This window comes from Teleopsis dalmanni, chromosome 1 (assembly GCF_002237135.1).
Source record: "Teleopsis dalmanni isolate 2A chromosome 1, ASM223713v2, whole genome shotgun sequence".
NCBI lineage: Eukaryota > Metazoa > Arthropoda > Insecta > Diptera > Diopsidae > Teleopsis > Teleopsis dalmanni.
This window is the reverse complement of record NC_051846.1, coordinates 79715116-79946964: the sequence shown is the minus strand read 5'-3', so window position 1 is coordinate 79946964 and position 231849 is coordinate 79715116. Positions and strand designations below refer to the sequence as shown.

Genomic DNA, 231849 nt, shown 5'->3' with positions numbered 1-231849 from the left:
GCAACAGTGCTGCCATCAGCTGTGATCTACCAGTGGGCAAGTTTTTAATTTTCAGCAAGCTACGTCGTTCAGTTGGTGTTTGATAGCCGTTCAAAGCAGATAATCTCGTGAATTTTTACGAAAATGGAAAAAAGTTAAAATCGCCATTTCTTTAGGTTTGGAAACAGAAAATAGTCACAGAGGACTAAATCTGGAGAATGTGGTGGATGGGATAGCAGTGCGTATCCCAATTCGTGAATTTTGGACAGTAATACTTAATCAGCACACGAAATTCACTTTTCTTCATTTTCGTAAAAATTCACGAGGTTGTCTGCTTTGAACAGCTGTCAAACACCAACTGAACGACGTAGCTTGCTCAAAATTAAAAAGTTGCCCACTGGTAGATTACAGCTGACGCCATTTGGAGTAATTGCGCGGGAAATTCAAAAAGTCACTGTTGAACACTACTTGAATTAATAATGTATTCACTGTTGTTAATATTTTCTAAAACTTTCAAAAACTAAATATTTGATAGAAATATTTCTTCATATAAAATTAAATTTTTTGGCATTTTCTCATACAAATGTTAGTTCCTTAGATAAAACTTTTTATCATTTTTTCAATTCAGTTTTATACATCAACTGTTATGTTATTTCTTTACTGCGTTTGTCATATTTATAAAATTAATTCACCTGAAAATCTTTTACAAACGCATCTAGTTTTGCATATCGTCAAGTTCTTCAATAGTTACCGCTTATTACGTATTTTTATTCGAGCGTATCTTCTGTAAATATTACAGAAGAAATTCCTTGAAAAGTATTTCAAATAATCACAAAACTAAACAAGGTATTCGGAACATATAGGGGAAAGAATATTTTCGCTTGAATTATTATAAAATATATGTACATAAATTGAATAAACATTTTTGAAGCAAAGCAAATGTGTGCAGTCCTCATACCTTTACTGTGTAAAGAAGCTCAAATAACGTTCATATTTATGTTTTTCATATCCTTTAGGAATTAGTTTCTATGAGCAATAATTTTCAAATCTCAAATAAAATTTTGTTCTGCATTACATTTTCCAAACTAAATTTAAATTGATTACATCGGTTTAAGTGCACCCGACAGAATCTATAAAAACTTATCAATAAGATTTTCTCTAACATATCTGAGAGTTTTATGTTTTCCTTGGCATTTATATGAACAAATATTTAGTATATAAGAGTTTTAAATTAAATCATTTTGGTCTGTCTGTGCAATAAAGGAGCAAGTTCTTCGAGTAAATACCCGTTTCTCTACCTCTCTTTATCTTTGAGCGGTCCGTGTAATTTTGGGCGATTGTGACTTTAGAATTGCCTATTTCAATGAAAGTAGCAATAAGAATAGCCATGTCGTCAGCATTGGTAACAAATTTCTTTCTCTTTATACCAAAAATCTTTGAAATCTGGTTAACCACCAAGAGCCTAAAAGTGGCAGACCTGGTACCCATAATAGCGTTGATGACTGTGCATTCGAGCATTGTAACATACTAATTTATATTAATTTATGGCAGAGTTTCAAGTGTGTTTTCTATCGGCGTCCTGCAGATCACTACATGTGTACATTATTGAAATCTACTTCTATCTCTACGAAGCCTCCAAAACTTAACTTCATTAGTTATATAGACCTTTTAATGGAACCAACGACTTCTTGAAGAGTACCCAATTTTGAGGTAAGCATCGTATACAATAACCATTGAGCAATTGAATATAGGTTAAGGCTTTCTAGTGTTTTGAAGATAAATAAAACTACAGGCATTTTAATGGAACCAATCACTTCTTCAAAAGTACAATCCACCACGACACCTTAATGTAAGCTTCTTGCGAAATATCCATTAAGCAAATTAATATAGGTTAAGCCTTTCTAGTGTTTTAAAGATAAACGATTACAGATTGATGCGCCTGTATTTTGCACAACGATGTGATTTAATTTTCCTAATTTCGTCACGAAAACCAGCTTTACTTAGCACCAAGCTTTGAGTACATACTAGTGCTGTTATGTAGATTTATTCCATATATTTGTCAAATTAAGTTTTGTCTTAAGACAAAACTGTCTTAACAGCTATGATCACTATAGTCAAGCTGCACACAGTATTCTTTGTTTTCTTTATAAACAATGTTGTACTTATGGTTCCTCCTATAGGAATCAACTTAGATACGACAAACACCACCACACTTATCTTAAGAATGGAAATCTCAGCATAATTGGCTTGGTTTGGTTAGCTTTCGCTTGATCCTTTAAATTCAGTTTGACTCAGTCAACTAACATCTTGATCGTGGTTTAACTTCATAACAGTGCTGTTAGTATTCGGTTTTACAAAGTATTCGGTACTATAAGTTATTTAAAATGTAATTTTTTTATATACATCATAAAATACAGTTTGTCTCAAAAAGCTAGGCAAAACTAAAATTTCTTCACATTTACGACTTCAACAGTTAATAGCAATAAGGCGGTGATATTTTTTGTCATTATTTTTTTCTGTTATCATTCTGTCAATATTTTTGAACCAGAATACAATCAGAAAAAATTTATTCTTAACAATTTAAAGTTATTAACAACGAAATAAAATAAAACATCATACTTACAAACATACTTACTGTCTCAAAAAGAACGGCAAAATTTTAAATAAATAAATTCAATGGTTTATTTTAGATAGCAAAATCAAAATGTTTTTCTTTAATACTTCGTGTGCCGACCTTCAGCGCTTATTACAGCTTCTAACCTATTTTTCATTGATCCAATAAGCTTTTTTATGTCATAGTCAGTTGGAATCTTTGTCCATTCTTCTTTGATAAATTGTACCAATTAATTTTTGGATGCCGAGCTCCTTTTGCTCACCTTTTTCTTTAGATGTGCCCACAAATTCTCAATAGGATTCAAGTTCGGATTTTGGGCAGGGGTGTCAATATTTTTACTGCAGTTATAGAACAACCAGGACATGCATAAATGGGATTTATGTTTAGGGTCGTTATCCTGATACATTTTAAATTTAAGCTTATTTAAGTTATTTGGGTCAACAAAATTGAATTTCTGCACACTTCTTTTGAGATCAATTTTTAAAATATCTACAAGTACAAGTTCTTATCCATATTTTCCTCGAAAACTCTTATTTCACCGACGCCGACAATTTGCTAAATTTTCTTGTTGGAATAATATTTCTGATTTCTAATGCTGTAAGTGGTTTTCTTCAAACTCTAGTGGGACCATCGTGATAATATAACATTATTTTAGTTTAGTTAACTATTTTCTTAGCAAAATAATTATAACTATGCAACACAATAAACTCTATTAGCTTACTTAAAACTCCAAATTAAATATTATCACATAATTGGTCGATTTACCGTTAGATTTGGCGTCAATTGCTTTGGTTTTTCCAATCTTGCAAAAATTTTGCCGTTCTTTTTGAGACAGTAAGTATTTTGATGTTTTATTTTATTTCGTTGTTAATAACTGTAAATTGTTAAGAATAAATTTTTTCTGATCGTGTTCTGGTTCAAATATATTGACAGAATGAGAACAGAAAAAAAATAATGACAAAAAATATCACCGCCTTATTGCTATTAACTGTTGAAGTCGTAAATGTGAAGAAATTTTAGTTTTGCCTAGCTTTTTGAGACAAACTGTATATTAATTTCATATAATATTTTAATAAATAATGTTTTCATATTAACAAAATTGTTCGACAGCTGATTGCTGTGAATGTAAATATACGTAGAGTGTTACCAACACCTTAAAATAAACACATTTTCGGAGTAATAATTTTTCTTACGCATGAGAAATTTGACAATTTTGAAAATATGGTAAACTTTTAAAGCAACATGCTAATAGCATTGACAGACGAGCGCACTAAATTATCATTAAGCAGCCTTAAATAATCATTTTAAAAATACCCTGACAGGTATAAATTATCATTAAGAAGTTGCGCCGTCCATGCTTGACACTTGAGTTTATTAATTTGAGTTATCTAAAATCAATAAATATATAAAATATATAAAAAAAAATATAAAATACATAAAAGAAATATAAAATATATAAAAAAAACATGAAATATATAAAAATATAACAAGTACTTACATATACCAATGTTTCCAAATATGTTTTGTTTACATTTTGACAACCAAATAGTTTGAAATTTGTTCCATTTTTTATTATGTTTTACTCTCATATGCAGCATTACCATTTCTAAAAATGAAAATGACGAAATGACGAATAAATTCGGTTAAATTCGGTCATTTAAAAACCATAAATGATCATTTAAAACTGCTAAATGAGCAAATAAATTATAATTTAGCCCCTTAATGATAATTTAACTCCCGTCTGTCAATGCTATAACCATTATATATTTTAAAATGATTAACAAAAAACATATATATATTAAACTTTAAAATTTCATCCTAACCATTTATTTTCGCCAGTTTATACGGTAAAACAATTGTTTAACCTTAACATTACAATTACCAACATACGTATATAAACTTTTTTTTCATTTTGCAAGATTAGTAATATATAATTAGAAATTTACAGCTTAATACGGCATTTACACTGGCTGAAAATGACTCATTTCGGTCAAAAATCGAAAATGAGAAGCGAATGGCTCATTCTTGCATACAAAATTTCAAGTGCGAATGCATTCCATATCAATACATTCTGTATGAATGCGTACCAACAACGTTTGGATGCGTTCCAAATATGTTCCAAATACAAAGAAATACATTGAACATACTCTAAATAAAAGCTCTTCATGGCATTTCGACAGTTTGAGAAAGCTGTTTATCACATATTTATAAAAAAAGGTAAACAAATGTTTGGTGTTTGTACTTCCTTGAAAACGATACACCTCTTTTTAGAACTTCTACTTCCCAAAAAGTAATTAATCAAAGTAAAAATATGTTTAAAATGAGAACGAATGAAATACAACAAATACCACTTTCAAATGGCTCATTCAAAATGCGCCATTTTCGGCCAATGTAAACGCCATATAAGCTATTATTCATTACATGTATCACTGTACCTTATAAAATTAGTTTTTTTTTTCACAATAATTTTTCTCTGTGTACAAACATATGTTCAGTTCGTTTTCTTTTTATTGCTCGGTGTTTTGTTGTTTGAAATTTGCATTTGGCATTTGTTGCTGTGAGTGCATATTTGACACGAAATTTAATTAAAAAAAATAGTAATATTTTCGAAATTACAAACAATTATCATTTAATTAATGTAACAACAATTCGGTAATATGCAACAAATATTAATTTAAATATATATACAAATGATTTTAACCATATTGTGCAAATAACATTTGAACAACCCCTAAACGAAAGTCGGCTAATATTTTTATTTATTATTTAAACGTTAAACGAAAAATTTATAATGCAAATGTTATTAATTTTGTACATTTTATGCTACTTTTTTAAGTGCTAGAGCTACAATAGAATAGATTGCTTTTGAAATGAAAAACAAAATTTGTTTATATTATTTTTTTGTCAATAAAAACAGTGCCGAAATAAATAAAAATGAACAAAATTTGATCAATAACAATATTTGTTTTTGGCTTATTCATGTGTAATATAACTGTTTTTACTGTATTCCTTAGAGTTTAAAAGAATGGAGGACCCAAGGAAAGTACTTAAAAACTTAAAAATTGGGCAAATTATAATGGCCGAAACAGAATTGGAATCTATAATTGCAAAAATATTATGTTTGAGTGCAAAATCAGGTTTTATTGAACTTGAAAACGTTCGCAACTTAAAAACCAATTACGTATATGCAACTCCACAAATTTACACATTTCAACAAATAATCTCAATAAAAATAGTAGCTGATGAAGAAAGTAATAAAGACACTTCGTCATCAATGCCGGCATCGTCGCCTGAACAGTATTCCAAACGAAAAGAAATTGAATCCAAATATAATCTAAGCAACTGGGAAATAAACGCTATAAGTCAACAACTCGCGTCAGTTACTGTAATCTACCAATGTAGTCAAAGCTATTATGCGTCCATATCAGACATAAAAATGCAATCAGTTATAGGACTGGTAGTTGAACCAGTTAGCGGCGGTCGTAACAACCGAACTTCAATTATAGCAATTTGTACTCAGAAAAATGTATATATATATGATATAACTAGCATGGGTAAATTAATGCGTGACTTACGTCAAATACTAGAAGCCAGTCGACCCAAAAAGGCGGTCCATTACTCACATTTAATAGGTGATCATATGGTGCATCGACATCAATTACAATTAGCGGGCTTATTTGATACATACGTTGTACACAAGATGCTTACTAATTGCACGAATTCGCTGAGTTTATTGGAGCTACTGAAAATAACCTTTTGCATGCCTGAACAATATTTTAAAAATGAAATTAAATCCAACACAGTAAGTTTTTTTAACTCTCATAAGTGTTAAATATATTATTTAAATTAATATTATGTTGTAGTATTTGTTCGATGTGCAAAGACGACCATTAGAGAAGAATATCACACAGCAAATTGCTCTAAAAGTTGTATTTCAGCTCAAGCTTTACGAAATATTGGTACACAAAAGTCTTTTAGCTCACGTATTCGACAAATGTTCACATTTTTCAAAGCGTTTGACAGAAACGGAATCTTCGGAAGCTGTTATGCTGATACAACCGGGTAATACAAGGATACACGATGAAATACAACCTGATGAAGAATGGACTAGCTTACTAAATTTATTAAATATTAATGACTAAATTCAAAATTCTATCATTGAAGCGATAAATTTCATTGAAGCGATAAAAGCTTTAAAATGATAAAATAATTACATTACAAAAACCATAGATACCGGAAGCAGTTGCTCGATATAAAAAAATTGAAAGAACTGTATGTGAAAAAGGTGTAATAATTTTTTTTTTTTTATTTTACTACATATTAAATATGTTGTATTACATAGAAATTTATAACAATTTTATTATATATATAAAGCTTACAGCTATGGCATTTTCGCCGTCTGCCGGAAGTTTAGATTAGTCTTTTAAAAGGTGTGATATTATAATAATAATAATATTGAGCAATTAAAATTAACTAAAACTCTAAAATTAAAAAAAAATTAAAGAAATACATATATAATTTTCGTGATCTTTTTATAGACACATAATTTATAACTACTGTATTAAAATAAATAACAGATTTTTCCCAAATAAAAATTATATTATTGGTTTTAGACTTTTATCATCAATATACATATATAATTATAAAATATGGTATTTTAAGTTGACAGAAGGAGAATTTGTAAATTTATGTATATTAATTAGGTAGTAAATTAGTCAGTACAGTGAAAACTCTCCTAACAAATAGCCCCATTGCGGATACAAGTCTCTTAGGTGGACTTTTCGAATATCAAATATTTTATTTATAATTATTTGCAACAAATTAACTCCTTCTTGACCTAAGCAATTCCTTTTGAATATATAAAAATGAGCTGAAAAATAGGTTCGTTAAGGACAGTTTTCACTATAGTTTACATCATTTATTTTTATATAAAATTAATTTTTAACGTCCATTAATCAAAAAAAATTAATTACATTATTAATCAAAAAACTTATTTTTTAATATTTTACAAGATCAAATCTACAAAAATGTGAATTATAAAGTTTTTTATATATAATAATAAAAAATTATATCATATGTTATGTAAATAAATTAAATTATTTTCGTATAAGACAATATACTATATATTAATTCATATATTAAGAGATATTGCCTAAAAATAACAATAATTTAAATAATAAATTATTTTAAAAAATAAAAAAAAGAAAATAATTCTTTTTAAATAAAGATAATAATTCACCAAACGAAAAGCTTTTATGTAAAGCAAATAAAACCTTAAAATATATTGTAAGGACGAATATTTGTATAAATTTCCGCCCTACATAATAACAACGGCACAACAGTGATAATCATAAACTTTATTCAAATTATTTGGTTTATTATTGTTTGTAAATAGTACATATTTCGATAATATGGACATAGGAACATCGAAGGGAACGAGATAGCTGACAGTTTAGCTCGCTCTGGTGCTTCCCTCCATGTGTACCTGACGGTACCGGCTTATATTACCCTAGAGACCATTTAGAGAAGTACCTTCCTCTACTTTCTGTAAATTGCCAGTAACAGATGAAGAGGACTTAAGATGTCATATACAATTTCCAGGTTAACATGGCCCAACTATAATAAAAATATATTCTCAAAAGAAACCGCGTGAACACTGCAAGGCTTACTGCAGTTCTTTTTGGTCATTGGTGTATAGGAACCCATACAGAGAAACTGCGCATTCCTCATAATCCTCACTGCAGAAGTTGTGGAACTCCACAGGAAAAATAAACCATAATACATTTTCTCTGTAAATGCCCAGCTTTGGCGTTCAGAAGATATAAGTTCTTAGGAAGATACTTCTTTAATAGTTTAAATTATCTAAATTCGGCGGGATGGTTTTAGTCTTTACTCTTCTATACTAGGGATCTTGCAAGGAATATGATAGCAAAACGGCGAAAAATTGAGGTACACAGAAGTTATCTTATGGCCTGTCGCTGCACATTATTACATTTCTTTTGTTTGCATATTCAAGGTGATTAGAATTATTAAAAAAATATTAAATAAAAAATTAAAATTATTTTACACATCTTCCATTGATAAATCAAACGAACATTCATACACACAAAACTGTTATTAAACAAATATAATAAAATCTTCACTGGGCCTATTTACACTATCATGAACGTAACATGAACATGAACTTGAAAACCAGGGGAAGAGAGTGTGATGTGAGTTAATGAATTCCACGCAATGAAATTTACTGCGTTTCTTCAGCTTGACACGCATACATATGCAATTTTATGTTTATGTTTACCTTTTATTGCTGAATACTCTCAATTTTTGTGCTCTGCACTACACACACAAATATTTTATACGTTTACACAAAACAAAACAAATTTCACGCTCATGAGAGTTCGTGATAGTGTAAACTGAACTGACAGTTCGTCAAGTTCATCTTACGTTCATGATAGTATATATAGGCCCACTCACTTCGACATTTTCAAATTTTCAATGTTATTTTGACATTTCTTTTCCAATTCTTCTAAAATCGTAAAAAAATCTATGATATTGAGTCATTTGCAAAGTTGCACAAAAAAATAATCACCATTTCTAACGAAATAAAAAATTAATCTCAACCAAAAGGAGATTAACTTTTGTGTAGAAAATCTATGATTGAACAACTAGATAAGTAGTTTAATCTCGATAATAGCTTAAATCATTGAGTAAAAATATTATAGAGTCACAATGCCATAGAAATTAATTTTTGTTCTAGGTATCTATTAATGGGTACCCAAATCACTCAAATCTCTGCCGACGTCGCTTCAGTCGTTTTTGCTTCATACCAAAGAAGATTTTGCAATATTCTCTGCTTCATAGGTTCAACAAATTTTTATATTTCTTTTTTGTGTTTTTTTCTCCTTTTGCTCTTTGAGGTGTTGTTATTGCTTCCTTGAATTATAATGTAAGTAGTAAAAGGAATTATTCTCTATTTTATATTCATTCATGCCTACTTGCTTTGTGTTTAAATATGAACATATGGACATATTTTTGTATATAATTTCGGGGGCAAGAGATATCAAAATTTTATTTGCAGCATTGAAACAATTTTTCATTATGATGGCATTTGAAGAAAGAGTTATAATTGTTTTCGTAATTAATCGTTATTAAGTATGAACTCGCACACGGTCAATTACATACAATTATCTTATTTTAGCTAATACTAATATAACATACATATAACTGTTATTATTTCTGATTAAAACAAAAAATTGAAATTGGTTGCATTTGCTTCAAATGTTCCTAAAATAAGATCAAAAAATATTCATATTCTTCCAATGTTTATAAATGTTTATGTTTATAAATATACATATATTTATACACATACATATATATGTAGGTCAGTAAACTTCCAAACAAGTAGGGATGTTTCTCATATTTGCATTATAAAGTGATATTAAATGCATGAAATTTTTACGTGCTGCTTGCAACTGCCAAGCATTAATTGCAAAAACAAATAATTACACCAAAAACTAATTTGACTCTTTTCTTCGTAAACAAGCAAATCTGTTTTTTGTTTTCATTTTTGCCCTTCATTCATCAATAGTAAAATTTTGAGAAAGAACAAGCATAAGCGCGACCGATCTAGCAGCAGCGCAGAAAGAAGTAAAATCTTCACTCCGCCCTCCCGTGCCTGTTGCTGAAAATTTTAAAATTGAGTCATTGTGACTCTATAATATTTTTACTCAATGCTTAAATCTACTTTTAAACTCACAATGTAAACGCAGTATAATTCAGATTATTATAAAATTTGCTATATATTATTGTAGTGCTCACTATCAATTCTCATAAACTCAAGCAATTCGAAGGAGAATATAAGTGTGGAACTAATATTTTCATTTACGAATGCACCTACAAAAACTTTATTAAGATATATATTCAGAAAATTTATCAAAATTACAAATATATATGCTATGTAAATACGCTTTAAACACGTTTTAAAACTCTTTATATGTTTTGACTTCAATAAAAATTTCTGTACATCCTTCTTAAGAGCACTAACTTCATAAACGATGTATAAAAAACCGATAAACATCGAATCGATTTTTACTTAAATTTTTTTTTGTTATTCTTCAGCAGCTGTTCGTGTGCAGTAAAACAAAGTAATTTTCATAATATTTTGTTTACATTTTCCATTCCTGATTTGAATTTTGATTTAACAGAATCGTCTAATCTAATTTGATTGATTGTTCGCGTACTCTTACATTTTTTTATTTTAATTAGAATAAGAAAAAATTTCAAATTTTAAGTATCTATTCCAGATTCTGATTGATTTTTATAAACTGCATAGATTTGTATTTTTCGACAATGAGTGCAAATGGATATGACGCTTATATGCCAACAGGTACTTTATTTTTCCTATCTTCAGATTTTATTTCGACAGCATTAACAGCGGCGTTGGCCGTGTTGGTGTTACTCTATTTTTTGAGGTTAATTAAATGCAAGGAGGTAAATTAATAAAAAAACAAATCAGATGATTAAGAATATAATGGGTTTTATTTATTTCTAAAAGATCAATCGAAATAAAAATAGGACAAGTAGAACTGAAACCAACAGAGAAGATACATTTGCTAACAAAATCGAAATGAATAATAGAAATGGACAGAATATTGACGATGATGATGTACCAATGGATGGGCTGGTTGGCAAATTAAAAACAGCACGTTTAAAAAAGGAATTGGCTGCTCAACTTACAGAAGACCAATTAGCAGAAGAGCGAAGGTATTTAATAGAAGAAATGTAAAACGAACAATAATCTATATATGTTTTTACAGAATCGAACGTGAACAATTGGCAGCTATATATGAATTACTTAAGAAACAGGAATCTGAGCTCAATACAAAGGAAATTAACGAAACTGAGTTATCGGCACAAATGAATCTCTACCGATAAACATTTTTATCTGCGTGTTGGCGAGCTTTGAGCGGACAGTGTTCACTGATGGATCTTTTCAAAAGCGTATGGGTTATAATATCCCCTAACCTAATCACAGAACTTAAGAGTTGGTTAAGAAGAGAATAACGTCAATATATTTAAAAAATAAACAAGTAGCAATTTTGAAAGCAAATAAAGAATTTTTAATGCTTCAAATAGAAAATACATATTTTAATAATCGCAATTTTAAAATGTTATGTAAAATTTTAAAGAAATATCTAGATGTTACTGTATTTATTATATGATTCTGCTGAAAAATGTAAATCAATATTAAATTTCAATCTTTGTGCAAAGTTAATATAAAATTTGTTCATTTATTTTTATGTTGAGGCTAGTTGAATTACTGCACTTAAGCATTTTTACTCTCTATTAATTGCGAGGTTTCTTCATAACCCCTCTCTACACCTTGACAGGATTATTGTTTATCACTTCATCAGGCTAAATAATAACTGACCTCAAATGTGCATGCCTCCCCGTGAAACCCGTAACCATTCTGAGATTCGATAACACTGTGTTGGTAAGCCATCAGTTTTCCTAAATAATTACAAGGCTTATCCTTTATGTATTTTGTGATCGGATCAACCTTGATTTCCCTGAGGATGTCATTCGTCCTAATGTACCATGATACCTTGAAAAGTCAGAGCCTGGCTTCGTTCAATTTCTAGCTGGCGAATAGTAGCGTTTGTGGTCTTGCTGAACGCTACACATCTATATAGAAGTCACAAAAGAAATCAATGTTTCTATAAATTTATAAATAACTTCTATAAATGAGTTAAGCTATAAATCGTCTTGTGACTTTTTTTGATTTCATCATACCAGACATTTGAAATCATCATCATTGTTCTAACGGCTTGACATTATATGTATATGAAAGACATCTATATGTATATGAAAGACATATTGTGTGATAAAACGCCTACAGCCTTTCGCTTACCGCAATACGTGGCTTGAAAACTATTTCCTGATGTCAGCAGTATTATAAAGGTTGATAAACCTTTCTGCAATTCATTCAACCGCACGTCTGCGATGTGATGATCATAAAACAATTTTCAATTCCATTCATCATTGTAATATAGTAGCCAATACAATAATTGACTGCTGATAGGGATACACTTACAGTTTGTCAGAAAAAGGGGGGTTTAGAAAAGAAATTACAAAAAAATTCTAGTCTACATTTTTAAAAATATTCTAGCTCTATAAAAATAACACTTATAATTACAGTTTCGAATATTTTATTGATTTTAATATAATCATAAATTATTAATTATTTCTATAAATTGTAGAAACGAAGATGTATAATATTCGCTCAAAATAGTTTAGTAAAAATATCTGTACTACGCTAAACTCGCTACACTCCTGTTTTCTGTCGAACAGTCATTTCGTTTATTTTACGTAATTTGGATTTTTGGATAGCATTACAAATCCCTCCATTATTGGTGTAAGCGAGATGTATTCGTCAGTGGCGAGCTCTGCTCTTTCACCCATAGCTAACAAAACAGGCGTAGTGTGAGTTTGGAAGCCAGTAATAGTTTTAGGCTTACCAGCTTGTCCCACAACATCAATCGCCATACCCACACGTACTGGTACTTGCAATTGATTCAGATCCTCATCAAAAGTTATAAGCATGCGTGCTTGCATGGCTGGTACCAACGTATACAGAAGATAATGAGACCGTCCTAATATAAGAGTTTTAACATCTAAAAGGGATACCAGTGTAGCCATCAGTCCTGCCACAGCCATAGGATTCATTAGTTGTCGGTCACTGTGGTACGGGCTTAACGTGAGAGTACCCTTGCCTAAATGAGTTAAACTCTGCGCTATACGCACCATAAACAAATTACTAGGATCCTTTGAATGGTATTGTGCTAATTGTCGCAGCATTGAAGCAAGACGTGCATTATTTGTTCCTGCACCAACAAGACCCATCGCAAAGATGGCGTTGTGCGCTACCTCAGCATCGCTGTCATGTGAAAATTTACTTAATGTGTCGAGAATATTAAGTTTTGGATTAGATGCCGATATAAGACCTAACGCTAATGGTACCGCACGCCGAATACATGGCTCGCAATAACGTAACAGGTTGCCAAAAGAACGGAATGCCATCTCGGCACCTATATCCTCACCCATGGAAATAAGTGCTATACCGAGAACTGCTATAGCTTGTGTTGCTGACAGGTCTTTCTCTTTCTCCTTTTCTTTTTCCAGCTTCTCCTTCTCTTTTTCTTGTTTCTCCTATAAGAGATTAATATGATTTTGGCACTTAAAATTATAACTAAAAATTATTACCTTCTCTTTGTCCTTGCTCTTATCTTTCTTATTTTTTTCAGTTTCACTACTATCGGTAGCAGATGTTTCATAATGATCAGAACAGATATGCAACAATTGTTGAATCTTTAATACATTTCCAGTACCAGCATATGCGCAAATATCTACCATAGTTACAGCCATTGATCGATAGGGTTCATCTAAAACTTCCAATGTTAACATTACTGCGTCTGTTGCTTTTTGACGTCCCAAATAAAGCAAACCCAATCCCAACCAAAGAAAACGTGTATATGTGTCTTTAAGATCAGAGCTAGATAAGTTCATAATGGTTTGTAGAAGTATTTCGGTTATCTCAGCATTACATGAACCAACACTTATTAAACCTAAAGATAGCGCAGTAATACCTAATATTTCGATACTGTTTGATTTCCCATTAGTTGTAGCAAACACGGTTTTCAAAGTATCTACAACAATAGAACGATTTGAGCCTGCATAAGCAATACCTAAACCCAAAATTGCACCAATTCGCATAGAGCTGTTTTGATTCTCAATATAGTCAGAAAGCAAAGCATGTGCTGGGTCGACTTCATTACGAACGCCGCAATTTACTATGCCACATGCGAGAAGTGCACCTGATTTTATATAGTCTTCTGTAGAGTATAAATATTTGTCAATCATTGTTAAACCACCATCAACGTCCCACAACAAAATTAAGCCAAGTGAGGCTGTTGCCGACATCATACCATGTTCTTTATTTTTATATAGCCACTTATTGCCATCTTCTGATAGCAGTTTATCGACACCGAAACCTGCATTTACAAAACCGTTGACGAAACTTGCTGCAAGATTTTGTTTAGCTGAATCAACCTAAAATAAATTAAATTTTAATTATTTAAGAAGTAATAAAGAAGTTTGTGCAACTAACCTGTATAGCAGTGAAACGAGTTCTAGCATTATCCAAATGTGATTTATATATATCCTCTGGAGTTTTGGGTTCCATAATATCCAATTCTCTTGCTAAGTTTAGGAAGTGTTTGTTAAGGTTGCCATTAGACATAATTTCCATGAGATCATCATAATCAGGATAAGACTCATCCAATTCTAAGCAAACCTGCTGTCTTGCTAGCATAAATGCCAATTGCTTTTGTAAAGCAGGATCTTTAGTTTCTTTAAATATCTCATTTATTTTGTGCATGTCATTCAACATTAAAGCTAACCGCATAGCTTGCGTGTGTTGATTGAATTTTCGTGATAACTGCAAAGCAGTTTCCAATATTATTGTGTTGTCGGGTTCCGGTACATATGAATAGCATGATTGCAGATATAAACACACTCGAGGATAAGCTGATTCATCTACATATTCTTGCAATAAATGCAGATGATCAATTTCAATTAATAAATCGCACGCATCAGCTTCAGCATTGTGCTCCATATTGTATGGTATAATTTGCTTCACAAGTTCAATAAGTTGCGTTTGAAATTCTCCAGAAGTTTCCAGATAGTGTGAAGCAATTTCGCCAGACAAATGTCTGACATACTCATGGCCCCACTCACCTATACGTTGAGAGCGATCGCAAAGAAAACGATATGCTAAACAATCCTTACCAGTACCCATGGTCATTGATAGCACAGATATTATATCAGCACACAAATGTCGGGTTTCTTGGTCGTGCATGTGTTTGTAAATAGTCTTCATCGTTTCATAGTGAGGACGCATGAATTTTAAAGGTTTCGGCACCGACGTCATAGAAGTAGTAGATGCTCTTATTAACTTAGCCATCATCTCCAACGCAGGCTTGTACAAATTTTTATCAGTTTCCTGTAGCCGTTGAACTAACATTTCGAGCTCTTCCTGCAGCTGTTGGTCTTCATCGGATAACTCCTGTTCTTTCGCTTCATTTTTCGCATTATCTTTTTTAGGTGATTTGGCGTCATCTTTCTTGTCTTTCACCTCCAATAAAGATGGCGCTGCCTTCTTTTCACTTAGGCTTTCATTAACCATTTTTCAGTTTAAAATTTGTTTAAATAAATCGTGTTTCACAATCTGTGGTGTAATATTTAGGTGCAAATATATTAAATTTTAGTGTCGTCGAATCGCTGCAACTCAGTATTAAATATAGTAAAGAAAACTCACATCCACCGCTTTCCGCACCTGCTTGGAATTACATTGCGTTTTTCGAATGTCAATTCGCAAAAAGTATTGCCAGCCAAGCAAAATAATAAAAACTGACACCACGGAATTTCATACTGCAATTTTCTATGTCAAAAACACCTCTACAAGAGCGGACACTATTTATTCTCGGAGGATATTGTGACCGTGTACGAGTTCGAGTAAATTGATGGTAAATTGAGGGATATAGTAAATTATGTCGGTATTACAGTGATTGTTGGTATTTACCAGAATTTCGAGTAGGGTGAATAAGATAAAATTAGGTAAATTAGGTGTTACCATTGTGAAAACTTTATAAGATGTTTAATAAATAAATTTGAAAACTTTAAACCAAAAAAAATATATAAGTGCAATAAATAAATATTTGCTTAAGTGCAGTGCAAAAAGTCCCTAGGAAATTTTAATTTACTTTACCTTAATTTACTCGAAACAATTTACTTGCAAATTTTTGTTATACGCGTTTAGTACTTATATATAAGTATTAAATGCTAGTATGCTAAGTACTTAGTACTTTCTTATAATATTAATTGGATATAATTATATTAAATTAATTTCTTTTAATGATGTTACTTGTAAAAATAAAATTTATGTTTATGTGTTTTCGATTGGTAAATCTGGATGCAATCTAGATTTACTCTCAATCTGTTAAAATTTGTTATCCAATCAACCATTTCGAGAGTAATCTGACATTTTTTTAGCCACGTTAGTAGACATTTATATCTTTCACAAATGAATATATCGAATTAAATCACACTTTATGTGTGAAATCATATAAAACAGCTGTTAATTTCAGTATAATCTTGCTACATTGACAAAATATCTATAGTGTTATATATTAATCTCGAGTGTTATACATTTTGCTCCAGATTTGTTAATCAAAAAAGAAAATTGTACTAAAAGTGCATTAAAAAAACATCTCGATTGACAAAATTACCCTAGATTTAGCAATCGAAAACGCTATTTATATATATTACACATTTCATAATCTCTCAAATTTATCTAAAAATTTCAATTTAAAAATTTAGATTTTTTTACTCAATTCAAATTTGACAATTCGAGGCAAGTACTTTGGAGTGGAAATATATGAAAAGGTGATCGAAATCATTCTAATGGCAAAACTTAATAAAAAAAGATATATTACCCTTATAGTTGTGTTTAAGATTTTATTAACTCAGCCGGCTATACTTTTTAGCAGCTACCCAACATCTTTGTTTAACTACGTCAATAAAATTGCTAAAAGGCAGCTACTTGCAAGTATTTAAACATTAAAATAATAATATGTGTTGGAAAAATAGAGTTCAAAATCTTCCCTGATTATACATTAAACAAGTTCGACAAATTCTTATTATTACCTGTTGCAAGAAAATTTATTTATCACTTAGTTTGCAGAAATAATAGAAATAAAATGAAGTGAGTAAAAAATAAATAAATTATAAACTTTTTCTAATTGTAATAATTTTGTTTATATATACACACGCTTGTGCAAAAAGTTGTCAATAATTAATTTTTTGTTAAAGGTTACATTCAATATTTTTCACCTTAAATGAGCTAATTAATTGATAATGAGTTCATTTATATGAAAGCACTTTGTAGGGAAAATCATCCTCATTACTGGCTTTAATGAACAAAAACGTCTAAATGAGACAATCTGAATGTGCTATTAGCTACCTAAATTTATAACTTTCTCAGTCGTCAGAATTATTTAATGTTTAAAAAATCTTTTTTAAAGTTAGCAAAAAAGTTCTTGAATATAATTTTTAATGTATAAAGAGGCTTTTTCGAACAGTAGTGAACTACTACAACAAAAATTCCTTTTGCATTATTATATTTTAATTAATTGAATTTTTAGCTGACTATACAGCTGTTTCGAGTATTGCCAAATACCTTGTATTAATTATTAATTTTTTGATACTGTATGTACCAGGAATCGAACTCGTGCCCTGCCACATTTAAAGCTCAGAGTCAGCGCACTCTCTTTTAACCTATTTTAACCAACCGACGTGATCGCTGAGCTTTGCAATTAGTTAACAAAGCTAATATATCGTTTGTTTTTGAATAAATTATTATACTGAGAAGGTATAAATATAATTAACAAAAGTTTGATAGCTTCAAAACAATAAGCTGCAAATACATAAACGTTCATAAATATATGAAATTTTCAAATATAAAATTATAATACTAGTATAAAGTATAGCAAAAACGTGAATAAAAAAAAATAAACCTTATCGATAAGTAATCGATAACTTTTATTTAAGTCAATGTCAAAATAACACGCGCAGTTCAAATTGTTTACAATATTTTCTAGATTATAATTGAATCATATTAAAATGCCACCTCCATTAAGTCGTAGATTTATGTATCCCAGTAGTTCTACACCATGTGAAAATTTTATTAAACGAAAAGAACCCGAGGAAATTTTTACTGAATTGCACAGGGATAAATTTGAACTTAAACCTAGGACTTCATGTATGTTAATGAAATATATCTTTTCCTTTCATTAAGATTGATTTGTCTTTGTAGACTTAAAACCGAACGCTATAGGAACCGCGAAAGGTTCTGCTTATATGGAATATGGAAAGACAAAGCTCATAGCGTTAGTAGAACCACCGCGTGAAATTCACAGATCTTCAAAGAAAAGGTAAAGCAATGCCAACGCCTTTGACAATTACAAAGAAAGCAATGCTCAAATAAGTATATTTTCAATAAGTTTTACGTTATTTTTAGTGGTGTACTTGGCGAAGTTGTGTGCTCACTTAAATATGCTCCATTCTCCACAAGTGATTCTAAAAACTTGGAGCGCAGAGAAAATCTAATGAGTAAAGCACTGAAAAAGGCTCTTGATCCAGTTATATGTCGTAATGAATTCCCAAGTTTTGAAGTAAATATAATATTTAATATTTGTGTTCTGTGATAATAAACTTCTTTATAGCTTGAAATAAAAGTTTTAGTATTGGACGACGATGGATGTGTACTTAGCACAGCAATAAACTGTTGCGGTATTGCTCTTATAGATGGAGGGATACCAACATACGATCTAATAACGGCTTCTACTATAAGTTTTTATAAGGACATCGAATTTGTAAATCCAACTGGTAAAATATTTATATATATCGAGAAATTCAAACATTATAATAGTATGCATTTGAAGCTGCCTTGGAAAAACTGTTGAACAATAATTCTATTGAAGATGTTGAAGGAGAACATGGTATTTTAGTGGCTTCCTCTTTAGCGACGTTGAATCAAATTTCAATGTGCTATCAGAAAGGCTTCTTTTCCCCAGAAAAACTAAAACTTTTGAATGAGCATGCAATAGAAATCAACAAACATTTATTAGAAACAGTGCGATATACGCTTATAAACAAAGTTAAGCAACATGTAAAGGATGCAGAATAAGATGTAAGTTTATTGTTAAATGGGATCTAAAAAAATGTATTACTTGTATTGAAAATATAAAAAACATGTAATTATTTTTAATGTGTTTATTATTTAAGGTAAAACAATTTTCTTTCAAGAATCTGTAGATGCTTCAAGAACAGCGCCAGAGTAAGCCAAATCCCAATAGTGTTCGACTTGATGTTTTTGAAAGAACTCACGCGCCATTTTCTCCATTGGAAACACTTTAAATTTGATTTCCCCAAAGTGACGCCGCTGACTTGTGCCTTCCCAGACCAATACACATGAGTTTGGAACATCATGCCCATCGGGACCTTTTACAATATCTTCTTCCCATTTAATTCTGTGTTGCATAAGCCTACGGTACTTTTTTTGTTGCTTCGGACCTCCCTCTACGACAATCACACAGCAGTCACGGAAGAGTACAACCGTACCGGTCATGTGCAATTGTTTTGCATTGGTTTCGACTTTGAATTTTTTACTTGCATTATCTTGCAACTCTCGTATGCGATACACACTAACGTGCACTCCACATGTGGTGTCTTCCTTTATTTTACGTATTTTCTTTTCGCTTTTTTGTTCAGCAGTAAGCTTCCGTGCATTATTTGCCTCTTCATGCGCTTTTTGCCGCTTAGCCATTTGTTCACGAACATGTGCTTCTATTTTTGTTGGATCTTGTACCGCTTCCGTACCCAATACACGCATTAAATTAGAAATACGTAATTTGGGTTCTGGCGGTGCAACCAGTCCAAGACGAATTTTTTCCTGTTCCTCTTTCCAAGCTTCTCGCCGATTTTGCCTACGCAGTTTCTTACGTTCCTTTTTAGTTAAAAATACTGGTAAAAACACTGGCTTAAGTGGTTCATCTGAAAAACGCTTTATGTAATTGTATTAAGAGTAAACAATTTTAAATCACTTACTTGGTGGTTTCATTTGAGTAGGATGCTCAATTAAATTGGTTATAGCTGATTTTCTTATACTTATTTTACCCATCTCATCTATACTATTAAAATCATTTGTTAATATTACCGAGTCCCACCATTCCATACATGGTACATCATCAGGAGTGTCTTGTTTAGGAGCTATCAAAGCCAATTTTGTAGCAGAACTTATACCGGTTTTACGCGCTATTTGCGATATTTCATTTTGAAGTCGCTCGAGTTGTGATTTCATGCGTAGACGTTCTGCCATTTGTTGAAACTTACCTGGTTCGTGGAAACGTAATGTACGTTTCGTACGCAGAATTGGCTTTTGATTTATCCGATCGTCAAAGAACTTTACTGCATCATCATTAGTGGTACTCCGCTCACTTGTTCCTTGACCTTTGTTAAAAACTTCACGTTTCTTCGCGCGTATATTAGCTTTGAGAGTAGGCGTCAAGGTCGGTATACTTATGGCGCGGCCGCTTTTATCTATAGTACGTCCATCTTCATCTAAAATCAATGGTTTTGGTCTGTCTGGAATTTGAGCAACAGGCTGTATTAAGTTCCCCAATGACCCAGAAAGTTTGGCACGTATTTGTGCATGCAATTCAGCAAGTTTTTTTGCTTTATCAACATCCTCTGGTTTAGGTTTTTTGGCCAGTACCTGCGTAGCTAACGCTACGGGTAATCCAATCTGTGGAACTGCTGCTAGTAGTGGATCCTTAGCTTTTAAATTATTCAAAGCTCGTTTTCGCTCTTCAATTTCACGTTGGGCATTTTCCATCATCAACTTTATTTGATTTGAACTCAAAGCGGTTGCAACAGATGTTGTAGGATTTTCTATCGTTTGGACTTTTACATCATTTCCATTTTTTTCAATAGAATCAAAACGTGATTTCTTCGGAACTTCAGTTATTGAATCCTCCACAGCATTTGTACGTTTTCTGCCTCTTCGACGGTACTCGTCTAATTTTTCAACTAGTTTGTCTACAAGTCTGCCGGTACTTTTTGCATCCAAATGCTTCTCCAGTTTTTCATGTATACGTCGGCGTTCATAGCCATTATGAAGGCAATGTTCAATTGTTCTGACCAAAGCATCATTACTGCTGCCACCACTGCCACTCGCTTTAGTCACAATTGACGTTATGTCGTTGTGAAGTTCATCAATCTCCTTTCGCGTATAATAGGACATAATTCGCAATTAATTTGAACAAATTGTAATATAATATATTATTTACCAAAAAATATGAATAAAAATTTGCATTTCTTTTCCAAATCAGATTAAACAAACCCTCGTTCGCCAACAACGTTCCGCAACGTTTTCGTTTCAATACATTACACAAAAACTCAATGTATGTCAAAATTTTCTACAATTGAAGCGTGTATTTCGACATTATGAGTTGCCAACGTTCAATATTGACACAAAATCATATTAACACTTTTACACTATACGATATAATTGTTATCTTATGAAATTCAGTATATTTACACTCTGAACTCTGGTTGTAATATACAGCATTCATAAAATTGTTTCTTTACCTTTAAGAATGAAATGCTGTTAATTATTGATAAATTTATGGAGTTTGGTGCATTGCAAAACCGAAAAGAAAGAAGAAATTAGTGAAACAGTAAAAAGAACCAAAAAAATGTGTTTCATTATTAGAAATTAATTTAGTTAAACCCACGCAAGCAAAATCTTGAAGCCTGGAACTAGTTTTTAATAGAAGAGAAAGTATAATTTTTCAATTTCATGGAACAAAATTGCATGTCTTCAGTTTTATATGCACTATTATTTTTTAAGCAGCAAGCTTTATATACCCACTACTACTCAAAAGTGTTTTATATGATCACATAAAACAGAAAATGTTTCATGTTTTACGTTAGTGTAAGCTCAAATTTAAACATACGCAAGCGTCACACTGCCCAAAGTTAGTTATTTTATTTTATTATCCGATTAATTTTTTAATTGACAACAAATTTCAAATTCAACATTTACATAAATTTGTTGTTTTTATTTATTGTAACTTTCATAAGTTTTTATTGATGAAATATTAGTAGTAAAGATATTATCTATCTTTTTCATTACATTCACTTTTATACGCCTTAATTCAAATGTGTTGGGTTCTTTTTTAAAAGTCTTTATTGTAATTTGCTCTTCAATCAGAAAATCAAAATGATTTGTATGAATTTTTGCGTACTATCATTTCTATGACTTCGAGGTATTATACACAATTTTAAAATTTGATTATGTAAGAATTAGGATGCATTAGTAAATTTAAATACATTTATACTTTATATCTAATTTTCCAGATAGAAACTAGTTTGTATAAAATTTTTCGCACAGTTAATTAATTTTAGGATTACAATATTGAACTGTATTAACATATAAAACGTACAAAAAATTATTATTTATTTTACAGACAGGTTGTATTTACCTACCAAGTACAATTCATGTGTATGAATTTTCATCCTATGAAATTAATAATTTCAAGAAAATATTAATCTAGCAAAGCAAAGCAATTTTAAAAACTGAGTAAGTTATGTTTGAAATTTTATAGAAACTGGTTTTGATATGCGAGATTACTCGGATGTGTATAGATATACTATTATCATGAAATATAATAGCATTTTAAAGTTTTGCTTAGTTTGGAAGTTAGTTTCAATTTTATTTCAATTTTAATAAAAAAAATTAGATAATTGCGACAATTATACAGTTTTCAAGTTCAAATAGGAGAGAACAGATATGCAAGCATTGATGATATCAAACAGAAAACAAAAGCAAAAGCAAACAAATCACAATAAAATTTATAAAAAATTTTAAATTAAAGTAATCCAACTTCTTATTTTATTTAATTAACTTTAGTGGTTTTATTATTATTTTAAATTTCAATTGCGCAATTATTAGAAATTGAGGTCTACTAATTGTAAAATGTAAACATAGTATACTTGTTAAAAGTTAATAAATAACTTTCTGTTTTATATTGCATTTATAAATTATATTACTCTATATATTGTATTTATGTGAATAAAAATACAAATGTTGAATGTTAAATCTATTTGATAGTTGTATACGTAGCAACATATAGAACTATATCATAATTTAAATGGGAAGTAATTATTTTATTATATTGCTTGATTATTTGTCTTCCTAATTTATAATCAAAAATATATAGTTTATAGAGACTAACATTCATCGTAAGGGAAGCGTATATATCTTGCTATAATTTAACATTAAACAATTTATTAGAAATCACATATGTTACCATTCCATCGCACTAGTCGAATAGTTCAAAAAAGGTTCACTTACGACTATTTGTGTAATTCGTAACTATATCAGAATATATGCCGCCGCTTCTACACAAGTGACAATTCGTTTTGACGTGCGGCAGCATTTTCATTAAAAGTAATTTAAGAAAGTTAAAATTTTTTATATTTTTTGCATAAGTTTTGCAATTAATTGCGAAAATGGCATCCGAAGATGAAAATGACGATACTTTTCAGGGTAAGTTTGATATATAATAAAATTTGCAACATAATTAAAATCTGAAAGATCTTGGACATGTTTTACGTGCAATTCCATAAAATAAATCTTTACTGTGACTAAAGTTCTATAATAATTCGTGCTATATAAAATGTTGTTTATATTTATAACAAAAAATATAATGCAAATAATATTATGGTCAATAATTTTGTTTTTTTATATTTGGATTTTATGCCTTGTTCTCGGTTTTTTTTTCGTTGCATTTCGTTTTTGTTTTCAACATATTTCCTTAGATGTGAAATAAATGTATATATTTCTCTTTCTGGCAAGTGTTAAAGTTCGTTAAAGTATTGCTGTCGTTCTTCTGCTGATGTTTAGTTACCAAATTATCAATGTATAAAAATAAACACGGTTGCAATATATAAATTGAATATTATTAAGGATAAATAAATACAATACAAAAATTCTATATTTACATATATCTGCTATATATGTGCAATAATTATAATCCAAATATACTTAACTTTCAGTTGTGTTTTAAGCTGCTGTTTCTATATTTGTTTATATGATATATAAATAAGAATTTTTAAAGACAATAAAAATTCTTAATCAAAATTGAACATTTAAATGCATTTTTACAAATCTGTGGAACATGTGTTTTTGATATAAGTGTAAAATAAAATATGTTTTTTGTTTCTGTCCTAATAATTAAAAAAAATAATCAAACTTAATTTATTATTCTGCTAATTGCAATCATTAATGTTTTAAACATGTATTTAGTACAAAAGTATCTTAGTAATTGTATCTTAAAATGTGTAAATATAAATTTATAGAAGAATAACACATTCTTCTATCATTTAGGTGCAAACATAGGGGGATTTATAAGCCCTCGGAAATTTGCTAGTGAAACTTTGTGTACGTGCGTTTTTGTAAACGAGACATCAGGTTTTAGGTAAAACGTCAGCTGATTCCTATTATAAAATATTGCACAAATTTAATTTAAATTTGAAGTGTCCGGTAAAAATATATATATAAATATAAATTAAATAAAAGATTTAAGTGTTACTTAAATTTAACTTTTGCATTTCTTACAAATTTTCTTGTCAATCAGCTGATATTCAATTTTGTAACAATAATGAACGCTAATTTAAAAGAGCGTTTACAAGGTTGTCATATTATCACTTCATCGATTACTGAGCTGTGTTTGAGTACCCCTATAGTATCAAATAGTATCATTTTTTTTTTTAACAAAAAGTAAACTGCATTAAACTTTGTTAATACTATTCACTACATTTTACAATTTATTGAATTATATATTACATATGATGTTGGTACTAGACATCTAAAAGTCTTGTACAAATATATTGACAAAACTTCATTTAAGAATATGTTTCTACACGTTTTGGTTTTGTAAAATATTTTTTAAATGGAGTTTTATATCAATTTTTCATGAGAAATTAATGTTAATTAGTACTAGGCTGTATCAAATAATATAACTAGTTATGATTGGAAGATTACTTCAGTTCAGTACGAAAAGTTGTGCCTTAATAGCAAAAATAAGATCTAAACATATCTAATATATATTATAAATATATAATATTATCGCACTATTATTTAGTGTTGTTTTAGTTTAATTTAAAGAATTTTTAATATTCAAATTTTAGAATATATTACTGTTTTTTTATATATCTTATAAAATTCTGAATAAATTTTGTATTTACTTTTGATTTGTCTAATCTATAAAATTATGGTGTTTTAAAAATATGAATATATTTGTGCTGTTTTCACACAATATATTTCAAGGTAAACTATGTATAGCTTACCCCCTTGTGCTAACGTCATTTCGACTTCTTTTCAATGTTGCTTTCCCGAATTTCATTTCGATTTAGTGCACTCTTTCTGACAACTGTTTTTCATTGAGTCTCTTGCCAAAACATTCCTATGCAAGTGAGAGAAACAATTTTGGAAATTAAACTATTCATTGTTGGTCTTTAACGTGGCAGCGATGTAGTGATTTCGGAAAAAGTTCATAAGATTTATAAGAAAAAGTGTTATTTCTAAAGTAAATAATTGTACTTGTTTTTAAAAATAAAAAAATGTTTTATAAATTTCTAAAGAAAATAAATGCAATTAAAACTAGTGACAATAATTGAAATATTCTTTTCTTCTTCTGGTTCCCCTAAGTCGCTTCTCTTCGTGTCGCCATCGTAATTTTTTTTTCTTTTTCTCGACTTTTCGTGCTTTTTATGACAGACAAAATTATCGGTCGTGAAGAATAATTAAATATTGTTTAAAATAAAATTTAAGTTGAAAAAGCTAAAAATACTGAACGGAATTTGTACAAAAAATAAATTTGTGAATATATACGAAATGTTAAAAATACGAAATTAAGAAATTTATCGTGTTTTAATCAGACAATAAATCTGAAATTGTGATTTTTATATTTCCAATATGCTCTTCAAGTGAAATATATATAGTATGTATTAAAAACGTTTTGGATGTATATATTAAATCAATTACTACACGGTCTACTAGTTTTCAACTTCATATAAAATTGTATGATGAAACTCAACAACCTTGGAACACCGTAATGGCGTTTTTTGGGGGAATTCCAATCACAGCTGCTTCTCTTCTAGTCTGTTGCTTCTTTTGTGTCTTATTTTAAGCAATGTACGAATAAGGATTTTATCATCTAAGTATTCAAAGTAGGTCACTTCTAATAGAGACCTATATAGGAACAACCACTCTAATTACACATATTTAGAAAATATGTGTTTGATTTCGTAAGGTAGTTTCAAATATAAAAATGCTAGTCTAATTTCTAATAGATCAACCACCAACAATAAAATTGGTATTATTTAGATTTTTATTATCTATGATTGTAATTTAAACAAGTTTTTTATATAATACATAAAATAAATATTTAGTGTTTCGATCAATAAATTAATGTTCTAAAAATACCCAACGACGACGATTTCTTTATTAATAAAACTATGCTTTTTTATGTGGTTTTTGTATAAAATTCGTCCACTTATTCTATATGTACACACACACAAACATGTTTTTTGTATTGTGAGATTCAACCTAACCTCTTCCTAATATTTGAGGTCAATGCAGAGGAAATAGGTATGGTATTAGTTCAGATTAAAATTTCAATTTTAAAATGCAACATTTTTGTAAGCTAAATGAACATATTTTTCGGAATTAATTTTATAGACGAAATCACACATTAAATGTAATACTTCTATTCTTTTATAAAATATCAGAAATGTTAACTGTGTTAATAACATATATAGTAGTAGTAAAAAATTGAAGAAGTGAAAGTATTGTGTGCTCTATGGCGGTGCAACATTTTTTCCATATTACCTCCCCCCAATTCTCTCTTCCTGTTATAAAATCCAAAATGTACATGTTTGTTGCTGCTTTAATTGTGTTTGCCACTCTCGCAATGTTGTATTTCACCGCCCTTCACTACACTTAATCAATCGTTATTCGTTTGTCTCGGCCACTGGTTGCCGACGTCAATTTTAAATGTGAACGCAAATACCGCTTCTCTTCAACAATTTTTATGTTTTTTTTATATTTTTATTTTTGCTTTTTTTTTCATACATTAGTAAAATTTCGACTCAGTCTTCTTTCTCTTCGGTTTTGCAATGCACCAAACTCTTCAACATCTTAAATAATAATGTTGTTGGGTTCAACATACAAAAATCCAAAATTCCATTCGTTGTTAATGTCGTCTTGAAAACACACACTTGTGAGGTGTTGTTGCCCCTCTTTAACCCTCATCTAGTTTAAACTTTTTCTGTATAACAAATGTGTTTAAACAATAAATTGTATTAAAATTAAATAATTTTTAACTTTAAATTTGCTCTCTGTTGTTTTAATTTTTTTTTTTTCTTTTTATTTTATTTTATATACATATATAACATTTTTGCTACGATTATTACCATTGCCTACCCCTTGTCTTACCTTCCTTTGCTGCTGTCTTCGTTTCTTTGTTTTACTATTTCTGTGTAGTGTTTTTGTATAAGAGTTTGCTTTTGGATATGTGTAATTGGAATTGGTGGCATTGATTACCGTAATATCTTGTCTATATGCGTTTGTTATTTCTTGTTCAACTACTAATGTATGTGATTGTAGCGATTCGATTTTCAGTAAGACCGTCGCTAGACCGTTGCTTTGTTAGCTCGTAAACTAACCACAAATACCTACACTAGAGCAAATACAAACCTATGAATATAATTAAAATTCGTCAGTTACCGATTTCCTTGTTTAGTTCACTTTTTTCTTTTTTGCTTTTTTACTTTTTTGCTTTTTTGCTCGAGTGTTAACGTTTATTTCATTTTGATATCATTTGCTTTAAATTTTTCCTCTTCTTTCATAAAATATATTCGTTAATATTTAAATAGCTTTAAGGTAATTGGTTCAATCGTTTTGTAATTGTATCGTTCGCATTTTAACGTTGCAGATACATATTTGTTGTATTTATATATAATAATGTGTGTATGAATACTTTTATATATAAATATTTGTATTGCTGTTTGCTAAATAAGTTTTGCATAAATTTTTTTTAATATTGTGAGTGAGATTAGTATTAAAAGTTGTCCATTTTTATTTATTTGAGGAGTGCATAAAAATTATTATTCAGCTTATACACAAAAAAAAAATCATATCGTAAAAACTCGATAAAAATTTAATTTGTTTCTATTAATTTAGAGTTTTGAATATTTTTTCTGTACTTTATGTTTTGACAATTTATATATAGACACAATAGACACAAACATAAGAAACATTTGGGATATTTAATTGTATGGCAATACATGTTTAAACTATCGCATTTAACAGAGAAAATGTGGTGAAATAAGTGTCACTTTTCATATAAAATCCATACAAAAATATGCTAATAAGATTTGATAATTGTATGTGTAAAAAAATCTGACAGTTGTCATCTTGAAAAATTAGAGATTTCTTTTGTCCAAGTTTAAAGACTTCACTTTTACTTGAATGGAGGAGGAGTCCTGTTTTGCGGCGTTGTTTGTACGCTGATCTCTATTTTGCATATGAATAACGCTAATAATCCGTGGTATCAAAACAGGCCATTAATTGAGCTTAAGCACAAGGCTACCACTCCAACCAAACCTAACCATATGTAAAAATAGTATTAATATAGTAGTTGTTAAAATGCTATTTATTCTTAGGTGTGTTTCCTTAAAACAATTTGAGTCTGTTAATATTATAGTAATAGTATCCGTAAAAATATTGTCGGAAATGTAGGCTTGAGAAAATATGAACGAAACAAGCAAATACTCAGATAATTAAGCCAAAGCAAAGAGTACATATCATTCTAAAAGTCTCGATTATAATTATTAAGAAAATAATGCTACATTTTTTTTTTGTTGCAAAAATTGACCTTATTCATCAATATAGTAGACCTTTTATATAAGTCTTAAAATTACATTTGATAATGATATGATATCATTGTTAAAGTAAATTTGATAATATGGAACATTCTTTTAAGATCTATGAATAGATATAATGAATACGAAAATAATTTGAATTGTAATTCATACAATTTGACATTGATTATTGATATTGGCTACATTGTCTTGGTAAAAAAGCAGTTTTTATTCCCAATCATCATCATCATAAGAGTTACAATTCGGGGTGAGCTTTAGCTACATCAACCTGTTCCTCTATTCTGCTTTGCATGTTGTTTTAGACCTCCAATTTTGGAAACCAATTTTTCTGATGTCGTCGATCACGTTCTACCTTTGCTGCTCTCTTCCGGCATTCTTATGACGTGCCCGATCCATCTCAAGCGCTGTGACTTTGCGAATTTTACAGCATCTTCATCGTTACAAAGTTATAGTAGTTCTGCGTTCGTGCGCCTACAAAATTCTTCGTGGTTCAGGCAAATGGGACCGTAAATCCTTCTCAGCACCTTCCTTTCGAAAGCTCTGATTTAGCTCAATATAAAACTAATTTTTCTCAATATAAAACGTATTGATCACCCAATATAAGATTAGCTATTAGTACTTTCGTCTTTGTACAGGTAATCTATAAATAATTCTTTGTATACATCCTAAAATACTAAGGCCAGCTATAACCTTACGAATTTTGCACTTTTGATTATTGTAGATTGAACTCCACCGACTGCTCTTCTAATTTGCTGACTGCACTTTTGTATTCTATATGTAGTATGGAAATCAAGTTTAATATATTTTTATATAAGAACGTAACAAATCTCGTTTATCATCATTGACACACACACTTTATTTTGGCCATTCTAATAAAGTTCCATCTGTTACAATAACACTTATCACCTGAAATCGCTATCAACATGATATTATTTATATTTAAACTGTTAGTAATCTTCCTAATTCTTTTTTAAGTGTTTAAAATGATTTTTTGCAACATTTTTGTTTTTTCGACTAACTATGCTTAATGCTTAGCATTATAACCGTTAGCATTATTTCGACAGAGCAGATAACGTCACACGGAAGACATCATAAAAAAAAGTGATTAATTAAAATCCAAATCTTTCATTATTTTTTAACTAGTATTTAGTTTCACTCAAATATCTCTTACTTAATAATTCTTAACCAGAATGTCATGAAAACTTAATGTGTGTTGTTTGAAGGTTGTCATCTGTTTATAATCAAAAATCATATAAATTTTCACGAGCACAATTAATGTTCAAATGTGTTTTCATATAAGTCTCAGGTCCATATACCAAGCATAACTATGCTATTTTTCCATCGTAATTCTAATAAAACTTTTATAATTGTGTTATATTTAGCAAACTTTAACTTAATAAAACAATTAAGAATGATGGTTTTATATCAAAATTATAAGGACAATATAAACAAAAAATGTTTTATTTACCATTTAAAATAAAGTAGCATTTAAAACACTCACCGGTAAAATCAGATCCCGATATATTGTGTGCACAATATAATTAAAATACGTACATTGAACTTTTCGTTTGCGATTTCAGCAAATTTGTTATGTCTGGAACGAAACATTCGTTTAATTACACATTTTATATATGAATTTTGTTCATTATTTATTAATATACTTTAGCTGATCTTATAATTGGACCATAAGACTCTTAAAGACTATTAATTCAAAGCATCATTGCATGAACTCTTTGTAAAGATTAGAATAGTATTAAGTTTGGAATCGCTAAACAAGATGTGTCAAATATTTGGACTGGCTTTTAAATTTTATTTTTTTTAACTTTTAATATATTTTAAGACTAAAAAATTGTACTTGTCCAAAAATTCACATACATATATACTACTTGTCATATTTTTATAATAAAAACACTATCTTCTTTAATATAATATATACTATACATTTATAGCGGATGTATGGTATATACTGCTATATTCTTGTAGTAAGATTTAAAACATTTATTATCTGACATTTTATATTTTATTGAAGTGACATAAATTGAAAAAGAAATTTATCTTATACAGAATATTACTTGAATTCACTTTTAAATCATATTTGACAATTCTAAGATTATTGTCATTTAGAACTAATATATATATATATATTTCACAAAACAACTTAATTTTTTTGTTTATCTAATCAATATATTAAATGCTATTTTATTTCATAAATGTTAGTCACTACTTCCTTGATAAAGTAAATTAAATGGGCGGGTTCGTTCTATAGATACTTTTAATATTGTTATTGAACGGTGGATATATTTAAATTTATGTTCTAAAGAACATCTTCAATTGTCGTAAATTGATAATCAAATAATCAAAATGTTCGTAAATTGAACAAAAAAATATAGTCTATAGAGGTTATATATATCTGTATTATAAATATAAAAATTTTAATACAAAAACTTGAAAAAGTTTGTATTTTTGGTAATACTATATACTATGCATTTTTAGAGTACTCCCGTTGTTACAGAAATTGCCTGTTTAATAATGGCTTAAACATAGTTACCATCGTATCAATTTTCACAGTGTTCATATAAAATTATTCTATATCTTGAACTAGAGTTGGGGAATACAAGTTAACTTGCACTTATCTTTAATTCTAAATAAATCTAAATCTAATAAATTGCTGTTTCGACCTGGTAGTTTATATACAATTTTGTTGTATTTTTTCTTCATATTGTGTAATCATGTCGTATTACTCATTGAAAATTTTATTTCGAGTAATCTCGTAACAGTGTACGAAGCTATATTTTACTTATTGTTCATAGTATATGACAAAACATAATACTAAAATTTTACTAAAAGAAAATAAATTACAAAAAATGATTGTTTTTTATTTATCAATTTCTTTTGCAATATAATAATAATCCATATATCCCTTATAACCCGTGTTATTAATAGTATTTGACATGTGAATATTATAAAATGCATAAAGAATTGAAATTGTATTATATATACATTTTACGTACAAATTCCATTATTCTTTGGAAAACTATTTTGTGTCTAATTGCAGATAACTTTTTAAACATGCAAATATTTAACCAAATATATATATATATATATTAAATATTTAAACATTATTCTAATCTAAACATAATTTTAGCCAATACTAACTTACACCTGGGGGAGTGCGAAACTGTCACATATCAATTACTGAATCAAATTTTGGATTTCATTTCATAATATTACCAATGAAATTTTAGAGCTGTTGCGATTTTTCAATTACTCGTAAAGAATTAAATGATTATTTTCATGGAACTGTGTTACTTAACTATGTGCTTGAATATTAATCTTCTAAATTTATGAATCTCAACTCAACTCACGTCATAACTCATATAAATTTAATTCAAAAGAGAAAAAAAATGAAATAGATTTCGAATCTATTCAAAATTCGTACAAGATGTATGTGAAAACTGTTGGTTTAAAATTTTTTTTTTTGTTGTGTAGTTAATACAAATCAACTAAACCTGGTCACGCTTCACAGTGGCTTAGTCTTGAGGTTTATATCAGATCCTAAGGGATCCATTTACGCCTGTAGGCCCATTGTGCTACCGTATAATTAAAAACCAAATGGTTAAAACCACTTAGAACCTTTTTTTTAAAGCTTATAATGCTATTTAGAGGGAGGTCTTGCAGTTCGCCAATATCCTTAAAAAAAAAAAGACTTGAGAGTGTTAATGCGGTACCGCGCATGTTCCGAACAGAAGCAAAAGTAATCCGGGAACATTGAGAAATTATACAATTCTTTTAGACAATTTACTACTTCGCTTCGAGTCAATAATACATATAAACTTCACTATATTATCTGAGATTTTCTTTAAACTGATGTAGTGCACTACTTTTTTGGCGTCAGGAATGATTCTTCTGTGTCCCCATTCTCTTCTCCCACTTCATTTTCCCCAACCATTACCTACCTACTGCTTACAGGTCCCAACGGGTTACAACAACAACAATAACAACTCTTCTGTGTAACCATGTGTGACTTGACTTGATTACTAACTCTTCTATTAAATTTTAAACTTATTAAATTTATGATGTTGCAGGATTTTTTTTTTTATTTCTCAAATGACTTCGAGGAAATTAAAAACGTAAACTGTTGGTAGTCGCAGGAAGAAAGTTTTGATATTTATATAAGAGCATTGATTATAATTTAGACGCGATTGCAAGGCTTGCTGAAAAGGATATGTTATGCAGAAAGTCATGGGCACGTCAAAATTGACGCTTTTTGGTCATGTCTAAAATGCATGTTAGGCGAAGAGTCATATCAGTATTGTTCATTTCCGATTTTTACTACTACTATTGTTCTTTTTTAAGTGTGCCTAAATTTAAAAAAAAAAAAGTAGATATGGTCACTTACAATTTCACACCATAAATGAACAGCATCAAACACTCATAGAAGTTGTAAAAATGTTAATTTATTATTATATTATAGTAATTGTTAACAATTCTTACAAAATTATATGTCTTTCGTTAAAACCGGGAAAATGTAAGAATTCGATTAGTGGCATATGACCTCTTGGGTGTGTTGCTTCCTGGTATTTTTTTTCTCCAAACTATATTAAAATTGTAGTAATTTGTTCCTAAAAGGCGCAAATTATAATATTTATTATTGAGCAGAAACACTGTTTTGACTAACGTAACGAGGTACACAAAGCCTCGTTATCACGACCAAATTTAAACTGACATTTTTTTTTTCAACAACAACAATTTTAATTTTGACGTGCCCATGACTTTCTGCATGAAATGGGCGTAATAGAGTATTTTTGTGTGGATATATAAGCACATACATATAAAAAATATTAGCATTTAGCCAAAATATTAGTAAAAGTACAAAATTGACATTTGTGATATGACTCTTTGAAACACTTGCCATGACTATTTGTCATATGGCTCATATGTATTTTTAAAGGAAGGAGTAAAAATACTATGTGTAATTGAAAACGTAACTCTTTCAAGATTTGTTCCAAACATACATCCAAACTAGTTCAACATGTAAGTGCAGCCATAGACAAAGCTTTGTCAGAAGACCGTATAAGATGATGAATTTACAAACAATCACATAAGTTACTTTTTTTTTCTCTGTTTAATAATAAATCCAACATTAGCCATTGTGAAAGACATATTATATTTATGTATATTTATGGCGTGATAATATTACATAAGAAATGTAACATATACTTAACATACAATTCACGAAGGTATGGTTAATGTGATATAGAAACTGCTTTTAGAAGATTCTTCAGAGGTGAAAATATTAGATAGAAAATATTATTTTTTATTCTTATTTAAAACTTTTTTTTTTTTATTACTATTTAAGAAAAGAAATTTTCGAAACGTGAGATATATCTAATCTGTGTAGGATTATTTTTTACTCTATAGTATATTAACAATATATTACATTAAAATCTATATAGCCTTGCTATGGTTTTATTTCTTCATGCAGGAATGAAAATTTATTCAATTTTGTTTAAGAATAAATTATATTATCTCCGAAATAATTGTTAAAAATTGTTTCTTAAATATTTAAATAGGATAAACTATCTTTAGACCAAACTATGCGTAAAATGCGTTCTTTTATTTTTCATTTATAGTTAAATATGTGGATTTTAATGCCTATAAATAATAATAATAAGTTGATTCCAGCTTTTCTTAATATGCCAAATATAAGAACGTAAATTAGTAAAACTAAGTTAGCTTTAGTTTTGTTGATACTTTCGTTGATATAGCTTACCATTTACTTAAAAAACTAAAAACTCAACACTTACTCGAATCTAACAGATCCAATGGTACTGTTGAAATTTTTAAAACTTGTTTAAATAAAAGCAATTAAGTTTTAATTTTTCTGATAATAAGCTAACTGTTTTATAAGACTTATAATTTTGTCATAATATAACTACATATTGTCATAGTTGGAGTCCCCTAAATCATGCCACCAAAAATTAGAAATCATGTTTCCATAGAATTCTCCAAAGACGGGAGAATTTTGAAAATATACGGGTCTTTTAATCTCCATAGTTTATGTTATAGAGAAAATTCAAAATTTAAAACCACCTAAAAACTGTGGCGAAGCTTAGAGTGTTGTTTAGTGGAAGGTCTTGTAATTGATTAAGATCGTCAAGGAAAAGATGGGTCCTAAAATATTGAGTGGCCGCCATGCACTAAACTGGGTAAAGAGGAGTAGATGGAAAGCATTTTCATCTTCTTCCCCACAGCTGCGATAGGTATGATCTTTTAGCATGGTTCCCTAGTCTGCACTAATCTGTATTAATCTCCATAACAAACTGTCAATTTTTGTAAATCTAGACCTATGTCATTTACTATAATTGAACTTATCGTTAAAGATATTTTATTTTCCATGAAATAATTGATCTGTTTCATATTATTGCAAACCTCAATCTGCGAAACACAATATCTACGCAATAAAAGTCATTTGGTTCAAGGTCAACTATATTGTATACACCTTGATTTGATCTTGAAAATGACGTCTAATTGATTGTTTTCGATTTGTATACGCACTTAGGAGGATCTCAGTATCGATATTTTCATTATTACATTTAAGTTTTTGACAGGTTTGATTCCTAAGAATCAAATCATTTGAGCAGAAGTTTTTATTTTGATTTTAAATAGTAAGTTCTGGAGATAATAGGTTATGTTAACCGTAAATATTTAATATTTTATGTAAAAAATTTGAACCATAGAAATGGACCATTAAACTGTGTATCTTTAGTATACACAAATACAATTTTGTCAGGTATCTGAAAAAAAATGACAGCTGTGACATTTAAAGTGTATATAGTATTGATTTGATCACTTTTTTTGCTTAAGGTTATTTTTCACATTAAATATCATTAAAGACAAAAAACCCTTTGTAAAGGAGTTCAAAAACTGAGTCCATTGCAGGTAAATATAATAGAGGGACAGACACTGCTAAATAAACTTAACTTGCTAAATTGAGCACTAATATATTGATATATTGTGGAGTAAAATAATAGAATATATAATAAAATTTATTTATATAATATTTATAAATAAAATTATAAATTTAATATTAATTTATTATATAAATAAATTTTATATTGTATATATTTTTGTATTGGGGAAAATATGACAAATGGTGCTATACTGTGAAGAAATTTCAAAGCGTTTTAAAATTATTAAGTGAAGATAATTCGTAGTCAGTCGGTAAGTGACTTAGACTTATAGTCTCGAGTTTCTTGGTTTCTTGCAATTTTTTGGAACGTATTATTATATGATGACAGCTGGCACAATAGATCTTTTAGATCGCAGTGTACTATCCCTGTTTCATAATTATAGTAATATTTGATGATAAATCTTACTTTTCCGTTTTTTGCTATATATTTATTTAACTTAAAACTACTTGATGTTTCGGAACAATTAATTATAAAATTGTTATATATTTGAACTTATTCAAAACACTGAATTTCAACAATATTTTAGTATTATTTTAATATTAAAAAATAAATGTGTTTGTCTGTCCATTCATTTGACTCTGTCTCAATCGTCGTCATGGGTATTTCTAATTTTTATAGCCTTAAAAACATGAAGCGCAATTCGTATATTAAATAGTAAAAAAGATCACTACAGGTCAAAAGTCCGTTTTAAATTTGACAGGTACATAGAGTGCTGGTTGAGGGAAAAATTACACGGTGTTCCAAGAATATATAATTTATTATTACTAAATAACTTTCAAATAAATAAATAAAAAAAAAGTGAAATATATTAAATAGAGTTTTTATAAGAACAAAATAAAATCGTGAAAATATTTTGTCGTTATAAAACAATTATTGAGAAAAAAAATCAAAAAAAAAAAAAAATGCTGAGTTGCGAACTTCTCGAAAGCATTGACTGACGACTTGATGATTGTATATAAAAAATATATTGTTTAAAAATAAATGAATATAAAGTTTAATGAATGCACAAGTTTGGTTTTTTCCCGTTTTTAAGTTACTTATGAAAAAATAAATATGTAACACTAATAAAAATTATTGTATTATATTAAAAGCAACTGTGCATACACACCAGTTTAAAATGAAGAAAGACATGTAAAAATATGGTACGAATGCAATAAAAAAATAAAATAAAATAAAATAAAACTACGTGCAGTGGTAACAAAAATCGCGATTGATCGGGTGCGAAAGCCAAGAGTTGGAAAGAGAGATAAAAATTGAGAAAAGCAGCTGACCAAAGCAGACGTGCAATAAGAATCAGCTGAGCGACATTTGTTGAATAATAACAGAACAAAGAAAAGAAAAAATGTGTAAAAATAAATGTATCTTGTGGGGGAAAAAATTATAAGACAAAATACATAGTGAAAGACTAAAGACTACAACGCGAGTGCTTGGAAAAAGTTAAAGAAAAAAAAAAAAAAAGACACGAATAAGAAGCTAGCGACATAAATATGGGAACGTATGAAGAAAAGTTAAATCAAATATTTACGATATTTGTTATTTTTAATTAGATAAATAATATCGAAGTCACAAAAACAATATAAGCACTTTATATAGGCACACGACGCATATAAATTGAATAAAAGTGTTTATCATCAGCCAACAATCATTTAATTTAATTAAGAAACTATTTTCGTCCGAGACCAACTGAAGAAGAAGAGAAGATATAGCAAAATATTATTGCAACGACGAGTAAAAAAACGTTAACATATTTGGTAATAAAGACATCATCAACATCATCATCACTGTGACCTCTTTGTAGATCAACTGGTTGCAAAAACACAATTGATGAACCTCGTTTGTCTAAATTCTAAATATAAAAGCGTTATAAGAGAATTCGTCAATGTGTGAACATCGGGAAGGATACAGAATATAGTTATACGGGAGCATTTAAAATTGTAAATGTAAGTTTGTTGAAAATTTTTAAAATGTTTCCTAAATTTTACGTTTTTTAATTTTTCAGAAACAGTTTTCATAAATTTCAACATAACATTAAAAGACAGCAAACAGAAATTTAAATATTTTAGTTTTAAAATTTTATGATAAGTATATAAAATTCATATTTGAAAAAAAAAAAAAAATATGGTTTAAACACGTCAACAACAAAACAACATCGAACCAGAAAATCATCATTGAAAGAAACAACAAACGAATTGAAAGTTAATTATATTCGTATTGAGTATACGCGTTTCTCGTTCCATACACATATAAAATAAATAAAACCGAAAATATACTAAAATCACATAAACGTACAAATATAAGCACATGTGTATATAGATAGCACTATACAGAAAATATATATTATATGTAAAATACGTACTTATAAATGAATAAACTTCGAGGTCTTCCCAGCCACCCCCAGCATCTAAAAGTCAACGTAACGTCGTCAGGATCAATATAGTGGAAATCACTAAATAGAAAATAAAAGAAAAAGCAGCTAAATTCTACCAAAATCTGTATACAAAGTGCAACTATTAATTAGTATAAATTAGTATAATATAAGGTTGGTTTGTATTGATACGAATACAACAAGTACGAGTACGAGCAGCAAAGAACGTAAGAAATTTAAACAAACTATAAAAGAAAAAAGAAAATTGAAAATTATTATAATCATACAATTCCCCGTCAAATCGCCATATATTTAAGTCATAATAAACAGCCTACAGGTCTACGATCAATTTGTTTTTTTTTTTCTTCATCTAATTTCGTGAAATATTTACCTACACACATAAGCAACGTATACTATACCAATTTTATGAGAGTTGTTTAAAAAGATAATAAGGAAAAAGATAAATACGACACAAACAAGCTTGAAAGAGATAAACGCAAATTGCAAACTTGTTTTTTTTATTTTTTTGTTGTTTTTTTTTTTCGTTACAATAGCAGTTATACAAACAACAAGTGATACGAACAACGCACGTACCAAAAATTAAAATATTGAAACTAAAGCAGGCAGCGCAGCAACACTTGAAAGCGACTGACGACTCGTTTCGATTTCATTAAACCAGATACGATTTGATTAAAAAAATACCTTGAAATTAATTGTCTACACAATGTGATATAAAAAGAGAAGGAAAGAAAGAGAAAAAGTGATATTTGGCAGATATATAAAAATTATCACTAGTAATATCGATAACTTAAATTTAAAATTAAAATTATATGTAATATATATAATATATAAGTGAAAAATTAATTAATAAATTACACATTTAAGTGTTGACGAATAATCAACGAAAAAATACCCAACAAATTGTAAAACAGAAAATCTACAAGTGTGTGCACAAAAATACCACAAAACAACTTACACAGATGATTTTAGCAAAAACAAATATTGAGTCCCAAGCAAAGCAAAAAGGAGAACGACAAGCGTACAAAAAATATATAGTTGTCTCTTTTTAGTTCGTATGCATTAATGCCACAATACAACGACTAAGTTATATTTTGGTAGTAGTGACAGGCAGGCAGCAACAGTTAAAAGCAACACACTGCAGCAGCAGCCGAGTAAAATCCATGCCTACCTTAACCTAATTAAATATTCTTATTTTAAAAAAAGAAACTATTTTATTTCTTATTTATAAACAGTAAATCTTAAGAAATAATTTAAGGACGTAAACGATTTACCTACAGTTATCAGTGACAAAAGAATCTGTTCGTTCTATGTTTAATACAATTCGCAAACGGAATCAAATCTCTGCGCTCATCATCTAGTTATCATCTACGCAAATATAAATTTTATTATTTATTGAAAATAAATATATACATTATACTACAAAATAATAAACAAGTTATTTGTGAAAAGAAAGCTTTTATATTAAATATATAGCTAATGAACTGTATATGTGTGTGTGCGTGTAAATACATAAGCGAATTAAACTAAGGAAATTCCATTTGAAAAAGAATCACTTATATTATATACCCAGTTGAAAATTAAAAAATTAATATTGACGTGCCTATCCGCTACTCTACTGCATCGTCAAATTTCTTAAAAAAGTTTTTTGTTTTTACTAATGCGGAAGAGAAAATTGTAGGATCCCAAAAATTCCAATTATTACTAAAAAAAAACGAAGCAAATAAAACAGTGAGTAAATAAAATAGACTGTTAATTTAAAATAATTAATGAACTTGCATTTGCAGTAAATATCTATAAAGTAAAATAAAATCCTATAAAAAAAAAACTCCAGTTACTTATACGTCGTACAAGATTCTAAAAATAAGTTCTTGCACTGCAAATTTCAATTCCTAAAAAAAGAAGAAAACAACGATTGCTAGCAATAACTAAACATAACTACATAATAAGATATAAAATAAAAGTATATAATTGTTCCATCGACATCAATCCAGTCCAGAAATACGTCACTTTAAAAACATAAACAACATTAACGGCCAAAAAACAACAACTCCAATTCTTCCAAATACTTTTTTACTTCCCACAATAAATATATTTACGTTGAATATCTTCCAACCGAACAGGACTGGCAAGTGATTTTCTTTAAATATAATTTTTATTTGCATTGCGTTATGACAAATTCTATCGCTTCTGCAAAATGCCCTGCTCTATCGTCTGGAAACTATGGAATGTCACAAAATCGATTTACCGATGAAACTAAAGAATATATATTTGTAAAGCTAACTGATTCCGCATTTCGCGCCGTAGAAGAATATCAACGTAATAGAAATTCTACCTGCTTTGGAAATGGACAATGTGCTACCATCAAATTCATTGGTAACTCTGGGGTTATTGACATACCTACGCCAAATAATGGTGAAGGTAGAAAATTTGGTTTTGCTATCGATGATGTCGAAGGTTCTCTTGAATGTATACAGCAGCAACAAAATGAGCTCGACGTACTCGGTTCCTTGTCCTATCGCATGCGGATACAAGCTAATGATGACATTTATGATACAACACGCACTAAAATGGCCATCGCTGAGGAGACGGAGAAAAGTAAATGTATTCGTGAAATAAAACCAAATCAAACCGATATTGGCCGTAAGGTGAAGAAACCAGCGTCATCATTCAATCAAAATAATAATAATAACAGTAGTAGTTTTGTAAGCAAAAGCATCAATCGTAATAAATTAGGATCATTAAATAATTCTTCGCCATTGCATGCTACAACTATTAGTGGTGGTGGTGGTAACTCAAAATTTAGTAACATAACGTCCTCCCGATCTTCTCCAAATACTACAGGTGCAGGATTGAATGCGATAAATAGTAATAGTACCAACTCTCGTTACGGTAGTCATAATTCTACGTCGTCGTCAGGTACATCGTCAGGTCTCTATTCTCAAAACAATACTTCATCATTAACATCTGCTGCTTCTCTTTCATCTGCTCTTGCTTTTGGCGTTTCTAATGGTTATGCTTTTACTGGTTCTCCAAATGAATCATCAACAGCTAGTAAATCAAAAATAGCCAATGGAAACAATCACTTATCCGGTACAAACGCAAATCAGCGCGGAAACGGGAATATTGGTACAAAAGATCAAATAATTGGCAAGGGTACAAGTAATACAACTACAGGAAACAGTAAATTGCCTGATATTTCTAGACGAAAAATACGTGAAAGACTGGTACATCTGCTTGCCTTAAAGCCATTTAAAAAACCAGAGTTATATGATCGTTTACGAAATGAAGGTATTAAAGATAGAGAACGTTCCATCGTAAGCACCATTTTGAAAGATATAGCTGTAATGTCACGCGATAATACTTACAACTTACGTAGGCAGATCTGGAATGATGTTAATGAAAATTGGCCATATTACACAGAACAGGAACTACAACAATTAAAACGTAGAAAACCACAAAACTTAACACCGCCAGTCAGTTCTGATGCTGGCAGTTCAACGTCTGGCCAAAGTCCAACCTCAACTCATACAGGTAGTCCTCCACCTTTAGTTGGAAATGGTGTAAATGGTAATTTAAAACGTACTAGTCTAGATAATTACGATGACAACTATAGTACTGGCGTGCAACCAAAAAAACAACGAATAAGCCATTTTAAAAAGGATACAGCGGGTAGTAGTAATTATAATGCAGTGCGTTTGAATTATGGCAATGTAAATCAAGGCGCTCAAATAGGAAAATCGACATTATTTTCACCACTGAGTGGTAGTAATACACAAACAGTAGATGAGAATTCTGGAAATTCTGATTTAAATTATGGCATATTAGATAATGCTGATGACTTTATGTCCAATATTGATCATGGAAATAGTTATTTTAGCAACACTACAAGTCGAGTAACTAATAATAATAGAAAAACAAATGCCAATGCTGTAAATAATGTACAAGTAAATAAAAATGCGGACTTCACTAGAGATAAACGTGGTTCAGGCAGCAGTAGTAACTTCTCAAATACATCATACAATTACAATAACGAAACAAAATCTAAAGTTTCAAAAAGCTCTCCATTGCCATATGGTAATAATTTTGTACCAGAATCTAAATCGAAAAGCGACCGCAATAGTAATAATATAACAAATGCATTTCCACGCCAATCGCCTGCTTTTCAACAACAACAACAACAGCCGCAGCAGCAGCACCATCCACAACAACAACAGCAGCAGCATTATCAACAACAACAGCAGCAACAACAACAACAACACCAGCAACAGCATAACAATAAACAGCAACATCACAAATTATCTAACCATCATTCGCCTAAGATGCATATTCCAACTAATCCATTGGAAGAATCTAATATTTCCACAAATCGAGGTAACATATTAAAACATCAACAGACAACAAAATCTAATAGCAGATCAAAAAGACCTCCAACGCCTCCATTATCGCTACAACGGATCTACCAACAGCCAGAAAATATGTTGTCATGTTCTAATACACAACAGGAATTTAGTCAAGAGCATACGTTTCAAACCAGGCAAAACACACAACAGCATTGTTCACCAACACAAGAAATTGCCAAAGCTGTGTCATCATATACTTCAATGCCTTCCGATGATAATTTAGAGACACCAAGTTATAATTTCGACCATTATCAAGCTATAACTAGCATTGAAGAGCGACGACGATATAAGACTGATTTCGAAAGAGATTTCAAAGAATATCGCAGTTTGTTGGATCGAATTACTGCTGTAAATTTACGTTTTAGAGGACTAGCTGATCAATTGGATAACACACCTCAAGACTGTGCTGATTATGGAAGAATAAAAGAGCAAATAATTGCCGAATACTCCAGAATTGTTAATGAAGTAACGGTTCAAGAGGAAAAACGCCGTTTTAATTATCTACACGCCAAATTGGCTTATATTAAACAATTAGTAAGTGACTATGATAAGACTTTGACCAATGGTAATGTAAATGGAACTATGGATAATAATAATATTTCGGCTGATCACCATACAAACTCTTCGCAACAATCAAACTCTAATGCTAATACTGATAATATTATTTTTATGTCACGAAATACACGTCTTTCCCCAATGGTCGGCAGTAGTGAGAGTAACTCGCCACCACTATCTCATCAATACCACTCACAGTTTCAACAACAAAGTACGCGTTATGAGCACCATGACGTTGAAACGATACATAACGATCAACTTAACAATATTCGTCTTGCATCGCAATCGTCTCCCTCGCAAACAATCTATAATACCCACAATGATTCAGATTCGTCTGATGATTCGTCTGACTCAAACGATAACGACGATGAAGACGATGATGAATCGAATTATGAAGATGATGACCATTAACAGCAATTATAAAAACATGCAAACAAAAATTATAGAAATTTAAAAGAAAATTGTTATAATAAATATATATGTGTAATGAAATATATTTATATATACATATATAAATATATAAAGCAATCCTAATGCGGATTATTTTTTTACTAGTTTTAAAACTTATTGCATGTATATAAAATATACCATATAAAAAACATTATACAATAATTTTTTATAAAACATTTGTTAATAGCAATTGTGTAATAATTAGAATTAAGCATTATTATTATATAAAAAACTAAAAACAAACAGTAATTTAAAGTAATAATGTAGGTTTTGTTAAATAGCTTTTTATTTTTCTATTAATGTAAAATGTCGGATATTTTTAAAACGTTGGTTATTAAAAATAAAAAGCTGTGCAATTTTTATAAATTGAAAAAAAAAAATTTAAATAAGTTGTTTTATTTATGTAGCCAAAAATGTATATATGCAAGTCATGAAAACATCTTGCCTATTATTTGCAAAGAATATAAGTTTGAGGATAAATAATCATTTCTAATTTTAAATAACTATTTTAATATCGTTTTAATTATATTTATTAAAAATCTTTGTCTTTTGAATGGTTATATATTTTATGCTTTTTCTTACCAATATTTTATTAACTTTCTTTTTATTCGATTATAAAAAGCCTTAACAGAAGAATTTCAATTAAAAAAAAATATTTTTTATGTGTAATATAATTTGTAATGTTTACAATTAAATTATTTAAAAATGTTTTCTTTATAAATTTTTAGACAAAATTTTTGTTATATTTCTAAACAAATTTATATATTTTTTTATTTATTTTTTTAAGTTTTTTATTGGTATTTTTATATATATTTTTATATATATTTTTATATATATTTTTATATATCTTATTTTTATATATTTTATTTTATTGTATTTTATTTTTATATATTTTATTTTTATTTTTACATATTTTATTTTTATATATTTTATTTTTACATATTTTATTTTTATGTGTTTTATTTTTATATATTTTATTTTTATGTTTGTATATTTTATTTTTATATATTTTAATTTTATTTTTATATATTTTATTTTTATGTTTGTATATTTTATTTTTATATATTTTAATTTTATTTTTATATATTTTAATTTTATTTTTATACATATTATTTTTATATATTTTATTTTTATTTTTACATATTTTATTTTTATTTTTTCATTTTTTATTTTTATTTATATTTATTTTATTTTTATGTATTTTATTTTTATGTATTTTATTTTTATATATTATATAATTTTTATGTATTTATGCACTTTATTTTTTATTTTTTTTTAGAAGAGTAATTTTTTTTTCATTTACACTAAACTATTTCATTATGTTTTTAATTTGTTATTTAATTTATTTGTTTAATTTAATAAAAAAAAATTTTTTCTATCATTTTATATTTATTATATACTTTTTATTAGATTAAATATTTAAATTAATTTATGATTTTATACTTGAATATCTATAATTTCCTGTTTTAATATTTTTACTTTAAAATTTAGTTATTTAGTTTTTATTTACATATAATTTATTGCCGAAAAATTAATTATGTAAAAAATTCCAACTATATGCAACTTACATGTTGTAATAAATGAGTGACTGTTCTAAACTGGATATATTCCATGTTTAATCTAATTATTACACAATTTTATTTTATATGAAATTAATTTTAAGTCAACTACAATTACTTACTGTTAAATAAAAAGCAAAAAAGTATGTTAACAAAATGAAACAAAAATATATTTGAATTTAAAAATAAATTGTATAAACAATATATATAAATATATATATATATAATAGAAACGTACATATGTGACAAATTTACACGCAATGGGTTAATGAAAAAGCTATAACCGAAATATATTATGTACTATTTAAAAATTACAAATAAGAAAGAGAAAAATAGGCTTTAGGAACTTATTTGGGAAGAATATTATACTTTATTGTGTTATTCAGATATTCAAACTGCTGATTTTTAATTTTAATGCAAAACAAAACTAACATATCACGAGATAATTTGCCAAAATTTATTATTTCTAAACATTAAAAAACTCGCCTTTACTTTTAATATTTAAAATCTTTTTATGCAAACATTAACACTGAATACAATATTGATATATAATAATTAAGAAGACATCCAGAATTGAAGCTTAGTAGGATAGTCAGTAGCGTGGAATATTGTATAATAGAGATCGAAAAATTTTTAACAGTTATATTTATAGCATATATTTATATTGTGAATTAATTTCTAATTCAATCAATATATTTCATAAATATATTATAATACAATAGCTCTATTTTCCAACTTCGTATATAATGAATGGTTACTATCCATGCAATGCCATAAAAATGCACTGAAAAAAATTTAAAATAACAAATATTACATTAATCATTAAAATTGAATGAAATGAAATATCAGAGCATATGTGTCTAAATACAATATGTGTATATTTTTTAAAAATATATGCAGATGTATATGCATTTTGTTTTTTGTTATAATGACTTCAATTAACACTCATAATTGTGCATAATTTATCAAAACTGAAAATTGTTACTCTATTATTTAATTTTCTGATTTCGTGAGAAACGCTCCAATCAGCTGTTTCAACTTTGGTGTAAACCTGCTCAGCACTGCAATATTAAAACTGACAGGTTATTATGTGCTATAAGGTTGGGTCTACCCTATAATGAGATTTATCAAGGTTGTAGGTTTACGAATGAGTAGGAAACTGCTCTATCCCGTGTTTAGTGTCCATCATTGGCTAGAGAAATATGGAAAATCTTCCGGGTGAATTTTACTACCTGTTTTATAGGGCTGCAAAATTAGTGATTTGGCTAAGTTTATAGACTTATTAGAAGATTCGCTTATTTTCACTTAAATTAGGGAGTCCTGTGTTTCGACGTCGCTCGTACGCTGATCATTGTGATCAGTAGTTTCATAACTGGCCATTATTTAAGCTTCATGTGACTTTGGGCCATCCTAACTTAGCCTATATTTTATATATTATAATATATTTTATATGTTATAATCTATTTTATATATATTATAATATATTTTATATATTATAATATATTTTATATATTATAATATATTTTATATATTATAATATATATTATATATTATAATATAATATTATTTTATATATTATGATATGTATTATAATATATTTTATATATTATAATAAATTACCCACATATTTGTTACATTTAAATTGTTCTTCAGAAATTTTCCCCTTTAGGGTTTTATATTGCGGTTAGTTAGCACTTTTCTTTTTGGTTGCAACTCAGTTCTGGAAATTTGTTTTGTTTCCTTCCCAAAAACTGAATTTATGCTGGGTATACTTACACCGCAAAAACATGCGTAAGTGAAGCATTTATCTGAGAACGGCTGTGTATGAACTGAGTCGAATATTGACCATTTCTATGAATGAAGAGAAGTACTTTACTTAAAAATTAATGTGAGTTTTATTTGATATGTAGCCTGACATTTTTTGTATACACCTTATTTATATAGTTTATGTTATTTGGATTTTCTTTTAAATATTATATTATTGTGATAATTAATTTTTTTGTACATTAATTTTTTATATAGATGAGATAGTTGCATTACTAACCACATTATGTGCCTTATCGCTCATATCCATTGTGATATATAACTGAAATCCAAATGAACGCAACTTCAAATTTTAATTTGCACTACTCATCCACTTTATTAATGATAATTGCTCTAAAATTTTTTTTACTGTTATTTTATTTAATCATAAATTCCATAAAATGTCACTAGCTCGATTAATTAATTTTTTTTAATTTGTACTGCTACCATAAGTACAGTATAATAAAGTTATAAGTTTTTTCGTAGCTCCCCTATATTGATATCTCTGAATTTTAAAAAAACTACAATGCTTTGCAATCATCTAGAAATATAACCTTAATTACTTATTTTTATATTGTTTTTTAATTATTTAGTTTTTTTTTTTTAGAATTTACTATGTAATAAATTTAAATCAAATAATTTGTTCTTATTTTATTTGTTGGATTATAGAGTTTAGTTCTTCTAGGTATTTTTATTTTGGGGTTGTTCTTAATTATATATATTTAATATGAGTTAGGTTCATATCATCTGGTGTTGCATATGTCAATGTGTATTTATTGTTAAAGTCAATAACAACAGTTATGTCTCATCTATAAAAAGTCGACAGTAACATTTATGTTACGGATAAGCTAATGTTTTTAAATATTAAAAAACTATTAACGACAATATCACGATTTTCTGTTAGTCGTGATGGCCATTTTATTGATTACCTATAAATGTAGTACTATTTGCTTTAAAAAAAAGTACTATTAGCTTTAAATAAAGTACTATTTCTCTTACTTCCTTCTACATACTAATTGTATAGAGACTAAAGACCTAAATGAACTTTTCAAATAAACTAAAATAATTAGAGAATAACGCATTACTTGTCAAATTTTCTTTCTATTTAAATTTAACTTAAGAATAAAATGGTTCCTGAAAAAAAATATTGTTTGATTCTAGGCTTTTTCATACAAAAAACATATGAAATGTCACGCATTTTTCGATAACTGATAATTATTATAACTTGAGAATTTGCTGTTATAATTGGAATAATTTTTAATTGTAAAATATTTGTTAAATATTTTGTTGTCATTTATTTTTATAAATAAAATTTAATTTGTTTTAAAATAGTCTAAACAATCTTCGCTTTTACAGTAGTAAAAAATAAAAAAAAATATATATATAAATATACTCTTAAAAACAAAAATTAAAAAGCCTCAATAATAACCTTCATTGAGGGTAAAAACCAATTTACAAGACATAATATATAAAAAAAGTTTTTTTACAAACGCGTTTATATATATACATATGAATATAATTTAGAAAAATTTTGTATAAATGAATAGGTATAAATACGAGTTATTTTGAAAAGGATTTTAATATACACACCGTAATTGCATGCAAACGCAAAACCTAAAAACTTAATTATTATTATATTACAATTATTATTAAATATGCATTAACTATTCAGAGCAAAATCGCTGACAAAACCAGCAAAAAATCATTTAAAAAAAAGATATTGTTATATTCTAGTATGTAATATAAATAAAATAAGCAAATACAAAAGCAAAAAAAAAAAGTACATATATTTGAGGAAAACAAAATCAAATAAAAAATTGAAATTTAATATTGAATTTTTATTTAAATGAAGTATTATATACTCGTAGTCGTAGGTAGGTTGTCAATAATTTTTGTGGATAAAGATGTTTTAGGTTTTGAACAGAATCAATGATTAATGCTATGTTCAGACAGCAAAATTTCCCTAATTTTGTTAAAATTAAATTAAGTTAATTTCGAAAGTGTTCGTATTGCCCCAAATTAAGGAAATCATTTTTTTTATTTACAAATCGAATGTTAAAAATGACATGCTCCAAACACCATTTGTATCTTGGAAATTTTAAAAGTTTAATATTATTATTATAAAGGATGGCATTCAGTAGTTTTATTAGCTTTAGTGGATTTCAGATACTTGATATTTAGTGGATTTCAGGTATTAAAGTCAACTGTCATTGACAATTATTTGAAAAAAATGTCACTTTTTCGTTATCTCGTTATCTTTATCTCTTGCTTAAAAAGATGCGCTGAAACGAAGTTGAAATTAAGATGTTTGTGAAATTAAAGTGTGTCTGAGCATAGTATAAATATTACTACTGAAAACCGTATCATATGGTGTTATTAACTTACTTGGATATATAATAGTAAACTATAAGACAGAGAAATTTGATTATCTCGTTCCTCGCTGTTTGTTTATATTTAGTTTTATTCTATCGGTCACTTCGGTCGGCTCCAAATGTGGAAAAGGCTAAATGTTCCTCTCTAGAAAGTGCTATTGGCAAAATTTTAAAACTCCACTGAAGATCTATAGCAACAATAAGTAAATTTAATTCATACATTGATGAACTATTTCATTAATGATATTTAATTTAAATTTAAATACTAAAGTGTTCTCCATTAGTAAATGACAAGTTCGAAATAAAATACAGTACAACCAAACAATTATAAAAATTATTTATTTGTTTATATATAATTGTAATGTCATTTCCAACCTTCAAGTAAAGCCGATAACTATTGCACGTAAATATGTTCATGTTAAAAGTATCAGAACAAAAAAGTTGGTTAAAGTTTATGTCATATATTATATCATAAATATTTATAATTTATAGAAGAAGAAGAAGCAATTGATGAAAGTGCTGCACAAGTTGCAGAATTATCTAATGACTCTGATGCTCCATTGAAACCGAATGTAAGTTCTACATCGTAAAATAGATATGCTAATATATATACTAATGAGTCTTCATATATTAGAACGACGAAGATGATGATTATGATCCCGAAGACAATCGAAAAAAGAAGAAAGGTAAAAAGCGTAAAACTAAGAAGGGGGAGGAGAAGGGTCGGAAGAAGAAAAAACGTAAGAAGAATGAAAGTGATGATGATAGCGATTTTATGCAACATGATGATGACACAGAATATAACGCTGGTGCCAGCGGTAGCACAAGTACTTCAAAGCGCGGACGTAAACGGAAAGATGTTGAAAAATCTAGTAAGGAAAAGGAACCATCCTCATCTGGTAAAATTAAAATCTATTCAATTGATTAAATATATAAACTAAACTCTTATTTTTTTTCTTTTTGTGTTGTTGTTCTAAAAGGTATGCCTTCCGTTGAAGATGTTTGTTCTGCGTTTAATGTAACTGATGTAGAGATCGATTATTCGGAAATTGATATTCAAACTCTAACTTCATATAAATTGTTCACACAATATGTGCGACCAATTTTACAAAAGGAAAATCCTAAAATTCCAGCACCTAAATTAATGATGTTAGTTGCAGCAAAATGGCGTGAATTTTGTGAAATGAATCCAAATTTACAAGCCGAACAAACCCGTGGTAGTGGCGGTGGTGGTGGTGAAGAAGCCGAAGAACCAAGATCCTCCCGTTCATCACGAAATGAAAAGGTAAATAAAATATTGATTATTTTCTAAAATTTTTTAAATTTTTTTTGTATATAAACTATTACAGCCTGATGATATGTATGAAGAAGAAGATGAAGAGGAGGAAGAGGAAGAAGAAAAAGAAACTTCTCGCTCTCGTCGTAAAAGGGGAGGTCGTTCAAGTAGCAAAAAAGGTCGTAAATCATCAGGAAAAGTTCCGACTTTGAAAATTAAATTTGGTAAACGTAAGCGTGGTTCTTCAGATGAAGATCAAGATGCTAGTGGCGCTTCAGAGCGCGATTCAGATTTAGAGTTTGAAAAAATGCTACAAAAGTCCGATGATAGTGCTGATGAAAAAGAATCTTCTATAATTACTCAAGAAAAAGGTGACACACCTGCTGAGGATGCTACACCTGTGGTCAAGAAAAAGGCTAAAACTAAAATAGGTAACAAATTTAAAAAGAAAAAGAAGCTTAAGACTACGAGCCGTTTTCCTGATGGGGATGATGGTGAACAGGAACATCAAGATTATTGCGAGGTCTGCCAACAAGGTGGTGAAATTATATTGTGTGACACATGCCCTCGAGCTTACCATTTAGTTTGTCTTGAGCCAGAATTAGACGAAGCACCAGAAGGTAAATGGTCTTGTCCACATTGTGAAGCCGATGGTGGTGCTGCAGAAGAAGACGATGATGATGAACATCAAGAGTTTTGCCGTTTGTGTAAAGATGGTGGTGAATTGCTTTGTTGTGATTCGTGCCCATCGGCTTATCACACATTCTGCCTGAATCCTCCTTTAGATACAATACCTGATGGTGATTGGAAATGCCCACGTTGCAGCTGTCCACCACTTACTGGTAAAGCAGAGAAAATTATTACATGGCGTTGGGCAGAATCAACAGAACCATCTACGTCAAAGAAATCAAAGAGCCGTCAACGTGAATATTTCGTTAAGTGGCATAATATGTCATACTGGCACTGTGAATGGATTTCTGATGTTCAAATGGATGTACATCATCCATTGATGATACGTTCTTTCCAACGCAAATATGACATGGAGGAACCTCCGAAATTTGAAGAAACCCTTGATGAAGGTGATTCGCGTTTTCAACGTATTCAAAGGCATAAAGCTAAAGGTGGTATACAAGTGGATGATGAAGACGATGCATATAAAAAAGACTTGGAAGAACGTTTCTATAAAAATGGTGTTAAGCCAGAGTGGTTAATCGTTCAACGCGTTATAAATCACCGTACAGCTCGCGATGGCACAACAATGTACTTAGTAAAATGGCGTGACTTGCCTTATGATAAATCGACATGGGAAGACGAATCTGATGATATGCCAGGCTTAAAACAAGCTATAGATTATTATCAAGACCTAAGAGCAGCCTGTGTTTCTGATTCGATTAACTCAAAAACTTCTAAAAAAGGAAAGAAAGGTCGTAAATCTAAAGTTAAAGAAATAGAAGATGAAGATCGGACTGCTAAACGTTTTACACCTCCTCCAGAAAAACCTACAACAGATCTTAAAAGGAAATACGAATCGCAACCACCATTTCTTGACGATACTGGAATGCAGCTACATGCTTATCAAATTGAAGGTATAAATTGGTTGCGGTACTCTTGGGGACAAGGTATTGATACCATATTAGCAGATGAAATGGGTTTAGGAAAAACAATTCAAACTGTTACATTTCTGTATTCACTTTATAAAGAGGGACACTGCAAAGGACCGTTCTTAGTTGCTGTTCCACTTTCAACAATTATCAATTGGGAGCGTGAATTTGAACTATGGGCACCTGATTTTTATTGCATCACTTATGTAGGAGATAAAGATTCTCGAGCTGTTATCCGTGAAAATGAACTTTCGTTTGAAGAAGGTGCAATTCGGGGTGGAAAAGCTTCACGTTTACGCACTAATCAATTTAAATTCAATGTTTTGCTTACCAGTTACGAGTTGATTTCGATGGACGGAGCATGCTTAGGGTCCATTGATTGGGCTGTATTAGTCGTTGATGAAGCGCATCGACTTAAAAGTAACCAGAGTAAATTTTTCCGTATATTGAATAGCTATAATATTGCATACAAATTGCTGTTAACGGGTACACCACTACAGAATAACTTAGAAGAGCTGTTTCACTTATTAAACTTTTTAAGTAGAGATAAATTTAGCGATTTGAATGCATTTCAAAATGAATTCGCCGATGTAGCAAAAGAAGAACAAGTTAAACGTTTACATGAAATGCTTGGTCCTCATATGTTGCGTCGTCTTAAAGCGGATGTACTCAAAAATATGCCATCAAAATCTGAATTTATTGTACGTGTTGAATTATCAACCATGCAAAAGAAATTTTATAAATTCATTCTGACGAAAAATTATGAAGCACTTAATTCCAAAAGTGGCGGTAATTCTTGCTCACTTATTAATGTTATGATGGATTTGAAGAAATGTTGTAATCATCCATATCTATTTCCATCAGCAGCAGAGGAAGCTACAACGACAGCAGGCGGCATGTACGAAATAAATTCATTGACAAAAGCTGCGGGAAAGTTAGTACTTTTATCTAAAATGTTAAAGCAATTGAAGGAACAAGGACATCGTGTTTTGATTTTTTCGCAAATGACAAAAATGTTGGATATTTTAGAAGATTTTCTTGAAGGTGAAGGATATAAATATGAACGTATTGATGGCAGCATTACGGGTAATTTGCGCCAAGAGGCTATCGATCGCTTTAACGCACCAGGTGCCCAACAATTCGTATTTTTATTAAGTACACGTGCTGGAGGTTTAGGTATCAATTTGGCCACTGCAGATACAGTTATTATATATGATTCCGATTGGAATCCTCATAATGACATCCAAGCATTTTCACGTGCTCATCGTATTGGTCAAGCAAATAAAGTAATGATTTATCGTTTTGTAACACGTAATTCGGTAGAAGAACGAGTTACGCAAGTAGCAAAACGTAAGATGATGTTGACACATTTAGTTGTACGTCCAGGTATGGGAGGCAAGGGTGCTAACTTTACTAAACAAGAATTGGATGACATATTACGATTTGGTACCGAGGATCTTTTTAAAGAAGATGATAAAGAAGAAGCTATACATTATGATGATAAAGCAGTTGCAGAGCTTTTGGATCGCTCTAACCGAGGCATCGAAGAAAAAGAGTCCTGGGCTAATGAATATCTGTCTTCATTTAAGGTTGCTTCTTATGCTACGAAGGAAGAGGAAGAAGAAGAAGAAACCGAAATTATTAAACAAGAAGCCGAAAATTCAGATCCAGCATATTGGGTAAAACTTTTAAGACATCATTATGAACAACATCAAGAGGATGTAAGTCGCACCTTAGGCAAAGGCAAACGGGTTCGTAAACAAGTTAACTACACCGATGGAGGAGTAGTAGCTGCAGATACTACGCGTGATGATGGAAACTGGCAAGACAATGCTTCAGAATACAACTCAGATTATTCCGCTGGCTCGGATGAAGATGCAGGTGATGACGATTTTGATGAACAAAACGGTGGCGAAGGACGAAAAGCTAAACGTCGACTTGAGCGACGCGATGATCGACCATTGCCTGCTCTTTTAGCACGTGTAGGAGGCAATATTGAAGTACTTGGGTTTAACGCACGTCAACGAAAAAGTTTTCTCAATGCCATTATGCGTTATGGTATGCCGCCACAAGATGCGTTTAATTCGCAATGGTTAGTACGAGATTTGCGTGGTAAATCAGAACGAAACTTTAAGGCATATGTGTCGCTTTTTATGCGCCATCTATGTGAACCTGGTGCAGATAATGCAGAAACTTTTGCGGATGGAGTACCACGTGAAGGGCTATCACGTCAACATGTTTTAACCCGAATTGGTGTTATGTCACTTATACGCAAAAAAGTTCAAGATTTTGAACATATTAACGGTTACTATAGTATGCCGGAATTAATTTTGAAACCATGCGAACCAGTTAGAGGGCAACAACCATTGCATCAACAGAAACAAGAAAATTTAAGCGATGCAGACGCCACAAAAACAGATGATAAAAGTGCTACAACAAGTACTAGTGCTACACCAGCTACTAGTGCTGCGCCAAGCCCAGCACCTACATCCGAAAAAGGTGAAGACAAATCCATTGCCGAGAAGGAAGATTTAAAAAAAGAATCTGATGGTAGTGATGAGAAAAAACCCGATATTCTTACAGAGCCTAAAGAGGAAAAAATTGATTCAAATTCTACCATCAAAACCGAATCACTTGATAAAGATAAGGAAGGCTTGGATTTCTCGAAAAAAGATACAAAAGAAGAGCAAAATACATTGAACGTTAAAAAAGAAGATGATATAACTAAAATCAGCACTGGTGAAAAATCTGGTAACTCAGATGAAAAACTCAAAATAGCTGACGTCAGTAGTAATAACACAACAACTATTGACGACGATGATGATGATGTTCTTATTGTTAAAGAGGACGGTGAAGTAGAGAAACCTTCAATTTCCGCAAATACATCAGGTTCTGGATCTTTGAGCATTAAATCAGAACAAAAACCAAAAATCGAAGAGAGTTTGGAAGTGCTTAAACGCAAATTTATGTTCAACATTGCTGACGGAGGTTTCACTGAGTTACATACTCTTTGGCTTAATGAAGAGAAAGCAGCTGTACCAGGACGTGAATATGAAATATGGCACCGTCGTCATGACTATTGGTTGCTGGCAGGTATAGTAACACATGGTTATGGACGTTGGCAAGATATACAAAACGATATTCGTTTTGCTATAATAAATGAACCGTTTAAAATGGATGTGGGTAAGGGAAACTTTCTGGAAATTAAAAATAAATTCCTTGCTCGCCGTTTTAAGTTACTTGAGCAGGCTTTGGTTATTGAAGAACAATTACGCCGTGCAGCTTTATTGAATTTGGCGCAAGATCCAGGACATCCAGCTATGTCCTTAAATGCACGATTTGCTGAGGTGGAATGCCTAGCCGAATCTCATCAACATTTGAGCAAAGAATCGTTAGCGGGCAATAAACCAGCAAATGCAGTTTTACATAAGGTTCTTAATCAACTTGAAGAACTGTTATCAGATATGAAAAGTGATGTGTCACGTCTACCAGCCACTTTGGCACGTATACCACCAGTCGCACAACGTTTACAAATGTCTGAACGTTCCATTCTATCGCGTTTAGCAGCTACAGCAGGCAATGCGTCTAATGCAGGTATTTATATAAATGAATAATAATAAAATATATTATTAATTTTTTTGTGTTTCTTAGCTCAATTGATGGCTCAATTCCCACCTGGATTTCAAGGTACTACACTTCCAGCCTTTGCCGGAGGACCTGCAGGAAACTTTTCCACTTTTAGACCACAATTTTCGGTACCGGGTCAATTGTCTAATAATTCGCCAGCCGGTACAGTTGCTAATTAAATATGTTGCTAAACGCACATCATAAGTTTACCAAGACGCATGCATAAACGCGTTTATTATTAAAGAATAATTTTTTTTCTTAAAATATTAAATTCAAATTAAATATTTATATATAGCCCATAACTTATAATATTAACGGTAAATAAGATAAGTCCAATAATTTTTTAAATGATTTTATTATTCAATATTTTATTAAAAAATTCAAAAAATAATAGAAGACACAATTCGATTTGAAATATTTAAATTATTCCATATATAATTCGATACCAATATAATAAGTATCTTAATGTCTTTTAGAATACATACAGTTTTATTCATTATATTTAAATTATAAGTACTTTATTCAGAAATAAATCGTACACAAAAATCTCTTTATCTTTTTATTTAAATTAATCTGAAATAGACATGGTGTTAAAAAAACTATATATATATATATATATAAAGGAAATTATTTTAAATAGTACATTATAACCAACAAATACAATTAATAGTATGATATAGAACTATGAGTACGTATGTAAAAGTAAATATTTTTGAAAATTATCTTATCAGCTCAAGTGTCAAACTTTTTTTTTGACCTGCGATTCAAAACTTAAAGCAAAATTTTTTAATCAGCATTATTTTTTATGTACGTTCAATTGGATGTACAGAGATTTGAGTTTCCGATTTGAATTACTGTAATGGAAATTATTATTTATATGTAAATCTAACAAAGGAACAGTTGGAATGTTTGAACTGAAGGTTATGCAAATTATTATAATGAGTTGGCTAAAAGACATACGGACTTATTGTACATATTTAAAATCGTCGAACGCTTATGTTTCAAAATAATTTCTACAGCAGTTTAACTCTGAATACTGTACTAAACGATCTTCTAGAATTTTTCATCAATTTTTTTTTATAAACTACGTGAGATGGTGGCATTTTAAGAACGAATTATCAGAATTATCATTACCATAAAGCATCCATAATTGTTCATAACGGCGTTGAACAGTACATGTGTTTAAATTTACGAGTTTTTATTATAGTCCATAGCAATTTAAAAAGCAAGAACATATAGAAATAGAAATGACAACACTTACACAAAAAGAATGTAAGAAAAAGGGATGGATGCGAATAATATTAATTAATCTGGGTGAAGTTGAAGAAACTTTGCCGTATTAATTGCACGAAACCATAGGGTTTAAATAAGTATCTATGCTCGGATAGGTAGACAGATACGCAGCTTATTAGGGAGTAGAAGCTGCAATGAGGGCACACATTGAAAGTAGATGGGTGTGTTTATATATGACAATTAACCGCCTAATACGTTTATTATATATGAAATGATTATTTAGACGTGTGTTAGTATATTTCATTTGAATGTGCTAGAAATTGCACAAAGCCAGGCTCTGAGCAGACTTTTCAAGGTACCATGGTACATTAGGACGAATCCTCAGGGACCTCAAGTTTAATTCGATCAAAAAATACATAAAGGATAGAACCCTGAAATTATTTACGAAAACTAGCAGGCTTACCAACACCGCGTTATCGAATTTCAGAATGATTACAGGCTCCTCGGGGAGGTTTGCAGATCTGAGGTCAATTATTGCTTAGTCTGATGAAGTGATAAACAATAATCCAGTCAAGGCGTAGAGAGGGGTTATGAAGAAACCTCACAGTTAATAGAGAGTAAAGGTGCTTAAGTGCACTGACTCAACTAGCCCCAACATAATAATAATAATTTTTAAAAGATAATATCCTCATTTATTAATATAAAGCAATAATTTTTACTAATATAATATACTATAATAAACTATTCAAATATAGTTCCTCTATATTTTTTTATTATAGTATGGTTATTGGATTGGAAATGGAATAATATAATGGAAATGCAAATGTATGCGATATTATGAGAAAAATTTGTATTACTCATCTTAAATACAACTTCAAAAAAAAAGCTCTTAAAATATAATGTAAATATAAAAACACACGCTGTCGTAAGTTCCGTCAATAAATGAAAGAAATCACAAGATTCTAGGAATAACTTTCAGTGAAAATACGTTATTTATTTTTATATTTTATAAAGCGTATTGTCTTTTAGTAGATATTTACATATTGCAGCTTAAACTATAGAGAGTGTTAAATTGTTTTTTAATATTAAACATTATTGCAAAGATGAAACAGTATAAAATTTTTTTAAATTATATAAAATTGACAACCATTGAATTTGATTTATTGCTTCTTGCTAAAGTTTCACTGTTTAGATTCATCAAGAGGAACATAATCTGCTGGACCATCAAAAGTACACCCATGAGTTTGTATTATTTTTGAAGCTGCCCACACTCCACAATGTAAGCAGGCCTTAAGACCTTTTCGATTTACAAATTGCGAAAGAAATCCGCCAACGAAAGCATCACCAGCACCATTTGTATCAACTATTAGGGTTGCTCTCGGCACATCATATTCCTTTACGCTATCCTCTTGTACTACTAATACTGGATCATAACCTTGGGTAATAACTATTAGTCTTTTTCGCTTTTTATTCACTTTTTCATATTTGACCATATTTTGTGCAATTTTGATAACATCCTTGGTGTCCCATTTGCCTATATGTTCGGAAAAAGCCAACATCTCCTATTTATGATTAATATTAAATTATGAATAACAAAATAATGATACAATAGTTATCATTACAAATATTTACTTCTCTGTTTCCAAATAGCGTATCAACATATGGAAATATCTCCATAATAAAATCTTTATAAAGATCTAGTACAAAGACTGCACTTAAATTCATCATGAAAAAGCGATTACCTTCTACGGCAATCTTAGCTGCTCTCCTGATACTAGGCGGGCTAACAGAAATAAAAAATCCAGATATATAAATGTACTCGGCATTTTTTAAAACTTCATCATTTTCCGGTATCTTCAAATGATCTTCTGTGAAAAAATTGGCCGCTGCTAAATTTGCAACTAAAGACCGATCGTTACCAGTGATCAAAACTGCGCATGTTCCCGTTGGTGCTTTATCGTTGACTTGATACAAAGTATCGACACCATCAATACGAGCCTTTTCCTCTATAATATCTGCATATTTGTCTTTGCCAACGCCGCCAAAGAATACAGCGGTGCAAGGTCTATTTATTATCCACTGACAAACACGCAGTGTATTTTGTACTGATCCACCTGCAATATATTCAACTTTGTAGTTTTTGACAAGTTCTTGAAAAATTTCCATATGTTTTTCTGTTGCTAATATTGCATCGTTACTTTTTAAACCATACTTTTCTAAAAATTTCGTATCTACATGCGCAGAAATATCAAGTAGTGGATTTCCAAAACCTACGAGTTTACCATGACTGTAAAATAAGAGAAATATTATATATGCACAAGATTGCAAACACTTTAAATAATAATAATAAAAAAATTAATTATCTTTCAAGTTTACACACACAAATTTAAAGGCAAAAGTATCTTTATTGGACGGACTTGTGGTTTTCCCGAAAATAAAGTAAGAACCCTTTATATGTATGTATACCTGTCTAAAGAATATTCTATCTTTCTGAAACTTAGAGAAGTTTTATTTTATATGAGCCATATAAATGCAATAATCAAACATTAGTCAATGCAAAGTTTGTTTACTACTTAAACATTACTTAAGTAACAAAAAAGATATAAAAACTTGTTTACTGTTGATAACAAATTACTCACAATTTTTGCAAGCATTGTTTAATGAAGATATCGACGAAGTATTAGACGCTAAAAACCTAAACAATTAACACAATTATCACATAAAGATTTATAGTTTTTTCAAGTACTAAAATTTTTCAAAATAAATTGATTATTAAAGTTTATGTAAGTCGGTAACGTAGTATGAGTTGTGTTTAATGACAATTTATTTTTTTTTCTAATATACCTGCATTCTGCGAAATTTCTTGACACAATTTGGTTTTTCACAAATCTCGCACGCAGTAAGTTTATTAAAGGAATTCTTGTTGTGCCCCATAAGATTCTTGGATTCACTTAAAATATAAATCTATATATAAAAATTTTAACAAAAACAAATATATTTTCAATGTTTAGCGTTTTTGATAAGCAAAAAAAGACACAAAAGGGTCAAGTTCATAAATAAAAAGCACTATTTTTACATACACCACCAATATCCGGGTAACATTTTGATCGCCTATGGCTGGGATTGTTTACTTGAATTTTGATAACTTACTCCAACATATCACATTTTGATATGACAATTTTTTACCTTAAATCTTTCCCCATTTTAAACAATTTTTCCTAAAACTGTTCTGCAAAAAACTTTATAGTTTTCTAGAAAAGAGCTTATCACCATCCGAAACCTCGACTGTTGTCGCACTCCTAGTTTAGGAGGGAAATGACAGAAGACTTTTTAAAAATATCAAATTTATAAAAAAAGAACAACGTGGTAGTAGTAAAAAAAAAATTAAACAGCTGTTAGGACTGTAGAACAAAATAAAAGAAAATAGGCAGCTCATACCTCTCTAAGCATTAAATATTTTTATACTGAACGAATCTGAATAAGTGCCATATAAATTTAATTTCTTACCCTTAAAATACAAGATCGTATTTTTTTAATTAAAAGTGTACAATCAAATAATTAAGAAAGCGTAGTCTTATAATTTGTTAAAATCCTTTAATTGGTTTCTGTAAAATATATAAAACCGCCTAAGGCTGCAATTATATTGCATGCAAATTTTGTCTAGCGTATTCGTACGAACAAATCAAATGTCCGTAATCATATGCGAGTGGTTACAGTTGCTGAGAACTTTTCGCTTAACTTTTCGACTTATTGTCTCTCTCGTGCGAAAATTTGATTCAACAAAGTATTTTGTTTGAAATTCATTAGTGTGTGCGAAATCGAAAATGCAAATTAAGAGATAATATATTTGAAAATATATCTCAGTTTAAGAAAATATATTGGGATTTCCTAATTTTATTAGTTGGCAACTTTAAGAGAATTTTAATTATAATTATTTAGCGCTTTTTATTGTGAACACATTGTAGCGTGCATAAACATATGCTATGTGAGTAAATAAGCATGCTGTTACTTTTTCTAACTTTATTGCACTTTGTGCAGTTGAGCCCTAGCATCCGTTTGACTATAGCATTTAGGCTGGCGTGTGAAGACGCCAATTCAGCAAATTCTGACGTTATGCTAATGCACGCTGTTCCTTAACAAGTAACTATGTAAAAATATTAAAATTCAATAAACAGTCTAAAAACTAATTTCGAAGCATCAACATTTATTAATTTATTTCGGTGAAGACTTAGTACAACATTCTTAATTATTAATAAAAAAACAAAGAGGTTTTTCGAACATTGTTGAACAACAACAACAAAAATTCAAATTATATTATTTTAATTAATTGAATTTTTGGCTGACCATACAGCTGTTTTAAATATTTCCAAATACCCATCATCAGTGGTTTTGGAAATAATTCTTGTAGTTAATTATTCGTAAATATTTTTTTTTTTGAGACTGAAAGCTGGTACTGCTTTCAAACTCGTGCCTTGCCAAATTTGAAACTCAGAGTAAGCGCACCTTAAACAACTGACCCAAAGCTGTACTTGACTTTTATGTTCGCACATTTTTCTGGAGTTTTGTTACTTTTCTGTGAAAGTTTTATTAACAAATTCACTTGCTGTGTTTAATTTTAATTATTAATTAAAGGAAAGGATTATATTTTGTTAATTTATTAATAATGAAAATTTGTTATGAATAAATAATAGACTATTAAAAAAAAATAATAATAAAATATAATCAAGATAAGTTGAAATTGTTACGAATTGGTTGCGTATTGTATTGTAAGCACTTACCATATTGTAAGAATTAATTTATTCTTTGGAAAACTGCATTTTTGAAAGTTAAAATTCTTGATCATTTTAGATGGAATATCATTCAGATATAATGGAAAGTTGCTTTTTTTATTCTGGCAGATTCAAAAAACTTTTGATCGCATTTCTTTAATTTACCAAAAGATCTGGCAAACTCTTTATTTTTATGTTTTGGTGAATAAAAATCATGCACCCATCTTTCTCTTTTGTTGTTTGAAATTAATAAATAATTCAATAACGGATTGGAACTTCACAATGTATTTTATTTTCAAAACAGAACTGTCAATTCGCAACCAATGTAATCGCAGCATGCGATGTGTTCGTATGAGAAAACATATGTGCGCACACGCATTACAAAATTTGCATGCAATGTAACTGCAGTCAAATTGATTTCTACATAAAATATAAATAAGAAAACAGATTTGTTACTTTTAGCAAGTAAATTGATTTGTTAATTTCTTTGGTTTAGGAACAGGTAAACTCTTCATTTTTATGCCTTGCCAAACAAATATATTTTATTTTCACTAATCATTTTGTTTTTAAAACAAAGCAGAACTGTTAATTCGCAACCAATGTGATCGCAACATGTGATGTGTTCGCACTAAAAAACACGCTTGAATACTAAACACAAAATTCACATATACTGCAGTCTAACTGATTTTTAAATCAAATAAAAATAAAAATATTCTATTTATTGCAATTAATCTGAATCAATAAAAATTATATTAATTCAGCCATTCTTATTAAGTATGAGAAAATCAAATCCTATATCGAGGTTTGAGTTACAGCAAATGAAGTGAATTGAGATTGCCAATTGCATTGCAAGCTATGGTAGGAAATATAAAAGTTAAATTCTTCTTTGCGTTGTAGATAGTAACGCATCTTACAATGCTAAATGGAACTGATGTATCCTCATTTTTTTGTTTGCTCAACATCTGCCGCAAGTCGCTGCATTTGGTTCATGTCAACTTCTTTTTGGTAAAAATTTTCTTATCCAACTCATTAAAACTAGAGATCTATAGCTCCATGTTTTTGATTAAGTGATATTTCCATTTGATTATTGTGCTATATCACAGATTGTTGTGATTTTTTTAATAAATCAAACTCGATGTAAAGAAATACAAATTTGCAACGTTAAATATTAGTTCGATAATGTTTGATGGATATTTAAGTTTTAATAAAAAAAACATTTACTCCAAATTTAAATTATATTCTGTAAAACTTTGTAAAATTAATGTTATTGATTTTGTAAGCTGATTAAAATCCTTGTTTGTGAAAACAACATCATTGAGATATCTTGTTCTGTCATAAATGCCTACTAGGATTTTCTCTATGCATTATTGAAATGCGCTTAGGGAGGAGTTAATAGTCGAACCAATTTAATAAACTCTTATAATTCATGATGGGTGTTTATAGGTTAATTAAAATGTCGTTTGATCTGTCATTGGTATCAAATTGCGTATATGCGTCATTAAAATCTAAATGTGTTGAAAATTACGGTCTTGTAAACTATTAAATATTTCTTTTCAAATGAAAACTTGCTTCAACGTTATTGTTTAAACCTGTGGAATAGTTTAAACGAATACTAACTTGACAATTTGTACGTGTATCTACTCCTGTTTTTTCCAATCGATAAAGTTATTTATCCACAGAATAATCGTAAGAAAGTGGTCTATATGAAACCAATTGCGGAACTGTATCCATCCTTAATGATAAATGAGTTTTAATTTTCTCGTCATGTCCAAGCTGTCCATTCTGCTTTGCTGATGAAATAAGGGTGCTTCGAGAAGCATTAACCAAAAGCCCAAACTTCATCTGAACTTCGATTTTTCTTACTTTTGACAAACATTTCGAGTAACTGTTAAAAGTGAGAAAATCGTTCGAGAAAACTAAGTGCGAAAGTTGTATAAACTAGACGCTATTCTTTTTCTTACGTTCGCATACATTAATAAAAAAATAAAAGTAACTTTTTATTGTTAAGTCGGTTTTGTTTTTATAAGAATTTTAACTTTTATTGCGAGAGTTATTTTTAGTAAAACAAAACAGACTTTACATTAGTTTCGACATAAAAACCAAAAATTAGAAACAAAATTAAACTTTTTATTATTTTATCAATTGCAAGTGACGTATTCGAATACACTTATTATATATGGAAAAGATGATAACATTAAACATACTCTATGTAATGCAGACACTGAACAGACGACAAAAGGAAAACACAATGAAGTTAGCGGCAAATTATCTTCTCTTTCTTTCCGGTTGTCAAAAAGGTACGAAAGCAGTAGAATTTTTCTTATTATATATAGTAAATTAATTGTTAAATATGAAAGCCATCGTTATAATAAATGTTATTCTATTTTCTGATTTTAGTATCAAGACGACGAATTTATTGAAAAATGGCTGACGTTGATGTGTAAGTTTATTACTATGATATTAAAGCGGTTTCAATGATCAAAATCTTGATACAAACAAAATCTACAGATGATCATGAACGCGCTTTATATATAAGTAAATTAATGTTTTTTTAATTGTGATTATTCCAAAATGAGTGTTGGTTTTAATTATGCTCTATTTAATTTTCAGTGATGTACCCTCTGCCGCACCAATTTCTAGTGGTGCTATGGACATAAATACAGCTCTTCAAGAAGTGCTAAAGAAGTCTTTGATAGCCGATGGTCTTGTACATGGCATTCATCAGGCTTGCAAAGCTTTGGACAAGTAAGTTCAAGTGTTATCGATTAAAATATGATTTTGTTGATATCAATGTTGACACTTTTAGACGTCAAGCTGTTTTGTGCATTTTGGCTGAATCATTTGATGAACCAAATTATAAAAAATTGGTTACCGCACTCTGCCATGAACATCAAATTCCTTTGATCCGTGTTGATTCACACAAAAAACTTGGAGAGTGGTCCGGTTTGTGCAAAATTGACAAAGAAGGCAAGCCCCGTAAGGTATGTGGCTGCTCAGTTGTTGTAATTAAGGACTTTGGTGAAGAGACACAAGCCCTGGATGTTGTGAAAGACCACCTCAGACAAATTAATTAAATTAATATTCAGCCAATAGACAAATATTGTTTTAATTTAATAAAACAAATGAAGAAACAAAAATTAAGTGAAAAATTCTGAGGGAGTCGCGATAAAGTGAAAGTTTTTTTTTACTAAAATAAATGCAAGATAAATTTATTTTATTTCTCGCTTTCTTTACAAATGAAAACAGTGTATTTAATTGAAATATTGAAATTTTAAAAAACATCGCACCACGTTGTTAGTTTTTCTCCACACAAGTGCCTTTATGATTTGGCCAATCCGCCTGCTGGCACGCCCTAAAAAAAGAATAAACAACAATTGTTTTATGTTACAAGTGACTTGCACATAATTACCGCGAGCAGTAGTAGGCGTTCTTGCATTTGCCGCATTTTTTTGTAGCGTGACCAGCGCATTTGGCGCAGAATAATGACAATTTATTTTCGGAAATATCTGCATCATTGCGAGTATCAAGTGTAATGTTATCTCCATGTTTTTCGGTTTCTTCGATCCTCTGCTCATATTCAACTAGTAAATCTGTGCTGTAGGCATTCGATAGACATTTAGCCATTTCCATTATTTTGTTTTTATCATTACATAAAAATATGTTTTCTTGAGCCTGAGCTATGGCTAAAAAACCTCCATCATGCTCCGATTCCTTGATAAGGTTTTCACATATTTCAGGTACCTCCTCCAATAATAAGTTCGATTTACTGTCATTGGATACAGCTGTAACACTTAGCTGGCAAAGGAATTGTTTAAGTTCGATGAGAGGTGGTAGTTGATCAAGTACGATATCATTCAGCAAACCTTGGCACTTTTAGATCGACAAGTTTTTTTTTAAATATATGTAAAAATTTTATGTAATATATATGTAAATTTATTATTTACCTTGGATAACTGCTTACATCTTTCACTATTGAATTCATAATTTTGCATTATGGCTTTGTTAAACAACAGCTGTCTTAGACAAAACCATGCATGCGCTTCGTGTTTAGTTACCTCGCTCATATCAGCGATTGGTATAGGCTTCCATTTGTCATCTAAATGAAATAAAATTAAGTGTTACTTATTAGTTTGTGCATCGAGAAATACCTATAATTTTCTGTACACCATTTTTGGTTTGTTTCTGCCAGGGACGAAAATGTAAGACTTCAGTCATTAGCCAAGGAACATCATGAGTAACAACCATACGACGTGTAGCACTTAAAGGCAGTGATACAGTGTTGTCAGCCAAATAGTTTAAAATTGAAATACAGCGCAGACCAATTTTATATATAATATCACGTTTCTGGCGCTCTAGTTCAGTTAGGACTGCCTCATCAACATCTAGATTGGTCTCATTTTCATGATAACCCATGCTTTATAAAAAAATATTTTTGTTATGGCTTTTGATTTATTTTACATTGCAAACTTACCTGACTAAACCAATAAGTTGAGCCACACCTTGTGCACAGTAATCAACTAGGTCGATTGCAGAGTCCTTTAAAACTTCACAAGCACTGCTATGAAATAGAGTCGTATCTAGTAGGGATATAACCGCTGCTTCATGAAATAGTACCGTATAAATCAAAAAAGTTGCTTGTGGATTGGGATCAATTTCTAGCAAGTGTGGCAGAACCCGAGTCTTCCACAAAAAAATACAGTATGCCTCATGAACAAGCACATTTAGCTTATGTGCCATACACAGAAATTCTCGAACCTCTTCCTCTCGGTGTTCGATTGCCTCAAGCGTTGCTTGTTGGCTTAGTTTGATAATCATTTCATGTACTTCCAGCCATTTTGCATTTCCAACTTCTCGTACTGGAAACGGGCGTAAGCTTTCTACAAAATAGTCAAGTTCCTCTGGATTAACAAAATTCTGCATGTTTTGAATTGAAAAAATAAAAACGTATTTATTTATTTCAATTTTTTGAAATACAATGAATTTGAATTTTTTTTCTTGTTAAATCGATCAAAATTTTTATTTTGTAACCATGAGAACAGAATTGTTTGTTTAAAATTAAAATTACAAATATAAACAGTTTGTAATTGAAGAGGAAACCGGTTAGTGAAATCGCACACTCAGCATTATAATGGAATCCACAAGGTAGAATGAATCGTGGATGGTCAAAAACTACATGGAGAAGATTCATAAACAGGAAAACTAACAAATCGCCAGCAAGCTTAGAGCATTAGCGCTTAATAGGGGTGTCTGGAGAGCATATGGGAATAGACTAAGTTCTTGAATTGTGATTATAATTAATAGAATATATCATAATAATAATAATTATTAAAGAGGTTTAACGTTTAATACTTTATGTTGTTCTTACTGTAGCCCAAGTAGTTCATTGATTAGTTGGAAATATTTTTGAATGATGAAATTTAAAATTGAAATAATCGTGTTTTCTGGCAAGATTCGAAAGATCTAGTAACTTTAGATATGTTATGCATATCTAGTTGTATAGCGGAACTAAATATATAGAGACATAGCTTTTTAAAAATTTATTAAGAGGACAGCTAATGATGAATTTAGAATTTAGAAAAATTCTAAAAAAACTGAATTTTTAATATTTTGAAAAACTGTTATTCTGAGATACCTACCATAACAATACATTATTTTGTTTTAACCAAGGATAATTAAAAAAATAAGCCGGTGAAATACCCTGCAGCAGTCGGGTCTACGCACCGAAATCACTCAACACCAACCGACGATCAAATGCTGTTCGACACCTCCCAAAAAGACTTCACAAGTAGGTCCCAGCGGATTACAACAACATATAAACAACTTACCAAAGTAATGGGTTAGAAAAAATTCAAATGCGAATATGTTGATATATTATTGCAATTTATCTTTTACCGATGAAGTGAAAAATATCAAAAGTCAAATTAGCTGTTAGGATTATTATACAGTTATGTATATGTCTAAGATGGGAAAACTCTACGATATACAGGCAATCCAAAATTCTCATTGAGATGCCCCGTAGGTCTTTTGGTAGGCCTACTTACAGGTCACTATAAACTAGGGAACACTGCTAGAAGAGTAGGTCTCGCTTTCAATGAAATCTGTCGCAGTTATGGGGAAGGCGATGACCCCATGCACGGCGGCGACTTAATACTTTAGGAGCCCCCTGTCTTGAGGACCTGGATCATTTACAGGACTTGACACTAAATAGCAATTTATGCTTCGCTAAAGGTTCTAGGTGGTTTCAAACCCTGAGTTTTTCCTACATATACGGTAACACAATGGGCCAATAGGCCTAAGTGGATTCACAAGGGATCGCCGGTATAACCTAACCTTCCCTATGTATATGTCTATAATTAGTTATAGATTTTTTAATTTTGAATTATATAGTTCCACCTAATGTCTTGGCATTGAATATACATTAAAATTTTTTTTTTATTTTAAAGAGATCAAATCCAATCGACAAGCAATGGAATAATAATTATCGTTGTTGGGGACATAAAGAACAGTTGCTTATTTGTTAATTTTCAATGAATAATAATAATACAAACGAACTGATATTTTTATTTTGTTCATGACTTAACAATTAATTTCAACATATTTTTGGTTTAGAAATATGTATGTCTGGGGTAAATATAATTAAAATATTTGAATATTTACTTTGCATTAGGTTATTTATTAATTGTATATATATTTTTAATATAATTACAGATATAAATATAATTTTATTTTGCTTGACTTAAAAAAAAACCAAAAGTGACTAATTTTTTTTTCACTTTTCAAGACTGTTCTAACTTTAGTTACAAACACGCCAATGCCGCTGTAATCGCATTGGTTATTTTGGAAAACCAGTGTTCAGATTGCATATATATATATATTTTTTACTAAAAACAAAAGAAATCTTTGACATAAAATTTATTATAATTGTTAAAATTAATTATTTGGTGTTGCCGATGCACTAACAGGAGTATAAATTGGTACACCAGAAGTTTCTGAAGCGAGCGATGGATGCATTATATTTGTAGTATGCATGGGTACAATATTTGAAGCAGTTGGTTGCAACATCTGCTGTTGTAATAACTGTGGAGGCATAGGCGTTCCTTGAGTGGGATATAGTCCTCCCATTGATGGCTGAACTTGCGGATACGATGGTACTGTTTGAGCAGTAGGATATGATAATGTCATTGGTGCAGTCATATACTGTTGATTTTGTGTTGAAGTAGCAAACATAGGAACAGCAGTGGGTGGTGGCACTGAAACAGGTGTATAGCCAAATTGTTGATTGTTGTCATAAACTCCAGGTATAAAAATATTAGACGGCGGTGCTATTGTTGGATTTGATGTTTGCATTGTTTGTGGGGAAGGCATCGTTGTGACTGTGGACGGTATATTATCCTTCGGTAGTTCTGTTATTTCTTGTGTATTACTGGATGTTGCGTCAGAACTTTTTGCTTCAAGTGCAGCATTGACAGGATCCGCCGAATCATCAGGATTGAAATATGCTTTAAAGACACTTTGTGTTGTTTGGGGAGAATTGATATTTGTTGATTCAGCACTTGCAATTGCTGCAGCAGGCTGTGTAAATGTATTTGTCAATGGTGGTACATATGGCAATGTTGGAGCAATCAAAGGAACAGTGGCAGTCGCTGCTGCGGGTGTTGTTATAGATGGTGTCGCTGCAGTTGTTGGTATTGTAAGCGGTTTCTTTTCTAAAGGTGGTTGCTGTATTGGTATTCTATGTAAGTATCCATAACCGATACCACACCCGAGAGAACCTTCACCACCCCATTGTGAATTTGGTCTAATAGTGACTTCACGACACGCATCATCTTCGATATTATAAACATAAATTTTTAGTGGTTGTTGTTCGTGAGTTTCTATTAACATAAAGAAATCATCGTGTTCATGGCGTATTGCTTCAGCACCAATTACATAATCTGTGTATGCACGTAGACCTGCAGTTTCTGCTGGTGAGTTGGGATACACTTCCAAAATATGCCATACACTTTCGTTTGCTCCTTCGAAGGAACAAAAACGTATACTTACACCTAGTACGCCTTGGCCACCCCAACTGCCGCTAGGTGTTATGTTAAGTTCTCGGACGGTTTGTGTTTTACTGGAATATACCGTAATCCGAACCGACTTTTCTAAATTTTGTTTTAACAATTCTTTCAACATATCATTGTCTTGGTCGAGACGAGTACCTCCAATCGCAATTATGAAGTCAAAGAATGCTTCAAGACCAGCTTTCTGACCAGGAGAATTATCTTGGACTTTAAGTACATGATAGCCCTCGGTGCCACCACCAGGAATTTCAACACTCTGTCCGGCTCCCATTGCAAGATTATAATTTAAAAACGAACAAATAACTCGTCTATGTCAATTTGTAGAATTTAAACGCAAAATTTTTGCAATCACTTCAAATATTAAAAGTGTTCTATTTATTTAATATATTTTTCTGAAGTCTTTGCGTGGCACATCCGAAAATCGTTTTTATACAATTTTCTTTTTTATTTATGTTCTTAAACTTGCAATGTTGCCACATATATTAAAAATTTAAAATTTTCTCTCTAAAAAATTGCGCTCAAAACAATTTAAAGATAGGAAAATGGTGGTCATATTATAAATATATATTAAATTAAAAAAAAAAAATTAATCCACTAATAAAAAGTTTATTTTGCACCGTATTTGAAATAGTGGAACACTGTGGCAGTGCATTTAATAATATTTTAACACACGTCATTGCGTTGTTATGGGCTTCAAAAATAAAGTGTTGGAAAATGTTAAATATCAAATAACGATAAGTGACCGTTAATATTTATGTAAATTGCTTTAAATATTATAATTTTTTAATTGCACAATATGTGATAAATATTTCAACTAAAGTAATATATTTCGCAGAAATGACACGTTAATAAAAACTTGACGTCGATAAGTTAGAAAGCTCATTGAAACAAATTGGTTTAATAACACATTTAAAACGTATATTTGACGAATGACATCAGATGTCTCTGTTAAGTTTGTTCAAGATATTAGTATTGAATTGGTAAATCCAATAAAAAAAAATAATTTAATTTGATTTCAAAAACATATCTTCTTCTTCTTACTTGGCACTGCAGACTCAGACTGAATCTTGGACTTTCTCGTTATCTACCTCCATCTGTCACGATCTTCTGCTACTCTCTTCCAATTTAGTACTCGAATCATTTTTGGATCACTATACACGTTCTCATCCCATATTGTTTTTGACTTACCTCTGTGCCTCTGTATCACCCGCTTTGCGTAGTATATGCTGCTAGGCTTACTCTCCGGTCCCATTCATGAGCAGCCCACTGTAGCCTTTGTATCTCACTATATTTTCATAATTAATTTTTAGATCTATACAAATGAAGCGGTGATTAACGCTTGACATGTTTCATTTACAAGAATATATGTATGTGTTAAGTAAACTAAGCTGGGGCATACACAAATATAAAAAATTGTGTAGATAAGTATAACGCATATGAATAATAAGTGATATTTGTGTAAAATGTGGTTGGATCTTGAGTTTGTCGTTATCATAATGTATAACTATTCATAACCAAATTGTCAGATGTTTATATGATCAAAAACTAAAGTTAATATCTATCTATTGAAATATTTAGATATAGAGTAGGAATAAACCAATGAATTTACTAGTAAACTAGTAAATAAACCAATAATAAAAAAAATATAACAGTGTTATTATTAGATCAGCTATTAAATTCACTCTTTTAGTTAAAGTAGCGAAGATGATTGACTAAAAGATAATCTATGGTATATCGCCAGCACAAATACAGATATCAGTTTTGAGCAATTTGTGTAATGACTACTGTATATTGTCGAAAGTGTATAGATGGTAAATGTGGTATCTTCATAGAATTACAAACATAGCCAAACATATTTCTAAAACAATCTGTACATTTTTTGTAATATAAACTAAACTAAATCAAGAATATCAATTGTTTACGATTTCTACTAAATGAATATCCTACTTTCCTTTCCACCTTTCCGCTGGAGTACTTAAACATATGAAAGTTAAGATTTTCTATTTCATCAAAATTGATAATCTGTATCAGCAAAAATGATTTTTTCTATTTGTTTTTTAAACTTGTTGAAAATTAATAGTCAAAATATATAAAGCTAATGATTAAGTTTTACAAAGCATAATCTGCATCAGTTACAATATATTTTAACAAAAGCATATATCAAAGACATTTTGTTGAAACTTATGTACACCCACGTAAAAAAGCACTGTTGTATATTATTCGGCTATTTCTGGAAATTTCTCCACATGATTTCTATTATGAGTTCCTAATTTAAAGTTAGATGTATTGCAGTATTAATATTTTTCTATAGATTCTTGGGAGGTAAAATATGTAAACAAAAAGAACTAAATAGAACGACAGTTAATAACATTTATTCATTCTACTGTGCAACTTTGTAAAACTATAACTTTAGAAAGATAATAGATTATGAATTGTTGACTATAAAATATCTATTTACTAAAGATACAATATAAAAATTTCATGGTTTATAAGTATATTATAAACTGTTGACGATAAAATATATATTTACTAAAGATACAATATACTATAGAGAAGTACATACTTCTCTATATATATAGTATAGAGTTTTAAGAATTTCGTGAACTACGAACTAATGGCGATATAGTCCGATTCAAAATTGTATAGAAATTCACAAATATAATTACGCAAAAATTGCCATAAAAATCACAGATATAAATATATACTAATTTTAGAAAACATCAAATGCAATTAATGCTTGAGCTAATAATTGTAAAAAAAATATAAGATGGAATGGTATGATAAAGGATGGGTATTAAACATGATGAAATCCAATTCGAAATTCATCAATTTTGAGTTAATGTATGGAACTTTCTTATAGTTTACCTGTCTACCAAAACGCAAAATTCCACTTTATTTTTATTATTGCAAATTATTGAACAAAACGGTTATATCTCTTTTATTGTTAGGAATAACACTACGCTGCATAGTGGTATATAACTCGAATCCCTTTAGAAATGATATACAAAGCCGGCTTTACTTGCAACGCAAGGTCTTTATATTTTAATTCTACCACAACACATCAAAGGCTATTAAGTCAAATTTTGTATATAGTGCTATATAAGCTTTATCTAGTTGGAAGTAAATAATATACCAATTTTAAGTTATGTACTATAAACCATAGTCTTAAGAAATATGTTACATTTTTTTTAATTCATTACAGTTTACAGAAATTAATTTAGCTTCACCATGTTTAATCTATTTTTATCTTAACCACATTATATATATAAAAACATGTTTCCCTTGTCTCTGATAATATATTATTGTGTTGTCAATGGGCTCTACAAATAACGAAAATGACCAGAATCCTAGAATATATATTTGCTAAATGAAAAACTTTGCGATCATTAAGTATTGTTTTTATGATTGGATATTCGTGAATATAGTAGAGACGTGTTATATATTTCTTATCGGATTTTAATTTTTAAATAAAGAAAATATAGCTAACATTTTTTATCTTTTATAAATATCTTATTTTGCGCTTGGTTCCAATTTTATTTCATAGCTGCTTGCAACTGATATTGTTGCTGTAATTTTTCTATTGTTTCACGGTGCTTAGCCATATCCTTCTCCATATTATCAAGTGTGTCATTAGATCCTTTCAATTCTTTCGAAATGTATTCTATACGTTTAGCTACGTTTTGTCGGGATTCTTCCAAATCTTGTTTTACTAACACAGGACCATATAATTTATAAACCTTATTGTCCGGGCCCAACAGATTTAGTTCATCTATCACACATTTGTTTTCATTGAGTTGACTTTCCAACAATGTGCGCTGTTTTACCAACTTTACGCAAGCTTAAAATAAACATTATTTATTAGGTTTCTTCATGATATTATTAAGTTTATTTGATTTACTTTTACGTAGATTTTGAAAAGTCTCTAGTTCAGATTGTAATTTTTTGAACAATGCAGCACTACCTTTATCCATTTTCAAATAATTAATATATAAAACTAAACAATTCTTTAATATATATCTCAGATGCCAATCGAAATGCGAAACCACACCAAAGTTTCACTTCAATCAAACTGTCAATTTTAGTTTTTATTTTGACAACCGATGCAGGGTTGTATTCAAATGTTTTAATTTAAATGTTCTTATCAATCAGGAATGCAGGTTTTAGATTCAAATTAGTTGAAATTAAATTATTTTATCATATATATATATATATACGAGATAATTTTTGTTTTTCTGTCAAATTTTAGTATTATAGGTTACTGAATACTATTTCTAAAATTATGTCAGATATAAAAATTTATGTAAAGTCATAATAAAAAATAATGTGCTCTATTAATCTGGTATCCAGATGTTTAAATTATTTTAACAAGAAAGAAGCAATATAATATTGTATCTAAGATATCAAAACAGTACAATTATTTTGAAAGTTATTATCTATAAATCTCTCTTAAGGTGTATCCACACCAAAGCGAACGAACGAACATTCGCAGGCAATGTTTGGCAGAGTGTGCGTTTGGCAAGAAATTCGTGTAGAGTTTGATCTTTCCTTCGCTTATATTTGCTAGGTGATCTGGACAACTGATAAATGCAATAGAATGTTCGCACAATTTTGTGCTTCAATGACATGCAAACGAATGAACATTCATTTGATTTGTTCTCTTGTGCAGTAATCGCGATTAAATTTAAAGGCCATAAGCGCGCGCTGATTGTAATTACATTATATAATATAATATAATATATAAAAATAATATAATTATTGTACTTATTCCTATTCTTTATGCCTGTATGATTCATTAATTTTAAAACACAATCATCTTTCCATTCCATTATGAGTTAACCATAACCCCTTTTATTGTGCAAATTGGGTTGATTTTATTATTCTATTATTTTAAATATTTTAAACTAAATTGTGAAAAAAATCCATGCTATGATGGGGGAAAACCATAGTCATTATATATTGTTATTATAAAAGACAACACTCGTTCAGATTTGCTTCATCGTTTAGACCAACTTATACGGCGTTTACATTGTGAGATTAAAAGCAGATTAAATAAATTATCGAGATTAAAGTATTAATCTAGTTATTTAATCACAGATTTCCCACATAAAAGTTTATCTCGATTAACCTTAAATCTCCTTAAAATTGGTAATTATTTTTCTGTGCAAGTCTGCAAATGTGTTAATATCGTAATTTTTTTTTACGATCTTAAGAGAATTGTAAAAAAAATGTCAAAATCTATTAAAAATAAACATTGAAAATTTGAAAACACCGAAGTGAGTAAATTTCTAATAAATTTATTTAGTAATAGTTTTTTTCATAATTAAAACTAAAATTTGTTAAATTATTGTTATTAAACTATTTATTAAATTTATATTACAATTTTTTGTACAAAGTTGTAATTAAATGCTTTATTATGAAACATGATCGGTTTAATAACGTGGTGCATAAAAATTAGCAGGCAAAATAAAAATAAAATGCGCTAAAATAAGCTTATACTTCTGAAAGTGCTTAACGAATAAGCCCCTCGCACTACAATGATGCCAAATTTTAAAACTAATCTATTGTGAATGATTTTTGGAAGAAAAAAAACTGCACTCAGTTGTTTAATATTTACAACTGTTGCGAGTGTTTATGAGTAAATTTAAATATTTTAAAAACGTAAAACGTGCAGCTTATACGAAATTTTCCACCATGCACTTGATTCGGAAAATAAGCAGACTGAGAAATCCTTGATGAAAGTAGTAATAAATGATTATTTAATTCATTTTAGTTCTTCGTATGCCCAAATATATAATTCATCCTTTCACGCAATAAACTAAAATTGCAGTAGAAGTCCAACTCGTTCTTGTTTTGAATTGTTAACTCGAAATCAACATATTTTCCATTGGTTTCCGGACTAGATTCCTCTGAAGAGCTGGAGCTATCAAATATTTCATATATTTGGTCAATTCGTCGCTGTCTTTGCTTCCTTCTTGTTTTACCAGTTTTAACCGCCTTTTTCTAGTTTTTTTTAAGCAGTTCTTCTAAAAAAGTATACTTTTATATAAATTCAAAAACATACAATAGGCGTTTTCGATGGCCTATATTGGCTGAAATGTGCCCAAAACTACAACACTATTTTCTCTATCTACGCCAGTCGTTGTTTACTGACTAAACACTTTGGTCAAAGAATACACATATTATTAGCATAGATGCATGTAGATATACGTAAAAAAACACGGTTTAAACATTTTAGCTATTTAGTACGACTTTAGTATGCTAAATAAATGTCGGTAAGATTTTAATTATTATTTATTTATGCAAACAGCTTGAATGTATAAAGACAAAATACATAACAAATATTATGTATTTTGACATTTTTTGTTTTACTTAGTGTAATATATCACGATTTCTCATAATAAAGATTAAAACTTATGACTGTACTTTTTGTCATTTAAATAGATTCCATAGTAGCTTACGACGACGCCGCTCTGCGCAGCTTCTGGTGTATGAGCAAGGCACAACCAAATTTTTTTGATATATTTAAACGCCCGACCAAAACCGATAATTCATAATAATGTAATTAGTAGAAAACAAATGAAATATTGAAAAACTGATATTATATATCGTATTAACGAATATGTAATAATTTGTTTTGAGTAATTTCACGAGCTATGTTCAATATTTCCAAATGCATTATAGCGAAGAATTTACTTTCGCGTCTCATTTTATTCTATGTGGCAAATGTCAAACTAAACAAAGCAAGTGAAGTGACAAACACAATGCATTGTGTGAATTTTGCGCGCCGTAAGTTATAATAAGAAGTAATCTAAATTAATAACTTTGATAAATGGAAATTTGATAAATGGTTATAAATAAAATATATTTCGAATTAGAATCAATTGTTTCATATATATTTAGCCAATTTGAATGAGTAATAGTCTGAAATATCAGGGAGAAAAAGGTAGCGTACCCTTACCATTGTGTTGTGTTAGATCGGAAAAAGATGCCTCCTTCAAAGCGCAGAGAAAGGGATTCTAACTGTAATGCAGGTGGAGGACTTACGGTTAGTAATACTTCCGAGGAGACAAAACTTAATTCCAGGCAACAAGAACAGGAGTTATTTATACAAGCGTTCGAGAGTAAGTAAAACCTAGATGTGCTTGTTATTTTCTATGATGTATTTTTTTGCAGAACCTACACAAATATATCGTTTTCTTCGAAGTCGACATGCAACAAGCGTAAGCTTTTGAAATATTTGTTTTTAAAATATAATTTATAAAAAAAATCTCAAATTTTTGAAAAATTTAGCCCATTTTTCTTAACCGCACATTAATTTACATGAAGGATCGCATGTCGCGTAACCATAAAAACCGCCAAACATTTAAGGTTAATTCAATTTTAGAAACAAAAGCAAGAAAAACAGAACCGTCAAATAACTTCCTTAACATAGTAATGAAGGGAATTTTTGATGAGCGAAGTGGGATTGAGCAGTTATTTGATGATGGGGAGGAAATATGCGTTGAATGTAATCTATGTAAAATAACAAGAAGTAAACGCAAGGATAGCACATCAGATTTTCAAGAAATTTTGGTAAGTTTAATTAAAATTTTACTCTTAATACTAGTATTAAACCAAGTTTATTACAATACTAACGTCGCTTGAAGAAGCTAAATGCGAACAAGTACAGTCCTCTTGAACACTTGACTGTAGTGGTCAGTGTACAGACAACGCTGAAGGACACGATTCTTCTATTCAAGAAAAGTCAATAAACCTATCAAGTTTATAAGTTTGGGTTAAACGCCTAACTTTCCAGAATGACAGTTTTATCATGTCAGTAAAAAAAGTGGCTCAAAGGTCGTGAATCTTCTCCTAGCTAATGATGTACACTGTCACATAGGATTAAGTGAGGTTTCCTTTTTATTGCTGGGGCACAAATCGACAAATCTCATAACAAGCTAGATCCAGCTCATAGTATGTCTGTTAATACCGTTGCTGTAACACGTTGAGACCTGCCTTTGAAGTCCTTTTGGAAGGTCTCGAACTGCACTTGGTCTTCGCTGGCGACAAGTAACTCTGGGATGTAGACCCAATCGTTAATGACTGTTAGTACCTTTACTTTAGTGTTGATTAAATACCGCTTTATTACAGTATCTGATTGCCATGTTTCAAGTTTCGAGAGGTCGATCTTAAGATATGTCAGAAATTTTCAGTTTGCTATTAGCTAAACTCAAATATGCTTGTTTTGCCAGAGTCGTCGCTATAAACGGGTTATCAATATTCGAGAAATTCGCTACAAAATTTCGATTTGACTTGACTTTTAATTTAATTTTTGCCGAATCGAGAATTAGTGTCGGACCCTATGGTTGCCTTAAAGTAGTTCCTTCGTCAACTCGTCGACCTCTTTATTGCAATCAAACCCAATGTGTGCGGGTATCCAGTGTAAGCTCACTTAATTTTTTTTTGCTAGGTTTTGTTTGTCGATAGCAAGCCTATTCCTTAGCGTGTTATCTGTTCAGTTTTAAAGCTATCTGTGTACCAGACAATATGATTGAGAGTGGTACTGATTCTATTAATTTCCCACCTCCTTTTGTCTTGCCCGCCACGTTCTTGCTTGTTATTTTATACTTGTATTGTCCAGAAGCTTTTTAACTTCGCTAACACAGATATAGTAAGTGTCCTTTACTGTGCATTAGTTTTTTTTTCTAAAGACCAATAGTCAAATAGTCATTTAATAGACACCCTTTTTTGGTAGGTTAAAAGAGTTGTGCTGTAATGTTACCATGTAACATGTCGTTACCATGTAAGTATAAAGACAAAATTTCGTCTGAATAGTAAGAATTTTATAGGGTGTGTTTTTTTATTTCATATTATTATATTAGTTTTTCTAATAAAATTGATAAAATATGATCTATCATTTTTTATATAATGTCTTTTGTAAGTTTTATATAGTGATTGCGATTGTATGAATATATATAAATTATTTTCTATTACTTATTGTATGGAACTTTAAATTGTAAATTCTTATGAGTGCATTTTAGGCGTTACTTCAATTAGAAAATTTATTTCATGTACCTATTTCTATCCATTTATTTGAAATATTTGTTTTCAGTGACAATTATAATATCAGTTTGCTACTTTATGCTAACTTCGTTTAAAAAAAGAAGATAAAACTGGAGATTGTATGCAAATATCACATCATCTATCGATTCATCAATTTCAAAATTTAATATTCTAAACAATTAAAAAAATAGACTTAAGTTTCTGGGGTACCCTTCTTCAACACACTCGGCGATATATCTAGCATAAACATTGGCCAGATTCTTGCCTTTATAAATGCCTCTGCCTGGTTCTAGCTTGACCTCTCTACTACCCACTATTACGAGATTATTGTGGATTCGGCTGTCTTAGCTAGTTAAGGAGATTTGTTCCTCACTCCAGCACAACTATCTTGTTTTTTAACGTTGAATTTTATTTGTTTCGGTTATAAAGTAGCCGAAACAATATGCTTGAAAATATACTTTTTGAAACTTAAAATTGTATTCTTAACTAAGAATTTGTTAGTAGGGCGATCAGATATGATGGGTGGGAGAGAGGACATCTATATAACATCAGATAAGCATGACTTTGTGGTATAGTTTTTTAAAAATTGGTTTATATATCATATTTATAATAGTAGTAAAATGCTTTATACAAAAATTTATAATACAATTTCAAATAATAATTTCAGAGCCAAGCAACAATGGTTGTCTGTAATCCACACAATAATATTGGTAAATATTCAACCATTTGCATTCCAGGAAATTTAATGCAGCCACTCAGCGATCATGCACTTTATAAGCTAAGTTTTCGAATAAATGGGTTATCGAGTGTCGATATTGAAAATAAAAATAGTGAACAAGAAGGTAGCGTGAAAATATTAAATATTTTTTTATATTTATATCTCTTTTATATATTTATTTTAGAAATCTCAAGTAAACGTCGCAAAGTGTTAAAAACCTTAGGAGCTGAAATAATTATTATTGAAAAGAATACGGTACGTATACCGGAAGCTGATTACGAATGTATTCTACAAGATATTAAGTATGACAATCATAAGTTGTTTTCACCAAAAAAGCGGGTTTGGGAAACTTTACCAGAGAATTTCAAAACTGTACAAAGTGAAATAACAGTGTTTAAAAACATACCGTGTATCAAATTTCGTCTCCTTTGGGCTAGTATGAAATTACCTGCTATAATAGACCAAGAGGAGTTTAATAGCATTGCTAGATTTACTCAGGTTATAGAAAATGGTGGAAACTTCGAATTGGGTAACGAACATAAAAATGGAGTATTAAAGGACTCGGAAATAAATCATAACAACAATTGTATCAAAAACGGTAATACTAATGCCACAGAAAAAATACAAATTGTATACAATTTTCTGTATAGTAATAACACAAGACAGCAGACAGAATATACTGAAGCCGTAAACTGCCCATGGTGTGACATTAATTGTTTACGCCTTTCATCACTTGTAAATCATTTAAAATATAGTCATGCCCGCTTTAACTTTGCATGCCAAGGAGTTGGAAATGGGGCACGAATTGATGTAACTATTAATGATTCGTACGATGGGTCATATGCTGGTTCACCACATGACCTAGCTGGTCCATCAGGCTGTTCATTTGCTCGAACTTGCGGACCAGTGCGTCGATCGTCAGTTACACAGCTTTTAGTATATCGTCCACGAAGACAAAAGACTTTAATGAATGATATCTTATATATAGATGAAGATGATGTCACTAACCCAAGAGCTTATATAAGTGGCCATAACAGGTAATGACATTGTGTTTTATGTGTTTTATTAAATTAATATAATTTTTTTTTATTTAGGTTATATCACCATACAGAAACATGTTTACCTGTGCATCGCAAAGAATTAGATGAAGATTCAGAACAGGAAAATGATCCATTATGGTTACAACAGAAGACTATACAAATGATTGATGAGTTTTCTGATGTCAATGAGGGTGAGAAGGAATTAATGAAGTTATGGAATCTGCATGTAATGAAACACGGATATGTGGGTGATTGTCAATTACCAATAGCGTGTGAAATGTTCTTGAATGACTACTGCCAAGAGATAATAAAAAAAAATTTGTATCGCAACTTTACACTTCATTTATGCACTTTATTTGATTATGGCCTTATATCTCCTGAAACATTATACAAAACAATGCAAAAATTGCAGAGTATGGTTAGTAAATATGAGCCTGGACGATCTATGATGTCTAATCAGCGTAAGACACAATTAAAATATTGGCAAGAAGTTGGCAAGTCTAAGCAGGATGAACAAAATCTTAAAACTATTCAGAAGCAAAATCTTGCAAATCCTCCTGCAACTAAGAAAGAAATATCTGGAAATAATTTAGATAGCAAGGTGATGCAACCGCCTGTCAAACGAACTCCTACTAATGCTCGTCGCAGTAATGTACTTACTAATAATCCTATAAATCCACCTGACGTATATAGCAGTAGCAATTCGAAAAGTGTTGCTAAAAAATCCGTGTTGCAAGATGATGATGTTTTCCCATCAACCAGCAGAGAAAAACGCAAAACGGATCTTTTACGAAATACAGCTGGCGATACACAAAAAATAAACAAAATCAAAACTGAAAATGGAGCACCTACACAAGGTGTCAAACGTAGGTTATCAAACAAAGGTTAGTTGAAAATATTTTTAATTTCATATCTTAAACATCTCTTTATTTTTTTTCTTTTTTTTGAATCACCATATTGCAGTGTCAATTTTAAAAGAATTTTGTTGCTTAACTTTAGTTCATTTATATAATATTTCGCTGGAGTACATTTCCATTTTTACAGGAGTACGAGTTTTGGTATTCATTGTGTTTTATATATTTGCATATAAAATAAATTTGGTTCTTGAATCATAATACATATATCATATTGCACTCAAATATTTATTAAAAACATGGTAACATGGTTTCTCTTTAAAATTTATGGAAAGCATAATTTTTACTATATGTACTTTATAATTGTTAGTACTATATGGTAAATATTTTAACATGTTTTGAACTGTAAAATAAAAAGAATTATTCGGACTAGAAAAAGATATGCAAATTTAAGATGTTTTTTAATGTGCTATAAATAGAGAAATTATTTAAAATCAATTTCAATTAATGCCGTTCTTTTCACAGAGAATAAATAGGTACAATGTTTTATTGCTTTATCACATTCTTTTAATAATAAGCGCTGATCTAAACAGACATGAACAGACGTTCATAATATTTTAAGATATATGTTCAGTTTTAATAACTGATTACATCTTTAGATTGCCTTATTATTATTATTATTATTATTATATGGCTAATTTGAGTTTCCTCAGCGCAGTTGACGAATTCGTCAAGTTATCCAAAAATTATGATTAAAAGTATTTTAAAATTAAGAAAAAAAGATTTCAATATCTTATATTTCCATTGGAACATCATAGCTGAAAGATTTCATGGCGATGTTGTGGTCAGGTTTTGTAGTAGGTGTTTGCTTAGTTACAAAAAAGCAAAGTAGTAACTTAACAAAATTTTAAACAGAATTTTTATTTAAATTTTTAAAAAGTCAAATAAAATGTCAGTTGCAAAAAAACAAATAAGTTAACAAAATCATTCACATTCTCTGTGACTGCCCAGCCTTGATCTGGGTCAGGAGGAGGTCACTGCGTCAAGAACTACTTTCACTTTTTGACATCAAAAGAGTCTCAACGGCTGACATTCTGGCTTTCATTCGGAAGGCGGAATCTTGAATCCAAATCATTCTTGAATCCAAAAAATATTTTTAAAGACCACTGTTGATAGCTAATTTATTAATGCTTAATATGTATATAATTCAGCAATACAATTATGTTGTAATTCATTGTTGTAATCATTCAGCATATAGATAGGTGGAAAAATGAAGACAAATTAAATCAGCTATACAAATTTAAAAAATAATGTGTATTGGACGTACCAAGGGCTATTAATTTACAATCTTAAATAATTATAGTCTTTCAACTTATTTATATTATATATATTCATTTAATTATTTCGGTGGTGTTGTGCTATTTATAAAATTTTACTTTTCTTTTCAATATCTATATTATATTTTATCTGTGATTTTATTACATGTTATAAAAGAATTTTTTTATTTTTAAATACAGTTCTAAATATTATTTACACTTTTCGAAGTTTCGAATACTATTAATATATGACGGTATCTTCGAAAATATTGTATTTGTATTATATTGTTTTATATTTCATATATTGTATTGTTTTATACAAAACGAAAATAAAGTAAAACAAGAGATCTGTTGCTAGACAAGATCTTCGAACATATTATACATTTTAATAAGTAAATGTCCGAACACTGCTAAACATTAATATAGGCAGATATTATCTGCCAATTTAATACAGAATTTTATATTAAATACTTTATATTTTGTTTGAACACAATACGGGAATATAATGAAAAGAAAGATCAGCTTTTCGAGCAGATTAAACATTTAACGGGTTCAATTAAAATGTTTGATTTTGGGTATACTCGAACTACTGGAGCATCTTATTCTTCACAAAAGCTCTATTATATACAGATATTGTCTTGATAATTATGTACATAGTTTTATATTAAATACCTTATTTGTTTATGCAGTATCGCTAATATTTAAAGAAATTTTCCTATTCACATAACACAAGTAATTGTAATTTTTATTATTCAGCTCTTAGATTCGCTTCGTAATAAATTTGAAATCCAAATCCAAACAACCAAAATTGCAATTAAAGTTGTAATTTCTACAAAATCAAGTTAAAATTGAATTAGTAACTCATAATTGTGTAGTGATATTTTAAATAAACATATTTTAAACAAATATTTAAAATAATATAAATATAAATCTAAGGTTTGCCATGAAGACACGTTTTCAGCGATGCGAGCCCAATTAGTAAATTACAATCAAAATTATAACTATTTGTGCTGTGTAACTGCGCTATAAACCATTTTAATATTATATGTACGCCTATATTTAATTATTTAAGCACTATTTTTCTACTTTTTCTACAAACATTTTTGTTTTTTAATTATAAAATTATATGTATAAGTATATTGTATAATTGGAATTTGAAAACTAATATCATTTCGATATCATTTGTACATAAAACATAAAAATTACATCAAGAGCACAAAAATATTTATTCATTAATAAATATCACATTAAAAGATGAAATACAGCTATTAGCTATATTATAGTATATTATATTATAATATATTATATTATAATATATATTATAATATAATATATTATAATAATATATATATTATAATAATACAGTATGTCCAATTGGTTGAATTTAACTGCTCATATGTTATGTAGAGTAAGTTTAAGATTTAAGGAATACTGCAGAAAAAAATTGCGGATATTTAAGAGAATATTTCACTGAAATAATACCTTTAATACCCCATAAATACCCCATAGGACACATTAAACTAATATTATGATTTTATTAGCCTAGCAAAAATAAGCACATAAATATTAATTCATCAATTTAAGTTGTTAAAAAAATAATTTTCAAAAAATAACCGCTCAACTACTGTAACTTATATTTCTTTTTGTTATTAGTTCATTCGATTTAACGATTTTTACGATTTAACGATTTTTACAAGTTAACGAATTTTACAATTTAACGATTTTTACGATTTAATGAATTTTACAATTTAACGAATTTTACGGTTTAGTTCATTTAATAATGAATTTAATGAATAGCGAGTTCGAGTAAATTTATGGTAAATTGAGGGAAATAGTAAATTATGTCGGTATGGCAGCGAATATTGGTATTTACCAAAATTTCGAGTAGGGTAAATAATATAAAAATTAGGTAAATTAGGTATTACCATTGTGAAAATTTTATAAGATGTTTAATAAATAAATAAATTTAAAAACTTAACAGAAAAATAATAAATAAGTGTAAATAAGTGCAGTGCAAAAAATCCCCAGGAAATTTCAATTTACTTTACCTCAATTTACTCGAAGGCGCGCACAGCCTTAAAAAATTTTTAATTGCAGTCTAACTGTAATATAAAAGGTGCTTAGATATTACAGTTCAGTGTTAAATTAAAATGAGCGAGTGCAAATCCATGCCATAAGTAGATCTTGATACAACGCAGATACGAATCTTTATAGTCTCTTAGCTTGTAATTACATTAGGTCGTTACTGTCTATAGTTGGTTTTCATGATAATTTATTTTAAAAATACATAAAATTTAATTTTAGTTTAATTAAGTCAATAATAAGACGCTTTTTGCTTATCATCATTATTATTCATCACATCCCATTTCGTCTCATCCACAAAATGTAAAGTCTCACTTAAAGAACTCTAAATTTAAATTTGGGAGCGTTCTTTTTGTTCTCTTAATTCTAGCAGCGGATGATGATTTTAATGATGAGAAGCGCCAAAAAGAATGCGATGATATAAAAATAAGTTTACCGACAAACGCTATGGAAAGCGTCATTCAGGAAAAATTTGAACTTATTAATTCGTTACAAGAAGCAGCTTTAAATGATTAAAAAATTTATTTGTATGTTTTTTCCAAATTTTTGTTGTAATTTTCGGCATAAAATGTAGTAAATATGATGTAGTTGAACTGCTGTAGTTAATAATTGAATAACCTTAATAATTATGAAATATTTTACAAACATTTATGTAGATACAAATGTGCCTGCCATTAAGAGAAGACGTAGTGGAAGCATAAACAGAACAAATTTAAATACTAAAATTAATAATCTCCGCACACCAACTAAACACGACTCTAAGCGTTTAGTGCCTATTACAATTTCTTCACCATCAAAAAAACCACTGCCAGACGCCGTGAAGAAAAGGCGTCAAACAATATGTGCCCTGAATACAAGCAGTTCTGCTGCTTCGAAATCTTCTGAAAACACAAAATCGGATAATACAAAATCTGATAATACAAAATCCGATAATAATACAAATAAAGATAGTAATATAAAATCTATGCGTACTCGTCATTCACATCCAAAAAATAAAAAATGAGTAAAAATTATTTAGTAAAAAGTTTAGTTGATATAACTAAGTAAATAATAAGTAAATAAGAAATATAAAATTTAAAATATATACGTAAATAATAAGTAAATAAGAAATTTGAATTTATATATATATAATATATAGATATAATATATATACATTATATATATTTATATATTATATATATATATTATATATTTATTATATTATTATATATATTATATATATATATATAATACATATAAATGTCATATATAATTAATATTTTTAAAAATTCGTAATTAATTTTATTCGTTATATAATCGATTTAATTGAGAGTTCTGTTTGAATACTATGTTAAATGATTATGTTATAGTATGAAATATTATTAAGAAATGTTGTCAACTTTTTTATTTCATGTTATTTTCGCAATATTTGCTTCATTTGCCCTTTCACTTATTAGAAAATTTGCTGTAGAACAGTATTTAAAATTAATTATTAAATTTCCTTAAATTTTAATTTGTTTTATAGTCAGACATGAAGTAATTTACATGTGGTTACTATAAGAACTAAAATATACCATTCGTTATAATAATTTTTTTTAAATGTTAATAAATTAATTTTGATACGATGTGACACATAATTTGTCTATATGAAGTAAACTGAAATAACAAAATTAATCTATTAAAGAACTGGCAAACATTTTATAAGATAAAGAATGCATTTAAACTATAAGGAAGCATAAAAGTTTATATTACTGATTTTAAGCTCAATTTGAATTTTATTAAATTGTTTTTTATTTATATTTATTCATAAAATAATCATTGCATTTAATTGTTTCTATTAAAAAATAGTTTTTTAAACATAAAATTATTTATTATGTGAAATGATTTGGCTATTCTAATTTAAGATTGAAATAAAAATTAAAGTTTCTTTTATGTAACTAATTTCATCTGCTATATAAATAATATTTTTCTTGTTATTTATAAAAATAAAAAAACTTCAAAAATTTAGTTCATTATAGTTAATGCTTATAATAATTAATAATTTATTTCCAATATTAAAAAAAAATAATAATACAAGAAAGAACATTTTTACAATACAATTACGCTTTCGCAATTAACTCGACAAATCTGTTGCAAAATTATCATTTCTCATAAATTGTAAATTGTATTTTACGAAACACTTTTATTTTTTACAAAATTATGACATAAAGCTTAAATTATAATAGTACATCTCCTAAAGCCGCTGTTTAATAATAATCGATTCAACCTCAAAAGTAGAAAGTTATTATATACTCAAACAGTTAGGCCAGCATTACTGTACGGATGTGTAACATACAGCAAAGCCTCAAATACTGCCATAAAGCAATTACAGATAGCTCAAAATCTGGCTTTAAGAAGACTAATTAAGATTCTTTGGTATATTAGAACAACAGATATGCATAGAGATCTATGGATCGACTCAGTGAAAAAATATATCAAGGACACAGTAGTTAAATCTTCTGACTTTAATATCCTCGAATATGTGCTTACTATGATCAGGGCATCGCACCGGAATTTTTTCCGTTCCGGTTCAAGATAAAAAAAATTTCGGTTCGGTTCCGGTTTTCGTTTAGATAAAAATATCGTTTTTCTTCGGTTTTCGGTTCGGTTTCGTGTCAATATTTTTCATGTATGTTATTTGTATACAGGTTTTTTCCCCATAATTAAAATACTTATTCATTCTTTTAGAAAGCATAGTTAATGCATTTATTTAATAACAAAATTTCTACTTATATAAATAATGATATATTTTTGACCTTCTTCCACAAAGTTGCTTAAGTAAGTATGCAATTTTATCACTAAAACGGAAACGTAATATTCACAATAGAAAAGTTTATAACATTGACAACTTTGGCTACTGGAGCTGAAAACACTTTTCAATTATCGACTATTTTAAGTATGATACTACTGGAGATATTTAATTAGTCTTACAAATCAACCGACGTAGATCGTGAATTTCATTCACATTTTTTTTTTTTCAAAACAACGTTTGTATAAAATGTTAAATTGAATTTCGTCGAGTCTAGTTTCATTCTCTGTGACTTCTTGATTTTACTCTTGGACGGAAGTTCTTATCCCCATCAGCAACTCGTGAACGGGGGACATTCTAGATCTTGCAGTGCTCTGCTACACTTGAAGCTCAAACCTCGTTTATCTTTGAACTCGTTTTTTAAAAAATGACTTTTTAACTTCGGTTTTGTTTTTTTAGAATTTTAACTTTTATTTAGATCTTTTTCTTTGTACGTATTTCGGCAAATTCGCTTTTGCCTACATCAGGAGAATTCCTAATATCCTAATTCTTAATAATATTACTTTTTAACGTCGTTGCACTTGACCAATAATGACCCGTTGTGATAAAGCTAATAAGAATAAAAGTTCTTTCTTATGAATTTAATATAATTCTTTTTCTGTCATATAGTGTACAGTTATTTCATTGGAGTTTAATAAAGAATATTATTTTTATTTTAAATTAAAACAAAAATTATATTATTAGTTGAAACTGATTCATAAAGTATAAAATTCTAAGCTTATCAACACATATACTATTTTTTTAAAGAAAAATAAATATTCTAAATAATAATATTAAACGAAAAATGTAAATGTTTTAATGTTATAAGTTTTTTAAAAATCCTTCTTAATATTGCGTTTTACTGCCAAAATTATGCAATTGAAAAAAGGGATATATATATATCCTATAAACAAAAAATCATTGAAAAAAATTAAACATATTAAATTTGTAAAGCAAACTATGAGTAGAATATTTTTATGATAAAAAAGTATTCTTAAATAATTTTCTATATTGAGAAAAATAAGATGAAAAATAACTTAAATATATTTTTAATAGAAAAATATTTAAAATAATAAATATAATAGACATGAACTTATATTTTAACAGTAAACTTCAAAATTTATATAAATAAAATGTAATATATTTAATCATAATTTACTTATGGTTTCTAAATAAATATTTTTAAAGTAATAATAAGTATATTTTACATACTTCTTTTAATTAATTTTATCATCATAACGTTCTTATCTTTATTTGTGAGAGCTTTTTACATATAAGTTTCTAATATTAATTATAAGTCGTAAAACAACTTAAGTACTTGTCGGAGTTTCATTGACGAATATCTAATACTATTACGCCAATGAAAACTTAAAGAATTTTTCAGAGTTTTATTGCTCAGTTCATTAACTTGTAAAGTATAGTTATATACAAATTAACACCCTGTATTAGTATAACGGTACTTTGCCTTTATACACAATTATTGTATCTTAAGTATGCGCATTCAAGTGTTGTATCCAGGTTTAATGCCTATTTTTCTTATGGCAACATTGTTGCAAAATGTTTTCTTTTGAAACTGCAAGTATCTTGTAGAAAGCATATCAAGTATCATTCAAAATACTTGATACTATTGCACATTAATCTCGTCATCTGGTCCGCGATTAATATTCAATAGTATTTGGACATCTCATCGATCAAGTATTTTGAAGCTAAAGAAGTTTACGTGGCGCTTTAGAAAATAGAAGCTATAGAATCCTATAGGATGGAGACAAGAAAGTTTCTAGAAACTTCTCATGAATTTAAGAAGGTATAATTCGATTGGCTAATCCAATCCTTAACATTTCAATAAGGACTTTATTCATTAGAAAAAATATCTTTTAAGTGAGTCGTTGGGAAAAACAGTCGTTGGTAGAAATCGTTGGCAGAATCTAATAATATAAAAATAATATTACTTAATATTTTATGTTAAAATTATATTAATTAAAATTATATATAAATAAAAAAAAATTTATTAATTATTTTTTAAAACTTCAACAAAAGAACCAATTGATTAATTCACATGAACTAGTACTCTGTGATCGGGTAAAATATAACATCCATTAGCGAGCAATGGTAAGGTGTTTTAACCTATGTAAAGCACTCATTTCTTTTGATATGTCATTCAATTTTTAGTTCAATGTGAACAACTGAATTAGAGTATGTAAACAATTTAATGCAAATAAGTTGCCAAATAGTTCACCTAATAAAATTTTCTTAATTGTGTTGCTGCGAATAAAAGCAGTTTAAAAAAGAGCAAATTTTACCAAAAGTTTTCTATACTTTGAATATACTTCACCTTTTGCTTACGAAGTCTTCGAAGTTTTTCACTGCATTTAAACTTCGAAGACTTCGAGAACAAAAATTTACAAAAACTTCGAAGTTTTTTCCAACTTCGAAAACTTCGTTGAAATGCGAATATTCGAATAATCGAAGAACTTCGGTTTTTTAAAAACTTCGAATAATGTGAACAGCACTAGTCTAAAACATTGAAAACAAAATTACACTAAGCAGTGATCCACTTCGCAGTCTTTCAAATCAAAAAAATAAATATGTGATTCAGAATAAGGGGTTTGGGAAGAGAGAACAAAACTCCCATTCCCATATGATTGAGAAAAGCAAAACTGGGAAAAGGGAAAAAACTCCCATTCCCATGTGTTTCAGAATAGGGGTGTACGGATGTTAGAGTCAGTACGACTGCTTTATTTTAATTTCTGTGAAGTAAATTGCACTTAAAGATAAAGTAATATATTTAGGACTTTGAGGCGCACTACTAAGTGCTCTGGAAATACCCAACCAAATCAATCTCTATATTTTCTCAATATGAGACTGATTGCATTTTTTGTCCTACACCTGGCATTTGACAAAGTATCGTTAGGTAATAATGGGCCCCTTGTGTGTCGTGTATACTTCGTAGACAACGTACTGTAACAATTCCCCCATTTTTTTTGATAAATAAAACAACAAAAATTATATATACACAATAAGCACTGCAACTTGATATCAAGATTGACTATACTTGAAGTATAGTATAGCGTTGAGGTGAAGTACAAAGTAATAGCGTTTTTAACGAATATGATTTATACAATCCAGCGTCCCACTCTCGAAGAAAACATAAGATCATATTTGAGATAATATATTAAGAATTATAACCCTTTAGATTAAGCTCGACATAATTGTTAGGAAGCACTTGATGTGTATTTAATTGATTAAATCTATAATTTCTATAATTATATATATATAATTATTATTAATTATTACTTAATTACTAAAGTTATTATTATTATTATCTTTTACTTAATAAAAATTTATGTAAATTCTTAATTCTAAGTATTATTTTTATATTGTTGTTTTTTATTAATACGTCTTTCTTAAAGAATTTTTTGAAAAATTAACGAAATTTTCATATAATTTTTTTTGTCGTAGGTTTTAATGCCCTCAGTAATTGTGGAAGACCTGACATTCTTGACACCATATATATTATTTATTGAATTAATTTTTACTTTTAATAAAGGTATATTTGCAAATATTTAAGTAATAGTTTCCAGTAGTTCGCAGGTTTATAGCTTTAAACATATTCAGGTTTTATTTTCTTAAATTTGGATACTGGGAAGCTCAAATACAGGTTAAGACATTCATCAACCTAGCTTGGGTAGTATCAAATATACTTTCCACATTAGGCAAATGTGCAGCAGAAACTGCCATAAGAAAAAGAAAAATGGCGCTCGGTATGGCAGTACAAACTATAAGTAAATTTAAATCAGATTCTTACGAAGGTCGGGCTAAACTATTCGAGTGCACTGTATCTGTAACACTTTTATATGCATCAGAAGTGTGGAGTCTACGTTACTGTGATTCACTAGAAATCGTTCAGTCAACGTACTACAAACGTTTGTTAGCACTCCCCCAAGCACTTAGACTTAGACTTTTCAAACGCGCAATTGATTTCATTATACGAATTCTTCAAATGCATCAATCAGGATACCCCAAACAATGTCTCTTTCGTCTCATTTACCTACACCTAAATAATTCTTCTACAAGTGAATTTAATTGAGTTACACAATTTAATAAGTTTCTTAAAGTTGTAAATATGACAAACTTGTAGGAAACACCGACTGCAGCAACTTGGATTGATAACCGAACTACGGCCCTTCGCTATCATAGATATCTAAAATTCAAAGACATTCTAAAATCCATCAACTCACAATCCATGAATTGCAATATATTAAGAGCCTTGGATGACAAACCTACCTGTTACCTCTTTGATCGTAAGCAATTTTTTATGGCAAAGGTTATCGCCCAATTGCGGTTGTCAACAACTCACTGCACTCGTTTTTGTATTAACGGGCAAATTCACAGACTTTATGTTTCAGTGCCCTATTTACTCCTCAGTACGAGATCACCATCTTAGTTTCTTACTTACAATCTTCAGAGACAATAAATCTCCAATTTTCAACTGCACTGATCCGCAATCATCTAAAGCAATATTCACATATATATTAAATAGTCTTAAAATCAGATCAAGATTTTGCTTTACTACTATTTATTTTTTTGTTTATATTGCTTACTTTTTAAACCTAATTATAAGTATGCATCAAACCTCCTTCTGTTACAACTATAAGTTTAGAAGCAGAAGTAAATAAATGTTGAATTGAATTGAAAATATACTTTCCCATTTAAGAAACAGATATTGAAACACATTCTGTTGTTGTAACCCACTGGGACCTGTAAGCAGATAACATAAAATGATATACAAGACGATTACATAGTAAGGTGGGTAGTGGTTGGGAGTTATGGAGGGGGGAAGATGATGGAGAGGATTGGGTGGGTGGGATAAAATTGAACGTTAACCTGGACCTAGCCGGAGAAATCTGGCCAAAGGTCCATTGGACGATGGTTTGTATGTGTAATACGACAGGAGAACAGATGGGTTGCATCATGGGGAGAAGAGCTGCAGTTAGGGCACACATTGGGAATAGATGTGCTTATGCGTGACAAGTAACTGTTTAGCACTCGGCTATATCTTGATCTTAATTGAGCTACGACAGTTTTTGCGGCACACGTTAGGTGTCATTCTTTCGTTCCACGAACGGTCGAGTCTACGACGAGTGGCCACTCGTCGCCAGCGATAACCAAGTGTCGTTTAACACTCCATGTTGTTTGTTGACGTATGTTGTTTGAAACACATTCTCATATTCAGCAGCAGACTTATCTATTTGAGGGATAGACTGGTTTTTTTCATAACTTATAGTAACTATGTTTTACTTCTATTCCATAATGAAATGAATTTACTTTTGTTAAGACCGTGGTATTACACACTAATTAGATGTAATGAATTATTATTTATTTAAAACTCGAAGTTTTGTTGACTGTGAAGAGTCATATATCAAATATTTATATCATTTAACATTTTGACAACAATAAAAATGGAAGTATTATTTTAAAAATAAGTAATTTATATTCAATTCATATTTTTACTAAAGGTGATATAAAATTTATATATCGAAAATGTATATTATTTTATAACAAATTATTTTTAGTGTTTTGTTGTTTTTATTTACAATTACTTTGTAATGAAATAAATTTATAAATAAAAAACAAAGTTAATTTAACCCAAATACGGACATCAATCCGTTTCTATGCAAATCGTGAATTAAAATTTTATTTTTTCTATTGCTTTTCTATTACTTTTATTTTATTTTATAACGAATTATATTCGCATCATTTATCGCTCTATTATTACAGTATTCAAAAATATAGAAATAATTTTTACATTGAATTAAATTACATTAGAAAAACAGTATTTTAATATTGAATTATCTTGTCTGGTGTTTAGAAATGCATGAATGTTAAAATATATACATTAATACACAAAATGTTGACTATTTGTTTTGATTTTAAAATGATTGGTTCTTACTTAATAATATTTATGCTGACTTTGTTTGAAAATATTTTAAATCTATTAACTGACAAAATTTAACTAAGTTCTTGAATTTTTGAACTGTATGCGCCAACGCCATATTAGGTAATTGTATTGTTAGCATAGTATAAAGATGTCCAAAAACTATAGCGTCTAAATCACATGGTCCATCAGGATAAAAGTAATCACCTTCAAACTCTTCCAGTTTTATTGTTAAATTTTCGCAGCATTTTTCTACTTTATCAATGACTTCTTCGATTGTTAGACCGCTCCATTGATACACTTTTAATAGACGTAAAGCCTGTTTTCTCTTAGAGATGTTTTGTATTACACTCAGGGGCCAAGGATAAACGCAGCCATTACGTGGTGCCGTCACCTCATTATAGACCTTGTCGTTAACAAAACTTATATACAACTCAGCCATTGTAAATATATTTTCTGCTAATGAGACATATGTGCGCATATCAATCTTATCATCATCATTTAGTCGTTGTCCGACACCAGCATTTTTATGTTCCACAAAATTAACGATTGGTTCAAATTCAGCCAAAATGAATTGTCCCGCACGTAACACGGGTAACTTTGTCATGCGCCCTCCCGGGGACATAAATTCTGCATTAGCTCTCGAACAAATCTCAAATGGTAAGTTGCACATTTTTAAATATGCTTTTACTGCTAAACAGCTCGCGTGTTCATGAAGAAGGATCTGTTCAGCCTTAATATAAAAACAAAAAAATTGAATTAATGTACATTTAAATAAAGAAAAAATTCGTTTCTTTTTTACCTCATACGGTTGATATAATATAGCATTATTAGGCCAAGGCTCACTCATCTTTTCTGCAGTATTGAGTTGATTTAAATATGTCGTTGGCGCCATGGTTAATTTCGTTTGAATTCCTAAAACTGATTTGAAAAATGCTTACACAACTTATACTCAATTCAATTCACACATGAAGTAATCAAATATTTTTATTTGTTTTGAGAAAACAGCTGTTTGTGGTGTTGCCTGCTTTAAATTCTCGTATTTGAATAATACAGTAAATAATTTTTTAAAAGCAATAAATTCCCATTTTATAGAAAATATTTGTGTTAATATACATAAGATGTAAACTTTTCCCACATATGACATTCGGTATAACGTATACTATATTACATATTGTAATATAAAAGTAAATTTGAATTTACTGTAACGCCGTGGTGTCTGTAACTCACTAATTGTCTGGCAATTAGTTGTATACGCACAAATTCAAAATAATTGAGTTTAAGCAGCACTATTTCCCGATGTTTGTCGTTTGTTAAGAGGATGGTGTTTTGAAATAAAACAATACAACGAACAAACAAATTTAGGGTATTCACGGGGCACTGATTATCGGGTTATGTGCGTATGTACTTATGTGAGCAACAACAAAATACACTGAATAAAAATAACCAGCTTATCGCGACCCCTGCCTATCTATATAAATTTATGTGGATTTGTGATTAATTGCAGTGTTGAAAAATAATATAAAATTCAAACAAATGGCATCACAGAAAATATTAATTTCACCGAATGGCACCACAAACTGTGAATTTAAAATTGACATCACTAACATTTGCAGATGGTTTTGTTTGTACACAAACATTTAAATTTTCAAAAGTAAGTTAAAATGGTCAACGCAAAATAAAATTATACATATGATTTATTTATTTCCCATTTTCAGTGTCTAACGAAATCTGAATACGCAAAACTTTGCGTCTATAAGTTGATTTTTTATACTCTTTTTTGGCATTTTGTGTACATTTTGAAATTTAAATTTCTTTGTTCTGACGACAAAAACAAAGAACAGCTGATTATGTAAAAATAACCAGATAACCCACGTAAAAGTCTATTCACGGCACACGGGTTATTTTTCATTTTATCACCACATAACCCGATAACCAAAGCCCCGTGAACACCCTAAGTATTACTCAAAGTTAGTACGGGTAGCTCGTGGAACAGACTAAGTGTTACGTAAAGTTACTACGAGTAGCAGACTTAGTGTTACTTAAAGTTACTACGAGTAGCTCGTGGAACAGACCTATTATAATTTTAACCTATTATATATTAAGTTATATAGTTATGATATAATTAATAAGCTGCCTACTATAGCGTTATCACTAAAAGACAGCAAGCTTCAAATTCGGTCCCCAAGTGCAAAATGTGCTGAGTGAGATATTTAGCATTTCATGTTTAAGCTACGCATTTAGACTTAAGGCATTGCAGGAATAATATTTTTAAGTTAGTCTTAAGAATGGTTTTAAATATGTTTGCAAAACTGAAGTTTTGTGTTTGTTTTTTTATTTCAATTAACTTGCATTTATACTATCGCAATTGACTCGGCAAAGGTACAGGTAGTAGTTGCATTTACATATAAAATTTATACAAAAACGTCCTTATGGAGTTCAATAATTATGAGTGTATATATAGTATTAAAAGTAAAGATAATGCATTTTTTGGAGTTTCTGAGATGTTTTTATATTTATGAAGACGTTAAAAAAAATATAAAATAATATTGCTTGCTTCACAAATGGATGGAAAGAATATGTCACAACCGAACAATTATTTGTTTGATATCTTTAATGGGAGATGCTGTGTATCATTAGCTGTAATTTTTTCTTTCAGAGTTATAAAAATACGACAAATTGGTCTGGTAGGAACAAGTTAGCATCACTTAAAATATGTCAAATACTTTTTTGTCATGTGTTTTTGTTGTAATGTGTTCAATATGAAATATTAAACCTGTAAACACTAAAAATTAATTAATTCAAATAAAAGAGAACAAAATCAATATTAGAAAAGTAATGGTAAGCATTTTTCTTTTATGAATTTGGCTGCACTAAAACTTAAGAAAACATTTTTTGCGAATAAAACCTAGCTTTGAAGATTTTAAAAATATTGTTGCTGCTTTACATATTTTCTGTCGTAGTACTATGTTCACACTGTCTCACTTAGGCACTGCTCATTTATATAAATGAGGAAGCGTTCACATAATAATGAGCTCATTTATACAGCTTTTAGAACTTTTATATGTCAGAAAAGTTATAAAAGAATTTTTTTTTGTTTACAAATAAAACAAAGAAAAATTTCGGTATTGTGTAAAATATATATTTTAAAATAGAAAATCCGAAAAATCTAAAAAATATTATAAATAATGTGTGTGTAATTATTAATAATAGATAGAAAGAAAAACAATAGATAGAACAAATATATTTGAAAAAAAAAATGTGAATAGCAATATTTTCTACAGTAATTGCGGAGGAAGTGCTGGAATTTGGTTAGTATGGCCAGTAACGTTTATTAAATAAAGTTTAAAATTAACATATCTTTATTCAGTAAAAAATATAGAAATTATGGGAAGTGGGTTGCCAGAAAAATGGTCCCAATTTTTCCAAAAAAAAGTTTCGCATGAGTTTGGAATTTTTTAAGAAACTATATGAATTGTTGAAAGGACTACAGAAAAAAGATACAACCTTTCGGATTTCCATTTGATTTAAAAAAGAGAATTATCATTGGGCGTAGCAAATCTGTTTGGCGTTGGCAAATCAACCGTGTGCATTTCCCTGAAATTATTTTCTCAGGAGGTGAATAAGTGCATCAGAGGATTTGATGTTCATGGGTTTCCACAATGTTTAGGTGCAATGGGTAAGTTTTCAATTTGAAATAAACCAAAATAAAAATAAACTGAGATGAAATTAACCAAAATCTCAGAATGCTATTGACTACTATAACTTCAAAGGGTGGTACTCGATCGTTTTGTTTGTCCTCGTAGATTTTAGGTAAGTAATTTATGCCTAAATAAACAACGAAATTTCAATAAACGCGCTAATATATTTTACTGTTTATATATAGATACCGTTTTCACCGTTATAAATATTGGGTATCCTGGAAGAGTCAATGACTTTCATTTTTGAAAATTTATCACTAAAGAGGCAGTTAGATATTTGCATTGCTCTAGAGGACAACAGCTGGGTGATTAATGATGTCCGAACATTAAGCACCATTGATCTTAGGTGATTCTGCATTTCGATTTTCCACCAAACTTATGAAACCATATCCTTATGATGAAAACGCTAGCATTGGTCAAAAAACTTTTAACTACCAAGTATCTAAATTTAGAAGAGAGGTTGAAAATGCTTTTGGGCAGCGTAAGACAAGATTTCGCAGAATAGGGAAGGGCATTGACAATAAAATCGAAAACGCGAACGTCATTACACGATCCTGCTGTATTTTTCACAATTTTTTAAATGACAAAAATGATGTGAAAAAAAGTTTTTTATTAGAAAGTTTTATTAGAAATTCTCCTAACCCTAATAATTAATTTTGTAGCACTAAATAACTTAATCTCATTATCCTAAATATTTACAAAAACGAAAAAAAAGGAAGCGACTAAATCTAAATAATAATAATATGATAATAATTATAAATTATATAATAGTATTAATAAATAATTATAAATTATATATAAGTATAAATTATAATAAATAATAATAGTTGACCGCATCTTGCTTAGTTATCGCTGGAGTCATTGTGTTCCGCGAGACGAGCCTCTTCTCATTGATGACGAGATGCCTGACAAAGCAGTGCTAAATTCAAGAACTTTGCATCTGCAGTGCGATGTGGCTGTTCTCATATCTCTCAGATTCATATCAGGTTTCATTTATATTATTATATTTCTTTCTTTCTTTTGGAGCTGTTTCACAATCATTCGACGTAGATATATGGATATGCCGATGTACGTGAAGGTCATATTGGCTCTGTTGATGGACGTGGAGATGAGCATGGCGACAGCAACATTGCATCATTTGAAGATGGTCTCTGGTGTGATTAATAAACACATTCATTTTTTTAATAACTTAAATAAATTTGTAAAAACTCACAAGAAATACTGTTGCCCAATAATTTTGTAATGTTATGTATAAATAAATTGTTCAGTAATATATTTAATATATGGAAATACTTCTAGTTGAATGGCGCCTCTTCCGAAACTGTAACATATTGCTGTTATTTACTGATTTAAAATAAACAAACAAGCCAAGTAAAGTGATTAACAGCAATTTAATAAAAATAAATAAATAAAGTTAACAAAATTACATTCAAATCTTTTTTTATTATATGAAAGTAAATAACGTAATAAAAAGCAAAACAGTTTCAATACATAAATTATTATTGGAATTTTCAATTTCACTATAAAATATTTACCTAAATCTTTATGTAAAGTTGTGGATCTTCGTTTGCATTTCTAAGAAAGTGACCACGCAATGCCTATTCTGTAGTTTTTAATTATTTTATTTTATATAATACTTTCTCAGTGTACTTGGTTACAGTTCAGCTATTGTTTGTTTATATTTTATATTAAAAAATATTTGACACATACTTCAAATTTTGGTCATTTCCCTTATGGGCAATTTATTTTTGCATTCGACATTTTAAGTCTAAAATGATCTGATTTATTGTAAATGAGCTCATTTATATGAAAGCTCTTTATATGGTAAATCATCATCATTAGTGATTATAATGAGCAATCCGCCTGAATGACATAGTGTGAATGTACTATAAGTTGCGAATATTTTTTTTTCTAGTCTGAAAGAAAAAATTACAACAATTGCAATTATGTGTGCAGTTTTGATAGCAACGAAGGGAGTAAATAATGATGAAAAGGAAATTTAAAACAAAATTCAATTGCTTTTTGTCTTTACCTTTGTTTCAGTTTTCCCTAAATAAGTATAAACACTTCAAGATATTTTTGCAAAATTTATGGTAAGTATAAAATAAACGTGAAGTGTAAGCATCTTATTGTAATTTACATTACATAATTTTTAATAATTTGATCACATTTAATTTAAATGTGAAGTGTGAACATTAGCATTCACACTTTAAAAATTTATTAGCATATTAATATTTAACTAAATTTTTTATATTATTTTGTTTCTTGTTTTGCTATATGCTTTTTTAATTGTAAATCGAACATTTAAATTTAAATGCTTAAAAATTACTGAAGCTTAACAATTGTTAGCAATTTGTGAATTTAACTGTAGAAGAAATTGTTTAACACATATTTAGGTTATTAACAACAGTATAGTTTACAATTTTATCATATTTAATGCCACATATTTATAACATTTAAAAAGTTTAACATAAAATGTGCTTCGCTGCTGTTTTATTCTACTAGCATATTCACACTGTTTCAATTAGGCGGTTTTTGCTCATTATAGCCACTAATAAGGATGATTTACCTTACAAAGGCCGAATTGAACTCTTAAAAAAATTAGGGAAAGGGAAATTATCAAAATTTGAAATATGTGTCATATGTTTTATATGTTGAATGTGAACAAACAACAGTTGAGCTGTAAACAAAGGCATTGAGGAAGTATATATTTAATAAAACTTTTGTTTTTTTAAATTGAATATGTAATTGTTATACAAAATGAATATAAACTATTTAATATATCATTTACATATTTAATTTTTTTGTAATGTAATGTAATATGGATCCTTTTCCGAGTTAGTCCATCTGGCAACTTTTACTCTTTGATAGCTGGGGAGTTCCTGCAGATATATTTAAAGTGAAGTTTATAAAAGTTTTATCAGCTGCATAAATGAACTTATTATAATGTGAACGTTCAATCATTAATATGCCACTGCCTCATTGAGGCACTTGCTCATTTATATTAATGATTGAACGTTCACATTATAATAAGATCATTTATGTAGCTGGTAGAACGTTTATGAACTTCTGTAAGTAAAGTGCATTGTCAATTATTTTCGCCTTACTTTTCAGTGAGAAAAAATACAACACTACATTATTACAGGCAGCAATACTGTTTTCTGCGGTTTAAATTTTGTTCGTCTGCATGCGTGTTTTGTAGTGAAGGTGCAAGTTATTTTTGTAAAGCGAGTAGGATTGCATACATATTAAAATTGTATAGATTACAGTGTTATAAAATATTGAAGTAGACGTGTTGTATTACTATTTAAACTGCCATAAAGTGAGTTATACTATAAAATTTAAGAAATAGTATATAAATAAAATAAAAATAGATAAAAGAAAATATAATTTTATAGACGAAAATTTTTAGAAATGTTAAGGGGGTTGTTTCAAAAATTGCAAATATTGTCAATAACGAATCGCGGTAATTACGTTTTAACTACTATGTTCTTTAAGCCCGTATACATATATTATTATTTGCTTATTATCTTTCTTTCGATAAGTATTCAATACAAATTCAATAATATAAGTTAACACCCCACCTCATGAATTATTCTATGCGTGTCGTCGCCGGTTTTGTGATTGTGATTCATGCCTTCCGAATGTATGTTATTCTTTTTTCTGTTTTCTTTTAAAATCATTTTGGATGATTGTTCGGAGCCAAGAGAGCAGGGGATCGCTTTTTAGCTTTAGTTTTTGTGTGTTCTTTGTAATCAAAAATTGCTTTTTTTTTTTTTGAATTTTTAAGTGTTTTATCAAAAAATTTATGTGTAACATTCTTGGAAAATTCTCCATATAATGTATTTGAGTTTTTTATTTTGTTATCTAAAACGTTCTCACTTATACAAGAAAACATTAATAAGCGAATCTGCTGTATGTTAATCATTTCAAAATTTTTCTTAAAAATCTTTACTATTTGCACCTAATTATATACATACATATATACAAATGTTTTCATATAAATTTACGATATTTTGTTTTAATGTTTTTTTTTAAGCGAATAAAATGTATTTTAATGTTAATTCAGCAGAAAAATAGTTATGTACTAAAAATATATTTAATAGAATTGTTCTTTTTTTAAACATAAACAATAGTTATGTACCGAAAATATTTTTAATAGAATTGTTTTTTTTAAATAAACAATAGTTATGTTCTAAAAGTATTCTTAATAGAATTGTTATTTTTTAACATAAACAATAGTTATGTACTAAAAATATTTTTAAACATAAACAATAGTTATGTACTAAAAATATTTTTAATAGAATTGTTGTTTTTAAACATAATCAATAGTTATGTACTAAAAATATTTTTAATAGAATTGTTTTTTTAACATAAACAATAGTTATGTACTAAAAATATTTTTAATAGAATTGTTTTTTTTTAAATAAACAATAGTTATGTTCTAAAAGTATTCTTAATAGAATTGTTATTTTTTAACATAAACAATAGTTATGAACTAAAAATATTTTTAATAGAATTGTTTTTTTAACATAAACAATAGTTATGTACTAAAAATATTTTTAATAGAATTGTTTTTTTTAAACATAAACAATAGTTATATACTAAAAATAATTTTAATAGAATTATTATTTTTTTTTTTTAAACATAAAACGAAAATATTGTGAAATTTTATTGAAAAATAAAAAAATTCTTACACATATTTTATTTTTTCTAATTCGTTACAATTATTCTTATAAACAAAAAAGCTTAAAAATTGTTAACATTGAAAGAAAAATGTAAACATTAAAAAAAAAAACATAAAAGTGCACTACGGTCCATCGTATTCTTGTGCGCGGGTGAATGAGAGGCATTTATCCATTCAGACGTAAATAATTAAATCAATACAATTTAAACGCTGCAGAGTCGTAGCGTCTATTCATTTAGTAATCATATGCAGCAAATAAATATTTAAAAATAAATACTTTGTCCCTTATCTCTATTGCCTTAGGCAATAGAAGAGTCTTTAATTTTTCGATATCGTCTTAAAAATTTAATCATATATACATATGATTTATCATATTTAACACAAATATGATTAAATACTTTCTAAAAATAAAATACGGTTTAGTTAAATGCACGAAATGATTTTAAATCCTTGGAATTTTATATGCGCTATAGGACAATAGGTTCCATTGAAGTTGAGGTTCCTTAGAAGAACTACAATAATCTAATCAAATATATAGAGAATCAATAATATTTTAAATGCATTTATTTAATGTTTTTAAATGCTACAATCTAATAGAGAAATAATTTTGGGTACTGAATAAATCCCTATTCTTATTATACAACCATATACATATGTATTTCCCATTTGATTCTGAATGATTCTGAAATATAAAAATACATTTTGACTAAAGCGTATACAGAAAAAAATTTAATTATGTGGAAAAAAAGAAAATTATACACAAATATATGGGTCTTCGAACAGTTTTATTGATAAATTGTGTAGATAGAGAGCAAACAATTACAATTATTTAAAAAAAGTTATGTGGATTCTCTTCAAATAACTGAAAATATTTTAAAACTTAAAACTTAATTTAATTGATGACTGGTAGTAAAATATTTCTTATTAAAATTTATTTAAAAAGTTGAATTTATATTAAAACAATCCAAATCATTTAATGTTACCTTAAACGATAAGAGATATCAGGATTGTATGGACCTGTCAAAAGAAAAATTTAGAATCATCACAGGAATTCTAACAGGACACTGTGAACTAAAATACCACCTTACTAGACTGGGTATACTTATGGATGCAAACTGTAGATTCTGTGTACAGAATGAGGAGTCGGCCACATATGTGCTGTTAGTATGTCCTGCAATAATGCACATATGAAATAGACTCTTGGAAATGTATATTCTTACGGAAGAAGCAATAAAACTCTGTAATGTAGGTTCTATACTACTTCTTATTGACGCAACAAGGCTTAGAGTTCTACTCTAAACCTAGAAGCGGGCACTATAGACCCGACGGTGGTAGTGCCACATTTAATTAGAAACACTTGCTCGTCAATAGTCTTACACTCGATGCCATAAATTTTTTATTAAGCATTGTTTAAATATGTTTTATTGGTGTAACTTTGTCTATTTATTTAAATAAATTTTGCACTGTATTTTGGTTGTCAAATCGAATAAATTAGAGAATCATTCTAAAGATGATGCTGTACATAACTGCACGAATAAGAAACATTGCATTAAGTATTTACAAATAATTAAATTCATGTTGCGGTCTCTATGCTGACCAAGAGCAATCAATACGTCCAAAAATGAATCCAGATCATAAACCGTAAATGGCATGAGCAGTCACAGCAAAATTTTAAATTTATCAGCTCTTAAGGTCTTAAAACATCGTTATGCGATGTTTAATACAATTCAGATTAACAATTCAGATTAATAGAATCTGAATTGTTGAAATATATATTGACATATCGTATGTTTGTATAGCATAAGCGACTCCAATTCTACCCAAAGCAGATATACTAACTAATATTAACAAAACATATAATATTTCTTATATCAGAAAAAATTAAACGTGATTGGCATGTTTTTCATTTCAGTCTGTTTATTTTGAATACCACCTTTTGCATTTAATTTTTTAAAAAATGTCGGCGGAAACCCACGATGTTAATATACATGATGAGGATATACATGATGCTAACTATCAACCACCGCCACAGAAGACTATTGAGGAGATAATGGCAGCTGATCAAGAAGATGAAAGCTTAAGGCGGTATAAAGAAGCTTTATTGGGTGAAGCGCAGGTTGAAAAAATTATTGTTGGTATGTTTTGTAATTTTTAGATTTGATTCAAATTGTATAATTGAATAAAATAAATTTTAGATCCAAATGATTCTCGTAAAGTTATTGTTAAAAAATTAGCTTTGGTTGTGGAAGGACGTAATGATATGGAATTGGATTTATCAGGAGATCTAAGTCAATTGAAAAAGCAGGTAACAAAAACTTTTTAATTTTTTTATAACTATATGTTGATGTTTTGACCTTTAATAATATTAATATAAGTTAATAAATTTGATTTTTAAAGTCAATTATTATGACAGAATAGTTTTTAATAGTAGTGAAACAACAATATATCAATAATTGAGTTTTAACAGGTTACAAGAGTTGACAAGTGAAATTTAATCTCTGTTATTTGCAGTCTTAAAAGTTATTTATGAATAATTAAATATAAGAGTATTACCAAAATAATCACAGGCGAAGAGGGCTGCTCTAAGAGTAATTACAAACAAGATGACGGGTCTTAGAACCAACAGTGATAAATTGTATACTTTGACTACACAAATCCCAGAAACTGAACCAGAAACTACCGGAATCGTAAAATCGAAATACTGACTGATACCCAGACAGCTATAATGACACTCATATCCTACCAGGTAACATCCAAACTGGTATGGGAGTGCATTCATAAGTTGAACATATTCGGCTGGAAAAAGCAGATACATTTAATATAAATTGCGGGGCATGCTGGTATCCAAGGCAGTGAAATGGCAGACAAACTTGCAAAAAGTGGCGGGGCTTCAATAATAATAATAATTGCCAAAAACTCAATTAATTTGTTTGACTATTATTTAAAAAACTATTTTTTCATGTAAATTGAATTTAAAAATCAAATTTAATAATTTATTACAATATTATATTTATTGTGCTTGAATCAAAGTAGTGAATCTGTAGTTACCATATATATTTTTTATATATCCTACCTTCAAATAGACGTCCGTCTAAATAAAGAAAAAGTCTTTTAGTTCTTGAAATAATTATCTATTTTTTTCAATCTAATCATGCAAAATTTGTTAAAACAAATAAAAAAAAGTAATAATATATATATTTTAATTCCAAACTTGATACTTATTGACTGCAAGAAGAATGCTATGCTCATTTCGTTTACAAATGGAATAAGAACTTATGAAATTCATTATTAATGAGTGAAGAAGAGTGAAAATATTATTTTTATACTCTCTCCAAATAAAATCACTAAGTTTGATATTTTCGACTTGGTCCTTATATTGTACATAAATATGTAAATACTGTGTTTTGTCTACAATTCTACTACAATTATTGACTTATATTTATAATTTAAATTTTTAGTTATACTTAAGCATTTACGTTACGCCCAAAAACAAAATTTTGTATTTAAATCCGTAGAGATTAGACCAGAAATATTTAACAAATACCCGCTAGAATTTATATTGTTGGGAGGGGCGAGCGATAAAGCGAAAAAGCTAGTTTTAGTTAGCACCTCACATACTTTTTCACTGAGGAGTATCAAAATTTTATTTATTATTAAACTTGTGTAAAAGATACTAAAGTTTCTATAATGCAGAATATAATTTTTTTCTATTATATACTACTGAGTTATACTACTGGTGTCCTGTACTCCTTCTGGGTCATAGGACCTCAATTTAAGCTATATTATATTTAATATATTTTTTATTTTTTGAAAATATGATTATCATTATAGGTATTTGTAATACAAGAAGGCGTACAATATAAGGTACGCATTGATTTCATTGTGCAAAGGGAAATCGTTCATGGCCTTAAATATGTACAAAAGACTTATCGAATGGGCATGCCAGGTGAGTAATATATCGGTTAAATGCTTTTAGTTCATTATTTACATTTTAAAACTTTTCAACTGCATTAATACATAATGATTAATACATAATAGTATTAAAATTAAATTTGAAATAAAGAAATTTAAATTACTTACTAAAACTAGAAAATGTTTAAAACTTTTGCAAGTTAATTTATCATTTCACTTTTTATATACATAATTCATTCAACATTTTAAAGTGAATTATAAACTTTTTAAAAAAGATTTGTAAATATTAATAAAAACTTTTTTTAATTTGTTTTGAACTATGCTTTCAAAAACAAAAATTGGGATTATGATTTCACTTATCAAAAAAAAATTTACGAAATTTATCTTCAAACAAGAAGCTGTTGGTAAGCCAACCTCAGTTTCGTAAAATTTTGCCAACTAAATAATAATTTTAATTCTGCAATAATATATTTATATCATTTCTTTCATTAGTTGATAAAATAACACATATGGTCGGTTCCTATCCACCTAAAAAAGAAATACAATTCTACTTAACTGCAGCAGAGGAAGCACCTTCAGGTCTATTGGCACGCGGTACTTATACTGTCTCATCAGTTTTTACGGATGATGACAAACATATTCATCTAAAATGGGATTGGTGTTTTGAAATTAAAAAGGATTGGGAATAAGTGATTGATTTAAGTGATTGATTTAAAACAAAACATTTATGAAAATGGAAATATTTAAAAAAATATAAACTGTATTTTTGTAAAATTCCAAAAAAAAAAACTACTCCAAAAATCCCTTAAAGTGCTGTTTATATATGTAAGTTGTAACAAAAGCAATTTTCGAACTTTAAAAATGTACCAAAATTTGCAATGTCTAAATGTCGAACACAAATTTATGTTTATTTCTATCATTTGAACTATATGTATATGTATTATTACTTCAGAATTACTTTGTTCTAAGAGTTATTTGAAATTTTGTAGTGCACAGATAAAATGATTATTATTTGTTATTCTAAGTTTTAGATTTTCAATATTATAGTTTTTTCAAAACAATAGACCTCTTCATATTTTATTTAGTGTGCCAAACTCGTGCTAAAATGTTAAAATGCTAAATTGCTATAGAGTAAAGTTCAGTGGGATTTATTTGTATATTTTAAAAGTAAATAAAATGACATGTAAATAAAGCGGTGATAGCTGTTTCAACAGTTTGAATTTTACATTTAGCAAATTAACATACCACAGTGCAGGCTTTACCAAATATTGAGAATTTATATAAAATATATACACAAATTTCACACTTTAACAATTTAGCACGAATTTAGCATGCTAAGTAATAATTATGAAGAACCTGATATTATATCTATATGTGTTGACCACAAATGTTTTTCTTTAAGCAATAATAAAAATTATAATTTATTTTTAAATATTTATCTTTTATTATTCAATATATTAGTATTCAATCGACCTGTAGCTTCATCGATTCAATGTCTATATACTCTATGCATGTCAATCAAAATTAATTGTATAGAGTTAAAGAGCATATATCATAACTTTTGTAATGCTACAAATAGTATATCAAATAAATCTTAGATAAATAATTCCAAAAATTTTTAATTGTATTTACTAACGTTATTTTGAATTTTTTCTTTCTGTTTTCATGTCGTAAACTATTCAGTACACTTTAATGTATAGAACTCTTTTGTATTAACTAATATTTCAATTGATGTCGATAGTTATATCGATTTTCACCGAAAATATCAAAACTAAAAGTTAGTTAAAAGTATTTTTGATAAATTTTTTATTTTTATTGAACTTAAATATTTAAAAAGTGTAAGTTATATTTATATACTAAAGTTTATTATATACACAAGTCAATATATGCCATATGAACATGTAAAACATACCTACTTGAATTTAAATATTGTTGCATTTTCTGTAAAAAAGTAAATTAAAAATTATCAATAAATTTAAAGTATTATAAAAATCAAACTGTATTTTAGTTTAAGCGATTGTATGAAATTTAATTATGCTTTTTGGAACATATATATAATAAATAAAACATATATATAAATATATTTTCGTATTTAAATTTCGATATAAGCTAACTATCATTCGTTATAAATATTACATATAATGTTAGAATTATATTACAAACAAATAAGAAGCACAAGAGAAAAATTAGGTTCAGTTAAGTTATACTTCCGAACGCACGGTGCTTATTGCCCTTGATCTTACAAAAGCATTTGACACAGTTTTCCAAAATACCGTGTTAAATGATTTGCCTGAAACATCTATCCCTGACTCAACTAAGAGATGCCTGTGTAACTATCTTACAGCAGATCATCCTTTGTTGACTTTAGCGATAAAATGTGTAATACTAGGAAATTGAAGGAAGGTGTGTTTCCCAAGGCAGCGTATTTTCACAGATTCTCTTCAATTTATACATGTCTAAACTCCCAGACCCTTCTGAGGGAGTCAGAGTTACTACCTATGCAGACGACTGCACAATTCTAACTACGGGCCAGGATCTGTGCAAAAAGTTAAATGCATATTTTCCATCTTTAGCCTAAAATATTGGGCTCCGAAAAAAATATGGGTTTTTTTTCGGTTCGGTTCTGTTCCGGTTCGAAACTCTGTAAAAAACCGCCGTGTATTTCAAAAAATACTTCCATGTATATTATGGCTACACGTTATAACTATAACTATAAATAATATCTTTTTTTGTTCTTATTGATAATTAATTATTTTTATTTTCAAAAAGGAGTGTGTAAAAAACAAAAAAAGTTATTTAAGTTATAAATATTCTTAAAGATTAACTTTAAATTATCTGAATATATTTTGTACAATCTAGTGGCGTTTTCGAATCTGGGGTAACTTTTTAAGCGAGATTCAGCTTTAGTACAATTTTTATTTTCGATTGGTAAATTTACATTGTGACCGAAAAGTTTCCGGTCACAATGTACAAACGCAAAATTCTTAATCTTCATCAATATTTATTTTATCTCCTTCAAAATATGCTCCATTAGAAGCGATACACAAATGCCAACGTTTCTTCCAATCATCAAAACATTTTTTATTGGCGCTTTCCGGTATGGCTTTGAGTTCCCTCTGCGAATTCTGTTTTTCGTCTTCTATGGATTCAAAACGCGTTCCTCTGAGTGGTAATTTGAGTTTGGGAAACAGGAAAAAGTCACACGGTGCAAGATCAGGTGAATACGGTGGCTGTTCGATGGTATTTATTGAATGTTTGGCCTTAAAATCGTTGATAATGTTGGCTCGGTGCGAGGGAGCATTATCGTCATGAAAAATCCATGAATTATCCTTCCACAATTGAGGCCGTTTACGGCGGATAGCTCTCACGACCGATGCCTAGCTCTCGTGCTATCTCTCTAACACTCACATGAGGATTTTGGAACACGATTTCCTTTGCCTTTTCAATGTTTTCGTCGGTGGTAGAGGCCGAAGGTCGTCCAGAACGCGGCATGTCTTCGACGGTCGTACGACCGTCCTGAAAGGCTTTGTACCACTCATAAACTTGAGTTTTCGATAAAACTGATTACCCATAAGCCTTTTGTAGCATTCGCAACGATTCTGCACACGAAATTTCGTTCGAAACACAAAATTTGATGCAAACTCTTTGTTCAATATTTTTTTCCATTGTTTTTTCGCAACGCACTACTGAGGTGAACTGGTTTCAACAGCTGCCGTAAACGAACTGTCTGACAGATCGCGCTCATTTTTGGCATAGTAATTAAGGAAAGTGCTGCCAAACTACATAAACTTAAAATATCGAAAAATATACAGCGCGCGAATTTTAAATGAGAACTTCCGAAAACCTTTCGGTCACAATGTATACAATACTCGAGATTAATTTATAACACTGTAGATATTTTGTGAGAGAAAAGAGATTATCCTGAAATTAAGAGCTGTTAAAGAAAATGGCCTTAATTTCGTTGAAATGAAGGCTGAAACTTCAAATGTAACTATGCGTAAGATAAATTTTTAGCAAAAGATAAAATCGAGACACCGAAATAGTGATATATTTTTTAAATAAATGTCAGTGACAGTTGATTTTAAAAAAACCGGGAAAGTATTTTAAAAGTAGTGCAAATTTTTAAATATGAATATAGAGAAAAACCGTAACTGTTATTAATTTAAAATAAAGTGAAAAATAATAATTCATATACCTGAAATCCACTAAAGCTAACAAAACTACTAAATGCCATCCTTTATAGTTATAATAATCAACTTTTAAAATTTCCCAGATATAAATGGTGTTTGGCGTATATAATTTTTAACATTTGATTTGTAAACAAAAAACATATGAATTCCTTAATTTGGGCAGTATGAAATGAACTTAATCTCACTTTAACGAAATTAAGGAAATTTGACTGTCTGAACATAGTATTATCAGCGAAACTGATATCTGTCACATCTCTAGTCGAAACTGTAAACAAACTGATTTTCATTCACCATTTTATCTCAAATTTACCCATGGAAATTAAGTTTTATTTAGGCCGTGTGCGAGTTCGAGTAAATTGAGGTAAAGTAAATTGAAATTACCTTGGGATTTTTTGCAATGCACTTATGTTGGTTGGTTGCAGTGGCAGGTCATAAGATAACTTCAAATGTACCTCAATTAGCGATTTTTCGCCGTTTTGTTACCACATTCCTCGCAAGAACCCTAGTATAGAAGAGTAGAGACTAAATCCATCCCACCGAATTTAGGTAATTTAACAGGTCTTTCATCCTTACCATTGAGCAGTCTGATAAACTATCACAAAAGTATTTTCCTAAAAACCTATATCTTCTGGATGCTAGAGCTGGGCATTCACAGAGAAAATGTATTATTGTTTCTTTCTCCCGCGGGTTTCCACAACTTCTGCAGTGAGAGTTATGGGAAATACGCAGTTTCTCTGCGTGAGTTCCTAACCACCAATGACCAGTAAGAACCGCAATAAGCCTTGCAGTGTTTACGCGATCTTTTTTGATGAGTTCCAGAGATTTATTTTTATTATAAGTGGGCCACGTTAACCTGGAAGTTGCACATGACCTTAGTGCTTTCCATCTGTTATTGGCGAGTTGCAGAAAGTAAAGAAAGGTACTTCTTTTGATGGTCTCCAGGGTAATATAGACTGATACCGCCAGTGACGCATCTAGGGAGGCACCAGAGCGGGCTAAATTATCAGCTTTCTCATTCCCTACGATGTTCCTATGCCCAGGAACCCAGATGAGTGTGATATCGGCCAACCGATTTAGCTCGTCGATTGCTTCTCTACATTCTTTTACTATTTTTGATTTTGTTATAAAGGATTCAAGAGCTTTAATTGCTGCCTGGCTGTCAATAAAAATAGCAACACTACATCTGTTCTCGATGTGGCTTGCAATTTGCCGACAGGTTTCTTTTATTGCTAGGATTTCAGCCTGAAAAACCGTAGCTTCATTAGGTATCCTAAGAGAGATATTTATATTTTTAGATGGTGCGAAGATTCCTGCTCCTGCCCCACCGCTCATTTTCGAGCCATCTGTATATATTGAGATATCGTAATTTGCTTCGAAATTTTTCCTTTTCCACTCATTTCTTGAAGGGAATATTGTCTGAAAGTTCCTTACGAAGTCTATACACGGATTCATAAAATCCGATGTCATCCTATACAGACAATTTGGAACTGTACCTAGAATCCGACTATGTCCACATGTTCGTTCCAACCATACGCCTGTTACTTTAAGTCTTACAGCGCTATTACAAACTATGTTTTTAATGTGAAGATCAATAGGTAGCAAATGTAGCATCACGTTTAGGGCGTCCGAGGGAGTCGTCCTAAAAGCTCCTGTGATGCCTACACATGCCGTTCTCTGAATTCTGTTAAGTTTGTCGATATTATAGCTCTTGTTTAGAGCCGGCCACCATACGACAGCACCATACGTGAGAATTGGTCGTACAATTGCCGTGTACATTCATTGGGTATTTTCGGGACGAATCCCCCATTTTTTGCCAAACATCCTCTTGCAAGAATAGAAAGCTACACATGCCTTCTTGATACGAAGATCGACATTGTGTTTCCAGTTTAACTTACTATCCAACAGAATTCCTAGATATTTGGCTTTTTCCGATAGTTTTAACTGTTGCCCGTTTTGTGAAGGCAACCTGAAAGCTGGTATTTTGGTTTTAGTAGTAAACAGCATCATTTCAGTTTTTCCTGGGTTAATACCTAGTCCACAACCTGTGGCCCAGGTACTTATCTTAACCAAGGCCCTTTCCATAATGTCGCTAATTATGTTAGGGAACATACCTGACACTAGAATAACCACGTCATCCGCGTACGCTACTGCTTTCACACCTATCTTATCTAGAATATTAAGAATATTATCCACGACCAGCAGCCACAGTAATGGTGAAATAACCCCTCCTTGTGGCGTACCCCTGCTGACGTGCTTCGTTTGTGTTATGCTGCCTAGCTTTGATTGAATAATCCTTGTTTTAAGCATAGTAATTATCCAATTTTTAAGCTCTTCCTCTAAACCTATTCTGGAAAGTGAGTCATGAATAGCTTTATTGCTTACATTGTTAAAAGCTCCTTCAATATCTAAGAAGGTTGCCAACGAGTATTGCTTAAAATGAATCGATTTTTCCACAGTACGAATAACCTCATGCAGAGCTGTTTCCGTAGATCTACCCTTGAGATAAGCATGCTGGGATTTAGAGATTGGAAAGCGTTCTACCTTTTGTCTTAGGTGGAGCTCTATTACCCTCTCCATTGTTTTTAGTAAGAATGAAGTTAGGCTAATCGGCCTGTAATCTTTGGCGGACTCATGTCCGATTTTGCCTGCCTTGGGTATAAAGACTACTTTAACCTGTCTCCAACTAAGTGGTACATAACTATATTTAAGACATGCTTTGTAAATTTCCCCTAACCATGGAACCACTAAGTCTTGTAGTTTTTGCAACATAATAGGGAAAATACCGTCCAAACCTGGCGATTTATAGGGACAGAAACTGTTAATTGAATACCTAATTTTTTCCGCTGTGACTATTTCTTCAGTCATCTGTGATGATGTGCTTGCCAAGGTGATTGAACCGTTTTCTCTAGCATCATCGTTACAGTTTGGGAAATGAGTGTCTAATAGTAATCTTAGTGTCTCAGCAGAGGTTTCAGTCCATGTGCCGTCCTCTTTCTTGAGATAAGAAGGATTTGCACTTTCCTTGGATAAAACCTTGCTGAGCCTAGCAGAGGATGAGGTTGATTCAATTGACTTACAAAATTCCTTCCAGCCATTACTTTTGGCCTTCCTGATAGCTTTCTTGTAAGTTTTAAGACATTCCCTATATTCATGCCAACTATTGTCCTTATAGCTTTCGTTAAACTGTTTTCGTGTTCTCTGCCTGAGATCACTTAATTCTGAATTCCACCAAGGTGGAAAAGATTTTTTGCTTCTACTTGTTGGACAAGATTTCTTGTAAGCTATATTAAAAGCTGCCTCAAGATTATATATCCTCTCGTCTAACTTACTAGTAGAGTCTATCTTAATTTGTCTTACTTTATTAAGTTCCACCTTAGTTACCCTTGTAAAAATATCCCATTTTATCTTCTTCGGGTTTCTAAAGGGGATGGTATGATTTGGTTTAATGTTTAAGTTGAAGAGAATCCAACTATGATCCGAAAAGGATTTCTTGTCAGATACCTTCCAATTACTAACTACAATATCTGGATTTTCGGATAGGAGTGTTATATCTAGCACTTCTTCCCATCCTTCAAACCCTTGTGAACTGGGGAAAGTGAAAGTAGGTGTTTTACCTCTATTGCAAATTAAAAGGTTCGAATTGCTAATAAAATCAAAAAGGTACTCACCCCTGTCATTGGTTTCCGAACTGCCCCAAAGCGTATGCCGCGTATTGGCGTCACATCCAATTAACGTGGGAATATCTTTTGATGTACTTCTGTTTACTAGCGCGACTACCTCTTCCGGAGGAGCATCTCTATCATGTGCCATGTAAGCAGAAGCCACAATAAAATTTTGTCCACCTGGCATTTCGATCCTTACGACTGTTAGATCTTTATCGCTATACTGTGGACATAAAAAGGCATTAATACATTTTTTTACTAGGATACATGATCTTGGCTTACCATTGTTCCTAATATATAAATTGTTATAATTTTTCAGCATTAGCCCCATGATGTCCTTACCTCTGACCCATGGCTCTTGCACAATGCTGACATCGACATCCTCCTCTATGAGAAAGATGGCGAGATTGTCCGATGCGATTTTTGAATGCTGAAGGTTAATTTGTGCTACTTTCAGCATTCGTGCAGGCTTACGAGGTTTCTGAAGCTTCTTCCTGAAGCTTCATACCGTCAAGCAATTTGTTAGCATCCTCTAACTCCTTGCCATCATCATCATTGCCTGTTGGGCGGAATATTTTTATTTTGGTGTACCGTACGCCAAACCTTAGCTTACAGTCCATTTCTTCCAATGGCTTCACGGATTCCTCGTTTATCGCCAGAAGAAATGCACTTATGTAAATATTTATTTATATATTGCACTTATTTATTATTTTTGGTTAAAAGGTTTTAAATTTATTTATTAAATATCTTTTAAAATTTTCACAATGGTAACACCGAAATAATATACTATTTCCCTCAATTTACTCGAACTCGCACACGGCCTTAAAACATTAATATCGCAAAAAAATTACTCATACACAGCGTACGCCCCTGTGTTAAGTTTTTGCATTGTGTGCTTTTATTGAGCTTTCATTCTTAATAAACTCATAGTTGTATTTTGTTGTTATTCTTACTCAATGCTTCTATTAATATGCAAGGTCATAGCGGATTTGAAATCATATGAATGAGAATGAATTTGGATATCTGCTCTGTTTACATTGAGTTCTGCTTCTCTGTTTTGAAAATTTCAAAAGCATTTCTGTGTTTGGCGTAGTGAGAGGAGAGGTGCGAACTATTTGAAATGCTCTCTTCTGACAGAACGGTTAAAGAGGCGATAGCAACAGGAAAATCCAAATATTTATGTTGCTTGATGTTGCATTTGGCGACGTCGACATTAATGAAATGCCGAAATGCCAACAAAATGAAGCTGCGTTCTGGTGCGCGTGATATAAACACGAACAGATGTTGAACGTTGGCACCGCCACCTCCTTAGTTGAACGCACATGTGCCGCTTTTTTCATGGTTTTCATGGTGAGCAATGAAAACACTTTTAAACGAACTAACGAACTTAAAAACAGTTCAGTTGGAAAAGCGACGTCCTCTGGTGCGTGTTGTTCTGTGCGGTAATTCGAAATAATTCGAAATTTCGGATAAGGGGAAAAGAAGCGCGCAACGACGACAATTTTGAACGCATTTGCGAGGAACGGCATATTTAAAATTGTAACCGCCACTTAAGTTTATATTAAAATGTGTGCATAAGTATGCGAAATTTTGTTTTAATTTGTTGATTTTCTTGTTGCCTCAATTGATGATTTTTTTGCTTAGAAATAAAATAATAAAACAAAATAAAATACAATAAAAATAATACATATATTTCGCGACAAAAAATATGAAAAAAAAAAAAATTAGTTAAAATTTAATTCACATGAGCAGCTAAAATTATTATGTCTGCGAGTGTGTATGAATTTATAAAAAAATACACATGAACACACTCGAATGAATAAATATGAAATCGTCGATATCAAATAATAATGTGCTTTATATTTTTAATATTATAATTTTTGGCTTAGTGCCTTAAGTGCAAATAATAAACAAATCAGAATTTTTTAACTGATAATTAAAATAGTTTAAGTTTGCTTAAAATATAAATGATAAGTTCATACAAAGTTAAGTGTTCGAACAAAACTCCCTTAAACTTTAAGTGGAATTTGGAAAATGAATGAAAATATATTTTTTAAATAAGTTTGGCATTTATTTCTCATCAAATATTAAAAAAATTTTAAAATAAAAGAATTTTTAAATTATTTTTAATTTACTGAATAAAAAAAAAACAAAATGAAATGGCACTCGATCGCACCCGATGATATCAATCTCATGTTATTTTTATATCTTTTGAGAAATTAACACAAAAATAAACAAAACATATTAAAAAATTTATAAAAAAAAATATATTTTTCATTTTTATAAAAAGTCAAAGACAAGAAATTTTATTGGTGCATGGATTTAAAATAAAAAATTGGCATAGTCTAACAGATTTAAATTTAGTTATATATACTTGTACAATATATAATATATAAAAATACCTATATATTAAACAAAAAAAATTTATTATTATTATGCGCAAGCGAAAATTTATATGTAAGTCAATAATAAATTAATAATATATTTGTTATAAAACACTTAAGTTTATTGATAGAAGTGAATAGAAAATTCAATTTTTTTTATAAATTATTTTTTATTGAATATAGTTCTTGACCACAGCAACTAGTCACATCTGACCAACAAGTTGTTAATAAATGGCTAGATATAATTTATTTTAAAGCCATACATATATAGGTCATACGTATGATTGTAAGATCCCAGACGATGACATCTTGTTATCACAGGCAAGGTTATATGACACTAGAGTTGTTATTAAGAGCGTGAAAATCTCTATGGTATTTAAACATTTCGAGTCCAATAAAAATTTTAGAGTCTTGATGTTTTTATTTTGATATTAAAGAATTACGAGAAGTACTCAATATTCAACTAAGAGCATTGAAAAGTACTAAAACTGAGGTGGGCGATATTAGCATTTGTTTTTTTTTTGTTTTGCAGTAGGTGGAAAACACCGAAAGCCAGTAAAACCAACTCTTAGGAGTGAATGGAGCAGATTTCCATAGTATTGAGGAAACTTCATTCCAGTTGTCAAGAGGGGAGAGAGATGTAAATATATAGATTTAACATCTAGCGAGCTAGGTTCATCTAAGCCAGAAAGCAGGGGCGTTAATTAGGGATATAGGGTGATGGTTAAGGGGGTGCGGTTAAAGCACATTTCTTTATGTATAAACATCCAGTTTAGGAATAGATTTCTTATCCTAAGAAACGAATGAAATCGTATAGACGGCGAGACACCTCTCTCAATATTTCTGATATGTAACGGCTTCAAGAAATTTCTTTTTAAAATATAAACTGCAGTTATAAAATTCTTAATATTTGTTTATGTCCATAAACAACTGATGGTGCTAACAAATGGCAGAGACGTAATCAATTCACAATGAGAACTCATACTTAGTGGCAATTCCAAATAAATGTTAACACAATTCAGTCTTAGTATACAATTGATAGTGTTTCAATATATTATCCAAACCTTGGTCTAGAACATACGTCTTTTTACTTTAATTGTTGCGCACAAGTGGCCCAGAATATTTAAAGGCGCCATAGAACCTTGCTAAACACAGTAATGAGTACCCTTACAGTTCGATAAACTAATGTATATGTAAGTACATTCAAATATTTATACATTTTACGGTATTAATGAATGAAGACTTCAATACTATAGTCTCGAGAGCATTTATTTGAGTTTCATTTGCAAGATAATTTAGTAATTAACAACAATTAATATATTTAACAGTAATGAATACATATCTATGAATATAGCACAGTGATTCATTTCGTGGAGTTTTAGCCCAACAACTTCCCACCCTTCCAACGTGCCAGTGTATCATTATTAAAAAATAAATTATATTTCAGATGTTTAATGTTTTTTAACTGAGAGATTTTTTGTTTAACCTGCTTGACATTCTGTATTTTGGTTAATATTGGTAAATTTTCTATATGATTTCTTTCATTTCTTGACTTAAGGGATCATCTGTCATCGTTTATCTCATTTTATTAAAACTTCTAAAAATCATTAGATTTTATACATTATATAAATAACAAAAAGTTTTTAACAAAAAGTTTTTGTCAAATTTTTTTATGAAGCGTATTTATTTCAAACTGGAAAAGGTAGATTATAAAAAAAAGTATTTTTTTACACTATAGTTCTAAAATGTGTCAATGAAACCCTAAGAAAATTGCTTCAGAATTGAATTCATTATATTCATGAAAATAGCTTCGTTTATATTGTATTTCTTATTATTATTTCATTTACATTTTTGTTTTTTTGTTAAAGAAAAATATAGTGACCCGCAACTTGAATTTTATTTAAAATATGGTGTATTTATTTTATGAAAATGTTAGCCGTAATCTAGTAACAAGAGATTTTTAGTAGTATATCACCATTCTCTAGATAGATATTATAGATGAAAGCAGAGAGCGTCTGCAATTTAGAGCAGAACACTCTGACTACCAGATCTATTGCCATACAACTAAACTAACTTAACCGACCGAAAAACATTTCGCCGCTCGAATGAAAGTCGCAATATTGCTTCTAATAACAAAGAGAAACAGAAGCTTTTGTCACATAATTCCACTAGTGTCTCAAATCAAAGTTGGGTGGCCACAAAGAATATGAGGGTATCAGGCATAGATACTCTTTTACTTCGAACGAGAGTGCAACTCTGTTCTAAATTTTGTCGAACTAAATACCTATTATTTTTAATATAAAGTATTATTACATTAAATTATATTAAGGTTTACTTAAATACTAAGATATTCAAAAAAGCGCTTGGTATTACATTTTAAATGACGATTGTTGATTGAAAAATTCCTCATCAAAATACATTTATAAAGCAAGGTATTGATATATAAAAAAATGAATCAAAAAAATTTTTGAAATAAGTTATTTTGAGGTGTTCCCAAATACTATCAAAAGTTTAAAAAAAAAATTGAATTGTAAACTTTCATGATTTTTAAAGAAAATTTACTAGAAAAATTGTATAAATATAATTTATTAGAAGTTTTAACTCAATTAAAAAGTTGTAGTCGTCCATTTATGGCGAAATATAGAATTTGTTGTCTCACTACAGATGTTCTAACTTTTAGCTAACTTCAAACTTAAATTTAAAATTAAATTTAAAATTATTTAATTAAAAAAGTGGGGTTCTTGTTTTATATTTGTTAATGTTTTAAAAATTCAAAGTATTTTATGATATTTTTATCACTTGTAAACTGACAGTATATCATTCTCTGTTGATTATCAAGATCTAATAATTCATTCATTTTTTCTGGACTTCATCAAAATTAATTTCATTATTATAATTTTCAAAAAATTTGATGATTGATATAATTGCTGTATATATTTTGCTATTTATAGTCTTATTGGGTGAATTCGGGCTCTTTTAGATACCGTTGTTACGTCATGAGGTTTTTACTTACTCCTTGATTTCTCTAGCTATTCAAAGACTAGAGATCACTTTATTAGTTTTAATTATTTTATGAATATAAATAATTATTTTCCCTCAAAGAAAATTTTTTTTTAATTTCTGTAAATTATTTCCATTTGTGTTAATCAATACTCATATTATCAATACTTATGAGCAAATAAGATGTAAGTATTGGGAGGAAATCAATCAGCACTATCATCTCTTGATTTATTAAATTTATTTTACATCTCTAAAGATTGCATCAATCTCTTTGCGTATGAGATATGTTAAATCTTTCCCCTTCTTATTTCAAAAACTTTTAATAAAATTTTTTATTAATTTGTGTTTAGTTAATAATCATAGAATTTAATTATTTTTTCGAACATCAAACACTTGAATCCTTTAGTCGTGTTAAAGTTAAGAGGTGTATATTACTTTTTAATCGAATTTCACAAATTTAGTTTTATTTAAACATATTTAATATTATTTCAGATGAAGTGGAAATTGCCTTAATTTCCTTAATTAAACAAATTTTATTTAATACTATGTTCAGACATACCTTAATTTCGCAAAAATCTTAATTTGATCTTTGTTTTAGCGAAATTAAGTTTTTTTCCATACACAATTCAGTTATGAGGTTAGAACAAAATTAAGAAAAATTAAATTAAGGGACATTTCAAATACAAATATGCGTAAGATAAATTTTAAGCAAAAGATAAAATCGAGATAACGAAATAGTGACATATTTTTTAAATAAATGTCAGTGATTGTTGACTTTAAAAAACCGGGAAATTATTTTGAAAGTAGTGCAAATTTTTAAAACTGAATATAGAGAAAGAACTGTAATTGTTATTAATTTAAAATAGAGTGAAAAATAATAATTCACATATCTGAAATTCACCAAAGCTCATAAAACTACTGAATGCCATACTTTATACTTATAATTAACTTTTAAAATTTCCCTGATACAAATAGTGTTTGGATTTCTCTAATTTGGGACAGTATGAAAACTCTCGAAATTAACTTAATTTCATTTTTACTAAATTAAGGAAATTTAGCTGTCTGAACATAGTATTATTAAAAATTAACACAAAAACCTTTAATAAATTATGTAGTGTTTTATATATAGGTCTATAGGGTTAATTTAACTTTACACATCAATTACTTTTTTTTAAGAAAAATCTAATTTGTGGTTCAGGTATGTAGCGAAAGAAGGACCCTGAGCGGATTAAATATACTTTAAATTGAAACGATGAGTACATAATATAATACGCATCTCATACTCTCTCATACTCATATTACTCATTAAATATTGTCGCCTTCAAAGAAAATCTAGTTTATAATTCGATCTGGGAGAATAGAGTAGATTTGAAAATGATGGAACTAATTTTGTCTCTGTGATTTTAGCTACTCTAGTAATTATAACAGCTAGTGTTGACGTACTAGTTTCTGTCATGATGAAGAATAAAGATTTTACCTGAAAATTTTGTTGACAGTAATAAATTACGTGCAGTTGCTTAAATTTCGATTAATTGAGATACTATTTTTAGTTCACATCAACTGATAGACCTATTATCGACAAATAATTTAGAAGATTACTTTCAAAATTTTTTTAGTTTTTAATCTGCAACTTCGTAGGAGAAGAAATATTTTTTTATCAATTTTTTAAAATTGTGTAAAATAAATTATGTTATGCGATTTAAATGAAATAGTAAATAAGCGTAAAAATCTCTTACTATACAGAAATTAAAGTATATAAATTTGTATTATAAAAATATTTTTTAAGGTTACATTATTTATAGATATTTAATTTTCTGAAACATCTTAATATTACAAAGGAAATAAATGAGTCTATGTTATATTTATTAGGTTAGCTCAAAAATGGGCTTAAAAGATAATGAAGAGTTAGCATGCAAACGGAACGGATGAGATATACTTGTAGATACTGACAAATAGTAAATGCGGGATTAAGAAAAAATTATTTTGTCAACAGCTGCTTTTTAAATCGATTTCTTTAAATTATAGTATTATATCAAATTGATAATACAAATAATTTTAATCTCAATTATTAACATTATATGTTAATTGTTATATCAAAATATTTTTGTATACAAATCTGTATTAGTTCTTCATGAAGATAAAAGATTATTTGTATAAGAGTATGGCTTCGATTTGACAAAAAAAAAAATAAATAACTAAATAATATTCCTCTTATATTACTTTCGTATTGGCAATAATTTTTTCGAAGAATCGACATCAGTTGACTGTTCGTTCTACTCATGAATTTTAAAATTTCTATTTGCTTGAATTCATTTATCTATTTTATTTCTGTTTTTAAAATTTAATTAAATTTGCACATTTAGTGTGCGTGCTAATATTCGTTTGAAACTGTCTGTCCACTCAAAAAAAAAACTTATAATTTTTTTTTGAAATGACAAATTCGACAAGCAAACATAATTAAAATTTATTTTAATCGTTGTTTATATACGAGAAACAGACTTAATTTAAAAGTTATAAATACGTAAGTAACTTACTGGTTCGAATGCTTTGAATACAAAAAAAACTTTCAGTCACATAAATTTTTTATTTTGCAAATAAATATAAAAAATATATATATTTTATTTTTATTTTTAGTCTTATTAGCAAATTGAAAACTATATATCTATATATTAATATATGTAACTAAATAAATATTCCTAATATATATATATATAAATATATATAATATAATATAATATATAAATATAAATATAATATATATATATAATATAAATAAATATATATATATATTTAATATTATTTTAATTAATTAAATTTTTGGCTGACCATACAGCTGTTTTGAGTATTCCCAAATACTTAACCCATCATCAGTGGTCTTGGAAATAATTCTTTTATTTAATTATTCATAAATAATTCTTTTTTAAACTGCAAGTATCACGAATAGAACTGGTGCCCTACCAGATTTAAAGCTTAGAGTCAGCGCTCCTTAACCAACTAACTCAAAGCCGTACTTGATTTGTATATTCGCACTTTGGAGTTTTGTTAGTTTGCTCTAAAAGTTCATTAACAAATTCATTTGCTGTGTTTATATTAGAACGAAATCATAAACCAGCTATAGAATAATTGAATTAATTAATTATATTTTTATTTTTAATTGTTTAATTTCAATTCTATTCTGTTTGTTCTATTCTGTATATATAAATATGTTTATATGTATTTAATAAATATTTAAATATTAGGCATTATACCTGTAACTTATATAGACATTTACAATATAAAATTTAATTTCTGAAAATAGATGTATATATGTATATATATTATACAAAAAATAATATAGAAATAATTCAATGTTATTGTAATCAAATTTTTATTTGAATGAAATTACAAATATTTCTGTAGTGTGTTTATAACAAAAAAAAAAAAACAATACTGAATACTTATCGTTTCAATTTTATTTAAAAAATGCTTCTATTTTGTATTTATAAACATTTGTGAGAATTTTTATAGACTATTTATATAATGAAATAATCGTACTTGTCTAAAAAAAAAAATTATATTTGTATGTGGGAATGTACAAATGAAAAAATACAAATCGCTTTAATTTTTCTCATTTTTTAGATTTTTTCTAATTAAAAACGCTAATTGATGTGCCGTGTTAACAACTTTAATTACTTGATATTTATTATTTTCTTATAAGGAAAAAGTGTAATAAACTCGCCATATAAATCCAAGTGACTTTAAAGTTTTTTAATTGGAATTTTATTATTGGCAAATGCTGAATAAAATAAGTATATATGAATATGCAAAATTATAGATAATATTCAATTTATAGTAAATAATATATACAATACAGCAGTAGAGTTAAAACAAGCATAAATTAATATATTTTTCAAGTTATAAATTCATTTAGTAAAATACAATTTCATAAATATTTTCTCTGTGATTACTCAGCTTTCGTTAATAGAAGGAACAGATATTTAGGCTCGTTCATTTTAGATGGTCTTTCAGGCTGTTATTTAATAAGCATGAAAGATCTACTAAAATACATAAACCCAAAAAGGATGCATTTTTTTTTATCTATAGAGTTTTTTTGCGAAAAACGTAGTATCAAATTAGCGAATAATCGCTTAATATGTAAAGTGGAAGGAAGTATACTGATCAGACACTGCAACTAACCGATTAAAAAATCTTTTCTTGTGTTAGTTTCTTCTTTCATTTAATTGAGTACGTCTAAATTGATTTCTTAAGACCGCAGATGATGGACATGTAGCATTATTCGAAACAGTTGTTGTTATTTAGTCAACTATATATTCACTTGATTAAAAATAAAACTTTTTTTTTAGTTATAACAGGTAAACATACCTCTCTTCTATAAAAATTTACAAAATTAATTAACTTTCGATTTTTGACTTGATAAATGTCTGTATAAGATAATGCATTGTACTGTGTCATCGGACGAAATTTGAACTCGATTGTGTTTACATCTGCTGTTATATAAATTTTTATTTTTTAAAAGCACTTGTTCTCAAGACTTTTTGGTAAAAAATTCAAAAAATGGGATTTAATAAGCAGTGTTTTCATTTGACATGGCCCTGTAAGCTTTTTGTTCCTGAATCTAAAACTACTACATCGATGTAGGTGTTCCGCGAAAAATGCGGTCATTAAGGAAAATCGCTAAAAATCTTGAAGTTAGCAAAATGTACGGGACATTGAGTTAACCACAGGTACATAGCTATGTCACAATTGATGGGATCTAAAGTAAAGGCGATAATATATATCTTGTTTGTTTTATAATAGGATTCTGGATTTTTTAACATTATTGTAGCATTATTTATGCTACATAAATATCAATATTAAAAATAAGTTAAAATTTTGTTTAAATCGGAATAATATATAAGATTATTAATAATATATAAGATTAATACATTTACGAAAAACAATTTTTTATAAATAATTAAATTTTATTAACTTTTTAAATAATTATTTTTTTTAATTAATTGAAATTTAATGTAGTAAATTCTAGAAAAAGTATATTGTGGGAATATTATATTTAAATAAAGTTTATAACATTAATCTCTATTGCTTTACAATTTCCAACCTTCAATTTCATCTTAAATTATGAGATATAATGCAATATTTTTTATTATATTTAAATAATATTAATAATAAAATTCGAATAACATTTTTCACTGTATTTATTTTAAAAATAAATACATTCATTTTTTATTCATTTTATTTTTCTTTGTATTATAATTGAAAAATACATTATATAAATACATTACTTATTAGTTAATTGAATCTATTTTTTTATACAAATATCACAATGATGTTATTAATTAAATTCTTACTAATTTATTTTTACTAGTTTTAAGTTTTAAGTTTTTTTAGTTTTACATATAGTCTTCAAAACAGAAATACATTAAATATTTTAAATATTTATTAAATACAGGCCATAATATATACTATTTTTTTAGGTTTTCGAATTTAATAACTCTAATTTATAATTAATTTTAACTATTTCTTAAAATAACATTTTTATTATAATTACTTATTAGCATTATCTATTGACCTAAGAATTTCATTATTATTTTAACCGTTTCTATTATTTTATTTATACTCTTAGTTTCTTTATGCTCTTTTAATATTATATTTTTGTTTATTAGTTTTTTTGTTATTAATTTTTATAATTAATATTATTATCACCTTTTTTTATAAGTCGATGATTTTTAGTTTTATTTATAATGTGTTTGCAGTAAAGATCTTCAATAATATGCATGTTATAATAATAAGTTTTTATTACTTTAGTTTTTAAATTTTTTTTATTGAAAAGTTTTAGTATTACTATATTATTTGTAGAGCTATTTATATCAGCTATTTAGAGTTTTGATTTTTTGACACAAAAAATTTATAATTTATTAATACCAAAATATGTATTAAATTATATAAATAATGTAATTAATAATTGCATAAAATAAGATAAACTTACTTTTGTAATTATTTTAGTGAATTAATTAATATTGTATATATTTAACTTAATAATTTTATTAATTAAAATTATTATTTGTTTTTGTTTTAAAGTAAGAATCCAAGAATACAAGTTGATTCTCATTAATATTATTACACATAAATTAAATTCAATAGCAACGGCTCCGCTCTTTATTCACTTCCAAAAGCTAGTCGTACTGTGGATTTCCGGACACTAAAGCATACTCGGTAAATAAACGGCTGATCAACACAAAACAAAACTTGTGTGTCTTTCAACATTATTATTGTTTCTTTAATCTAAATGTACAAAGCTGTACGTACCTAAAAAAAACTTCAAAAAATCAAATCACTGTGTCCTCTTAAAAATGACATACTTTTATCTTCCATGAACACTTTATCTCATATAACTTTCAAGTTCCAAGCGGCTTTTGTCCATACTAACTCTTTATAGCCTGGATTCCTGACTATGGAATGGCAATTGCCAAAATGGCAATTTTGGGCTTAACATCACTTTCCATCATTTTATCGTCAAATATCAAATCCAGTACCTAGATCATTCGTTATTCCATATATTTAATATTAATCTCTTCTTAACCGAATTTGTCACACCAACAATTATTTTAATTAACATAACATAACAGTTTTATTTTTACTTTAATTTACATATGCCAAAAATCAAAAGACACTGCTGCCTGTATTTTTTTGTCCTTTAGGTATATTATTTTTTTATACCTATGTTATTAATAAAATAATAATAATTATTTTTTATATACAATAATTTCTTTATTATATATATAATTTATTATTAAATTGAACTGAACTGATTTGAAATTTCAATTTTTAATTGATCGCTTTTTTATTTATCATTAAATATAGAAAAAATATTATACACATATATTTAATTACAAGTTAGTATTTTTAGTAATATTATGTTATTTTTATCTAAGAAATTCTATAAGTTTGAATTAGGTAAGACCTTGATTTACCTTATCGTATTGAGATGGTAGAAACTTGCCGCAAATTTTTACTCGTTATGGAGTTTTCCTAAATGTTATGGAAACACTGTTACGTACTTCACTCTCTATTATCAATGTAAACATTCTTGTGTATTCGTAATTTCATATCTAAAATTCTTAATAAAGATTAAAATAGAAGATTTTAATTATTATACTATTAGTTAATCTAAGTGAATATAAATAATGTGTGTGCTAGCTTAAAGTTGGAAGTTTGGAAATGAGTCTGTCTGTTTTATATTGGTAAAAAACACAAAGCTAAAGTTAAGTCTGCTCATGGGAATTTTTAAATTCTCAAAATTTTTTTAATATTGTTTTCTCTCCACAAGATAACATACTAAACTTTTGACTTTCGTATTAGTTATTTATTTTGATTTATAAGGATAATTATGGCCACCGAAAAATTTCGGATTAAAATTTGGCGTTTGCTCTTCTTGTGTAATTTCTTCCTACGGTTTCACCTTGTCCTCTTTGTTTATATATAGAGGGTCTGAATTATTGTTCAAATAATATTCTTTCTGCATAGACGAAATTATATTATAATAAAATCGTTTTCTAATTTATAAATATAAACAATTTATTTTTTTTTGTATTAATATAAAAATATTATTAGTATTTTATTAAAATTGCATGATAATATTGTATATTGTCAATACCTATTATACGTACGAAGACGAATTCTTATGTAAGTTTATGTATATTTAGGGATATTAGATTAATTACCATTTACTCGAATATTTACTCGAATATCTCTTACTACTACTTCAGGGCGAAGTCATTTTATTCATCAAAGCTGTCAATTCCATTTTGTTATTATATTTGTTTTGGATTAAATACAAGTATATGTATTATTTTTGCTGTGGATATAGAAGTGAATTCATAACTAATATTCTTACTGATACTAAAAGCCACAGATTCTCACATTTAGTAGTAAGCAAGTTGTTTTGACCAACTTAATAAGGTATAGAAAGCTGTGGTACCGTATTTAAATTTTCTCCCTTGTCAAATTTTTAATGTATTTGTAACAATTCCACATTTTAATTGATCATTACTGCCTTTATAATATCTCTCTAATATTGTACTACTGAAACAGGTGAAAATTCGAAAAAGTGCTAAAACGGTCACGACTAATGTCTCGTTAATGTCTCGTAATGTCTCGTTTAAATTTGTGAAGAAAAATATTCTGTTAAAAATTTTAATACAATTAACAATAGCAGCAATAATAATATTAGCAGCAAAAATATAAATTTTAGAAAAATATGATGAAAAAACTATTACGGGTATATAAAAATATTTAATAGTAAACAATTTAATTAAGCTGATTTTATTTATCTTTACCTTTTAGCCATATATAGCCTGGATTCAATCGAATTAAAAGATGTAAATGTCTATTTTAATTGTTATTTATTTATACAAATTTTATTATGAAAACAACAACTAAAAGGAATTATTGGCAATGATTTACGTTATGCATTGCAAATGAAAATGAATGGCAATTATTTCACATCTAGACTCATTTATATATATTAAATACTTAATATAAGTTACATTCTGTTAATCACTTCAACAATTACCCTTTAGAGTACCATTGAAATCGAAACTAACAAAATTCAAATGAAATAAATCATATTATTGACAGAAGTTATTTAAGAAGTTGACTCAAACATTCATTTGGAAAAACCGAAATGGGATTTACTGAAATCCATTATCGAATGCAGTTCACTGGCTATGAAGTGACACCTTTATTTTTTTTTTTTGAGAAAAAAAAACAAAAATTAAATCAAATTAAGAAACTTAAATTGAAGCAATGTATGAAATATTTCACGTTGGCATCACTTCCTCAAAAAAAAAGAAAATGCCTTCTCGAATTTATGTAGAATAATTAAATTAAATATTGTGGTGAATGTTAAGTAAATAATTATAATTTAATGCTAAAGTTGACGGCATAGTTGCTTTTTTTAAGAATTTTTACGAATAAAAAATGAAATATTAGACGCGGAAGTTTCCTTGAACAAACCGAAAAAATGGCGCAAAATATTGTATGAGAATAACAATAACAAATAAATTTGGTTAAAATTAAAAAAAAAAAACAAAAACGAAAAACGAGAAACAAAAACAAAAATACTACTGAAAGAATAATAAAACAATTTTAATAACATGTTGAGAAAGCAGTAAATTTTCACAACCCCCCAGCAAATCTCATAAAAAAAATAACCAAAAGTAAATATATATTTGGCGGGATTGGGATTAAAATCGGGGCTATGAAAGCAAACAATAAAAAAAAGGTACTCTCAGAACCGTAGCAATGACTAAGAGCATGGACTAACATAAATGGCTCTTATCCTTAGCTAAGGTTTTAGAGGGGCAATTTGTAAATTATACGTCGAGTAGAGTTTATTCAAAGCGAATAATTTTTTTCATATTTAATTGTTGATTTTTGTTCTTTGTCTTACCACTTGGGCTAATGTTAAAGTTTGTGTAAAAAATGAAATCATGCAAACGGAAATATTGAAATTTCTCAAAAAAACAAAAAAAAAAAAGAAAACACAAATAATCAATAAAAACTTAATAATCACGATTAATCACGAACAAAAAAGATATAGTTTTTATAGAAAATAAAAATTTTGTGACTTTCATTTTCATAGTAGAAAAAGGACATATGCTTTGACTCAATTGGTGTCATCCTGTTAATTGTGAGGGGATTATGTTGAGTGTTACAAAGTTAACATGAATTTACAAAGCATTTAAAAATTTAGTCTTTTATGTGAAAAACAAAAACAAAAACAAAAATAAAAAGAACAAAATTTGTTGCTTCGCCAGCACAGTTAACTTCCGTTTAAGACTGACTTCCTGTCACTGTCGTGTTAATGCTGACATCAACTTTAAGGATACACATTTGCACAAGGTTTAATTAGAGCTGCCTTTGCTCAAATGACAAATTAAAGTTTTTAACTAAATTAGTAATTTGCAGCAAAAATTTTAAAGGGCGGAAGGAAAGTTTTTGTCACTTAAAATAAATAATAATACGTGTAGTGAATTAAAAATATGCAAATTAGACGCAAAGGTTTATTTTTGGTTTTATTTAATTAAAGTTTTATACACACAATTACACAAATTTTTTGGCAACGCTTGCTATTATTCTTATTTCTACAAAAATAACAGCAATAGCAAGTTTATAAAAACTTTTGTAATAAGGTGTAATTTCACTTGAGATTATTTTGTTAAGAAAATTTTTGATAAAGCTGAAAAAATAATTTAAATAAAATAAATGAAATATTTGTTTTTAAAAATGAAACTAAACAAATGATTGTAATATAGTATAATATATATATATTTTTTTTTTTTAAACTTAATTTTATTATGTACAATCTATTTTATGCATGAATAATAAGTATTACTTATGACAATAACAATATTTGACTGACATGTACGGGACTACCCAATGGTAATCACCGCCTTATGAAGAATTACAATTTCTAAAATCTACTCGGCAAATCAGAAGTTGCGAAGCGTATTAGTCTACGAATGTTAAAAGTATCCCTCGTTAGGCCTGCGGCAAGGGAGTTAGGGTGAACTACCAGTCGTGAGTGATAGTTGCAGCTTATCCGCTGTATTGACTTGTACATTGTAGAGATGCCAAGATCATGATGTAGGATGTCATTCGGAATAAACCATGGGGCGTCGGCGCAAATACGTAATATTTTTGATTGAAACCTCTGAAACATATCTAGATTTAACTTTGCTGCTATACCCCAGATGGGTATACCGTATGTCCAGATTGGCTTTAAGACGACCTTGTATAAAAGTATTTTGTTTTGTAGCGACAACTTGAATTTCGGATTAAGTAGCCAGTAAAGTGAACGTAGCTTTAGTCCTAACTGCTTTCGTTTTGTAAAGATATGGTGACGCCAATTTAGACGACGGTCAAAATGTACACCTAGATATTTGGCGTTTTCAGCTTGCGGCAAATCACGGTCATTCAGTCTAACGGAAGGGCAGGTACCATGGCGGAGTGTAAAGGTAGTTTGGACTGATTTTTTATCATTGGCTTCAATGTGCCAAATGTCTAGCCATGCGTTGACATCGTTCAGGTTACTTTGCAACAGTTGTGAGGCTATTACAGGATCTGCATGTTTCGCTATCACTATAGTATCATCCGCAAATGTTGCAGTGTATGTTTCAGCACTGAGTGGGAGATCTGCTGTGAACAGAGTATATAGAGTAGGACCCAACACACTTCCTTAGGGAATTCCAGCCTCTATCGGAAATAGTTCAGTGTGACAGATATTTATTTTAACCATAAAATGCCGATAATATATATTGTAATATAGATAGACAGATAGATAGATAGGTATTTCTTTAGTATTGAATTTCAAATTTTTTTAATATAAGTAAGTATTATGCTTTAAGTCTAAAAACATTGGTTAGAGTTAATTAAAAATATTTTGCGAAACAAAGAATACGACAATGATTTGATAGTCGTCTGTCGGAGGTGTTGGATTTATATAAATTTACCTTCTTGCTTAAAACTATTTACAATTCTAAAATGAAAATACGTAGACTTCAAATTAAACACTTATGTTTTAAATATTAATTCAAAAGTATTAAATAAGTTTATAATAAGTTTTCTGTATTTCAAAGCACTAGTAATATAGTTAATCAATCATAGTTAATCATCTTTTCATCTTTTCCAATCTGAATCATTTTCCCCAATTAAGCACACTGATAACTTCCGCCTCCACTAAAGATTCTCTTTCAAAACGTTTAAAAGGCCCTAATATAGTACAACGGCCTAAGAAGTGCTGTTGCACAGTGTTTTATTGTAATATATAATATATTGTAATAAAGCTTTTAAAACCTTAACCTTTGTATCAATATTCGCGTGTTGTATATTTATGCATAAACATTTACCAAAGAAACCCGGGCGTATGCATAAAAAATTTCATAACAACATAAAATAGTTAAAAAAATTTTAACTCTTTTATTGTATTATTTTATGTATATATATATATATATATACGGGTGTGTAACATATTGATCAAAGAAATAACGTCAATACAATCATATTTGTACATATAAAATAAATAGAGTAGCAAATGATTTATAAGTACATATTGAGTGCTACAGACTAACTATTGTAACTTTTGTTTCAAAAAAAATTGTTTTGTCCTTTAATATTTTAGTAAGGTATTCACAATTTCAAAATTTGGTTAGAAAATATATTTTAGTAAGTTTTTGTAAATTTTAAGTCAATACGGTACTTAAAACTTAAGATATGTCAAATAAAAATGAAAAATATATGCTCTCAGTTATGTCAGTGTCGGCACAGAGGTTAAATAAGCACATAAATTTTTAAAAAACGGTTTGGGAACTTGGCACCACGTTACTGCATCCTTTGAGGATTATTGTGACGTACCCATTTTAGTTCCATAGACGAGTAGTAGTTAAGAACGCCATTATTTCCTTTGGAGAAACGTAGCCTAATTCCGTTCTAAGTGCATAGGCAGTGGATAAGTAGCGAAGTCTGAGTCTGGCGAGACAATCACAGTGACACAGAATGGGTTCTGTTGTTTCCTCTTCTTCGCAACAAAGTCTGCAGCTATCGTCTCTAGTAATACCTAGGTCCGATAGATGTTTTTTAACTCCGCCATGCCCAGTGAGAAACTCTGCGACAAGTCGGATGTCACTTCTGTTCAGCATAATTAGCTTTCTAGTTCTAGCTTTTGATCGAAACGGCATGGAATCTTTAGCTTATCTACAGGCAATTGTATTATCTCAATCAATCTGAGCTGCTCTCATTAATAGCCACTCAGTAATTTTAAGCTTCATAAAGAACCGCAGAATGGTTGTAGCCCAATATGATATGAGGCCGCTCCTTTTCTGGCTAGTTCATCTGATTTTTCGTTTCCCTCAAATCCGCTGTGCCCTGCGATTCATATTAAGTGAACCCTGTTTCTTTCAGCAAGGTTTTTGAGAAGTAGTAGGCATTCCTCGACTAGTTTTGAGGTCACTCCGTATGCTACAGATGGTAGTCTCCAACGAATAGAGTTATGTTCAGTCATTTCTGTCTGGTGTAAATAACATAAGCATATAAGTTTATTATTGAAACACTTTTAACATTTTAGAATCTGTTTTAAAACATTTAATCTGTATTGGTACACCTTCACATATTCAATAGCATTTGATCCTCAATAATTTTTAACAAACATCTTAAATCTAGATAAATAATTTTCTTGAACAATACTTTTCGCTTTATTTAACACACAAAACCGTGTGTTATTTATATTTATATCTTAAGAATATAAGTACATAATATGTGTTGTAATAAATTATTAAGAATATGTATATATTTACAAATTTCAGCTTTGTATTTAATCTTACTGAATAATTTATATCTTTGTAAATCATGCAAATATTATCTCATTATTAACAACACAATAATACTAATAATGTCAATTTATACAATGAATGATTACTTAATTCAGTTTTTAATACATTGATAAGAAATAATATTCTTTTTTTTATTTTATTGTCCTAAGAAGCTTTAATATAAATTTGTAAAATATATAATGTAATGTACAGTCCAAAGTAAGCAGTATTCAGGCCATCTACAAACAATTAGATTCGTTCATAAAGTAGATAGTCCTTTGATGCATTGACAAAATTTCATGAAAATAATTGTGTTATCGGTAATAAAATACATTTCAAATAAAGAAACCTTTATCATAAACCTTTATCAATCCGGTACATTTGATGAATTAAATTTTTAATAATGATGGTCAACCAAAATCTGTGGTCATCATAGATTTCATTAAAACCGTTTGTGAATTCACTAAAGACCAAACCAAATCTTCATTGAAATTCGTGGTATTGAAATTGTTTTCCTCAATAATTTTCATTTATCGTATATTGACCTAATATTTAGGTTACCAAAAAGTTTGTACTTGGTTTGCACCGTACTTGATTGACTAATGATCAAAAATGATACTAATCGTTTAAAACCAATTTTTGACTAAGAATCACTTATTTACTTTCAATACTTCCCAAATTTATTTAATTTGGCAAAGTACGACTTTTATCTATTCGAAAAAATCTATTTGCTATAGTTTAATTATTTATTTATGGCCTTACTGTAAATATCTGTGGCGGTGCACGCAAGCCTTGAAGTTTGAAACTAATAAAATTGCCGATAAAAGGTATATAACTATTTTAAAATATTTATTGGAGGTTTCGAAGCATATGAATGCAGATGTAAATATCAAAAGCAATTTTATTAAATTTTTTTTTAAAATTGTTTTAAAACAAATTTCTTACGCATAAATCATTGACAACGGCAACCAAATCTCTAATCTCTCTATATCAGATTATTTTTGTAGGATAGTCTTCAATAATATTATCGGACAAATATAGTTATTTTTTTGCTATAGTCCAATCTATAATTTCTTAAGTGATTCGGCTTGCGTAGCTCGGAAATGTTAATAAATATGACGAACGGTTTTCAAAATATAAGTAAATAATAGTTTTTTTACTTCCGGTTAAAGGAATATAAAAGTTTGAAATCGCAGATCTATTTTTACTAAACTGAAATCGGACATATCGAATTTCTTTAATTTAATTGGGAAGACAAAATGGTTTAATAATATAGCATATGAAGTTAAAAACTTCTAACACAACCACAGTTAGAGTAGCTCATCCTAACTTTCACAACTTGAGGCCATCGTAGTGGACACCAGATGTTTTCGAGTGGAAGTATTCATTATATTAATTATATTAACACATTCTTAATCTTACTTGAGAACTCTTCTCTAGATTTAGTTCTAGACTTTATTCACAAAGCTTTAAGAGGCTTTGTTTAATCAATAGTGAAACTGGTACAATAGGTCTCTTCTGGCCTTAGTACCGGCTGTTGGGCAATTTTCACGTCTACTCTTTAATAATAATAAAAAAATAATATTCTTACTTAATGATCAATACATTAATCTTGAATAAACTATAAAGTTATTATTTATTTCTTATACTTTCTTATATCAAAAACACTTTTTCTTATATTAACAAGGTTAAAATAGGGTTTAAGGAGATTGCAAATAGGGTTTAAATTAATTACTTCATTAATGTATATCAGAAAGAAACAGCTCACACAAGAAGACTTAAATGCCCACTCCTAACAGACTTGCTAAATATTATGGTCTAATGTGAAAATTGTTGCATATGTCACTAAGCAATTTCATCCTTTAATTAATGATTCTTAACTTAATCATTGAAAACAATTGTTTTTGTTAAATATTAATTTGATATTACTTATAATCCCTTTATACTAAAATTCTTCCAATTACTTATTGCCTTTTCCTTTAAGGCAGATGTGATTATAAATAAATATAAAATATAAATATAAAAAAAAATTGATGTATATTGAAATTATTAAATTATATTTAAAAATAAATTTTGTATTTACTGAAATGATTTAATGATTAATATAAGTAATGAAGTAGTCTCGTGTGTAACGACACAAAAAAAATAGAAAAAAAGGAAATTAAAAATAGTTAACTGGCAGTAAATTTTTAAGTTAATAATTTCATTTTAATAAAATTAATTAATTCTATAATAAATAAAACTAAATGAAAAAAATATGAATAATATTTCTAATTATTTCCAACGGTCTTTTTATTAATTAATTTTTCAATTTATTTTTTTGCTTTTTTTAAGTTGGGATTTAACAACAGTTGGGATTTAAATTAAATTATTACTATAAAAATGTGTAATAAATTAAATTAAAATTAACATTTTTTATTTTAACGCAAAATTCTACTAAATATGGGGAAAAAGTAAACTTAAAACTATAGTTTCTTTCATATTAAAAATCAACATAACTTAAGATTAATTATAATCTATTTGACGGGTTTTACAGTACAGTAAGACCCCGCTTAACGATTAATAAAGTGACAAATATTATGAACTTTAGTTTATATCAAGAATGGTAATGAAAAACAGGAAAAGAAAGCAACCAGAAAAAGAAGGTCTTTTGCAACTGATTAGGAGATTAGATTCTGGTGGAAGGGTTATCTCAAATTAGTGCTTAAATTTGTCAACTTCAACAATAAGGACAATTCTTAAGAGTAAAGAAAAAATACAGTCATCGGCAACTGCAACTACGTCAAGCTCTGCGAAACGAAGTTTGAGTTTGACTACTATAAATGAAATTATGGACGAATTTCAAAAGCAAGACAGATGCTTTATCCACTTATCAACAACTTCTAACAGAACGCAAAAGGAAAACGCAAACTACATTAGATGCCTTCTTGACAAAAAGGAAGAAAATTGGAAACACAGAATAAACTGAAAGATCTGACTGACTTAGTGTTTTATTATTATTATTTTTATTAAAAAAACATAATTATTAAATTTAATACCTAAACAATTTTCTATCAATCTTCTCCTCATTCCACTATTTACATGTTAAAATAACCTCCATCAACTCTACTTTGATGGAAAGTATCCTAAGCGTTAAGCAGGTTCTTACTGTATTACAATAAAATATTCAATTATAATAATAATAATTATAATCTTTTTTTGTTTTTGTTTATAAAGTACGTAAAACAAATAAAAGTGAGAAGCGTGATAAGAAAAAAAATTTGTTTTTTGTTTTATTTTTATTTTATTTTCAGGAGAACAAATCCGTTGAATAATAAAAGTCACACTTAAAAACAATAAAAAAAATAAATAGAAGTGAGAATACAATTTTTGATCTTTAGCCTGTGTAAAGCTGACTAAGACGAAGAGGCATTGACAATAACGCCAACAGAACAGAACAGAACGTCTTTGGCAATTTTCTTTTAACAGAATAATCACGAATAACAACGCGAAAATGCAAATTAATGATAATTACCTTCTTCCCATTGAGAAAGCTGCAGAGCATTTTAAGTTCACAATGAGGTGAGAATTTATAATCGCAATGATTGAAATGATACGGGCGCTGGGTACATGCAAACGTAAATATAAAATAATACGAGGGTGGTCAGTGAAATTTAAAAATATAAAATCATTTTAATAGAATTTTTATTAGATGTAGTAAAATTTTTATGAAGCTAATTCGATATTATATGGTTGTTTGCAATATAATTAAATAAATAATATATTTTTATATATTTAACACATCCGTTTAATTACATATTTAATTAATCATAAAAAATTATATAAAGTAAAAAATTTATTCATAATGATATATAACTTCAATAGAATTTTTAATCAGCGAAATAAAATTTGTTATGGCAGTTATAATGTTCATTTGTTTAAATGGAATATTAGTTTAATATCTAAAAGCTTTACCAAGATATAAACTTTCTGGCTGGGTGTTCACAGTTACCATAATCAATTAATCCATCTACTAAGTGTTCCTGTTGTTTTCAAATATAATTATTTTAGCAGCTTAAAGGTTTACATATTACACGTCAACTTTCCTCAAAATGTGGTACACCACGAGTACTGTTAGTACTGTTATACGGTGGATACTAATTGTGAATAACCTCAATCATCAACTTTTCTGGCAACAGTTTTTATGGACTTGATAATAAAAATAATCGTTCTATACTAAAATATTCGACTGTCTCTTTGATTATAATTTTTGAAAAAATCAAAAAACCTCTCGAGTTCCAGTGAGCAACTTCGATTTTTATTTCATTATTATAATATGTTTTATGTATATTTCTGTGAACACTTGGTTGTATTGAGTACACTTTCTGTCAATAATGTGTCCGTTTATTTTGTGAAATACAAGAATCTTTAAATAAACGAATATGATGTTAGGTGAAATGTGTGTTCACACTGTTACTTTAAATATGGCTTAATATTTTATTTACCTGACATTTTTCCACGTATATTCGTACGAATATATACTAATTCATTAATGTGTTTAGTTAAATAAGAAAAATCTATCATATGTGTTTTTAGAGGATCTATTTAAAAATGAATTTGGATTGAATTTTTCTATAGTGATTTAATTTTTGCTTATTTAATAAATATTTTAAACATAAATACGTATATATAACATGGCATATATATAATAAAAATTTTGTGGATTATTAAAGGCCTTGGAGAACTTTATTTAATGAAAATAGGTGAAGAAGTAGGCGCTCTGGAATTTCGATACTCAAATTGGTTAAATTTAGACATTTTCAATAGAACCATATTTTGTTGTTTTTGATTCCCTTTTTTGAGGAGCTTGATCAATTACAAGACCTGACACTAAATAGCATTCTAAGCTTTGCCAAAGATTCTAAGTGGTTTTAAACCCCGAGTTTTCCTGCATATACGGCAACAGAATGAACCAATTGGCCTAAGTAGATCCACTAGGGATATAACCTAACCTGATCTATGTTTTTTGATATTAATTTTTAAATCATTTTTTTTATCTGTTGTTTTTATTTATGTTGTTTCTTAAATTATTACTAATATTATTTTAAACTTCTTAATTTTATATCCATTTAGAAATTAATCGGGATTTAATGAAATACTAGAAATACTCAAAAAGATAACAGCAGTGCTTAGTGTCTCAAAATTTAACTATTTCTGGGTAACTTCATTGTGTTCATTGCGCTAATAATTGATTTAAATAAAATTGTAAAATAGATATTGCCTGGTGCTTTAAAAAGATTGAGTACTACGATGTTCGAATAGAGTGAATATAGTGAAATTCAAACATATAAATCGAATATTTTTTGGTCTTTTAGGTCCTGAGAATTGTACCCTTTGTGATGTTAGTAGGCAATGTCATTAATGATTATAGTAGTGATATCGAACAGATATCACTTACTGATATCAGAGATATTTAAGATAAAGAGACCCCAGAGTGCCGGGCAGTGACCATGTGTAATATTTTCCTTTTTTTTGCAACTCAGATCAGTAACTACGCCAAGAGTCATTAGAGAGAAAGCACCTAATCGACCGGCATGACTACAAATAAGGCAGTGAGGCGATTGTATCGCGTACGCCTTAACAGTTCCTTAGACTAAACCTATATCTGATAATATTAATATAATGAAAAGCGGTGTAAATAGCATCATTTAAATATTAGAAAATGTTGTTGTTTCTCGGTAATGTTCAAGTAAATAAAATAAAAAAAATTACTCCTCCCTGAATTTTTTTTACCACATCTATTTATAACTGCACACATTCTATAAATGTGTTTTAATAATAGATTTCACTAGTTTCCCACGTAATTGATGTGTTATAAAAAATATGTGTAGTGTTAAAAGATAAAAAGTGTAAAAAAATTCAAAATAATCTTACTGTAGAGCATTGTTTATCTAGAGTTTAAATCCAAGACTTAGATTAAGATTTAAGACTGTGATACATAAGTAAAGCTATTTACAAATATATGAAAAATATTTTATTTGTTTACAGCATTTTGGGACTGTACTGTATTTTTATACACATATATAATATGTACTCATACAATTTTGATATTAAATATTTGCTTGAATTTCGAAAACTTGAAAATTAAATTGAATGTGCAATTTAATTATAAAATAATATCCGATAAATTAACAATTACATGCAAAATGCAAATTTGTTTGTAATAAATTATTTGTTTACATATAAACTTTAATATGTTTAATAAAATCTTTGTGTAAAGAAAATATTTTTTTTTTAAATTCATGAAATTATTTGCATTTCTTTATGCGATTCAATTCAGTTTAGCGTTTTCTTAATTTAATTCAATCCGAAAATATTGCACTTTGCAGTTGAATTCTTACTTGAAAAAAAAGAGGAAAAAATACGAACGTGGTTCACATTAAAAAAATATATGAAAATACCACGCATTTAATTTTTATCTGATGGCAATGTTTTCTATTTTAAAATAATATTAGTAATTGTAATTGACATTACCGATTGAAGTCATCTGCTGCCAGCTGCGGGTAAAACGCTTTAAAAATTTTTTTTTCATATTTTTTTTTTGAACTATAAAAGTGACAATATTATATATATAATGTGAATATAATTATAAATATTTTTATATTTTTAAAAGTAAATTTATTATTTGATTAAATAAAATTGAATTATAGAAATGATTGAACTTTTGTGGATGAATAAATTTTTGTTAAAAATATGTCAGTAGTGCAGCCAAAATGTATCAACTCCGAAGAGAATTTATTTTGCAATGAAAATATATATAGAAAAATATATAAATTATATATATTCTATAAAGAGGTTTTTCGAACAGCATTGAACTACAACAACAAAAATTTATTTCATATTATTTTAATTAATTGAATTTTTGGCTGTTTCGCGTTTTGCCAAATACCCATCATCAAGGGTTTTGGAAATAATTCTTGTATTCAATTATTCGTAAATAATTTTTGAGACTGCAAGTATCAGGAATCGAAAGCTGTCCATTCAAATTTAAAGCTCAGAGTCAGCGCACCTTAACCAACTGCCCCAAAGCCATACTTGACTTTTATGTTCGCACATATTTTGTAACTTTGCTGTGTATTCTATATAAAAACAAATATTTAAATTATATTTCTTTTAGAAATATTTATGTTTTTAAACTGGGAGCTGGTACCCAGTTTATTTTTAATTCTAATTCTAATCCAGTTTTTAAATATAAAGTAAATTATTGCATTCTCATATAAATATTTTTCTTACCATAAGTAATGGAAAATATAGTTTAATTAATTGAAATGATTGGTTAATTTAAAAGCAGATGAAATACTTGACTACAAAAAGTGTACGAAATTTTTTTTAAATTTTGTATTTGTAATTTTAATTAGAAAACTGCGGTAATCTTTGTTCAATTAAATTTAAGATATTTCCGTACATATTTTATGTTAGATAAAGGCGACAAAGACAATTTAAAGTTAATTAAGGGGACATAATTGCTTTTTACGATTTTTTCAATATTAGCATTATTGATATTAATTAATAACAAAATTAATAAAAAAAACTTTTAAGCTTCTAGAAATTTCCAAAAATCAATGTGTTTCCATGTTTATATAAATCACATTTTTCTTGCTTTTATTATTTAAAAGAGTATGATATTAAATATATTAATATAAGTACGATATTAAATATCGTACTTTTCTTATTCTCTATTTATATGCATATAGTGTTTTGTACTTTATAACAACAAAAATAATCATTTTTAGAATTTTTACTAATCTATATTTTATTTTTGCTTCCCTAACATCTGAGAAAAATTTGAAAAATTTGTTAATTAATTTCATTTTTTAATATTTTCAAGTGTTCAATTTTTACAATCACTCTAAAAATTTTTATGCACTTTTCGCACTTGTAAGCTAATATTTATTTGATAATTATCACTCCAGATTGAGGTTTATTTACATATTCAACTTCTGATTCATATCAAATTGAGAGTTCTGCGAGTTCAAATTTTATTTTTATAATACAATAATGTTGTTTTTTTTTTCAAATTTGCAAGATAATATGCTGTACTGACTGTTATCTTCTTATAATTATAAATTTTTTAATCATTTTTCATCCCCTGGAACTATTCTTTAAAAATCTTCTTATGCTATCATTCTGAAATGTTGCGTGAACTTATAAAATCAGCGTCATTCTTCTTTTTGTTTTTATTTTCAAAAATATATTATATATTGCAACTTACAGAATGTATTTAAGGTGTGGGAAATGGCCATTATTTATAATGTTTACTATTTATTTTTATACTTCCTTCGCATGCATAGTGTGAAAAAATTTTATTAAGCTTAAAATGGGAATAATGTGATATGCAATATATTCCATACCGGTACGATATGATGAATCGACTTAAAAATGTTCATCTATCTGTCTGTTAGTAGACAACATGGTCGGTCAGTTTTTAAGTTAATCAACTGAATGTTTATACAAAAATTTACTGTAAATCAATGTAAATAAAATTAATTTGCTACATAATTTAGTACTAGTACCCATGTGAAATTACTATAATTTACAAAAAATTAGTTTTTATGATGATAAAATAAATTTCACAAGAAGTAAATTTCCAAATCAATTTTAAGTAGAAATATTTGCTATGAAAACCTGTGCTCTCAAATGTCTGAGGAATAATAAGCAACTACTTAAAGATGTTTTAAGAACTAGAATAAAGCTACCGCGTTTCTTTCTGATGGATTTCGTGGCATGAAAGGGGGATAACGAGTTTCCCTTGCCTAAAAAGAAGCTAAATTTCAATTATTTGGATCTGAGTCAATTTCTATTCTTATAAGGTTCTTATTATGGATATACTTATATTCTAGGAAGTAGATAACCCAATTTAAGAACTAGGTATAAAGATTTATTAAATAACATAAGTTAGTCTCCCATTTTTTGTACTGAACAGAACAGGACTGAAGGATATTTAAAGGATCTCAGAGTTTCTGACAGAGTCATGCAAGTTGAAATACTATCTCAACAAAGTAAATAAATCAGAGACAAATATTATTGTTTTTTTTAAATGAATGACCGGATACTCCATATAACATATAAAATAGAACAAAACAATTCACGATGTTCACAATTATTCAAAATCTAAGACAACTAGTTACAAGTAGATCAATATACCACTTGAGTCCTATAAATAAATGATGGATATGTTTTTGATTGGTTGAGAATAGGCAATATCTGCGCTAATATTTTTGAATTGGTAATATCGGTTTGAGTTTTGGATATTGGATTCCAAATTATTCTACAAATTTGGATAGCAGTATATAATGCAACAGTAGAAAAATGTGTAGTCGGTTTTTTGAGCCCAGTACTAACATCTATTTCGCATGAAATACTTATTGTGATGTCTAAATTTTATAGAACATTTTTATATATGGAGTTTTATGTTAATTTTTCATGCAAAATAGATGTTAGTTTTAGGTTTTCGAAACAAATTTATTAAACAAAAATTAAATAATCAATTCGGTCGTATCTTAGTTCAACTTGCAGTAATCCATTTTAAAACTTTGGTCGTTCACAGTTCATCGAAGTGTTAAATTAATAAATAAATTAAAGATAATAGCAGCACTAAGAAAAATTCACCAAAATATTGCAAAAAAGCAATTATGGATATTTTTGGGTAGAATCTGTTAACATAAATTTTAAATGATATATTATTTTTTTACTAAAATTAGAATTAAATTTTTTTATGATATATTTGATTTTTTTAGAATTAAGTTTTTTTTTCGTTATAATTAAAATAATTCAATTAGTTCTAAACATAATTTAACAACAAGACATTTCAAATATTAAGTTGAAAAACTTCACCCATCACCCATTTTCGATTGTTAATAAAAATAAAATTGTTTTATAATAATTTCCATGGATTTAATTGTTTCATAATTTATTAATTTTTAATGGGCAACATTTTTGCAAATCATTCACAACGATAATTAAAAAGTATTTATTTTATTTATTAATAAAATTCATTCGAATATAGTATGGCTATACATTATGTCTATATTTAGTTGTGTACAATAAAATCTTCTTGAACTTTTAATTAAGTAACTGATGGATTAAATCACCACTAAACAATTGTTTTATTAAAATAACAGTAAATGAAAATTATAGAAAAAAAATTGAATAATCGATTTAAAGCTCCATTATCCCTTAAATTGAAATGATGTAGACCTGGTCACCGTAGCACTAAAACCGATGGTGCTACATCGAAAAAATTATTTGGTGTATAAAAAAATTGCAACAAATGAAATTCGTAACGTTATCAGGATCGTTTGTGGCAATCGTTCCTTCAAATTTAGTAATTTAAGTTCAATTGACGTTAACAAGATCTACAAATAAAAACAGTTGGCGAATTTTTCATTTGCATTATAAATAAAAAATAAAATTAACTTTGACCCAGAAATATTGATAAATCTTTAACAAAAGCCGTTGAAAGTTTTATTTTTCTCCCTTTATTCACTTCATTTTGGAGTTATGAGGTCTCAATCCAATTACACTATCTTATTCAATTATTAGACAATGATTTCAATTGTGACCAATTCAGTCAACCAGGTTTTCGTTGGATGTCATTTTAATGCGGCTCTTAAAATTTTTATGGGGCGTTAACAAAGTGTGCGCGCAATCTATATTCAATAACTATATTCAATAGCGATATGGAGAAAGCAATATAGAATAAATTTTACAAAAATCTTAAGATACGTAAGATTTTTCGCAAAAGTTATCCTACTAATTTGATTAATTTGATAAAATTTTTAATTATTTATTTGAGAACAAATGGTATAAATATGATATATATATTTGTTAAATATATTAAATGGTATAAATAGGTTTGATGAAATAATTTTTGAGATATTCAACATTTTTTGTTTAAGGTTTTTTGGAGGCTCTACTGACAACTAACTTTTTTTTTCCTCTGCCACACTATTTTATCTAATTTTTGGAGTAAAGATCCTTTCTTAAAAACATTTCACATATGATTTAATAATAATTTATTAGTAAATTTACAATGTTTTGAAACATATTGTTTTATTTTAATTTAGCGTTAACTTCAATTAATAATAAAGAAGTGCATTTCATACCAACTGTTTTTCATCTAATTATTTTAAAATTAAATAGTGATACGTCAGTATCCTTAAAATCAAAGTAGAAACATTGTTAATTTTTATTTATTGCGATATATTTTGCTTATTATCAGAATAGCATAAAAAAATTATTTAAGAAAAAAGAAAAGTTATAAAAACTAAAATACTTTCATGCACATAGAAAGTTTCATTATAGCTTTTCGAACTGTATTTTACTGAAGTAAAATCTATTTCTTTGATGTGAAAAGATATTTTATTTTAACATATATTTTTTAATAAAAAATGATTAAATGGAAACATAAATAATACATATGTTTGTTTTATTCCTAGTTCATAGACTTAAGTAAATGCAACATACGGGTTGCAACATACGGCTGTGCACATATAGAACTATATATTCGAGTATATTTAATTAAAAATTTTTCTAAAAACTATAAAAGCAACAAATTTCATCTCAAATTTTAGCAACAAGAAAAGCAACATTTATAATAAATACAATAAGAACAAAATGTAACCTACCAATTAAGATTTATAGCACGGAAATATTATCTTCTAATCCATTTGCTCGAGAGAGGGGGTGGGAAAAAGCTATAAAAACCCACCCACTCATCAAAACTCATAATATATAATATAATTCACTTCATATGATATAAACATGGTAAAATATAATGTGGAAATAGTAAAAGCGGAAAATGGTGGACATACACCAACTTCAGCCACTACACCAACTCCTAAACCAACGCCCACAAAAAGTATGGACTTGAATAATGAGGAAAGTGGAGCAACGGGTAAGTACTAGTTTTCAATTAAATATATAATAACATTTATATATATTAAATACTTTTATAAATAGAAACAAATATTTTAAAATATTAAAAAAATAATTATATAGTTAAAGATGTTCTCAAACACTTTTATTCTTTAACTCGTCATCGCGTGTTACGTCGTACGCTAATTAATGGTAGAATAGTGGCATGTCCTTTTTGTTTTTGAACCCCACATGTATCTAGATTAAAAAGTTATTATTTAAATCGATTTTAAAAGTTAACTGTTTTGAACTAAAATATTAGTGGCTTTAAATTAAACAGAAACATGTTCTTGATATTCCTCTATAATTATTAAAATGCAGTATAGTCTTAACAATAATTATCTGAAAATAGCATTAACGTTTTTATTTGACGTCGCAATGAATAATTTTTCATTAAGTTATTAATATAAAAAAAGTTCTTATTTAAATTGCAATAAGTTAACTGCAGTGAAGCTGCAAGAACCATGTAGCTTGATGGGATGAAGACCCTGACGAGCTATAAGCAAACAAATACCATGTCCACAAAATATCATTTGTTGCTATGAAAATTCGGTATATATTTCGATATCGAACAATATCAACGATTGCTATATACACTGTGATTACCATCAATAAAACTTATTTTCTGATTAAGTATATCTTTATGATTTTGATTACTCTACCAATCACAACATCTAGTTTTGACAGTTAAATACTTTCATGAAAAAGAATAAAAAAATAGAGCAAAAATACTAAAACATGTAAATGGTCGTGATAGACTGTGGCGCTTTCTCTAATTTCAATGTACTGGGACTTGAACTAGTTGGAGTGGTCGATCATTTATCGAAAAATAATCAAAGAGGATACTCTCAACAATTATCGTATTTTATTTTGTTAACCTCGCCCGAAGAACTTTTCCAAATATCTAAGTACTTACTGAGAGCGTAAGTAATTTGCACATTGTCACTTTTGTACTTGTGGAATATAAAAAGAAAGAGAAAAGAGTGTTTTTGAAGAAAATAAGTGTGGACAAAAATAAGTGTTAGTTTCAATGATGACCTTTCAAGACCACTAGTATAAGAATGTCTGTGCAACACAATAAGGGCTGAGTTAGCTCGTACGGTTAGCAGACAGACTAACCACAGCAAATCTGATTAAGACAGACTAATAAAACCCGTCGTGGTATCACATGATGATAGTGATGTTATTACTCTTAGCTAAACCGATGAATTTCGAAATTCTTAGTCTATGTATGTTAATACTTGTAAAAATTTCCGACAAATTTCTATATAGAACAGAAGGTGTTTTAAAATCGTTTACCTTATTTTATAGAAAGATAGGCAGTGACATAAAGATGCTCAAGATTCTTTTTGTCAATGCAACTATATTTTTTAGAAAAGTGGTTCTCAACATTTTTTAGCATAGGAACAATTTCAACTGAATGATGTTGGTGAATTATCTACACTTGTCGCATTATGTGCAAATCGGTTGAAAAAGTAAAAAACGACTGAGAATGTTAAATTCTGCTTTGAAAGTAGCATAAAATTGTATCAAATGTTATCAAATATATATGGGAATGAGTGTGTATCCTACATTCTGTTCATCAATTTCATGAAGGTAGTGAGGACTTTGAAAATGGTGAACGATAATCGTCGGCAAAAACCATTCGCAATGAAGAAACTATAGAAAAAGTAAAAAAACTTTTTCAAAGCGGCTATATTCCTTCTAATAATAACAGAGAAAGAGAATTCTATTAGAGTTCAAACCATGGTATTTGTAATCTTAAAAATTATTTGCGAATAATTGTGTAAATGAAATATTTTTATTAGACTATTGATTATATGTATTTGACACTATTCACTAGTGTTCAAAAGCTTTCGAATTTAATATATTTTTATTTGTTTTTATTTATATATTCTTTTATAATAACAATTAATACTAAATATCACTAAAATCATGTTAAATATAATTTCATATTCGATTCATAGAAAATTTACTCATTTGAAATTAAATATTTATTTCGCAAATGTAATAAAATGTAAATTGACACCAAGGACTTCCAACACAATTGTTTACTGTAATCGAAAATCATCAATAATTAAAATACACAAAAGTTTAAAAAGGGAAAAATCCTTTTTGCGATTATTTTTTTATTTTTTTTGGACGTGTCAGTAAAAGGCGATAACATTTAATAATGGAGTATTCAATATGTGTTGTCGCGTGTGTCTTTTAAAATTATGGCAGCTTTTTCATTAAACAAGCAAATCCAATCAACAGGTTTAGTCATTACTAAAATATATCGCATATCCTAGCGCAGTAAAAGAAGGGTTCCAAAATGAAGTAATTTCCAAATATAAAAGTACCATAATATGAATCTCGTTGCAGAGAACATTTACGACAAAATGGTGAAATCTGGAAGGAAACTCCTTTTGCAGGAAACATTTGTAGGCTAATAATGCTTTTATGTATTTGAAAGATATAAAAGGGTTTTTACTATTTAGATGAAGATTGTTTAATTTATATAATGTATATGGTAGATAGGTTTTTCTTTGGTGCACATAAGCAAATTTTGAAGATGTTTTCCTTTTTCTTAGAATAATTTTCGCGTCTTAAAATAAGAAATCATCTCTGAACTTTGCGGAACGTTCACAAGAAACACTCTGTGTGTATTATAAAAATAGGAATGCATTTATGTCTCTTCCAAATTAAATTTTGGTTTATCTTCCATTACTGGTTGATAGTTGTTTTCTTAACCTAATGATGCAAATAATTTTGCAGATCTCATTTTTGTGCGTTTGAAGTCTTCAATAATATTCCTACAATTTTACAAACGCTTAAGCACTTATTATTTAAGTAATAAGTCCATTAATTTAAATCATTTAAATAGTTTAGTAATATATAAAAATTTTATTAACTGCCTGTACCTAAATAGGAGATAATAGTCTAATATGAAAAATATTCGTTTGATAAATTTTGATGGATTATAAATAAAATTTAAGAGTACTAATTAAAAATAGAACTTACCATTTCGAATATATGTGTCAGATAAAAGCTCGCATTTATTCTATAAATGTTTTACTAACGCATAGTAGTGAATAAAATTTAAAATGGATTATTTAAATGGAAAAATAGATTATATTAATGCACAGTTAAATCTAATCCTAATATACTATCTTAATTATTAGTCCTAATTATAGCTATTCCAACTAATAAAACTTAAGATCTAAAGACATAACAGTAGATTACAGCAAAATATTTTAAAGATAAGTAGCATCGTACATCTACTGTGCATAGTGTCTATGGTAAAATTTTGCATAGAATACAAAAATCATATTGACTATAATTTTGCTTATTTGGTCTAAGAAACCCCTTATTGTATCTCTGTTAAAGTTGTGTGAGTATACTATATACAGTTTTTTGTGGAATATAAGGGTTCTCAAATGTGTCAGTATACTATATACAGTTTTTTGTGGAATGTAAAAGTTCTCAAATGTATCAGTATACTACATACAGTTTTTTGTGGAATATAAGGGTTCTCAAATGCCCTGTTGATATAAACTTAACAAGGACATGAATATATTTAAGGTATTTTTGAATGACAGTGTAGATTAAGTTAATAAAAAATGTATTTGATAGATTAATGTTAAATTGACGTTTAAATTATATTTGAAGAGGTAAAATATAAATATTCGTTTACTCTATATGAACAAAGTTAATATAGTATGTGCAATTTAATAAAAAATATTCATATGAGATTTATTTTTTGTAATAAAAACAGAAACAAAAACAACTTTCTCCCACTCTGTTGTCTTGTGTGGGTTTATATCAAAATTTACTCAATGAATTCATGTGTAAATATTTATGAAAATATGCTGTTCGCTCGTTACACATGCAGGATGCAGGGAAGGAGTATCTTCATTTAATATATGCGTTCGTGGGGCTGTAAGGATATGTGGTAATAATTTAGGACTACTCAAAGTCTGAATACCGATATAAAATTTAAACAATACTGTTTACTTTATACCAAAGAATATTTAACAATGGTGCCTAATATTAAACTATTTTGTTCACAAATGTTACTTTAATGTTACACCGTTTATTTACTGTCTCACAATATTTTGTTGTTGATAAATCATAACTAGATTTCAGATAAGAACTATTGTTGCTGTTGAAGAAAAATTGAAATCATTTATTATTAGTTCAGATACCTACTGAAGTATTCGAAACTTTACAACTTGTTTAACATTTATTTATTGAATTTACTCAATGGAAACTAAAATGGATGCAATTGATTATGAATTGACAATAAATGTATTCCTTTATGGAAATAATGACAGTTTTTCAATGCTTACGAATTAATTTGATATATTTATAAATACAATTTAAATAATATTCTTAAAAATCATTTCTATAATTTCATTGACTTTTTTTTAATAAATTAATATTTGTAATTTAATATGTTTATGTTTGGAAATTTTCACAGAAAAAGTTGGCGTTTTGTAAAGGTGAAATGAAGTTTCTTTATGCAAATTTTTGATTTATAACGCACCCATTTGCTTCCGGTTTCCGTTGAGATGTTTTGCTTGTATAATGAGTTGTTTTTTTGTAAATTGTTTTAAAAATAGAATTTGAATTTAAATATATTTTTATTAAAATTATTTATTATTAATGTTTCCATTGAAAATGGAAAACATTTTTAAGCTTAAAGTAAGAATATAAGTTATATAGCGTTAAGTCAAATGGGTTTATCAATGATTTTTGATTTCAATAAATTGGTACATATAAATTACTTGAAATTTTTTTTTTTGACAAATAATAAAAATTATTCGGAAATCGTGGTACACCATTAGCATGACTTTCTCAGTATTACGTTCCGAGATTAAGTTCTATACATATGAAAGAATATATAAATCATGCAACAAATAATGCTTCTACCAACAGTATAGTATTGAAATTTTACAATTTTAAATCAAAATATAATTAATAAATTCAACTATTCTACAGCTGGTTTATAATTTCGTTCTAATATAAACACAGCAAGTGAATTTGTTAATAAAACTTTCACAGCAAAGTAACCAAACTCCATAAAAATGTGAGCACATAAAAGTCAAGTAGGGCTTTTAGTCAGTGGGTTAAAGTGCGCTGACTCTGAGCTTCAAATTTGCAAGGACATTAGTTCAATTCCTGGTACATGCAGTCTCAAAAAATTGTTTATGAATAATTAAATGTAGTAATTATTTTAAAGACCAGTGATGATGGGCATATGGAAGTACTCGAAACAGCTGTATGGTCAGTCAAAAATTCTATTAATTATTATAATATAAAAATGAATTGTTGTTGTTGTAGTGCACTACTTTTCGAAAACCTCTTTATTAAAGATTATTGTTTCACCGATATTTATTCTCATATACATTTTAGAAGTTTTACCGATTTTGTCGTATACATTTTATGTACTTAAATTTATTTTCTTTTTATAAAAAAGGCTAACTAATAACCTAATTTAACAGAAAAATTTTAAGAAAAATCAAAACATTTATTTTTGCACCGAAATTACTTTTGATACAATTTATAAATTCATGCACAATTTGTGACCAACACTGCGTATGAGTGATATTAATTTAATGCCTTAATGTTTTTTATTATGCATACAGACGTGCCAAATATTCTGCCATAAAATAAATATTTGCTCTTCACACTTGAATATTCACTTGATGAAGTAAATCCAAAATCAATTTATTTTCTATTTGAAATTAATAAGAATATAAATTATAGAATATTCTTGACTATATGATATAAAATTTTCTTCAAAGCAAATTTTTTATTTTAAATAATTTTTGAGATAATTTACGATTCAATTCACAATATGAAACAAACTCCAATTGAAAACAAAACAAAACAAAACAACAAGAAAACCAATGGAATAAGTAATGAAAATAATATGAGTCATAAAATTAACGCTTTTTCATATAACTTTTCAAGTCACACCTTAATAATGATTTTATTGTGCGAAGTTTTCAAATTATTTATTAGGCAATTTAATGACTTCTTATGGAAGCTGTGATCCTTTTTTCATTACGTTCGTCAGCATAATTTCCGCACAATGCATGATGAGCCGAAAATTTACTGCACACGTACAAAAGCAAAACACATCCTGCAAATGTCGTGCATATTAAGCAGTTAAGAGTGTTTCACTTAGATCTGAAGCAATTGAAATTCAAAATAGATATTTTACTCCTGCAGCTAAAATGAATAAACCGCGGCATGGTGCCTAAATTCAATTGTATGAAATATAACAGCGAAGCATTTTTATTATTAAACTGGCAAGAGTATTAAAATGGCAACAAAAACAACACGGATAGGTCTGTTAACATTGAAGAGGTAATATTTTGAATCTTTTTATGTGCAAAATAAAAATAAAAATAAAAATTAAAAAGAAAAATAATAAAAGGTACAACCAACATAATTTCAGGTGTAAAATAAAATTTACGCCTTAAGACAGATAATGAAGATATTAAAAATAAAAAGCAGTCGTAACTGCCGAAATTGTTAAGAAGTTTACAAAATTTCTTTAAAATGGCACAAATAATAGAACAAAATGACAAAAACTTTTTGTTAGATAAAAACCATAATCTTCCAGTCTTGTTCTTTTAATAAGAACAAATGTTCCACATTTAAATTAATTGACAATTGAATTATATTTTTGTTTTTTTGTTGTATTTATTTGAAAAGTTCTCACGAAGAAGTAAATTAATTTCAAACTTTTAATGCTTTATAACTTAACGTCATGCAATCTTTAAAAATAACTTGACTTGAATATCAAACACGTAGAAATGAAATGTATAAATACTACGAAGCAAGAGATCAGAATAACAATATTTCATAATTTAAATCCTTGAGTAAATTCAACAACTCAACTTTGTAAAACTTATTAAAGAAATATTTATAGTATTATTTTTTATAATAATATTTATTATTTTTTCTGGATATTTTAATTAATATAAAAAACATTTTGATAAAAGTACTAAAATATAACAAAAAATTGAAATAAATCGAACCTTTTTAATTTATACCTATATAGGAATAAAAGTCCTCATCTCCACGTTTTCAAATTTACATAATTATATATACATTATATGTTAAATGTAGGTGAATGGTTTCATTTAATAGCATGCAAGATTTTATTTAACGACTCTAACATAATGTTCTTGATTGCTGTTTAAACTATAAACAAACTAAACTTTCTTCCAATCTACCAATAATAATTTCTTGAAATAATTCTATTCAATCAATTTCCATTTTGTAGTGAGATAAAATAGTACTTAAAAAAAAACTTATACTATTAAATCTACACAATTCATTTCTTAATTATTATTTCTTAATTAATTCATTAATTAATTATATTATATTAATTAATTGAATTTTTGGTTGACCATACAGCTGTTTCGAGTATTACCAAATACCCATCATCAGTGGTCTTGAAAATAATTCTTGTATTTAATTATTCGTAAATAATTATTTTTGAGACTGCAAGTACCAAGAATCGAACTCAGGTCCTGCCGAATGTGAAGCTCAGAATCAGCGCACCTCATCAGAATCATGCAACAAATAATGCCTCTACGAATAGAATAGTTTTGAAATTTAACAATTAAAAATAAAAAATATAATTAATTAATTAATTCAATTATTCTACAGCTGGTTTATGATTCGTTCTAATATATAAATACAGCAAGTAAAATTGTTAATAAAAACTTTCATAGCAAAAGTAACAAAACTCCAGCAAAAATATGCGAACAAAAAAGTCAAGTACGGCTTTGGATCAGTTGGTTAAGGTGCGCTGATTCTGAGCTTCACATTTGGCAGGACCCGAGTTCGATTCCTGGTACTTGCAGTTTCAAAAATAATTATTTACGAATAAGTAAATAGAATTCTTTCCAAGACCAATGAAGATGGGTATTTGGCAATACTCGAAACAGCTGTATGGTGAGCCATAAATTCAATTAATTAAAATAATATAAAAAATAAAATTTTTGTTGTTGTATTCCACTACTGTTCGAAAAACCTCTTTATGAAATATAATAAGTTTCTATTAAAATATAATAGTCACTTTCGTCTGGAAAATTTGACGTTAAATTACAACTTATATTCACAAAATATTGGTCTCGCCCGTGCGACTACTGGAGTAACATTAGCATGACTTTCTCAGCATTACGTTCCTAGATTAGGTTCTATACCTAAGAAAGAACGAATCATGCAACAAATAATGCCTCTACAAAAAGAATAGTATTGAAATTTAACAATTAAAAATATAAAAAAAAATATATTTAATTAATTAATTTAATTATTCTACAGCTGGTTTATGATTTCGTTCTAATATAAACACAGCAAGTAAAATTGTTAATAAGAATTTTCATAGTAATAGTAGCAAAACTCCAGAAAAATATGCGAAGAAAAAAGTCAAGTACTGCTTTGGATCAGTTGGTTAAGATGCGCTGATTCTGAGTTTCACATTTGGCAGGACCCGAGTTCGATTCCTGGTACTTGCAGTCTCAAAAATAATTATTTACGAATAATTAAATACGAGAATTATTTGCAAGACCACTGATGATGGGTATTTGGCAATACTCGAAACAGCTGTATGGTCAGCCAAAAATTCAATTAATTAAAATAATTTAAAAAAATAAATTTTTGTTGTTTCACTTCTGTTCGAAAACCTCTTTAAATAATAAATAATAAAATAATAAAAAAGTTGTGTTGTTTCACTTAAAATCCCTATTTTAGATTGTAGGCAGAAATATTTGGTTTCAAATAAAAGAAAAATTGGTTGCTTGGCCTTATTATTTGTCTTATTATTATTATTTGACACTTATAGTCTTCTAACTTTTAAATAGTTTCTTTGCGTAATAAGACGCGTCGCTTTCGATAAAAAAATTAACATTTTTAAACTTAAAATTTTTTTTGTTTATTAATTTTTTAATTGTTAATTTTTTGTCTAGCTAGTGAACTCTTCACTCGAATGATAGTGAATTACATTAGCAATTTTTTTTTTTCAAATATTATTTCTTTATTGCAACTGTAATTGTGGTTAAAATGACTTATTGCATTATTTACAAAACAAATAAAACTTTTATGGTTCACTTAAATTAGAACATGAAACATTTTTATTTCTTAACTCAGTCGTATGCACAATGAATGAGCTTTGTAGATTTTCCTGCCGCAGTTGATGAATTATTTTGAAGAACAACTGCAGCACTTAAAGTACAAAAGATTTATTTAATACTTATGTCAATGTTTTTATGAGCGACAATAATGATACTATTCTATTTTCCTTAAAGATTTATGTATATAAATTCATATACAAAATTTTATATTACTTTCACTAATGATCTTTATATTGTGCAGCAGTGAAATGAAATGCACTATTGCGAACTATTTTGAATTAAAATAATTTTTTATTAGTAGTAGTATTTATACTTTTAACGATTTATTTAGATTTAGAAATGTTACTAAAATTTATAAATATTATGCAGAATAAAATGATGATTGGTAAAATAAGACAAGGTCTTTAAGTCATCTGTCTTTATAAGGAATATTATCCAATTAAAAAACTATCAGACATACGGTTACAAAAAAAAAGGTAATACAACAAAAATAAAAATAAAAAGAAGAAGAATTATCAGTCAGTACTATAGTCCATTAAATTAATTTTTTCAAACTGCTAGATATCTTTCAGAAAGGTTATGAGATATTAGCACATGGCATGCAGTTTTTTTCTCTCCTCTAAGTATCTGTAGTCTGAGTTAGATTAAATTCTTGACTTCGATAGGTGATTATTCAATCCACAGTGAACGGTCAATAATCCCGCAATAACTCTTAGGTTATTTTTTTGTTTGTGCTATGTAATCTTTGAAGTGTTTTAGGTTGTAAGTCTTTAAAAACATTTTACGTTGTGATAGTCTAGGTAGTCTTTCTCAATATAGTGCTCTTTATTTTTTCTCTGCGCTGTTCATAAGAATGAATAGAGTTCCTTTGCCTTAACCACAGACAGGTTCTGGGCTATCATTATTGAAGCCGCGCTTCTTCTTGCAAGTTTGGCTGCCATTTCATTGTCTTTGATACCAGCATGCTCCAGAATCCATTATAGGTGCACCTGATTGTTCTAGCCGAGTGTGTTCAGCTTATCAATGCACCAGTTTGAATGTTACCCGGTAGGATATGAGCACCATTATAGCTGCCTGGCTGTCAGTCAGTATTACGATTTTATGGTTCTGTGTTATCGAATCTCAGAATGGTGACAGGCTTCTCGGGGAGGTATGCAGATCTGAGGTGAATTATTGCTTAGTCTGATGAAGTGATAAATAATAATCCAGGCTTAGAAAGGGGTTATGAAGAAACCTCGCAGTTAACAGAGAGTAAAAGACCTCAAGTGCACTGACTCAACTAGCCTCAACGTAATAATAATAATAAATTCTTTATTTTTTTAAAGAAAAATTGTAAACATTAAATTGTAAATATTAAATTAAGTCTTAGAATTTTTTTATAAAACGCCTGATAATAATTAAACCAATTTATTTTTGTTCTTTCGCAAAGAGTATATAAAAGTGTTTCAAGGACTAACAAAAATGTTGAAGTTATTTTTTTGTACATAGAAAAGCAAAACATGAAGTTTTTTCATACCTTCGACAATAAGTATTATAGTTACTTCCTAAGATAAAATTTCTATGGCATTATAAGCGTTTCCTCTGAAAGTTTAAGTACAGCGGTGGTAAAAAATTGTAAATTATTGGACTGTAATGATGTGGTTTTTGTTTCAACCAAATGACCTCATGTCTTAAGTCTCAAGTCTTCAGTTTTTAATTAAAACAAATTTAATTCTGTTACTTATGTTATTAAAAAAAAAAGTTTTTTTAACATGAGGAAGTGTTAAAAGAGAAGAAATTTCTTTTTATTCCATTTTACGAAATATATATATGAGTAGAACAGACTTAATACAGTTTTCCATGAGAACGTCCTGTGCTGCCTTAATTCCATTACGAAAAATTATCTATGTAGGGAAAAGTGCAACGACTGGAGTATGTTTGCCACCATAAGCCGGATGGAAGATTATTATTTGCAATTAGTTGCACAGTGTTAAGTTGGAAAATGTGTACAGTTTCCTTTAGCGTTTTACTTTACAGCAACATGTACAGAGCTAAGTGCATATGTGTGAACTTTGTAACATTGTCATTATGTCCGTATGCTTGAAACTTTTAACTTAATTTCTAAATTTTAATGGTATCCTTATGGCAAGTTATCACTATTCAGCTTACAGCAATATAACAAACATCAACGCTATGTCCTAGTAAGCTAATATTAAGGATTTATAATTTCATCTCATTCAGAGAGTTAAGAGTCTTGTTGATTTGTAAAGATAATAATGAAGATAAGTTTAACAACCATAGTATATAGTATATAGAAAATGTATGTATTGCAATTTATAACTAAAATTTTAAAACACAAAAATTTTGGTACACTATTCTTGAGATTATCATTGTAAAATATCTGATATCAATAAAAGCATATAGCACTGCAGATAAATAATTTTATTTATTATTGATTGTACATTGGTCTATATAGTTGGTTCTACTGTAAACGAAAGAAGAGTTTTATTTATAGAACAAAACAGGTTTAATAGGCATTTTGAGAAAGACTACATTATAGTAGTATATATAGTAGTATAGTAGTCTTTTAAGTAAGCAATTTTTTTATACTGCTTAATACAAATATTTGTGCTATATATTTATAAATATAAAAAATTATATGTATTAGTATATTATTAGTATAAATAGTATATTATTATATTAGTATAAATATAAAAAATTGTATATATTAGTATATTGGTCTATGTAGTTTGTCCTATTGTAAACCAAAGAAGAGTTTTCCTTTATAGAGCAAAACAGGTTTAGTAGTAATTTTATAAAGACTACTTTATAGTAGTATATAAAGTAGTATCGACTACTTTATAGTAGTCTTTTAAGTAAGCAATTTTTTTATTTTGCTTAATAAGCAAATCTAAACATAGAATGACTTTAAGCAATCTTACTTTGGTGCTAATTTCAGATGTACCCTTTGACTAAATATATTTTATGGTAAACGTAAATAAAATGCCCTTATAATTGAGATTTCGATAAAATTAATATTTTATTATATTGTTGGAACTTATCATTACATCTAAAATACAACACGATTCAAATAGTCTCCATGCGACATCTTACATTAGTGAATACTTTTGAAGTAATTTTTGATGACTTGCCAGCATATTCGTTGAGCCTTTTCCGAGTTAGTGTCTTAGTCTGAACACTTTTAACACTCTTTGATAGCTCGGGGGTTTCTGCAGAGTCCCACCCATCTCACTGATTAATTTGTGTATTCCTCATAAGCTTTGTGATTATTCCATGACTGATCTAAGATCTGCGTACCACACCGTGCGAATAATGATTATTCTGAGATTAGATTGTGCTAAGTAGGGCAGTCTGTCGGTTTTCGCATATAACTTTATGGCTCTGTCCTTTATGTATATTTTGACCGGATCTATACTGAGATCTCTTAGCATATCATTGTGCAGATGTACCATTACACTTTGAAGAGTCTTCGGAGAGCCTGACTTTGAGCAACTTGTAGCTTCTGGATAGTATAGTCGGTATAGTTTGCTATACGCGAGACACCCATAAAGTAGTGCTGGTCTAATTATCTGGCTGTAGTTCAGCTTTTTGTTCTTCGCGCTAAGGTTGTTATGTTTGAAAAGTAGTTGTAAGCATTGCAGTGTTTTTGCGCAACTACTTTTTTTTACTTGTATGTGCTCCTAATTAATCGCGATGTCACCAACTCTCACTCTCGGTGGATGCTGCCTGTGTTTACGAGTAATAAACAGGGTTTTAGTTTTCTCATTCTTTTTGGTATGGGAAGAAATAAATCAATTATTTGCTTGTATCAAGAGACGCCTAAAAAGCATAATATTAATCCTTTTTTTGATAAATTGTTGATTATAGTAATGCTTATTATATGAATTTCAGGAATAAACAATTTTATAATAATAATGCTGAATGCCGTGTTAAAATATTTAATATAAAACAGTAAATCACTCCTTCAAATCTCGTCATATCACTCCGTGGTATATGAAAATATAAAAACTTTTTTTTTAATATTTAATTTTGAAAATAATCAGTAGTGGTGGCTGCGTGGTTGTTTAATTAAAGCATAAACAAACTATGTTTATAATTTAATATATATGATAATTGAGTATATTATGTATCAACTGTGCACTTAATGGAGAAAAGAAAAAAAAATGGTTTCAACATGATATGCCTGTTGGCATAATGGAGCAATTACTGCTACTCGTTCATAATAAAATCATTACGTGCAACAAGTGCGCATTTGCTTAATTGCATTAAAAATGTTTAAGAACAAATATTGAAAAACTGCGATTTAATGCTATCACTTTTCGATTCTGATTCAATTAGGTGCAGTAATAATGAACAAAGTGTTGATGTAGCTTAAGCTGATTATATTCCAAAAGCATTTATCGAACGCTCTTGTTTACACAAACAATATAAATTGCTTTGGCTCTTGGGATATCATCACAAATGATATTTGAAATTTTTTTTAAAAGAAAATTGCATCATAGAATTGATTGAATTACAAACAATGACCTCATCCGTACACTGCTTCAAATTTTTACTATGGCTGTGTGTCTTTGCCTATTTTGCCGGTAATTACATTATTTCTTTCGTACATTAAAAATATTGAGAAGTACGTCCATTGGCATATATACTCGTACCAGTATTTTCACTTTCCCACAAGCGATGTGTGTGCGCGATTTGATTTCAATTATACAGTTTCAATTAACTTTTAATTAAATTGAACTTGGTTGAACTGCAACTCAATATTGAAAGCACTTTTATTACGATATTGTTGTTATACGATAACGTTTTTTTTGTTTATTGGCTATAAGAATTTACTCATGAATATTTCAGATCAGAACTGTATCTAATTATTGACTTAAAGTAATTACTGTTCAAATTAAATTGCGCTTAAGGGAATTGAGTAGAGTACAAGTATTTGATAAATTCATTACTGCACTAATTACAGCGTCTGTCTAACTATTGCTCCAGAACTCTTTCAGCTATTTTTATTTTCTAAACTTATCATATGATAATACCACTTTGTCTAATTTGTTGTTAAGGTGTTGTCAAAGGCCACGTATAATTTTATGGCGCCCACATGACCAGAAAAATGTTTCAATGTCTGTTTTTATATTTTAAATAAATAAACATTAAAATGTTAAACAATTTAAGTGTCCTTTGTGTGCTCTGTTATAGATATGCGAGGGTTGTTTGGTAATCAATGATAAACGAAAGAAGAAGCTGAACTTTTGTTCATGTTTTTATTAATTTCTGACATTATTCACTATAAGTTTTATACATATTGCATTTGTATTGCAATTTTTTACAACCCATATTTATTTTTTAATTTATTTATCTACATTATCCTTTAAGAGTTATACATAGTTACTGCATTGGTATTGCAATTTGTATATATCTCTCATATGACTACTCAGTATATTCGGTGTTCATATAAACACAATGAAACTTAGAAAACCATTTTTGAATTGTTCTATATGATAGTACAGAATCTCCATATATTTTATCACATATATTTTTTTGTGCTTAATCAATACGCCAAATTCTTTTTTCTCCATTTTTACAAATTCATCAAAATTTATGCGCGTTAAACAACTGTCAAAACAAGAGAAGCTCCTATAAAGGAGCTGCAATAAATTTATGCTTTTGAATATTGCCAGATTTTAAATACACCAGAATATGTATGATGGTACATAGTCTTTGTATATTTTGTCAAGCTTTTTTTTGTGTTAGATATATTTTTTTCTAAAAAGTTGTGCTTAATCAACACGTAAGTTATTTTTTTCCATTTTCCTCCATACAAATATATCAAAATTTATGAGTGTTAAACAGCTGTCAAAACAAGAGAAGCTCCTAAGAGGGAGCTTCTGCAATAGATTTATGCTTTTAAATATTGCCAGCGTGACGGTGATGCAGTTGATGGTTACTATTAATATTCTTGATTAGTTTTTTTGCAATTAGTGTTAGCGGTAGACTGGTTTTTTTAAATATTATATTTTCACACATAAAATATTTAATAAATAGATAAATCATACAACAAATAATGCCTTTACAAACAGAATAGGATTGAACAATTAAAAATAAAAAAAAATATTTTTAATTAATTCAATTATTCTTATTATTTATGATTTTGTTCCAATATAAGACAGCAAGTGAAATTGTTAATAAACTTTCACAGCAAATTAAAAAAAAATCTAGAATAATGTGCGAATATAAAAGTCAAGTACGGCTTTGGGTCAATTGGTTAAGATGCGCTAACTCTGAGCCTCGAATTTGGCAGGGCACGAGTTCGATTACTGGTAAGTGCAGTCTCAAACAAATTATTTACGAATAATTGAATACAAGAATTATTTCCAAGACCACTTATGATGGGTATTTGGCAATACTCGAAACAGCTATATGGTCAGCCAAAAATTCAATTAATTAAAATAATGTAAAAATGAATTTTTGTTGTAGTAGTTCACTACTGTTCGAAAAACCTCTTTATATATACCTATATAATACAATTGTGATTAGATTTTAAGTTTAAGTTAGTCAAAAAAGGAATTTCATCAACTACTGAAGGTGCCATTATATTTATTTTTTAATTTTGTGTAGTTTGTTTTTTTCATTGGTTTATTTACTAAATCTTTCTAAATAGAAATTGCGAATCTTAAAAAACTAAGAGTTGAAATTAAGAAATATCTTGAAAAACAGAATAGTAAATAAATGAATTACTGATTTTTTTTTTAAATGCAGAGAATAAATTTGCAATTTTAAACTTGTCCATTGTATAAAAATCATTCCACTACAGCTTTTCAGTCATAAAATTTATGAAATGAATTAAATCGTACTGTCATTTTGACAATCGTGTCCTTTATGTTCAAAGATTTAAATTTTGTTCATAACCGCAGTATTCAAATGCTTATTGTCTGCACTATTTACCCTTGAAGTGAAATGCACCGCGAAAACTTATCAAACGTTTTCTATTTTAATATCAAATTTATGCATTTTATGGTTTATGTTTTTTTATTGGTTTTCCTTAATGTTGTGAAAATAATAAAAACGAAAGGATTCGCGTACTTTCTAACATCCATCCCAGTTGTGCTCTAACAGAGATTTGAGCAGATTTGCAATAAAATCGGGGGAAAAAACTAAAAGGGATTGACATTGGCATTTTGTAAGCGTAAACAAAAAATGCAAATTGAAGTCATGCACATTGCAAGATCATAAAAGTTAACAAAAGAACCTAAAGCACCATAAATTCGCAGAACGCTTCAAAAAGTGCTCAATACTCAGACTAAGAAAATCGGTAGGAAAGCCAGCATAGACAGTAGTAGTTGTAGCACGTCGTCGTCGTCTCAAATTGCTTAGAATTTAAAATTAGCCTATAAAATTTGAATCGAGATTGCTGACGGCATAAGCGATGAAGGAAATGCATTAGAATATTCAAATTTGCAGAGCACATGTGATTTTATTTTTATCACCAGCGGTTAAGGATGTGTTTTTGCATATTTGAAAATAAACATATTTTAATACTAGCTTATTTCATAACACAAAAACATGAAACGTTTTTATGAATTAAATTTACTTCAATATCCGAATTTTCATGGGATTTTTTATTTTAGTATATTAACTTTAGTATATGTAATGCATTATCTACTTAAAAATACAGATTTCGTAACAATTTTATATACCTAGATTAAATTGCTTCTGGTACCACATGTAATATTTTGATAGCAGCTATTATACAATGTATTATAACTTTTTTCAAATCGGCTTAGCATATTGTGTCCAATTGTCCGATTTTTAGGTCGATCTGGTCTAATTTGTACAAAAAACGTACAAGTCAGCTACTTCAACTAAAACTGACGGGTCACTGCTTAATAGGTTGCCATGCTTTAAGACAAGATATTCCTTATAATGACCTTTGTCGCGGTTATGGCTCTGAAGACGAGGAGAAAACTGTGTTCCATCTCATGTGTCAGTGCCCATCCTTAGCTAGAAGAAGATCAAAAATCTTGAGGGCTCCCTTTTTTGACCGATCTAACTGAGCTGTCATCATACAATGCTATGGGACCTGGTCAGATTCATAGAATTGTCGGAATGGTTTTCCTTCACCTAAATGGTGGAGTCGTTGCCTTTTTCGGTGTTGATCACCTTGTCTATGTATAAACCAATACTATTCCTGTGGTACCACAACGGGCCATTATTTGAGCTCAAGTGTGTTTTCTTGGTGCACAAGGCCGCTACTCCAACCTAACCTAATCTAGCATATGGCGGCTATTAGCAGCTATTAGAATGAACTATATTTAAAGATGGGAAACTTACTCAGGGCATTCTAGTACTTTTTAGAGTGTAAAAAATAAGAATATTTAGACACTTTATACTGAAACGAGAAGAGAAAAGTCATTACAGAAACCCACTTTACATAGGAATAGGTGCAACGAAATAAGTAGCAGCTTAATAGGGTGCCATCATCTAATTAGATTTGCAGGATAACTCAACAGACATTTTGGTGGTCAGTGTGGTGTGTGACACCCTTAAGAGTTACTTTTAAACTTCAACTCATTATTTTATGCAGTATTTAATTAAAAAAATTCGAGGGTACGGTTTGGCATGGAAACACTACATTAAAATCCTATAATGTTTGAAGCAGTTACATTAACTTATTATTACGAATATTTTTATATATTATATGTACTAAAAACTTTTGTTATAATGTAGTGTAAAAATAGTTATTATAATAAATAAAATTTTTCAACTTTGACTTTTACCATTCGTTGAAATAAATTTTACAATGTAGTAAACTCTATTGTCCTCATTTATAAAATTGCAATAAAAAAATTATTAGATCTCAAAGGAAATAACACGTACTAACTTGTTGTAACAATGTCATGATAATTAACGCCACTCTAAATAGCCCAACAGAAAATTGTTACTCCTTTAATACATATATTAGATTAAAACTGTAGTTTAAAATACTGTAAAAGAAATATGAAATCATTTTAAATCTGATGTTAAACCAAACAAGTATTTAATTTAATGTAAATTATATATACTTTATATATACACAAATTTACATTAAATCACATCAACAAAATACTTCAACATTTGTAATATGTTTGACTTCAGATACTATATACTTTTATATCTGCAACTGTTATAAAATTAAAAATAAATACTAATCATGTACTTTAAGAGTTATTTATGAGAGACAATCCGATTCTTAAATGAACTGCAATATGAAATTCTTTGGTATATACCATATATTAAATATTTGAATTACAGTTTAGTTGTTAAGTATATTGTTTCGAACAAAATGAATATAGATAAATAAAATATCTATTGAAAAGGATAATTCCTAAATTTTTTTAACTGCATTAGAAACTATTTTTAATGCAAATTAAATTATTTTAAATAAGAATTTCATGATATATATAAAAACTATAAACTGCTGAAAATTAATAGACTAGTTCTAATAGTGATAAACAAACAGATATACAGACTGATGTCACTAAATTGATTTAGTTTATAACTGTGTTTAATCGTCAACTATGCAGTTTAGCGGACCACATATTTCATTTACCGCATTTTCGTTCATTTTAACTAATATATTTAAATGTTACTTTATTATTTTTGACTTTATATTTGTTTGTCTTATGTTGATGTTTTTTCTCAACAACAGAGTCCTTCCCTTCTCTTTGATAAATTTATGTATTCCTCACAAGCTTCGCTGATTATTCGATGACTGATCTAAGATCTGCACACCGCCTCCTACGGCTAGTGACTGCTCTGAGATTAGTTAGTGCTTTGTAGAGCAGCCTGTTAGTTTTCGTGTATAGCTTCAGGGCTCTGGTATTTTTTGACTTGCCTATTTTGGTATATCTTTTCCTAAAGTAATTGTTGGGCTTGGAAATTGTCTGGGTTATTTTCGGCTCAGTCCCATTCATTTGGATTTTTGAAGTATTTTACAGCTTTAGTTGAGGTAATACTATTTATTTAGATTTGCTCCTTCAACATATTTAGTACTGAAGGCAGCATTTTAAATTCATTAAAATTGCGGGTTATAGTTTGTCACAAAATTTGCATATTACAAGTAGTTAACATTTGAAAAATATGAAATCATTCGTTGTTCGGATGTCGAAATATGTAGTATAAAAAATGCTGGTTTAGCGGAGTGTGATGTTTCCTCTTCAATTATCATTTTAAAATGTTTAGTGATATGTTTCTTCTTCAATCACTTCTATCACATCAATAACTCTCAAAAGCATTTTTCAACGTTTTTACACAACTTTTGAACTTTCACGATTTAAAACTGTTTCTAAAAACAATTAAAGGATGTTTCAATATAACTTTTTTCATTAATTGGATCAAATTACATGCATTACTAATAATTGCAGACAGTTATGAACTCCGAAAAGGCAGTATTCTTTTTCTTATTGCATTCTGATCTATTGGCTGTATAAAAGGAATCATATTTGGTGGCAAAAAATAGCATTAATTAAATTATCTTCAGACTACAATTCATTTTTCAAAGCTAGAGACATATATTTTATTTGGAACAAACTTCCAATACAATGCGGATTGATCAGCCTTATATAGAGTATTTGTTTCTCGCACACTCCTATTTTCTTGATTTTGGTTTTTAATATTTTTTCAAATTTATCTATTAATTTTTACCGTGAGAACATCTTTTCACTAGAAATTGAAAAAAAACGTTTACTATATCGTTTTTTAAAGCGATAAATCGCCATCAATCTCTAGCGACACTATGGTGAAAAAATCGTACCGCTTTTTCTTAATTTATTCTGAATTATTTACTTATTTACTTGCATTCGAATAAACATATTGATCGAATGGTATTTGTTTATTTGCGACAATCGCCATGTATATGGAGCTTTAATCATTTTAGTTCTTACAGATAGTCTTAAAGTATTTCTTTTTTGGTTTCAAATGAAGTGTGATATTAATAACGTATTTTAAAACTCTAGCTTTTTTTAATTCACAGATTATGGATTTGACCACACTATATTTTTTCGAATGTAGTACCATTATTATCTTTTATCACTTAATTCCCCAAAGCTTCAGCATTTTCTGTTAATGTTAAAACTTTCAAATGTGTCTTCTATATTTTCAATTAAACACAATCCACATCTCATACAATCTTTTAATGAATGAATAACTCAAAACGGGATAATAAGATCTTATGATCACAAAAATGAATATTACTTAAAATATAGGGGAACACCTCAATTTCATTTGAAAATACGCGTAAGAAAAGAACAAAATAACTACATATTTTGAAATACCCAACCTTCCAGCTCAAGTAGGTTTTGCCACCAAATACGTTAGCATATAGACTTAAATAATGTCTTCGCTGATTTAAGACCTTTCGATAATGATTTCTGTTAAAATTTTGACGCATGTTTTTCTGTTCAAGCTTTAAAACAATCAAAAGACAAAATTTATTGTTGAAGTTTTAAAGTTGTTCAAGTTAGCTACATTATCCAGTTATCGAGCGTGTACTGTATATCCAGTAGGAGCTAATCAAAAATAATTAAAATATAACAGCTTAATTTGTTTCTATTTATTTTTTCAAATTAGTATAAGTTTTTTTTCTAAAGTTATATACCTATATATTTTGTAAGTTTTTATTTTTTTTTTGTATTATTGGAAGCATAGAAAATATTCGCAGGATTTATATTGTTAGTTATTATTCATTTAATTTTCGTCTTATGTTTATATGTTATAATTTATGTATATTTATGTATATATTTATAATTTATTAACAACTAGGTGACCCCACGAACTTCCTGCCGCGTATCAGTCAATGAATGTTATATTCAATTTTAGGTAAACGTAGTCTTGAACATCTTGACCAATGCATGATGTTCATGAAGTAGTTGCTGCAGATCTTGAAGAATTGCTATTTTCATTGCTGTGTTGTTCCGTCATATTGTCCATGAAGTATACTTGAAAGAATTTATGTTGTGCATCAGATTAATATTTATGTATAAAAATATGATACACACATCAGAACTATATATGGTTACTCTTTTAAATATATACAACTGTGCTTAAATAAGAAACCTATGAATGCCGAAAATAAAAAACAAAAATATAAAAAATCAAAATAAGATATCTTTTGTAAGAAGTAGGAGTATATTTTTTTTTCGGGACCATCATTAGCGGTTTTTTTTAAACAAATTCTATATAAAATAAAATTTTCAATAGATTCAATTGTGTAAACTCTTTAAATCTTTTATGCATGATTAATTTAAAATTTTGATAAATATGGATGAGTTCATTTTCATACCGCATACAATTTTATGATGAAATATTTAAAAATTTAAAATTCACTAAACTTATTCAATTGTCTGCTTGAGTGCGGCTGAATCTATTGCTGTCCAGTAAAGTAATATATTTCTAGTTTACGTATAAAAAATTTAAGGTCCTTCATTTAACTGTGCTATTGTATTCAAGAGAAGTTTCCGTTTTTCTATTCAATAACACAGAAACAGAAAAGCCAACAAGCATATGAACATTCAACGAGTGGGGCATTTTGTAGTTTCTAACATACAAACATTTGTTTCAATAATTCCTTTTTCCTTTCCTGGGTGTGGTGCATTTTGACATGTGACCTTCCGTTTGTTAATGCCACGACTACAATTTTTATCATTTTTTATGTATGCTTTCAGTACAACTTTGTTTGAAGCCCCTGGGTGTTAACATGGAACACATTGAATAATGTGCCTTCCTAGTGTCTTCAAGCACGTTCATGTATTGTCTTTCTTTTCAAAGGCAAGTACACATACACATACATTTGCATTTTATAGAACTGTTAGTTATCCTTGTATTTTTGATTAATTCGTTTGATGACAGTTAACCACACAAGAATACTATGTCTTCACCACCTTCCTTTTATACCATATTTTTTCTGTATAATATAGAAAATTAGAAAATTCTTTTCGTTTGTTACTTTCTCTTCCATTAAAGGTGTTAATTACTATTTTTTATTATTGTCCTGACAATGAAATTTTCTTTATGTCAATTGTGTTTTTACTCTTCACTCCGTTATTCATGTTATTTATTAATATTATTCTCTCTGTCACTATAGGCTGAACTGAATATATCTAATTAATTGCGAATATCGTAAAAGAAATAAGTTAAATACCTACTACACCATAAAGCTAAAGGACACGAATGAATATTTTATTCACCTTTTGTCGTCTAATATTTGTACGAATATTAGTTTTGAAATCCTCTTAGTGAAGTGAAAAGAAAGTATGTTTTCGTTTTTATGCTGATATTTTTGACAGTTGTAATGAAATTATCTTAAATGAATCTTTCCAAAAATTAAGATATATGCAAGCTCCTTAATGTGTTTCCATTATAAAGTTTACCTAATAATTTTGTCGATTTGACAGGCTTAATTTTCTACTAAAAATATATACATAAAAATAACTTATTCTTGCACATATGTATTTAGAAAAGGATATGCGACATTAAGAAATATCTGCTTTGATGAAACAAAAGGTTATGAGTGTGGATTTAGGAAAAAAGCGTAAAGATTTCTTAACTTTATTTAGACACGCACATCATCAGAAATTCACTTTGTAACCAAAGAATATTATTTTCATATGTGTTAACATAGGTTGTTCAAGTATATATACGTCTTAGTCATAGATAAAAATACATATGTTTGTTTGATTTAAAAACGTGGGTTGTATTAAAGATTTCAGTGTTTTTAACATTTTTGTATGGTTTTATTTTGTTTTCATTCTTTAAAGCTCTGAATAAATGTACTGTGATATATTGTTATTAAGAAAAAATATGTTTTTTTACAATTACTACACTGGGGTTAAAAACTGTATAAGGCTGAATTAAATAGTACAGTATCGAGTTATATATATAATGAAGCATTTTATTGTTCTAATTAATAAAAACTTCAAAAATGTACAATTTAAGAACTTAGTGTTTTCACAAAGACCTTCTAGTTATTTTTCTTACACGCTGGAGCACTCAGTTCGATTAAAAGATTTGCAAATTCCCTGCTAATGTTTTACAGGTAAAACACTCAGATTACAAACTTTATAGGCTGACTTAAATAGTTCAATATCAAGTTACATATATAATAAAGCATATTATTTACCATAATTAATGACAACTTAGTGTTTTCACAGACTCTCTAGTTATTCTTATTATTAAAAGCTGAAGATCTCAATTTGAATTAAAGATTTGCAAGTTCCCTTCTAATCGCTTTTCCCCAAAATAGTTTTTGGTAGAAGACGTTTCTTTTCACCGTTTCAATTCCATTTAAGTGGATTGTACACGATTTTATTTCCTTTCTGACAAAGGCAGTGACCCAATCAGTTACCGTACTTTTATCTTGTCGTGCTTATAATTCCCCATCCAGCATTTTATGAAATTATTGATCATATTCGAGTTTTTTTCGAATCATCTGCCTGATTAAAATAGTCGTTAATGCTTTTATTTTCTGACCAAAGTGATTCTTTTGTCGGGAGAAAATGGTACCCCACCCGTGACTCTTCTTGAAGAGTCTTTTATAACCCGCTTCTCTAATCAGTTGTAACTCATTTTCGAGTTTCTATGCTCTACATTTCGTTATTGTACTTACAATAAATCGCATCTTAAGCATTAGCATGAGTCATTTTTGAGTCTTCTTTTAATCACACATGAAAGTAATCAGTTTTAATCATTAAAAGTGCTCGAACAAGATTTTTAGGTGATAGGTGCCGAATAGGTCATTTTTGTTAAAATAATCTTTCAAATGCTGGGTAGGTTGTATCACGAAGAAAATTTTCATTCATTACAGTATCTGAACCACTTTTCACTACCGGTTATTGTACTTTTTGGTTTTTTAGCCATTTTTTTTACCGTGACATGAGATTTTTCACTCATTTCCTCAGATAGGCACCAAAGCATCGAATTCCTTTTTGTAAAAAACTTGATACAAATGGTTTAAAACATTATTGTAGTTGATTTGAAATTAGGTAACAGTGTTGGTGGATAATAATGCTTCATTTGCTAATTTGCTTGTATCTTAATCATTATGTATTTCATGGAGTTTTTCAGACAGAAGAAAATGTTTCACCTTCAAATTTTCTAAACAAACTACCTGACAGTTGATTCATTGTAAACAGCGCAAAGAATCGTCCAGTTTTTCGTCGATAAATCACAGAACTTCTATATGCAATCATGAAACTTGGCATTATATTTAACAGATAATTATACTTGATTGAAACTGATTTTAATAAAAAGGTTTGTTCCTTCTTTCACACTTCAAGAAAACTTATGACTCTTTAAAGATAAATGAACAGTTAAATGAATGCATATAATATATTTCATATTACATAAATTTGAATATTGTAAAATTGTATATACATTAGAAAATCTTAATTACATCTTATTTCAACAAAAATTTTTTGGTAGATAAAAATTTGTGGTTGAATGACAAGACTTGTCATTCATGGCGTATGTCAGTTAGTCATGGTTTTTGTTTTGTTAAATTACAACAAAATTTTTTACTATTACCATGAATTTGTTGAGTATACTTACTTTCAGAACAGCCCTCGTAGTTAAATTTAAGCAAAATTAATTTTATTACACTGGCATAAACTCAAATAGGTAAATATTTTCACTTTATCACAATTCATTGAATTTCATTTAATTTGTAAATATTTTTCTTTGAAAGTATCTCTTTAGTTTTTCATCAACTAATGTACGTGTATGTGATTTAAGGTTCGTCTCCACACACTTAAACTAAGTACCGAAGATACATGACTCTTAATGTAGTAACTTAGTATCGATAAAGGAAACAAGTACAAATTTGGGCACACAAAGTTCAATAGAATTTGTTGTGATTTCGGTCCACAGTTGAATTTTTGTTTTATTCGCAAATCCAAAAAATACAGAATTGCTTAATAATGATTCCTTTCCTAAATGGGTTCTCTTCTAAATTTATATTTTTAAAATATTTGTTGCAATTTTAAAATCTTTTGGGATTTTTTATTCACTTCAAAGAATTTTTGCTTTAATACAATTCTTTTGGGAGAATAATAAATGCTTGAATTATATATTTTTAATACGTCTAGAGGGTCATGGTCAGGCTTCATTAGGTTGATTTCAAAATTTTCCACATTTTTAATATTAAGAAGGAGCAAATTGCGTACGATAGCAGGAGACAGTCAGAAAAGGATAAGCAAAAAGTAGACAAGTCCGTTGTAAGCTAAGGTATTTGGTCTTAGTTATACTTAGTTATAAACATTTACTTTTATATTTGTTAAACTTTGCAATATAGAAAAAAAAAATATAAAAAACAAGAATTATTTATAAGCCAAAAGGTTTAAGAAGAGAGATAAAAATAACTTTAAATTACTGTAAATTAAGGAAACCATTTTTCTCAAAACAATAAGGATAAAACACTCTGACAAAATTTGAAGAATTAAAATAAATTATTTAAATAATTTGTTACGTGAGTATTTTTATATCAAATTTTATTTAATATAAGATTATCCATTTTCTAATTCCAAAGTAGATGTGAATAAAACATGCTAGCGCTTGAGATTTTGATAAATTTGTTATTTCAATAGATTGTTTGGTAAAAAGGTATGAAATACAAGTTTACAAATGCAGTGACAAAATGTATAATCTTGAGGAGCAACGTCAAAACTTAAAATTACACGTATAGGAAATATGACGAGCAACAAAGTCAAAATGGATGTACTATATAGTTATGGCACTGTCTTGTTGGAACAATGGAACAATCACACTGATATCTTCACTTCTACACAGAAAAAATGGATAATAAATCATGTGGCTTTATCGACAGAATTGAGAATTTGTGTCACACTGTTAAATTATTTCACTACTTCAGCTTCAAACTAAATATCACAGTAACACACCATACTTTTTGTAGATGCAATAGTCCTTTGACAGTTGTTTGTGGTTATTCACTATCTGAGATGTGATCATTTTGTTTGTTGACTAAGCGAAAAATGCCTCTTAATCTTTGTTAATGCCTCTGGTTGGTTCTAGTTTGACCCTCTATCTACTACCCACTATTACGAGGTTTTTGTGGATTCAAAACGGCTTTCATCCTTAGCTATTTGAGGAGGATTCGTCCTCTCTTCACCACAACTAACTAACTAATTCCCATTTCTATATTAATTTTTCACAATTTAAACGTGTTTAGCGGTTGTTAAACGATCCATATTGCAATATTGGAAATTTTAAACTAGCTATACATGGCTTTTTAACCTATGTCGCTAAAAAATACTGAAAAAAATATCATGAAACAGATTCCCCTTGAAATAAGTGAAAATAAATGCATCTTTTTTTGAAAATGTACGCTTGGAAATTTCTCTAATATTTTACAAATAATTTTTTTTAAAGCTCATAACCTAGTAAAACTAAACACTATATTGTAAAACTAATCATTATTTTAGTGTTTAGATTATTTTAATGATCAATTTATGGTTCCCATCCTATTAGTGGTTTTCTGGACTATGTGCAAAATACCTTATATGGCAACTATTTCCTTAATTTGGCTGGTGATTAAAACAATTCGTATATCAATTCAATGATTTTAGCAATGTTTCTTTGAGGATCACTTTCGTGATCAGATGCATTGTCATTATAGAAACGATGTGTGTCTCTGTTAATAAGGATTTTTTACAAAAATATTTGCAATTATTTAATTTGATTGTTTACCAAGAAGTCTACTAACGAAATTCCTTTTGCTGTATATAGCTATTTTTTGACCGATTTCGTATCGTAAACTTGTTTCGAAGAGCCATGTTTAATCTTGCGTTCAAGATTTGTAATAAAGCTATTTTTTCAAATCATTGTTTTTTACAATGACAAACAAATTTGACGTTTCAGATGGATTTTCATTTCCGTCAAACTTTTTTCAAAAAAGAATTTAATAATCACACAATGTTCAGTTTTCATTCATTGTTAAAAAATTTATAGACACTATTATTTCAAATGGCCTGCAAACAAAAAATAAATTGACAGATGGTTTTATTCTTACGAAAACTGACTTATTAAAATGTCACCGATTCATGACATTTTAGTTCTTCCATTGTCAACTAACTGGCGCGCTCTTATCTAATTCCCAGTATTCTTAGTATTTTGCCTTAAGAAAACTTTATTGATTTAGTATTTCTTTTCGTGATTTGTATGCTAGTCTAATACCCGAATTAGACTAGAGCAATAAATAATCCTTAAGCATACTTGAGTTCAGTCCAATTTACATCTATCTTCGACTGTTTTTGATTGCAACACATTAAAGCAATTGCAGAGCAGACGAGCTAGCCAGAAATGGTGCTTCAGGACCTCACTCGGAACACTTAAGTAATCTGGATATATCGTTAACATCATGCAAATTGCTACTAAGTTCTTTCTGTGCTGATATTTTTAATAAGAGATGGAAAGACTTAACGATTTGCACGCATCTATATACAACGTGACCAATTTTCACTGAAAGGAAATCTAATATTCTCATTGAGATGACCCGTAGAGATACTAGTTTTATGTTAGATTTACTTACAGGTCACTGCAGACTAGGGAACCATGCTAGAAGATTGAATCTCCCTTTCAATCATACCTGCCACAGCGAAGTGGACAGCTTTCTTGAGGATCTTAATCAATTACAAGATCTCCCACTAAACACCATTCTAAGCTTCGCCAATAGTTCTAGGTAGTTTTAGACCCTGAGTTTTTTCTATATACGGTAATACAACGGAGTGGATCTCCTAGAGATCGCCGGCAGACGGTACTAATTATAAACAACTGTACAGTAATCATACTTATATGATTGTATACTAAAAAAATAGATAAAAGAAATTAACAGTATTAAAAATCTTAATGAGTAATAAATTATGGTTAAATGAATTAGAAGGTCACTAATGATAATTTTAATGTCTACAATTAGCAAATAAATTATCATTAAGCCGTTAATGGTAACTTCAGCTCCAGGTTATTACAGGAATTAACCAAGAAATGATTCTGTCTCTATTATTAAACTATTTTTCATATCATGAAATAAAAATACTACTGCAACTAATATTATTTTAATAATTGTTTAAGTAACATAACCTGTTATGGTATGTTGATTTCATGAAAGTAAACGAATATATGAAAGAAATATGAAAAAATTGTTATAAATAAATAATTTTTTTTTGATATTTAATTTCCTTATTAAATATATTTATTTCCTTATTGTATTTAAAAAATATTTAAAAATTTACACTTAATCTAAAATAAATTTGTGTTTTCTTACGTTCATGAAAAACTAATTTCTTATCTTTTATTCTGAAGCACATAAATAAGTAGGCCCACAAGAGGGAATTAAATTGAAAAAATTGGCTCTAGGGCCTACAAAACCCGCCACGACAATTTGAAAGAAAAATATTGATAAACGATGCAAATGAAAGAAAATAGAAAAATTAAAAAGTAAATGTTGCAGTTCAATGGCCACGGAAAAACTTTCCTGTTACGTCGCCTTGGTAAGGATCAGGAATAAATTCTGTTGGAAATAATAAATATTTAAATTAAAAAAAAAAGAAAAAAAGTGGTCTTGCAAAATATTCAAAATCTTGTATATCTAAATGTTTGAGGTGGCTGATTTACATTTAAATTACTTGGCAGTTGATTGATTATAATTAAAACTGCCATCCAGTTTTTGATAGACAAGTTATTAACTTTTCATTTCAAATTAAATTCATTTTGTTTACTCCAATTTTTTAAATAAAATATATAAAACAATGATTGGTACAGAATTTAAGTATTTCTTTTTTTAAAACAAAATCTTTTAAGTTGCAATAAAAATTGAAATTTGAAAGTTATTTAAAATTTATTAAATAAGTTGAGATATTCTGTATATTGGAATTTATTTATTTGAAGATTTATTTTTAAAAAACTTTGATATTCATAATATTGAAAACATTAAAAACAGAATAATGAAAAAAGGTAATCTTATAATTTATAATTTTTCTGATTAGACAAAAATCGTCCGTAATAGGCGGTAAAAAAAAATTTTCATTCAGGTTTAAAGCGATGGTACATTAGGACGAATGACATCCTCAGGGACCTCAAGATTGGTCCCACCAAAAAATGCATAAAGGATAGAGCCCTGAAATTATTTACGAGAACTGATAGGCTTACGTACTAACACCGCGTTATCGAATTTCAAAATAGTTACAGGCTCCTCGGGAAGGTATACAGATCTAAGGTCAATTATTGCTTAGTCTGATATAGTGATAAACAATAATCTAGTCAAGGCGTAGAGAGGGGTTATAATGAAACTCCGCAGTTAATAGAGAGTAAAAGTGCTCAAGTGAACTGACTCAACTAGCCTTAACATAATCGCTTAAACTACAAATAAATTTATGTTAATATTATATATATATAAATATTATATATTTAATTATTAAATTATTAAATATTAATATATAAATATTATACATACATACATATAATAATTATTTATATAATATTATATATATATATATATATATATATATGTAAAAAGGATTTAAATTTTATTCAATTTATTTTTTGTTTATTTATTCATTTTTATTTAAAATTTGTATATGTATATGGTTTATAGAGCATTTAGTATTGCATTTAGCATATTTTGATATCTGCAATTATAAAAATCTTTTATGTACACATTTCAGTAATTTTCAATAAAATGCAAAGCGTACTGAAATATTTAGAAATATAATTATTATAACATTTTGTAGCTTTATGATATAATCATGTCATATACAATTTATAGAGATCAAATTTGCATTTTAGTTAAAACACTTTCGTCTACTGCTACAATATTCAGGAGGAGATTATTGCAAAGTTGCATTGCAAACATAGTTGTATGTTTAATTTTTATTATAAATTTTAGAATAAAATTTTGTTTTTCCATCTAAGACATAGAGCAGGTTTCAATTTAGGCAACTTAAAATTTATTTACTGTGATAAAATACATTTCAAAATAAAAATATTTAAAAATTATTAATCATTTAAAACGTTTATTCACTTACAGTAGTTTATAATGTTAGGAAGGTTGATGAATATTTTAAAATAAAACTAATATAGTTACATATTTTTTTTATCTAATATGACATGTAATTGATTGGGGAATTGGCTTATATTTAAAGTAAACAGGTTAATGATTTATTATTAGTAAGCATAAACCTTCATTACACATTCAAATTCACGTGTATTCTTTTATTTGCCGCTAAAATTTACATTAATTATAGACAAAGGGTTGCATATGCATTCTTCATCCTCGAGAAGTGTATATAATGTAATATTTCAAAATTTATAGAAGGCACATAAGATAATATTATTCCCAAATGAAACAGGTATGTGCATGTAAATGCAATATTAGAATCTTGGTTAATGTAAAGTAATAACACCTGTAGATTCATTATATTATAAAACACATTATCAGTATAATAAGAAACAATTATTAAGATTAGTGATCATTTTTATACATTAAGACTGAAAAGTTTTCGGAAATTCTCATTTAAAATTCGCGCGCTGTATATTTTTCGATATTTTAAGTTTATGTAGTTTGGCAGCACTGTCCTTAATTACTATGCCAAAAATGAGCTCGATCTGTCAGACAGTTCGTTTACGGCAGCTGTTGAAACCAGTTCACCTCAGTAGTGCGTTGCGAAATGTCTTCGACGGTCGTACGACCGTCCTGGAAGGCTTTGTACCACTCATAAACTTGAGTTTTCGATAAAACTGATTCCCCATAAGCCTTTTGTAGCATTCGCAACGATTCTGCACACGAAATTTCGTTCGAAACACAAAATTTGATGCAAACTCTTTGTTCAATATTTTTTTCCATTGTTTTTTTCGCAACGCCCTACTGAGGTGAACTGGTTTCAACAGCTGCCGTAAACGAACTGTCTGACAGATCGCGCTCATTTTTGGCATAGTAATTAAGGACAGTGCTGCCAAACTACATAAACTTAAAATATCGAAAAATATACAGCGCGCGAATTTTAAATGAGAATTTCCGAAAACTTTTCGGTCTTAATGTATTATCAACTACAATGGAACCAATAATCAATATTTTTATAAGCTTTGTAGCAAATATTAAATAAGTCAAAATTAATAGATTAATTTTAAAACCACTACATTAAATTTAATGGGCTTCCGTTGAACTCCGTATCACATAGTAACATCTCTAAGAAATTTATAAAAACTTTATCAATTAAAAAAAAAGCAACATAAACGTTTTTGAGCAACTTTTTTTCTTTTTCTATATATAATTATAAACTAACACAGCGAACAAAAATAATATTTTCTTTCACTTATCAAAATTTATTTTCTTCTCCAGTCTATATGATTTTGGTATGCCTTTAGTATAGAGACCCCTTTATTGATATGTAACGGATATTAACGCATTTACTTAAATTTTTATCTATATAATAATACTTTTATCATATATATACCTGTAAATTAATAAGTGTTAGTTTTAGTGTTTTTATGTAGCAATAAAATACTACTAACAAGGAAAATATTCATATTTTGATGTCGATTACGAATTACTAAAGATATTTCCACTACATTTTGTATTTAATAATTTAAATATATATTTATATTGTATTGTATATTTATATATTTATATTTATATTGTCTTAGGTTAAGATCAGGTATCGAAGGAAATATGAATACTTCACTTAGCAGTAAATCTAGCTTGAACTATAACAAAAATTATTTTATTATTTTATTTAATTAAATTTCTAGTTGGCCATATTTGTAAATACTTGAAACAGCTGTATGGTCAGCCAAAAATTCAATTAAATAAAGTATTAAAATAATTTTTGTTGTTATAGTTCATTACTGTTCAAAATCTCTTAATATTAAATGATAAAATATATTTAAATATTATTAAAACAAAAAAAAAAGTTTGTTATCTATTATATTATCTATTAAATCTATTATATGGTTGGACTACTCTTGAGATAATAGATTATGATATCAAAATTTTACGAATCTTTGCCCTTTGCCCTTAAGGTAGAGTGTGCTTTTATTATGTTGAGGCTAGTTGAGTCAGTGCACCTGAGCACTTTTACTCTCTATTAACTGCGAGGTTTCTTCAAAACAACTCTTTGCGTCTTGACTAGATTATTCTTTATCATATCATCAGACTTCATCAGACCATTCTGAGATTTGATAAGGCGGTGTTGGTAAGTCTGTCAGATTTCGCAAATAATTTCAGGGCTGTTTCTTTTATGTATTTTTTGATCGGATCAATCTTTTGATCGGATTCGTCCTAATGTACCATGGAATTTTGAAAACTCTTCTCAGAGCATGGTTTTGTGCAATTTCGAGCTGGTGTGCTTTTAATTTTTATATCTTAATTAGAATTTATACATATGAGAATTAATAATAAGAGCAACAGCTGTGTTGTAAATAAATTAGAGACGCGTTATTGTCAATAATTGAAAATATATATTATTGGGACAATAATTAGAAGATAAATGTCGAACGAATAAAAATTCATACTTTGGCAAGTCATGTGCTATGCTGTGCTTGTTTAATTTATTATCTTAAAAGTAGTGCAAAAAATTTTAAGAAGGAATAAAAATTATTTCAGCCTTTATGTTTTTTATCCTTCTCAGACTATTTTCATAATTTTTCTAATATTTGAAATAAAATGTAAATGAAAATACCTACATATGGCCATTTCGAGTTTCATTAGTTTTCGAGTTTCTGTGTGAGCTGAAATAAAAAGCAGAATTCTTGGAACTATATTGGAGAATACCAAACTTTATAGAGAGTTAAGTAAGAACAACATATAAGGGCAATAGCAGTAAAACTGTTGCAACAGAATAACGAAAATGGATTCGCCTACAATTATTATTATCCATTACTTTGATAATATTTAAAATATTCCTTAAATTTTTTAGATTTATTAAATTTATTACCGTGCTGTGCTTTTTTTATTTTGTATCAAACATAACTTACACCGAAGCTTTAAAAATTTATATAAAGACATTATATATTATATAGTTCGTAATATTATTCAAATTCTATAATAATATAGAAAAATAAGAACATGGTTTTTTGAGCGTTAGTTATATTAATAACATTAATAATGATTAATTTTAACTAATTATGCTATATTTTTTTAATTAACGAAATAAAATCAGATATTATATCCATATGATCATTAATCAAAGATACTTATTTAATAAAATAGTCCAATTTGAGTTTTTTCAAATTTGTAAGGTAATTTATTATTAAACTTTACCGGTGCGTATGAGTAACATCTTTTGTAAAATATCACACAACGCATCTTTAAACATTAAATAAAAGGCAATTTATTTAAATATTATATTCTTTAGATTCTTTAAGAAAATTAAATGTTACTTTACATCATGTTTAACAAAAAACGGAATGCTTAAATGCTTTTTGGAAGCACCACGTAGGTGTTGAAAACACTTAAGAGTAAACTTAAGTTTAAGAGTATTCCACTGATTTTTCTACAAATTTGGGCTACCGGATGTCGAGCTGTTGCACTTTTATTCTTAGTGACTAAGTTTCAGTGGTCATATTGTTTTAAATAAACAGTAATGAGAGAGTTTTATGTGAATTGCATAAAATATTTAGTTATATTTTGAGTTCAGAAATAATTGTCAAAAGTTAAGTAGTTCCAATTAGTAATAGGTGTAAGTTAATATATTGTGCAGGATCCTTAAATTAATGTTGGATATTTCTTCATAAATCAGAGTAAATCATCATAGTGTATAATAAGATTATAAATCATGACATTGCAGTTTCTGTTAAAAAACAACACTACATAAATTTGATTACTGATTTTTTGTAGTACGAAATCGTAGACGATACAAAAAATTATATATTTTGTAACACAAATTCTCAAACAATTTGTATTCTCCAATTTTGTTGACAATAAAGTTCAGTACTCGTCTATTTATGATATTATTTTATTAGACCTTTTACTTTGCGGTCAAGTTAAATCATATTAATATGTTTGAGAAATTTTCACTGTGACCCAGAGATCTATTGAGCCCCAAATCACTGGTTTATTTCAATCACAAAGACTTTTACGTAATCTAAAACCAGCATTATTCGTGTTATTGGTGGTGTTTCAGAATCAAATTTTTGAAAAATCAATGGACAATCATTGACATCATTTACTGACATATTAAATAAAACTTTGGGGATTATAGATTATTTTCATATTACATTAGAAATATTATATTATATATTATATTATTATTTGCCAGACGGTTAAAAAGACATATTTGTAATATTTATATAAGTAATTTATTTGTTATAAATTTCTATGTAATAAAACAAATTTAAAATGAAGCAAAATAAAGCTAAAATATTATACTATACTACTATACCTATACATTAACTATTATTACATACATATATCTACATATATCGGAGTATAAGTATATATTCATTTCCTGTAAGTGTACATATTCACAACTTATAGCATCTCTCCCCATATGGAAAGAAAACTATTTCGTGAAAATTGATAATTGGTTTTTATTTTTTTGTTGTAATTAGTGAGTACTGTGTAATTATTTTGTTCCTAAAACTGCTGTCAGTGAAAGTAGTTTAATATCTTTGTAAATATGCCATTTAACTTTAAATTTATTATAATCGAAAAATTATAATAATTAATGTTATTTTTTTTTGTCAAAAGTGGCGCGTTTTAAATCGAAAAAAAACTATTTAAAAGTTTGAAGGGTTCGAATTGTCATGAAAACACAACAACAAAAATTGTAGTAAATTTATTGAAGTTTAGCTGATAATTTTTTTTTTCTACAACAAAAAACTACTGTCCGTGAAAGTAGTTTCACTTCTGTTATGATCGATAAATTATACTAATTAATGTTAACTCTTTTTGTCGAAAGTAACGCGTTTTATGATAAAAAGAAACTATTAAAAAGTTAGAAGGGTTCGAATAGAAATAAAAAGACAACAACAAAATTTTAATTTATTGATGTTTTGCTGATAATTTTTGAATTATAATAATTGTTTCCAGTATTATGACTTAAAATGATTTGTAAATAACAAATGTATATTTTAAATATTTATTCTTATAAATAACAACTGCATCTGTCTTACAGCTGAATATTTTATATTTATACTAAATTTAAAATAGTTGAGATTTAAAAGTTCTTGTACTAAAAAAATACATGAGAAGTCTTCCTTCGTACAAAATCTTCACATTTGCATTTACTTGTTCCATTTTCCTGTTAAATAAAATATGCAAAAATGCAAATGTTCTCATGGGAATAAAACCAAACCCATAAAAATATTGATATGCAAAATGTCCTTGGAAAGGATTACTCAATGCACGCTTGTTGACTTGTAAATCGGGAAAAGCGACAAATGTAATTATCGGACAATACCGTGTTTAAAATTGTTATTTCAACGCTTTAATGTTAATGTTTTTGCTATTTGTTTTTGTTTACTATAAAAATATCTATTGATTTTTGGGTGTAATAATTTAAAATATTTTCTCCTTTCAACTTGTCGTTTATTTGTTCCAGTCACTATGCATAAATGACAGTCACTATGCGTCTATGGCCACTATGCGTCTATGTGTGGGCTAGTATATGTATTAGTATCTTGAAAATTACAACAAATTGTCTCAATGAGTATATTCACGACATTTTTAACGTGGTGCTTATAAATAGAACACTAACACAAAATATTCAAAGTATCCTTGTAGTTGTTGTTTTACGCATATTTCACGGTTATTTAAAATTTATTTTTAGATACTTCAAAACAGGTATGAAATACAAAATATTGACTAAATAGCATTGGTATCGATTTCCTTAAATAAATGGATTTAGTTTCAAAGCTCTTTTAAATTTTTATCTAATATTTTGTTTCAATATCAATCGATACTTTTCTATGCTTCTGTCTTGGGTGTATTTTTAACACGTGTTCATATCATAAATAATTGAGAAGTAATATAAAATAAGCCTGTCAGTTGGGCATTGAAAGGCAGTGAAATATTTATCGGCATAGCCTTTACTTTGCCTTCTTTGCCTTTTAGTGCTGCCGTCCATGGATGTTTTTTTCATATTTGATTTTTTGTTAACTTCAAGGTAATGGCTACGCTCTTGTCGGGCGTAATTTGTCTTAGGCACTCTGCGATGGTCTTAAATGTCAATGTTGTTCTAATAAATGGTTAAAAATCTAATTAAAGGTCATTCATTTGCATTTATAATAAATGAGTGTTAATTAAACCCTTCGAGAACTTGAAATGATGACACAGCAATAATACTTGACTTTTATTTTTAAAGAGCTTATGAAGGTTTAATATAATGAAACGACTTTTATTAAATTTATTAAATAATTTAAATTAAAATTAAATTAAAAGTCTAAGTTATTTAACTGACTGTATCAATTTTCTTGTTTTTATCCAAGAAAATCTATCCATTTTTGTCAATTTGTGTATGTTTAAATATTTTGAAGTATTTGTGTAATCATTAAAGCACAATCACTGTTGAGTTAATTGAATTTCTTTTGGTAAAGTCCTTATTACCCACAAAATATTCACTCAATTAAATTAAATTTTATGTCATCCTGCTTAAAATCATTGAGTTTAAATCAATTTCACTTAAAAAGATTATTTGTGACTTTATCCTTGGTTTGCTTTCTGGAAAAATGCTTTATTTTGTGAATCGGAACCGAATTTGCGTTTGATAAAAAGGTAAGACATTTTATGGTGGCATCCTAACATTTTAAAATTTAAAAAAGTGTGAGAGCTTAATTTAAAAATTCGATAAATACGTAACAATACTGAATTATTTTAATAAATTTTAAATTAATTTAAAAACCAAGATAAACCAAAATGTTATTTAGAGATGAAAAAATGTTATCTTGCTATATATGAATTTGTATGCATTGTGTATATGAATATGTTATATTATATTATTCACAATAACATTGTGTATTTTATGTTTAATATATTAAATTTTTTTAATATTGATAAATTCTTCTTTCCAATTCTATTTGTTAGTTCTTTATGTTTCTATATATAATTCATACATAAAATTATATTCTTTTGAGTATAAACTTTAATAATAGTTTCAAAATTAATTAATCAAATTAATTTTAAATGTTGAGCCATCCTTATGGTGTAATCATTGAGTTAAATGATTTATCAAAGGCTTTGACATTATTGTTTATTAAATATTTATTTTTTATTCATGCTTGGCCATTATGTTAAAATATTATAACATAGTGGAGCAAGAACAAAACGCATAAATTAAATTATTTTTATTTAAAGAACTTGACATATTGTGGGATGTTCGCAAATTGAATAAAAAAAAAATTAATTATATTTTTCAGTATAATTTTTGTCATTTTCAGTACAAATATTCTAGCGATTCTCTAATTAATAGATCCCATGTCTGTTGTAACTTTGCGAAGAGTGTATGAAATATCTCTTCACTGCAACTACTATATTTCGGTTTGTTATGAATTGTTTTTTTTAGGAAAAAGTTTTGGAGGTGTTTAAAGAGACAGAAGTCCAAAGACGCATAATCTGTTCAAATAAAAAGGATGGTAGTAGTAAATTCGTACTTTAATTCACTGATGTCAGTGATCGCTTTTCGAATTGCGTGATCAAGTACATCGTATTGATGGAAAACGGTTGCTATACTAATCTGTGTTTTAATGATTGTTTTACCAAATTACAGTTCTAGTAAATAGGTTTTTCGAAAAGTCGTGAAATACAACAACAAAAATTCTTTTTCATATTATTTTAATTAATTGAATTTTTGGCTGACCATACAGTTATTTATACAGTTATTGCCAAATACCAATTAGCAGTGGTCTTGGAAATACTTCTGGTATTTAATTATTCGTAAATAATTTTTAGAGACTGCAAGTACCAGAGATTGAACTCGTGCTCTGCCAAATTTAAAGCTCAGAGTCAGTGTTCATTAGCCAACTGACCCAAACAGTACTTCACTTTTATGTTTGCATATTAACAAATTTGCTTGCTGCGTTGTATTAGAACGAAATCATGAACCAGCTGTAGAATAATTCAATTAATTAATTATATTTTTATTTTTAATTGTTGAATTTCAATACTATTCTGTTTGCAAATAGTATAGTTTGTAAATAAGTTCTAATAAATTTTATTTCCAAATTTCAAAAACTGATACTAGCGAATTATTAATCGATATATGGACATGTATGGAATTTGAGTAAAAGAGGTTCTAACATTTCTTTCATCTTCTGTTTTGATTCGGAATCATTTTGGATATGAGTTTTGTCTAAAGTAGATAAACGATGTACATTCCTTGATATCGTTAGTAGAATGCTCCAAATGTTACTGATAAAATCATATTTAAATATGTATTTTGTGCATTTAAATTCGTAATATGTAATTGTGCACACAAGTTTTTGAAACATAAAATTTGACATAAAATATTACTCATTGTACCTCTCTGAGACAATTGACTAATTTACGATCTTCAAAAATCATATTCTGTTTTTTTTTACGAGTTTTGGTATTGAAATAGTTTTTAAAAATCTTTGAAGTGATTGATCCTTGAATTTTGTACGAATCCGCCCAGAAACCAGTCCACTTACAAATCAGTGTGTTTGAAGGAGTAATTTTTATTAAATACTTTACTATATTTGTATAATTTTCTATTGCTTTTAAAACACTTTTCACAAAGGAATTTGCTTATACCACCATGTTCTATTATTAAAAGATACAATGCTACTTTAACTTCATATAGCTTGAAGGCAGGGAATGAATTTACAGATTTAAATAAATTTTTAATATAAATAATATTAATTTAATATTAATAATATTAATTTAATATTAATATTATTAATATTAATATGATATCAAAATTTTAGTTCCATCTTTGACAAATAAATAGCGCCCCGCGATGAACTTAGGCCGTATGCTAGTTCGATTAAATTGATGGTAAATTGAGAAGATATAGAAATTAAATTGAGAGAAATAGTAAATTATGTCGTTATGGCAGCGAATGTTGGTATTTACCAGAATATTGAGTAAGGTGAATTCAATACAAATTTGGTAAATTAGGTGTTACCATTGCGAAAATTTTATAAGATGTTTAATAAATAAATAAATTTGAAAATTTAAACCATAAACAATAAATAAGTGTAATAAATAAATAAATAAATATTGACATAAGTGCAGTGCAAAAAGTCCTTAGGAAATTTTAATTTAATTTATCTGAATTTACTCAAACTCGCACACGGCGTTACTATATAAAACAATAATTTAATTTATAATTAATTTATTTAATTTTGTTTATAATAACTTTATTACAAAAAATAAATTATATTTTTAGTGTTTCGAATATATTGCATATACATTCATAATATTGAATATAAGCATAAACAAACTTATTTATTTAAAGAAAATATTTATGTATAATACTATATATGCTATCCAACACTATTCAGACCTTTTTTAAGGACTTTTAAAATTGTGTAAGGAAACAATAAATAAAACAAAAATAAAATAACACTACAAAAATATTTCCTTACATTGTGACCGAAAGGTTTTCGGAAATTCTCATTTAAAATTCGCGCGCTGTATATTTTTCGATATTTTAAGTTATGTAGTTTGGCAGCACTGTCCAATTACTATGCCAAAAATGAGCGCGATCTGTCAGACAGTTCGTTTACGGCAGCTGTTGAAACCAGTTCACCTCAGTAGTGCGTTGCGAAAAAAACAATGGAAAAAAATATTGAACAAAGAGTTTGCATCAAATTTTGTTTTTCGAACGAAATTTCGTGTGCAGAATCGTTGCGAATGCTACAAAAGGCTTATGGGGAATCAGTTTTATCGAAAACTCAAGTTTATGAGTGGTACAAAGCCTTTCAGGACTGTCGTACGACCGTCGAAGACATGCCGCGTTCTGGACGACCTTCGACCTCTACCACCGACGAAAACATTGAAAAGGCAAAGGAAATCGTGTTCAAAAATCCTCATGTGAGTGTTAGAGAGATAGCACGAGAGCTAGGCATCGGTCGTGAGATGGCTCGTTTGATTTTGGTGGACAATTTGTGTATGCGACGTGTCAACGCCCGGCTTGTTCCGATTCACCTCAATTTGTTCAACATTATCAACGATTTTAAGGCCAAACATTCAATAAATACCATCGAACAGCCACCGTATTCACCTGATCTTGCACCGTGTGACTTTTTCCTGTTTCCCAACCTCAAATTACCACTCAGAGGAACGCGTTTTGAATCCATAGAAGACGTAAAACAGAATTCGCAGAGGGAACTCAAAGCCATACCGGAAAGCGCCTATAAAAAATGTTTTGATGATTGGAAGAAACGTTGGCATTTGTGTATCGCTTCTAATGGAGCATATTTTGAAGGAGATAAAATAAATATTGATGAAGGTTAAGAATTTTGCGTTTTATTTAAAATTTCCCGAAAACTTTTCGGTCACAATGTATATGATTTTTTTCTGTTTTTGAAATAAAGTTCGAATATTTCGTGTTCAATTTGGCACAGGATGTTTAACTTAAAATCACAGCATATTTATTTTATTAAACATGTGGGTATTGAAATGGAAATAAGGTAAATATGTATGTAAACACATATACACTGGTTAAATATTTTTTATTGTATTATTTGAATAAATGTTGGACTAAAATATTTGGAATTTTTTCCTTTTGAAGGCGCAAATATGTTTCACAAATCGAACTTAAATGGTAAACATTTTATACATTTTTGATTATAAGCAAACATGTATTCTATAAGAACTCAACATTTGTTTTATGCAATATAAAACGAGAACACAATTTTACAGATACTTAACGTTTTTACGGGGAAATCGCAAAAAAAACAGTGAAAAAAAACAAATAAGTTGAATGTTTACTTTGAAAAATCAAATAAAAATTCCGCAAGCTTCAAAGCTTCAAATAAAATACTAAGAGTTCAGCATTTGTGGCATGACATTTAAACCCTCTTTATCCTTTAATAGGTTTCGGTATGGAAGTGTTAACCTTCGCAAATGCCGCAAATACTTTAAAGAAGGTGCCATGATGATTGCAAAGAAAAATGTAATAAAAAGCGAGTATCAGACAAATAAAAATTTCACCTTTAAATTTCACAGGATTTGTCTAGGCGGCGCCTTCACTGGTTTATGTATTTTTCATGTTTACAAGGGTTGTGCGAAAATTCAAAGTCGAGAGCTTGTGTTTGACAGGCAATTAAAACAGATCCTTTGCGGGCGAAAACATGCGTTCCCCTGTTTTCAAATTTTACACATGTTAAATTTAAAAAAAATATGTTTACAAAACCATTAAGTTTATTGGGTATTTGTGATTTATAAGATTTGATGTTATTAAAAAAATTTTTTATTTCACTTCTAATGTGTTTTATTTAATCTGTCAATACATCAAACCATTTAAAAATCATTACAAAAGGATAATTTTTTTTTCTTATAAGTACTTATATTATAATTTAATATAATATAATAAGAGTGAAATTATAATAACACAACTTCAAAAAATCAGTTTTAATTAATGTGTTTCTGAACAATTAGGGTTATTCATGAGAAATATATAATAAAGTACCCCTGAAAACTTTTTTTTTATATTAAACTATTAAAAAAAGTTAAATGTATTCGTTTTATTTTTATAAGTTTCAATTAAAATTAAAATTTTAATAAAACTTGTACAAAAAAAAACTATTTCAGTAGAACTGAGTAGATTCATTTGAAATTATCTATTTGAGATAAAAAACTTTTTAAGTTAAATAATTCTTGTGGCGAAAGTTTTGGTAATGCAGTTTTAAATATTTTACAGTGAAGTTCTAATGTTTGCAAAAATAAAATAAAGTTCTAAAATCTAGCTAATATCTAATTAAGTTTAACTTCTGAGAAAACTTGGGTAGGAAACTATAAATATTTTCCGTTCTATTTACAGTAGTTGATTGAAAGCGGATGATGGGCATAATAATAACTGCTGATGATTTTATAAAACATTCTATATTTGGTTATCAGTATCTAGTCTGCAACATATCTCTGTTCTCAAATCATCAATATGAATAAACATTATTTTATTGTTTAAGTCAAGAGTTGATTGGGAAACAAAATTTGTCAAATTTAATCCTAATCTTCATATATAAATATCAATATATATCAATTGATATATAAATATCAAATAAATATATAAATATTCGATATCCTTGGTGATAAGTATATACACCTATACTACAATATCCTCAATGATTGAGCAACCTATTAAACTTAATAAGTTCAATATTGCTATATTGCAGATTTGGCAACATGTGAACTCCTTTAATGGATTTAATAATCCGAAGCACACAGACTTGCACAATCAAGAGGATATTTAAAGAACTATATCAATATAAATATATAGATATTTTTATATTTATGTATAAATATAATAAAATTAAAAAATGTTTAATTTTTAGTAGTTAACAGATTTTGTTCAAAACATATGAAATGTAAATAATATGGTATAAAGTCAGTAAAATAATTTATGTCCCAAAGATTGTGTGATTTTCGTTATGACAATTATTTTTGAATAATAGTTGCATTCATATATTCATTATAGAACGGAACATCTCTACTTCAGAAATTTGTGATAGTACATACTTTAGAGAAGGCTTCATTTATAAGAATCCAATAAAACTATGTGTGATTAGTATTATTATTATTATCCTTTATTATTTTTAACTCTTATATCATTAAATGTTGTCGTTTTTGGGAACTTGCTCCAAAAATATTGACGTATATACTAACTGAAAAAGAAGGGTCTGTCCGAAGAGATAGATAGTCTAGAAGCAGACGAGACACTGGGTCGAAAATTACTCTACCCTTCTGACATTAGGAGGTCCACAACGGCTGACATTCATTCGAAAGACGAAATGAGCTAGGACTTTAAAAATAAAATTGAGCTGTTCTTTTTCTGAACTATAATAAGAGTCGTCAGTTACTACAAACAGTGACTATATTTTAAAATTTTTATAATTATTAATTTGTGTATGTTAACCAAAAAAACAATATACAACTAAAAGCAAATATTAATTTATGTTTAAAAATGGTTGAACGTACGAACTGCTTAAAAATGTATACTGGAAGTCATCAGAAGAGTCAAACGAGAGAAAATAACGCGCTATCAGAAGACCTAACAGGTTTCGATTCAAATCGAATTTTAGTAAATTCGTTGCAAAAGGTCAGACCATAAGTGCAGAGTAGAATACCAGAGTTGGTTTTTTGTTGTGCTGTTTAATCATTAAGTTGCATTTCAAGTAGAATACCTTGACTCTATTATATGTATGAACTTGATATTTGTGTCCATTGAAAATATGGTAAATAAATTTTAAAATATTACTGTGTGAATATCCGTATAGCTGCCAGAAGTAGAGGTGGCTATTATTAGCGAAGACAAAAGCTATGTTTCAGGGCATAAGTATATAGATAAAGTAAGGATATATCGAGGAGTCTATGTAAATCTATTGACCTGATGAACCAAGGCACTCTCCCGAGTTGCTATTATTTAAAAGCGGTCAGAAGTGCTAATAGAACATTAGTGTTCGATTCATGATAAATTTAAGGAAATGAAACATATTGTCATTACTTAATAATTTAATAATAATTTGGTACTAAGACCATATAAAATTTAAGTAAAATATGTCAGAAAAATTTATTTTTGCAATTTTGCAGAAATGTTATACAATAGTAGTTATTGTACCCTAAAATTATTCTATTCAAATAGAAGTGAAAAATAGAAAATATTAAATAATTTCATATTCAAAGATAGACTAAATCTGATTAATCAATTCAATATAAATTTATTTGTCTTGCAATTCTTTTTAAAGTTTTACTTAAATTTATTACTTTAAAAATAAAAATAGTTTTGTAATTTTTCAAAATTAAATGTAACTTAAACCCGCAACGACAGAATGGAAAGAAAAAAGACACACAAAAGCCCACTTGAAACTTTTACTTTTTGTTCCCACTGTGAAGGAACTTATCAAGTAACCACTTCAGAGGTCCTTTATGTTGCATTTGCCATCCTTAAATGTGTAACCTGTTGATTGTTGATACTCAAATAAGAATCTTGTAACTTGTAGCGCAAACAACTATGCTTTTTTCCACCTCCTCGTCCTTCTCCACCTTCTGACACATTTTTTCATTGTGTTTTCCTTCGTTTTTTATATTTTGTGACTCACATTTTTATGGCTGGGCCTTACGCTAAGTAAACTTAGACAAGAAATTTTCTATTAAAAGTCATAATGAACAGAATGTGAAGTTGAGAAATGAAGAGAAACTTTCACATAAAAACTTAATCAATTATTTTTTTTATTATAGCTTTTTCTTAATTTCTAAATGCTACTAATTAATTCTTCAAGTAGTTATACAGTTGCTCATTTGGTAATTTATTTCTTATCTTTTTAGCTGAAAACATACACTTGGATGACTTGTACACGCGATATCGTCAACGCCTTCGCAAATCCCTTTTTAGATCGGGTTTACTGATATCACTAGTGGCATGTGTTGTATCCATTATAATTGGCATCATCTATCAGCAAGTAAGTACTGGCCAACATACTGCCGAGCACACCTATTTTGTGTTCTGGAATCGATACTTTTGTTGACTTTTGCGTAAAGGCATTTCACTATTGTGACTTTTATCTTGCCTTATAAACTTAAACGATTAATCTTTTTTTCTTATTTTTTTCTCTTTTTTATCTTTTTACATTTTCTGTATGCTGACAATTTTAGCAATGGTTGCAAACTATTTTGTTGGCATTGGCAGCGCTTATATCTGCAAGCATCCTTACTGCTCTCCAATTTCCAGCTGTGCTCAGTTCTCCTGCGGCTGCTTTAGCCTTTGCCATTGTGACCACTTTCTCCTTGGGTACGATAGCAGCAATTACAGGTGAAGAATTGGCGCCATTACCGTTATTTGCTGTTTTTCTGGTGAGTACACAAACAATGCGACATGAATGTTCCTACCGCAAATCCTTAATGATACCATTTCCGTTTCCTTTCACTTAATCATAAATAAATGTTAAGGATTGTTTTCAACATAATGCACATCAGGTAGATTTAGTGCGATTACGACTGTACATGTTGGTATTTACAGACAAACATCAGTTTTGTTAGTTTTGGGGCTAAAAGCACAATAAAGTTTTGTGGTTTTAATGAAAATCATTAGTCACCGCAATTGGGACAATTCAGTGAAATATTTAAGTTGACTTTCATTTAATCAGGCAGCTTATAATACTTTAAGTAGAACCAATGTAGATGATGTTCCAGATATTGATTGATGATTGTTTGACTTGTTTACTAAAAGAAAATTACCCCAATTATATTGTCCAATAATTATTCTGACAAATAGCTCTTTAATATTAGATTTTCTACGCAAATAATTGATTTTGACAATGTGAGAAATATTGAAGAAAATAAACAAAATTTATTTGAGGTTTTCATTGTATCAAAAATAAGTTTTTTAATTCTTACACTGTGGAAAAATCGATTAGAATTTATTTACTGCTGTATTTCAGTGGTATTTCAGATTTGTTAATAATTAGGTATATTAATTTATAGGATACCAACTGTGGCGCTTGGAATATGTTTCAACACATGATCATAAAAACATAATTACTTTACTTTTATATAATATATAATTTAGTTTTTGATTTCTGTTTTAGAATTAATCAAGCATTGTTTTTATGGTCATTGTTATAATAATTCTTTAACCAATCACTTCGAAAATGTCTCCTAATATTATGTCATTTAAGTCTAAAAGTTTCAAACTTTTGGATGAAATAAAAAATAAATTATTATCATAACAAATTATTTTATTCATTGTAATAAAGGTTCTAAATAGGTCCTAAATAAAAAGGACCTAGACACAAAAATGAAATTTATTTTTTTTTTAACTTCTATTAACTCATTTACTTATGATCGAAGACATTTTGATAACTATATAATCTTAGTTATCTCAGTTGAAATCTCAGTGGATATTTAGGTTTAACAATTCGATTCTGATGTTAATTGAATCTGTTAACTGGGGTAAAATTGTGCGGAAAACACTTTGAAATAAAACTTGTGGATTCCTACACAAACTTGTATGTAGACTACCGCTGTCCTACCGTTTTAAGGGATAATTTCAAAGTTTGAAACAGAGTGACAGAGTAACAGAGTCAGAATTATTATTAAGAGTCAAAATTATTACTAAGAGTCAGGTTTACACTATTGCTTAATTTCTTTTTTTAATTTATGATTACGTTATTGATTCCAAGTCTCTTTTCCAAATAATGCACACAATCTTTTTTGTATTTCATAAAATACGTCAGAGGTTCGCTACAAACCCGCATTTGAATGAGGCATTGTGTTCACAACTTTTCAAACTAAAAACATACCGTCCAAACCCGTTAATTTATATACCATATGCTATGATTTTCTTGATCATGTTGAACAGTGCGATCCTACGCCAGTTATTTCTCTTTGTTAAGTTGCCTTTTTTAGGGAGCTTGATAACTGTACCTATTTTAATTTGCAGTCGTTGAAACTCATCTAATATTTACTACAAAAATCACAAAGGACAAGATTACACATCATGTGGTTATAAATCAAGAACGCTGTGAATATGCCATGCGAATATTAAGCAATAATATATTTATTATACAAAAAATTGAATTTGAATTTAAATCAACTTTTGGATAAAAAAGTATTAACAAATTATTATGAAATTAGAAAAAGTAAGGTTTAAACAAAATAAAGAAGATTACTACATAACTTCGTTTTAAAGTGAAGATCAAAATCGTGAAAACTTTGGGGATTATTTATATAAATACAATCCTTTGCGTAAATTCATAAAAAAATGTGCAATGATAAAGAGCATTATCTTGGTGATCAATTCAAATCATCACAATTGAAATTACATATTTCAAAACAAAACAACAACAAAACAAAGACAAGACGTATTGTATGCTTTCTGGCATCGTTTTGTCAATACCACATCTTCCAAATTCAGTTCTTCAAATTAACACGAAAAAAAAATTGATGATCAGCGATCAGAGTTGACCATTTGTGCTAGATTTTTTCATTTTAAAAAAAAAATTCTGGAGGTAGGTTATCCTTTTAATTCCGTTTATTACTTTTCACTGCCCCAGAGGGAGCAATATCATTTGTTGATATGTAGTACCCCTCATATGTTGAAACAGTCACATCACTGAAAATTTGAGGCGAAAATTTTAACTTATTACAATTTTATTATGTTTAGAAGTCGTTAAATGATTTATATTATAAAATTTATATTAAACTAAATATATAATACATCATAATAGGGCTGCCCAGACCAGATAAGATCGCGTCCCAACACATAACATATCATTGAAAAGGCTGGAGGGCCGCAGAAATAAATACATCCGTTCATAATTTTTCTAGAGAAAAATAAAAACACGGCGATAATGTTAAATTTAGTTTTATTAATTCTTTATTAATTTATCTTTAACAATACTATCACTATCAGCATTATTAATATTAGTTCTTGCTATACGGAAATTATTTTATTTTTAATATAACGTTAAAATAATATTGTACAAAGAAACATTTACTAAAGTCTTTGTCAATTGAGTGAATTAAAGTGAAGTGTAATAAGTTATTTAAAATATTTTTATTCATTTATTTGGGATACAGTAAAAATTAAATAATGTATTGTTACTGAAATATAGCAAAGAAAAATTTGCCTAATTATGGTACATTAGAAACATATCGAAGGCCGCTAAATATTACCCGCGGGCCGTGTTTTGGACAGCTCTGCATTAGATGATAGTTATTTTTGATATATATTACTGAAACAGTATAGTCAAAATAGAACAATGAATTGGATAAACCTTTCTATATAATATAACTTAATATACAATTAATATTAGGCAAGTCTAATGTTCCTCAGAATTACTTATTTTACAAAATAAACGCAATAACTTAACGATATACCGAATTGTAGGTTCAGAAATAAATTATTTAAATACAAATGCATTTTATAATGAATTCTTAATTCTTATTTTAATAACAAATGGCCGATTTTGTAGAGCTTTATTTATGATTAATTTTCAAAACGTTTTTAATTTAATTAAATTTGTTTATAATTGTATTACTTGAAATTATTATCTGTTGATATGAACGATTTACCTGAATGTTTTTAAATCCAATGTCACTATTGACTGAAATAAAAATAAATTTCAATAAACATGCAATTTCCTCTTGCAGGGCATACACACAATGCTGCCAATATCCTGGCCAGTTTCAGTGGTTTTAGCGGTATTTATGACGGCAATACACATTGTCTATAGAGTGGGTACTAGCCAGGATTATATGCCAAATTTACCAATGGTAAGTATCTATGCAGTGCACTGCATTATTGCAATTTTAAATGCACAGTTAACAAGGACAATGAAAACAGATAGCCAAGGGCGATCAATATTTGTACACCACATGAGAAAAATCGCAACACAAATGGGCAACATTTACTCACTGTATCGTAAGCAACATATGGGAAAATTCTGTTGGCAACTTTAATTGGATTGCAAATAATTTATCGCTGGTCTAAGTATCTAAAGTTTCCAACAGCCCATGCAACAAATGTCTTCAGAGAATGTTTATTTATTGCAAATTTACACATTTTTGAACTCGAAAACTAAATGAAGCTTGCACTCGCCTAATAAAAACAGCTGCTGCCATATGTATTAGACGAGTTGGTTTCATATTGTATAAGCAACTTGGCTTCCAGCATTGTTACTGCTGCGCTTTCGATAAAGTTTTTCCAAAACCACATAGCCATGTGGCTCCGAGAACTAAGCTAGTGTGTGCGATGATTAAATGTACAAACATTTTGCAAAAGTTTCCATTTTCGATTGTTAGCCTGAATCTATTTAAATTTCTACTGAATGGATGGTTTTATTTACGTTTTTATGTTTGCAGTTGTTTGGTGAAATTGTGATGTTGGCAAGTGCATCCGTCTCCGGTTTATATTATCGCATCATGTCCGATGCTGCACACAATCGGACCGTCGATGGCACTCGTACTGGTATTGAACAACGTGTTAAACTAGAATGTGAACGTGAGCAACAGGAGCAATTGCTTCTAAGCGTTATTCCGGCATATATTGCGGCGGAAGTAAGTAGACAACCGTTCACAACTGAGTTGCGGCTTTGCTGGCTCCACACTGCACTGTTTCATTTTTTTTTATTGTCTGTTGTAGGTCAAACGTAGCATCATGCTTAAAATGGCTGATGCTTGCCAAAGAGCAGGGGGTCAATCAAATACTTCTGCAACTAGATTCCATGAGCTGCATGTACAACGGCACAATAATGTATCCATACTTTATGCTGATATTGTAAATTTTACGCCTTTATCGGAGCAACTGTCCGCAAGTGATTTGGTAAAGACCCTTAATGACTTATTCGGCAGATTTGATCAAATTGCACAGGTAAATTTGATTGCAATTCTTTCTTAAAATTTATCAGATATAACTTATCAGACCAATATGTTATTTTAAACTAACATATTTTGTTAAATTTAAATACATTTATAAAATTTTTATATCTGCACAGGAAAATCAATGTTTACGTATTAAAATTCTTGGTGACTGCTATTATTGTGTATCGGGACTGCCTATTTCTCGACCGCAACATGCTTCGAACTGTGTTAATATGGGTTTACAAATGATAGATGCTATACGGTAAGTGTTCAGAACTACACATATTCGTATATGAACATAAAATGAAATTTACGAATGCCAGTAAATTCAAGAAGTTTTGTTTAAATTTAGTGTACCAGTATGTTGAATGAAGTTTAGAATTTCAATTAAATTCTCTAGGCTTAGTTTATAAACAAATATATTTTTACTTAAAGAATGAATTTAATTGCCCACATATAAGAAACTTTTGAAGCGTTTCTTAAAAAGTTATAAAGAAACTTTGTTCCTTTCTTCTACTGGTTATTACGAGTATAGAAGAAGTTTGAAAAGTAACTAGTAAGATAAGATATTACGAAGTCTACTCGAGCGGTGGAAATACTCAATCTTTACAAATTGTTTAAAATACTCTTACTATGTTACACTTTAACATATGATAACTTTACAAAACCAACTCTATTCTTAAAATGCCTAAATGTTACTCATTTTTAATATTTAACTCAAAAAATATATACACCAAACCCAACATATAGAAGTATATGAAGACAGTGCTGAAAAGGATTACTTGTATCATATGAACTATAAGTGAGATAATTCTTTTGATTTTTAAGTTACATATGAATTATAAGAAATGCAAAGTAATGTAAAAATTAATAATATTAATTACCTTAATTTGATCAATTTTCTAAGCACCGATTTCTTAATATACAAAACATGCTGCATACATGGGTGTACACAGATAAGGGCGTGGGCGCCACCCCTTCCCCCTAAATTTCAAAATGTTAGCATTGTTTTGAATAAAAATTTAATACTGCTTACAAGAAGAGTTTAAAATTAGTCTTTTTTGTGAATAAAATCTAATTTTCAAGTTTTCAATGAACTAGGGGTGAAATATACTAGCTAATATAAGCCAAAAAGAAAAAAAAAAGTACTAAAGAGGGGTACCTTAGCACACTTTATAATATATAATAATATTATATCAGTATATGAGCGCACTAATTACGGCCCTGGGTACGCCCATGTCTATATACATATATACAGAATGTTTAATGGGAATTTCCAATAAAGTTTAGAGATGATTTATTCATTTAAGTAATAAAAAAAACATATAAAAATGGATATAGAGAGACAAAAAAAAAAACAAAGCTTAGCTAAACAATCTTTAGACAAAAAATTACTAATATCTTAAACAACGGTTCATTCAGCTTAATTCATATACCAATATATAGTCCATCTATTCTCTGACTTGATGGCTAAAAAGTCTTAAATAAGCTGGCAAATTATAACTCTTTGAACATTATTTAATTATTTCCAAAATTTTGTGAACATTTTTGTTCATTATGTTTTGTTCAATACATCAGTATCTAATTATTTCGCAATTATTTTTTGCGGGAAAATTTTTCTTCTTTAATACTTCGTCTTCTCTTAATTATAATGTGAAACAAGCAAAGTTTTTTCAACAAATATTACTAGACTAAGAGTTCAACCATTTTATACTAAATTATTGTTATTCACAAGTTCAAAAATATAAATTCAAGAACGTAGTCTAATCGCAAAATATTTTCAATTATGTCTATCACGCGCTATAACTCTTAGTTCACTGAACGATTTGCTCGACTTTCACTTGATTGTCCTTCTCCATGTAGTCTTTGGTCGAACGCGATTTCTTCTCCTTAGGTGCTATATGCATAACCAATTTTGTAGTGAGATTGTACAAGTTTTTACACATTCAGCGCTTATAGAGCGATTCTTAATGTGAAGTGGAAAATCCTAAACGCAACATATGGTGTCATAAACGACACTTTTGTTTGACAATTGCTACAGAAATAGTCCTGGCTAATTGAGACTACGAATAAATAAGTTTATCATTTTAATAAACCAGAACTAAGACATTAGGAAGTTTTTGGTTCAAGATTTATTGCTACAGAAATAGTCCTGGCTAATTGAGACTATGAATAATTAAGTTCATAATTTTAATAAACCAGAATTAAGACAGAAAGTTTTTGGTTCAAGATTTTTTGCTCGCTAGATATTTTTGACGCAATATCTTGGCAAAATTTTCCTTTTATATGAGTTTTTCATTTGCTGCAATCATTTCCAAACATTATTGGACGATCCCAGAGCACAGTCTGTATAAGTTAAGTATTTGCAAGGAATATTAAATAGAAGTTTTATTGCAATTATTAAAATATTTGTTTTAAATTTATTATATTTTCCAGAAACGAGGACTTTAATGTTTATAATAGGGCAAAAAGGTATGTTCTTTGTGATTCATGTGGGTACTGTGTTTTTTCTTCTCAATGTTGATGTCAAAAATTGAGTGTCTGAATTATATATGTATGTGTTGGTCAGTCACATAAATGTGTTTGCTGAGTTTATATTTTTGCGTACTTTATTTCTATGTAAAAAAAATTAAAGAAATCGATGTATTTTAATATGTTTATGAATGTTTAATATCTATAATATCCATTATCAACAGTCTAAATACATAATTTTTGTATTTACATACAATTAAAATAAGTTTTTATTATGAACTAAAATCCATTTTTTGTATATGTACATTGTGACCGAAAAGTTTCCGGAAATAAATAAATAAAACGCAAAATTCTTAATCTTCATCAATATTTATTTTATCTCCTTCAAAATATGCTCCATTAGAAGCGATACACAAATGCCAACGTTTCTTCCAATCATCAAAACATTTTTTATAGGCGCTTTCCGGTATGGCTTTGAGTTCCCTCTGCGAATTCTGTTTTACGTCTTCTATGGATTCAAAACGCGTTCCTCTGAGTGGTAATTTGAGGTTGGGAAACAGGAAAAAGTCACACGGTGCAAGATCAGGTGAATACGGTGGCTGTTCGATGGTATTTATTGAATGTTTGGCCTTAAAATCGTTGATAATGTTGAACAAATTGAGGTGAATCGGAACAAGCCGGGCGTTGACACGTCGCATACACAAATTGTCCACCAAAATCAAACGAGCCATCTCACGACCGATGCCTAGCTCTCGTGCTATCTCTCTAACACTCACATGAGGATTTTTGAACACGATTTCCTTTGCCTTTTCAATGTTTTCGTCGGTGGTAGAGGTCGAAGGTCGTCCAGAACGCGGCATGTCTTCGACGGTCGTACGACAGTCCTGAAAGGCTTTGTACCACTCATAAACTTGAGTTTTCGATAAAACTGATTCCCCATAAGCCTTTTGTAGCATTCGCAACGATTCTGCACACGAAATTTCGTTCGAAAAACAAAATTTGATGCAAACTCTTTGTTCAATATTTTTTTCCATTGTTTTTTTCGCAACGCACTACTGAGGTGAACTGGTTTCAACAGCTGCCGTAAACGAACTGTCTGACAGATCGCGCTCATTTTTGCCATAGTAATTAGGACAGTGCTGCTGCCAAACTACATAAAACTTAAAATATCGAAAAATATACAGCGCGCGAATTTTAAATGAGAATTTCCGAAAGCTTTTCGGTCACAATGTATGTACATATTTGTATATATTAAATCAAACTTCCATAAGGCGAAATATTTCAATAAGAATTATAATTTTTAATTTCTTTATTTCTATTTTACTTTCAAATAATGCCCAATTTACATAGCAAATCTGCACATAATTAATTTTTATTCAATTAAAAGTTTATTACTAAAAGTGGTTTATGTATATATTTATGAATATATGGCACTTTATTAAAAATTTATGTCTGACTTCAAGTTTATATTTCATATCTACCACAACACTTGAAGAGACAAATCTTTTTTTTAGCAATATCTCTAATGGTAATATATCACAATATATTTTTATCGTTGATCGATTTGTTAGGATGCCCAGACTTCATCACTTACGACTTTTTGAGCTTCCTAAAAGCGTGCACACCATGTATAAATAAGTTGCTGCTTGTGACCATTGTATTTATTTTTTGGTAGGTTAGAATCAGAATACTTACTTACCAGAACATATTATAACCATATAATGCTACTATATATAATGCTATTATATCGTGTGTATTGAATCGAATGCTACAGTGCAGTCAATATGGGTTTTAAGACAAGACTTAACGCAAGCTCATTAATCCGATATTTAGTAAAACGAAAAATCGCCGAACGTTAGGCGATACTAATATACGTCTTGATTATTCACTCTTTAAACACAAAGAAAGAATTGCTTTCAAGATAGTTATCACATACGATCATAACACTACACGAATACACAAAAAAATCTTTCAAAAAATTAGACGGAGCGCGTACAATTTAAAAAGTTGCGTTATTTTTTAATTACATATCATAAAGTATTTTGGCATCATTACTGGGTCATATGACCCAGTTTTGTGGCAGATTATAAATTTATACGATAACACACGTTTTTCAAAATTCGGTACTGACCAACCACACAAAAGCTCTTCAATAAACTGGAACAAAGTAACTGCATTAATTTATAGTGGAAATTAGGACACCCAGACCACAAAAAGGTTTACTCTGTGGGCTCAAAACAAAAGCTCATCAATTAATTGTTTTAGCCTTGCAAAAAAACTCAATCTAGAAAATCGCAGATACTATAAGTTATTCAAATATAGAAAATGATGGATGAACTGTAACGACTACAGACAGGGTATGGATTTGATCATTCCACGAAAGACATGAAGGGCACAAACATCTTAAAGGCTAATTCTGTCGCCAAATGCATAGCACATTAATTTATTGGATCTGAGCAATTCTAACTGTCAGAAAGAATACTTATTTAAAACCAGATACTAGAAGTTATTCCAATATAAAAATTAATAGATGAATTGTGAAAACTAAAGGCAGGTTATGGACTTAATCATTTTACGAAAGAGATAAAGAATAGAAACATCAAAAAGGTTGATGTCGGTTGAGGAACACATCAATTAATTGGATCAGAGCGATTCTAACTCTCAGAAGAAATGAATATTTAAAAACTACTGAATAAACTATAAAGACTTAATACAAGTTAAGAGAGTCATCATTTCATCCAGCACAGTCTTAAATAGAATACTTTCACTGAGTAGAAAGAATATTTAAATATCCGCCGGGATTTCAGCAGGACACTGAGCTCTTGTACCATTGGAGTCCACAAAACATTTTCTGTGAAACCCCAAAACAGAGCAAAACAAACAACTAGGGTGAGCACAATATATAATATGCGTCGAGTTGTATAGTATATCCCACTTAATAATAAAGCTGTAGTAATAATAAATAGATATTATAGCTTTTTATATAAAATGCCACTATAAAAAATTGACTAATTGGTTCAGGTCAACTGTTTGCTTCAACAAGACGTAAAAAATTGCAATTAACCTTTTAAATTAATTTTGAAATCCTAAATTTAATTTCATTAATTAATTAAATTAATTGAAATCTCTTTTAATGTTTAGGTTCGTAATTTTTTTGTACTAATAAATTTAATAAAAAAATTCGCTTTTGAAGAAATAATAACAGATAATAGATTTCGATCAATTTAAGAATTGTTGTGGAATTTCACTTGCAGAACTAACATTAAGTTTAAAATTAAATATAATAATACAAATATTAGTTTTTTATATATTTTTAATCTGGCTGTAGATTTCTTCTTGTTAAATAATTAAACGTTTAATATTTTCATTATCAGGATTACGATACGTCATCCTCTTTGTTCTTTCGTCTATAATGTACAATATATTCTATATACAAAAATTCTATATACAATAGACCATAGAACAAAGAGGATGACGTATCGTAATCCTGATGATAACTCTCAAGGAGACTCGAAATATAGGGTATAATAAAAAATATTAAACATTTAATTATTTAACAAGTAGGGACATACAGACAGATTAAAAATGTTTAAAACACCATTTTAATAAATAGGTTGAAAAATAAATTAAAAAAATTTTATATTACAAATATTTTTAAAATGTATATATGGTAAATCAAAATTATTGTAAAAATATTGTATTACCACAGATGTGACTTTAAGTCTGATATCTTTGTAATCAAAATTTGATTGAAATTGTAACTCAACTACGGCTCTGGAGTAGATTTGTATACATAGCAGCTCAAGTTGTGTATAAAATCCACACATTACGGTTTGTACCTCCAACGAATTTTGTTTGTTGAGTTGAAATCGTTTGTACGTGCGTGACTGTTTGGAGTGTTCATAGTTGATTGGATGTTCGTGTGGATGTGGGCTTTGTTGTGTTGATTTCACAGTTGAGTTCAATTGTTGACTCCCAGCAACATAAATTGTCCCTGTTGCATATTTTGGGCGAGTAAATAACATATAATTTATCATCAAAACCGCTCTCCACAATCTTTAAAGGCGCAATAACAAACAAAAACAATGAACTTAAGCGCAATGGGACCTTTTAAAATCCCGCAAATTGTCGACATAATCTTCATTTTAACCGAAAAATCCGAAAAAGTTGTTTAATGCTGTATTCATTTAAATCTCTTAATTTACGAGCGCTTTTTATTACACTTATAAACAATAAAAAGTAAATACGCATAGTACGCAGGACATGGCCGAATAAATTGAGTTGTTTTTCAATGCATTTAACTCCTTGTTTTAGTAACCCACCGACTTGGCCAAATAACCGAAAGTCCGTTTCTTGTTTTCGCAACCAAGAAAGTTATTTTATGGCCTGTTACCAGTTAGGCGCTTTTTGGGTTTGGACGCAAATAATGAGACTTTTAAGTAAAGGATACGATTTATTTATTAAGGCACTGCAAATTTTCCTTGCAACATATTTATCTTCATGTTTATGGTTCCTTTTGAAAGGTTACATAAAATATTTGTACATCTCTTCTGTTTCTTGTGTACAAATGTTCGTTTTCGGTACACGCCAAAAGTATAAAACTTTAATTTATGTGGGTCAGCAGTATTTACCGATATACAGATGGCGCTCCCAATGGAATTATACGCTTTGTTTCAGCCTCATTTTATGTGGACTACGTTTAATGTGCAACAATTTTGTGATTTAATTAAATTTTCCCAATAAAATCACAGTACAAACTATTTAACCGCTTAGTTTGGCTTAAAATTTATATCTTTGAGGTTTAGTTTTACTGCAAATTGTTTACTTTATTTGTTTATTTTCGCAGTCGTTTTGACGAAATTTCATTATTTTGCGACAGATTGATAATTATTGATGCGATTTTGAAAAATCAATCAGAAAGAAGGAAAATATTTAATATTAGTGAATTCTATGAAATTCTCGATTAATCAAAATTTCATCATTTTTATTGATGTTATTTTTTGCTTGTGACTGTAGATATTATCATATGTAGACATAAATATTATGTGTTCACAAATATGCACTAAATTTGCAATAACGAAAATTTGTTGCAGTGCATATGAAAATCAATTTTTTTGGTTGGAGTTTATTGTAGTGAAAGTTTTCAAACGATTTTCTTTCATCGAAAATTTTAATTTTAGACATAAATATTATGTGTTCACAAATATGCACTAAATTTGCAATAACGAAAATTTGTTGCAGTGCATATGAAAATCAATTTTTTTGGTTGGAGTTTATTGTAGTGAAAGTTTTCAAACGATTTTCTTTCATCGAAAATTTTAATTCGGGGTATAGCCAATAGGCGAAACGAGGAAAATTAAGCTGAATATAAAGGATGATCAATAAGAATAAAGCATATTTGTTTAAAATTTGATGCCTTAGTGTGTTAGTACAGTGTCCTGCAATAAAAATCAACGATTTCCATATATATTTCTACCTTCACGGTCTGGCCTTTCAGGACAAGTTGATTATGAACAACCAACTTATGAACAATACTTTTGAATAAGAGAACATTAAGAGAATAAAAATAAGAGAATTTAGTGATACATTCATGCTTCATCGTCACCTAGAAATTACACAAAGCCAAGCTCTGAGAAGACTTTTCAAAGTACCATGGTATATTAGGACGAATGATATTCTCAGAGACCTCAAGATTAATCCCATCAAAAAATACATAAAGGATAGAGCTCTGAAATTATTTGCAAAAACTGACAGACTTCCAACACCGCGTTATCAAATCTGAAAATGGTTACAGGTCCTCGGGGAGGTATGCAGATCTGAGCTCAATTATTGCTTAGTCTGATGAAGTGATAAACAATAATCTAGACAAGGTGCAGAGAGGGGTTATATTGAAACCCCGCAGTTAAAAAAGAGTAAAAGTGCTCAAGTGTAATGGCTTAAATAACTTAAACATAATATAATATATGAACCAAAAAGTCAAGGCGATTGCGTGTTTGATACAATGTTGGGTATATAAAAGCGTTTTCTTTCAAACGCAGATACCCTGTGAAAGATCTCGAACTTTATCTGTACTGTTGGAACCTAGCACGGCTATTCTTTCCTACTTTGGTACATATGAAGGCGTAGATTTCCAGTATACTTCATTTAATTCAGATTTAACTTACTGTTGAGTATTGTTTTTAAAATACATAAATTCGAAATTTATAATTTAATTTTCTATTAACAGATTCACTCTCTATTCGTAGTGAAATATTAACACCAAATTTCATTTATTAATGCTTAAGCTCTGTTCATATTTGAATCCATATTACAATAAGTATTATTTTAATTTAGTTAATTACAGAACTTAGTGGTTCGTTAATGAAATCATAACTCTGATAAAATCAGTCTTAAATCCAAAAGACTCGTTGCGATTTAACCATGACCATACGGGGTGTTTAAGAAAAACTCAACCTTAATACCTCAACATCTAACATAATACCCCAGTATATGTCGGTGTTTCACTATCAACACTAGAAACTTCTTGATATCCTCGTTTACTATATAACCTAATATTCCAACTTACCTTGCTTACGCAAAATTCACAGATTGGTTAACTCAGTTATTTGCGTTGTATCTTTTGCAGCTAAAAGTCGATATTATATTATATTAGTATATTAGAATTAAAAAATATGTTGTTCACTATATATGAGTAAACGTTTGACTGACGATCTTTATTATACGTGCGTTTATATTGGAACATTGGTTCACTAAATTATTAAAGTGTGATTTTAGGGGCACTAAATACAATGGCTAAGAGCTTGTCATACTAGGCGTTTTCAACGTAGCGCTTTACGAGCGCTTGTAAAATTTATTGTTAATATTGGGTGCTTCATGCTATGTTATAAGATAAGTGAGTGGTAAAATGGAAGCACAATTATCACGTAATATTTCATGTAAATTGATATATAGTACGAGTATATTGTATATAACAGATTTAATTTATTTTAACTTTTGATTTTATTTTACTTTTTATTGTTATATTTTTAGTTATCTCATATTATAAACTCTAAACTAATAACAGTATTTATGGTTGTTTGTAGTTATATATAATATTTAATATAAAATTATTTTAAAAATTAATTAAACAAAACAAATGTACACTATTTGCACATTTGTATTTAATAAAAATACCCGTGTCTCGTGAAGAAATGTTTTCGAAGGTGTACGACACATGGGGTTTTGAGAATTCGCATTTTGGGCCAATTTTTACAAGACCATATTTGAAGTTTTGTAGATGATAGAGACGTACTCTTGCTTATATTGTAAAGATTATATATTAAAGTTTTTGTTATTATGTTAAAGCTGGTTGTGTCAGTGCACTTAGGCACTTTTACTCTCCATTAACTTCGAGGTTTCTTCAAAACCCCTCTCTACGCCTTAACTGCATTATTGTTTATCACTTCATCAGATTTTTAATAAAAAATAAAAATAATTAAAATTTTTTTTTTTCGATTGTCCAAGAGTTGATGATTGCACAAAAAACCAAATGGTTTAGAACTATTTGAATAAGGCCGGATACACAAATAAGCTCTATGTATCGGTGCCACACGAGTTAACGCAAAATCGACCCGTTTCTGAAGCAGTTGGTAACTGGTGATGAAGAGTGGTGACTGGTCACTTATGACAACGCCAAGGGAAAATGGTCGTGTTCTTGGTTAAATCGCAGTAAGCTGGCTGATACGATGGCCAAATCAGGAAGATTTTGCTGTGTGTTTGGTGGGTTTGGGATGGAATTATTTATTATGAGCTGATCACCTACGGCACAACTCTTAACTCGGAACTGTACTGTCCATTTGAACAATGGAAAGCAATTGCTAAGAATAAAAATCAAAAATCAAACTCTCGTCCTTCTGTATTATATAAGAAATCAGTTTTAAGCGTCAAGCTGCCGGTAGTGTAAATAAGTCCATAAGATACACGGTGAAACACGAGTGCTATAAAAAGGGTATTACAGTGTGAGCTCTCCCATAAAAACGTTACAGTGCTCCTGAACATATACAAACAAGTAATCAGAAATATTGTGATGCACTTTTATAAAAATATGAGGAACATTGAGCAACTTCTTCCATAATCTATTTGAATATATTAGTTTAATAAATAAATTTGTTGAAATATGGATGAAGTGGATGAACACTACAAAAAAAAAATTAAAAAAATTGTTTATAGTTTATAGTAGGAATAAATATATAAAATTCATTTTTAATGCATAATAAACAAAATGAAATATTTAATCCATGAATACTTAAATCTTTCGTACAATAATGGTAAATTCATGCTTTATTCCAAAAGGTTTTATAAATCAGTTTATTTGCTTTTTTTTTTGTTAATAGCTTATAAAAACGAAATAAAATTGAAAGAAATTTTAAATGCATAATCCACTGAATTCATTGATTGCAAAAAAGGCAATAGAGATTTACGTGCGTTGTGGATACTTTTGGAAATATCCATTAATCAACCCATTTTCGCAAAATATCAGAACGTATCAGAAATATCAGAAAGCTGCATGAATTCATTATTTATTGCGATATTTATATTTATCTGAGATTTATGAACTTTGAAATTTTCATATTAAGCAACGAATTTCTTTTTGTTCTGCTTAAATCGCAAAAAATACCTGCATTTTATTACTGTCAACTCAACTATTTTTTCGGTTATTCTATTAAAATCAAAACAGCAGTCAATAAATATTCATAAAAATCAATTGTTTCATTATTTTTTCGCATTATGGAGCTTTCTCTATGTGCGGTGCGATGGGGCGAACATAAACGCATCATTTAACTATTTCGTCCGTATCTGGTATGCGATGCACGTACGTTTCTAGGCATTTCGTATTGAATGTGAAACTCTACTAAATGACGAAAATGGTAGCGCACATAATTGAGGTTATGTAGTATAATTGCCAGAACAAAATGGGTCCGAAATCTTTAAGGCTTAAATTTATTTTTCCTGCATTTATTTTTAAATGAGAAAATAGTCACTATATACAAAAGGGAGAATATATATAGGGTTGCTGATAGTACATTAATTACTTGTGGTGTTTTGCCGCAGCAAAATGACTTCACATTACCCTTAAGTTCAATGGTGTTTACTCCTTTGACCTTGTTGGATAAACGAATCATAAACGATGTATTAATAAACTACACGTTAATTAATTAAATGCTTCATTATCTCTTTCAAAAGTTGTTAAAACCGAATGTCGTTTCCATTAACTATAAGAATTGTTTCATTTACAAAAACAATTAGGCAAAAAATTATTTCAGTACTGCCACGTAGTGAATTCCGTCGACTTTAATTAAGATTCATACTATATATTGATGTATAAGAAATATTAAACCGAAAATTATCTTAAGTGCATAGGGAATTGTAAATTTTTTATTATTCTTATTTCTATTATAATTACATTTTCTGTAAAATCTTTTAAAGGAAAATGTTCGGTTTGATTTTAAAAAAAAGCGAAAACTTTGGTAATTTCCCTTGTGGGAAATTTATTTTTAAGGGTTGAATTCGACATATTTCATTTTACATAAGTAAATTGAATTATTTATAATGCGCTCATTTATATAAAAGACATATAGCATATATTACCATACCATATATGGCAAATTATATTCATTTGCGGCCTTATACTATGTACGGACACATCTTAATTTTCACATCTTAAAAAAAATTGTTTTTTTTCCATACAGCTTTAAGATTAGAACAAAATTAAGGAAAATGGTCTTAGGTCGTGTGCGAGATCGAGTAAATTGTAATTTGAAGGAAATAGTACATTATGTCGGTATGGCAGCGAATGTTGGTATTTACCACAATTTCGAGTAGGGTAAAGTAGATAAAAATTAGGTAAATTAGGTGTTACCATTGTGAAAATTTGAAAAGATGTTTAATAAATAAATAAATATATTTGAAAACTTTTAACCAAAAATACTAAATAAGTGCAATAAATAAATAAATGAGTGCAGTGCAAAAAATCCTTAAGAAATTTCAATTTATTTTACCTCAATTTACTCGAACTCGCACACGACCTTAATTTCGTTGAAACGAAGACTGAAACTAAAGGAAATTTCAAATGCAACTATGAAAAATATAAATTTTAACTAAAAGATAAGTTGAGACAACGGAAACGTGACATTAATTTTTAAAAACAGTTGAAAAGATTTTGAAAGTAGTTCAAATTTTTAAATTTGAATATGGAGAAGAAACTTTAACTGTTATTAATTTAAAATAAAGTGAAAAATAAAAATCCACATACCTGAAATCGACTAAAGCTAATAAAACTACTAATTGTCATTCTCAAATTCAACTTATTACATTCAAAATAATTTAAATTTCTTAGATACCAATGGTGTTTTTAGCATGTGATTGTAAAACATATGTAATTTTAAAACACAAGATCTCCTTAATTTGTGGCAGTATGAACACTTTCCAAATTAACCTAATTTCATTTGAACGAAATTAAAGAAATTTGGCTGTATGCACATAGTATTAAGAGCTAAATGAGATCAGTGGAAACATGGTTTTACTGCTTCAATTCGAATAAAATATTAAAACATGATTTATTTTGCTTATTCTAGCACTACAGTATCTTCATATCTATAATGTATGTTGGCAAAGAAATTCAATGAGAAAATGATAATTAAAAATCTTTAAAAAAGTTTGACTAACATAGTGAAGTAGTGAATTTACAAATAAGTTTGAACAAAATTAAAAAAAAAAAACTATTGTTAATTTATGTTGAAAGATTGTTTAAAAATAGATCTGATACCTAATCATTATCCACTAATTATCTATTTACTAACTCGACCATAACAACCCCCAATTGGATTTCGAGAAGACGCAGTACTCTTCTCTTCCTTACAAGCGCCTTTGCTTTGTTCACGCCTTTTACAGTCTCAAACATCAAGCGTCCTTACTGCCCCTGAACTTAGTCATTCCACCGGGTGTATGGTCTTGCACTACGTATTCTATCGTCAAGTATTGCTTTAACAGTACTACTTAAACCTGCAGCATTAACATCCCTCATTAACAACAAAATCAAGTCAAAGAAACTTGATATTGTCTATAGCAACACCGTTTTTGGCTCAAAAGTAACATGCAAGTGCTTCATTTTCAATGTTTACTATTTGTTGAATTCTATAAATTTCAGAACGTTTATCACGTTTATTCCTAAAATATAATTGCATGATATTGGTATCCAGTTCACATAAATAAAATAAGCCAAAAAAGTACTTGTTGTACTGCATGGAACGGCACAACAAGTGGCAAAGGCATATCAAAATCTATTATATTTTGTATATCTAACGATTTTTGAAAGACAACTGTAAAAGTTTCGACTTCATCAACTGTTTGGTTAGCTTTTTGGAAATAATTGAAATAGTGCACCTTGGTGTTTTTTTATAAAATCGAATATGTCTCTATTCAAACCCGTTTGTAATGAACCTGATGTCTCCCTAGAACACCTTCTTAAGCACGGTCCAGACTATTATTTTTGAATGTCATTCAAGTTGCGCTCTCTCTTACTGAAACTTATTCTAGCAACCGAACTTGAAAATGTTACATTCAAAAGTTCTCATTCAAGCAACATTTTTGAAGAATAAGGGTGTTTACGCACGCTGTAAGTGTGTTAGTGGAATCACGTAGAAATATGCTCTTAAATGACGAATGCAAGTTTTTGGATGACAGACTATCATTCACAATATATAGGCGAGAAGTTGAATGGTGTGGAAGAAGAAAAATTCTCGGTTTCCTTCTTGAAATAAATGATTAATTTATACCATTACTTTTAAATATATGTAGATATATCACTGAAAAAAGTTTATGCTCGCCTTTATATACGTCTTGTATTGCATATCCAAAACTATTATTTATTATCAAGTGAAATTAGACGAATTGTAATAAAGAAGGAGGACTAAAAAAAAATTAAAAAAACGATTTAAAACTATGGAGACAAATTTCATTTTAATGTTTTATAAGTAAAGAAAGTAACATAAAGAAATGTAAAATGTTAATCTTGTCTCTGGGCTGCTTGGCTGATTTTAGTTCAGATACTCCATATAATAAACATTAAAAATAATAATAAAAATGTTTGTATTCCAGTACACTAGTGTATTTATAGAGATAATATTTAGTTCGTAAAAGTTACACATACTATATATTATACACTGAAATATAGCAAGCAAGAAATTCAATTAACTGTTTTTGTTTAAACATTCTGTTTATATGTATCTTTTACTGTGTAAGAGTTCTTGAAGTGTTTGAATTTTAATTTCAAAAACATTCTCGTTGTGTGTTTTGTATGATTCTAGACATGTGCGCGAGGCAACTGGCATAAATGTCGATATGCGAATCGGTATTCATACCGGCAATGTCCTTTGTGGTGTCCTTGGTCTACGTAAATGGCAGTTCGATGTGTGGAGTGATGACGTTACTTTGGCAAATCACATGGAAAGTGGTGGTGTGGCTGGGTGAGTACAAAATTGAACCCTTAATATTATGTCTTTATCCCCTATACAGTGTAATATGTTTTATATTTAACATTAATTAAACATCTGAAGAAGGTAAAAGTCAGATAACGCTTATTAATTTAATTTAATCGAATTAAATATTTAAAAAAAAACAAAACAGAAAAGAATATTCACACTTCACAAGACTTTCTTTTTGAAGTTCTTAATTTGCTTTCGCTTTAAGCCACACACTCGATGAAATAAAATAAAAGCAATCTCTGTTGAGCAACATTAAAAGAAAATAATCCAAGTACTAAGAAAAATAATGGAAAAGAATCTTTTCGAACATGGCATGCATTTGCAGTTGAATGAAGAATAAATTTAAAAAATCAAAACAATTTATTTGTTTCAGGCGAGTGCACATTACAAAGAAAACATTGGAGTTTCTCGGCGATAAGTTTGAGGTTGAAGAAGGCAACGGTGCTAGCAGAGATACTTATCTAGCGGATCATAAAATTGAAACATATTTGATTGTTCCACCGAAGGTAAATGAAATGAAAAAATTACCGTTCATTAAACAGAAGATATTTTAAAATGCAAGTATTTTGTTACAGAAATCACAATTTCCACGATTTGTGCCACGAGTCATTGAAAGCACCACATCACCCGAACCAAACGATTGTGATGTTACCGACAAATTACTGCCAACTACAGTAACAAACTTCTGTGCAAATTCAACAACTCCCACAGGTGGACAGGAAGATGCTATTTCTAGTTGTGGTGGAGGCGGAAGCTTACAATTAGATCGCGGCAAATTGTCGCCATCATCAACGAACAGTCAAGAACCAATGATGCCAGCATTGGGTTCAGCTGCCTCTATGTCAATCAAAGAAATGTCGGAGGAAGAAGAGGATGAAACTAATTTACTGCGTGTAAAACCAACTGATTCACAATCACAGTTGTCAACATCGATGCACCGCGGTAGCGCTGACTCTAACATAACCGAACAACCAACAATTGCAGCGAAATCATCATTATCCTTGCCAAATGACGACATTATAAATGTTAGCAATAGCGATGGTGCTGCAAATCAAGCACTTGCTTCCAATACAACAACAAGCGGCACAACCAACTCCACTACGACTACAGCAACAACCATTGGTAGTGGTGGTTCTGGTAATAATTTAATGGTTTGCGATGCACCGGAAAAATCACGCAGAAGGCTTTCAGTGCAAGGTAAGCAGTAGAGTTTGCGAAAATAGAATGCTATTATCCTTGAATCGAATAATGCGATAAATTATGGTCTTAAATTTTAAATGAAAGAATTTTAAATCACTCGTTACTCAGCATTCTAATGGGTAACAAAATTAAGCATTATTTTTACAATAAAATATTAAAAATTAGATTAAAAGAACCAAATGTCCAAATGACATAAAAAGTGGTGCCGGAAGTCTTTGCAGAGTTATGAATAAAATAAAGTGGAATTTATATTTTGAACTTCATTTATTTTTTATTTTACTCATTCCAAAAATCGAAGCGAAATTAAATCTTATACAAAGCGTTTTTTTTTATACAAAATATTTTTAAATATTTAAAAAATAATTTAAGATATATTTAAATATTTAAAAAATATCTTGATTTAAGATATTCAATATTCGGTGTATATTTTAAAGCAAAGACAGGAAACATTTTCGTAACAAACCCAAATTTTGATTTTTTTAAAACGCTTATGAGTTTTTTTTTCTAATAATAATCATAAACCTTAAAAATATTATAAAAGATTTTTTAATTAAAATACAGTTATACATATACCAAAAAACTATTGATACTTTATTTTACCAAGAACTACTATTAACTAAACTATTATTGTTAAAACTACAGTTTATTTTTCCTTCATTTTACGATAAATAAAAATGTTGTTACTCATTTTTAAAATCCTTTTTAAATTTAAAATCCTTTTTTTTATTTAAGTCACTATAACTGACCTACATACATTATTGACTGACTTTCTATAGCAACTTAAGAATAGTCTATCAGAGATTTTTCCGGTGGGAATTGTCCTTGTATAGAGTAATTCATGATAAAGTTTACCTTTAATACTTGACATCGAAACAACGCAATTGTGAAGTGCAATGTATCCTCGCAATTGCTGGAAGGATATATTTTGCAGGATTTTCGTCAAGAAATAAAAATCTGATGTATGATGAAATTCTTTTTAACAATTTCTCTACAGAAATGTTATGACGCATGTTTTCCACTTTATTACGGAAATTCAATTTCTAATTTACAGTAAAAAAGTAATATAAAAGAAGAAAGAAAATTCTAAAAATATTTGTGGTTAATTTTTAATCATAAAAGTTTTAAACTTTTATTATGGAACTTTTTTGCGACCCAAATTTATATAATTCAATTTTAAATAATTTAGATATTAGGCCGTTTTTGTTTAATGATTTGTAGTCCAATTTTCTTTAAGAAAAATTATTTATGTTACAGTGAAATATATTACATTCTTAGCATAATTTCGATTTCCTGGATGCTGTACTGTGGATTGTTATAGTCATCTATTTTAAGCCTCTATTTTATTCTTCTACGCTATATGCCAATATAGTTTACTTCTCAACGTATTGAGTCCAAAGACTTATATTTATACATTTATTACATTAACAAAAACTATACGTATGTTAAAATGAATTTGTTAAACAAAACCTGAATACAATACTCTTTCAGTATAATAAAAGATATAATGTCACACCCTGTCGTTATTTAAAAGCCTTCTGTTTCTTGAGACTCAAGACTTCAACTTATAATTTATGTTATTCCTAAAAGTAAAAAAATTTCGTAAATTTGGGAGAGGTTTCAATCATTTTTACTGACGGTTCGAGAACTAAGAGGGGTGTACGAAGTGTAGTTTTCTCAGAAGGGCTGAATATAACCTCTTATTATAGGCTTCCAGATCACTGTAGTGTTTTTCAGTCAGAAGTGATTGCCATAAAGGAAACTTTAGCTTGTTTAGAAGTAGATAATATACTTGAAAGGAATATATACATACTATCGGATAGTCAAGCTGCTTTAAAGTCCTTGAGTTCAGTCCAAGTTACATCCAAGAAATCATACTTTCTCATTGAGATGCCACGTAGAGATATCACACTTGCAGTAGGTTTACTTACAAGTATTACTTGTTGTTACCTAAAATAACCATGCTAGGAAACTAAATCTCCCTTTCAACCATATCTGTCGCAGTTGTGGTGATGAAAGTGCCTCCCACCTGCTTTGCTTCTGTCCGGCATATGCGCGGCGCCGCTTTACCACTTATGGGGTTTTCTTTTTTGAGGATTTTGGCGAACTTCAGGCCCTCCCTCTGGATAGCATCATAAGATTTGCCAAAGATTCTAAATGGTCTAAATCTTTAGGTCTATTGTGCTACCGTATTATTTTAATAATTATTATTATAATTATTATTTATTATTTTAATAATACGGTAGCACCATGGACCTATAGACCTAACAGCAAACAAAAAACATTTATGTGCATATGTTTGGTTAGACTCTGTCAATTTTTAGACAATGTCTCTACCTATAATTTTTACTAAAAATTATTTTATTAATTCGTGATTATTTTCTAAATATTTCACGGATTTGCATTGCTGCTAATCATTTTTGCAAAAGTTAATAGAAATATATGGAACATAACTAAAAAATATATTTTATATAAAAAATTTATTTTTTGATAATTATCTTCTTTATTTAGAATAATTATTAAAAATATTTAAATATTGTTATGTGATGGTTTATTATTTCAGCAATTTGTCAAGCCAGAATGTAAGGTACTATCACTATAGCTATATTAATTTGCGAATTTTTAGGACCTCACAACGCATTGTGTTTGTCATTTATTATTATTCTGTAACCGTCTATTTACATAATCTACCACTTGTAGTAAATATTGTGAATTAGGGACGATTTCGTCCTAGGATTCGTCAAATATAAGTTAGTGCATTCCGTACAGTAGCTTATAAGCTTAGAATATAATCAGGTCAACATCTCGCTAAATAAATTTTTGGTAATATATTTGTAATAATTTTAAGCGGGCTGATTGGTCATTTAATTAAAAACTATAATTTATTATTTATTTTTAAACAAATTATATTTGAAGTACTATTGAAGTGGTATTGAAATACTGTCGAAGTACTTCGATAGTCATCTTCAGGGAACTAACAAAATATATAATGTTAAAATTTATAGCGAAAAATTAAAAGAAAATCATATAAGAAATACAATAATAATAATAACAATAAAAAAACACAAAAAAAAAGATAACAGAATACATAAACAATATCCTGTGTCATTTGTTGACAATATTCCTATAAGTCTAGAGACAGTTGTCCGCATTCCTTTTATAATTTAGTCTCATGTTCAGAATTTTTAGCATTGAAAGCATTTCCAGAACGTACCTCTTATTTTGGTTTCTTTCTTTATGTAAGATCTTGACATTATCAAGATCTGACTCATGAAATCATATATTTATTTATTATATATTTGACAAATCAAAGACTATAAATTTATCAATTGTTTGATTTAAGTATTTAGATGTTAATTTTTATAAGCCTAGACATTAAATTTATATTAAGATAATCATATATATATACTTATCTATGTAAATATATATCTACACATATTCGTATTTTAGGATTGATGTCTTTTGCGGATAGGCGACGTTCCTCAGGTGCTTTTATTGAAGGCAGAAAACTTTCAATACATAATGGAGAAAGCTTTCGATCTCATACTGGTGAGTTATAAATCTATATACCATATATTATGTTATTAGAAATTATATTGTATTAGTAGCAATTTAAGTCAAAAATTTAAATAAAAAAGATGGAGAGTGTTTTAAAGGTAAAATAAACGAATATTATTAGTATGGGATAAATATGTGAATAGAAGGAGTTATAGCTTAATTTGTACACTTTTATTAGTTGAATTTATTACTTTAAATGAAATAATGTTAAAATAATTAACTGTATATATAAATATAATTAATTTGAACGTAAAGTTATCGCGGTTAAACCGGTTTGAAGTAAAGTACTTAAGCATTTCATAATTTAATTATTATTTTGAACAAAAATTAAAATTTTGAAATTTTGAAATTTTAAACAATTTTCATAAAATTTTTACATAATTATTATATATTTTACTTTTTTTTTTTAAAGTTAAATTTAAAAAAAACAATATTTAAAGAAATTTTAATAAAATTAAATATATTTAAGAAAATGTTGTTTTGGGAGCTTAAATGTAAATAATCCTTTTCTGTCTTAACCACATTTTCTATAATGTGGTTATAATTTTCTCTCTGTTTCTCGTATTATCTTTAAATTTGACAATGTTTTGTATTCCAATCTAGGGCAGACATTTGAAAGATCTGTTGTCGGTACAAGATTATACGATCTGCATGTTATTTATGTTCAACCATTATAACTATCCAATGAATCGCTTGGTTTTAGCCAGTGGCGTAACTACAATGAAGCAACTGGAAGCTTATATGAAACTTATAGAGACTTATAGAGACTTATATGGAAGCTATATCTAGATTTAACCCCATTTGAAAATAATTTTGTACGTTGTCTTTTGCAAATATCAGTACTGTATACACCAAATTCCATTTGAATACCTTTATTAAAAACGGAGAAACCTCATATCCGATTGTTAAGTTTATATCACAGCTACAAGAAATAGACGTCCAATTTCAATCAAATCAAATGGTGAACAGGGTCGGCTCCCGAAAAGTATGTGTGTAAAGTTTCATTCGAAGAGTTCAAAAGCTGAGCGAGTAGTTTGAACTGAAAAAATATATATATATTGTACTGATATATACTTAATGGTATTTCCGACGTTCCCTTTAATGCGTTACGAAAATCTTGACAAACCTTATATATTCTTCTCACATTTTTTCGTGTAAAGAGTATAAAAAGAGGGGTCCCTTAGTATGTTGGTAGGGGCCCCTTAGTTAGAATTTGCTTACAGGCCTAAAAAATGTAGTTACGCCACTGGTTTTAGCCTAATAAAAGCACACGTTTGCTTGTATTAGCTCTAGAATTACAACAGTTTTTCAAGTAACTGTTAACGATCTATGGAACCATAACTGATATATGGAGGCCTTTGCGGTTTCACTGTTAATTCGTATGTACTTTGACATGCATGATTCAATCTTTAAGACAAGCATATACTACTGGCAGGATCAACCAGAATAATATTTAATTATTTCTGGTTAATATCGCGTTTTTATTTATTTTTCTTTGCATAATTACTTGTAGTAATTCGTATTTGGAATTTCGCATATCCTAAATAGGATGTTTTCTTTTTCGGTACAAATGTGAACAGCTCTCGTTCGCACCTCATTATTAGTAAAACTTCATTGCTTGTAATTGATATCTGCTGTTCTTAATGGTCAAGTTGCTGTGGTATAGAATAGCATAGATTACAAATCATTAATTATTAATGTTTAATACATTTTTTGTGACTGAGAAAAGTAATACACCTTGTTTCTATTTGATAGTACGTAGGGAACTATTTATATTGTGGGACAAAAAATAAAAAATTTTGATTTATGAATTCATTCATTTTAACATTTTTTTGCATATGTTAGAAATATTTGTCATAACAATATTTTTCATTACATTTGAGACATCTATAAAATATGATTTTGAAAAACTTCATAATATTTCAAATCAAAACCATTTTATCCATTAATTTGATGCTTTTAGTATTCGCAAAGTCTCTTGTTTAAGTAGATACACCACGTTGTGGGAAAACTCGTATTTTTGGAGATTTATTCTTTTCTGGTGGCTTTACTTTTTTCCAAATACTTCTAGCGATCAAACTGTATTACCGTTGTTCGTCTCTTTATTATCACTGTTACCTTATAAGCAATTTTTCAAAAGCACAAGCTACCACTTCTTTTGAAGCACCACTACCTAAGCTCCGAAAAAGCTTTTTTTTTATTTAATATATCCAGGCATTCTATTGCTATTTGGTATACGCAAATATCTATTTTTTATCGTCTTTTACATTATTTCCCTGTCTTTTAAAGCACCAACATTATATTTCATGAAAATTATTGAACATCAATGGACATAGCTAAGTATCTTTTTGTATATTTGCGAATTTATATGGCATTAAAAGGAAACAACCTGTTTACCACTAAACACGCCATATTTTTTTTTATATTAGTGAACTAATGTTGCCTTAATCTCACAGTGCATTATATGACATATAGGTATTATCAGTTTTTAAAACACATCAGCTGATTTTGAATGACAGTCAAATTTGAATGTTTGACAACATTCAGAGTCATAACAGTCGAGTTTAAGTTCACAACATTTAGAACCAAACTCATTAGATCCGTGTAAATGATCTGATAATACACATGGAAGATATTAATAAATCATAGCATTAAATTTTTCAAAGAGGTTTTTCAAAAAGAAGTGAACTATAATAACAAAAATTCTTTTGTTTTTATATTATTTTAATTAATTGAATTTTTGGCTGACTATACAGCTATTTCGAGTATTGCTTAAAACCCATCATTAGTGGTCTTGGAATAATTTCTTATATTTAATTATTAGTAAATAATTTTTTGAGATTGCAGATACCAGGAATAGAACTCATGCCCTGCCAAATTTGAAGCTCAGAGTCAGCGCACACAATACTCACAATATAAATTGTGACCATCTAATGACATATGAATTTAAGTGAACTTTATGTCGAGATTACTGAACTGTGGTACAACTCAATAATAATTTTGTTATTGAATTTGACAATGATTTTGTATCATTTTTAATGTGAATTCTTTAGAGTTAGTTTAGATGTAGTAGAGAAAATTGGGATAAAAAAAAATAAAAAATTATTCAACTTAAATAGATTATATCCACAAACTGCTACAGTTTGAGGAGAAATTTGTATAAGAAGTTTGAAAATAAGAAAGAAAATAATTTAATGTGAATTATTAATTTTTTATAATATTGATGGTTTGCAAAATATATACCTTTAAAAAAATCAATCATATCAAACATTTTTCGAAACCTATGTCAAATTTAAAATTCTAAAGCTACATTTTAATAAACCTATATTTTAGAGTGTTGCCATATATTGATAGTAGTTCAGACTCTTATGTAAAATAAAAATATATAAAATATATATATAGATAGAGCATATGTACTTCTATATTATTTTAGAATATATTTTCTAACTCTTAACTTGTCTATTGAGTAATTTTTATTTAATGGAAACAAATTTTAAGTTAATCGTTTTACTATTCATACTAAATTTATAAATAAATTGCTGGAAGTATTAAAATATTATTGTTTATGTCTGCTTACTAAGTGCTTTTAGTCATACGAGAAGGAAGTAATAGCATATAAAATGACTTAAGAATGTATAAAACTTTACAAAAATATGTTCATTAATTATTTTCATAAGCAGTAAATATGAGTAAATTTACAGAGAAAAGGAAATGCAGTCATTTAAGCGCAACGTTAACAAAAACCACAATTTATTTGCGGTGAAAGTTATTTTGTGTAAGATATTAAATTATCGCAGTGCCAGCATTTCCTTATGCCAACAATACGCTTTTACGATCAAGTTTTATGAGTGCTATCAACACACTTGAAAGGAAATTTAATTTAAAACTTGTCATCAACTTTAGTTTTAAAAGGTTTTTCATTTTTCAATTTATTTCATACTATTTTTTATTCATGATATACAGGACATGTCACACGAAATCGTCCATCCTCTAAGATGACAAAATATGTCGAATGCTGGGGCGCGGATAGGCCATTTGCCAACATTGCTGAATCGAAATTGGTGAAAAATATTGGCTTAGCTGTGAGTAAAGATGACAAAAAAAATTTTAAATTTTAAATAAAATTTAAGCAAAAATTTAACGCTCTCTACCATTACCCACTGAACTCTTTCCGCTTTTACACTGAATTTCAAACTAAATAAAAATTTTAAATTTAATTTCAAAAAAGGAAATTCTTTAAAACAAAGCTAAACCTTATCAAAATGCAACAGACATAAGTCAACTTTAGTCACTGCATTACAACAAAAACAACAACAACAACAGTATTATAAAAGAAGTGAATAAAAAAGAACAACTATTTACAATAGCAGTTCTTTTGCATAAACAACAACTCCAACAACAAAAAAGGAGGATACACTGTATATAGACTTGTTGCTGAAATGGCATCAACGCCATCAGAGTTATTGTTTTACATTTTTTACACTTAAAGCAATTCTCCCAGCATTTTCCACTTATTTCCACAATTTTCCACTATTTCACACTTTTTTATAATTTTTTATACTTTTTCACACTTTCACATTTGCACAGACAACAATTTTTCGCACTGACAGTCAATCTAACTCCATATTTCTTCATTGCTTTTATTAAATGTTGTGTTTCCGTTTATATCCTGCAGAGCATTGCAATGATTGAATCAAATCTGCTACCACCGGAGCGTAAATGCTTCAATTTCAATTTCTTTGGACCACCAACAGAGTTAAAACCGTTTACGATGTGGTATCGGAATACACCGCGCGAGGCTATGTACCGTGCGCAGCCCGATACGCATTTCCGGTACGACTTGATATGCGCCTTTGTGCTTTTCCTTTCAATTGCCATTGTGCAATTGATTGTAATAGATTTGTAAGTATTATTAATGTACAGCTATATATTTATGCTTATATACATACATATGCATATACATATAGAAATACTTTTCTTAAAATAATTTGAAATATTCTTTCGCGTAATGGCTTTTTCTCACTTAGAAATATCGCATTACTGGGTTCATTGGCAGCAAGTTTATTGTCTTTGGGATTATTTTTATATCTAAGTAATATGCAAGTACCCGATGTGAATAGTTCGACCACAGATCGTAATGGCCCAGGACAAGTTGTTGCCAGTAGTCGATATTTACGACTTGCCATGTTCGTTATAGTAAATATACTTATATCGGCGTGTGCAGTATTCAGTGTTGTAAGTTGGAATATCATTCAGTGTTGTATTTACAGAATATCACATGCCATTATTTTACCATTTTTATAGATTAATTTCACTGCTGAACCAATAATGAATTTAAGTTCTAATATCAGCAATTCATCAGACTTGGACACAAATGACACGAAAGTATCTGAAATCCCTGGAATTAACCAGACGCAAATAGAAAGTGCGCCAGTCTTTCTTTTCTGTTGTGCCATTAGTTTAGCAGCTATTTCGGCATTTTTACGATCTGGATTCATTTTGAAACTATGCACTATGTTACTGGCACTAATATGTCAAGTAATAGTGCTAGGATACAGTGATCTCTATATCGAACATAGTTTACGAAGCTTGGATAAGGAGTACGCGTTTGACAGTTGCAAAAACAATCAAATAAGGAATTAATTATTGTAATTTTGTTATTTACAGCTTACCGCTTGGAGTGAAGGGCTTTTTACTGTTACTCTTAGTAATTGCGGTTCTGCACACATTAGATCGACAAGGCGAATATGTAGCACGTACTGACTTCCTATGGAAAGCCAAATTAAAAGTGGAACAAGAAGAAGTGGAAACAATGCGCGGTATAAATAAGGTAAAAAATTACTTCCACATACCATATATTTTACATACTAATATAGAAGAGATATGAATAAAAACACTAGTTTGAAAGTAGATTACCCTAATGCCATATTAAATATTGATTAGAAATTCTTTTTTAACATTGAATACGTTTATGCATAGGGTTCTTTTGTGAAATTTCCTTAATTATTACTTATATAGCGGTGCTACTTGACACTTTGGCTATTGTTTCTTTTTTTATTTCGTTCTTTATAGTTATTGTTAGCTGACATTTTACTTGCTGTTTATTTTAATATGTATAATATAGTATATAATAGTAAATAGTGAACTAAGTTAAAAACTAACTGCATGAATGAGTAAAGTGAATAAAATGAATAACATTTTGTAGAGCAATTCAAATGTTATTTTATATATTATATATTATATATATATATATATATATATATATTATATATTATATCTAGTATAAAAGCATAAAAGTGTAATAAAAAAATGAAAACTACACCCAAGACAGAATTCGAATTTGTGAATTAAGTTATTAATTTATAATACATATGCATTAGTATTGATGGTGATGTTGACGATTGTAAGAAATCAATTCTTTATAAGGTTCACATTCACCTGAAAAGTGGTAAACGTAATTTAAGTTATTCAATAGTATTAATTCTCACCATGGTATGTATTTACGTGGTTCTTTCTTTAATCCGCAATCAGCAAATTAAAAGAAACATTACTATAGGTTAGATTAAATGGGAATAGCATTCTTGGTCCCAAATCCATAGCTATAGAAGAACATATAAATTCATAAAAATATAAAGGTATTGGAAAATATATATTTTAAAAGTGCTGTTGTGTAGTGTGAGGAAAATATACTTATTCTTAATTGCTTATGAGTACTAATGTATTCATATTCCATACTTGTCAATTTTAGGTAACAAGAAATGTTTGCAAGATTCTAAGGTATTGATGTAGGAAAAATGAATACAAAAAAATGTTCAACAATTTCGAGAAAAATCAGGTTATTTGCAAAAATAATCGAACATTTTCCAAAGGCAACTAAACTTACAGATCTTTGAACCATCATAGGATTTGACCTCATTAGGATTATGTTAATGATGAAATATTATCTTACGGATGAAATAAATCATTTTTAGAAAATTCAGAGGTTTTTAGCTAAGAGCCTTTTTCAATTTTATGACTTCTTGATACCTTGTATTTCAATAAATTTTGATAACGTAATCATTCCTTCCATCCATATGATTTTTTTCTTTTCACGGAACACCCGGTAAACTTTTTTATAGATTTCTATTATATATTTACTATTTCATCGAATTATTATTAATATAAAACTAAGACAAGTAAAGAGCTAGTATCTAAGAATAAATTATTTTACTTGATTATATTTATAATTTATATATTTTCTGTTTTAGATCCTACTTGAAAATATTTTACCAGCCCACGTTGCCACCCACTTTTTGCATCAGGAACGTTCCACTGAATTGTATCATGAAAGTTATTCCTGCGTTGCTGTCATGTTTGCCTCAATACCCAACTACAAAGAATTTTACGATGAGACAGACGTGAACAAACAGGGTTTGGAGTGTTTACGCCTATTAAATGAAATCATTTGTGATTTCGATAAGGTAAAATTTAAAGAAAAACAAATTTTCATTTTCACTCAATAAAATGATTTAAAATTTAATTTTTTATTTACTAAAATAATTATTTAGTTACTTTTGAAACCAAAGTTCAGTGGAATCGAAAAAATTAAAACTATAGCTAGCACTTACATGTGTGCCTCCGGTTTAAGGCCGGGAAAGGAAGATGGTTCAACGGTAGGTCAAAATATTTTATTAAATTTTATTTACATATTTTTAATTAATATCCTAAGATTTAATTAATTAAATAAATTATTTTAAATGTTTACTAACATTATGCAGCTGATGCGTAACTTTTCGGTAAGTTCCACTAAATGCAGTTTGACTTGTATATATGTATTAAAGGAATTAGAAATTTGAATAAATTAAAATTTATTTTTTTTAAACTTTTTTTTATAAATAACTTAAAAATTTCATTAATTAAAATATTAATTAAAACAAACTAAATAAATATCAAAAGCAAAATCTGAATTTTTTTTCATTCAAACTTTTTTCTAACTAAAGTGGAAATGAGAAAATGATGGTAACATAAAATGATAATAAGGTCTTACGAATTAAATAAATGATTGATATCAATATAAAACTTATAAAAATGCAATTCAATTTATCAAACTAAAAATTGAGTGTAATATTTATTATATATAATTAAAATGTTAATAAAAAATGTTAATATATATAATTAAATAATTAATGTTTTCAGCTATTAAAATATTATTGTAATAAATACAATTAAACTTAGTTATCGATGACGTAGAGACTTTGAGATTGTCCATATAGTAATGATCCGGACAGCCCTACAAAACATAAACCCCAGTGGTTAAAAACCGCATACCTTTGTGAAAAATGCAGATTCCCAAAATGAGAAATTTCTCGCACAATAAAGCTGAAATAACACCTGTTCTGTGGTTTGTGGGATCGTCCTACTAAAACCAGATGTCTTTAACATATATTCCTTCAATTCTAATGTGACTGAAGCGATCTGAATTGACCGTTTTGTGTCACAGCTTTGTACGCCTATGTCACATCTTCAAATCAAACCCCACACCACACTTCTTGTAAATGCACCATTCGGATATGAGATCCACCACTAAAAGATTTTCGATACAGAATCTCTTTTGAATGATGTTTTTACAATTTTAACATGTCTAACGGCATTTGAGCAATCTTTATCTTAAAATAGCAAACTTTAAGCTAAACATATAATGCCTTCAGCAACAGCTCTGTACCAAATCGTTACCACAGAATGGATAATCTTTCAATTAAAATGGAATTGTTAATTGAATTTGCAATTTTATTTATAGAAAGGATTTGAGAAATGAGATTGAAGAAATGAGATCACATACATGCAAAATACGAATATTAAATAAACTGAATTATTTAAATGAAATTTAATTATACCGACTGCTATCTATTGTACCAATTTCACTATTGATTACACAAAACCCTTTAAAGTGAACAAAGTCCAGAACTAAATCTAGAGAAGGACTCTTAATCTGTTCTGGTCACAGAAATTCCATTTGAATTTCTGGACAGTCACAACAATAATTAATACTTTTAACAATTTAAAAATTTGTTATTGTTGTTGTGATTGGAGTTAGTGCTATTGCGTACTTTTACTCTATTGTGGCTGGGGGATTACCCCTGTTAAACTTTAACTATACTAGAATCATTATCATTTATTTATTTTCTAACTGATAACGGACCGTAGATCAGCATATCTTCTTGTGCGTCCTGAGGTGGACTTAAGGTTTGTTAGAGCAGGGTTGGGCAACGCATCAGGGCTCTGTCCTTGATATATTTTTTCACTGAGTCAATTCTTAGATCTCTATGCATGTCTGTTATTCTAATATACCAAGGAATCTTAATTAGTCTTCTTAAAGCCAGATTTTGTGCTATCTGTATTTGCTTTATAGCAGTATTTGAGGCTTTGCAATATGTTACACATCCATACAGTAGTGCTGGCCTAATTATTTGAGTAAATAATAACTTTCTATTTTTGAGGTTGAAGCGATTATTATTAAACAACGGCTTAAGGAGATGTAGAATTTTAGAGCCCCTATTCCGTTTGTATATTTTTTTACTAAATTTAATTTTCTTTGCAACTTTTGGAAGGGGAATAAAACATTAATGTTGAGTGTTATTTTTACTATATAAGATATTTAAGCTCCAATAATTTTTATAACTTATTGTTTAAAAACTGACTATGTGACATTTTACGTCCATTACTCTTTGCAATAAAAAATTTAAATATTAAAAGTTAATTATTTAACTTTTAAATTTTAAGAGTAATTTGAAAAGTAATTTTTTTTCCAATGAATTAAATTTGCTATCTTTCAAATTTGCTTTAATTTTTTTCCTGCAAATTTTCAGCTTAATTAAATCTGCAACTCAATGATTTTTGTAAATTTTATTACTCATCCTAATAAATTTGAAGAGGGTCAGTGCTATGGTATGACCCCTAATGCCATCATTATGCACTCCAGTTAATTGGTGTAATAAGACGGATTTAATTAAATAATAACAATTTTTATGCTAATGGCAGTGGCTGTGGCAGATGACAGTTGATAGAAGTTTAACAAAAGTGCAATAAAATAATCTTAACACCGCTGGTATTAGCTTAAATGTCTGACAACAAAAAGTCTGACTTTTGGAAAATTATTTTAATTTATTTAATTAGTCAAATACTTGTAAACAACTTAAAATCAAGATTTTTTAAATTTTAATTTAAAACTATAATAAAAATTAAAATAAGAAATTCATATGGCTAGGAGCAAAAATATATAATTTTAGAAGATGAAACAATACAAAATCAAACTTGATTTTAACTTATTTTAATAATCTATATTTATCAATTTTTTGGGAAAATTAATCAGTTGCCTACTTATTAATAAATTCCTTATTTTTAGTAATCTAATCAAGTGTTTCTTAATTTATATTGATTATACTCCAAATAAATGCATCTCGCATCAGCTTAAACTTAATAACTCAAGATTGATAGAATTATATGGCTACCTACTTTTCAAATATTACATAGTTATAATATTAATATATTAGTCAACTTCATCGTGTAAGGCAACATTTTCAACTTTTAAGAACTCGAAGCCAAGCTTAAAGTCCTACGATTACAAGATTGATGGTATATATCAATGACCTATCTGTTAAAATTAATATATAATGTTGCTGTTATACTCATCACTCTAAACCATTTTCCAGACCGGATTTTGATAGTATAAACTGCGTTCAAAAGGAGAATGGAAAAATTTATCATTAGAACTACTTGTATTAAGATTTGTATTTAATATTCTTCTACATTTGTATTTTAATAGACTTTTTATAAATCATGTTTGAATTAATTCTTTTAATTTTTGTGATTCTTTCATATTTTCATTTTAGTAGAATCAGATTTTAAAGCAAGATTCATAAGAAGTGAGTTTTAAAAAAAGATTTAGTGGTTAATTGGGCAAAATAACTTTCATTGTCAAAGGTGAAAGATTTTTTAAACATGTGAACTCTGTGATGTCAGGAAGGCATAGTTACTAACAATTTCAAAAGTTAATAAATTGAACATTTATAGTACAAAAAAACTTTAACACTTCTAAAGATAAAATTTTATTTTACGAAATCAACGATCCGTCTTAAAATTTAACAGGCATCGACTTATGACAATTTTTGATTTACGTTTCAAACTGTTTAATCCTAGTATCCCTTATTGAATTGTCCCTTATGATTGCTTTTGGTTCTGTTTGTCTCCTAATATTAAATTTTTACCAAATGTAAAAGTGATATTCACCTTTAATGGATATTTTATAGAATATGAAGCAGTGCACTACTTAAAGAGCTTACAGAAGTTTGATAATACTAAGCAATAGTGTAACGCGTCATTACGTGATTTTCTCAAATAATTACTTTTTAAACATTCTGCGTATTTTCTGTTTTATAAAAATCTTTTAAATATAAATACATAACACATTTATTATCTCTTTTAGAACAGAGAAAAAGCAATATAAATATTTTTACATTTATATGTAAAATATATATGCACGAGATCATGTAAAAAAATATTTTACATAATAATAAAATTAATTTTTCAAACAGAAAAGTTATTAATCCGAAAGTCTTAAATTAATATTTGTATTAATATTTTTCTTATAATAAAAAATTTTTAAATTAAATTACAAGAAAGTAAAATATTTTCAACTTACCGAATGTTGGTAATTAAAACTTTAAAAATGCGTTAAATAATTTTCTTTATACCACACTCGTATCTTCCAAAATATAATTCAATATGACAACCGTGACTGTATTTCTTGACTATCCAATTCCTCTTAAGAAAAAACTATTTAAATTAATGATCTCAGTCTTGCATTACATTTGATATTTGTCGTTTTTATAAATCAACGATCATTAATGAGTAATAATTAATAAGTACTGTTATATTTAAAGTACCGCCGATTGTCGAGACACCTTTTGTTTACATTGCTCAGTTTAGTGAAATAATGAAGAAAACTTTTTTCTATATATGAAATATTAATAATTCTAATAAGTTTTAACTTTAATTTTAAAATACGATTTTTTTTTTTAAATGTAATTTAAATAGTTGAAATTAATTATGTGTTTCTAGAAAGATATTCTTATTATACACATAAATAAATAAAATTTTATTTACAATAAATTGCATATAACACTAAATAATGAATTAAATCCGGCTTCGAACACAAATTGTGTTAATAAAGCAATATGATATTCTTCACCAATTTATAAAATTTAAAAAGAAATTTTACCAACACTAGAGTTTATTGTATAGTTCACATAATAAAAAAGATTAACCCGTACTCGCGAACCAATTTAAAAACTCGAAAATATTCTATATAAAATGAACACCAATTATATATTCATAGAAAACGACTTCATTTAAGATCCCGTCGTTTAAAACTAACAACTAAATTTTCAAATATGTCTTTTAATGCTAATAATTGAATAAACGGACTTTTAGAATTAAAACTTGTCAAAACTTGTCTTTGCCCTTCCTTACAGTTTTGTATGTAACTGTAAACACAAAAAAACTCTTGTTATGTTTTTGCAATTACAGGTCAGACATTAATCAATCTGTTCTCCGTTAATACGATCTATGATTAAACGATTGATACGGTCTTTGTTTTACTACTTCTATGAAAGACCAATTTATACGGCCTCTACTTCTGCATCTGTTGTCTCTGCAAAGATTTTCATCGTGCAGGTTTTATATAAAGAATTACCACTGAGTAAATAATAGCATGTATATATTAAATATAAAAGTAAAATTATTTAAAATTAATTTCTCTAAATTGATATTAAAAAAACTATCAATTAATTACTTCTATTAATTGCGTTTTGTTTTTAATATTGATTGTTGAACTAGTTTTAAATCAGCAGAAAAACTTATCACACACATTCACACTATTGAATCAATGAAGTTATCAAATCACCTAATAAACGATCAATCAAGGCATCAGGTCTCAGGAGAAATCAGGTGTTGAATATGAATAAAAAAATCAATCAAGTTTTATTACAATTTTCATTTGATATTCTAATTTTCTTGCTATCAACTGATTTGCTAATTTAATTTTACAGCTTTACCGTGCAGAAAAATTAAAAACGTTCATGCAGGCACTAGCTTAAGACTTTAGTTTGACTTTTAAGCTGTTAGATCTTAATTAAACTCGGTAGTACATAGTTCTTTGAGGCTGTACTTTGTAAACACATGTAATGTCTTCATACGTTGCAAGCTAAGTTTTTTCTCACGAATTAACGATTACGATAATAATGTTAGTTTCTTATTCTATCAGTTTAAAGATAATCTATCTATAAGTTTTATTTCACATCTCAAAAAAGAGACGCAAGCACTTAATTATTCTATTTCGGAAGATGTTATGACATGTAAAAATTTCCATTGTTTTTAATCCTTTTATTGCAAAGATTAATGATTAAGCAGTGATTAACTGCATAATGATAAAATAGATTTTAAATACAGAATGAACACTTTGGCAGATCAAAGTGTTTGATGTATTAATATTGATATAACATTAAAGTTTTAATTTAACTGTTAAAAAATAGATGACATACCTATTAACAACCCAGAAATTATGGTATATTTAACATCTGATCTCTACATTTCAACCATTTGTAAAGACGTATGATAATTTCTATTAAGGTGTTTGTGAAAATTTTATTTCTGTATAGATTAGAGAATATAAATGAGCATGGTACTGGGTTCCCAATAGAACAGAGCAACGCAACCATTATAGATCTTTTGTCGTCACATATGATAGATAAGCGTTTTGTTCCATTAAGTAACCAGTTTCAGCTCTGTTTTGAGTTATAAGAACGTATTTAACCGGCAAATAACGACTTCATTGATTTAAAGCCCACTTATCAATCATATAGAAAATTTCATATAATTTATATAATTTATTATTAATCATTTTTATATAAGTATCTAATTGAATTAAAAATGACAACTCCTAAAGAGTTCAAACTGACAAGCTCTACATTTATACTTAAAAATTAGTACATAAATATGTACAAATATATATTATCAGATTCTTTTCAGTTAAACTTTACACACACAAAACTCTTCCATTTTATAGGATGAAAAACGCACAGAAGAGCACAACGTCATAATTTTGGTGGAATTTGCAATTGCTTTAATGTCAATTTTAGATTCAATAAATCGGGAATCCTTTCAACGATTTCGTATGCGTATCGGTTTGAACCATGGACCAGTTATAGCCGGTGTAATCGGAGCACAGAAGCCGCAATACGACATATGGAGCAATACAGTAAATGTTGCCTCACGCATGGACTCATGCGGTGTTATGGGTCGTTTACAAGTAAGTGACCTTTTACATAAATTACAAATTTTATTTTCATTTCATTCATTTTTATTTTAATTAATTTAAATTTTAATTTGTCCTTCTTTAGACAACTGAAAATACAGCGAAAATTTTAATGGCCGCCGGCTATGAGTGCGAATGTCGTGGTTTAACTTATGTTAAGGGAAAAGGCAATCTAGTCACTTATTTTGTAAAGACACCATTTGATGGAAAATTATAAGTAAATTAATTCATGTAAAATTAAGAGAAAAAAAAAATAAAATTAAATTATTCATGTTTTTAATGCAATTTTAATATTAAAGTAAAATGCTTAAAAAAAACTTCATTTCGCATAGAAAATGTTTAGCCGAAATTTTAATAACAATTAAAAAAAGGCCAACAGCTTTTTTTAAAATATTATTTACATTTTCAAATTAACCAAATAAATTGCATTTTATGACGCTTATTTTATATAACAAAAAAAAAATAAAAATATAAAAACAAAAGTTACAAAGTATAGAATTTCACAAAGGAAATATTATAATAAAGGCCTCAAAGGCAAAAAGCAAATTATCGTTAATCTTATAATTAAATATTATATCTGCAGAGAAGGAAACAATGCATTAAGCCAAAGAATTAAAAAAAAAACGAACACAACAACAACAAAAAGGACTACAAAGGTAAAAGAATATTCCCTAAATTTTGGGACCATGTAACAAAATAAATGGTCCATGGTAAATACTCGTACATTGAAATGCTCTGAAACGCAGGAGTATTTTATGTTTTCAATAAAATTTTAAATATTAAAAAATGTTAATACCAGCGGAACAAACACCATTCAGTCTTTTCAAACGTTATTAATTTTAATTAAAAATATTAATTTTAAATATAAGTTACAAGTAAGAATATAATTATCTATCAGTAATACAATCTAGTAGAGCTTTTTGGTTTGAATGCAAAATAAATAATAACCAATAAAGAAATTGGTTTATATATTTCTTTGTTTATATATATTTTGTTTTTGTTTGTTTAAAATTCATAGAAAATCCTTTGAATGCATATAATTTATTATTAATAGTAACACCAAATAATATTAATTTATATAGTAATTATATATTAAATTTATTGATATTGTTATAATTTTAAAAAAAATTTTCTACTTAAAAAATATTGACAAATTTATAGACTTATGAACATACATAATAAATATTTGATTATAAAAGAAATATTTTTTCACACAATATTATTTACCTATCCTTCAGATATTCCTTCGAATCTTAGCCATTTGAAAGACACCATTTCCGATTTTATACGGCTGTTAATATCTATACGACTTATTAATATAAAAAATCCTTCTTGCTAAAGGCTTCTTTAGTCTTCAAGATGAATATAGTAGGTAGATATCTTGGTGTGGCGGCCTCATTTCCAAAAAGCCCACTTGAGCTCAAACAATGGCCCATTGTGGTGACATATTAGTAGCATTGGTACGTACATAAATATAAATCAAGATGAATATGGTAGTCTTTCTATCATAAGCGAGCATATTTGGCATGATTAATATTGAATCCATCATTTACTTAGTCAAAAAGTAAGTAAAAATTGTTTTTAATGTGTGAAGAATAAAATATAATTAATTATCTATTATCCATTATTCCTTTATAGTCAATGGAATCCATTGTTATTTCCAAGTTTTCGACAGAGTACTTTCATTCAGCTCACAGTTCCTAAAAGCCCATTGCTTCGGAAATAATTTTCTTTAATACATTGATTTTTTTTAGATCATATGCAAGGTCCTGTTTTAAGTTCTTTCCTTTTATAGCAATTGTTCTTCTTCTCAATAGAATTCGGCCTTTTTCATCACACAACTAAAGATCTGTCCATTCCTGTGTATTCTTCTCTTTTGTTGAAAATAGAATTTAGTCTGTTTCACCATATAACTATTAGTCTATTTCTGCCAATAATTTTGTTAGATGTTCTAGCGCAGCAGTGTTATTGTATACAATATACAATACAATACAATACAATACACTATAAAGTTTTACATTATAAAGCTCTCAGTTACTTTTCAAAGGCCTTAATGTATACCATATGAATTTCTTCGAGTCACTACTCTCCATGTAGTATATCATATTCCTTAGATGTTTTCGTAATTCTTACAGTATACTTTGGATTTTGAATTAGAATATTTTACTAATACCAACCAGATTTATAAACAATTAGGATTTGTGTTAAATTACTATTGGTCTTCAAAATTCTGTCTCCATACTCTAGTGTATTCTATAGTATAGTGCAATTATCATATAACCCGACCATAGGAACCATAATTGCAAAACTTATATGAATTTTAATTAATCATATAAATAAATATAACTAAAATATTCATTCGATACTGATTCCATCTAAGTCTATTGTCCTATTATGTTGCTATATAAGTTTCTGTGGGGTTTAAAACCAAGTGCTAACTTTAATAGAACCTAAGATGTTCTTTAAAAAGTGGTTTTGTAACTGACTAAGTCTTCTAGAACAGTGTTTTCAAACGTAAGGGGAATTTTTTCCAAAGGAATGTAGAAGAAAACACAAAGCAATAGAATATCATTTGGGTTTATGTTAGGAAGGAGCCATATAATTTTTCAAAGGCTTAAGCAAAGCGTTCCATAAGAAAGGTTGAATAATACTACTCTAGAAAGTTAGTTCTTAGGCTATTTAAATTATATTGGACAGGTGTTGAATAGTAACAAAGCAAATAAGTAGTTTTTATTCAAATAAAAAAAAATTTTAAAATATTTTCAAAACTAGCACTCAGTAATAATTGAATTTATTATTTCATTTAATTAACTAAGTTTACATTAATAAATGATGTCCTCTTTTTATAGTGTTTTGATTTTTTCAAGACTAGGACTTTTGATTTGAAAACCAATAATTGCAATGATAAAATAATACAATAAATGAAATTTTAGTGAAAACTCAAACATATTTGGCTTAATAAATGGCAAAATAATGAAGTTTCCTTTAATTTGTATCGATAATATATATAAAATTATAAATGTGAAAGAGGAAGAAACAAAAAACTCATATATCTTTCTTTTTATAAACAATAATATATATAAGTAAATGTAATTAAAGGGCATTAGCATAATAACCAAAATGTAGTAATTCTTCTCGCATATATCAATTAATACATA

General features: G+C 28.6%; 16 protein-coding genes across 25 annotated transcripts; 9 read left to right on the top strand and 7 right to left on the bottom strand.

Annotated features, from left to right (window-relative positions):
• The first annotated feature begins 5126 nt into the window (after nucleotides 1-5126).
• Nucleotides 5127-6878, top strand: LOC119668392 (protein Exd1 homolog). Its single transcript, XM_038077879.1, has 3 exons — nucleotides 5127-5245; nucleotides 5608-6395; nucleotides 6457-6878. The coding sequence occupies exons 2-3, from the start codon at nucleotides 5619-5621 to the stop codon at nucleotides 6733-6735; spliced, it is 1056 nt and encodes a 351-aa protein (XP_037933807.1). The 5' UTR covers nucleotides 5127-5245; nucleotides 5608-5618; the 3' UTR covers nucleotides 6736-6878.
• Nucleotides 6879-10657: 3779 nt separating this feature from the next.
• Nucleotides 10658-11720, top strand: LOC119669027. 2 transcript variants are annotated; one of them, XM_038078753.1, is made up of 4 exons: nucleotides 10658-10737; nucleotides 10897-11083; nucleotides 11148-11356; nucleotides 11410-11720. In XM_038078753.1, the coding sequence occupies exons 2-4, from the start codon at nucleotides 10943-10945 to the stop codon at nucleotides 11525-11527; spliced, it is 468 nt and encodes a 155-aa protein (XP_037934681.1). In that variant the 5' UTR covers nucleotides 10658-10737; nucleotides 10897-10942; the 3' UTR covers nucleotides 11528-11720. The 2 variants fall into 2 exon arrangements, with proteins under 2 accessions (XP_037934681.1, XP_037934682.1); XM_038078754.1 differs by having other exon boundaries at nucleotides 10667-10737; nucleotides 10897-10979.
• A 1064-nt stretch (nucleotides 11721-12784) lies between these two features.
• LOC119668093 (26S proteasome non-ATPase regulatory subunit 2) lies at nucleotides 12785-16106 on the bottom strand. The gene is made up of 3 exons (XM_038077483.1): nucleotides 14760-16106; nucleotides 13856-14701; nucleotides 12785-13801 (listed from the first exon to the last, which is right to left on the bottom strand). Exons 1-3 carry the CDS (start codon nucleotides 15834-15836, stop codon nucleotides 12953-12955), a joined length of 2772 nt encoding a protein of 923 aa, XP_037933411.1. The 5' UTR covers nucleotides 15837-16106; the 3' UTR covers nucleotides 12785-12952.
• Nucleotides 16107-18268: 2162 nt separating this feature from the next.
• Nucleotides 18269-19473, top strand: LOC119668092 (exosome complex component ski6). The gene is made up of 5 exons (XM_038077482.1): nucleotides 18269-18470; nucleotides 18525-18642; nucleotides 18729-18882; nucleotides 18934-19096; nucleotides 19153-19473. The coding sequence occupies exons 1-5, from the start codon at nucleotides 18332-18334 to the stop codon at nucleotides 19395-19397; spliced, it is 819 nt and encodes a 272-aa protein (XP_037933410.1). The 5' UTR covers nucleotides 18269-18331; the 3' UTR covers nucleotides 19398-19473.
• LOC119668091 (U4/U6 small nuclear ribonucleoprotein Prp3) lies at nucleotides 19469-21670 on the bottom strand. 2 transcript variants are annotated; one of them, XM_038077480.1, is made up of 3 exons: nucleotides 21559-21670; nucleotides 20318-21491; nucleotides 19469-20263 (listed from the first exon to the last, which is right to left on the bottom strand). In XM_038077480.1, the coding sequence occupies exons 2-3, from the start codon at nucleotides 21105-21107 to the stop codon at nucleotides 19512-19514; spliced, it is 1542 nt and encodes a 513-aa protein (XP_037933408.1). In that variant the 5' UTR covers nucleotides 21108-21491; nucleotides 21559-21670; the 3' UTR covers nucleotides 19469-19511. The 2 variants fall into 2 exon arrangements, with proteins under 2 accessions (XP_037933408.1, XP_037933407.1); XM_038077479.1 differs by having other exon boundaries at nucleotides 20318-21659.
• A 1974-nt stretch (nucleotides 21671-23644) lies between these two features.
• Nucleotides 23645-56532, top strand: LOC119668089 (chromodomain-helicase-DNA-binding protein Mi-2 homolog). The gene is made up of 6 exons (XM_038077477.1): nucleotides 23645-23822; nucleotides 50213-50292; nucleotides 50355-50619; nucleotides 50701-51005; nucleotides 51070-56191; nucleotides 56249-56532. The coding sequence occupies exons 1-6, from the start codon at nucleotides 23786-23788 to the stop codon at nucleotides 56401-56403; spliced, it is 5964 nt and encodes a 1987-aa protein (XP_037933405.1). The 5' UTR covers nucleotides 23645-23785; the 3' UTR covers nucleotides 56404-56532.
• On the top strand, nucleotides 25649-44009 carry LOC119668090 (RNA polymerase II elongation factor Ell). Its single transcript, XM_038077478.1, has 3 exons — nucleotides 25649-25863; nucleotides 37743-38135; nucleotides 38195-44009. The coding sequence occupies exon 3, from the start codon at nucleotides 40750-40752 to the stop codon at nucleotides 43945-43947; it is 3198 nt and encodes a 1065-aa protein (XP_037933406.1). The 5' UTR covers nucleotides 25649-25863; nucleotides 37743-38135; nucleotides 38195-40749; the 3' UTR covers nucleotides 43948-44009.
• A 1894-nt stretch (nucleotides 56533-58426) lies between the features above and the next one.
• Nucleotides 58427-60793, bottom strand: LOC119668087 (adenosine kinase). Of its 2 annotated transcripts, XM_038077475.1 has the most exons (4): nucleotides 60538-60637; nucleotides 60302-60407; nucleotides 59090-59744; nucleotides 58427-59019 (listed from the first exon to the last, which is right to left on the bottom strand). In XM_038077475.1, the coding sequence occupies exons 1-4, from the start codon at nucleotides 60557-60559 to the stop codon at nucleotides 58639-58641; spliced, it is 1164 nt and encodes a 387-aa protein (XP_037933403.1). In that variant the 5' UTR covers nucleotides 60560-60637; the 3' UTR covers nucleotides 58427-58638. The 2 variants fall into 2 exon arrangements, with proteins under 2 accessions (XP_037933403.1, XP_037933404.1); XM_038077476.1 differs by lacking the exons at nucleotides 60302-60407; nucleotides 60538-60637 and adding an exon at nucleotides 60644-60793.
• Nucleotides 60794-64561: 3768 nt separating this feature from the next.
• Nucleotides 64562-65438, top strand: LOC119669209 (40S ribosomal protein S12). The gene is made up of 3 exons (XM_038079030.1): nucleotides 64562-64666; nucleotides 64837-64971; nucleotides 65033-65438. Exons 1-3 carry the CDS (start codon nucleotides 64650-64652, stop codon nucleotides 65298-65300), a joined length of 420 nt encoding a protein of 139 aa, XP_037934958.1. The 5' UTR covers nucleotides 64562-64649; the 3' UTR covers nucleotides 65301-65438.
• A 49-nt stretch (nucleotides 65439-65487) lies between these two features.
• On the bottom strand, nucleotides 65488-67176 carry LOC119669208 (zinc finger MYND domain-containing protein 10 homolog). The gene is made up of 5 exons (XM_038079029.1): nucleotides 66698-67176; nucleotides 66375-66640; nucleotides 66171-66322; nucleotides 65636-66096; nucleotides 65488-65578 (listed from the first exon to the last, which is right to left on the bottom strand). Exons 1-5 carry the CDS (start codon nucleotides 67144-67146, stop codon nucleotides 65521-65523), a joined length of 1386 nt encoding a protein of 461 aa, XP_037934957.1. The 5' UTR covers nucleotides 67147-67176; the 3' UTR covers nucleotides 65488-65520.
• A 1873-nt stretch (nucleotides 67177-69049) lies between these two features.
• On the bottom strand, nucleotides 69050-70722 carry LOC119669704 (Golgi reassembly-stacking protein 2). Its single transcript, XM_038079706.1, has one exon. It carries the CDS (start codon nucleotides 70558-70560, stop codon nucleotides 69157-69159), a length of 1404 nt encoding a protein of 467 aa, XP_037935634.1. The 5' UTR covers nucleotides 70561-70722; the 3' UTR covers nucleotides 69050-69156.
• A 3064-nt stretch (nucleotides 70723-73786) lies between these two features.
• LOC119668792 (probable prefoldin subunit 6) lies at nucleotides 73787-74464 on the bottom strand. The gene is made up of 2 exons (XM_038078433.1): nucleotides 74188-74464; nucleotides 73787-74127 (listed from the first exon to the last, which is right to left on the bottom strand). Exons 1-2 carry the CDS (start codon nucleotides 74258-74260, stop codon nucleotides 73823-73825), a joined length of 378 nt encoding a protein of 125 aa, XP_037934361.1. The 5' UTR covers nucleotides 74261-74464; the 3' UTR covers nucleotides 73787-73822.
• A 2529-nt stretch (nucleotides 74465-76993) lies between these two features.
• Nucleotides 76994-85975, top strand: LOC119668082 (polycomb protein Su(z)12). 3 transcript variants are annotated; one of them, XM_038077469.1, is made up of 7 exons: nucleotides 76994-77410; nucleotides 77463-77509; nucleotides 77580-77861; nucleotides 79999-80173; nucleotides 80234-81086; nucleotides 81144-81973; nucleotides 85715-85975. In XM_038077469.1, the coding sequence occupies exons 1-7, from the start codon at nucleotides 77275-77277 to the stop codon at nucleotides 85855-85857; spliced, it is 2466 nt and encodes an 821-aa protein (XP_037933397.1). In that variant the 5' UTR covers nucleotides 76994-77274; the 3' UTR covers nucleotides 85858-85975. The 3 variants fall into 3 exon arrangements, with proteins under 3 accessions (XP_037933397.1, XP_037933396.1, XP_037933395.1); XM_038077468.1 differs by having other exon boundaries at nucleotides 85712-85975; XM_038077467.1 differs by lacking the exon at nucleotides 85715-85975 and adding an exon at nucleotides 82053-82212 and having other exon boundaries at nucleotides 76995-77410.
• A 7875-nt stretch (nucleotides 85976-93850) lies between these two features.
• Nucleotides 93851-95855, bottom strand: LOC119671762 (metaxin-2). 3 transcript variants are annotated; one of them, XM_038082530.1, is made up of 3 exons: nucleotides 95773-95855; nucleotides 94885-95003; nucleotides 93851-94815 (listed from the first exon to the last, which is right to left on the bottom strand). In XM_038082530.1, exons 2-3 carry the CDS (start codon nucleotides 94975-94977, stop codon nucleotides 94108-94110), a joined length of 801 nt encoding a protein of 266 aa, XP_037938458.1. In that variant the 5' UTR covers nucleotides 94978-95003; nucleotides 95773-95855; the 3' UTR covers nucleotides 93851-94107. The 3 variants fall into 3 exon arrangements, with proteins under 3 accessions (XP_037938458.1, XP_037938459.1, XP_037938457.1); XM_038082531.1 differs by lacking the exon at nucleotides 95773-95855 and adding an exon at nucleotides 95691-95766; XM_038082529.1 differs by lacking the exon at nucleotides 95773-95855 and having other exon boundaries at nucleotides 94885-95581.
• A 5069-nt stretch (nucleotides 95856-100924) lies between these two features.
• Nucleotides 100925-107393, top strand: LOC119672097 (rho GDP-dissociation inhibitor 1). 2 transcript variants are annotated; one of them, XM_038083064.1, is made up of 6 exons: nucleotides 100957-101105; nucleotides 104383-104605; nucleotides 104666-104775; nucleotides 106302-106416; nucleotides 106781-106786; nucleotides 106875-107393. In XM_038083064.1, the coding sequence occupies exons 2-6, from the start codon at nucleotides 104428-104430 to the stop codon at nucleotides 107069-107071; spliced, it is 606 nt and encodes a 201-aa protein (XP_037938992.1). In that variant the 5' UTR covers nucleotides 100957-101105; nucleotides 104383-104427; the 3' UTR covers nucleotides 107072-107393. The 2 variants fall into 2 exon arrangements, with proteins under 2 accessions (XP_037938993.1, XP_037938992.1); XM_038083065.1 differs by lacking the exon at nucleotides 106781-106786 and having other exon boundaries at nucleotides 100925-101105; nucleotides 106875-107392.
• A 37165-nt stretch (nucleotides 107394-144558) lies between these two features.
• Nucleotides 144559-228950, top strand: LOC119668078 (adenylate cyclase type 2). 2 transcript variants are annotated; one of them, XM_038077462.1, is made up of 21 exons: nucleotides 144559-144920; nucleotides 189560-189693; nucleotides 189887-190084; nucleotides 193385-193507; nucleotides 194096-194290; nucleotides 194376-194603; nucleotides 194728-194855; nucleotides 209410-209568; nucleotides 209960-210092; nucleotides 210162-210783; nucleotides 214234-214332; nucleotides 218305-218423; nucleotides 219017-219243; nucleotides 219369-219576; nucleotides 219646-219941; nucleotides 220009-220171; nucleotides 221589-221801; nucleotides 221889-221993; nucleotides 222099-222116; nucleotides 228443-228685; nucleotides 228777-228950. In XM_038077462.1, the coding sequence occupies exons 1-21, from the start codon at nucleotides 144788-144790 to the stop codon at nucleotides 228906-228908; spliced, it is 3876 nt and encodes a 1291-aa protein (XP_037933390.1). In that variant the 5' UTR covers nucleotides 144559-144787; the 3' UTR covers nucleotides 228909-228950. The 2 variants fall into 2 exon arrangements, with proteins under 2 accessions (XP_037933390.1, XP_037933392.1); XM_038077464.1 differs by lacking the exon at nucleotides 222099-222116 and having other exon boundaries at nucleotides 144561-144920.
• Nucleotides 228951-231849: the final 2899 nt, after the last annotated feature.

Coding starts and splice junctions, on each gene's coding strand:
- LOC119669027 (XM_038078753.1), top strand. CDS start 10,943: ATGAGTGCAAATGGATATGACGCTTATATGCCAACAGGTACTTTATTT. Junction 11,084..11,147: donor GGTTAATTAAATGCAAGGAG/GTAAATTAATAA, acceptor TATTTCTAAAAG/ATCAATCGAAATAAAAATAG. Junction 11,357..11,409: donor CAATTAGCAGAAGAGCGAAG/GTATTTAATAGA, acceptor ATGTTTTTACAG/AATCGAACGTGAACAATTGG.
- LOC119671762 (XM_038082530.1), bottom strand. CDS start 94,977: ATGGCGCCAACGACATATTTAAATCAACTCAATACTGCAGAAAAGATG. Junction 94,816..94,884: donor TATTATATCAACCGTATGAG/GTAAAAAAGAAA, acceptor TTTTATATTAAG/GCTGAACAGATCCTTCTTCA.
- LOC119668087 (XM_038077475.1), bottom strand. CDS start 60,559: ATGTTACCCGGATATTGGTGGT. Junction 60,408..60,537: donor GTTACCCGGATATTGGTGGT/GTATGTAAAAAT, acceptor TTATATTTTAAG/TGAATCCAAGAATCTTATGG. Junction 59,745..60,301: donor AGAAATTTCGCAGAATGCAG/GTATATTAGAAA, acceptor CTTATTTTACAG/TCATGGTAAACTCGTAGGTT.
- LOC119668089 (XM_038077477.1), top strand. CDS start 23,786: ATGGCATCCGAAGATGAAAATGACGATACTTTTCAGG. Junction 23,823..50,212: donor AAATGACGATACTTTTCAGG/GTAAGTTTGATA, acceptor TATAATTTATAG/AAGAAGAAGAAGCAATTGAT. Junction 56,192..56,248: donor AGGCAATGCGTCTAATGCAG/GTATTTATATAA, acceptor TGTGTTTCTTAG/CTCAATTGATGGCTCAATTC.
- LOC119669208 (XM_038079029.1), bottom strand. CDS start 67,146: ATGCAGAATTTTGTTAATCCAGAGGAACTTGACTATTTTGTAGAAAGC. Junction 66,641..66,697: donor CAACTTATTGGTTTAGTCAG/GTAAGTTTGCAA, acceptor TTTTTTATAAAG/CATGGGTTATCATGAAAATG. Junction 66,097..66,170: donor GATGTAAGCAGTTATCCAAG/GTAAATAATAAA, acceptor TCGATCTAAAAG/TGCCAAGGTTTGCTGAATGA.
- LOC119672097 (XM_038083064.1), top strand. CDS start 104,428: ATGTCGGCGGAAACCCACGATGTTAATATACATGATGAGGATATACAT. Junction 104,606..104,665: donor GGTTGAAAAAATTATTGTTG/GTATGTTTTGTA, acceptor AATAAATTTTAG/ATCCAAATGATTCTCGTAAA. Junction 104,776..106,301: donor TAAGTCAATTGAAAAAGCAG/GTAACAAAAACT, acceptor TTATCATTATAG/GTATTTGTAATACAAGAAGG.
- LOC119669704 (XM_038079706.1), bottom strand. CDS start 70,560: ATGGGAGCCGGACAGAGTGTTGAAATTCCTGGTGGTGGCACCGAGGGC.
- LOC119668082 (XM_038077467.1), top strand. CDS start 77,275: ATGCCTCCTTCAAAGCGCAGAGAAAGGGATTCTAACTGTAATGCAGGT. Junction 77,862..79,998: donor CAGATTTTCAAGAAATTTTG/GTAAGTTTAATT, acceptor TAATAATTTCAG/AGCCAAGCAACAATGGTTGT. Junction 81,087..81,143: donor TATATAAGTGGCCATAACAG/GTAATGACATTG, acceptor TTTTTTATTTAG/GTTATATCACCATACAGAAA.
- LOC119668792 (XM_038078433.1), bottom strand. CDS start 74,260: ATGGATAAAGGTAGTGCTGCATTGTTCAAAAAATTACAATCTGAACTA. Junction 74,128..74,187: donor TTTTCAAAATCTACGTAAAA/GTAAATCAAATA, acceptor GTTTATTTTAAG/CTTGCGTAAAGTTGGTAAAA.
- LOC119668093 (XM_038077483.1), bottom strand. CDS start 15,836: ATGGTTAATGAAAGCCTAAGTGAAAAGAAGGCAGCGCCATCTTTATTG. Junction 14,702..14,759: donor CTCGTTTCACTGCTATACAG/GTTAGTTGCACA, acceptor AATTTATTTTAG/GTTGATTCAGCTAAACAAAA. Junction 13,802..13,855: donor AGAGCAAGGACAAAGAGAAG/GTAATAATTTTT, acceptor AATCTCTTATAG/GAGAAACAAGAAAAAGAGAA.
- LOC119668091 (XM_038077479.1), bottom strand. CDS start 21,512: ATGTCCTATTATACGCGAAAGGAGATTGATGAACTTCACAACGACATA. Junction 20,264..20,317: donor TACTCAAATGAAACCACCAA/GTAAGTGATTTA, acceptor AGCGTTTTTCAG/ATGAACCACTTAAGCCAGTG.
- LOC119668392 (XM_038077879.1), top strand. CDS start 5,619: ATGGAGGACCCAAGGAAAGTACTTAAAAACTTAAAAATTGGGCAAATT. Junction 6,396..6,456: donor ATGAAATTAAATCCAACACA/GTAAGTTTTTTT, acceptor ATTATGTTGTAG/TATTTGTTCGATGTGCAAAG.
- LOC119668078 (XM_038077462.1), top strand. CDS start 144,788: ATGGTAAAATATAATGTGGAAATAGTAAAAGCGGAAAATGGTGGACAT. Junction 194,291..194,375: donor CGGCATATATTGCGGCGGAA/GTAAGTAGACAA, acceptor TGTCTGTTGTAG/GTCAAACGTAGCATCATGCT. Junction 194,604..194,727: donor GATTTGATCAAATTGCACAG/GTAAATTTGATT, acceptor ATATCTGCACAG/GAAAATCAATGTTTACGTAT.
- LOC119669209 (XM_038079030.1), top strand. Junction 64,972..65,032: donor GCTTGCAAAGCTTTGGACAA/GTAAGTTCAAGT, acceptor TGACACTTTTAG/ACGTCAAGCTGTTTTGTGCA.
- LOC119668090 (XM_038077478.1), top strand. CDS start 40,750: ATGACAAATTCTATCGCTTCTGCAAAATGCCCTGCTCTATCGTCTGGA.
- LOC119668092 (XM_038077482.1), top strand. CDS start 18,332: ATGCCACCTCCATTAAGTCGTAGATTTATGTATCCCAGTAGTTCTACA. Junction 18,471..18,524: donor ACTTAAACCTAGGACTTCAT/GTATGTTAATGA, acceptor TTGTCTTTGTAG/ACTTAAAACCGAACGCTATA. Junction 18,643..18,728: donor CACAGATCTTCAAAGAAAAG/GTAAAGCAATGC, acceptor CGTTATTTTTAG/TGGTGTACTTGGCGAAGTTG.